The following is a 288,358-nucleotide window of genomic DNA, read 5'->3' as shown; positions in this document are numbered from 1 at the left end:
GATGTACCCTATTCTTCCTTACTAAGATTTACTGTAACCCTGTCTCTACTACATATTTCCAGAGTTTCCACTTAATTCAGTATGACTCTCAGACAGCAAACTCGGCCACACCTGCTCTTCTATAAATGAAAACATACAGTAAAAGAGCATTGTAGCACAAATTATAATGTTCAGGGAATTGTATTTTTTACATAAAGCAAGGACAATATCTCTACTTATAGCTAGATGATATAAGATCTTTCATCATTATTCATGCCTTTTTAAAATATGACTATGGCTGTCTCTTAGGGGTCAAGGGTTAGCACGCCACAAGCTGAGTATTCTGTAAGCAGTTTCAAATAAAAGTTCCTTTCTCCTGTGATACAGGTGACTAGTTAATCAGTTGAAGTCAATACATCCAGAATATTTACTAAGCTTAATGAACAGTGATTCTCAGGAAGTATATTTTAATCACTAGATTGCTCCAAATGTAATTTACTACAAAGCTGGTAAATATAATTACACAAACAACTATGAGGTGAATTAAAACATAATAACATTCACAAATGCTATTTGGATTTTGATATTACAATATATTCCAAACACACAGGGAAATTACCTAAACTAAGTAAACCACTGTATTTTTGCAGCTTCATTTTTATTTCAATCCCTCTCATCTCCCCCTAAAGCTTTCTATAATTTGGAAATGCATTTTGTGATTAGAATACTGTTAATCACAGTTCTTATATGGTAAAAACAGATCTTCCAAATGCCCCTGTAATTCTTTAGATCATATGCAGTATCATTTTATTTTCTGGGCAAGTCCAAAATAAAACCGATTTAAAGAATATTTTTCAAAATCCCAAATTAATAAAGCAATACAGAACATGACTGCATGTACACATACATACATACATACATAGATTCTTACTCATGCAAGACTTTTTAAAGCTATCTAAATACCTGAGCTGACATAAAACAGTGAAGAAGCAGGTCCTATAATTATAAGGTCTTAGGGCACTGAAGATGCAGAGCATTTGCAGCTGGAGGGGAAGTCAGTGGAGGACGGAACTTACACATTTCAGAGGAGAATGTGAACACTTCAAAGACTACTGCAGTCAGGAAAAATGAAGATTCACACCCTTTTTTGTGCATAGAATTACTTCAAATATTAGAAAAGAACAGAGAAAACTGAAAACATTTTAAGTTGGTTTGGGAGAACTTTTAAGATCCTGGGAAATGCTCAGGTTTTCTTTTTAATAGTAGGTTGCAAATAACACATAGTAAATACCATGATGAATGTGAGCAGTTGCACTGCATATTTTTTGGTCATGAAACGCTTAAGAGCACACCTCATCTAAACATCATTAGAGAGTGAAAGTTAGGTGGATGTGGGGGTGTCTAATGCAGAAGTGACCCACCAGCTTCCTCAGAGTGCCTGGTGTCCAAGGGGATGCAGCCACATCTGAACTACATAAGACCTTCTGCCTCTAAGGGGAGTCATTTTTTTGGGGCATATTATCCATGGTTAAACAGATTCCAAGGCCAAAGTGTACTGTGTTGAAGCACAGGCCAAGTAAAGACATTGCATTATTTGCATGATCAAGATAGGCCAATACAGATTTTATTACATAAAGATTAATGTATAGATCCTCCAGCTTTTCCCAGCATGCGAACAAACCTCTACAATTTACTGAATTTAGCATCTTCATGCTGCTCAAAATCTTCCCTATTTTAACAACCCAGTGTTTATAGAAGAGAATGACAGTAACCTAGACTGAGGAGTCCACTCTATTTTCTACATAGGTATATGCATATAAACATTCACAGTTCAGATAATACCTGGGTAACAGATCTAGATGACCTTACTTTTACAGCTTGAATTAGTTCAGAGACCAATTTAATTTAACTTTATGTATTCCTCCCACAAACATTCTTATTTTGAATTCAGTATTCCTCTTTTCAGTTTTGTTTAACCACTAAATAAAAATCACCAAAAAACAAATGAATAGAGTATTATTCATCCAAAAGACATTTTCCATAAAAAGAGAATTTAATTAAATTAGATCCTAATCCAGTTAATTAATGTGCAAACTCAGAGCCCTAAAAGTATTTGTTCCATAGTCTGGGCATCCATTTAAAAGCATATCATAAATCATTTCATTTTGCTTGTCTTCTAGCAGTAATAATTACAAAACCAGATCACATTTTTCTAGCTGCTATTAATACTCTCCAGGAAAAGTAAGAATGATTATCCCCATTTTACAGGTGGGAAAACCTATTTCTCATTTCATTAATGATCCCCTCTCTCTTTGCACTTCATTAAGTCATTCACAGAAGTATAAAGGGAATCTAAAATAGTGTCCTGATAGTATCTGTAGCATGTGCAGTTTTTCATCATTTTGCCCTGGACTGACTGGCTTCAGTGAAGTGTTGCCTCAGCTTTGGGAACTAAGATACTGAAGTTTATTAATGATATGCACATTTACATGTGACTAAATACTACTCGTGTAGAAACTTTCCACTAAGTAAAACCATAGGGAGAAGTCCTTACTAACTGAAGACTCATGAATGACAAGCAATGGAATGTCAGCTATTTAATTCACAAGATTTCAGAAAGCAAATGAATGAGAAAAGCAACTTATTTTATTCCCCAGAATCTTTTGCATTTTAAAAACTACCTCTCAAAAAATCCACAACTCTTAACTTAGTGTCTAAGATAATAGATCAGATAGAGAAAGTGAAATGCTTAGTTGACTGCCCTCTTACTAAAAGTTAAAGGCCTCTCCTGCATACAGCACATACACAGATATGCATCGATTCCAGGAAACATTATCTTCAAATGATGTCTGAATCACAAGGTAAATTCACCAATTGAACTTTCTGGTTATTTTAGCTCTTTTAAGCTACTGAATTGCTATCATAGTTGTTGCAACCACAGCTAGTTCCTGTGTTACTTCTTTGAGTGACAGTTGTAAAAATGTCACAGTGACCTTGAAAATAGGACTAATGTGGAAACACTGTGGAAGATAAAAGACACTGAAATACAGAGGCTGTTTTGGATGGCTACATGGCAGACACATTTGTGCCCCTCTATTGCTTTTTATGACTGATGTGCAAGTGGTGTGTGTGTTGGGGGTGTGTGGGTGTGGGCGTGATATTAGATTTTAGTTCAAGCCTCTCTTACTTTGACACTCATCAAGACGCAGACGAAGAGTCAAGTGTTGTGCAGAAAAGGGGTGACCTCAGTTTCAGGGGAGTGTGTTCAGAAATACACTCCAGCCTGCAGGGAAGGTGGGCAGCACCTCGACATTACAACTCCTGCCAAACTGCCTTTGGTCTGCCCACCATCCACTCTGCTCCCACATCTGGAATTCTCAAAATCTGTTCTTCAGACCCCTCCAGACCTCTCCAGAAATCTCCTCATTTATACTAGAGGTTTTTAAAATAAGAATAAGGAAAAAAAAAGATACTTTTAATACTCTGGGTAAGAATTATATTCTGAATCATCTTTCCCAGTTTTAGGCATGCTGTGTTCATGACAAGGAGATACACTAGGATTGAGACTGTGTTTATGATATTTTTTATAAAGCATTTTTCATGCCTAGGACACTTTATGCAAAACCTATGAAAGATCTGTTGTTAGCATAGACCATTGACATGATACAGTGGTAGGATAGCTTCTTATGAAATAAACATCTACTTGTTGGGGTTTTTTAAAATTTCATAAAGATCAAGTTTTGAGAAGTCACATTTCATTCCTATTCTAAACAGGGAGAAATTTGACAAAAATATATAAATTTTATTTTAAAATGTTTTAATGTCACAATATGGGATCCCATATTTAATTAAATGCTTTTTCGGCATTATTCCCCCATTCTAAATGTTCTGAAATAGTATAAAAATGGTTTTGACAACTCTTTGCATTCTTATAGATGTCAACTCCTATCAGAAAGGATTATCCTATAGCCAACATTATAAAAGCTCTGTAGTAAGGGCAGTAAGACTAATTGATTTCACCTTAGGTCATATAGTGACAACAAACTGCTCTCAGAAAACAGAATAAAGTCAGTGCAATACGAAGACCACACTGGCATAGGAATGAATACATCTACCTGTGTGCTTAGTTTCTTGCTGCTGTTTCTACAATTACGTGGTGCAGGTACAGTTGCAAATGTATAAATTGGTAAGCATCATTAGTAAAATGCAGCACAGTTTATCAAAATCTCAGACAAATACTGTTCAAATCCAGCTGTTAAGCATGAATTACCTTTCTAGAGCAGTTATCTGAATACATTTATAATTCATTTTAATTGTAAGATTAGCATTTGCTATTTGAGTCTATGTATTTGAACTGTAATTTCATCATCTCTTAAAAATTTGAATGGTAAGTGTTTTACAGAAAAGAAATAATGCGTTTATTGGGCAGCATTTTATTACTCTGCCACTTCACTCAAGATTTTAATGCTTCTCTAAGCAGCACAATAAAAATTTCCACACATTTCCACACAGGGCCTCATAAATGGAAGCGAGAGAGGCCGCTTGTATCTGCCATCTGTTCTGCAAGTGAAAATCCTCTTAGCATAGTGGACTGAGATACTACCTTCTCCTTTAACCCAGAAGGATCTCACTGTGCCCAATTAGTCTGTCTGGAATTACTCAGAAGAAACGTCAGTTGCTAAGGTCAGTCGTGCTTGCGATGCATCACTGTCACCTCCCCAGGCAAGAAAATTTTGGAGTCTGAAATTTATTTTTTTCTGCTTGAGGGAAGTGGGAAGATCTAGGTAAAAGAGAGAGGGAGAGAGAAATTCAGACTGGGAGTAAGAGGAGTAAGGGTTAGGTATGAGAGGACCACTGAACATAAATATGGATTGTGACAGACAAAATAAAAGGAGAAAAAATTTTAAAGGAGAAAAATTAGATTTTTAAAAGGAAAAGATAATGCAGCTAGTTACAAAAATTACATTAAAAAAACAAGTTAAGAAAGAAGGGAAGACATATTTTCTGTCATTTTCCATTACAGAGTGTTCTGTACTCTCTCTTTAATTCTATTCGTCAAACATTTAGCCAGAGTTCCAGTTGCTGAAAAGAAATTCCCTTCCAGTCTCAGTTAATTCAGATTTTTAAATTTTTACATTTAGTTAGGAAGCTGGCAAGAAGAATAGAATATCACTAATCATACTAAAAAGTTCTGCTTTGAAAAAATTTCCCTCAGATCATAAAAATTTTCTGCAAAATACACAGAAAATATTGAACAAATTATATTCATTTCTAGCTAGGAAGGAAATGCAAATAATTTTCTATTTAAATTAACCCTTAACTTTAGTATATAGTACTTATCATTAGTATTCAGTACTTAATCCCTGAATTTAGTGATTCAGTAAATTATTTTCAAAGCAACTCAGGTCTCTGAGGATTTACATTTGGACATCACCCTTTTACCATTTCATTCTTCTTCACCTCTCACCCACTCTGCAACTCAAAGGTAAACAGAATTAGGCATTTTCATGCATTCCACAGTTTTCCACAAGACAGTACAAAAATGGTTACATCCTTTTGCTACTGTTAAGAACTAAGATTAAGATATCAAAAAAAAAAAATTACGTTGTTTGTTTGGGGTTTTTTAGTTTGGAAGTTCACATCTCTTTCTAAGGCACTTCATGCTCGTATCAGCTGCAAACATTCAGTAGCACAAATGTAAGAAGCCCTTAGGAACTATTTATAAACTTACTTATTAACTCTGTGATGATTTAAAGCCACATTTTAACCAAGATAGCCTAGTTCCAGTTAGTTATTTATTCATATAAATCCTAATCATGCTTGAATTGTACTGAGCAAAATGTCTTAATTAAACTTCTGATAATTAATTCCATGGGCTAATTTTATGCCATAAAAATAGCTATTTTCTATCAGGTTTATTTTTATAGTCTTTTTTATTGTCACTGAATATGTTCCTTTTTTGTTCTATTACAATGCTATGCTCTGCATAGCAATACTAATCCATTCTGTTATATAAATATAATTTGTGGCCTCTAATTGGGATATTTATGCCATATTTATAATGGGCAGCTTCATAAATAAATGCTTCATCATCCTGATAGTATTTTCTGCTAAGCTTCTGAAATTGTGATGTGTGGAAGTACTTTTATCTTTATTTACAAAAGCAGAACCAAGCTTATGTCTCCGCCATGTCAATCCATGTCAGGAAGCTGAAAAATTTTGCAACCATTCTCCTGCAGAGCAGACTTGTAGACCAAAACAATTTGTGCTTCTATTTTCAAACAGAGATCCCACAAAAGCTGATTTTTAGAAATGGTCCTCTGCCTGTACTTGCTGCCAAGACAAACCTCAGAGCTGTTTAGAAAGATGCCAGTTAGCTCAAAATAAAAACACAACAGGGAAGACTTGAACACTGCCATGAGTTAAATGATATTTTTTTGGCCCTGGCCTGTCTAAAGTTTGCTAATGCAGGACTAGGTGAAGTGAATAGTATCTGATCTTCACCTAGACAGAAGGACAGGATTTTATCCAAGACTACCAATTCAAGAAAGGTAAAAGGAGAGGATATAGGATGAAAAGGAGTCTGTTAATGTTGTTAAGAAAAAATCTTTCTCTTAAGACGAGGGGCATGAACCCAGCAAGAAATGCTGAAGTGCAGCTGAATGTAATTGCTAAAATGGGTGCAAGCAAGCAAATTGGCTGGGAAACAAGGAGAAAGGGAGGACATTATTCCTTTATCCCTGGTTTAAAAGCCTCCCAGTATAGGAAGGCTGAGTGGTTGAAGTGAGAGCAGTTACTTCCTTCAGAAGATCCTTAAGTGCTTTGGCTGGAGTCACATCAAGTTCCTTGCTTTTGCTGAGGTTAACAGAGCAGAGCTGAGTTACTCCATTCCTCTTTTTTGCTGGAAAGATAAATTTTTCAATTATAAACATCAAAAGCTCTATTATTTGGTGAGCTGGCTAGCAGGAAGCAAGGCTAGCCTATACCACAAAGTTTTTAAAACATAATAATTACAGACTGCCTTGGCTTTATTCAGATCTTGGCTAAAAATAAATTCAAGTACCCCTTTCCTGTTTCCTTAAAAGCAAAGGCAAAATCTAGCTTACATGAATCAGTAGTCAGACTAAAATCTGGGCCTAAGACCCTAGTAACTGGGCTATTGAAGTTGTATCAATGCATATATATTCTTTAAATCATATCTATTCTAATAATTCTCTGGCTCAGAAGGAAAAGTCTATTTTAATATGTTACATGGAAAAGACAGTAATACTTAGAATAAAACTGAATCCCCTCTTATTCCTTTATCAAAAAGGTCAAACACTCTCATAGATTAAATGCCAACCTGATAACTGACAGAAACGATGGGCAGAGCCTAACAAACACAACAAAGGAAAAATTATGTCAGTAAGAGCTGGAGAAGGGGCTGATGAAGTTAACTTGGAGAGAACACTGAGAACCCTGATACCGAGCTGTTAGTGATCAGCCATGCCATGGTCACAGGACACTCTAGGTGGAAAGGTAACCTCAAAGCCATTTAGTTAATGGACTCACTTACTAATTACAGTCATTTATGGATCATAATTAAGTATGACTAACTAGAGACTCAAGAAGTTGATCCAAGTATTGACTGTTTGTATCTCATTTGAAAATGTCCCAAATTTCATTCAATGTGGTACATTGAAAAAATGGAATCCAGACCAATATCAACTGCACAGGGCCAGATTAATCACAGCTCCAATGAAAATAAAATAGATCTTTCTATTTTGTACAGTGAGTAGTAGGACAGCTACGGACTTCATCTAAAAGATATGTGTAATTAAAAGGTACAGTATAAGGACAAGCCATATTCATTCCTATTCTGCTATTTTTATTCTTAATCTAGCATACAAAAGAAATAAGGAAAGTAAAGCATATGGATAATTTCAATAAACCAATCAATGACAAAAAAAAGCCACTTTTGCTCTAGAGATATGTGGGCACTATATAGTCACACAAAGTCACAAACAATGATAATACATTCCAATTACTTTTTCTTTACATTCAAGGTATATTTCATTTGGGCTTTCAAAACTAATAAGGCAGTATATCCTCTGCTGCAAAAGTGGGACTTGGCAATATGCTATATCGCCATCTGGTTTTGTTTATAATGTATTTTAACTATTAAACATTTATTGAAGACCTTATTGGTTAAGTCATTCCTCAATAATTGCAGTTATTATTTATTAATCGTAATACATCTACATAATTAGTTAGGGGCTCCTTCTGGTATCCTTAGTCACACTGAGTAATAATTTACTCCATGATCTACCCCAATAAAACAAACCACAAATCTGGCTAACATTCATCACAAATTTGGGAAGCAAGACTCATTTTCCTGTGGCATTTTCTCCCTGTGTATTAAGTTTAATGGACACATACATGCACATGTGCATACGTGTGTTCCAGTTATCCAAAGAGTTGAGTGGTATTCTGCTTAATAATCTCAGTTTAGATGTGTATATGTTGCCAATTTTTCTGAGACAATAAATTGGCAGGAAAGGCATGTCAAGATCTATCACTGCTAGGGATCTGATCTGTGTTATTAACTCACATTCTAAAAGACAGGTCATGTTTTGTTTCTTAAGATACTTATCTAATACCTCATTCAATACCAACTTCTATCATTGGTTATTTTATAATAATCAAAGTCTAAGATTCACATCATTCTTTTTCAGAGAGAAAGGTACAATTTTGTATAATTTGGAGATCTAAACACTGGATGACTGACTATATTTAATCATTCTAAGCTGAAGAGAAAAGCCTGCCATTAAGATACACCTTAATTAGTTTCAAGGAAACTGTTATTAAGCCTCTCTATAAAGAAATCAAGTATGTCACCAGAAAACTGTATCAAGCAGTTTGACTTTATATAATCAGAAGCTGAGTAGTCTTCAAAAGTGGCTTTGTCCAGTATACATGAGCAACTGAAAGCAAAGGTAATAATGTACATGTTCAGAAGGAAAAGAGCAAACACAAGTAATCGAGGCAGAAATTATTCTGAGAAAAAAGCTATGCCACACAAATCAGAGCTCTTGAGAAACAAGACATCAGGTCTCTGCTTGCCATTTGTGAATAAAGAAGACATGTCACAGTCCTTCCTAATGAGTCTGATCCACTCAAGAGATTAAATAACTCATTTTGTTACCTCGGGTGGGGAAAACTGTAAAGGCCACAACACTTCACCATCTTTATGGCATATTGGGTTTGTGTTGTCATATATACATGAGAACCTGTGGCATTAGAAAAAAGGCAAAACTTGTTTTCTACTTTATTTCAGTTCTCAATGATGACATTGATGTATAGGGTCTTTTTTCATAATAAACTGATTCTGTTGGGTTTAGCATTGGCTCTGCAATTCCAATCTCAACAGAGCCTAAAAATTCTGCCAAGACAACTTTTAAAGGGATAAATATGTAGTTGATCTAGATTTATTTGATTTGTCCACACCATTATTATCTGTGTTGCCAGAGAATCAGGAAGAGATGCAAACACAAAATTTAGCCAGGAGGAGGTTTTTGTTACCCACTAGGAAGAGGAGTAGATGGAGTTTTGTCTCTATTTAGAAATGTGACCCTTGACCAAGGTTTCTTAGGTGGAAATGAATTTAGCAGAAGCATGCTGGAATTAGAACAAGTAGACGAGAATAATAGCTTGCCCTTTAGAACGTCTTTTTGTTTCCAGAGGTAAAATTAGTTTTTCCTTTCATTTTTTTGTATTTCACTACATCATTATTCAAAAGCATAGTGTGTGCTGTATTAACACTACAAGCTAGACTTTCCTGTTGTGATTAACACAGACAGAAAAAGCAAAAATAAACAGAATTCTCAAGGGCTGTAATCACAATAAGTATATTTTAATTCATTTCCAGCAGACAAGTAAAGCTTTATCACAAGCACAAGAGATTTTGCCTCAACAGAGAAGAATACTTCAGTACTCAAGCAGACATTTTGTGCAGAAAATCAAAAACTATTGCATAAAACTACTACAGCACAACAGAATTAAAACTACTCTTTGATTCCCAGTCAACTCTGATGCATTTCTGTGATACAAGTTTCTTTAGCAAGTTTGTTCTCCTCAGTAATACATTAAATACATTACATTTAATCATGTAAATATTGTAAAGAAGACTTTTGGCATGAAAAGTTCTGCAGGAACTTTATGAACAACTTCATACTCTTTTTCAAGCTCTACATAAGTTTTCTACTCTTTGAGCCTTTTATTTTAGTATCTACTAGTTATAACAAAGAACCAGTCAGTTAAAGGATAGCAAATACGAAATTCAACTTTGAAATTCCATTGTAGCCCCTAAAATGGTATCTTGTAATTTAAAGACTACATGCAAGTTTAGCAGCTGTTGAACAACTCTATGGGCAAGATTAATGAAGTCCCATCTTCTCAATAATCTCATATCCCTGGCCAATGGACCATAAATTTCTGTCAAGCATGCTGGTTAACATTATAGGTAATTCAGCTGGACATTACTAAATCGTACTGTGTTTAGTTGAAAAGGGCACATGAATTGAACTGTTCAATTCCTGTTCCAGGGATTTTTAGTAGGCCACAAAGGGTGAAGCAGTTTTTTTAGTGTTTAATGCTCAGTGTTTCAGCTTTGCAGCACATGCAAGAAGAGTGTCCCATTGCTAAGCTTAACAGTCTGGATTAGATATCCCTGGTCTTGCATCCTGATCATCCATAGGTTCACAACATAACTTTGGGCAAGACTCTGAAAGAGAGTGATCCTGTTTAACTTCAAATGCTGCAAAGTATCCAATCTAGATCAGATATCAAGATTCCTTCCCAACAGTGCAAAAAAATGTGTGCATCTCCAGAGAGAGATTTATTTTGTTCTAAAAGAGATTTCTGAGAGAGGTGGCAGTGGTACTAACTGACCTTGCACTCCTGATGCCTACAGTGAAACCAACTTACTGAAAATGGAGCTGAAAGTTTAAGATTTTGCTGAGTTTTGCATAGCTTGTGTCAGGTAAAATAGATTTATCTATGCTCAGTGATCAAGCCACTAGACAAGGTGGGCACTCCTAGTGGTTCTCCAGCAGCACGGAGTGCAGGAGCACTCAGAGAGCAAAGCATGGCCCACTCAGCATGGGCCCAGTGGCAGGGACTTCAGTGTGGACTGGCACCTGAGAGAGGGCTCCTCTCTGACAACTTGCACAGCCCGGGCTGCTTTCCCTACTACCAGTGCCCACCATGTCTGGTTCTTGAAGGCAGCTTGTACAGATGAGCTCCAGCTGTGTCAGCAACAGCAGTGCAGAAGGCAGTGTGAGTACTAAAGACACTTAGGAACACACGTCTTTGTGCTTTACTTCTCCACCCCATAAAAGGAGAGTAGGACTCCTCTTGTTTAATGCAGGCTCTGAATACAGAATGTAAAAAGAATTAGACATTAGGAAATGCAGTAATTACAGTAATAACAGAATGGTAATAAAGCTTGAAAAAAATCCTCCGTTGTAATTTTATTACAATGTTTTTATATAGAGACACGTCTAGAAAACAAGGTCTTTTTTCCCATTCCTAAGCACATTTGTTAAAAATTAAATAAAAGCTGTTTAAAATATAAATTACAAAAGGATAATTTACTCTGATGAGACATCTATTTCACATATATATGTGGTACTTGCTATGAATATTTGCTTTAATCATATTTTTCTACTGAAGTTTTTTAGCAGTATTTAGAGCATTAGAAATGTCATGACCATTTAATTTCTATAGAAGAAGGAAAAAGAGGAGCACTGCAGCAAGCTTTAGTTTTGTAGCTAAAATTCAAAACCATGGGATTTTTGGCATTCTATCATATGAGAAATTGTTGAAATAATGAAATTAAAGACCATTGTAATGCGTATACACCAGAGGGCAGAGTAAAGGCCAGTTAAGTTGGACATTTCCTGGCTTTGAGTGCACAATGCAGCAACAGGACAGTTCAATGGGGAACATAATATTTTTTGCATTTAATAGAGTATCTATAATTCAAGTCAGCAGTAGCTTCTTCCTAATTGCCTTGTTGCCAGTTGTCATCAGACGTTAAGCTAAAGACAGAATGATGTGTAACAGAAATGTGCTGCTGCAATAAGGAGGAACATGAACTGCCCTTTGCCATAACTTGGTAAGTCAGAGCCAATCATGAAGTACTTGACTGTGTCATACCCTATCCAGGCCTGTCTCAGCAGAGTAAGAACTGCAGGAACTTTCCAAAACAATGCTGTTTGGTTTTTTTCTTTGTTTTTGCTTTGTTTTGTTACAGGTAAAAGAGGAGAAAAATTTGGGCTATTCTTGAAGTGTCATTTCCTAGCTTGCTTTCAACTCAGAGTGGTACTTAATTGAAGTGGCAGCCGAAGCATCCCACCTGATAGAGGATTGATAATCTAATGTGATTGCAGATGTAAAGTCTAAAATTTTAAAATCTATATTTCTAAATAGGCTTGGGATAGCCTCATGTTCAAATCAATTGACTCTTTGCCAATTATTTTTTTAAATTAGGATGACCCTGTTTAGAGGAAAATATAAGTCAATTTATCTTTCTTCTGTTGAATATTTTTATTCCTGGAAAATTAATGTGAGTTATTCAGGAAAGTAAATAGGAATCTGATTCAGAAGAACCAGCAGAAAACAAAGGAATAATTCTTTAATGTATTATTAAAAATTTCATGTAAAGGGCTTGCCTATAGTATTTAAAATAAAATTTAGTAGTACAACAAATCTCTTTCAAAAACAGCTGCCTTATGACTGAGGGAATAAGAGAGGAACAGCATTTTAGAAGAAAATCTGAGCAGCGATCTGAAAATCCCTGTTGTATCTTCTCCTTTTAGATGACTAATGCAAAATCTTACATCTGAATGCACTTTATTTTAGGATGAGTAGTTCAGTGCTCATAGCTCTTCATAAATATTAGTACATGCTCTTCTGTTCTTCTTCTGGATAACATAAGTTTGAATCTGAGTAATCAAAGGTGTTTCCTAGAGCGGTAATATCTTCATTTTAATATCATTGCATTCTGTTACCTCAGTTGTTTCGAAGCTTTTACTAATTCAAGTTGAATGTTTTTGACATGACATTTCCCCTGATATATACCTGTTTGTTAGAGGTATCTGGTCAATTATTTAATTGACATAAGTTGTATTTTTACTTAATAGGAAAGAACATCTCTACTGTCTTCTGTCATGTTACATCAATTAACTTGTGTGAGAATGGGGAGTGATTTCCTCAGTTCTGCAAATGTTTTTCCATGTTTCATTCTACTTTTGAAAACCATAGTAAATTCTCTAGGAAACATTAAAAAAATAAGAGTGTTTGCAATGTTTTGTGTATGTGGGTACACATGTATGTACAGAAACTTAGTCCAAATTTGAAACACTAAGTCTGGGATGAAGCCCATTAAAATCACTGCTAGTTTATGCATTTTTTTCAATTTCTTTATAACCAGTCCTACGTAATTTAGTCTGTTACAAAAATTGTGAGGTCCATAGAAAGAGTGATCTTTTGTTTCTGTGTAGATATGTTGCTGGTATTTTTTATCTCAAGATGTAAAAGGGTTACATCACACTATCCCAAACTGTAAATTATCATCTTGCTGTTGAGACTTTGTAATAAATAATGTTGGCTCTCCACTGAGAGTGTAAGCTAAATTTGAATAAGGTCTCCATAGGGCATAATTTAGAGCACCAAGGATGTCTGACTCAATAAATGGCTGGTTGATTTAACAAAAGGGTGCATGAGATCAGAATGACAAATTAATTTGGGCTAAGTGAAAGCCATCCTTTCAATTTTTTTCATAAAATAGAATGCTTGGGCTGGAAAGGACCTTAGAGATCACCTAGTTCCAACCCCTCCACCATGGGCATGGACACTTTCCACTAGACCAGGTTGCTCAAACCTTGAACAATTCCAGGGATGGAGCATCCACAGCTTCTCTGGGCAACTTGTGCTTGTGCCTCATCACTCTCACAGTAAAGAATTTCTACCTAACATCTAACCTGAACCCACTCTCTTTTACTGCTTGTTGTATGAACATCTGCCCATGTAAAAGGTTTCTCTTTCTCTTTAGTAAGCCTCCTTTATGTTCTGAAAGGTGGCAGTGAAGTCTCCCTGGAGCCTTTTCTTCTCCAGACTGAACACCCCAGCTCTCTCAGCCTGTCTCCATAGAAAAAGAATAATCAGAGGCTCCAGCCTTCTCAGCATCTTTGTGGCCCTTTACATTAGAATGAAGGTATGGGAACCTTCTCTTTTCAGTCTCTTTACTTTAAATGTAGAGCTCTCTTACAGATTTTGCCTTTCAAAACTCTACAACTTTCACAGGTTTCAGAAAATATGTCAGGATTACATTGGAGATCAAAGTCTCCACCACCACTGAGTATACTATGTTAAAAATTGAAACTGTTAACATTTTTCGATAAGAATTTTTCTTTCCATGCAATTTCATAGTAAACAAATACACCATCAGGAGGCAGAAAGAAAACTTCTCAGTCCCAAAATCTGTCATTCTGTTTTGATAAATTTTGCCTGACAGTTTAATATAGAAATATGAGAGATGTTGCAATTTATATGTTTATATAATTTATATATTTATATATTCAGAAATGGATCTTAAAGTAGAATTTTTTTTTTATTAAAACCAAGCAACATTACCTTTTCACCCTGTGTACCCTGCTTCCCAGGAAAGGAAAACAATATTTCAAGATAGGTTCAGCATAAAATAAGGTATAGCCAGTTTCTCTCCCTGCAAATTTGAGGATAAATTTTTTTAGAGTTCTGCTCTACTTTGTATATGAGTGTGTTTTTGGACTTGGGGTTTTTATCTAAACACGACCATTGTACATATAATTTTCTTACATCCCATATGGATCACAAATTGAAAAACTGGTCTCAAATAAATCACTAGTGAAAAGTGCTGTAGTATGAAATTCAATAGAAGGAGCACCTTTTTTTCCCAAACCTGCAGGCCAGAAGTAGAAACAAGAAAGAGAGGAAAAAAACCCAAATCAACTACAAAGTGAATAGCACTCACAAGACTCACAGAGATGAGAATAAATGAAAACAAAATAGCCTAAGCTGCATTTTATCAGCACGTCTCAGCACATGGAAAGCGACACAGCTATTTATAGCAAGCAGTTCTTTTCTGTTTTCCACCAGGTTTTATGACCAATAATTATATTGCACAGTCAGAAGTGCTGAACTGTCACAAAGCAAAAGTCCAGACCTCAGAAACAAAGTACACTGCTAGTTTACATTTTGGCTAGGCCAAAGAAGTTTTTTAAGCCTTTTCAAAAACTGCAGGATAAGAATCAAGCCCTGCTGTCTAGAATTTCATACTATTCCACCTCTACCAGCTTTCTGCCATTACATTAGGTTTTCCTGGACTATTGGCATCCAGGGAGAACCTAGAAAATCTGAGAGGCAGCACCATCTCCCTTGTGTGCAGTCTGTCACTGTGCAGGTGGAGAGTCCCTCCATCTGTAGGCAGCTCTCCAGTCATTTAAAGAACACTATTAAAACAAAGATAGCTGGGCAGGGGAGAAGAAGAATCTACTTCAAGCTTCCATGTATATTTAAATTCACATTAGACCTACTGGGCACCATGCTCCTTTTTCTGTAGCACTGCTGCACGGTTCTACTTTGCAGGGAAGGAATATCAAAAGCAGAAAGACTCAAACAGCAATTTTTTCAGCAATTTCTCCCTAATATCTCATTGCCAAAAAAAAAAGAGAAAGCCAATGGAAGGGTATGTGATTCTGTTTCAATCCCATTATAATCCTCTGAAACGGCAACTCACAGGCAGCCAGTATAGCACGTGGTCCTCAGGGAGTAACAGAGGCAAAAGAAAAGGCACCCAAGTGAATGTTAAATTCTTCCTCCAGCTTTTCTGATATCCAAATGGACCATAAAGAGTCTGGAATCTCAGATGTGTTCAATTTAGAGACAGATGAAATCATTTTCTCACTGAAAAAAAAATAGTCAAATAAAATTGTAAACACCCATGCAGCAAAGAATCACTGCTGTTTATTCAGAGGCTTATAGAATAACATCAATATCTTGCTCAGACTTAAGGACCTCCTGCATTTCTCCCTCAGAAACATTAGCAAGAGAAGAAAAGGCAATGATTTTTAGAGACACGAGCCAGAATATTCTTGGCAAATACAGTAAAATTACAGTAAAAGTGGGTAAATTTATTTCAGGTTCACCATGTAATTGTATGATTGCATTGATGCTAATTGACTTTTCGTTTTCTTTAATGTATAATTAGTTTATATTTAGGTTGTGGGTAGAGAGGAAATGCAGCCTTTTCGTAACGTCCTTTATTGAATACATTCATTGAAAAAGCCCTGCCCAGATTCTGGCGGCCCTCCTAAATGTCAGTACAATTATTTTTAAAATAATCACAATATTTATTAAACTGAGAACCAGATTGCCCCCTCACTGCTCAGTATCTCACACAACACCTTCTCAAAGAAAAAGAGATGATCTTTGCACATGCCTGATAGGCAGGAGATCGGGGGAGTGTGGGAATTCAACTGACATGGATACTGAGCCAGCCTTCATCAACAATGCAGGCATCAACTTAAGGCCTTGGGAAGCAGGATTCTAAGAAGGGAGAAACCGGGTTCGGTTAGGGTGAGAAGAATGGGATTATGGGTACAGTTATGCAGATAAGATAGCTCCAATTAGGTAATGTTTCTAGCTCCCATCTGTGGCTGGTTTGCAATATTCTCCGTATAAGGTTATGTTTCGAGCTCATGTTGATGATTGGTTCCCTACGCTCAGATTTCACCCTGTATTGCTGAGCTTTCCCCATTAAAAGGTCTTTGGGGGTTGTCCTATACTGTGCATGGTTTCTTCGTCAGTTGATGCATCTTTATTTTATTGTCATTACTGATTTATTTTCCAGGCGACTCCATTGTTCCCATCCCTATTTCATTTTGCCACACTCCTCAGCTGGCCCAGTCCAGGTCACAGAGCTGAACTGTGACAGGGGAGCCAAGGAATGAAGCCTTGCTCTACAGTCTTGAAGATTAACACCACCTCCTCTGCTCTCTCAGGGTGGCAGTCCATTTGAAAGTAGTAATAGCCTGCAGGTTATTGCTATGAACAGCATCCTTCAAATACAGATTTCAAAGCTCTTTTCAAAGGATTACCATTATCTGCATTTTACAGTAAGCAAAAATATTTGGGAAGGAGATATTCTCTAGGACGAGAACATGGGAAGAAACATCACCTCCTTAGCTCTCATCCATACATTTTCTGTTAGGCTAGCAACTTGAAAGCTGCTAGAAGCCAACCAGAAAAAAAAAAATGAATGTTTTTAGTAAACAGGCAGTTTCCAGCATATTCCAATGCTGCAGATTAAAAATTACTGAGTTTAGTCAACTTGTATTAATTTATATAAGCTAATTCAACTGTTATATGCAAAAGCTAAAGTGATAATTAGTTATAAAATTTCGTTATATGTCGTTTCTCTATAAAAAAGAAAAATTCTCCCCCAAAATCTACCTATTCTCAAGAAGAAGTTTTGTTCAAATATAGTTGCTAAAATCAGAAAATCATCTTTATAACAAGTGTCTGGAGTACACCTTAGCTTTGGAAATTAGGTGTCCTCTACAGTAGCTTCAAGGAAATAAACACTTCTTTAGAGATTAACTTAGGTCTAACCTGAGGAAGGAAGAAAGATAACTATGAACACAACTTTCTCTAGGACAAAATCCTGACAACATAAAACCTTTTTTGTGCCAGTCAGGTAATGCTTTAGGTGATCTCATAAGTCTTTTCCACTTCTAGCATTGGCACTTCTGAGAATTTCCAAAGAAACTTGTACTCCAGTACTTCAAATATGGCACACAAGCCAAGAGGAAGCTGAGTGTTTAGCTGAGTGTTTTCTTAATTTCTTTTTTTTTTTTGATGGAGTGAGGAATTTATTTTGTTCCTCAATATTTTTTTCACCTATTTAAATTTTTCTATTTATAGATATCAGATTTATAGTTTATTGACAAAGCCAAAATGTAGATGCAATGCATAGTTTTGCACTTCCCTTTAGCATTGAAGTATGTGAACAGTAGTGCTATAGGTTTCACTCCCTTTCCTTTTTCTATTTTGCCTGCAAAATAAAAGGGTGTTTGTCACATTACAGTTGCCATAATGGAAAATGACAGCACAGAGGTGGGAATGTCATTGTATCACCATGGCAATAGACAAACAGTGCTTAGTACTAGTAGTTTTAAGGTTTCATTCAAGTACTGGAAGCACTTTTTAGTTCTTTCTTCTAATGCAAATATATTTTAGTGGGTTTTGGCTGGGTTCATTCTTGCTGGTTCAATCGGGTGCAAATTAAATGGGAGTTCTGTGGGCCAGGAAGGTCTCCTGCTCCACTGAGAAATAAATCACCTTATGATGACAGATTTCATTTCCACTGCCACCCCTTCCCTCAGTCATGGCACGGAATGGTATCTTTATTTTCAGTCCAAGAAGCATACATTAATGTATCTCCACTCCTGATCCATTCAGGTTTCTGAAAGCTTAAAGCAGAAGTGAACTTACTCCCTTTACTTACCACATTTGACAGAATTAGAACAAATGTTGCAACTTTTACTAAGTAATACTTGGGCTACATTTTAATTGACATACTGTCCAAATCAAGACAGATGCTTATTTAACACACTGGCATCTAAAATAATTACTTGAACTTCTGAATTGCCTATACTTACATTGATCGCACTTAAATGATTTTCTTAAGTGAAATGTAAATTATCCTACAATTACAATTGTAATTGAGGATTTATCATAAGAATTAGAATAATGTAAGAGCCTTGGAAAAAAAAATGATCCTACTGTAAGGCAGTTAAATTAATTAGGAGGCCAAACAGTGCCGTGATTTGACTTAGATTCTGTAGCTAACATTCTATTAATATTAATTTCTCTTTAAGAAATGTTCCTGTTTTATTTTCACCAAAGTCAATAAGGTTAATTGTTGCACATTTAGTACCTATAAAGTAGGTTCGAGTTTTAAAGGTTCACTGGAATAAATTAAGCAATTAAGTACCACACAGCCACTTATTCACTTCCCCCAACCTTGTGTGGAGAAGAATTAGAAAGAAAAGGTAAACCTTATGGATTAAGATAAGAGCAATTTAATAACTGAAACAAAATGTTGTTGCTATTGTTAATAATAACATGCCAATAATATTATAATTAGTAAGACTGTAATTATAAAGATAGAGAGAAAGCAACAGACTACGACAGAAACAAGTGATACACACCAGTTGCCCCCCACTCACTGACCCAGCCCCCCCTTGAACAGCAATCACTTTCTTCCAGCCAACACCCATACACTGGGTGTGATGCTCTGCGGTGTGGAATATCCCCTTGGCCAATTTGGGACTTCGTTTCCTGGCTACACTCTGTGCCAGCTTTCTGTGCAGCTCCTCACTAGCAGAGCAAGAGACACTGAAGAATCCTTGACTCAGGATAAACATTTCTTAGCAACAACCACAACATCACTGTCTATCAACATTATTCTCGTACTAAATCCAAGAAACCCAGCACTGTACCAGCTTCTAAGTAGAAAAGGCAGCCCAGCCCAGACCAGAGCAGGCTCTTAAGGTAAATTTTTACTGCATATATGAAATCCCCTGCAAAGGAACAGTGCAGCATCAGTTGTGATAGAAGCATCTAATCACAGAGTTGAAAGAAGTCTTGGATATTTAGAAAGTATCTATGACCTCAGCCAGAATCAATTATCTATCACACCTGACCAGTTTGTCTCTTTAAGAGCAGACCAAGTCCGCTCTTAAAATCTTCTAGTGATAAAGACTCATACTTGCTTCCATTCTAGTATTTCAGAGCCTTGGCAAGTTTATTCTAATACCCCATCTGAACCTCTCTTGCTTGAGATTCATCTTGTTTCTGCCACAATGGGGACAGAGTACAGAAAAATTCCTTTACAGCAGCCCTTACATATAGAAGTTTGTTACCACATCACTCCATAGTTCTCCTTTTAACAGGCTAAACATCCCCATATCATTATTGACTCTTCACCCACGTATTGCACTTTCATGCCAAGGTCTTGGTAATGGTGGGCATGGGGGCGGGTAGGAGGCTGGGGAGGCAGAGGTGGTGCTGTTGTTGGGGTTGAGCAGGATAAAGGCTTTTACCTAAAGTCATAGGAAAAATCCCCATAGATATTGTGAGTAAAAATTCACCCACATTGACCCCTGGGGGTTCATATGTTAATGTTTCTAGCAAGTTCTCTGTTTCCCCCTATTGTCATTGCTTCATGTTTGCCACATTAATTTTAATATTCCTAATCGTTGTTCCCCATTGGATTCTCACCCTCAGACTCTGCCCTCAACCTACCTTCTATATATTCTGTATCCACCCTGGCTCTCACCTTTTTAGCTCACCCCATACTGTGTTCAGCTTCTGTACATTTGTTGTTTTGACTATGAAAGTCTCTTCTGTTTTCAAGTCACTAAATTGTGCCTGTCTCTCTCTTTTTATTCACCACCCTCAGACTTTTGCCCACTGTTTCAAGGTAACACCTGGCCATACAATCCGGGCCTGGAGTGTTACACTGCTGGGTGGCTTTTGTGAGATGCCAGAAGCTGCCCCACTGTCCAATAGTGCCATCAGCCTCCAAGACAGGTCTGCTGCCTGCCAAGGCTGAGCCCATCAGCAATGAGGGCAGCTCTGCTAGGATAACAGGGGGAAGGAATGAACTGCACAGCTGCAGTGAGGAGTGAGAACATGTGAGAGGAAGGGCCCTGCAGACACCAAGGTCAGTGCAGAAGGACAGAGAGGAGGAGATGACCTAAGTGCCCAAGCTGAGATTCCCCTGCAGCCCACAATGAAGACCATGTTGAGGCAGCTGTGCCCCTGCAGCACCTGCAACCTGCAGAGGACTTGCTGTGGTGAGCAGGTGGATGTACCTGAATCATGCTGCACTGGGAAATACAGGACGCAGGAAGACTCCCCCCAACTATGGGAAGCTGGAACACGATGCTGGCAGGACCTGTGGACCCATGGAGAAAGAAGCCCCTGCTGGAGCAGGTTTGCTGGCCAGACTTGTGACCCCACAGAGGATCCATACGGATCTCTGCAGTAAAGGCCTACACCCCATAGAAAGAACCTATACTACTGCAGTGCATAAAGAACTGCAGCCCATAGGAAGATCCCATAGTGCAAAGGTTCAAGGAGGAGTGTTTCCTATGGATGGAACCCCAAAGGGGTTAGAGGGGAAGAAACTGAGGAGGAAGGAGCAGCAGAGACAATGTTTGATGAAGTGACTGCAGCTCCAGTTCCCCTGTGCGACTCACTGGGATGAGGTAGAGAAATTCAAAGCAAAGTTGATCCCTGGACGAAGGGAGGGGTGAGAGGAAGGTGTTTTAAGATCTGGTTTTACTTCCCATAATCCTACTCTGATTTTATTATTTATTAATTATTTGATTAATTTCCCCAAGCTGAGTGTATTCTGCCCATTACAATAATTGGTCTCCCTGCCCACTCATGAACCTATCACTTCTGACCTCTGTCCCTCTAAGAAGGGGAGTGATAGAGCAGTTTGGAGGTAACCTGATGTCCAGTCACGGTCAACCCACCACATCCCTCAACAACACCTTAGAAAGTCTCAATTCATTGTTCTTTCAAATATTTTGCTTCTTTCTTGAAAAACATATGCTCCACACTGGATTCAATATGATGCCCTACTAGTTGGCTAGATTAAACCTTTACTAAGATTTTTTTGTTAATGTGAGCAATCATGCTTAGGAGATCTCTCTCTTCGTCATTAGATTCTTCCTCTCCTTTTCTTTGGATTTAATGAGTAAATAAATAGCTCTTAAATTCCAGTGTGATATCTGGTCAATGTCTGAAAACACACCAATGGGGCAAAATGCTCTCAGTGCAAGCTGTGAGCTAATGAGTCTATGTATTAAAACTGAAATTTGCATAATAGGCCTAGAGATCTTGACCTGCATAAATGGACAACTAACAAAATTTATTATATTAAACCAGAAGAGTAGCATGTTTATCAAGACCAAGTAGAAAATTAAAAGTCAAGTTCCAGGTAGAAGAGAACCTGTGGATGGATGTTCTCTGAGATGATGGGTAACACTCTAGTAACTAGTTTTCCATACTCATGAGGCTAAAAACCTTGAAAGAACCAATTAAAAGTAAATATCTTAAAATTCAGTGAAGTAGTGATCAAAATAAGGTGTTAGAAATATTCTCAATATGAACAAAAGTTCAGTCACAACTGAATGAACTGCCTTTGAGGCAATGAGGATTGCAACTCTCTACAGGTCCTTGCAATTAACAAAGATTCTGATCCATTTCCTCCCTTTCCCACAGTATAGGCCTTAAATAATACACCAGTACATAAGTTGATTTTTTTCACCTCCCTGAAATAAATACCTGCTGATTTTGCTTAGATTTGAAGAAAAAGTTATAAAATAAAAATTTATTATAAGAGGGCTATTTCTCTGGTGTGAGTCAATATACTCCACCCCAAAACCCCAATCACATCAACTAGTCTGAAAAAATATTGTATAGTTAATTCCAATAAGCCACTGAATAAATCTAAATTTCAAATAAAATACTGATTGACTTCTGTGATAACAGATTTTGAGGTGTTCAGAGGAGTCTACACCACAGAACAACAGTTTTAAGCTCTTTTCAAACTCTTGAGAATGTAACACAGGCATACATTCAAAAGTGATAGCAGTTTTACCTTTGTTGAGAGTTTGGTAATCTCTCACAGGTGCTTTGTCCATCATCATTATTGTCTTTCACCCTCACACGCTGCAAAGCCTTGTGGTCACATAGTCCCTGCTACTAATACCAGAGAAGCTTTCCCACCTTCAGCCCTGAGCCCTACCAGGTGCATGTTGCAGCTCTGAGAATGTTCCCGTCTGGGAATATTTTAAAGCAATTGCTTCAATAAGCACTATCTCTCATCAGCTGCTCAAAGGTTTCCACTCTGCCCTCTGCAGCATATTTACCTCTATGGAAAGGGACCATTGGAGACAGTATTAAGTGCAGCTTTGCCTCTGTACTCCCAAGGGTGGCACATGAGACGATCAGAGCATTGGGAATTCACTTTCTAAAGCCTGCTGACAAGCTAATGGTGGCCCTACAGGGGGGAACTCGGACAAATTTTTTAGTTCTGAAGGCATGGATGTGAGTATTCAGATGTGAAATGTAATGTATGCTGGTCTGCCCTAATGACCAGTGGTCATGCTCAGCTGCAGCAGTTTGATTTCTCCTGGAGGTGGGGATTAATCGTTGAATAAATTAGAACTCTGTGTTTTGACACAATGCCAAGAATGATGGGTCCTATCTCTGGCTTCAATGCAGTGTCTTTGTCTTGCTTGGCTGCTACTTCAGGCACTGAAGCTGCTTTCACTGACTGGTAATTTGTCGAGAGCAAGATACTCTGAGATGTACAAGGACTTAGAATGACCCTTGAAGGATTCCAAGGTAGGAATAGCAAATACTTCTCCGCCTCTCTGTTGGAAGTCACACTCCCTCAGGTCTGAGAATTATGCTCCTTTTGTTTATTAAGAGAGAATGATTTGTTTGACAGAGACCTCACTTCACTGACACCTAACACTACTTATATTTTGTAGATCATAATAGTGGGGAAGTATAAGAAAAGCAGTTAAAAGGGAATTGGGAGTTGGAAGGATACCACAAGGCACTAGAAACAGTATTTATTAGCTCTCAGCAGCTGATTTTCTTCAGGGTCAGGAGAGTAAAAAGTCTCTGTAATTACTAACTACAAATGTTTACATTATCCAGGGAATTGCAAAATCCCTTTAATTGCTGATAGCAGTTTAGATACTTGAGGTAGAGGAAGTAAAAGATGGAGGGAATAAGATCAGTCATTACAGCCAGCTCTCACTCTCCCATCCTAAGGGAAAACAAGCTGCTGTGAACACAGGGGCAGTACAAGGGCAGTTTAGCTAAAGCTAAAAACTTTCAAAATGTTGAAAATAAACCAGCATTTTGTAGTATCAAGCTCATTTGAAAAATTAAAAAATAGCACCCCAGGTTCCTACAGAGATTATAATTCATTTTTGTATAAGCAAGTGCGTATATACAAGTCCACAGAATAAGTATGCAGGTTCACCAGACAAAAACTCATGTTTGCAATGAATTTACCTATCCTGAAAATCCTCTAAGCGCACACAATTCAGTCATACATCTGTCATTTGCTTTATTCTTCTTGCAAACTCTTAGGCAGACAAATCCTAGCTTTGAACTAGTAACACATCTTGAATGCCTTAGAAACACAAAAACACATAACTACTGAAAGGAAGTGTTCTGCTTCAGGAAGATATCATATGCTTAGGAAAGACTATTACATTTTACACATACAAAACAAATCAAAATACTTTTGAGCGGGAAAAAGTTAGGAATGAAATTATTTTAAAAACAAAAGGGATTCTGTAATTCTGATTTAAAAATTAGTGGAGTTTCTGAAGAATACATAAAGTAATAAAATAGTTCAAATGCTAATAATCTCTTATTTCTCTGGAACATGAAGTACAAGCAGAATTCCCATCTGGTTAAGTTAGAAAACATGGAGATGGAGAGAAACACTAATTATACATTAGCTCAGTTAAACTAATTCATGTGGGACTGCATCACATGAATAGATGCAATAAATATTAGTATTTTAAAGAATGGAAGAACTAGTAAACATGTAATCATTTTAAACCCATCTCTGTGATAGGTAGCCTGGATTTGTAAATGCTACAGTAAAAGCGAGACTGTAAAAGAGATGAGACTGGCCAACCTGCATATAGCTGATGGCTTGCTTTCAACAGCATTTAAACTGACCATAAAATCATCAGAAGAACAGTGTAAATATCAGCTGCCAAGAGCTACTCCTGGGGATTTTCTGAAAAAGTGGAGCAGTCAGTGTTCTGGGAGAAAAAAGATAGTTTAGTTATATAGAAATACAAATTAAGTCAATAGAATTGAGGTGTTTGATTATGCCAAAATCCAAATAACTTTGACATTAAATAATGATAATAATTAAGAGATCTTCAACAGGCATAAATCCTACAGTTCTAGCAAATTTGGGGATAGATCATGGCTAGGTAGATCAAGGTACAGATCTAAAGTTCAAAATTTGTTTTTAGAAGAAAATAAAGTCCTACATATACCGCTCTTTTCACAATGAATATTGTTTTTTTCTTCAGAGTTCTCATCATTCCAACAAATTACTTAAAAAACAAAATAATATTCAACAAGCTGATACATCCGCATTTAGAAGAAATTAGCAGTTTCAAGCAAACCTGATAGTGGAATGTCAGCTTTTGTGCCCACACACAAAGCTGCTGCTCCTCTCTATTCCTGAGGCCTAAAGAATGTGCTATATATACATATATATATATGTATATATATATATAAATCAAAACCTGTTAACATTATTTGCACCTAGAAAGACAAACGTTTCTGGATTTTTGATAAATGCCCTATTTTACTAAATTAAATCAAAGCATATTGTCATAAACAGGTACTTTCTGGACTGGAAAGATGCACTACATGAAAACTTTTTTTGTGTACACAGCTATGTGTTTAACTTACAGAACTTGTCCTCTGAGAGTGCTTTTAGTAATTTCTTTCAGGGTGTCCTATTGTAAAATGCAAGTGATCCCATCAGGATATATAGATTAGCACTGAGGATATTGGCCAGACTTAGCATCCAAAGTGAAGTTTGTTCTCTCCTTCAAAATTGTGTCTTTGCAACACTGCATCAGTAACAGACCTGTAGTTCTTGAGAACCACTCTTGAGAGGTTTTTGTAATCTTCCAAATTTGATTATGAATTCAGTGCTGGCGTAATTTAAGGTTTTGCTAGAATGTCTTTTAGGAAGACATTAAATCCTGATTTTGAAACTAAAGGTAATAGTTTTTTATGTAATAGGTAATAGACTTTTTTATTAGATGATCCCACAGTCAGTTATCTTCACCTTAAGAAAAAGAAATCTACATTTAAATAGGAACTGAACTTCAGACTTTGAAATAAGTTGTTCCATTACTTTGGGCTTCCTTTCGATCTGCCTTTTTATTGTTTGCTTAGGCAGAATTGAACCAACATGTTGTTACAAGCGAAATCCATCCTGAGAAATTCTTCCATCTCCCACACAATCCCTTTCTTCCTCAAGAAAATGGTGTTTGTGCAGGTATTTGCAAAAGGACTAGTGTGAACCCCACTAATATCTCATCCAAGGCAAAGGCAAGGCAGGGGGCAGGTTTTGCCCACAAAGGACATAGAGTATCTGCTGTGTCTCAACAGTGGCAAAAAGCACCATGAGTTACCTCTCTTCACCCTCCTAACTGAAGAGACAGAGGCATGTGGCACACAGAGGAGTGACACACCATTGCACCATCAGTACCTACAGGGATTTGGAGAGGAACATTCCTGCATAAAGGGCTGTCTGTGTGTCCAGGCACATTGTGGAGGTAGGGAAAGGAGTATGTGTTATATAGGCAGGTGTGAGATATGAAGGAGAAGAAGACAGATGGGCTTCCTCCACAGAGCCAGCTTCAACAGAGCCAGTGCCATGTGGCTGGTGCTACTGTCTGCGTGTCAGAGACTGAAATACTGTGGTTAATTGCTTAAACAATGTTATGAAGGTCCTTTTGCCCATGATGGCAAAACTGTATAAAGAAGCTGCAGCCACCAAAACTCACCCCTCCCTGAAGATGTTCCTGATTAGATCTTTGGATTGTGAGTTAAGACAAAGAGAACCTGAGATAAAGGAGACACCATTGTTTAATTATCTCAGGTCTAGGGAGAAATAAACAAGGCTGAGGGAGAAGAATGTATTCACAAGCCAAACCCAACAGCTGTCCTGAAAATCAGCTCTGGATGGGTTCAGGGTGGGGGAGGCCAAAGCCCACAGGCTCATCTGCTGAGGCCAGGTTTGCACAGAACCCCCTCTGCCAACCAGCGGGAAAGAGGAGAGTTTTGGGTGTGTGGAATAACCTCTGCTCAGAGGTAGTGAACACTCATCCTCCATTACACAACTGGCTCAGCTGTAAAACCCCTACCCCTAAAAGGCTACATCCATGGGACAGCCATGTGAGGGGCAGCTGAGGGGGTGTCATAAACCATCAAAGACCCCCAAAGCTCTCCCCAGACTCATTCCTGAGACCTTGCACCAAAGTACTGCATGTGATGCAAGAGATGCAGGGACTGTTGCAAGATATTGTGTCATACTTGCTCCCACTCCAGGGGAGGTACCTGGGTATTCCCACTTGGTTTGAACATATATTAATCCACAAGACTCTATTTTTTGGGGGGGACCCTCACCAGTAAGAAGGCCAGATGGAGAGAATCAATGGCCTGCCACTGGCAATATTTTCTACATAATCTGTCTCTGTTACTCTCTTTCCCTCCCCTCACTTCTCTTCGATTTTTCTCTTTCTCTCTCTGTCTCTCTCTCTCTCATTTTCTATTAAATAAAAACCATATCACTGACTTTGGCATGTGGTCTCATTTGCACCTTAATTCGGGCAGAAGCATCACTCTAGAAATATTAATAACTGGATCATAAAACCATATCAGTCAGCAGAGAGGGGCCAAAATAATTTCCATCACAGCCCTTCTGTGGAGGGAAGGGAGATTTCCTTTATCAACACTGCACAGTGTCTATTACAGGTAACAATTGTAGCACTGTGTCACACAAAATCAAGGAAAGTACTGCTGCTGACTTGCAAGTGGAATAAATTTTTACCATTGTTTTCATAGCTTGCTATGATTGAAATAACTATTCAGTGTTTTTCCTGGAAATTTCCAATGTGTTTATTTGGGGAAAAACATTTAGATAGCTTAGATGGGTAGGAATCTTCCCACTCTAATACTTTCAATGATTTACTTTCCTAGCTACATCTTCTTCCCTTTATTGCTCCGGTAAATTTCGAACAGCAGTTTTGGCCTACATACAGCAGATAATGCATGTTGACTCCACTTCTGACAAATTAATGATGCATCTTTGGTAAGACACTATTTTCTGAATATCCATGTTCTCAGAGGGATTGGATTCTTTCTGCTGACTTCAGCATCCTTTGTTCAAAACCACCAACTACCACTATTATCATCTAATAAACGTGACAGTGGGAAGTGAGGGTCTAACCAATTCTGTTAACACCCAACTGACTAAAAGAAACTCACAGAAATTGTGAGATGACAAAACATTTTAAATGTTATTAATTTGGGACCTTAGAATGTCTGCTGCCAATGAAGAAAAATGGCATGTCTAAAGAGCTGTAGAAAGAAAGTGTGGGTGGGGGGAGGGAGAGTTTTACAAATGATAACTTAGTGAACTAAATCCCAAACAGTATTTTAATTTTGTAATAGATCTTAAAGGGAGAAAAAAGTATGTAAAATCTCCTTAATGAGCATTTAAACACAGAGTCCCCAAAGCAGAACTGAATCGACAAGGGCAAGTCTCAGTGAGCCAAATCTTACTGACACCTTGCTGTCTCCTAAATTGAGGTGACAAGCTGTCTGCCCCAGGGAGAACAGCGAGCCATGAGCTGATGAAAGCAGGGAGATATCCCAGATATAACTACACCACCATGTTCTAATCTCTTCTGCTGAGTATCTCAGCTCTATAACCCTTGCATTTGCAGAGATGTCTCTAATTTGCAACCTGTTCAAATGCTGCCCTTAATGCTTCTTTTGCCTTTGATTTCCAAGAGTTTATAGTAGCTCATATGGGTATGATAGGTTATTTACTGAAGTGAAGAGGTATTTAGGTGTTTTGCAACATAGATACATGCTTTAAAGAATTTTCCAAAGCACTTACACAGGTAGTTGCCAATGCCTGCTAGAAAGCATGAAGTTTTTTATTATCTTGAGACCTATACATTTATTTAAAAATCTGGACTATATGCTTGCTGAGGTCACTTAACACCACACGCAGTGAGCTCTGTTTGAGCACTGTGGTTTTTTTGTAGCTGCAGCAATATGAGGGAACTTGACGCAATACTGGAGATGCTAATGGACCTCCTGGTGATAAATTTTTTAGGCCAGCTGGTCAGTAAAGTTGTACTGCAAATTCACCAATCTTTCAAAAATGATACAAACAGGACATGTTTTGAAAATAAAGACACTACTACAGTAGCCTTAATCCACAAAATTCCTTGCAGTCTTAGTACATCACTGGGTTCCAGAGCAATTGAAAATGGGAACCCCACCCTGGCATAAATAAGTCTGAATCATCTTCAGAGAATAAGCCTAAAACTCAGTTCATGCCCATTCCCCAGGGAGTGGTGCTGCAAAGACTGTCTCCTAGTATTAAAGAGACAGTGAAATAGTTCAGTGAATTACAACCATTAGTCCCTAGACCACTGATTCAAAACCCCATGAAGATTCAGCAGAATGAAAGAATTAATAACTTTATCAGGAAAGCTCATTTTGACCATAGTTGTTTACAAAAGCAAAGCTTCAGAGGCAGATATTGGACTATTTCAGTTGTTTTTGATCCTTTATAAAAATGATTTAGAATTTTGATTTCTATTTCAAACGCTTAAAAATGCTCATTATGAAAATAAATATAGCTCAGTAGGATCTTCACACAATATGTTGATTACAATTCTATGGTATTTATTTAAGACTGAGAGAAATGTCCCTGGCATTTTGCCAGTATCTTTCACTAATGTCTACAGTCAGTACAGAGTCTGCATAACTGCAGAGGTTAAAAAGGCTAAATTTGGGTACATTTACTTGCTGCTTTAATTATTGAGGAGAAGACAGTTGGTCACTAGCAGCTGATAACATTCCTACTGTTAAAGGCCCTTTTATCTCACACAGTAAGGAGAGACTTAGCTTTTTATATAAATAATTATCTGTATATAATGCTAGGGGGTTGGCATATGCCAAATTTTGCATTAATTTTAATTAAAAACAGTAACTATAATACAAATACAGAGTTCCTATGTAAAGATTATAAATTACAAATTATTGATAATTAAATAGTACAACATGTGGCAGTACTTGAAAGGATTTATATTTATCATTAACAAGAATCTGAAATAAAAAGAGATATATGACAACCCAGACTCATTATTGTATTAAAATTGTGTTCTTATAAGCTCCAGCTTTCTTTCATTAAATTATTCATATAAAAGCTTATAATTTGATATAAAAATATTTAATTTTTTAGTGCATGATTAGTAAATTATGAACACTACTTTTGGTAGCTTCTTGCATTATTTTTGTTCTGACTGATACTGTAAATTTCTTGTGGCAAGTAACTAAAATTTTTCAACATTATGATCTACAGTTCTCTATTCTACTGTTAATCTGTTAACGGAATAGTTTGTGTATGTGCATGGCTAAGGTGCTGTGGCAGATCATCACCTCTGTATTTTTAAATTTTTTAATCATCTCTGATGTAGAGAGATTTGTAGAGTTTTATTGGGAAAAATAATTTAAATATGATGAAATCTGGTTTTAATAGAATAGATATTTTGACAATATTTTTATTTGTAATAGTCATAAAATAACATTTGAGCTTACCTGTGTGATATCTAAGAGGTAATCCAGATTTCAGAATGTCATGCTACAAGTTAAAGTGTAATAATTGATGTGAATCTGATTTTCAGAAATGTTGGCTCCCAAATCATACCAGTTTGAGTTAATAAGAGCAGAAAAGCCATTGCTTTTCTGAAAAAAAATCTATTATGCTGATGTGCATTTTTAAATTAACATCCATAAAAACCTCATAAAAGCTCAAGAATAAAAAAGAACTTGAAATATTTCTGTTAGCTAATTTGCAGCATGGACTTTCATTGGTGCTAATAGTAGAAGAAAGTTTTTAGTATCAAAGAGCACCAGGTCTATTCTTATTTATTTTAAATAACACCCTCATTAAAAGCTGTCATATTGCAAGTGAAATGAGTGAATGTTTGTGTATGCATCTGTGAAACAATATGCAGTAATAAAGATGTATCAATTTTGTATGTGCTTGCATGCACTAAGTAAATCTCAAGATCCTTGTTTGAAAGGCAGAAGGGTTTCTAACATTTTTGCTTTTGAATCTGTTTAGACCTTTCTTCATTTCTTACTCTCTCTCAGGTGAAGGACACGAGGGTATGTATACTGCTGACAGGAAAAGCTTTGCTTAATGCCAATAAACCAAGCTAAAGATTCTAGAGGAAGGCTATCTCAACACTGAAACTACGTGCATTTGCTTTCTGTGCATTTTAGCACCAAACAGATGAAACATTGGTGCAAGCAATTGGAGTGTAAAAAGAAACAGATCAAGAGCTTTTCGTGTGGAAAGATTGCATTAGCCCAGGGAACAATAGTCTCCTGATACTGCTGAGCCACAGTGTAAAGAGGAAATGTAGTTTAAACAAGTGAAAGCAGGTGTATATTACTCAATGACCTACTACCATGGTTCTCATTTTTTAACCTTTAAAGGGAATCATCTTTTTGTTGGAGGACGAAAGAATGGTCTTGGTATAAGAGAATATGATGTACATTAACACACAGTAAAATATGGTTTATGTTACCGAAAATTCTTCATACACATGAATATGCACATATACAAAATCTGCCATTAATTCTGCTTCCTTACTTGAAAATAATGAAAAATCATAACAGAGCCAAAATGTTTCTAGCAGGGATTTTAAATGAATGTTTCATACAAGAGAAGCAACCTTTCCAATTTTATAAGTGATATTACATGACCACATAAAGGGTAACTGCAGACACCGTTTATTCAGCCTTACATTTTATCCTCAATGTGGATGTTTTGCCACTGTAATTCTTAGGGGTCATCCCACTTCTAAGCAGCCATTCCATGACTCGATTCCACATTGCTACACAGATTACTCCATCACAGACCAGCAACCTACAAGAAAAGGAACCAAAAAATGGGTTGGCCTGGCTCAATGTCATTCAGCTGGGAGAATTCCTTAAATTTTTCCCATGGCAGTTCAGATCAATTTAAATTTTTTGCATGCTGATATTATCTTATATAGAGAAATATATTCATGAGTTGTGTGAGCTCTCTTACAGGAAAAGCCCATGAGCAGATGCAGCCAAAGGAGGGGCAGCTCCCTGCAAAAAGCAGCCAGAGCCTCCAAACTCCCCACAGACTGAACAGAGATGCATACATTGAAGCCAGATGGATCTAAGCATGGTGTCAGAACAGCCCAAGCTTTGAAAAGAATCCAAGGGAAAGTTATTCCACGATTTTCTTGGAATATTAGAGATAACCTCTTATGGATACACTGAAGAAAATTGTTTGACTGTCCCTAAGCTTTCTCTTTTCATCCTGTGCAGTCTTAATAACCCTACCACTAGCTCATCTTGTGAGGAATTCAAAGCAAATAGCTGTTATAAAAATAAAAAATAGATGAAGGTCATTAACCTAAAACTTTTGATACCAACAGGCCTACCTGTATGGATGATTATTGGGCACCACAGAATATTAACTAAGTGATATTTCAACTATCATCAATATGTCACCTTAAAGCAAGAGTCTGTGTTAATGAACACTACTTATTATCTTTAGACATTAATCTGTTTCTTGATCTCCACATTATCCTATAATGACTTCTTTGAACTTCTTTCAGCACCATCTGGCACCAGAAAAAGTAAATCATATATCTCTACCTTTTCCAGTTTTCATATGCAGCAAATGCCTTATCTTGGTACTCATATCTGTGGTACCAGTCCACAGATAGGACTTGTTCATGTTCAGGTCCTGTTCAAAAACGAGAACGCCTATAAGCTGGTGAATTTATTGATGTATTTGAATATTTGCTGGTAGTAAACAAACAGTTATTTACTGAAATATAGGCAATATTTTAAAGCATCAATTTAATTATGTACTATTCTAGAATTCTAGAAGGAAACTATACCTATCTTCCTAAATCTAAATGCACTCCTAGTCCTCTAAGACTGAAGATATCATGTAAATAATATTTGCCAGTACAGTAACCTACCAATTTTGCCATCTTTTAATTACCGGTTTTACTTGTTTCACAACATGGAAATGCTTGGCTTCCCAGCAGGTTGTATTATTCAGCACAAGAGAAGATAGAACATGACCTCAGCAACATGCTTACCTAAAGGTTGATCTTGTTCCCACTGAATGGCTACAGTAACTGTATCAGTATCTCATGACTTTGGGTCGTGTGGCATCCATGAACACAGAAGGACTGTATGCAGGAAGGAAGTACCACTATCTCCCTTGGGAAATCTGAGGACACAGTTTTGTTTTGCAGCTCTGTGGAGCATATCTGAACTGGCAATCCTGGAGTAAGCAGTCCCACTCCCAAAACACCTGCCTGTCTCCAGATGTTCCTTAAATGTTCCTATATGTTCCTAAAATTTTTCTTGGATTTTGTCTGTGCCACATGTGATGGAGCCAACAAAAATGAGACATGGTTTTGCAGGGCAGTGTTTTGATGTATGAGCTGAAGCCAATTGACCCTGCAGCTGCATAACAGCAATTTCCAGTCAAGGGGAAGGGGCCAAAGACAGGCAGGGGAAAGGGACTGCTGCTTTCAGAGCTAGTCCTTTTTGATGGGAAACCTATGCTGATACAAGAGCTACCAGGGTGTGAGGTAGTGGCAGTACCCAAAGCTGGGACAGGTCTAGGTCTCCAGCGTCATGACCTAAGTGCTTGAAGAAGAAACAACAACATACATAGTTGTGAGAGGGTGAGAGAACCAGACCAAGTCATCTGTGTTTTCAGTACCTAGGCCATTTGCTGACTGGGAATGTGCCTAACGTTTAAATGCTTCCCTGAGCTGCAACCTTAGTGAATTTCTAAGAAGAAAGGCTCTGCTGGAAAAGGAAGTTGAGAGAGCAAGATGCAGAAAGAAATTATGAAGTCAGCATGATTTAAGGGGAAAAAAAAAAAAAAGCCTTTCTATCCCTAATCTTTCTCCACAGGGGAAAAGAGGGAATAAACAGTCCATATTTCCTGATTTATTGCCAGTCATGGAGTTGGCTGTAACATTTGCCATTTACAACCTTGTGCTCCGATGGCTGTTGTGCCAAACTTTTCAGAGCATAAAATAGAGAGCACTACTGACACAAGTATGGTTTCCTCTTTTTTTTCTCTCCTTTTCCCCAAACACCCAAACACCAGCATGCACACCAAAGACAATTCAACCTATATTGTTCATACTATTAGCGTACCCACTGCATTTTGCTGCTCTAATTATTTGCTTTGTTTTCCTCTGTCTCTGATTTTCCTCCTCACCAGATCAAGTATATTGTCATGTACCATTTGCAATTGCTGGAACACAAAACACTAGCATACATTTCCCAAAATTATATATTTTCAGTAAATGTACCAGCTTTTTAGCATGGGTGACAATGATGTACTTTAGCTACAATCAAGACCATCAACAGATTGTACTGCAATCTGTCACACATTCTCAGGAGGAAGAAACTGGCAACTCACTACACTGAAGAACAGTAATCAAGCATCTGGAATATTACAGTACAAGTAGATTTTGTATGATCTGACTAGTTGAAGCAATTTGTAATAATGACTTTTAAAAAATGAGCTTGCCAACAAGACTCTGCAACAAGCTTAGGCTCCTATTGTCACCAGAATGCTTAATGCATGTGACTCTCTGATCAATAGTATCTCTCATCTATTTTACTAATGACACTGTTCTAAATTATTTGTACCTGAAACAGATGCATTTTAATGGAAAAAAATATTAACTCTTAGTGTTAATCAAAAGTAATATCCTGTTTTTATGGATGCCTAATGCTTGGAAGAACTTGAAGAATGCTCAGTAAGCAAAACATTTGTGTCATTTTCTGCACCATTGGCAAGTAAAACTTAATAACTGCTTTCTCTCATGTGAGGAAAATGATATATTGAACAATCTGAAAAAAACAGAAAGGCTGTCAAAAAGTAATCCAAAGGGGAAAAATAATGTCCTCTGGTCTCTATCACTCTCAGCTTGGACTGTTACAATAGTTCCTTTTGTTCAAAGAAAACCAATAAGAAAATAATGAAATGAAGTCTGAATATGATGTTTAATTATTGAAAGCACAAGTTATTAACGTTCTGAAGTGAAACATTCAATATAGGGGCATATGCTGACAGGGATTCCAGTCAATAAAACCGGTAAAATACTTCTAATGCTGTATCTGTCAATCACCCACACCCCAAAAAAAACCCAAAAACAAAACCAAAAAAAAAAAAAACCCTCACCCAAACAAAACAAAACAAAATAGACTTAAAGAGAATACTATGATTTTCTTTCAAGACAAATGTTTTAAAAGGGAGACAAAATTGAATTCAAAAGTACCTTATAAAATTAGTTATGTACAATTATATTTTTTCAAACAAACTTAAAATTATTCCTACCTTCTAATTCTGAAAATATATATACAAAATAGAGACTTAAACCAAAATTTTGGGGAAGTCCTTATGAAGAATATAGTTTATGATTGAGGTATAGGGTTAAGAAATAAGTCACCTCAAACCAGCAATACTTATGAAATATATAATAAGATGAATTAAAGATGTATTAATTAACTAAATTGATACATAAATTGAATTCTTTATTGCTAAGCTTTAAACCAGAATAGCAAAGCACAGACTTGCAGAGCCTTAAAGCCATTGCCTGACCCAGTTCTCACAACCAATTGCACCTGTGCAGGAAGAGGACTGGAAACAGCAGTGGGTATGAGCTAAATAAAGGAATCAGAGTAGTCATCCAGTGTTCTTGCTCCTCATCTTCCTTATTATTCTTCTTTTGGAGCCCAAATCAACTTCTTCCAAGAGTCAAGCTAGTCCTAAATGTGAAGATCCATGCTGGGCCGCATTATACTCAGGAGTAGAGAGCTGCTACACCTTTCTTTCCCTCTGGTCCAACAAGTGAACTAAAGTTTCCCATCATTTCTGTTGGTCATAGTAGGCTGAAAGAAAAGCCTTACTCAGGGATGCTAATTTTCTTGTGTCCATACTTTGGGAGTGGCAAACCTGGCAACAGACACAAACACACACTCACTCACTACCAGATTACAGGCCTTTGGTGTCTCTCGGGATCAAGAAAAACACCATCTGTAAGAGAATCTTCACTTGACTGACTCATTCACAGCTCACTATTGCAGGACACCTAGGAAAGCAGATGTGCCTCTGAAAGTAGATGTGCCTGTGACCAGGAGCCTGCCTTATACCCAGCACCTACCCTCATACTGCATCTCCTGAATTCAGCAGATCCTGTCACATCCAACTCACAGCATCTGTTGATCGCTCTCAAAAAAAATCACTGTATCAGTCTCATCAAAAGTTAGAGCTACAAAAACACCTCTGAAATCCTCCCTTGCTTTTCTTAGAGTTGTCTTAGTGCTGATGAGGGGCTGCTAAAGATAGATGCAGCTTAAGAAGCACTACAGTTTTGAAGGGTGCTCACTCTCACACTTGAGTTTAGCCTAGCTCAACCCTATTGCTTAGCTAAGCTTCGATAGATCCGGTCTTACTGGCAGATGATACCAAAGAAGAAATGGAAATCCTAAAAGCCTTATGGATTATCAGGATGAAGCTGAGAAGACCAATCATAACATTCAGTGTAAGGGAAGAACAGAGCCTCAAAGATGATGTGATGTAGAGGAGTGAAGCAAAAGCTCCTTTGTGGTCACACACAGCTAGAGAAGGCTTACTCCTGAATACCTGGAGTTATCTGGAGTACAGACTCCTGTGAAAGAGGGTTAAATTCACTTTTAGTTCTTGTTTTGGACAAGGATAACACCCGGGGACAAGAAAAGGAGCAACCTTTGGACCTTTCAGTTTAAGCCTTGCTTTTGCATATGAACATTGGCAGACAGCCTGACTAAGCTGTGCAGGTACCTTCCCTCTGAACTTTCCTCCTACTTGTGAGTACCTGCTGTTCTATTTAAAAGTGTGCCAAAGGGTTCAGATTCAGAACACCCATCACTTATTCTGACTTGGAGATCTCACTGCCTGCACATCTCCAAGGTGCTTTGTGGAAGCCGAGGGGAGGCAGGGGGAAGGTGAAGCAGTAGCACATTGATTACATTTGTGGAGACATAGAACAGTTATGCTGATGGAGAAAAGAGCACACACACCACAGCATATCAAGGGATTCAAACTGTACCTAAGGGCTTCAAAGTGACTGGATACGGCTCCCAGTATGAACACCGACAATGTGGACAATTTGGCAAATTCCAGGGGAAGAGATGAGAGGGATCAGGCAGTGCTATGGGCATCAGCGCCTGATGTGAGCACTACAGAGGAGGTGAGCCCCAGGAAGGGATCAATTGCTTTAACATCAAAACACTGAGTGCTGTAGTAGCTCATTTCTTTTTCTTTACAGTCTGGAAGACTACATGGGTTATCCCTGCTCTGCTCCCTTGCCAAGGACAAAGCCCACCACATATGACCTCTGATAGATGCTTTTTCCTTGCTGTAAGGGAACATGGAAAAGTGTCTATCAGGTGGGACATCCACAGAGCCATAGCTAATCCCAACACACAGATAAAACACCCTGAGAGCTCCCTTAAAGAAGAACTTCATAGAGGGAGCCTGAACAGCTGCTTGAGGAGCAGAAACTCTTAGAATACATTAAGATACCACCTCTCTGTGCTAAAGCACGACTGATAGGGGGGTGTAAGTAATTATGTATACAGGCAAACAAGCTGCTTTTATGCTGCTGTTCTACTTTTGAAGCATGAGCAACCATAACCAGCTATTTTCATCAATTCAAAGGGGTCTAAAGAAAGATCACAAATACAGAACTGGAAGATCAAACATTAAAAAAAAAAAAAAAAAAAAAAAAAAAAAAAAAAAAAAAGAAAGAGGGGAATCCTGAGCTGAGAGGTAAAAAAAAAAGTAGTATGTAGAGTTATCTCAGTACTGAGAGCAGCACTAGAAGAGTCACACCAATCCTATTTTGAGACTGGGAGCAGAAAACAAAACGACAAAAAGGCTGCTGAGAGATGATGGAGCAATATAAGAGACTTCACATATAGGAAGGAATGAGCAGCTATGGTTCTCCCCTTTAGGAGGAGAAAAGGAGGAAAAGTAAAGATAGCTGGAGATAAAAGAGTGTGAGAAAAAGGGAAAAATTGCTGAGCCAGCTCTCTGATTACGGTCTTAATGCTGTGATTCCTATGATCTTGAACAGATTTTAGTGAGCTGAAGTGTTTATTCTGATTTTGAAAAGCAAGTACTTCCTGATGGGCTTTTCTGATGTCATTAGAAATTGGGTCACTAAAACTTACCAAGTACTTTTAAAAACCAAATCTGCATATTCATTTTTATGGGTTTTATGATACGTTATCATAGATTAAAATGAGTGTTGTCCAATTTTATTTGGAGGAAATCTCAGTGCTATTAATGAATTTCCATTTCTTAATGCACTGGAACCAACTTAAAATATTTTATCATACTTCAAAAATGACATAAAAATTTCCCAAACCATTTAATTCACATTTAAAAGAAAAAAAAACATAATTTCATTTGCATTCATAGTTACTTTCTTAATACTCTTTCATTAAATGGCCTCTAAAATATTTTCCATGCACAATTTATTTCCTCACAATCTAAAATTTAACTGCTGTATAGTGTTTGTTATTAAATATTGACAAAGAAGGAATCTACTTTTTTAGTGTAGAAGTTAGTAATGTGTGAATATGAAAGACTCAGCCCTATGAATATGTTTGTTCTTTTGAGTTTTTATGGGTGGGACAGGAGAATCTGATAGACTATTGCTTAAGAAATGGATGAAGGGGTTTTAATTTTTTGGTCATTTTATGGCATATTCTTTCATTCAAGAGCAAAGCCAAAAGCAGAATTAACATCTCTCATATAATTTTTCAAAATTATTTTAGAAATGTGAGCTAAATGTGGATATTGTAACAGATTTCCCATTATGTGTGAGTGTACAGTAAAGTTGTAATAAAAGCTCTTTATTTACACGTAGCTCAAGAGTCCTATTTACACAGGACATTTTCATCCTATTCCATTTTTAACAGTTGCAAATAAAATGCTGATTCTGCAGCTGATGTAGCAAAGGACAAGTCATGTTCAGCATCACGTCAGCTAACTGTACTTAAACTCATTGAGAATACATTGAGCCTCAGTTTGAGGGCATTATATGATTCTTACCAGAACTTGTCCTTTGTTACACTGCCTGAAAAATCCCACCAAGATCTGTTAGCTGAATTGAGCATTAAAAATGGTATCTAGGGGTGATAATATTTGCACTCTTTCAAGCTGTATTTCTTTTACTCAAATAGTACTTTCTTCGCCAGAAGTAATTGAGTTTCAAAACTGAAGCATTTTCTCATATTTTATTAAGAACTTTGGTATAGTAAGATACCATTACAACTCTCTGAGATGTGAACTTGTGTTGTTTTCACTTAAAATAAATTCCTTCACTTTGCTACATTAACTCTTTGTATTAACTGAGAACATAAAAAATAAGCTACCTCACTGTTCCTGTCGTATTTCGTTGCCAATTCCTCCCTCACTACTGCTCACATATTCCCACCCACTCACTGGATATGCAGTGAGGCACCCAGGCTTAGTCTTAGTGGTCTGCAAGTTCTGCTGGGCTTTCATTTTTGCTCTGCCTTCATCTGTCACCCTAACATATTATCCTGGGGAATCGAAGCCAAAACCTGTTCTCAGACACAGGAAGGTAAACCTGAAGGGACTGTGCCGAGAGCTGGCTCACATTCCTGCTGTCCCCAGCTGGCCATCACCCTGGAAGCTGCGGGGCTGCTGTCCTGCAGGGCAGGAACTGGCAGTGACTCGCAGGGACAGTCACTCCTGAGCAAAGCGCCCGGATAACCTCGTTAGTAACTCTGTGAGTCACAGCAGAACTGCTTCAGGATGCCAGAGCAGCAGTGGGATCCATTTAGCTGCTCTAATGCCTAAAACACTTAAATGATGGAATAATTTACCCTCGGTCTTTCTGCTTCCAAACTGTGGCTCCTTCCTAAGAATAAAAGAATACAAGTATCAGCAAGTATCAGCAACAGTGGCTCTGAAACACTTTAATAACAGATCACTGCCTAAGAAGTTTTAATGATTTTTTTCTTACATACTTATTTTATATTCAAAACACTATAGACACTAAATTCATAGCCAGTGGTTGCATTAAAGGTCTTCAGAAAACACAGACAACTTACACTAAATCCTAATGGAAAGGTCCCAAAATTCAACTGATGACAAAAATATTCTGCTTTATTTACAGATACTAGAATACAAGCAATAAATATATGTATCAAATAGTTGTAGTTTTGGCCTTGTTATAAAAAGAACCTTTAAAATTAGTAATTGTAATCTTTCAGTTACATATATTTAATCAGAAAATACCCATTTGAATCAGGAAATAACTGGCCTTGGAAAACCTGTAAAATGACATGCAAAGAGTTCAGAAAATACCAAAAAATTTCATCATAGTGCTTGCAATTTTAAAATCACTTTTCCCAAACTAAAAATAAGTTTGGGTAATAATAAAAAAAAAAAACTTTAATAATATTAAATAAAGCATTTCAATTTACTTGAGCTGACTATTTTCCTCATTTTCAGTTGTGAAGACTCTTTGAGATTTTCATATTGCATTCCTTTCTTGAATAAAACATATTTCTCACTCCAAAAATTGCACCAAAATAAAAATCCTTTCTACTCTAAATGAAAATCCATAGTTTATAGAAAAATCTTGTAGCTCTGTGTCCTTGGCCTGGTGAAGGAGTACCAAAACATCCTAGGAAGCTTCATTGTACTGCAGGGTTCAGAACAGTTCACTTTCCCTGACTCTCATTGTTCTGCCTTCACCATGTAAAGCTCTCCAGTTTCTTTATATGACCACTTTACAAAAGCAATTATAAAGAATACCATTTTTATGCTTCAAGTATTCTTCAGCAACAGAGGTTACAATAACTATTTTTTTTTAACAGAGATGCTGAGCAAAAGGCCTGACCTTGCTGCTCTACAGCTCTGGAAACAATTGATCTGCTAGTTCTTTCTGAAAGGATGCAGCTTGCTGAAGTAAATGCAATATCCCAGGCTTAGAAGTACAATTGACTAGTACATATACCACTTGTGTGAGTACCTCAGTGGACCCCAGCCTTCTGATGATTAATGTATTTTTCTTGTGAACATGCTAATGAACATGTTAAGTAAGGATAAGTATTACATGATGCAAAACAACAGGCTCACAGAGATAAAAATACATCCATCAATGTATATGTGAAACTGCAAGCTGCCTTGAATCCACTTTGTGAAGTTAATCTAAAATAATAACTACATCATTTACAGTAATTATTAATCTTAGAAAGATCACTAGAAGTAGTACTGAGGAAGAGTTTTATTGTATCAGAGAGTAAAGAGGGATCTATCACCAATCACAATATCACTGTGATATTTGTTCATATGGACTGTTTTTTTCTGGGATGATCTGGAAAGGCAATTTAATAAACATCCTGCTAGTGCACTGACAATGCCACAGTGTCTTTTGATCTCTTCCTGTGGAAAATTTTAGCTAAGACTTTTATTACAGAGTTTATGGTTTTAATGGAATGCAGAAATATTTCATGCCCCATGAGATATATAAATAGTGTGTGGCACAGATGATACTGTGAAACCTTCAAACTTGGTGTGATTGCTGAGAATTACAAATAATTAGATCTGATGATGCAGGAGACTATTTCCAGACCTTTATTCCTGTGCACTTTCTCTTTTATTCTGTACCTTCTCACACATCTTACTTTTGTGGAAGAGGTGTTTCCTCATACAGTACTCAGTTTTAGGGCTAAAGTATTCATCAATCAAGGAGATCTTCATTACTACTATCAGAGCTGCTGCTTCTTTTTTTTATTTTTCCTGCAGTCCACAGGGACGGATTTCACAGCCATGGAAATAGAAACAGTAGCAGTAGATTCAGGACATTTCAATTTGATTCTCCAAAATGCTGAACAGGCTAGCCAGTATCCAGCAATTTATATAAATAACTGCTTAACCTAAAACATATTAGTAATTGCAGACATCAAAGAAAGCTTTACTTTGCATATGAATATAAACTATGGTTAATTTAATTTAGTGAGAGCTACATTAACTAGTGACAATATGCTTGTTGCATGATATAAGCCTGTAACACTCATTTAAGTACTGATCTATAAATCTTTAGTTGATCATGGAAAACTTATCACTAATCTGGTGGATTAATAGCAAGAAAGAAAGAAAGAAAGAAAGAAAGAAAGAAAGAAAGAAAGAAAGAAAGAAAGAAAGAAAGAAAGAAAGAAAGAAAGAAAGAAAGAAAGAAAGAAAGAAAGAAAGAAAGAAAGAAAGAAAGAAAGAAAGAAAGAAAGAAAGAAAGAAAGAAAGAAAGAAAGAAAGAAAGAAAGAAAGAAAGAAAGAAAGAAAGAAAGAAAGAAAGAAAGAAAGAAAGAAAGAAAGAAAGAAAGAAAGAAAGAAAGAAAGAAAGAAAGAAAGAAAGAAAGAAAGAAAGAAAGAAAGAAAGAAAGAAAGAAAGAATATATTTACTTAAATAATTAAGTCTCAGCTTTGGAATTCAAGACCTACTGGATTTCCTATATCCTGAACTCTATTAAATTATGTCTTGTTTTTTCAGATTTCACTGTTCTGGAAATGAAAAAAAAAAATGTATTTCAAATAGCATATATATAAATGTATCATGTATATGTAAATATATGCACACACATAAATATGCTTTATGTATATATATAACATGTATAAACTTGTGAAGCATATTTACCTGCTACATATGCAGATATTTTACCTAATTCTTGGCAAAATAGAAAACTACTGGTCAAAATGCATTTTAACAATTCATTTCTGATTCTTTTTTATTTTGTAACATCTTCTCTAAATTGAGATGGGAACTGATAGTGAGCTGTCTAGTTCAGGATAAATTGGTAAGTTTTTATGTAGAATATGCAAATATAAGGAAGAATGTGCTGACATTCCAGAGAAGCCTTTGGTGATGTAGCACTTCTTCCAGGGCACACTATCCCTTCCATTCATCAAATGAAAAAAATATGTGCTACCTTTATACAAAGAAAGCTTCTGCTGCATCCTAGAGAGAACACTCTGCCACAGAAGTTTCATCTTTTTTGACCCTTTAACCCAAATTTAAGTGAACTTCATGCTTTGTAGTTTCAAAGTGTAGGAAATATGTTAGAGTGCTGATCAGAAACTAATAAAAGGTGTATATGCATGACTAGAGCAAATGTTATCAATGTCAGGCAGGATATTTGGTTTGGTGTGTTCCCAGAGATTTGTATCACCATGTTAAGTTTCTAGTATAAACAGTAGTATTAGATTCCTTAAAGATGGAAATTGCTTCTTATCTATGAAATATCTTTGCAAATAATTCACATCATCCATAAGAGAACTACTTTTGACAGAAAAATGTAGAATTTGTAACTGCAAGTTTCATGTTTGGCTCAATTGTAACATAAAATATATAAGGGAAAAATAAATGTAAGCATGTCATAAAAATTATAATGCCTTTAAAGGGGAAGGTCCTCTGCATAAATTTGTGCAATCCTTCAGAATAGAGCAATCCACCCTCTCTAAGTGAAATTATAGCAATAACTTTATCGTTCCAGAAATCTTCACTTGCAAATTACTTTTGATGAAGAAAGTATGTCTCCTAACATAGACACTCAATAGTTTGGTATTAAAGGTTCCTTAAAATACAACTGTAAAAACATCTAATATAATAATTTTTTTTAAGATTTTTTTTAACTTTTAAGCCAAATCTTTCAAAAATCAATACCTTGAAAGTTCTTCACACAAAGCTGATTTCCAAAGAATCTTAAAACAATCACATTATTTGTATATAAGTGTTCCCAAAGGCCATTCTTTCTGCAGATATAAATGCATAGCAACAAATTAAAATAACCAACTGTCCTGTTTCAGGTGGAAAATTACTTCCTGGGAATTTTATTTTAACTATTATAAAAGCTTTGAACAAACTTACTAACCTCAGAAAACACCACAGTCTAATTACATTCTCTCACATTCTCTGTTAAGCTCCATATAATTTTTTTTCTCTTTCTCCTCCTACTTGTCTTTTACAGAAATTACATATCTCTTCACACCTTTGCCTACTCAATTTTTACCACAAACACAGTTTTAAATAAAATTAGTCATTAAGTACTATATTACAGATCCAAAGAAATCATCACCTTTACCATTCATCAAGAGGCAGCTGTGTGCTGGTCTCTCATCATTATGCCCATATTGACCTAATTATATGTAGATTTTTCCACTGATAACCCCATAAGTTTACTAATGTTCACTAGATTTTGAATTCCTCCTAACAAAAATATATATCAGAAATCGTTTTATTCCACCTTCCCTGACTTTAGAAAATCATTTCAGACTAGTTTAGACACCAGAGATGCACAGCTCTGAATAATTCCAATTTTCCTAATGGTCTGAAGTCATGTGGTGAGGAGTTACAGGCACATGCTTGCAGTTGTATCACAAAACCAAAACTTAGTGTTTGGAGCTGAAAAAATTTTTTGTATCTCTCTTATGAATCTGAAATAGTCAGAAAATATTTTTCATAAATGGCAAAGAGTAAATGAATATTTTCTAACTTTTCCATCCTAGGATCGTAAAGAAGCATTAGGTAATATCCTTCATTCACTGATTTCTGCAGCTACTATTTTGTAAAATGTATCAGACTATGTCTTCAACATAAAGTCTTTGAATTTTCTCACCAGCTTCAATTCAGGATCAGGTCAATCTTTTCACAGATATTCATGGATTCTTTCAATTTTTTACCTCCACCTCGTAGTTTGTGGAACACCACCCACATAAAGACTTACTGAAGTGATAAGACCAATAATTAAATAGCCTGACACACAGTTCACATTCCCATATGAGCCTTGGGCAACATTACAATTACTGTGAACTCAGAGATGAATCTGGCAGCATTTCAAGGTGGAACACACAAGTTAGTCTACAGTGAATCTCCAGAGACTCTGAACAATTAATAATAGTGATTTTATATATAATCATAGCAGTGCAATGTCTTACTTTTTAGTCATCTAAAAACATCACAGAGGCCACTGTATCTATGCTATTGTTTCCTGGTTGTCTTCACTGGAAATCACCAAAGCTTTAGGGCCATGTGGGGAATCCTTCAGAGATCTATACCCTCACTAACCATCCTTCCTGCAGCTGAGAATCTCTTGCAGCTGCAAGGGAAACCACTGGGAGCCCAACATTACCCTACCCTACCCTGCCCCAGCCTATAACATCCACTTGTCTCTCAAGACCTGGACAATGTCTCAGTGTCAGCTTCTGTCACAGTATCTTCTAACATGAAAATCCATTAAACAGCCAATATGGAGGATAGAGTCAACCGAAGTGAAGCAAGGATGTATCTTCTATTACATCTACTGATATAGTTGAAAAAACCCCCAACATTTAAAAAACACAGATTGCTTTTCAATTAAAACCGAGATTCTGTGTTTATTATAAATCTATGCAAACATTGTTTTCTCTAACCTGATAAAGAGTTTATCTTTATAAACATGGATCTCATGTTAATTTGCTCCTAACATTTAACATCCGGGGAAATTGAGTCATTCATCTTTCAATATTTGAATTGTCCACTGTTGGGTTTTTTCAATTTGCCTGTACTTGCACATATATGATATTTATAAATATAAAGGTCACACTTCTTGTAATTCACATTTTCTGCTACAGAATTCTAAAGAAATAACCTCAATTACCTTCTGAGAATGTCTTAAACTAACATAGGGTTTTTCCAAAATCTTCTCAAAATATCAGACAATGACCAGCTAACAGGAATAATTGGGAGCAGCTGTAATTTGATGAGCAATTTTTCTAATGTACTTGTTTTTAACAGATTTCAGTTAATTAAGGCAGAGAAGGAGAACTATGAAGTTGTGATTTTGAAATGTGAGAAGTTCTGCACTATCAAATTAAAAATAAAGTAAAATTTGTATATTTTATGTAATAGTTCAAAGAATAAGGTAACTATTTTTAATTTATATAAACCTGAAAGTCTGATATTGCAATTGCCAGAGATGGATCTTCTGCTAAAGTTAAAAAAAAACCAAAACATAATTGTGTTCTGGGAAGTAAAATCTGTGGAATGAGAGTTATCCTAAAATAGTAATTAGAACTTGCCAATCAAAGTCACCTAAACCAAAATAAGGTTTATGAAAGCTAGATGATATCCTTACATTATGGAGGACACAATTTCCTGCAAGCAATGAACACAGAAGCAGACAAACAGACACTTCAAATGAGTCTTCAAGAGCTGCACTAAAGCTGCTTCACAAAAAAATACAAACCAAATCATGATCCAATACTTGAAATAATATATAAGGCAGTAAAGGCAAAGAGAAGAAAACCCCTTAGCTCAAAGATCACTTCACAGGCACGAGGCAGAGAACTGCAGCAGCAGACACAAAGAGCCTTGTTCCAAAACAGGTGCTGCTTCTCAATCACTGTCTTGGCGTTGTAGTGCCAAAAGCAGTTATGTCATTTGAAAAAAAAAAAATAAAAGCCTTATGGCTTAAAATTTATATTGATATCACTTAGGGTAATAAAAATATATTCCAGGTTAACAAAAAATGTGAACTTGATCTGAGAGAAAATAAATTGAAAACTATGGAATTTGCAGCAGTACTACAGGCGAAAGTATCTATTAGTATGTATTGAAATGAACAAGTATGTCTACTGAAGGAAAAGAAAGCTAAAACAACTGAGGAACAGTTTGAGGTGACTTTCTAGGTGGATATTTTTCTCATCTGGTTATAGAATTTAGGTAATGGAGACCAAATTTTCACCTTATTCCAAGGGAAAGGATGAGTATCAGAAGGGGTTCATCACTTTGGGAATCAAAGAACAAATAATTCCATGTTTATATTGAATATAAAATATGCAGATCTGGAATATTTTCTGAGAGAAGAGTAAGGTTAATTTTTCCAAATGAAAGAAATGCATTGCATATAAGCCACCCTTCAAATAAATACCATGTACACCTGTGTATGTTCAATTCACCTTTTGGGCGACTCTTGCACTTCTATTCCCATTACATTCCATAGTCAGTCAACACGCTGAAATTTTGAGAGATGCACATGTGTGTGTGCGTGCATGTACATTTCATCATACAGATGTTTCTAAGATACTTGCAAGAAGTTTTTGTATGCATGAAAGTGAAAGAAAAACACAGCCAAAAGATTTGAACATCTATGAAAAGGACAAAAATTATTGGGCTAAACTTACAAATATATAAATGTGGACTGCGTTAGGGTCAAAACTCACACAGCAAAAGAAACAGGGCTGAAACTATCGCCTATATTCACCATTTATAGACCAAAGTCTCCTAAAGTCCTGCCTAAAGTCTCAGTTCATTGATGAACAGTATTTCAAACAGTACACCTGAATAAGAGCATTCCTTGAATAGTTCCAGCTAATCATGCAATCCAGATTGCTCTAAATGACTATCAAACCGTCAGGATTATTCACATTTCCATCTGCACAATTTATCATCTTGGATTTCATATTTGCTTCTTCACATCATTGATGAAATGCTGAAAAAACATTGAGCCTAATACAAATAAGTGCACTACCTCCCTAGAAAACCCACAATGTGATGATGATTCACCATCGGCAAGGACCTGTCAGGCCTGTTTGAAATTATCTATTTCCTTTAAGTCTTATTAATGATGATAAATTATATTCTTATGCTTCAATGATTTTATCAGATACCACTTTTGACATTATTTCACTTGGCTTTGTTTTCAGGGTAACTGGAACACCTTTTACCCTTTTGAATTACTGGTACAAATGGGGTTGGTTTTCAACTTTATGGAACTTCCCTAGTATCCAAATGTGGAATAAGTTTAACACTAGCAGACCAGATATCTTAGCCAGCTCTATTCAATCTCTGTATTTCAGTTATTGACATCAGCATTGGTATCAGCTCTTTTTCTATGAGCAGACTACAAAGTTCTTTGTTCTTATGTAACTCTTATACATCAGCCTTTCCAAACAGGGGATAGGAATATCTGTTGAACATTTCCTGATACATTATCTTCATTTTAGCTATCTCCAATTTCATAATGGCCCATCTCATTAGTAGAATTTCCTTTGTTCCCAATGTAATTTTGAAAAAAATAAATTTCTATTAGCTTTTTTACTGGCAGACACGGCTTTTCTGCAATTCCTATTTTAGTAACAATTTTCTATGCTCTAGACTGAAGCTCATTTTTCTCTCTACTTTGCTTTTCTTGGATTTCACAGACTGTTTCTCTGTTTCTGTTATCTCTATTGCATGACTGATAAAGGGTGAGTTCTAAGAAAATAAGTCTCTTAACTGATACAGAATCATAAGTCATGATTTTATGATAATTCTCTAGATTTAATCAAAATCTTTATTTTTTAATAATTCTTTCCTTAAAGAAACCAAATCATTAAACTTTAAGTTCAGCCAAGATAATCCACTATAATAACATTCAAAATATTGTTGTTCCATGGTGAATTCATGCAACTGGATGTGATTTTAAAACCTCAATCAGTGCTTAGTTTCTCGCTCCACACATTCTCTTGCATTTGCTTTAACAAGTAATTATAGATTTTCGTCTACACACTTTATAGTCAGATGTTTTCCATTTTTATTAAATGGTCTTTAATAGGTTCCCTTCTGTGCTTGTATTTGTAGTGCTTACATGGAGTTCTCTATACTGTGCTAGAGGTACAAAAGTGGCTTATGTGAATTTAAGCAGTAATTCGAGTGGAAGGAAGAGATTGTTTGCTGAATTCAGCAGACAAACTCAAAAGTGTTTATTACTGAAAGTTTAGTTATGATACCACAGCTTTCAGACACGGATGACTAAAATTCACCATCAGAAAACAGGATGCAAAATAATCCACACAGCAACAAGATGATTTTCTTGGAGGCACTTATCAGTAACAGAGGGGTTCTATTTTTTCAGGTGCCTGAATAAGGGCTATGCTTATTTTTTTTAAATATTATATTAAAAATTGTAACGGAGCATTATTAAGACATTCACTTCAATACGCTAAAATTTTACATGAGCTTGTAAATATTTCATGTTGTTTTCCAAGGGAAAATTAAAATTTATCATGTTGATGGACTGAAAAATCCCACATCATCCCACACATTGTCCCACATCCTTCTCAAAATCATTGACTTTGGCAGGTTTTGACCTCAGCTCTAATGATTTCTGTTCCTTAATGGAGGGAGAATTTGCTTCTATGGAGTGCTACAGAAATTTTAAGGGGAAAAATATCTGTACTGAGAAAAGAGGTAAATATGGTTTTATTTGGGTAATGCCCCTTCCTTATATCTGTGGGGTGGAGGTAGTTATTCCATATTTTAGAATACATTTTCAGTATATTTGAGGAAGCTTTATAACAGCTTGCATTTATTCAATGGTTATTTTTCATTAATTTTAAATATAACTTCAGCAACAAAATTTGTGCGGAATAGTAACTCACAAGAACTATGTTAATTCTTTGCCAGAGAAAAGCAAGAAAATAGTTTGGTGTCACTTCAAAGGCTGTAAAACCAATTTACAACAAATGTAAGGAGACTCAGACACTCTATTAACAGATCTTCTACAAAAACAGAATATACTTATGTTCATTATAATTTTATTTCTTGTTTCTGTTTTTAAGGCATCTTTCTAAGAGCTCATACTGAGGTAAGATCTTGTTCATCATTTGCAGGACAGTACTGACTTTTTATTCCTTCTTCACCTGTTGGCCTATGCCGAAAATTATAATCTCATGGAAAGTCAATTATTACTTTTCTTTTAATAAAAGTATATATTGTACACAGTTTTCTTCTTACAGGTTTAATAAAAACTCAATGACCTAATAGACGGTATGGTGAAGGCCCCACACATGTTTTCACCTTGATTCCAGCTATCAATTAGATCTCAGAGAAACAGCACGACTTTGGCAAGTGTAACACATAATTAAACTGTGTGATCTTGTTCTAATGCTTCTCTGCTCCTGCAGACTTATTTTATTTCAATTAGTTATTTAGATTTATAAATAAATGGCATGTCTTCACTCACACCAGGCAATCAGGGAAACAAAATCTAAGCTTAATTATGCTGAGCTTTCCTCCATCTGCAAACTCTTTTAATCATTCCCATTCCAAACTCTATTGCTATAGAGGATGTCGGTAACAAGAAAAATTAGTTTTGCTGTCATATTTTCTGGACATTTTCTCAGCCTTTGATTGTACATCCTTGTAAGCATAATAAAGATTGCAGCTGTTGAAAAAGGCTGACTTCAGACTGCCAATTATAAACTTCTGTACTTCACATTATAATAATTATTATACAAATTCTACTTATGTCATTTGATGTCAAAGAAGGGTGAGATCCATGCTGTGGTTTGGTAAAATATGGTTAAAATATCAATTAACTGCAAGATACAAACGCATAACAAACCAGATTTCTATAGTTCCCCTGCTCATGGAACTACTTATTTAGGCACACAGACAACTGACATTTACAGATTGTGAATTGTTGTTGCTATTGATGCAGAACTTGCTTGCTTGCTGGCTGGCTTAATCTCAGAAACAACAAAACAGAGATACACTAATCCCAAGAAAACTCATCCAGGAACAATTAATCTTCTTTCATGTGATATAAAGACTAAGGCTGTAAACTCAGCAGCCCTAATTTGCTCTTGGAGAATAATCTTAGTGCCTCAGGATTGCATTTTGAAGCACCCCAGTTCCAGGAGAGCTTTAGATGGGCACAGCAGCATGTGAATGGCAGGCTGGGAGCAGGTTTAAGCCTAGCACCCAAGTTACCCAGGGATATGACTGAAAGACATCCAATGTACCTGTAAAAGCCAGTGTTGACCTTTGGAGTTTAACAAGATTTATAGAGTCCAAAGTATATTCCAAGTAACTCCAAAAACAATTTTCCTTGTCATCCAGATTCATAATATTCACAACATTGAGATTTTTACACTAGCCTGAAATTTCCTAGCCACATTTTTCCAGAATAATCCAGAGCTGACAATGGCCAAAACACCAAAAAAGCAAAGTCCATTACTATGTTTGTTGCTAAATACATATATTAAAGTTACAAGTAGTGATGCATATTTGCCAAAACTATCACTATTTATTTCTATTCTGTATTTATAATGAAGCAGAAGGAGATGTTATATCCCATATGATGTTAAGGATGCAATAAAATTTACCATCTGTTGACAAAGAAAGATGTGAAGGAGAATTTGCTAAAATTAATGGTTGCAGTTAAAGCTGAACATCTTATATCTAAGATCCCCACAGCAACTAGCTGAAGAGATCACTGGAATAGTCTAGGGTTATTATAAGGACTAGGATACTCTTCTAATGTCAGACATGAGCAAGCTAAAGGGTGAATCAGGGATTGCAGGCTGCCAATCACTCGCTGTGGCACAGAAGGGTTCCCATGCCCAGCTGTACAACAGTTCCCATTTTCAGGAATGTGTGATCAGGGGGTTGCAGTACGGACTGTCCCTCCAAATATTGTGCATGGACTTGTGATGAGAACAATCGTGAGGGACAATGACCTGAATGAGGGGGTTGGGTCATTTTAGCCCCTCATAAATCCTCACCAGACAATTTTTAAAAGGACTGGAGAGCAGTAATGCTGTTCTGGCATTCGTGTAGTATTTAATTTATCAAAACTCATGTTTCAGGGATTCAGTGAGTCCCTTAATTATGTAAGGAAAAATTCCTTCCTTTTCTCAGCAGCACAGAGTGGAGAGATGCATTCAGAAGGAGAGATTTTTTTTTTTAGGACTTAGGATATTGGTCAACAGAGAAATTTACCTAGAGAGGTCAACAGGACAGGTCAATCAGCTTTCTTTGCTTCTGTACAGCCCACTTTCTTATCAAGTATGAATGAAGTTTTCAGCTCCAAGGATTATATCTCTTTCACTAGATTTGGAAAATGTAAACTTCTGCTGCTGTTTGCAACAGATCAGCCAGGACAACTAACACGCCACTGTTTAGTCTCCCAACATTTGGAATGATTTTCACAAACTGAAGCATTTGGATTATAGGGGAGATAAGTATGTGACACAACAGCCTTTGACATACAGAAAGTCACACTAGTTGATTAAATGGAATTCTTTGGCAAGCAGATCTGCTGAAAACTCTGACTTGCATATTTTCTGCTTAAAGGAACAGAGACAGACTTGACCCAGCTGGGATGAATTGCTGAGCTCAGATGAAGAATGAGTGTTCCTAGAATGAATTTCCAGACCACTAGATCACTAACAGAAGATATTCAAGAGATAATGTAATTCAGATAAGCTTTATTCTGTATAGTAGGCATATTAAGAAGAATTAATCTGCCTGAAAATAGGTAAAAATGTTAGGTGCTGTAGAAACTGCAGTTATCTGCAGCTGACTGGCTGGTAGACCCATCATGTTACGTCGTTGTAGCCAGAAGCAATAGAGAATTTAAAATGAAAAATGTGTTTGGACACATGAACATCAATAGTTATCAAAAGTCCTTTTAACAGTCATAAACTGTTTGAGCTCTTAAATCTTCCTGGTTTTTGTCAGGAAAGAGACCAGATTTCCTGTAGGCTAGAAATAGAAAAGGTGTAAACAACCTCAACGTTAGTTTTTATTTTCCTTAGTTTGGAGTTTCATACTGAAAATCAAAAGGCTAAATATAGAATATGAAATCCATGCATTGAAAAACTGCAATGGGCTGCCAAAATTAAGTCAATTAATTGAGGAATAGACCTGGTTTAAAATATTGATATAAATCAATCAGACATCAAAGGACAAGGAATTAAACTGGACTAATACAATCAAAACAAGAAATCTAACATTTTTGGGAGCTCTTGGCATGGATTTATTTCTGCTCATAATCCCAAAATTTTTGTGAACTTTTTGGTGCCATAATAATAGGCTGGATTAGATCAAAAGAGCAATGCCTTTCTTTTCAAGGATATAATGTGTCCCTACAAGTAATTATTTGCTGCTGTTCCTGAAAGTTTAGGGTACTGAGTTAGTCAGAAGGCAACAAAAGGAAGCCTCCAGCAGTAAGTAAAGATCCCTCTGTTTTTCTCATTAGCTACTCTAACAAATTGCCCTGAGAAATATAACTGCTACGTATGACAGAGCAAAAACACAGTAGGATAAGCACTGAGAGTGACAGAACCAGGAGGTTTAGTTAACATTGGTCAGAATCAGTAAAAAACCGAGGCCGGACTTGCAGGTCCTGCCATGCTGCTGCAGAAGACGTAGAGTATAACAGTACAGGGGTCAATAAAGAAGGAAGACATAAGGAAGCTCATGTATCTGTATCTGTATCTGTACCTGTATCTGTATCTGTATCTGTATCTTGTTCCTTCCCTTTCACTTACAGGGAAGAGGACAGATAAGTCCAGCCTGACAATTCACCAAACAGACCATTAGCCACTTTTCCACAGCTTTGTCTGCCGGTTTGTGAGCAGATAGAGAAGTGGCACTTAATTTCCCCTTGTGCTTCCATTCCTCATCTCTCCTTTTCAGATTTGCTGCATGACAAAGGAGGTTTCCTACCTCTCTAGCACTCCCAAAAGAGACTTCCTTCCTTCTCTGGTATATTTGGATTCTGAAGGAGAGAATAGCCCCTCCTTTTAATTTTCTTTCTCCACTTTCTTCTCTCTGCCTTTAATGTTGTTTCCATTAAGACCCATGGGCTTTGTGGTGTTTCTGTGGGGTTTCTGTAGAGCTTCCAGCCCAAAGACCAAACAATATCTTTGTAATCTGTTCCTCGGAGTTGCATAAATAAGAGTTTTAACCTGTGAATGCAAATTGGGTGATCCTGTTGATTCAAATGGTCCATATTAGCATATCATATGTAACACAAAAATACCTAGCATACAATCATTTGTTCTAGCCACTATATACATTAGCATTCTTCTTCTTTTCTTTTTTTTTTTTTCTTTTCTGAAAAAAAGTATTTGTCAAAAGAAAAATAACATTCATATAAATTGTGATTATGGAAAATAGTTTTACAGCTGATATGGTCAACCTTTCTATTAAAATATTAATTAGGAAATGATAGCAGTAAAATTTCAGGTATGTTTTTAATATTTAATTTACACACTTCATACCCCCTAAATCATAGTTTACTTTGTAAATATTTGCTAATCTAACAAAACATGTATTACCAGCCTCAGGTCATAACTCATGCAGATAGCAGAGAGGACTTCGAGCTATTTTATGATGTGACATCTCCATTTAATTAACTCCTTTAAACTATTAATATCAGACTTCTTTTCCCTAGCTCTCATGTTTTTGCTTGTGTGACTAAAAAGCTCTGTGTGTCATTTCAGCCAGCACAGGTTGGCTTCCTCCCTCTCTCATAGCAACAAAATCCTGGCTACCTCTGAAGTGGTTATGCTAAATGGGAGGGATTTCACATCATCTCTTGTCTTTCTAGCTCATATGCACAAAATGTTACAGTTCTGCTCAAAAGGTGTTTTTCAGCAACCATTTTGCATGTGATATTAATCAGTTTGCTATCTATGACCATATTTATGTGGTAACAAAAGTATATCTATAACATAATTAGTCTGTTTCATGATGTATAGAGAGACATTTATAAATATATAAAGAGTATGAACATTTGCAAATCTACTTGCTGTTCTTGTTTAAATAAGAATGCCACACTCTTCTCTGGATACTTCACTTAGAAAAATACTTGTGGCTAGAAGTCTCTTGCACCAATACGTTAAGCATTTATGTTGAACATTGTAGCCTATTTTTTTCTGACAGAATTTATACTTTTTGCTAACACAGGGTTCAATCCTGATCCAGTCCTGTAACCCTGATTCAAATGACTTCATTGGAATAATATCACTAATTTCAGTAAATCTATTTGCATTTGTGCTTTTCAATATCCTGTCAGCTCATGGAATCAGATCATTAGCAAAGATAGACAAATGTATTCATCCTAGACAACTTGCATATCCCTGTTTTTAAATAAATGGGCTTATCCTGCAGTATAAACAGCACTTACTTTTCTCAAAACTTTAAGGGAATGAACATGGTTAAGATTAATCTCTTTATTATGACATCTGTTATTTTTCCATTATCCGTTACTAAATTTTGTTGCATGCCCTACAATTAAAGAATGCTTTGTTGCTTAATTCAGCAGTAAAAAGAAAAATTACAAGGCACAAATGAAATATCTCCAGACCGGTTCAACAAGCTTCTGAGTTCCTTTCACTTTTAATGAAGCACCATTACCTCATAGAGCATTTGCTAGCCCTTGGTAGCTCTTACTCCATGAGACTATTTATGACAGCAGAATTAAAAGTGAATATAAGCATCTGCAGAGTAACAGCTTTGACAAGAGGTTCTGTGAAGAGTATTGCTAACACAACACCTTACTCCTCAGAGCAAAGGCAGGCAATACAGTGCACTGATGACCAAGCTGCTATGTTAATAATAGAAGAATGATTGAAGTTAGGATTTTTGACCTAATGGTAAAACTAAATATACATTACCAGTTTGGTGTAGTAATACTGCCTAAATCCATTTACCTCCTCATCTACATTACTGTTGTGCTTTTTCTCTCCTTTTATCTAAGTTAAAATTCTGTTTTGATAGTCTTGCTCAAAGGGAAATATGAGAAACAGAAGGTTTGCAACAGCTGAAGAGAAAAGGAAAGATCAGGACCTTCAGTGTGACTGCAGTGTGCATTGCCTGAATTTTCCTTTCCATCTCCTTGGACAAATAAGAGTGCTTCTAGTCTAGGTTACCATAGTTTCTGGTTTCCTTAGTAACCCTTTTCAGAACATTCATGTGTTTGTGTCAGTAGGCAAGAGTGTGAGGAGTACAAACCTCTCAAATTTGCAGTGAAAAAATTTCAAATTTTCTCCTCAACCAACAAAAGAAAATAAAATTGAAACCAAGCAAAGTCTCACTGGAAATCAATGGAAATAACTATGACCGGCTATGATTTAAATCAAGGATGAGTTTGTTCTCAAGTCAGAGGGATCTCCAGGGTAAACCTGGAATTGAACAGAAGAAATGCAGTTACTGTTCTTGGGATAGGAATTTGTAATTATGAACTGTCACTTGCAAGGATGCTTCCTTTCTAGAGTTTTGTTGCATGACAGTTACAAAGAAAGCAGTTACCCAATTGAGGCAAAATGTTAGCAAACAAAAACAAGGCCAGTAAGACTTATGTGTTAGTATCTTTGTGTAAATGTAATGGAAATGCTGTAATAAGAATATAACCAGTAATATTTTGTACAGCATTTCCTCCACCCTTCATGCAATGGATATTAAATACAAAAATAATGTGGTTTTTGAGCTCATGGCTTGATATTTTTTTTCTTAGTCTGAAATATTTGATTTGATACTTAAATACTTGAGAGATTAAATTTCTCCTTAAATATAGAAATTTACTTATGTTTAAAGAAGTCTACTATTCACTAGTAGCCTTCAGTGATCTTTATTATTGTACGTCTGTCCTGAAACTTCTCGGTAGATTTGTTCTATTGCTCTTGCTCTTGAAGTGCGCTTCTGTGTTTGGAAGCTGTGGATACACTGAAGTAAGGCAGGTCTTATCTAAGCAGGATAAATAATGAAAAATTAATATAAGAAAACACGTTTTTACTGTGAGGGTGATTGAACAGTGGAACAAGTTGCCCAGAGAGATTGCAGGGTTTCCATCCTTGGAGATATTCTAAACCTGACTGGCCTCAGAATGGAGCAACCTGCTATGAGGAAGGGAGTTGCATTAGATCTCCAGAAGTCCTTTCCAATTTCTGCTTTTCACTCCAAGATTCTTTGAAGTGTGTATTGACTGGGAAATTGCCTAAATGCATATTACTGAGAGATCTAGGAAAAAAAAAATCTGTGTTTCATGTAAGGAAGAACATGCTGTTTCACAAATGTAATACTTTTCTAAATATTTATACAGTATTTGAGAACTTAAAGTATAATTGACTTTGAGGCTATGGGAAGGGTGGGAGGGAGGGAGGGAGGGAGGAAGGAAGGAAGGAAGGAAGGAAGGAAGGAAGGAAGGAAGGAAGGAAGGAAGGAAGGAAGGAAGGAAGGAAGGAAGGAAGGAAGGAAGGAAGGGAGGGAGGGAGGAAGGGAGGGAGGGAGGAAGGGAGGGAGGGAGGGAGGGAGGGAGGGAGGAAGGGAGGAAGGGAGGAAGGGAGGAAGGGAGGAAGGGAGGAAGGGAGGAAGGAAGGAAGGAAGGAAGGAAGGAAGGAAGGAAGGAAGGAAGGAAGGAAGGAAGGAAGGAAGGAAGGAAGGAAGGAAGGAAGGAAGGAAGGAAGGAAGGAAGGAAGGAAGGAAGGAAGGAAGGAAGGAAGGAAGGAAGGAAGGAAGGAAGGAAGGAAGGAAGGAAGGAAGGAAGGAAGGAAGGAAGGAAGGAAGGAAGGAAGGAAGGAAGGAAGGAAAAATCTCTAATAGTAACTATAGCATTGGTATTAAATAGATCAAATGCGCTAAAAAGAAGTTTGGTAATTATAGGATTTTGCATCATAGGGATTTGGGAAATGTAGCAAAATTTGAAGCTAGAGTTGGAAGGATTTCAAAAAAGGTACAGCTCTTGTCACATACAAATGGGAGAAAGATAGAAAAACAAGTACATAGACAAGAGTGATATGGAAAATTGAATAGTTTTAGAAAGACAAGAGCATCAATATTTATCATTTTTTTTGTTCTTATTTTCCATTCTTGTCCATAAATTATCATTCCCTTGTGCTGTTGATGGCTTGCTGTGTTTTTGAAGGCAGTTATGGCAAGGCTGCTGTTACTATTACTACTTCTAATTTTTGGCTCCTGTGCCAATGTTTTTTAACTTATAGTAACAGATTGCAAAATATATTTGTTGATATTTGTCGAACTGATTTTCTAAAACAAAAATAAAAAAGAATTACATAGGTCAGCAGCGAATGGTTTAGGGTTTTTTTTCTATGAGTTTCTTTGAAAGGAAATTTAAGTTTCTATATATTGTATGTGAAAGAAGCATTGCTAACAGCCTTGTTCTGTATACAATGCATTACACATACATCTTTAATCAGATAACCAGTTTCAGTAGGTGGCTCCTAATGAGCTATTTGCTGAGATAGTTGCTACACTTCAGAGGGGATTTATTGATTTGCTTTGATTGATGATTGATTATCAGTAGGAGCTCTGCCCTTTGGTAGATATTGGCCAATTAATTGTCCATAAACAGTCTCTGATCCTACCTTTCTTCAACATTTCATTGCCTTGGATCTTGAAAAATATTTACTTCAGCACAAAGAGGAGGAGAACTAGAACAGTAATGTTTTGTGCCTGTTTTGTGCCTCTTATTCCCATGAAGAAACAATCAGGGCCTTTTCCTTCAGATAAATACCATTAAAAACACATGCATTTTCAGAGTACCACTTAAAGTCTGACTCAAACCTCAGAAAAATCATAGAGAATCTTTCTATTTAATTTCATAAACTTCAGATCAGATCCTGAATAACCCTGGCTTTATATTAGAGTCAGACATCTCTCCTCTAAGAGGCTGAAGTCACTCCCTAGTGACTTTTAATGGTGTTTTCGAAAAGTAGAAAACTGTCAAGAGGAGACTGTATAATAACAAAGAAACAATTGAGAATACCATTGCCACACTTCACTTCTTAGCTGCTGACCACAAAATTTAAGATTCAGCTCAACTGAAAAATATAACAAAACCCGAAGCAAAAAATCTGCAGGAAGGACTGTAGCTTATATGGGTCCAGATTCCTGGTAGAATTTCCCTCCTCATATTTAAAAATCAGGACTGTAGGTGATACTTACAATTTAGGTATCTTTCTTGGTTTGCAGACTGAAAACACTCATGTATTAAGTAGAATTCTTTCACCATAAAACAGTAGTATAACACATTAGTTAAGACTAATATTTTTAGAAAGATACATATTACTCCATATTAATAAATTTTTTTCTTGGTAAAGTGGGTCTCTTTGAGATGTTGATGTTTAATATTCAATAAAAGGAAACAAACGAGTGTTACTGTCATCTCATTTCTTCTTTTACTACTGCATTCAAGTTTCATATGAAAAAAAATAATGAGCATTCTTACAATAGGCAAAAAAAATCACTGAAGCCCAGTTCACTTATTAGCAACCATCTGTCATAATAAAAATAAGTCTCTTCTAACCCAGCAGCATGCATAAATATGATAGTAAGAAGTCATGAATTGGATTACTTACTCATTACAATGCCATATATTGTTATCATATTGTTTCCATCTGATAGTGTTTAATAGCTCATATAATCCAGATCACACTTCACTTTCTTGCCACGAGTGATGTGTCCCCCATCCCAATAAAGAGAGACGTCAACTAGCACAGTGAGTGACAATCTCAAGGCTTGAGTGATAGAGGCTTAAATGATCTCTGAACATAAAGGGTGCTACCCTAGAACAGAGTTTAGGTAAAATGATACAGAAAACTGTTTATTAACACTGCCTGGTATTGATACTTGATCACAAAGATATTACATTACAAGGAAAAAGAGCTCAGGGGAAAGTGGGTTTTTATATATGATGGCTAATTTTAACAATTATTCTTGAGTGCTAGGTACAAGTACAGTGATAATCTTCAGCTATGGAATTAAAACAGCAAGGCTGTATGACACCACTTTCAGCAGAGGCTGCCTAGTAAGGTTGTTGGAGAGCCAGCTAAAAAGGTGTCTCATTCTGATTAGACCACTTTTTTTTTCTAGTAGCTTTGTACTTTTTTCAGGTTCAGAGGAAAAGAAAGAAATCCATGTTCCTTATTTTGACCCTCAGTAACCCACTGGCTTTGTGTACTTTTAGAATGAGAAGCACTGAATTTCTAAGGTACTATTTAATAGATGCATTGTCAGTAACACTATGAAAACCCCTACTCTTATACAGTTAATTAGTCTTGTTACATTAATTGAAAACCATTCAGAACTCAGAAGTGAATGGAGGGTGCTCTGGGAAAGCAGCCAAGCAGGGTTTTAGGGAGTGATGCACGATGGACATGCCTCTCCACAGCCTGCAGCAGGCAGGGGACAGAGCCTGCACCGGGCACTGGATCCAGCTACGCTCCTGTTCAAAAGTGCTGCTGAGGAGCCACATATTTATTTCAAGTAATCACATTTTGTAGTGGTTATAATAATGAAAAAGGTGGAAAGGGAAAGCCTTTTAAAGACTTTCAGCAATTAAGAAGCAAGGTAGGTATCTTCTTGCACTGACCATATTGAATCACAGGAAATAGCTGTGCCATCTTGCAGATGTTTGCAATCCTCAGAACACAGCTTTGTCTTTTGGGGTTTTGAATTTGGTTTTGTTTTTTTTTTTTTCTGTAGTTCCTACTTTGGTTTATTGAAAAACAGAATGTTAATAAAATAATGATTGATTGTAAATAAAAAAGGGAGATCAAATATTCTGTTTACACATAGAAACTGAACTCTGCAGTGCAGCAAGTAGAAAAAAAATAGGACTAGGATGAAAACATTTTTAAGAGCTGGATGACTCAATGTGAAGATGTGTGCTCAGCTCTTTCCATGCTCCCACTCTAGAAGAAAACAAAAAATACTGTAACAAAGCGCCTTATGATGGATTTCTCTTACTAAAAGGCAAAAATATAGAAAACCAGAAAATTAGGAATTATTGTATTCTGGTTTCTGGAAAACTGAACTACAGTGCATTTATCTTCAGTGAAATAAATGTTTTTGTAGTGGATTACCCTTGGCCATAGACCAAACTCCCACCCAACAGCTCTGTCACTCCTCTTTTCGACAGTCCAGGGGGTGAAAATAAGACAGAAGTATTCCTAGTCTAGCAGAAAGACAGGAACATTGCTTATGAGTTTGCAACATGGACAAAAAGGACTTGACTTGGGAAAAATTAATTTATTTTCATAACAATTAAAATACACTTGGTTAGAGAGACAAAGACAAAAATTCAAACAACCATCCCATCTTTCTTAAATGTGTTTATCTAGAGGCTCCCTATTCATGGCTAAGGGACTCAGCTGTGCTCTGCTATGAGCCTGTTGGAGACAGATGGGATGGGTTGTGTCCTCCACACAGAGGCACTTTGTCAAGCAAACCCAACAGAGCGTTTGGTTCAGAAACATGACTAAATTTAAATATGAAAGAACATTGTCTGTCATAAGGAAAGCCTCTTGTTTTACCTTTGGAGGCAATAACAAAATGTTCTCTGTCTGTTCCAAGCCTGGAGGAGGAGACTGAGGGGAGACCTCGTTACAGTCTGCAATTTCCTCATTATGGGAATAGGAGGGGCAGACACTGATCTCTTCTCTGTCGTAATGCAACCAAAGGGAATGGGACAGAGCTGAGTTGGGGGAGGTTTAAGTTAGATGTTAGGAAATTTTTCACCCAGAGGGTGGCTGCAACAGACACCCCTGGAAAGTGGTCACAGCACCAATCCTGACAAGAGTTCAAGAAGCATTTGAACAATGCACATGGTGTGATTCTTGGAGATGTCCTGTGTAGGGCTGAGTTGAACTTTGATGATCCTTGTGGGTCCCTTCCAATTCAGGATAGTCCATGATTCTTTGGTTTATAAAGATGTGTATTTTTTTTATATTCTTGTGATATAAACTGATCCAAATTAAATCCAACTATAGATTGAAAGTTAATAGTAGCACTTGATTTTCTGACAAATACATAGCTCTTAAAAAGTCAGATCATTTGCTTTCTGGAATATGTTTACAAATTGATGGAAAAGATTCAACTCTTTTGGGAAATAATATTTTGAAACAGAGAAAGGTGTTAATAGTCTTATAGAAAAGAAATGCATCTGAAGGTTCTCTTCTTTCTATCATACTGGGGTTGGACCAGTAAATGTACCTTTCTTAAAAATACTGCCTTTTTAAATCACTGCAGAGTTCATTCCCATGTCCTGAATACCATCAGGATTGTAAGATATTTTATTAATCAGGACTGTCTTTAAATGATGTAATTCATTGCAATAGTGTATTTTCTTCTGTTTTCATCTCCTTCTTCCTTCCATATGTATATCATAAATTACCCTCGTTCCAGATACCTTATTAGAGCCATCCTTATTCAGTCATGTGCATTGTCTTTGACTTTTTCCTACTTGGACATTTTTTTCTTTTTTAACTACAGATCATTTTGTGACCTGAGCTTTTTGCAATAATAGAAAAAACAGGAGCATGGCAGGCATTTTTCAAAAATTGATGTTTGAATTATTAAATACATCTCTATTCCCAGGTGCAGTGACAGTCAAGTGGAAAATGGAAACTGTCTATAATTTAATCATAGTACATACAATAATAATTAGTTGTCATTAGAATCCTGATGTTCATTGTGATGTACAAACAGAGAAGTGCTGAATTCACAAAAGTGAGGTGTTGTGCAACTTGCAGCGCAGGACTGAATAATTTTTTGTGCAAAGCTGAACTTTTTATTTATTTCTAGTGTTTATTTCTGGTGATGTTGTCACTCTAAACTTTTAATTGCACACAGTGAATATATGACACTAACAGGTGTTATAAAGAATCCATAGCTTACAAATAATTTATTTTTAATGTAAGTCGTAAGAGTGGGCATATTCCAGGAAAGGAATCAGAGACCATGCTCTTATTTCGAAGTGATTCCTATTTAAATTGTGTGTTCATGCTACTATTTTGAAATTAAATGCCACAGTCTCAGCTCTCTAGTGATAGAAATTTGTTGATTACTACAGATCTTTAAACAGTACTCAGGCACATATTGAAACAGATTGATAATGCCAACTGGATACAGAGTGGGAGTGTTAAATTCTGCTGCCAGTTTCAGATGCTTTGAAACACTTCGGGAGTAGAGTCCAGCATAAAGACTGTGCTAAGTGCTGTACACATATAGAACAGAAGGTGCCTATCTCCACCAGCCTACATCCAACGCAGATAAACAGTCATGTTGACCAGATCAATACTCAACTGACACAGGGCAAAGGTCATACACACAATGATATGAAGATATGAAAAATTCAAAGTCTAATTATCACGGCTACGCAACTGAAGGACTGGCAGGAATGATGTCCATAGTCTGTTGAAGGACAAGTGAAAGTCTGCTTGTAGCACTGTGTAGATGCAGCCTGGAAAATGCCAGAAATAATTTTCAAACATATATAGCTTGTACTGAACATGTGGTGCTACTAATGACTACATTTTGTGTACATGTTTTGCATGTTAATAAATTAATTAACCATTTTTAAAGGCACATGGTGAAAATTATAGCCTACAGGGTTTTGCTTAAGGAACTGATTAGACATCTATGAAGGAGAGGTGTAAGCTTTATTCGAGTTGCTGGACAACAGACACTCTGATGCTGGTGATGATTAAGCAGCAGAGCAGTCAGTGCTTTTCAGTGGCTGTACAGCCTTAATTAAGAAACCCAGGAGGTGAACCAGGAGCTGCTTCAGTCAGTCTTTGTGGCTGGGGAAGGTTGAGCAAATCTGGTTCCTAGGAAAGTTAGGATTCAAGGCAGACACTGGGACAGTGAGAAGTACCCTCTGGTAGAACCTATGAGCCCTTTAGCACCTTGCAGGTCAGGATATTCACCCATCCTTCACCAAACACATGGAATTTCTATAAGAAAAACCTTAATATTCTATTTTGCATGTTTTGGGGGATTGGAGCTTTTATTTTTCTCAGTTTTCACAATCAATAGAGTTCCCAAACCTACGCATTGCAAATGGCCGCTAGTTCCCAAAGAACTTAAGAGGCATTACTTCTCAGGCTGGTAGAGTTTTCCCTCTCAGTTGAAGAGCCCTATTCAAGACTATCTGAAAAACACATGAAAAAACCCTGTCAGATTCAAGGCTGCACCCCACTGCTAACATACAAATCACAACACATTTCTTGCACAAGAGCTTAATTGCTGACAATCTCAAAGCCAATTTTGCCACAAGTTGCAAATTTTCATTACAAAAGAATTTTATAATGCCTTAGCTCTCAAACAGATGCCATGAAATGAGACTTGTAGCTTTCATGTAATCTAAATAAGGATTTCAGGGTGTCAACTGCAAGCATATTCTTGAACACATGACTTGGCCACACGTTGTGGGTTTATAAACCAAAATGTAGACCAGTTATCTACAGACCTGCCTACCCTAGTGTCAATGTCATACACCTGAACATCTTTTTCTGTCTCTTATTAGATAAAACTTTGGTTTGAATTCTTAACAGCACCTTGATCCAGCCCTAAAATAAGGAATTCCTTACTGTTCAGACTAAACCCATCAAGTCCAGTGTTAGAAGGAACCAGCACATTCCACTAAAGTCTGCTACAAGATAGGATTTTGTCCCAAGTAAAGAAGATAAATTATTCCATACCTACTCCTTTTTTATTAAATGGAGTTTCCACAGTATTCACCAACTGAATGATACATTTAAGCCATGCTACCACAATTTTTTTTAAAAGTTACAATTTTTAAAATTTGCTTTCTTTCTTCTCTTGTGCTTACAAGGGCCATTTAATGCTTTTGGTAATATAGAATTTTTGAACTACCTTTAGTAACAGCATGGTTAAAACCTATAGGCAAAACTTGAGCTCTGCACCACCCCAGGCTTTCTCTGCTTGTGAAAGAATATTTACTAGTCAAAAGACAAATTTGCAAGCACTTCATTTCTGAAAAAAAACAAAAATTTCAGGTTATGGTATGAAGAAAAAGTCCCTTCTCTTTCATGTAAAAATTTGGGTTTACACCTGCCATACAGGCCTAAATGTAGCCTGGTTCTGTGCTCCACCATGATATATTGCCAGTTTCTGAGCGCAGCAAAAGTGGTCCTAGATTTAAAAGATTCTATGCAAATTCCAGATGCTAATGGCTGTCATTTTTATGTTCAAAAGTGGTGTACTGCTTCATACAGATGTTTAATTTTTATTTGTAGTTACTTAATGTATATTTAGATGTTAGATGGCACCTGTCTAAATTTTAGGTGTTATATTTAGTCTATACACCTGTAAAGGTTCTTAAGAAGAATAAAGTATGGTCAACTACTCTAGCAAATGCTACTTCACGTTAATCGGCACATTATGAAAACATGTAAGTCATGGCTTAAATTCCTAGCCTATCTATATTTGGCCTTACAGATTACATCTTCTCAAATAGAATTAGAATTATGGCTTTCATATAACCTACTTCTACAAGCAAATGGGGTGGTCTGGAAACAGGTTAAGGGAAACATGCCTTCCAATGTTTGGTATAAGACTTTTGGTCATAACCTGTGTCCAAACACTTTTAGGCCAGGCACAAAAATAACCACGTAAGCACAGACTACTCTGCATATGAAAAGGTAACTTTTTCCATGGTTACAGGAAACTGAACACAATGTGATAAATTCAGAAAAACAACCCTCCAATGAGTCCCAGAGAGTGTCAGCAACAGAAGAGAACCTTAGTGAATCCAATATGCTAAACCCCAACAGAGCACTAAAAATATTTAAGGGCACCCCATCTCACTGCTCACTGCAGGAAAGGAATCACCCCTTTCATACTCTTAGTCTGACACCAGAAGTTTTACAAACTCATGAAAGGGTTGAATGCCTAGCTCAGTAATCTGGATTACCTTGATTCACTTTAGATGTTCCCTGTGTGGAGCATTTTCCCTGAGACTCTTACTCTGCCCAGATGCTGACAAATCACATCTTTTCAGACCCAGCCTGCATAATTTTGCAGATGTATCTCAGTACCAGTTCTATGTCTTATTTCTAAAAAGTTTGGGCCAGGTGGAAAAATCTGGCTATTGTTTTGTTCATAGAAAAAGAGGATAGAAGAAAAGTTGTCACTACTACATTCCATAATAAACACCTCACTTTTTGGCTTCCGGTTGTCTGTAGTAAGACTTTACAACACCTTGAATAGTCAGTGACCTCTCAGAGAACTTTTGTTACTCTGTAAACACTGAACTAGAAAAGCTTTTATAGTAATTCCAAGTTCATGCTTATGTTAAATGTCCTCACATCCTTCTGAAGCACAATGTTTTCTCCAAAATTGTGTTCAGAGCAAGAAAGAGTATTTGGAAATTCAGTATGAATCTCTGATCCCTTATAATCTATATTTTCTATGAACTAACAATCAACAATTCAAAGTCAAAATATTGATAGATATTTGGAATACTGATTAATCCTTTTCCTCAGTGATGTAGAATCCACTAGTGCAAAATAACAGCTTTGACACCTCATAGAACACACACCCTTTTCAGCCTGCCTAAAAGGAAATAGGTAGAGCAAACAGGACAAATCCTAGAAGCTTAGAAAACTAAAAGAAAATTCAGGGAAAAAAGAATCAAATTCAAGAGCTGGTTGATTGTACTTTATCTTCAGGAGCCCAACTTGAAATCAACTAAGTATTTTTGATTTTTGGGAAGCCTCAAATTCACTTCCAAAGAAGTGAGGACAAGACATGTGGGGACTTCCTTGTCCATTCAAATTCCTTTGAAAAGTATTATCCAGAGTTTGTTTGAGCTTTCTTAGCTCTTCAGCTAAGCTGACAAGTTGTCAGTTGCTCTTCTCAATGGATATATTGTAGGATGATTTGAGATTGACTTTTCTTGAAAGCCAAATCAGGGTCCAGCAATGAAATATATAAAACTGTTAAACTAGGGCTTGTATAACTAGTGTGTAACTATTAACTTGTATAACATGTAGAACAGTTACATCATCCTAATTTGCACCCGTCTTTTTCTATTTTATGAAGTTAAAGACAGTGGCATGAAAAGACCATGGAACAGGTACAGGACAAGTAATAATAAAAGGTTTTATAACCATGATTCTGGGAAGAGTGTGTTCCTCACAAATAAGTTACGCAACTCATTCTTAGAAGTGACAATAAAGTCTTTATTCCTCTCCTTTCTCACCCTTTCCCATCCACACACACAGGCACAAATTTTTATGCTGTCTATTGGAAAAACATACTTTATTACATTTTCAGATTTGGAGCCTGTTTGTCATTCACCTAGTTGATTCACTCTTCTGTATATGTGTGAGGCTTTTGACAGCTTCATATAGATATATAAATATATGTAAACTTCGTCTTTATCCTACCCTTTTTTTAGGTTACAGAAAAAACATTTAAAATATTTTAGGTCAGGCCTGGAAAGATTTACAGCTAAGTCGTGTGTTCTAAACATACTGTCTTGTAAAAAAGCATAAATGGACACTTGCAGATTATTATTTTAGACTACTAGTATTCCAGACTCTCCCAAAACTTTTAAAGCATTTGAAATAAACCTCCCAGCTAGACAGTCATCAGTCATATAACCAAAACAAACATTTTTAGAGATAATCTTTTTAATCTATTTTGAAGCCTTGCATTTCACAAGAGAGAGCACAGGATGATCTAGTAAAGCAGAGCATAAACAGCCAAACTGTTCTGCAGAATTTGTAAGGATTTCTTGGGTCAGAGCAGGCAAGCAGATTTCTAACTGTCACATACTATCTTCCTTTGTAATCATGAACCATGGTTTCCCTCTTTCACAAAATACTTCAGATTTACAGGCTAAGTGCTTTTTTCTTTCTCCCCCTACCACCCCTGCCCCAAGGGGAAATAAAAGTCACAAAATTAAAAGGAGGTTTCTTCATCATAAAAATGACAAAACCAAAACTGACGGGATACTGTCAGACATTTCCATGGAGCTTATTACAATAGCAGGTACAACTTCAGAAAATCAAAGAAAGGATTAGATATTGAGAGATAGTGTTTCTGACATATATCAATTAAAGATACTCCAAGGTATTTAACTGAAAGATCTAGACAAAAACCTAAACTTTTGGGTCAAACCATTTCCTGTGCATTAAAGGTTAGGATGGCATTTAATGTGTATGGGGAAAAAAATTACTGCAGCTGCTTGTTGCAATTTTTTAAACTGTGTTCTTCAGTCTATGGTACCTGTCACTGGCTATTGGGAAAGTCAGGCTGTGGGTTTGATCCACTGTGTTAACTCCAGTATATATATTCTGTTGTTTATTACATTGATAAAATACTATCGTTTCACAAACTAAAAAGCCAAAAGTGCTTCTAGTGCTATAAATTAACAAAGCTGGAAAAAGCTGAAACGGTATTTTTTAGTTGCACTATTAGATTACGCGTGGTACTGGTGAATTCCTCTGAGGTGGCTCATAAATTTGAGACAAAGACTTTGCCTCCTATAAAGTCTGAAAGTTGTAGGTTCCGCCTTCTGTAAATATTAATAATGGCTGCAGAGCGAGTGCCACAAGCAAAGGGCACTCAGTCACACAGCCCAACAAAACCCTCCCTACAACAGACTATTGCTTGTTCTCAAAGCTTCATAGAAGATTGTAAATGTAAGGAATATTTCTGTACATTCCACAAAAACAGGTGGATTAAAGGCTGCAGTACTCCTACATTGCTACTTTTGCATTTTGATTTAAATGCTTTTTGCAGCATTTGGGAAAGATTTGGTGTGCTTTAGAGCACTTGCAGTGGCTGCCCCAACCCAAAGTACACACCCATCTTCTCTAACCACACCCTAAAAATACTCTTCAAACATAAACTGCTTCAAAGGATAATTATTTAATCTCTTTCAAAAATTAAAAATAAATTAAGAAATAAATACATAATAGAACTTTTCAGTCACTGCAAAAGACAGCACCCAAAATTCTGCTAACAAACTGACAGTCCAAGCAGGTGCCTGGCAGAGATCCCTTGTGCCTTGCTTCCCTTGGTAATGAGGACACAGGCTCAAGAATGAAGCACAAACCCACCAGGAACAATCCAGGATCCTTTCCACTTTTTTGCTGCTCTGTCCCTTTAAAATATCTCACAAGCACCCACTGTCTCAAAAGGCAGCTTGAAAGAGGCAGAAATTGCCGTGTGTATACACTCTCCTTTTGAATCCAGGGCAGATCAATGACTGTTTATTTATTCTGAGCAAAGCAAGTGATGTTTGTTTTTTTTAAATTCTAGCAGACAAATCTTCCATCACTGAACCTGGCAGGGCAGGCCACAGAGCTGGGAGTGGGCACAGGACTGCAGCAGGTTAGAAACTGGCTGCCTTGGTCACCAAGGGAGTACAATTACTTAATGACAGCAATTTACCCGTTTTACAGTTTGCAGTGCCAAGGAAATATCGCTTGTGACAGTGGAAACAAATCAAGCTTGAACTGGTAATTCAGCACAGAAAACCTGAGCTACTTCTTCTAACACTGAATATCATGGAACTTATTTCAGTGCTTGATTAAAGTTTTAGATGCCCAGTCCTAAATAGATTTGCTGGAAAGTTTGGGACACTAGTCCTTTTGAATAACGAGAAGTTATGGATTAAAGTGTCTTTGCTTCTAGCAGTTATTAACTTGATGCTAGATTTTTTCTAATGATTATTCCCTGTGTGCTACTCTTCTTCCAACTGTGAGAGTTATTTATTTGTGCTGTTTTCCTAAGCAACCCTGCTAATTCCCTACTGAAAGATCATGCATAAGAATGGGGCTATCGAAGCTGGCTAAAGTCTTTCAGTACAAAAGAAGAGGACATTAAGAAAGAAAAGGGTTATTGAAACCACTCAAGGCTAGATTAATATCTTCACCTTTCCACATTAAATGAGTGCTTTTTAATTTTGTATAATCATCTGTTCTAATAGGAGTTCAGGAACAGAAAAAAAAATATTACTCTTTTATATTTAAAATCACTTAAGGAGAAAAGACAGGAAGGGATTTGGTTTAACAGGTAAGAAACTCACAACAATCATCAGGAATAACGTCATTGGTGCACAGGAGGGGAAATCCCAGCTATATGTATTTTTCTCTGTTTATGTACAGATTTGATGACTTCTCCAAGTCAAAGGAAACAAGTGAAAATCAAAATGTGAAAGAATCAGTAATTAAACTAGGGGGTTGATTTTTGACTAAAAAGTTAATTAGCACAAAATCTAATAGTAAAAGGTTTTTACAGTCAGATAACTTTCAGACCAAAAAACACTAGAAAGCTATCACTGCTTTCTGACCTACTTTCCATGGTCATGGCTAATTCGATCTTCTTGCCTTTCATATCTCTCTGTCTCTGCCAACAGACAGATGAGCAGTGGAAGAACAGAAGAGGCAGGTTGGATTAAGAGGACAGATCAAGCCAAATAATTACAAGCAAGAGACTGGAAGATTTCAGAGACCTACTCCCAAAATAAGCAGACAATTATTCTTCTTAGGATGAAATCACAAATATAGTATGTCTCATAATTTTCCAAAAGGTGTTTATGTAAATGATCTATGCCAGGATAATGTCATGTCTGAAATGATTATACCACTTATATTTCAAATCTAAATACTATAAGAAGTTACACAAGGAAATTGAATAAATAGTAAATATGTTGAAAAAAAAGAAATATCAGAAATTAGAGGGGAAATAGAGTACTTCAGACATTTGCTACAAGAATTATTGCTGTTAGTTTAAGAACTATGCATTTGTTTTGAAACAGAAACAATTATAGGATGTGAAACCATCTTACAGACCCAGAAATCATACATTTTGTTTCAATTCAACTGCTTCACTTGACCTGAACAACATAAAAGAATGTTTTTCAAGCTAATTGAATTTTGCTCTTTTTCCCCTAAGAAACTTTCCATATGTCCCAATTTCTATCCCGAGTCCTCACACATTAATTTTACTCTGATTTTTCTAAGTTAGGTTTAGGTAACAGTACTGTCATTTGACATCTGTACTCTAGGTCTTCTGACAGCTTTTCATCCCATAACTACATTAAAAACAAATTTAAATATATTAATTTCTACAAATGTGTCTGCTAATTGAGAGCTGTTTGAAGAAGGCAGACAAATTGCATTTCCCTATTCAAAGCAAGACAGTGTAATTCCAGCAGTTTCCTGTTTGATAGCAGTGTATACATGCACTAAGCCAGCCTCTGCATGAGCTGCTTGGCCAAACATGGAAGTGATTTAGGAGTTAGAAGAAAAAGAGGGGGAGAGAACTGGAGTAGTTCCACATCAGCATGTTCTGTGAGATGAGAGAGAATTAAGACATTGATAGGCTGAAAGCGTGTTTCCACTAGTACTGTCCCTGTGACCTTCCCCCCCCCCTCAAATTTTTCAGTATAGCTCCCAAAATGAAGCAGTCATTATTTGCACACTCCTAATTAAACGTTAATAAACTGGTAAAAGCTGCATGAAAGAGATTGAGTGGGTAAGCTTCAGATTTTAGGAAGGTTCAAGGAGAGATACCTGACACCAGTAACGACACTTGATTCTGAAGATCTGCATATTCTGACCTTGGCCCAAACAGGTCACCAGCTGCATTGATCCATGTCTACAGTTCCTAAAGGCAACTATCATGCCTTCTCATGCTTGCTTCTATAAACACATAAATAAACACATAAATAAACACATTGCCTGTAGGATTAACTGCCTTTTTGAGATGAACAGTTTAGTCATCATTGAAAACTGTATCTGGACTGAAAGAGATATAAAAGTGGCAGGAGTGTCAAGTCTCTCAAAGAACATGCAGATGTCTTCCCAGTCCCATGTTGTGTATACACTACTGTAATTCTGTCTTAAAGAATGTGTTGATATTTTTTTTCAGCCTCAAAAAGCTAACTGGATATTGTGGTTTTCAGTTATGACCACAGAAACATACAGGGTAAGTTTCAACCAACAGTCTCAAGCATTACCCTCTAATGCTGTTTTCTAGTACAGCTGTGCGCTCCTCACCACCACAAAATAACAACACCTGTATTTTCATAATTTTTTATAATTTCACAGAATTTAATTTTTACTTTCTTGCTCTTGCCTTCGAATTTCCCTTTCAGAAAGCCATACTGTTTGAAATGAAAAACGTTTCCAAAATGCCATTCTCTCATTTGTTATAGTCCTTTTAAAATCCCCTATAAAAAAACCCAAAACCAAACAAGAAAGAAAAATCACCTCAAAAACATAAATAAATCTGTAGAAAAAACCCCAACCTATTAATTTTAATGAAAGATTTTTTTTTTCATTTGGCAAATACCATGATGATGATGACTTTTCAGCCAATTCTGGATGACAAAAAAGAAGATAGAAATACAGGGTTGTGCAACTCCATGGTTAAGGCTCTATGGTCTGCTACACCTTCAGCTAGATAAATATGCTAGGTTTCACAATTTCACAATCACAAATTTGAAAAGAATAATTCTTCAGAGAATGACAGAGCCAGACATGCAATTTTTGTATTTAATCGATAACTTAAAAATACAGCTGCTGTATTCTGCAGTGTTCTGACCACACAGAGAAAAGGAAAGGAGCAGGTGATTTCACTGCAACTTTCAGTTTCAGGGCTAGTGAAGTGTATTTCTTCCAAGAGCTGGAGCCATTCTTTGTGCATAATACTGCTACAGATTTTCTCTGTAGTAAATATTTTGTCTCTCTATATATATTGACAAATATATATATATAAACAATATAAGAATATAAAAATAAATATAAAAATGAATATAAAAATAAATAAAAATAAAAATAAATATAAAAATAAATATAGATATAAATATAAATATATTTTGAAAATATAGCTAAAATATCTGGAAATACTTTTGGTAACATTAAAACAATTACCAGGAAGTGAACACATTACTATAAATATTTTAATACTTTTAAAAATTATTTCTTTATACCAAAGAAGATTAATATACCTAAAAAGATAGTAATGTACCAATCATTAACACAGTGAGACTTCCCAAGGGCATCTAGTAAATTTGATGCAATACTTGTGGGCTTTTGCTTGTTTTTTGGTTTCTTGGGGTTTTTTTAAACCTGAACTGGGAGGTAAATGTGTGTGGGATATTGATAAAATATTAAACAGCCTAATGACTTTAATTTTATCTATATTGAGTAATCAGCTCATACTAAGAGGGAGTTAGTTACTGTGAGCACAGGTATATGTATTTGCATATATTTGTATTTGTATGTATTTGCAGAATAGCAGCGTGCAACATGGTGCTTTTAGAAAAGCAGATTCAACTAGGGAAGAATATGAAACACATATAAAAGAAAGTTCACCTTTGAAAAAGGGGTCTTTCATAGCGTTTTTTTAAACCAAAGAGGATTTTGGTTTTGCTGCTATTCAGAAACAATATATTTTTATATATACTTTTCTGCTTCCATTCTTTTTTTCAAACATTTGAAAGTACACTTGAAAGTAAGAAATGGAAAAAATTACTTCCCTCAGGATAACAGGAAGAAATTTTTCATGTAAAAGTACATAGTTCAAGCTCAGAAATATACGACATTTATTTATTTATTTAACCTTCTACCTCATATGGACTAAAATATTGTCAGAGGACCTTTTTAAGCAACAGAAATTTTTCATATGCTGTGATATTGCTCCAATGGTCTTCTAAAAATTGCTTTAGAACATTTTATACTTTAAAATGACAGATACTTTTATAAGAATGTAAAGGAATATTTAGTACAAAATTCTATAGTTCTCTACTGAAAAGAATTATGAATCTTCAAAGGTCAGCTATAAATATATTTTCTAATGCCTTTGTGACTGAAAAGAGCTTCCTAGAAATGAATATAATCTTTGTCTAGATTTTCTTTTTCAAGGAAATCACAATATGATAATTTCTACTTGTTAAATTGTTTTCTCTAACTCTCTTGTTTACAGGTACTCTGCAAGGTTCATCCTGTCAAAGCAAAGGAGAAAAAAATAAACCCGTTTGAAAGGAGCAGCAGGCATCATTGTAAAGTGGACTGAAAGTGTGTCAAGACATTGAAGAACATAATTTTTTATTCTTCAACTACTCAGACTTTAGATCCCCAGGATACCAGGGTCTCTCTCACAGAACTAAGTGTGACTTCTCAGAAAATAGGAATCAGGTGAGTATGATATGCACAGTTATTCAACAGCAACCAAATGAGGAAAGATTTCAATGTTTTCCCTTCAGTCTGACTCAAAACTACACAGAAGAGTAAGGCTTTTGCAGTTCTTTTTCCCCAGAAGCAGCAACACAGGTAATCAGTTGACCCAAAATTCTTCCTTTTGAATGTCTACCAGCAGTAAGTAGTACACAAAGGCTGTGTAATATGCCAGATATCAGCTTCAACAACCTAAGCAAAGAATAACATGAATATGGAGCCAGAAGCAAGACAATACACCTCAAAATAACACAAGATGCAAGCATTGTAAGGGCTGAGTAACTACTGGCCACTGCATGATGCCAGATACTGAAGGCATCAGAAAGACTCAGAAAGGAAACTCAGCTACAAATGGACCATCCACAACCAGAGCTAAAACTCTGGACATGTAAAAAGCAACCAAAGAAGTGCAAAATACTGCTTAAGCTTTAAATACAAACAATGAGATCTAAAAAAAAAAAAAAAAAAATTAAAAACAAAACCAAAAAACCCACTAGAGTAACTCTTCCTCTTTCTCCTAAATGCCTTTGAGGCATTCAGTGCACTCAGCTCTGTTACAGAAATCTGAAGATTATTTCATGTCAAGGAACTGGGAGGAACTGAAAAGAGTAGTAATTTTAAAAGAGTGCTAAATGCTGACTTTCCAGTGCTCAAGTTAATGCAGCAATAATTCATTCTGTCTGAACCATTGCAATTATGAATATAACACAATGCTTTATGTCATGATTCCCCAATTAGTTTATTTCAGTATAAATCCACACTACTGCTGAGAGGGTTGAGCCTGTCTTCCCTTTTCCCCATTCCTCTCCTCTCTCTAGTGCTAGCACTAGCACTCAGGGAAACACATGGTGCACTAAACATAGATCTCATGTCCATGAAAATTACAGTTAGGGGTTTAGTTTTTAACTAGATCATTGCCAGATCTAATTCACCTTGCAGTTTGATCAATGTTCAGGTCTGCTCAAAGGAAAGGGCAAGAACAAACAATTAAAACTCTGCTGATTGCTGTTGGACTCCCAGGTAGTGGGAAAACTCTAAAACTGGAGCACAGAGACTGTTGCATAGGAGCAATGGCAGTGATTCCTCAGTTACCTCTCACAGTTGCTTTTTCTGCCTGGCACTTTATATATTTTTCTGTTATTTAAGCAATTCAGCTGCAGTAATAATAGTTATTTTATTATATTAACTAATGAGAATAATTGTCTATTGTCATCTTTATTAAATCCCTCCTTTTTCTTTGTTTTTGAATAGTTATGCTTCTTACAGTACTTCTTTCCCATAAGTTGAATAGGATGAGTTTATTTCCATTGTGCCTGCTAACATAGGATGTTGGTTTAATAATTATGGATTAAATCCCTGCACAAATTAAATCAAAAGCATCTTTCTTATTGAATTGCCGCTTCAATTAACCCATTGCCTTCAAATGCAGGAACTGTGCTATAAGACCTTCAAGCCTCCATTCCTTTCTGTCTGGGAACCAGCATCCTCACTTGTGCTGTAACTTCCCCAAGTCCATACAGATTTTATCGTTTCTCTGACATGCTGTGAAGGGAGTTGTATTTTCACTCCACAAGCATATAGATCTCCCCCAGCTGCCCTTAGACTAATTTAAAGACACATGGAGAATTTGGCAGAAACTATTGCAGTGCAGTGAATGGAGCCACTGTAGTTAGTAAGGGCTTCATGAACGAGCCCATATTACAGTGTCATAACACAAATATATAACTAATTAACTACATAATGAAGGGGAAACAAAAACAGTTTCTAATGCCTGGGGAATTATAGAGCTTATAGCTGCAATAGCAGCTTTAAATAAATATTTCTTTGTTTTTGTTAACACAGGTTGCTTTATTTTAATACACATTCATATTAAAATCAATTATAATGTATATTGGATTTGTGTCTATAATTTGTATTTTCTGCCTTATGTGTCACTCACTCATTAGGTTCCTAAATAACAGAGAACACACTTAGTCAGTTGGCATTTTCCAGTGTTTTAATTGCCTGCTGTGATATAATTATTGTGACATTTTGGGATGTTTTTAACATCCTGAATTAAATATTCTGACATCCCACAGAGCACTTCAAGAAAACAGTCAAACTGTATTCAAGTCATTAGGAGTCTACAGTTGTCCTTTAATATTAAAATTATTTTTGACACAAAAAATGCAGATAAAATTAAAGTGCTTAACAGCTTATATCTTATGTCAGTTTTCATCTTTAAAATTTTAAAATGTTATTAGCATATAATGAGCAACTGTGGAGCTCAAAATATCACATTAATTTGTATTTTATTTTCCTTTTTTGAAAGCAGTTATCAAAGAATGTCACATAAGAAATCCTATAAACAAAGCTTAATTTTTGGTGAATTTTCACAGCATAATATCACACAATTATTTTAAAGAATAAAATAAATAATTTCTTCCGATTCTTCTTTCACAATAGCTGTGAAATACTGTACATCTTTAAAAATTATTTTACTTGACACAAAATAGTTCATGGCAGAACATAAAATGCTTTGACTTTCAGATTAGACTTCATTTTTACAAACATTAATTATTTAATGGGTTGAACAATGAGAATGAAATATGTAAAATAAAATGTTATGAAATAGTTTCTAACAATGGGCAAGAACCCTTAAGAATAAGATAAATTTACATAACAAACAAACTGTCTTCTTTTTTTCAGCCCTGTTTTGCACATAGTTTAGAAACTTCCTGGTATGTGCTAGGACAGCATGGGAGAGGTTTTGGCAACCACAGAGCCAAAAAGGTCAGCTCAACACAGCCCTCCAGTCCAGCCCCTCTGTCTCTACCAACACTGCTACAAAAATGTGTAATCTCATCAGGGATAGAAAGGGAAGTCGGGAGACTGAGGGAGGGGGGTACTGCACACTGGCAATCTCCAGCTTGTACCCGGTCCCTAACCTCTTATAAGCTGCCTTCTGCATAGCACTGTATTAAATTGCACTACAAGCCACATTGGAAACCCAGGCATAACCTGCCACTTAACTTACATATGTGACAAAATGCCTCTAAAGACACAAATTGCATGAGTCAATGTTTTAATATATATCCAACGTTTCATTTATACTTACCACTGATACCCCAAAAACTCAAATGAAATCCTCAATTCATATTCTCACTTTTAAGAACAAAATAATTATTTCTTTTCATCATAACTGCTAATTTAGCTAGCATATGACATTAATCATATAAATTTCAAAAGATTGCCTGTGTTTTCCTAATACAATTCTAAAAGAAATGCACCCGTGTAACACTGAAGAAACATTCCAGAAGTTTTAAATATAATTATGCATATTTTTACTAAAAATACATTGGGCTACTGAGTGACGGAGGTCCATGCAAGATACATGGAAAGACTTTATAGCTTGTGTAGAAAGACAGTAATCAGTAGGGAGCCAGAAGAGAAACCAGAAGTGAAGAAGCAACTGTAAACAGCCCCATACTATGTCGGCATCAATTTGACAGCAAGCATATAGGAAGTGAAGTTCTTTGTTTCTTAGGCAGAATACAGAAAAAAAATCCTCTAAATCAATTTAAGTATTACCGAGCACAGTGTGCGCAAAATTAATGTCCATTGTAACTTTAGTGAGAACCTGGAGAGAGAGATAATGCAGATACAACCAGGGGACAAATTTGCAGCAAGGATGTTACTTTTATGTATACAATTACCTCTCTCTTCTGAGTTATGGCTTGACTTAGGTGAGTACTTATTTACTTTATATCTTTCTGATGATTCATATTGACTTGAGCGTGCCCTAGTGTACTTACTACAATAAAATTCACTGAAACAATCACAATTATATGATCAAAATCTTCAATAACCCAGCTGGCATTTAATGCTGGCACACTGTCCACACATCAGCCTTCTATGCAGACTTTAGTCTTTTTCTGTTTAAATCATATCTTCACTTTTTATATGTCTTTAAAACAATTTCAATGAGTTAATTACAATTCCAAACAGCAGATGTAGAGTTTAAAAGCCATAGGGTTTGCACCAACAGGATATCTGAGCAAATATCCTGTTAAGTGAAACTTGCAAAGATAAGGAACCAAGAAATTAGAGATGAAAAATAGCATGGTTAAAAGTTTGCCTACAAAACCTGTTTTTGCATTTAAAGGAGATAATATGGGAGCAGATCACCACTGGTCTTATTTTATTCTGTTATTGAGTCACTTTTTAATATGTTATAAGACCATGAAAATGAATGAGACCAAGTTCAAGGTCCTGCATCTGGGTCAGGGCAATCCCAAGAACAAATACAGGCTGGCAGGATAACGGATTAAGAGCAGCCCGAGGAGGAAGACTTGGCAGTGTTGGCTGATGAGAAGCTCAACATGATCTGGCAATGTTCACTCACAGCCTAGAAAGCCAACAGCATCCTGGGCTGCATCAAAAGCAGCATGGCCAGCAGAGCAAAACTGCTGTTAAATGAAAGACTTTGAAAAGATTTTCTAAAAGTTTTACGGGATTTTTTTTTTAATTGCAGGAATACCTACAAAATATTTTTGTGTTTATATGTTGAAAGACACTAAAAGACCATCTCCTCACTTTGTTAGAAAGTAAGCACCCATTTAACAAAAAACACCTTATTCTCTAGTCATTGAATTCATTACTTGTTCTGAAATAATATGGAGTTCTGTCATGTATTTACTCTACATAGTTCTTCCAGGTATATCAAAGTCCTGAGTAAAATAATGCTCATGTTTCAACACCATCAGCAAGGTATTGCTATTAATAAATTGGATCATTATCTTTACTGAAGGGGTATTACATTACATCAGCATTTTAGTTCAAAGATTACTGTCCTCAAGCATGTTTCCCACTCATTGCCACCTAGAATGCTCCACTTCACATCATGGAACTAACTCGTTTAGAGTCCAAAATTTGCATTCTTTTTGGATAAAATTAAGGTAGAAGGTATGCACCAGAAACATGTGTAATAGTGTCCACTCCTGGCCGGACATCTAGGCCAGGGGACAGATTACTGCAAGTCCAAAGAAAACCTCAAAAAAATATAAATAACAGGAACATAAGACACAATCACCAGTACAAAACTCTTCAGGTTCAATGAGGAAAGCCTCTTGCTGATATGAATAGAGTCCTTCTGTCCAGAAAAATGCTATAGGAGTTTTGATGTTTAAATGTACAAATCATTTAAACCCAAGATTTTTAATAGAAATTATAAAAACTGTGGTGAAGAAACAGATGGCAGTAAGTATCTCTCTTCTTATGAAGTATATAATAATTTAGTGGATCATCAAGGGGTCCCTTGGCAATGGTTCACTTTCTAACTCTATGGGTTTCCCAAAATATCTAGTGATAAGCCATCCTTGAGACTTAAGCTTCCAGGTTATCTCTGACAAATCCTTCTTGACAATGCATCTTCACTTCTTAAATAAAAAACTCAATAAGGTGATCCAGACTCCACTCTTGGTTCCACCTGTAGGGATTTAAACCTCTCTCCCTCAAGAAATATCTGTAACCAGGAACCTCTGGGTGATGTGGGGGAGAATGTGCCCTCTCTCTATACTATTGACACTGTGATATCACACAGAAAGGAATTTGTCATAAATTGGATCAGAAAGGGAGAGCCCAACTTTAATTTATTGATTGAGACATTTCTGTTAAATACAGGAATGCTCAATACCAGTCTGTGGTGATTCCTAGCACTCATTTAGAAAACATTACAACTGCATTTTGTCAGGGGCCTAATCCTGTAGTAAGTATTAGGTATGCTCTGAGAATACCTCCCAGGTGAAGCCGCTTAGAGGATTTGGTAGAGAAATGGTTCCCAGATTGCTGCCAGACTAAAGAACATAGGAAAACTCCAAGCAGGACATGCACAGAAACAAGTGTCTAGACACATACACATTAAAAGGAAAAGAAGCAAAAGAAGTCAAGTGCATCTAGAATGAAACAACTACTAAGGTCTTTTGGTATCATACTTTAGGCTTCATAAGCCCATTATTTGAACTACTATCCAATTTCTCTGATTTTTGAGGTCGAGTGGTATACTCTCTCTGAAAGGAATAGCAATATATTGGAAAACAGAAGGAAGAATATACTGGAAGCTGCATAACACCTTAGGCTTTACCAAGGCAGCTTGAGCACTGGAAGCCTGTCAGTGCCAGGCAGCTGTGCTTACAGACCATTTCCAGCCCCTGAGCACGGTCCTTTTGGACAGCTCAGATAGCACCGTGCTCTCTCTGGTCAGCAGGCAGAGCACGAAATCAGTGCAGGAAAGAACTTTTGGTATGCACTTAAGTTCATAATTAGGAAAGTGGGTAAGTGGATGCTCGAATTTAATCACCTACTTAAGTGCTTTCCTGAATTAGAGCCATACACTGGTATAACTGATAACTATATCTTTACATAGACTCCATTTTATAATACTACATAGAAGCAGGGAAAGAAAGCATTCAGGTTAAAGGAAGTGAAATGAAGCTGAGTAAATTCTATTCATGCTAAATATGTTAGCTTTTTTCAATGCTGCCACCAGTTTGAACTTTATTTAGAAATCTGATTGATTTTTGTAATTTGAGATTGATATGTTTCTAAGCAATAGCCTATTTATACAAAAACATTTCATTTCCCTTCTGTTTTTTGTTTTCCTTCATATTATAACAATTTGTACCATTTCTTACCTCTATTGCTAAACAGATACGGTTGTTAGGTTTCCAACTATAATTGTTCAGTGTATATGTTTCCTGTTCCTCACCCCAGTGAGAAGCTTTCTGAGTAAATATTTACAAGGACATAATTTCAGTGCAATTTAATTAAAGTGTTGATTTTTAAAGAACTGTAAATACATACAGTTGATATTATTACAGCATATTTTAAAAATCACAATAAGCAAGAAAATATGAGCTAGAATTAGTATAATACTATTGCTCACTGTAAAAACCTGGACATTTATTTCTGAAAATGATCATTCAGCATGGAATGTTTTATGTTCACTGAATTCATACAAAAACACTTCCACACCTTTGCGTTTACTAAAGATTCTGCAAAATGTCGAAAAAAGTGAAAACATCGTTAACTGTTCTGAAAAACTCCCAGGTTTCCATAAATGTAGTTTGTTCTGCTCACATCAGAAAGGAGATATAGTTACAACAGTTACAGCATCAGCAAGGGCACCCATTAATCCATAGTTTGATCTTTGCTCTCTGAAATTGCTTTTCAGATTGTTAAGTACTTACTATGCTTCATTTTAGGGGTAGGGAACTATCCCTGTGACTGTTATAGTTCAAGTTATAACAAACTTTTCACACTTTTCTCCAGAAAAAAAGATACCATACATAGACTCAGTCTTGCATCGTTTAAACAAAGCTTTACTAAACATTCACCTTAGAAAAAGTGACAAAAATGGTTAAAGGGTGACACAATAAACAATTATTTTGTAGGTATAGAGCTGAGTAATGAAATAAGAACACAAAGATATTTATTTTTTACCTGCAGTCAAGTAAGTTAGGATGGAATTATTGGAAGAGCAAACACTTGTCTACATAAATATTCTGGCAGGACCAAGGCTTTAAGTTATACAAAAAAAAAACCCTAAATTCAGACAGAAGCTTGACATTAGCTCAGTTTCCCCTTTTCTTAAAGTGACCCAAAGATAGGACAGATTTATTTTCTCTAAAAAGCAGCACAAACTATGTCTGTAATGAGTGCTAATCCAGAAATATTGAGACATGTTCAAAAAATAGTCTGAGAATAAATCTGCCCCCTACCTGCTAACCCCCCTTAGAGGCTACAACCTTCCCTGAAGGTAATTTTTCTTACTCAGAAATTCCCCAAAATAAATACAGTATGTACAAATGCCTCAACAAAGAAAAAAATCTTTCTATTCCCTCTAAGGCTTGACTATTTGAGTATTAATGCTACTGCAACATAACCCTAACTCTTTTACAAATTTGTTTCCTGTAGAAATTCACTATGTCCTCTTCCTCAGACTCTTTCTCGCTCTCTTAAAAAGGCAAGAATTTTTCCCATCAAGTACTAAAGAAATGACTATTGTAATAATCCTGTTATTTCACACCAACACCTTCTCCCAGGTGAATATGGTTAACTGCTCCCAGGGGAATTTCCCCCTTCTGTCTGTGGACTTCAGCTGAGCATTTGCAACACCCAGAGCAGTAGAGAGAGGTAGCTGTTCTTTCCGTAGCCAGTCATAGATTTATTAACAAAGCATAACATAGAGTAAGCTATATACAAAAAGTACAATTGACTATTGTAATAGGCCTGGTTATAGCTCTAAGCTTGGCTAATCAGGTTAGATAAAAATAGCATTTGTGCTCTATTTTCTAATCTGAAATGTGTCTCTTTCAGAAGAAAGGAAATAAAAGGAAACAGATATTGATTATAGCTGTGTTGGTTTCATCTGGGGTAACTTTTTTTCCCAGTGGCTGGTATGGGGCTAGGTTTTGGGTTTGTTCTGAACATAGGGTTGATAAACCAAAAATGATTTTGTCATTGGCTGCTGGCTGAGGTGAAACCACCACAAGTCCTAATTTAGGGAGTGATGAGCTTGTGTTTTACATTTCTCAGGTCCTGTACTGGGTAATTTTTGAACATATTTTCCTTTGCTCTGATTCTTTTGAAGATGGCATATTACAGGGGGTTTTTTATTCTGTTTTATTCTTGTTTATTCTGTTTGGGTTTGCTTCATTGTTTTGTTGTTTGTTCTTTTTAATAATAAATCTGCTGATACTGCCTGAAAGCTCACAGTATGTGCTGGAGATAGCAGCATTAGTTATGTTAGAGGCAAGCAAGCAGGTCTTCAAACAATCTTTCCATAAACTCCAGGATCCCCACTCCTCCTCAGTGAAAGATGCAAGAAGACTACCAGATCACTTAAGATTTTGAGGAAATAATATTTCTAGGTCATAATTTCTTCAGCAAGCTATACCAAAATTAAAAGAAAGCTCAATGAAAGCTAAAATGAAACTTCAAGAAGCTTATGGAGCTTAGAGGTTTGTATACCTTGTAACAAGAGGATTTCCTTACAACCTCTTTCTTTAGCTGCTCTTGCCTACCACTTATACAAAGAAGCTGTATTTCTTCTCAATGAGCAGTAAGAAAAATTGTCATAATGACCCTTTCTTTGCATACTTTTGCTGTACTGCTAAGACCTCAGTCATTCATGTCTAATTTTTGTCATATTTAAGAGAAGAATTGTGAAGGAAGAAAAATGTGTGTTTCAACATTTCTTTCTTTTAATCTGAGCTTTGCTTGCATGACAAGGAATTGCTACTGGGTTTTGTATGTGTACACAGGGATATTTTTGGGTGTGTGTGTGCATGTGTATATATATGTGGCTTTGTTTCTGAGAGAGAAAAATTTGTTGCAGGTGATCTGGATTCTGCATGGAATTGAATTGTTTCTTCACCTTCAAGGTGTTTTTGTTGTTTTCAATGTTATAAACTGGCATTTTAAGGAAGCATAGTGGTTCAGAAGGATTTGTTTTACATGAATTTCTCTGCTCCATGGCATGTTATTGCTTGGCTGAATGCTTCTGTAATTAAGAGGAAACAGCTTTCTAGATGATCAAAAGGGTGACCATTTTCCCATGTCTACAATCTGTACCACTGTTTAAGTTTCTGTCTTTAGATAAACTTACTACCTCATTTTCTCTGGTCTAGACAGAGCACAGACATGCTTTCCAGAGTAAATTCTAGCTGTGGATGGTGTAGCCAATTCCCATGTTGGGTAGAACAGCTGAACATCATGTACTGTATGAAGGGTCACTGTGAAGTGTAAAAGAGAAAAGCAAAATCAAATAGCTGAATAGGTGCATGGCCCCTTTGGTGACCAGTTGTATGTCCATGCAAGTTCTTATCATGAGGACCAATCTGAGTTCAAGTTTCTGCTTCATTTGTTACTCCAGCTTGCTTTTTTTCATGCCTTCCCCTTGGCTTTTGTCCTCTACTGTGTGTATGTTTATCATCTCACCCTAGACATGGTTCTTGTGTTATCTATTACAAAAGTAAGAGCAGCATTATTTTATTAGCAAGCTCCAAGGTTTCACTTCTAGTGAAACAAATAAAATGTATCCCAAATAATACATGCTGTAAAGAATGGTGATAGAAGTTGTGTAATAATATTGAACACTTAATGATGAACTCTCTTCGTATCTAGACATCCTTGGATGACATTGATTTGTCACATGCTGTGTAAGACTGTTTATGACAACTTTGATCAGAAGTACTCAAATTTAAGAAACAATCAGGCCACAGATGGCACTTAATCTAGTCTTTGACTAAATTAATTGGTTTCATAATTGGGTACACATGGAGCTCTTTAAACATTAATCAAGTCCTCTTAGATATCTTTAACAAGAGAAAGTATGTCTGTTCTAACCAAATGCTTTGTGAAGCTGAAAATAACTGGAGAGTGCTGTCCTAGGAAAAAAAACCCCAAACCTCAGAATGCCGTGGTTGTATTTAGTTCTGCAGAGATAAAAATAGCAAAGTGAGAATGAGCATGTTTGGTTAAATTTAAGAAACACTTTGTAACTACACAGAGGTAGGAAACATGTTACTGTTATCCTTTCACTGGGAAAACGACTCAAGATCAAAATTGCTTTGAATTTTAAAAGTTTATGCAATTTCTACAAAGAGTTTTCTGCCAAATCTCTTCCAGTTTCATAGACCTGCAGATACAATAATGGAAGACTAGAGCCCACTTAAATTACTAGCAACAAATGATGTTGGCTTAGGACATTCTGAGCACTTCCTTTGACTCTCCAGTCTGGAGAGTATCTCACTAGAATCTATATTAAGGTAGCAACACCTGACTGATAAATGTTGAGGAAACACTGATCATGAGAATGCACAAAAGGCTAAGAATATGAGGAATAATCTAAATAGGAACAGCTTATTACAAGGGTATGAAAAATACTCACTATGAAATTTTGTCAGCCAAATCTGATGAAGTGATGGTACAGTCTCGGCTTGTAAAAATATTTGTGTAATATTTAAGTGGTTAATTTTTAAATTTTAACAGTAAAGCACTGCAGTTAAGATAGAGTCTCTACCTTAAAGAATAAAACATTGTCAGCTCAAACACTAGCATTACAAATTCTGTTGTTTCTTTAAGCCCAACCCTCTACAACCAGACGACAGGGGCCTCTTGGCTTTCCTTTGAAAGAAACTGTAAAAATTATTGTGCAGAAAAGGTTGAAAACATACCTTGATTCAACCCTAAGCAGAAAGGCAAGAAAAAAATGCAAAATGGAATGTAATAGATTAGAAAGAATGGATGGAGAAGGAATAGATCTGAATCACTGTGGCACTGGGTCCAAACTTCAAGGAGAGGGATCCCAGCATTGCTTTGAAGTGCTGCACAACAGCTTCAGCCAACTTGTTCTGTACTGTGGGGAGGTATTGCCAGGGAATATAGATCTGTGAAAACATCCTTAATGGCAAATGGTGGGAAATTAAACACTTAAATTTTAAACAAGAGGAGGAAAAGGGAGAAACCCTCAGAATGTTTGAGTTTTATGAGGAAGTTGCCTTGCCTAACATAGAGAAGGAAAGGATTACTTCTCTTTGCATCTCAATCCATGAACACTTGAAATGAAAAAGGCTTTTTCAAGGATGATCAAATTATGGGAAAGGACAACAAAAATATCACACTTTTTCTCATGATGTTCTGCAGTAGATCATCTTTGCTGTCTACTTTTCTCAGAAAGAATCCAATGAGGAACTGTTCATTTTGTCATATTCAGCCAACTGTGACTTCATTTTTGTATTAGTTGTGGGGATTACTTAATCTAGTTCTAAATGGGAATACTAAATATGAATCTACATTTGTTCTATTACTTTATTTGAATTAGCCCAATACAAAAACAGTCTTTAAAATTAATGTGAAAATGCTAAATGTAAGAAAATAATATTTAAAAAAAAAACTACTTGAGAAATAACATGAACAAAAAAATGTCTATATTGGATTTTAAAATCTCAGTATGAGAAAAAGGAAAATAAGAGAATATTTTGGTTATATTGAATTAACTGCCTTTATAAAATAGAAATGTTATGTTCAGTACATTTGCAGTACTACTGAGATTGATTATAACCATAGGAGAAGATACTTATTGAGAACCAGCAGACAAAAATCAAAATATTTTAAGAACACAGTTATGTGAAGAAATCTATGGTCACACCAAACTAAACCTCACAAGACTGATCTAGCTACTGAAATAGTTGCATTTCAGTAATAATCGGGTTCTTTTTTTTTCAAACTTATTTTGAGTTTGAGAAATCATATTACTCTCCCTGTTCTGCTAAAAGGATAGTGAATTTCATACACAATATTTCTTTTCTTTTTCTTCTACTTTTTTCAATTCAAGTTTAGCTTGAAAATAAAGATGTGGAATTGGTAAGGAAAGAGTGAAAGAGAAGATCAGTAGGGGATTCAGAACATAACCTAAACCACATGCAATTCAGCTAAAAGAAAGGTTCTACATAAAATTGATAAGATGAAGCCTAAAAATGTAATAAAAATAGTTTTTCTAAATACATCCATGAATAATTTTACTTCAAGAGGCAATAATTCTTCAAGTGATATTACAGGAAATAAACTGCCTTACCCAAGTGACTCCCACTCATGGTGGATGCTGGTTAAGTTGGTTATAAAATTGCAGCCTAGTCTGGAAACTGCAGCTGGAAAGAGGTGCAAAGGACTCCAAAACATGAATTTCTGCAGTAAAACCAAAAACCTGCTACATGCATACACCTTCCTCATCACTGACTCACACTCCTAGGGAGATAGTAGACATGTAGGAGGTGATACCCTATGCTCTGCTTTCTGGGCAATGGCTCTCAGGGAGCAGCCAACTTGAGAACTGGGTGTTGCTTATGCAATCCTTCATTTACATTGCAATTCTTTGGGGAGAAGAAACCACCTCCTGTGATGTTCCACACATGCTGTATCTTGTCACATGCTCTGTTGGTTCAACTTTCATACAGGGAAACTTACCCAGTCTGACATTCCATAAAAGGAAGGGTAAGATTTGGGGGAAAAAATTATTTATTACCTTAAATAATAATTAAGCTGTAGCCTGCAACAGAAGTAACAGTCCTTGTTTTACTTAGTTTTAGCAAGTTCTTAGCTACAGTAATTGTAAAAGTCACACATGAAGACATGAACAATTCTTTGTCTTTTCAACTATAATACAAGTTTGGATTACCCATGCATTCTCTGATGGCTGGCTCAGTATTTCATGTCCATCTCTAATATTAAGCTGCAATTAGTGATCTATTCTCTCTGGATTTAATAGCAGTATATTTTCAGCTGCAGAGTTGCTCTGGTGATGGCATACTTAAATTACTTGGCCACATGGGAAACTTTAGAGAGAGTGAGTGACATTACTTGCCTGTGTGGAACATAGGATAACGGTTTAAGTGGAAGGAAAAACAGCCATATTTGATAGATAGTGCTATAGAGACATTACTTAGGAGTATATATCGGATTTTACCTTCCCTCCAAATTTAATTTTAATAGTCAAATAATGACATGTTAAAACAGCAGCCTAATCTACAGTAATTTGTTATTTTCTGGCATTTCAAGCTGACTGCTTTTACTAACGCACCTTTTTCTGCCAGAGTAGTACTGAAACAAGATATATCATCCTTATAAGAACACTTTGAGAATATAAAACGTTTTTAATTAGTACCAAACAAAAGTTTCTCTTCTACTTGTTTTTTATAATATAGCACTATGGAGTGTTTCATATAGTTGCATATTAATATTTTATTTCACCTTACAAGCCAAGTGTTGTTTAAAGTCCAATTTTTTTCAACCTTACTGAAACATAGCTCTTCTTTGAGGAATTATTTTTACTATGTTCAAGTGTGCTCAGCTGATCATAGAAGTTGTGTGATTTTTTTGTTTTTCTAGTTCTAAGAGTTTGTCTAAATAAAACACAGCCTCCATCCATGCGTTCCCTTGCATAGTAGAACATGCATGTGATGAAATCATGGCCCTTTGGCCCCAGTATCACCAGATCCTTAGTCTCTAAACAGTAAACAACAAACAAAGACCTGAAAATAACCTATGAGAATTTCACTGTATATTCTAAAATGGTATATAATGGAGAACTCTATTCACGTTTTAGTTACCCACATAAAATCAAGTGCATCTATTTTATAAACATTTACTGTAGAGTGTCATTATAATGCATGCTTCCATATATCAAACAAGGCAAGTTTGATATATGGAAGTGACATCTCTATTTAACTAAACTAGCTGATACAAGTAGATAGGACATGAAGAATATTGGTGTTCTTGAAAGCCTGCCTGCTTTTCACTAAGCTAATTAGATGATGTGATACGAGCACATCCGCTCAGATAAAAACTTTGTTTCACCTAGTTAGATGCTCACAGATTTAAGAGCACTACTGCTAGAACACAAGAATCATATTCCCATTTTTTACCTTCCTATACAAATGATAACGATGTTTGTAAAAAAATGGTCATCTGCCTGAAATGCTTCATGTACTTAGAATTAGGTCAATAACAGGAACAGAAATACAGGCAGCGGAATCAGCTAATGCCAACCAGAACCAGAAAAGCAGACCCTGTAATTAGGGGTCAGCAGTATTTTTAATCGTATATTCTACCAAAATACACAGTTATTGAACACTAAACATGTATCCTGAGCTATACCCGGTATGTGTGATGTGATTTTGGGGGTTTTCCTGTGCAGGGCCAGGAGTTGGATTCAATGATCCATATGGATCCCTTCCAACTCATAATATTCAATATACCCTGAAATTTCAGGTATAAACAGACAATTTCTTTCTTCATCTATAAGATAGATTTTCGACATTAAATTAAAGTCTCTCCACCCATCACCATTTGTAAATTATTCTGAATTTTATACGAGCATAGAGATATAAAAGATGTAAACCTGGAATGCTTACAAATCACACTTTTTCTTGGTGATCTAAAATCCAGTGAGGAGACCTGAAGTTGCCTGACTTTTCTGCTCAGTTAAAAAGCTCATTCTTCCACTTGTGTATGAAATGGCAACTTTTCCAATTGTTTCTATTAGAGTTTGTTCTTTCATTTCCCTTCATTTTCATTTAGAACTGATGACAATGCAAAGAAATGTTTGGAGTTTAACTTTCAAGATTCACAGGGCCCCTAACCCAAATATCAGCAACATCTGGATTATGAACATATTTTTGTGTATCTTCACACTGATTGAGATTGTCGTGAAAATTCAAAGTCTACTAGATTAGGGATAATCTTTTTACCTGGGCTGTGCTGCTTGCCACCACAGACACAGAAGTGATAGATAATGGTCTGGCCCCTCTCTCACAGAATTCTTGCTGTACTGCTCTACAGCTTCTGGTCCAGCTGCCTCTGCTGAAGGAAAAAGAGTGATCATGTCAGTATTTATTGTGAAGTATCCCCTAGTGTCATTATTTCCACCCTTCTATTTTTTGTTGCAGTATATCTTTCAAGTATCAATTATCATCTGCAATATTAATTCATAAAGCTATCACACAATTCATCATTTAACCCTTTGTGTTTTACTAAGACACTGAGTTTCAAGGTTTACAAATTGTATTCATGTGAGAGAGGAGCTCACCACTGACTGCATCAGCAGAAGGCTCGCTACAAGGTTTTGACTGTTCAAGTTAGACTGTTTTAATTACACTTCATCATTGCCCCCAGTTTCCATAAAGCAGCACTTATGTGACAAAGAGCCAGGCAAAGCTGTCTGTGCAGGAGAGAATTTCACCTTTGGGGACTAATTATAAAAAGATTTTGGTGATGAACAATTTTGCAATGTTTCAATAAGATATTTAAATCTCCCCAATGTGTTAAAAAATTAATTTAACAATTAATTCAAAATGTCAGATGGGGTTGTGGTATCAAACTGTAAGCATCTCTAAGTGTTATAATTTCTCTTTACCCCCAAATTAATATAAGATTAAACCTGCAGGAAGAACAGCAGTAATAATTCTTGTAGGTTCAAAAAGAATTGTACTGGACTGTGTCTCCAGAGCCATTTCTAAGTAACTGGCACTCTAATCCCATAAAAATTAGCAAACCCAGGCAGCTAAAATTAACCAAATTGAAACTACCTCTCACAGCTTCAGATTCTGCCCTCAATCAGCCTTGGAGTTTTGATCCAACCCTTGTTCAGAAAACTGGAAATGTTTCTATAAAATCAAGTACAAATCTACATAAGAAGTAGTCTCTTGGCTGAAAAGTCATTTTCATAGAGGAGAAAAACCAGTACCATTAATGTAAAAATAACATCCCTGAAGGTTTGATGAAGCAGGATCCTTGGCTTACCTGGTCCAGTTTTTTTGGAAAAATAACCATCTCCAAGGGAGGGAATGGTGCAAAACTAGTCTCTACAGCATATCTGATTTCTAGGCAGTATTTTCATAAGGACTAGGAGTTCAAAACCTAGGCAACTATAAAAATTCAGTTGGAAATGCTTTCTTCCTCCTTTTCTCCTTCTCATTGAAATCTGTCCACCAAGGATTTTAGTTTTTTTTAATTTTTCCTTTCATACCTGGAAAAGTCTCTCAAACAGGAGAAACCTTGAAACTGCAACAAAAATTATGTTAATTTTACAAAATGGGGAGTGGGGGGGGAGGGGGTGGCAGTGTTAGTTCCTTCCCTACTCTTTATTTAATCACAGAAGCCTCAAAATAAAACTCTTCAGATGTGGGACATTTGTGTCCCTATGAAACTGATTCACATCACATAAGCTCAGGGATTCAGTTGAACACCACTAATTTAAAATTCTTCTGTGTTGAATTCATTAAGCTCAATTAGCTGCTTTATAGAAGTGACAAAATTTATTTTTATGAAATTTCTTTACAAAACAATTATGTGATCTGCATTCTATTCCCAAAGTTTGGTTTGGTCCAGTGGAAGCAGAACTGAACTTCAGGGACCTACAAGCAATCCCTGAATGTGTCCTTCACCCATAAAAAAAAACATCTTTATGAAGGAAATATCCACCAGGTAAGGTTTGCAGCAGAAGCCAGTTCATGACAGATTTGTTTTTAACCAGTCTTATGGCAAAAAAAAAAAAAAATACAGGACGGGTACTATTAGCTTGAAACCGATGCATTATCCAAGTAAGGTTACATTTTCATTTGTGTGGGTTTTGTCTTCTCGGAATTACCTTGAGTTTTGCCATTTCTTTGTGGAAAGACTGAAAATTTTTGTTGCTGTTTGGAAAGCCAGTGTGAAACCCAAGATACTTGCAAGAGATCTGAGGTGAAGAAGGAGATTGGTAAGCTGCTGCTTATTTATTGCTGGCTGCCATGATGAAAAGTTAGAGGAAGCAAAAGGCTGCCTTTACACCTGCACTTCCAGTCCTGCCATTCTCCTAAAAGGCTCCACTAAAAGGTGGTAAGTGCTCCACTCCAACATAGCCCTGCTTCTGACTGTCTGCACAGGTATGTAAGGATGAATGAGTGGGGAATAACTTCCCCTTCATTGTTCAGACTTGAAGGTCTTCTGCAGTTTTGACACAGTATTGCTGCTAATAATTCTGCTTATGTTCCAGAACAAGAAGAAAATTGGGTATAGATAGTGATTGGTTTCTTTCCAGTCTTGCACCTTCAAAAGGGGAGAAGCAATGGTACCTTGTCTTTGCTGTGGCCTTATTCAATCTTATTTTCTTTTCCAATCTCTAAATAAGCACAGAAAATGTAATTTCTTGTTGAAGTGACACTGCTTACAAAGCCTGGTATGAGAAGGAAAGCATGTGGGAAGAGGAGCCACTCAAAGACGTACCAAGATCTGAGAAAACTGCAGCTCTTGGTTCTTCTGTATAGGGAATTAAAGACTGCTAATTGCTCTCTTGCAAGACATGGGTAGCGACTGTCACATTAGACTGCTGCGGAGGGACGTGTCTTGCGCTGGAGGCACAACACGAGGGTGACCGTGCAGAGCAGCACAACCGCCCGTCCAAATGGCTGTAAAACGCTCCAAAGTAATCCAACCTGACGTTTGTGTGTTAACTCTCTTGCAGTTACCTTAATCTGACTTCAGTTCGTAGGTTGATAGTAAGCCTTCTCAGGCGTGCTCCCGGATACTGAACTGAACTGATTTGGCTCCTAGTTTTCACGCTAGTCTTTTCCAAAGGGGTGGTGGGAGATACGCTGTGTGACGGCAGCGCCCAGCAAACCTCCCTGTCCGTCTCTACACGACCAACACCCCCGTAAAAATTGGGCTGAAAGCAAAGCCGTTGAGAACAGACTGGTGAACCGGGAAGCAGTTCGGAGAACTTTGAAAATCTCCCTACGGAGTGAATCTGGCGAGCTGGCTCGGAAGGCACAGCGCTGTGTGACAGCCGCGTCCGTGCGAGTGTGGCAGGGACGGAGGGGGAGCGAGCCGGCGGCAGTCCTGGGGCAGGTGCGGGCGAGGGGCTGGAAAAGGCGGAGGGGCACCTGAGCCAGGAGCCCGGCTCCAAGCAGCCCCCAGGACAGACCATGGGATGAAGGCGAGACCTGCGCCGGTTTTCGAGGTGGTCCGAGCCTGGCGCTGTGAAGCGCGAAGCGCTGCGGCCGCTGGCAGGGCCAGCTGTGCGGTCCACCCGGGGAGAAACCTCGGGGGCGGTGCCGCTCCCCTCCCTCACGAACTACAGCTCCCGGCGTGCCTTGCTGCCGCCTGCCCTGGCCGGGCCAGAGCAGGTGGCGCGCTGCCCTGCGGGAGCTGTAGGCCGGGGGAAATCGATGGGCAGCGGGGCAGTGGCGGGCAGGGAAGGGTTTTCGGTTCTCGACCCGGGCCGCGGTCTGTGAAGGAGAACCGGGGCCCGGCCCGGGCAGGGCGGGCGGCGGGGCGGGGGAGCCGCGGGGAGCGGGGACGCGCGTCAGTCAACCCGCCAGGCGGCGCGCGCGCTCCCCGCGCCGGATGCTGAGGGGGGGAAGGGGGGGAGCGGGCGCGCGCTCGACGAGGCAAAGGGGGGTGGGGGGGAGGGAGAGGAGCCGGGGGAGCGCGCGCTCGTATGTAAATGAGCGGGCGTGAGGTCAGAGGCAGATGGAAAAGGGAACAGAAGGAATGGCCGCCGCGGCTCCCGCTCCTCCTGCCGCCGCCTCCCAGTGCCGGAGCCCCCGCTGCACGGCGGAGCGCAGGGGAGTCCGCCGAGAACTCGACTCCTGGCGGCACCGGCTCATGCACTGTGTGGGTAAGAGAGGGGCTGGCGGCGGCGTGTCCTGGCTGCAGCGGGGGGCACCGAGGGGCGGGGGACGGGGCAGCGAGCGGGGTCTAAGAGGGGAACGGGCAGCGGGGCGGGCGAGGTTCTCCGAGCTCAGCTCTGTCGGGTGGGCGGAGGAGGGGGAGCGGGGATGGAGGAGCGGCTCCAGCGGCTTTCTTGGAGGGCGGGAGCGGAGACGGGGTATATAGGGGAGAGCGAAGGTCCTAAGCCGCCTCCGGGCAGCAGAGGGTGGGTGTTAAGGCTTCGCCTGGGGCCGCTGGGTCCCTCCCGTCACGGCCGACCGAGACCATTTCTCGGCTCGGGTCCTTTTGTCTCGGCTTCTCGTCGTTCGCGCGGTGAGCGCCGGTGGCTGCCCCCCTCCTCTCCTCTCCTCCTCCATCGCCAGTGCCTGGGGGGCGGAGGGGGGAAGGGAGCCCGCCTCTGTGTGTGTGTGTGTGTCTGTGTGTGCGTGCGCCTTTAAGAGGGAGCCGCTCCTGCACTGACGGTTGGGATTTGAAGTTTTCCCTCCCCCTGGAAGTTGTCATGGCGACGGCAGCTCTGCCCCCCCCGCCCCCGGGGCTGCCCCGGTGGCTCTCGTGCCGGGAGGTTTCCCGGGTCACGTGACTCCCCCGCGCGTGTCCGGCTGGCGGGGGCGCGCGGGCACCGGCGGCGTTCCCGCCTGGAGGAGCCCCGGGACCGGGGCTGCTCCCGCTGCGCTCCGCCCGGGCAAACGCAGCCTCCCCTCCCGCCCCGGCTCCTGTTCCTGCGAGCGCTGGCATTCGGCACGTGTGCCGCCTCGGGGCGGCGGGCGCTTCGGCTGGGTTTTTTGTTTGTTTGTTTATTTGTTTTGTGGAGATGGGGTGTGAACACTCAGGCCAGGAACTGCTTATTTGTATTGTTTCAACAGACGTTTCCCTTCTTGGGGAAACAGAATCTTTGATCTTCAAGTAGAGTGTTAGAGTCAGTGCCGATCGTCCCCGATGGCTGAGAGGGGAAGCACATCTAGTGTGTCTGGGAGGGTGAGCAGCACTTCGTTCAGTGTTTCTGCAGGCGCTTGAGACTACAGCAAAATAAATGGTAAATACCTGACAAGCTGGTATACCTGTATTTACAGGCAGTTAGCACTGTCCGAGTTCATGGATTCTTCACGTTTTTCAGTAACCTGATAACTGCTTCATATGCACAAGCTTCTGGATCTAGCTGCTTTGCCCCGATAGCGCTTTGTAAACACCTGTTATAACACCTGCGTATGCTTGCAGTGTCTTTTTATTCCTCCAAGTTATGGTATTTTTTAGAAAATAGAGTCTTCTAAACACTACTACGCTATATAACGCTTCTAATGGAAAGAACACAGTTTAATTAACTAGAGTGCCAGTTTATTGGCATAGATGCTGTGATAAGGTGTGAAATCTGAGGATGGATATCTCTCACAAGTGGCACTTTTTGTCGTTGCCTGTTATTTAATGGTATTTCACTTAAAAGTTTAAACTAAAATCCCAGAAGTCTGCCTGACAGTGGATGGCTGAAGGAACCTTCGGGTGGTAATTGTACACTGTCAGACGTGTTTGAGAAACAGTTGCACAGCACAACCCTGAGAACACTGAGAAGTGTAAACAAATACAATAGGTTGAGTGCTGTGCTGGGCAGGTCTCCTGGGTTTAGGGTACTTCTTCAGAGTTTCCTCTTGGGTTAGCCTTTCACTGAGAATTGCTAAGTGCAAAACTGTCATGGAATTACTTACATTTTACACTATGGTGTTGCTTCGCATTCAGCTTTGTCTTATTTGGAATAAAAATTAAGGGTGTGATTTCTTTGTATATTCATGATGTGAAATTCAGTTAATAGAAAGGACCCCTGAAATTACTAGCAACTGCTAAAGGAGAAAGGACATAGGTTATGGTTTAATAGTTAGTCAAGAGCTATCTCGGTTAAGAACTGTTACCTGGCAGGCCTGTTGAGCAGCCCTTATCAGAGAGAGAGTGTAAACAAAGTGGCAAGAAAGTGAATAGTCAGGATAATGGAGGTAGAGTATACTTAACAGGTTTGGGATGGGGTTTTTTTTGGGGGGGAGTGTCCCTTTACTCCTTTGAAATCCTGTTGCATTAGATTCTGTAAAATAACCTCCTACAATAGCTAAAAATAACTTCTAAAGTAAAAATGGTTCACTCTTCTGACTTGCGAAAGTATTTCTAGGGATTTGAAGAGTCTAACAAAGTTAATGTTAACTGTAAGGTCTAAACAATAGCTGGGTTGATGGCTGAAATGGCAACATGGTGGAGGAAGGAGTGGAGAGTATGATGGGTTTGGCAGTCTTCTCAAGAATCATGTGTTTGTAGTAAAGTGAGGAAAAACAATATGGTAAGGCAGTAGTCCCCCAGTTCTTGAACTTTTTGGATGAACAACTTTATGTTGATGTCTTGTGTCACTTACTGTATTAATACTAATTTTGATATTGGCAATTCTGTAGTATAATTAATGGAACACTTTGAAATAATTTATCTGTCAAGGATTCCTCATCTACTTTCTTTATGGAAGTGGTGAACTGAGACTGAGGTAGCACCGCCGTAACTCCAGGTGCACAGTGAACACTGTGCATATTTGCAACAGTGACACTGCTGCTCAGAGGGATCAGTTGCTGAATCGTTCGTTGGTGAAAGCCTGGTTGCAGACTTAACTCTAAAGCCTATGCACATATGTAAAAGCTTGGGGTTTGCCAGCCTAACACGTTAATTTGTGACCTGCAGAATATGATTTAAAGTGTCATGTCAAAATATTCAAACACTTAAAGAATTTGAAAAGAAAAACAGTGATAAAATTTCACTGACATTGCTGAAAATTTGTTTATTTGGTATCTAAACATACTTGAAGGTATAAAAGACTCCACATGGTAAATGAATGGAATATATTAGCAGAAATTTGAAATAGGTGTTCAGTACAAAATGTCTGTTCAGCTGGAAATCTTGGTGTGTGTTATGTTGAGCACTGACATTCCTAAGATGCTTAGACTTGTGCTTATTGGGTGTTCCTAACTTTTGCATGACTCGATCAGGGTTCAAAACTAGATGCTCTTAAAAAGCACCTGGAGATCTCAATTCTTTTGATGTCCTTACAGCTGTATAGTATGTGCTAACAGGTATTGCTTATACTTACCAGCACTGCTCACTGATATGTCACAAAGACTGTACCTAGGACAAAACATAACTAACACAAAATAACCTAATTCTAAATTGTGCATTTATAGAAAAGTGCCAGAAAGCTCAGAATTTAAGTATCTGAGTTGGCCAGTAACTTGCGTTCTGTGGTTTAAATTGCAAGGTATTTTACAGAGGTGGATATCAGAAGGATTAAAAAGTGGTCTTTGATTAGAACTTTGTAATATGAATTGATTAATTCTATTCCCTTGGATTGAGAGGTTTTGGCAGTATGGAGCTGTAAGTCTAGCTTTGTGATCAGCCCAGTTTCATTTGAACTTCGTAGGTAGAGTGCTGGCAAGTACTTTGAGTTCCCATTATTTTCATGAATAGGCACAGAGGAGAGACCAAGTATGGGTGGGATACAAGAAAGCTTCAAGCACAGGATTGGGCTTTTTGCTGTGTTATCACAGTAGCCTGTGGGTGAGGTTTGGAGCAGTAATATAGGGCTTTTTAATAGAAAGTGCCAGGTAATTCCAACCATGGATGTTGGAATCTTGATAGGACTCTGCAGTGCATTATCAAAATATAGCAGTGTTTAAGTAAAACTTTCAGTGAAAGATTAAAGTACTATTGCTACTTCTTCTAAAAATATATATATTACTATTTCGAGGAAGTTTTACTGTCCCTCTGCTGCTGCTCAAGGGCACATGTTTGTCAGGAAATAGCCTTGGTATTTCTTTCTTACGAAAACTGAAATTTGATCAAAATGAAAATCCATTTTTGCATGCTTGTGAAATCTAGCATACAAATACTCCTTTACTCTTGTTAAATTTTTTCGGACTTTTTTTTCCTTCAAAACTAGGATACATTAGTGCATCTAATTTTCTTTTGCTAGATCTAGAGAGGGGTTTTTTTTTGGTTTTTTTTTGGGGGGTTTTTTTGGTTTTTTTTGTTGTTTTTTTTGTTTTGTTTTTGTTTTGGTTTTTTGGGGGTTTTTTTGGGGTTTTTTTAGTAATTGAACTCCTGCTCCAGCTTACTGTTTTTGAACAAGCGGTCTCAAAAGTACACTTTCCAAGAAGTGGAATTAGCCCCAAACAAGAGATTTATAGTTGCTTCATTTGGTGGTATCCCCACACTTGGCAACACTCCTGCACTAAATACCTTGTATCTTTATTCCCACAATATGCAGTAGTATTCTCACTTTCTGTGTGGCTGTAAGTACTTTGCAACAGGTTAGTGTCACTTTTTTTTTTTTTGTATTATCACTATGGTTTTAAGTGATTTTCTATGGTTGCCACTGTAGTAGCGGGAGAACCAGTTATTGTGTTACACATCTGTAACGTCCTTGTGTATCTAATAATGATTTTTGTGGTGGCCCAGTGCTCTGTCACTGAGTGGCTGTCAGGCCACTAACAGGCTGCATGCAATAGTGACTTCAGTTCATACTGAAGTCTGCTTTGAACTCTTTTGCTTCCTTGGCACTCCAGCATCTTTAAACAGCCAGGAAGCCTGCTATGGCCATAATGCCATCATCCAGTATTTTGGGCAGTAAGATTGGTGTAAGGTGCTCCTGTGGGTCTGTTGTCTGCTATGATGCAGAACCCTTGGTGTAATTCCAGCATGAAGCACATCAAGGAAGTAATCTGAGGGTTACTGCAGATATTGGAAGAAGAGCAGGAATTAAATGTAGATCTCAATCACAGCACAGGTTCACAGGCAGTTTTTGATACAATGAGGGAAGATGGTATCATGTAAGGGAATGGCTCGAACTGGTATTACAGAGTCAGGTGTGCAAGTAGGCATTAGCATTGCAATTATGAACCACAGTTTAAGAATGAAATAAAGTGCCATTTTTCATTGTCAAATCCCATGGAATTGTTACTAGAATGGAGTAATTGCAATTATGACTGTATGTTCACGCCTCTTGGATGCTTGAATCAGCACTCATTGGACCCCTGTATGATCTGCTTTAACTCAGTATCTGGTCAAATGTTGTGGGGTCGGGGGTTTGCAGAAAAAAGCCAAAACTGATGGCTCCTGCTGCTAGCACGAGGATCCAGATGGGCCTTTGCAACAGAAGCAGCATGGGTAATAGCAGAAAGGAGCCACTGGATTGGTTTAGCTGACAGGAATGGAACACAGTCTTAAACGTACTATCCCAATTTCCCCTGAACAAAACAGGTTAACAAAAGAGGAAAAAACGATCAGTGTGTGTATATAGGTCATTGGAAGTTGCTGCAGTGTATGTATTGCATTAACTGTCTTTAGATTGAAGTAAGACAAAGCACATAGGGTTTGTTTTGTATTGGACTACCTCTGTTTCAGATATGTAGTATTAAATCAGCTTCTTTTCTGTATCCTCTCACAATCCATTTCAACTCATCAGCTTTTCTCTCAGAAAGAAGTAATTCACCACTGCCGTCATATGCTTTTGAAGGGCTATCTTATGATTGACTCTTGAGAGAAATTTCTGTATGGTGAAAACAGTACAAGAAAAGTTAGATTAATGACACCCAGAGATTTAGTTGAAAAGGCAGAGGGAGGAAGTTCTGTGTATTTAGCTGTGGATGTAGTACTAGTTCACTGATCCCTTGAGAACCTGCAATTGTAAGGATCTGTGGAGCATAATTCTTATGAAAGTCGAAACTGTACCTGCTACATTGACTAATTCATGGATTATGTAGCATGCATGCAGTGCTTGGTTTGAATTCTTTGCACATGGAGCAGAAATGTGTTACTGGGCATGAAAGCAGATACATATTTCCAGTAGTGTTGATAAAACCTGTGATTGGTTTTTGTGCACCCTGTGTCTAGATACTGGTATGTGGAAGCAGTTCAATTTTTAAGTGTTCCAGGAACTACTGTAATCTTTGTCAGTGTTTCTAGGCATAGCTTGAACTTTCTCATTGTATGTTCTTGTATTGTACCTGTGTACTTTTTATGTGCTGATAGAGAGCTGAGAAATTTAAACTCTATCTGATAGTCTTTCTACATTATAGGCACTGAGAATTTCCTAAGTTGGAACTTGTGTAAACCAAAACCATGGAGTGCAAATAAAGTCCCTGCAACTCCCTCTCAGTTCTTCTTTTGATTTGGCATTTAGTAACTGTGTACTCTAATGCTTGAGGTTGGTAACTTTCAGGGGGATTTTTTTTCTTTATGCATAACACAATATTATTGTTTCTGAACTCGCTGTACCTACCTTCACGATTTATGTTGACTGGTATGAGCATTCATTATTGAACAGTTAAAAAAACTAGACTGTAAAACTAACCTAGCTTAACACTAATCTAGAAAACAGGAGGGGAAACGTGGCAGGAGGAAGAAGAGGAAAGAAAAGGTCAGATCTAGTTTAACTTGGATCAGTTTTCCAATCAGGTTTACAATGTCCCTGTTTTTTCCCCTGAGTCAAGTGTAAGTAGCTTTACTTGGGAGAACAAGGCTTCTGATTTTTAGCAACTGCTTATTTTAGCAGCATTTTTGGGTGTTTGAAGTGTGTAAGATGGCTGGAGAGTGTCCTAACCAACAAGACTGAGAGAGAACAGAGTACTCACACTAACAATAAGATCTTTCCACTTGTTCTCCCTTTGTAGTAGAACTTGTCTGGTGTGACAGTGAACTGCTCTTCTGTTTTAAGTTAGTTTGGGAGGCCTACTGTAAATTTTTTTTGTTATGTTGTTTTATATTCTGGGTTGGTTTTCTGTTAGTTGGGTCTCCTGAACTGCCTTGCTATGTAAGGGAAATAATAATAGGTATGTTTTATGCTGATTGGTTTATCAGATCAGTGTATGCTGTTGAGGAGCTGTAGTCCAGCTACTCTCAAACAGCTAGTGCTTGTACTGCCTACAGCTAAAATGGGAAAAATTAGTACCTCTTTCCCTTTTCCACTCTTCCCTTTTTTATTTTTCAGCTACATTACATGGATATTTTGAGTAGATGGTTACAATGGATCCCTTTTTCTTGAATATGACTCAAGTATCAGAGCTTCAAACAAAGTTGTTGTTCTAACCTTTAGAGTTCAGTGTGTTTATGTAAAGTGTAGAGGTCAGGCAGAGCTTTATAGACTTCACTAACTTAAAATTCTTTGTCCCAGTTCGAACTACTGTCTTTTATGTTATTCTTGAGCTTTGCTCTCTTCAATGAGCTTGGTGGGAACTTTGATAAGATAAGCTGGAACATTAATAGAGGTTGTAACAGAACTGAACTGGTGTGGTTCACATTTATAGTATCAAACTTCAGAAAAGTAAGGTGACATTCTAAACTTAGCTACCATGTATTAGGAAAAAAGCCACAGAACACAAAACTAAACAAAACCAAAATCAAACACAACCTTGTTTGGCAGTATAAAGTTGCTACGTGATGCATCTCTTCTTTTTCCACTGCTAATCTACCACTTTATCCTTCCATTCACTAAAGGCATGAAGAAGCCAGAAAGAAGTGAGGGGAGAGTAGGGAAGATGCATGGTAGTGGCTCATCTCTTTGAGTGTGTAAGGGCACTGGAGATGTATTGCAAAGAGCAGAGAACTCTGAATCTGCAGAAATGATTGAGCTGTGAATTGCTTTTTATGGCGTGTGGTCACTCTGCAGATCAAAAAGCCAGGTGTCAGGGGTTTTTGTTTCTACTTCTGGCACAGTTCAGGTTCCTGTGTAGTATCTTGAGAAGCTGGATTAACCTCTTCTTAGATAAACATCCTGTTCTTGGCAAAATTCTTCTAGTGTCTCAATTACTGCTCTTGTGTTTGGTTCTCAACATCCATCCAGGCTTGTATCTCCATAGCAGCATGTGTTGTATTGCAGGAGTGTGAGTTGGGTAAATGTCACTTTTTTCCTGTTTTTAAATATTTTTTTTAAGATTCTTGGTAAATGAAAGCTCACTGAATTTGTGACCTCTTTAACTACATTCTTTGCTTTCAGTTTCTCTATAATTTAGTAGGCCAATATAATCTATAACTTAGATATCCAAGTATGAGACATCCTAGTTTTAGTAGCACCTGGGGCTTGATTACTCATATTCAAAGTGCTGTTCAGTGGGAAAAATTACTGGTTTTCAGTGTATTTTGTTGTAAAATTTTGCTAGTTTATTTTTAAAATGCAAAATTTTAAGTTTTTCTCTTCCTCCTTCCACAGTTTTCAGCTTCTTCAAATCATCTTCATTAAAGTCTAGTTAGTCTTATATGTGAATAATAATTCTCACTGTCATAATTCCATTTCCATGGGATTTTATAGATTATTTAGCTTTATAAACTAGCTTTAGTGCATTCCTAGTCTGTTGATCCACTAATAAGTCAGAGGGCAGTGTAATTAATCTAGGGTTGAATATGCTTCTCCTTTTTATAACTATTGTCAAAAAGCTTTGTATATCTTATTTAAAAGTTTTATTTTCCATTCTAAAAGCACTACACCATTTATTAATGCCAGGTTAAAATGTTGCTGGTGTAAAACTGCTGGACATCTTTTGATTAACAATGAATTAGTATTGCTGCCATATATAATGTAGACTACAGAAGACTGCTTTAAAGGAGCTCTGCTTGTGATTGCAGTTGGCAGTTTGGCAATCAGAACAGAGCGTGCCACAGCAAGGCCCAGATAAATGTGAAGATCTGACTTCACTTAAGTGTAGCTATTAAGCCCCCTAATCTGAAAATGGGGGAGGATTATCAAATGGCTACTGTTTTGTGACCTTAGTTCAGATGTAGGTCATTCTGGTGTTTACCACTAATGAGGGGGAAGAAAAACAGAATCTGTTTGAATTTTACTGCTGCCTTAAAATGTTGTGTGTATGGGTTTGAGTGCTAGCTCTAACAAACTCTTTCGAAAGTTTGCTATGCTATCAGCTAAATAATGTGGGAGTTACCTGTGATTCTGGTACATGCTCCTTCAATTTTCTTATTCTTCCTGGACCATCTCTGTCCTTCTCTCCATCCTTCGACTTCCATCAGTAGTATTTGACTAAAACTTGGAAGCAATACAGTACAATGGGAAATATGGTTTATAAACTCACTTCTGCCATTTTGAAAGGTGTTCCTACCCACAGCAGGGGGCTGGAACTAGAGGAGCTTTAAGGTCCCTTCCAAGCCAAGCTGTTCTATGACCCCTATTTACTTCGGAATTTTGCCACCTGTTGTGTGTGTTCCACTCTGTTGTGGCCTTTGAGGTCAGAGATCTTCCTGTGATATTTAGAGAGTTTCAAAGCTCTCCTGATTGAAGTCCTGCCACACCTCTTTCTGTTGATGCCTAGATCTTGTTCAGTGTTAGTTGCCTGTGATCTATCAGGAAGTGAGATGCTTTGGTCAAAGTAATTTCAAACTAATTTCAAAGTAATTTCAACTGTGCAGCTCTTAGTGGGTTCTTTACTTCATTGCATGTCATGTTCCTGCACATCATTTGATTCGATGTGAGATGAAATGTCATTTGTTTATCTTTGAAGCCTACATCATACTCTGCTGATGCAATGAGTTAGAACTTCTGGTGTACTTTAATGCTTATTTTAATTGTTGGTTAAATGTATTTAGCAACGTAAAACTTACTCTTAAGGAAATTGTCTTCTTTAGACTAGACCATCTCCTTCAGCATTACTTGTTCTTGTCTTCCTCATTTTTTGTCAGTTCTGTGCCTGTTTTACATGCACAATTCACCACAAGCTCGATGAAGTTTTGTCTGGAGATGCCAGCTGGTGTTTAAATTGTTTAAACCATGACAACACATCTGTCCTAACTCTAATATTAGTCTGCTCTAGTGGTGTGCACAAACATGCACTCCTGTTCCATGTCACTAAGCCCTCACGGCTGTCTAAGGACCTAAGAAATGGGAGGTGGCTCTTGATTTTTGGCCTTTCTCATTTTTCTTAGGTGCCTTACTGCAGTTTGCTTTAATCCCTTACTGCTTTTTAAACAGCAACAACAAACCTTCCATTAAACTCATATTGGCCTTCCTTTTGAAATGCCAGGGTTTATACCTTCTCAGAAAGAATTTCTTCAACAAGACCATCAGACTGGTTAGTATATATTGGAAAGTACCTTTATTCCCCATCTGCATCCTTCTTTAAGTCTACTGACTTCTGAACAAGTGGGTTCTACCCTAGTGAAATAGGATTTAATAGGAAAGGTCCATTTGGAACTTGTATCAGTTCTTGCCTTGAAACACTGGAATTGTCCAGAGGGCTCTGAACTTAATGCTGATGTGAAAAACTGCACTTCAGCACTGACGCTGGATCAGCTTTGTGCACAGCCCTCAGAAGCAATGGTAGGTGAGCCCTGGGTCCTTAGTACCTCTCTAATGTCACTTAGTACCTCACTATGTGAATTGAACAGAACAGAGCTTTTTCTTAAAGCTAGAGCTTCTCTGCAAAACATTAGCGTTTCACTGGAGAATTCATATTAGAGATGTTTATCTCTAATAAACTGCTTAGTAAATGTTAAAAAAGCAGAGTTTTTGAGCAAGTGTTTGTCTGTAAATCAGTTATGTCTAAGTTATTGTTGTCTGTTATCTCTGGCAAGCCCAGGTTTGTCCTGCAAACCTTCAAAGAGTGAACTGAAAATTTAATGTGTCATGGATTTCTTATCTAGGTAGTCAATGCTTTCTGCAGTTACACTGCAGTAGAAAATGCTGTGAGAGAAACACACTGTAGTGTGACCTGAGGAAACGTGCATGATGAATTTAGGTTCTTGAAGTCTGTGATATTACTTGCTGCATATGTCTCTTAATTGGTGACTCTAAAAATACTTGTCCAGTGGTTCGGGAAGGGGTTTTGCTGGCCCACACCTGGCTTTATAATGCCTTTACTCCAGGTTGTCACATATAGTAGTAGTTTGACAGCTGCTACTTGATGTAGCTTGAAGTAATTTCCCACTGTTTCATATTGTCTGAGGAGATCCTGACATCTTTTTGTACTGAGGAATCAAATCATTCACCTTGTGTGCCTCGTTCAGCCACCAGCATCATAAACTACAAAGAGCCAAAACAGCCTCTTCTGCTGTTGTCTGCCAGAGTAGTTACTTGGTAGTGATTTAGATGGTGTATTTGAAGAGTTGTTAACTCTCCTTTGCTCTGTGTGGTGCTGCACTTCTCCACCTGCCCTTAACTGACCTGATTAAGTGGCATTAACTGGATACTTGACAGCTTCATGCATTCAGCATCTCAAGTGGCAATCAGGTATTTTCTCCTCTTTCATTCTTAGCCTTTCTGATAAGTAATAAATGGTTTTTTCTCTTTGTGTGTGAGGTATGAGTGATCTTGACCTATGAGGTTGATTTAAGAAATTTGGTACCAGATAAGTAACTTTATACTGTTTTCCAGAATGCTGGTACTGAGATTGATCTGTTTCCTGCAGAAGTTTCCCTCTTGCTGGAAATGCAGACTGTAATCACACCTTCCGTTTAAGAAATCCTACTCGTGTATTCTTGACCTTGTAATTCACTTGGCTGCTGTAAGTGATTGCAGTTGTCTTTCCAAATTGTTTCATTAAGAGGGAAAAGTGCTCTACTTATAGCTCAGCTCGAACTACTGAAGTTTCTTGTTTTGTCTTGCTTGAGACTTGTGGGAAGCAATGGGTTATGGCTGTCTTGGGTCAAAGAAACTCCCTAAACTGTGAGTGGAATAATTAACTCTGTTAAAGATTCTGACTTTTCTATGTATCTTATAATTTATCGTTCTTATGGAGAAAAAGAAATAAACCCCAAAACAGCTGATTTGAATCATTATTTTTTTTCAGCTTGATCTTAGTGCAGAATTTGTGCTGAGTTGTTTTAAGTAATAAAATAGGGACATTCACTTTTTTTTTTCCTTTTTACATAGTGTAAAGTGAAAAGGTATCTCTATTTCTTTAAAGCAGACTAACAAATTTAGAAGTGAGAATTATGGTCTGTGGAAATAATGAATGTTTGCTTTTGCTAAGGAAGAGACATAGTGCTGGAATACAGAAGGAACAGAGTGTTTCTAAGACAGGATAACTACTGTTTAAACCCATCTGCCTTGTGTAAGAGCTCTTGTCTGTTCCCAACATGATTCAAGTATTCAGGATCTTGCCACTAGGTACTTTAAAAAAGTATCTGGTTTTCCTTTGTGGTGTTTTCCCTGCTCCTCAGCTTAGGTTAGACATTGTTAGTAATGTGAATTTTATAGAGTATAGTTAAAAATTCAATATAAAACTGTTACAAAAATCTCCCAGTAAATTCTCATATCTAGTATATGGTTGAATTTGAGTGCCATATGAATTCTGTTCCACTGCAGATAAGTTCAAATCCCACACTTTGAAGCTTACCATTTTCTGCTTTATCTTGTGCCATTTAATGATTAGGAGGAAGTTTATCAAAAGTTTTTACAGATGCATGCTAATTGCTTAAAGAAAAAAAGAAAGACCAACCAATATAAAAAAAAAATCAAACCCCAATCACACCTGCTTAATCTTTTGAATTGTGTGAGATATTAAAAGCAAGTCCCAGAGACTTTATCTTGTTCTCCTCCTGTATGTGACACCTTTTATCTGCTGAAAATGCCCAATGTGAAGCTAAAATTTATGTTTAAAGTATTTTTTTCTGTGTTTCTTTCTGCTTTTCTAATCTCCAGGGGGAAATGAAAGGATTCAGCCTTTTTTAATCAAAAGTTAAACAGTTGAAAACTTTTTTCTGTTCATTTCAGCAAGTTCAACAGATGTTGACTTAAATGATGCAGATTCCAGGTTGGTTGTCCATGGCCTGTAAGCTGGGATACACTGCCTATGTGCTTTGAGTAGTGTCATCTTTTCTTTTATTCACTGAGCATGTTTAAAAACTGGTTTTAAATCACAGTTTAGCCGAGTTCTTTCAATCTAATGAGAGCATCTGAGGCATTTGTAATTTTAGCCTCGAGCACCAGAAAATATTTTTTTGAGAAAGTGAGCATAGTGTTAAGAATTTGTATTTGAAATGAAGTTTTTAAATAGATAAAAGCTGGTTTCTTGTTTATGTGTTGCTGGCTCTAAATTTTGTCAAATTTGCAAAGCCACGTTCTGCCTGGATTAAAAAATAAAGGATGTTAAAGGGGCTTGGGGGGCATTTAAAACTTTGTAAAAATAAGCTGTAAATTAAAGGTGAAAATATATGGCATAGTTATTATAAAATGCAGAAAAGTGAACTTAAGACAAATTTAAGGATTTAACTACTATTGAAGAGGTATGTTCCACTCATTTCATGCTAACATTGCAGTACTTCTAGGATTACTAAAATGTTTTAATGATCGTGTTTCAACATTTGTGTTAATTATATGTTTGAAAATATTTATTTTGAAGAATTCGGCACAGATTTATAGAATTGATAATTCACTCATTATGTTATAGTTAGGTAGATTGATACAAGAAGCTGTTCCTTCTGGAGCTTCACTAGGTAAGAAAAGTGTCAACTTCAGTGCAGTCTAGTTGCAGGATTTCAGTCAATTTCAAACTTTCTAAATAATAGAAACTAATAAATAGTTTCTGAATAGCAAATAGTTTCTGAATAGGAGGAAGATGAATCTGCTCGGAGAGATGAATGACTTTTCTAATTTCAATGCTATTTGTGGGGAATAGACAGGTTGTTTGAGTGATGCAGAAATTATAATTGAAAAGAAACCTGAAAATTCCCTTGAAACTGATTCTCTTCTGAAATTCCTCTTCCTTGTGAAACTTAGTGTCTGGCATCAGTTTCATGGAATGCTCTGAAGGCTTGTAACTTCATTAACTTGCCGTAGACGCATGGTGTAAGCTTCAGTTTCTCAAAAGCCAATCAGGCTAGGAGTGTTTTGATTTTCTTTTTTTTTTTGGGGGGGGGGGGTTGTTTTGTTTTGGTTTTTGGCTCAGTGGGCTGGTGTCTTCTGATAACTGTTTTTCTCTGTCAGCTTTTCTTAGCGGAAAGCCCAATGTTCTTTGATTCTGATAATCCAGGAAGTGTGCAAGACCTGTTTATTTGTTAGTTGACTCCTAGACTTTCTCCCAGATGCTGGTTGGATGTGTGATACTGCATAGTAGTGAAACAATGTTGTGACCTATTCATTGTTACAGACTCACTGTGGACTTGACTTTTCTGTTGTTTAGTGAACATCTGACTAGGCCTTCATGTAGAAGAGAATTTGTCTAACAGTTTTGAACTTGTCAAGTAAAATAGCCAAACTTTTTAGTTCTCTTGTAAATTTTAAAATTATTATTAAGAAACAGTCATGTGCTTTAGGTACATGGTTTTCTGAAAGTGACAGTTGTTGCTATGTCTTACTCCTTGGCCATTATTCTCCTCATGTTGTAAAACACTTAAATTGATACCAAATTAGGAAGTCATGAGCATTTTTCCAAGCTGGATGTAATCTTCTTTTACAGTGTCTTTCTCCCTCTGAACTTCCTTTCCTAAGGATACAAGCTATGAACTGATCAAATTATTGCCAACACTGTTCTGAGTAACAGTTGGTATCTAGCTAGCTCTGATGTAGAGTCTTAGAAAAACAGGATAGGCTTCAGTCTGAAGAACACCAATATTCACACCAATTCCATGTTTAAATGTCCCAGTGCAGCATCTGGGATTAGATTACTGTTTCAAAGAGTTTTTAGAACAGAAATGAAGTTTCAGTAACTGTCACTTGGAAGCATTTTTCTCTCTCCCTATCCACAGAGCAGCATAGTCACTTCTGAAGTGTCTTCCTTATGCCTTTTAAATTATAAATAACACAAGTCTCTCAGAATATCTGGCTGCTACATTAGAAATCTACTTTTAATTTTGGCAATGTCTGAAGGTACAGTAAAAGGAGTTGTGTTGGGCTCTTCTGTTTACAAGTCTGCAAGGACACATTGGCATAGAAGATTACTTGGGAGAATGGAGCTGCTTCCCTTTTTATTGAACCTCATTTTTCTTGCTGTGATTTATAAATACCTGAGCTCAGAGTTGATGCTAATTGCAGTCTTTATTTAACCTACAAAAACTTCCCCCTCCTACCCCTGTTGGCTGCCACCCTTTTCTTTAAAATTGTGAACAATTGAGGGGGAGGCACGACATTTCCTCTTTTTGTTCTGTGTCTGAGGTATGGCCAATGTCAGTCTCCCTCTTTGTATTCAGCTTAATGCTTGTAACTGCTTCATGTTACAGCTAGTTCTTTTGATGTAAATGGTATTTTTATGAAATTGTATTTCATCACCATCTTCATCCCCACAATAAACCACAGCACAGAGAGCTGAAACCAAGGATTTTTATCCGAAGTGAAAAGTAAGCAGTTAGAACTGACATGGTTCTGTAGTCTCATTTCAGGTTTTGGTCACCCTGTCTTGCTGGCAGCAGCACTGTCCCCAGCTGCATTAGTTCTTGGAGTCAAGATTTGCAGAGAAGGAAAAGCATCATTTTAGCTATGGTTTGGAATTTGTATTGGAGTCTAAATAGAGGATTTCCTCCCTTTCATTTTGGAATCTCTGGTATGTTGGTTCCTGTTTGCTCAAGGAACTGAATCAATATGGTAAAGAAAATGAGTGTTTTAAGTTAAATGTTTAGAACTTTCTATTATAAGATAACTTTTTAGTGCTGTAAGCAAGAAACAGATTCAAGCTAGACAAAAAATTCAACAGAAACCCCCTCCCTGCTTCATTCCTATGCAAAATCTGTCCTAAATTAAGTCTCAATTTTTCTGCAAGAAAAATGGGTTACTTTTTACCTGATAATCTGGTCAACACTTTATCAAATAATGTATTTTAAGAATAGATATTCTGTAGTAACATTACAAACAGGAAAAATAAAATGTTTGAATAAAGATATAATAATTTTTGCTTCTGTTGTCATGCTTTGTCTTGAGTATCCATCTGGCAAGTTACTTTTTTGGTTTTTCTTGCCATTTGTATAAATGGCAAAAAGGCGATTGAGTGTTTGATTACTGGTTTTTGTGTTTGTTTTTTTGCTTTTATTTTTTTATCCCAGGCCTTCAGTTGTTTCATACTATAGTCAATCCTTCCCAGATTGTTGTAGTAGTAGATTTTAAAGCAAGTGTATAAGTAGAACCAAACTAAAGCAAGCCACCATCAACAACAAAAACCCTGTGTCTTTGAGGTTTATGTCAATATATAAGAAAAACTAAAATTATGAATCCTTCTATAGTTAGGAGGGGGCAGGGGACAAAGAGGACAGCTGCTGACCTGTGGAAGGAAGGGAGAGGCAAAAGAAACAGACACAGATGTTAATGCTTAATTTAAGTTTCTCTCTTAAACACACTGCTCCCCTCCTATGAAATATTAAAATAACTCTTCTCTACAGAATATTCTCCTTTAACAAGTTGTAAGGGAATTTCTGCTTATATCCTAATGGAGAGATAAAGGTAACAAGGTATAATAAAAAAATAAATTATTTTATTTGTAATTATTTTATATTTTTTCAAAATTTTGAATTAGGGCTACGGAAATATTTTCTAAATAATTGAGAGTAGTCTGATATATCAAAGGAGCTTGGTGATGACTGAGTAATAAACACATACTCTTAAGGGGTTTGAGTTTCCAATGTAATTAATTTAATTTTCCTGTCAGTTGGAGACAAAAAAGGTGCAAAAGCTTGGAGCAGATAACCGTTTTTCTGGTAAACCCATTCCCTTTTGTAGTGGCAACTAATGGTGGACAACAGAGTGCAAGCTGCACCTGGAAAATATGGGCGTGTACTTCAGAAGGCTGTAAATTAACATAATTACTAGCTAAAAGATGACTGAACATGAGCTCCAAGTCCCTTTCCATTGGAAGGGGTAACTTGTAAGAAAGGCAGATGACTTTTTCTTTTTTAAGTAAGCCAAAACAAAATACTGCTTCCTACTCTTGCACCGTTATTAATGATAAATAATACTTATCTGTAAATATTGAAGCAGTATTGAGAGAGAATTTGAAGAAAAGTTAAAGGTTTTCTTTCAGGAAAAGTGCAAATGGTGCTTTATCTGCCTGGGTACATTTGAAAAAAATAATTAAAGACAGTTCTAATACTTGATAAAACCAGTGAAGCTGAATTCTGTCTGTGGTATGATTATTTTAATCCAAGGTAGATGTCTTTGTAAGGCAAACCACAAAACTTCCTCCAGATTTACTCCTGTACTGGGCCAAGCTAAATAATGGAGTCCTGAAAATGTACAGAATGGGGAGAAGAACTGAAGTTTTTAATTTCTATATAGTACTATTTTGAATTACATGTTGTTTTCAAAAGGAATCACTTTTCAGGTGCGTGAAACAGGACAAAGTTACAAGGATAGTGGGGGAAATGGAATTCGCTTTTCTCATGGTAATGTCAGTTGTGTCAGTGAGTATTAGCTCAGAACTTCGTGTTTGTGTGTTACACCTTGGCATGAAGCTACTGCCACTTAAAGTGTGTATGGGGTGAAGGGGGCAGGTAATGGAGGAGGTTGGCTTGTTGGTTGGGCCATAAACCAATAGGCAGGACCTGTCTTTCAGTCTTTACTTGTCCATAATTTCTTTCCAATGTGATTTTAGTTTCTGAGACTCCTCATAAAAACTACATAATAGTCCTTGTAGATCAAGAAATACCAACTCAAAATACAGGTTGAATAACTTCAGAATGGGAACAGAATTCATATGTCAAGTAGATAAGTGTTCAGAGGCAAATGCAAGAGCATAAGTTGAACTCTTGAGTTGTTACAAGTCTGTTTAACAGCTGGGTAAAGTAACAGTAGCTGTTACCACACCAAAAAATAAAAGAAGGTAGTTTAATTTTAATGCTGTGTCTGGCATACAGTGATCAATCTCATTAAATGTAATCTTATTCTTTGGATTTTCCTTATTACATTTTAAAGACCATTTATTAAATTTTGCAACCTTTTAAAGAATTGAAATCAGTTCTGAACCTACTTTCAAGTTAGTTTTGATTTAAAAAGCAACATTAATAGGATAAACTTCACACTGCTTATAATGTGCATTTTTTTCTTCAACTTTTGTTTGCTGAGAATATTAAATTCAAAAAACAAGGAGGATACATGAATCTTCCTCACTGATGCTTGTTACTTAACAGGATCTTAAATAGGAGTTAAGGGTGAGGCCTGATGTTATGTAAGAAGCTAAATAACAAGTGTTTTGGACTTCAGTAAAACAACTTGAACTACCATAATTCAGAAGTGATTCTTGGTGTAGTAAGCCACAAAGTGAAGGGTAATGGAAGTAAACTTTTAGGCACACAAGTTGTGAAGATTTCAACATACACTGCTGCTAATTTTCTTAGGTGGGTTAACAAAATAGTGTTTTACAGAGCCTCAAGGTTCTTTTTTTCCTACAATGCCTCCAGAGGCATTTAACTTAAAGTTAAAAGTCTCATTTCATTTTTAGTAAAAATAGACATGCGTGCCCTGTCCTTCACAGCAGTGTGCAGCAGGCTTACCCTGTGCCTAGCTGAGAGGAGGAATCCGAACTTAATTTACATGCACTCAGAATCTTCCAAATTCCTTAACACACAGAGCAACTTAGGACAATAGGATCTCATCTAAAGGGTGACCTTTCACATTAGATGAAAAGTAGAGCAGTAACTTTGAATCAGATGAGCAATCTTGATAAGGCTCTCCCTCCTTCATTTGAATTTTTTCTATCCCTGTAAGGAACACTCGTCTACTGTTTCTGGTATGCATCCAGAGGTACGAATTAAACAATCTTTACAACTTAGCAAAATATCAAACCAGAAGTGGATTTATTTAGAAGTATTTGCACTTTTATCTTTGAGCAGATGAACTGATAAAAAACTTAGTTTCCTAAACTGGAAAAGCTGCAGGAAATTAGAGGAAGGGGGAGCAAGTATTAGCAAAAGGTTTTTTTAGGTGGCTTACTGTGAAGTCATTGGTGTCATTATTATAGTTTGTACAAGTTTTGTGAGGCACCTCTTGAGATTAATATGGTTGTGTTCTAGCACTGAGTAAAACAACAAATAAAAAATGCTTTGTTAGTTTTTTTAACTAAAAATGGTTATATTTTTCATAAAATGTCCTAAATATAGGCTTAAAAAAAAAAAACAAAAAAACCTTGTAGCTAAAGCCCTAGAATGGGATTATTTCTTAAACAGAAACATGGAAATGGGAAGAAAAAAACCCAAAAAAATAGTAACAGAAAAAAGTCAAAGGGCAAAGGAAATATATCTGCTTTTATGAAATGGACTTTCATTTGAAAAGAACATACAAATCCAGGAGCTAATATGGCCATATACAAGTTTAAGGGAATCAAGACATTATATGATGTAGAGTGCACCAAACCTATAAAAAACTTTTAAATACAATCTGTGCATATATTGCTATTCCCTTTCCCAACTGTAGAGTAAGTACTACTCCTATCTTCAGACCCATCAAATGGTTCATTTGAAAGTGGTAGTCAAATATCAGTTAAATTTATTACATGAAATTTCTTCTTTTTTTGGCTATTTTTAATCACATAATCTGAGTCATTAAAATTTTTTGAAAACCTACTTGCAGTCTCCATTCACTTAGAGGATGTGGAGAGGGAAAGGAGGAGATGGGTGTTGAATTCGTCTCTGAGGCTAAAGTAACTGTTTCCTCTGAGAAACATTATGGAGATAAAGCCTTTGGAAACACAATAGCCAATGTATAGCTAAACCTGTCTGACCTCAATTTATATTGTATAATGTTCAATTACTATATCTTTCCAAAATTAACCTAGACCAACTTTGCATTAAAATTTCTGTAAATGTTGGCCTTGTGATTTTCTCTAGGCTTAGTGCAGCATAGACTATCCATTGCTTCTACGGTGACAGGGTCTGCATGGCTACTTCTGAGTTTGTGAATGGAGAAGCTTTTATAATCCACAGCCATGCAGCTGCTGCTGAGGAGTAGGATGAAGAAAGGCTGTATCTGGTCATGGGGAAGAGTCCCTGTATATTACCTGAGTGCCTCTAAATGTAAGGGGACACAGGGTTGGAAGCTTCCATTAAATATATCCTTTTAATTATTACTCTGTTTTATTCACAACAAAGAATTTTACAGCCTGCACTGTTCATATGTGGCACTCCAATGTGTAGATAGGCTTTAAGATGTTTCAGACTCTTAGTTTACAGTGATAAAACATTATGGAAAACTTTGATTTTAGCTTTGTGAGCAGCTGAAAGGTAGCTGCTCTTTAAGATGTTGAATAAAAAATGGTGAAGACAGTCTAAAGGCTTCCTTTGGACTTAATAATCCTGTTTTAAATCTGAGTAAATTGATAGAGACACTTAACATACTGGAATTAATTCACAAAGTATTGTTTTTTTGAATCACTCAATAGCAGTAATTGCACTTCACCTTGCAATTTCTTTGACTTTATAAAATAATTACTAGGATAACTCAATAAAAACCTTGCCATAGACCCTTGGCCCATATGAAACTTCTCTGATTTAAACAAGATAGTGTAGCATCCCACTTCTAGTTCCACTGTGCTCCCCCTATCTTGGAGAGGGATGTAAATCAGGCACTCTTAAGCCCACACAGAAGATTACTCAGCTATTCAAGTTCCTCACTTCCCTTGGGGTCCTGCATTCCATCTCATGGCTGCTGTGGCCAAGACCACTGTTAACTGTCACATCACTGATTATTTCTTACTTAATGATGAGTAGCAGTTGGATAGCAGCTCCCCTATTGAGCTTGTCCATCACCTCAGGCAGGTTTGTCCTCTGGACACTACAGAATCCCCAGAGCTGCTTGTGCATTGGCATGTTGCATTTCCAGCTTATGTCTTGGTGATGGTGTGCAGCCTTTTTTCTTTTTTCCTTTTTTTTCTTTTTCTTTTTTTTTTTTTTTTTGGTGGTGGTGAGTTTTAGAGGGTATTTTTGTTTTTTGAAGACTTCATCTACTTACCTTTGATTGACAGTCTGTACAGTCTGTAACAGATGTTCACTATGATGTTCACCTGGTTGAATCCTGACCTGTAGATTTTTAACTGTCCTGGAGCCCATTCCACACTAAGGCTCCATTTAAGATCTAAGCACTGTCCTTGACTTTCTCACTTCCCCATTCTTAAAAGCCAGTATCCATCCACTGCAGTTGTGTGAACTATCCCACCAGTAAGATTGTTACATTCTGTGGTTTATAATCCCTGGTGCTTGCTTCCTGTGCTGTATGGATTCATATACAGCTACTTAAGGTGTGTCCCTGTTTATGCCACTTGTTCAGGGGGACTGTAAGGGCCTTGTGTGCATTTACCCTCTGCCATTCTCTCCCGTTCTAGGTTTCAGTCTCCACTTTCCTAACAAACCTAGTTTGAAGACCTCATTATGAGGCAAGCCTGTTGGCAATGATGATTTGCTTTATCAAATAGATCCTGTCTTTCTCAAAGGATCCTGATTTAAGAGCTGAAGTCCTGCCTGCAGCCATGTAGTCAGATGTTGATCCAACAGGATGTTTGTTTGCCCTAGGAAACTCTGTTTCCTGGGCTCTACACTGTTATTTATTACATTGACACCTGCTGTCATTCACCATTCCCCTGTGCTCCTGCAGCTAGCTCTGGTCTGCTGAAGATTGCTTTTGGCACTATCATGGTGGCCAGGTAGATGGGTAACAGGTGATATTTTCAACAGCCAGATGAGCCATAAGAGTTTCTCTGTAACATTCTGGGTTTGGACCAGAATCAAGGGTTGAACATCTGAGACAGCCAGTCTAGCTGCTGGGCAGGAGCCCCATCGGAGTCTGCAGTTACTGTCACCTCTTGCTTCCTTTTGGTGGCCTTGGCTGTGACCCATGGCTTATATGCCAAACCTGATAGCACTTGTTCCTGGGCTTTTTGGTACCCAAATATCTACCGATGGAAAAAGAGAGCCCCCTTCCTGTTGCTGGAGGTCACAGCTTCAGCCTCTCTCCTTGTGGGAATTCCAGTTCCATCCCAGCCCCGAGTGAGGAAAGCAGCATTGTTGGTGGGGGAAAGGCAGGAGGGAGAGTTAATATAAGGGAAAAAACCAAACCTGTTCACAGATTTATTCAGAAATGCAAACTGTGGAAACCTGTAACTGGGTTAAGAGACTAGCTTTATAACAAATTTCTACTTATGAAGACTGTTGGAGGAACCTATCTTGGATTTTAAAGGGTGTCAGATAATAAAGAAAGCTGATTCTTTCTACATGAAGATATAATAAATTTATTAGAGAAAGAAGGAGTTTGACAGGTCAGGGTATTGCAAGTTACTGGTGCCAAGGGTTGCTTTTCAGTTTGGAGCTAGAAAGTGTCAGATCTCGAGTAACAGTTTTGAAAGGCAGTTTGGAATCAAAGAGGCAATCAACCACCATGAGACAGCAAATTCTGTAAAACTATTTTGAGGCAAATTTTTTCCATTGGTGAATAATAGAAAATATAAGCAAAGTGTATTTGACTAGTTTCTGTAGGCTCTTCAGGTTCTGGAGAGTTCCAAAGCCGCTTCTGCTGTTTGCTTAAGCATACTGACTCAAGAAGAAAAACAAAGATTTATTGAACTGCTTGTGTCCAGATGGTTGCATTTTAGGAAACACTGCCAGCATTTGTTCATCAGTACTAGAAACTAAGATATATCTTCATGTTTAGGTTAAACTAAAATTGTATCAATTCTGCTGAAAGGCAGTAATACTTTCTGGAGCATGGATGTAACACAGGTGCTTTCTGGGAAAATTTTAGCCTAAGGTCTGAAAAAAGATTCTCTTGATGTTCTTAGGTTGTACAAGTAAGTGTCCTTTTAAAAGAAGGCATCCAGTATCCAAAGGTGAGGAAGCAAATAATTTGGCAGGGTAAGTCTGTTGTAGCTCCTTGCAGAAATTCTGTAATACTTCAGGAAAAGAAACAGCCCTTTGGATGGGTAGGATGGAATTAAGTTTGGTGAACTAGCAGAGAAGCAGACTGATTTGTCCTTTCCTCAGAGTAAGGAAAAAAAAAAACCAACAAAAAAAACAAACAAACAAACAAAAAAAAACCAAAACAAACAAACAAAAACAAAACAAAAAAAACCAACCAAACAAACAAACAAAAAAACTCCCACAGCGTGCTAATTGCCATCTTTAATACAAGCTGTATGGAAGTCTGTTTGAAGATTGCATTCTTCCTTGACAAACTGCTGTTTACAGAACTGGGCTTTGTGCACTCGTGGTTTTGCATAGGCAGGAGCAGGTAGGTATATCTAGGTAGGGCAGGTGTAGATAAGGGCAAAAGTGAAGGCAGAAACAAGTACCACACTCCACAGTGTGGGAAGGGTGGTACGTGTCCAAAGACCAAGGAAGTTTTGGGTGCTGACTGGGGTGGTAAACAAGCTTCCTGTTGTTTGATTGATGAAGTCCTGAAAAACAGGAGTTGCTGTTTGCTGTTTTGAAATAAGCAGAGATGTCTCCTAAAACTGCTTCATTCATTTCCTTACCCAGGGACAGTAACTTGGCAGAACGTCACTAGCTGCTGACCTAAAATGGCTTACAGTCTGTAGCATTAATGGCAGTACACATGGTGTGTTTGCTATTTCCACTCTGTTGTGTTTGGAGGATTGCTATCTTAACTTCAGTCTTCATCTCTTGCCTTTTTTGTCCGTAACCCTTTGAAGCCAGAAGAACAGGGATTTTGTGCAATGCTAATATGATGTGAATTTATATTACATTGAATCTAAGAGTTGTTGGATGATACTTTAAGGTAAATTTTAGTGTGTGCCTGGGCTTTGGGCTCTTTGCTTTCTAGTTCTTGTCGGCTGTTGAAAGAATATGTGGATATATATTTGTTAGAGGACAGTGGTTTTGTCATTTAATTTGTGTTGTCTCGTGGTACTGTATTACAAAGAAAAGTGGAAAATGAAATCCATATAGTTCAAGATCTAAAGATATAAATCCATTTATAACTCATATAGCAGATTTGTAAAGATTATAATTGATTCACAGTATAGTCCATATATTAAAATTACTTTGCAATGCAAATTTTAACAAAATCTAACTTGACAAACTGAAAAGCTTCTGTGTTATGATATCTTCCCTTGTCTGCTTCAAATATGGTACATATTTATTCTTCCTTATACTAGTGTACTTACAGTCTGAACCAAAAAGTAAATAAAACTTTTGGTGAGAGAACAGGATGCTGTGTTGTCTTAAAAGACATCATACGATAAGCAAATTTCATGATTCTGAATGCTCGTTGTTGATGGCAGTTATTTCCTGAAGATTTTGGTATCTTTTATATGGTGTGATGATAAAATGGTGTTGCAAAGTTCTGGTCTAGCAAAATAACTACAGACAAGCCTTTAGTATAAAGAATGAGAACCTTCAACTGCTGCTTTGAATTATCCTCTTATTTTTAAATAAGCTTATTATTTGGAAGGAGAAAGGGGGGCACTTGGAAACTATTTCTATATTGAACAAAACTTCTGTTATATTGATGCTGTAAATTGTCACCATATTTCATCAGTTGTCATGCACTTTTTTTGTGGGTTTGAGGTTTTTAAAATTTTTTGTTCATTTATTTATGTATCAATCATTTGATTTGCTCTGTGTCTCATCACCCTTATTGAAGTATTTAATTTTTACCAAATACCTAAACAGACTAGCTGGTAAATCTGTAAAATAATTGGATTTATCTAATCCTCAATTTTAAAATGTTTTTGTACAGATATGGAGGACTAGAGAGCACTGTCATGGTATCAGAGGCAAAAGAAGCTTGATTTTTTTTCTATTTGTCGTAATATTAGCCTGCTCAGATTATATAGTTTCAGGAGATCATGAGAAGTTTCTGATCTTGAAGTTTTTGTTTGTTTGTTTGTTTTTTATTTCCATTTTTTCCTCTCTTTGTACATCACTCAGATTCTCATGCTAAGAGAGAAACTCCTTCACTTGCTTAGAGCTATGAGGTTAATCCTCCCACCTTTAGGCTTCTGTGGTGGTTATTTTAAGTCTAATGAGGTTGTTGGGGCATGGCTTAATAGGCTGATTGTGGGCAGATGGCAGTTGCCATGTCTTATTTTTATCTTCTAATGCTGTTGAGTAGTACTATAGTGGAAGGAGTAAATATTTGTTTGATAAATGTAACAATTTTTGGAATTGCTCTGAGAATTTGAGGATACTTGTCAGTTTTCTGGCATTTGCTTTCTTTTAAGAAACTCTTGATTTACTGTTTTAAATGTTTCTTTTGTCTCCAGGTTTTGAAAGTATTTTAGAAGGGCTTTATGGACCAAGGCTACGAAGAGACCTCAGTTTATTTGAAGGTAAATGAGCCAGCTTATAGTGCAATGACCTTAACTTACTGTTTTTCCTTTCAGCTAAAGGTAATTTTAGGTATATATCTTGAATTTGAAAAAGGAAATCTTCCAATGCTTTTCTTTCCAGTATTCATTTATTCATTTTCTTGTCAACACTGTGCATGAGCAAAACACTAGGTAGAATGATACCTAGGTTTTGTTCCCATACAGGGGAATTTGGATTAGCTAAGCTTTTCTGTGAAGCTCTCATGGGAAAGACTTACTCTTCTGGAACAGTACACCTCCTACTTTGGTTTGGAACATCTTTTAGAAAGGGCAGGCAAGCTGCTCAGCTTCCTATTGACATTAATTGGTAAAAGGAAGGTAGTGGATGCTAGTTTGGTCTTGTAGTGGTCAAGAAAGTTTATGCTTTTTGTATATTCTTTTTTTAACATCTTTATTATATAGACACAAAGCTCTTTTTATATACTTTATATGTGTGTATATGTATATAAAGTCATGGTATGTTTAAGTGTGTGTCTGCGTGTATACATGTATATATTTATGTATATATATACACATACCTTTTCCATTACCCTTATAAGACCTAGCATTTATCCAAATGGGTTTGGTTTTGCTGGAATAGTTGTCAGTAACACATAAGTCGTTAGTTAAGTATGGAATTATTTATCTGTCTTTGACAACATGAGGACTACACAGCAAAAAACTGCTTTGGAGTGTTGAAAGAATTGTTTTGCCAAGTTCATTTTATGATTAAAAAAATGTTCTTTCTGTTATCAAACCTTAAAAATGTTCCATCTCATTTCTTTACAATTCATTGTCTAATAGTGTAATTTGTAAAGCATATCACTTATTTAGATGCTAGTACATGAGGCAGAGTGACATGTACTGTATATCTTTGCTTAGAATACTTTTGGAGCAATTGCTTTAACTTGTTATGGTTTTGTCCCCTTCAAAATGTGCAAGTTCCTTGGCCTGTATCGTATGCATAACACAGCATTTTCATGGGGAAGGGGAGGAACTTGGAATACTACTTTGCTGATGCTTTCAGAATATTTTTTCCTGTCTAAAGCTAGGCATGCCACTAATATGCCATAAAAACATTTATGAAATATGTACAGTTGGATTAAAGCTTGTTTTCATGACTAGTATTCTCATCTGCTGTGATAAGCAAGCATATTTGAAAAGGAAACAGGGTATTGTTATAAGTGTGCAGTATCTTTTTTTTTTTTTTTTTACTGATTGTAATGCCAATACGTTGTATGTATTGGGCTTTACATTGATTAGTAGTTAAAGCTTTTTTTTGTATCAAAGGGTTTACATTTTCTTAGTTTTGTTTTTCTTTTTTTTTTTCTTTTGGAGAAGAAGGCAGAAAGTACTGAGCTAATGAGGTAGTGGCCAAAGTCTAAGCTACAGTTAAAGGGGCATGATATGCTACACTGTAAAGTGTATATTGCTCCTTTGGAGTTCATGTGTGCACATATTTGAGCTGTCTTAGGGGTAAAGTTTTAGCTTATTTGCCTCATGCTGTTGAAGATTTCTTATCTATTTAAAATCTGATATTTCCATTGCTTGCATATCTTTGCTATTTGATGTCCTTGTGACTTTGTCTTGCAAATTAAATTCCTGTTTATCTAAAATGCAACATTTCAGAGCCTTTTTTTTTTTAATTTCTGAAAATTTTTGTCAGTAATGTGCAAGAGTTCTTCCACAATTAAAGCCTATTTCCATGTCTGATGCATCTATAAAGTTGATTTGAGTTCTGGAGCCAACTGCAGAAGAGAAATAAATGGTGTAGTAGGTTGGGATGCCCACCTTACTTTACTCTATTTTTGGTTCATTTTTGTAGATATAGTATCTTTAACTTCAATAATGCCATAGGAAATTGTTTGTACTGGCACAGTAGAGGTCAGCTTTATCATTAATATAGTAGGCAGGGCTATTTCTGATTTGAAATCTGAATTTTGTTGCAAAGATTAATACAGAACTCTCAGGTAAAATTTCTAGAAATCCACTGTCCTAAGTGCCACTTTTCATTTTACAGATAATGAAACTAAGATACAAAGTAAATAATTTGCCTTAGGTAAAGGATGTGGCTGGTAGAATTAGAACTCATGTTTAGACTCCAATGTGCGTGAATTATTGCATCTTTTAGGCGGTTCATTTTCCTCATCATAACCACTAAACTAATATTGTCAACATGCAATATTATGGCTCATTAGCAGAAAGAGTGTATTTTCTCAAACATACTTCAAGAAATTATGTGGCTTTCTTATGCAGAAATATGTAAGAATTGGCTGAAATATATGCTGCTTAGATATAGTAGCATTTTTTTTACAGAAGCAATTACAGTACAATTTTTTTTTCTCTTATGTTGTCGGCTTTATCTATTGTGACATGAAAAAATCAATAATGTACATAAAATGTTACATGATTTATGTGTTTCCTCCTTAGTTTTTGTCTTGAAATATTATTTGATTTGTAGATTGAAATACTGTATTCTATTATCTTAAAGTTACTTGAGTGAATAATAAATTGTAATGACAAATTTAAATGGTAAAAGGTGCACTTCAGTTTTACTACACTATTACATTTTTTCAAAGAAAATACCTTTTAAACCTTTTTCTGTATCTTGAAATTCTTGTATATGAAGGATTTACTTAGGACTTGCTGAAGTGGCTCTTGTCACTATTATTCAGCACCATTTTGTTTTCCTGACTACTTGGATTCTGCAGCTTCTGGTTGCAGAGGGGTCAAGTTCTGTATCTTGGCATCTGACCTTGGTTCAAGCACTGAGCTGAGGCTTCTTATGTCACTGAATCTTTTGGGCTTTCCAATCCTTTACTTTTATCTATTTCCAGTTAAGTAGATTCACATATAAATTATTATTCTTTATGTTCTACATATGGATAGTTAGCTAAACTGTTAAAAAGCTTTTCCTCTAATCAGGTAGTGTGTGTGTACTTTCTTTTCGGGGAGGCAGGTTATGTGCTGGGATTCTGTTTTCTTAACCAGTCTCTTAACACTGAGAAAAGCTGTGTCTTGTTGGAGAAAAGCAGCTCTGTGCTGTTTCTCTTCCAGGAAAAAATTGTCTTTATACATGATGAAAGGTTTTAATTTTCCGTATGTTGTTTTGGAGTATTTATAGTAGTGAAAAATTATATCAGAAACACAAATCTAATAGACTTGGAGCTTTTATGAAATTAAAAGTATGAATATGATAAATGCTTCAGCTGTTTTAATGTACTTATTTGGAAGCAGTAGTGCTGTATAAAAAGAAAGGGTGTGATCTGTTCAAAATATTCACAAATAGCTGGAAAATCTTTTGGAATTTATTATAATCATAAAATACTGGTAAGTAAGAGTTGAATTTTTTAAGCTATTTTATATTTATATTTACTAGACAATTATTCCATTTTTTAAGATACAAACATGGAATCTGTTCAGTACTACAGATGTCTGAATTAATTTACTTAATTTGGCTTTACTTCTTGGGAAAAGTGGTTTGGGGAAACAAAGATGTGAGCTTCTTAAGAAATGAAAAAAAATTCTTTTTGTCGAAGTTCACCATTTTATTCTTAATGAATGGAAATAAGTTTTGCAGTTTTGTGCTAAAGGGTTTTGGTTTTAAGTAATAATCTGTACTGTGTTTAGTATTAAAATCCTGTTTGCCCAGTCTTAGCAACTATTTCTCATGGACTGGCAAGCATTTTAGGTGTCTGCAAATCTTTCATCATCTGACCCCAAGCAAGATAAAATGGGGATGGAAGATGATCCTCTTCCTAAATTCAATGCAGCTGAGGAAAGTTTGTTCACCTTAAAGTGTGGTTGGTGCCTCTGATTTTTTTATTTTTTTTTTTTTTTTTTGAGTATGGCTGCCTATCTGTAGTTAAAAACTTCATACTGATCTCAGGATGTTTCCTGTGGTGGTGACCTGACACTGTTGGCTGTCTGGCATTTGATATATCTTATATATATCAGATACAGTTTTGCTTAGCTCACTGACAGACTTAATATGTCTTGTACATGATTTATACTACTTTGAATAAAGGGTTTGGTGTTAGGTAGAGCTGATGTTTCTCAAGGTTTGCTTTTTTGGCAATACACAAGAATTGCTCTCTAGTTTGACTTTTACCAGTGGAAATTCAGGATTCCAAGGCAGAAGAACTTCTGTGAAAGTATGAAACCTGTCCTAGAGTTAAGTGTAGAATCCCAAGGTTCATAAATAGAGTTTTCATGGTTGTAAGGAAAACAATGGACTTGTTATGAAGGGGTAGTGTTGTTTTTATGCTGTGGCAATCCTAAAGGAATAGCTCTAATGGGCTGGGACAGGTAGATTAATTCAGCAAAAATGACTCATTATCTCTTGTTACTGTCCAGCCAAGAAAAATACCATGTCTGTTTTTAAACATCAGCTGTCCATCCTGTAAAAATTGCTGTTTTGCATTGCTGAAAGCATATAATACAATAACACAGAATTTATTTTCAACTGAAGAACCTTTATTTTTCAGAGTAATTTTATTCTGATCTTGCTTTTTTAATAATATCTTTGAGAAGAAGTAAAAGCTCAGCACTTGTGGGAAGAGGGTGAAGGACAGTGTGCAGTGGGAAACAGCTCTGCAGACAGCAAGGTCAGAGAAAGAAGAGGGAAGAGGTGCTCCAGTCACTGGAGCAGAGATTGGAGCCCTGGAGACCTTGGAGAAGACCATGGTGAAGCATATAGAACCTGCAGCCCATGGAGGACCATGTTGGAACAGATATCCACCCTGCAGCCCTTGGAGGGTCCACTGGAGCAGGTGGAGATGCCTTGAAGGAAGCTCGTGGAGATCCCTTGCTGGAGCAGGCGTCTGTCAGGAATTGCAGCCTGTAGAGAGGAGCCCGTGCAGGAGCAGGTTTTCTGGCAGGAGCTGTGGGTCTGTGGAGTGGTCTCTTCCTGAAGGACTGTGCCCTGTGGAAAAGACACCTACTAGAGCAGCTCATGAAGAGCTGCAGCTGGGGGAAGAACACCGGAGCAGTTTATGAAGGCCTGTAGCCCATGGAAGAGATACCAAGCTGGAACCAGGGAAAAAGGAGAAGGAAATGGCAGAGAGGAACTGTTGTGGACTGAGAGCAGCCCATTTCCCATCCTCCTTGCACTGTTTGGGGTGGGGGAGGAGGTAGAGGAGTCAGGAATGAAGGAGTGAAGCTGAAGCCTGGGAAGAAGGGGTGGTAAGGTGGTTTAGTGTTTTCCCTTTCTTATTATGCCAATCTGTTTTTATTGGCTATAAATGAAATTGATTCTCCCCAAGTTGAGTCTGACTTTGCTGTGACAGTAATTGGTAAGTCTCCTTTGAGATTGGTGATCTCCTGTCTTTACCGTGACCCACAAGTTTCTCCCCCTGATTTTTCCCCTACCATCTTACTTCCTCACTCCTGCCCTATTGAAGAGGGGCAGTGAGAACATCAGTGGATTGGGGGATTGGCAGCCAGCCAAGATCAGTCTGCTATCATGTGCTATTGAAAACAGATAATCTCAAGAACCTCCCTAAACAGAATTTACTGTAATTTAGTGGCATGGAGAAAAGGAGGAAACATACCTGGGAATCAATAATGGGAGTGAAAAAGTTGTTTAGGTTGTTAAGGACATGAACTGGAAATGAACAGGATGGAGAAGGCTTTGGTGTTGTAGTGAATCGTGTTTGGATTCACCTGCCAAAACACTGCAGCTATAATAAATGCTGCTCTATAGCTAGGATACTTTAGGAAAAGTACTGCCTGCAGTGTAAGGAAGTCTGGTGTAAAGGTAAAAGACATCATCTTGAGATTTTGGTTCCCATGTTCAGGAAAAAGGTGTTCAGATGAGACTTGTGCAGAAGAGATGGAGTTGAATCTTGCAAGGAAAACCAGGCGGACTAGATCAGCCATGAAACGAAGTGTAAAGGCGATAATGAAAGTCTGTAAATGCATCGAGGTGTTAAATACCTAGTTACTGTTCATGGGTACAAGAATAAAATTGCTACAAAAGCAAACTGGAATAAATTGCCATGTGCAATTTTTAACAAGCAATTAGAGGCTTAATTTTAACTATTAGCCCAGTTGGTTTGGGAAAAGTTTTGAAGTAACTGGTGTTCATGAAGAGAAGGGTATTGGCTGTAAACTCTTTAATTTTTTGAAATGGAGCTTAGTAGCTTGTTTAAAAAAGGTAGATTATATGTCTCCATTTAGTAGAAGACTGGACTTGATATAGGCAATATAAGTTTAAGTCCTGCATTTCCTCTAGACCAAAGTACATTTTCTGATAAAACATATAAATGTACTTTTCTAGATAAATGAAGTGCGTATAAGGCTTGGATTTACCTATAGCGATGATATCAAATCAGTTAAAATACTGTAAGTATAATGCATATAGCTCACATGGTGTGGAGTCCATATCCTAATTCTTAGCTTAGTTTACTACAAGTTTGCCCACTTAATTAAAAAGAATGAGGTTTGCAATTCAGAGTTTTCTTTGCAGTATTCAGATGTCTCTTGAATTATGTCATTATGATGGATTAGCAATTGAATTACACAAGTTTACCTTTTCTTTTAAGAAAGGCACTCTGCTATTTGTAAGTGGAGCTGCACAAGCCAGACAAGAATTTGAAAATATCTGAACAATTGAATATGACTAAATGCATTGTACCAATAAATACATATCATATTAGGGATGGAATTTATTTAAGAGAATTTTAGGAAGTGTATTTTGTTCTTAAAATCCATTTTTGCTTGTTTAAAACATCTAGCTTTCTTTTCTTCCTTTAAGACTGTGAGCCAGAAGAGCTAACTGACTGGTCTATGGATGAGAAATGTTCCTTTTGTAATTTACACAAAGAAACAGCCAGTGTAAGTATGAGCATTATATTAAACATTACTCCCCAACACTCATTTTTTGGTATGAAAATAAGAGAATTGAATTTTGCAAATAAGTAAATTCTGCATTTTGACTCAAGATAGTTTGATTTTAGTGGTTCCATTCCATTCAATAGCTCAGTAATTTAATTGTATATTTTACTACCAGAAGACTAACTTCTGAAAGATGTTATTATCTTCATATGTTTTCTAGGATCGTGCATCAGTTTTCGGTTCTTCACAGTCAACGCCTACAGAGGAACTGTCATCTCAGGGCCAGTCCAACACTGATAAGATTGAATGCCAAGCAGAAAACTATCTAAATGCACTCTTTCGAAAGAAAGGTAATAAAAGCATGTCTTTCTTATTATGAAATATGACAAAAAGTTTAGAAGAATCAAATTATTCAGGGTTAATTTTGTTTTCTAAGTATTTTTTAATTTATCTACTGAAATAGATGTTTCTGCTGTTTCTCTTGTTTATTCCTTTCACTTTCCTTGGTCTTTTGAATCACCAAATGAAGTACTACCCTTCCTACTTGCCATTTCTCTTCGTCCTCTTGCATTATGTGTCATTCTTTTGAATCCCTGTTCATAAATTTTATTGGATTTTTTCTTTTTACCATGAGCTGCTAATTTGTTTTCATGCCAACCTCAGGTGTCATTCTCTGGAATTCTAAGCATTTAAACATTTTCTGTTCCTAAATTCTCACTTCTGGTTTTCAATGGGAAAAACATTTTAGGTGAGAGAATGTGCTTTGCAGATTGCAAAATGGATTTTGGGCTCTTCTTGCATGAACGTTGCTCCTTCAAATACATCCAAGTTGGAGGTTAAAACTTCTTGTCAAAATACAGTATTTAATAGGTCATTAATTCTTTGGCTGTTCTTGTTCTTTGACACTCATCAAGATAGAGCAGTACATGAGTGAATGACAAGTCAGTTTAGTTCGTGAAAGTTACTTGGTTAATCGTTGTCAACAAGAGCAGAAATAGTAATTTTCTTCCTTAAATTCATGTGAATGAAGTTACTATGAATGCAGTAACTACTATTTTCAAATATATATATATATATATATATATATAAACTATTTTCATAGATTTTTCATGGGTTTAGCATGTGTATGTCAGCTGAGTATGGCCAGGGTGACAGCTCTCTCTTGCTTTTAACAGAGTTAAAGTCAGACACTGTCTCTTCTTCACACGGCTGGGAGAAAAAAGCAAAGTTAGTTTTCTCCCTTAGCAGGAGAGATTATTATGCCCTTGAACCTGGGGTATGTAGAATCTTTTTCTGTACAGACTTCATGTCTACTCAGTCTACATTTTGCTTTTTTGCATTTTAAAGAACTTGAAATGGAGTGCAACAGAATTTTGAGTCCATATTTGCTTTCTTTCAAACCAGCTATTTTCCATTTGAAATAAAATGTCCAATGAAGCTGGCACCTTGTTAGTTCTTAAAGTCTTATTATATTCTCATCATAGATCCAATTGTCTGGCATCTCCCTAGGCAGATAATTTAATTCCTTCAAATTTCTACTTTGTAATTTCTTCTTGGTCTTGATGTGTAGAATGTTTTTCAGTGTTTGCCTGCTTTATGCTCCAGCTGCAGATATCTCTTTTGATACTCCTTGAGAGAAACTTCTCTTAGAGGAGAAGTGAAACTTGGCATGACCTCACCTTAGTGGAGTGAATGACTTTTAAATGAAGCTTTCCACAAAGAACATTTGGCTTTTAGAATCTTCTTTAGGTTTGATCTGCCAGATCAGTAATGCTAGGTTTTGTCCATTGAAAAACAAAACTTGCGAGTTTTTTTGTGATTATCTGAAGTATTTCTGTGTTCTTGGGTAAGAATTGACTAAGAATATTGTTTCAGTTCCAGTTTTAGCAAAGTCTTTAAAGTTGTTCAAATTATGGGAAATGAAAAGGAAAAAAATAGTCAAGGGCATGTGAAACCAATTTATGAGGTATTCAAGTAAGTGGTTTGGATTTTAGGAGGAAGATGAAGAGTTTTACTAAGAAAATCCCAAGTCTTTCTTAATTTTTGTAGGTTTTTGAGTTCAAGTATCAAATTAGGAAGAAAGGAATCAAAATTTCAGTAATTGTTTAGCTAAGGAATAGTTCTTACACCTGGTCCCAAACCTGATGTTTTTTTGTTGTTAGAAAATTGTAGAATTCTTTGGCTGGCTGTCTTTAAAACGACTAACACTTGTTTGGATTGCAAACTCCTCAAGATGATCTATTCTCTTGCTATTGTAGCTAATTTAGGCCTCTATGAGCAACTTCTAAGACTAGCGGGCAAATTAGAGAGTTCATTCGTTGGTCCCATTAATCTTTTATTTTGAAGAAATTAATATATGGCTTTTTTAATTTGCAGACTAATTTGAGGGGATTTGGTTGTGGGTTTGGGGTTTCTTTTTTGTATCGGGAAACTTATTCAGAAGATCTCAAAACATGCAGCCATGATATATTACTGCCTGGAGCTGACAGCCTTCAGACATTAATGGGTAAACTCCTGAAATGCTGTAAGCAACTAAAGTCTTCCTATTAGGAACACAACTTCACTAAGTATTAGTGAAAGACCAGTTTTGTAGTCAGTTGTCTGTGGGAAAGTCCTGTGCTCAGCAGACACGTCAGCAAATCCAAAGTCGTTCATGCCATCAAATGCTGATTGTTGCCATTAAACAATGTGTCTGAAACCCAAATGCTTTCTTCCCAAGTGTGACATCTCTCTTTACCCTTTTAGTGGTGTAAGCAGAGTAGACTTAGAGTGGTGCTTTTCCACTTATAATGCTGAAGTTCAACTGTTCTGTTTTGTTAAGGGAAAAGCACAGTGTGCTTTAAAAATACATATTAAGTCTTTTTTTACTATGAGTATTATAGAATGTGACGTGTGATCATTGTTACATCGCAGAATCACAGTTGTTTAAAAGCTTGATCAGATTTTTGTTCAAGGACTATTAATTTTCTGAATTTCTAGTAATACACATTGTGTGTTCTTAGAAGCTCATTTTTCCATGCAATATTAATGTGACCTGTTTAAACAAAAACAAAGAAAAACACTTGTGAATCAGGTTCTGTCTTCAGGATGGATGATCCACCAAGAGGCGACTGAGACATGAGAAGCTCTTGTAGAAATTAAGGAATTAGGCACAAAATTATAGAGAGAATGTTTGAGATTACTTGATTCTTTTCAGATTCTCTGCTTTGTCAAGTGTCTTCAATGCCATGTTTCCAATCCCAAAGTAATTTTACTGTAAGCTTTTTTAAGCTCTTTACTATTTCTGGATATCCCTGTTATGTTCTAAAATATTTCCATTCATAAATATGGCTTTCTTACACCATACTGTATACTTGAATTTAACTTGGAGTTCTCCTGTTCTTTTTGTAGTTTTCTTCCAGTTGAGCAGCTGTCACAAGCTGGTTATGCTTCTTAGACAATGCACATTTAATTTAGCAAACCTACGATGATGAAATCGTGCGCACATTATCTCAGACTAAAAAAAAATGTTACTTTCTGAGGTGTAGTTTTGAGTTGCACACGCTACTTCATCCAAAATCTGCAATTTCTTTTGACTAATAATCTTAAGAAATCTAATTTGTCCTTTCAAAATCTGAAAGGTTTTCTGTAATCGCTGATATTGGTACAGTTTGTATGGTAAACTTACATGACAGCTTTGCTGTCCCTCTCAAACATCATCAGGAAAGAATATTTAGTGGTGTTTCACTGCTTTCTTAAGGAGATAAAGCATACTTTTTGTGTTGACCACCTAACTGCCAGTGTTATTCTCTTCACTGACTGCATATATCTTGATCATTTAAACTACATTTACAAGGATTCATAGAAAAATGACTGGGTATAGAGTAGTGAAAATTGCAACCTGAATAGAGGAAGAAAAAATATGGAACGTTTATGAGAACAGAGAACTGTTTGTTGATTGGTCAAATTAACTGAACTAATTGGATACATGGCTCAGAATAAAGAGTTGAATTCCTGTTTTACTGTGCTGATGACCTGACAGTGACCTGAACGATTTTACAAGTAGAACTAAGAGTGTCACTGGGACAGTTTGGTGGCTGTTGAGGTGGGGTTGTTAAAAGAAAATATGGCCCTTTTGTGAAAAGGGGGGAGATGGAGTGAATTTATGAAGCACACTGAGGAGCAGTCGTATTCTTAGTCTTGCTCCTCACAGAGCTGGATTGCAGGTACAAGGGGGATTTTGATTCCCTGCTGCTTTTCACTGCCTTTTGGCATTGTGTCAGAAGACAAATTAAGCCATTGGGTTGACTTTTTAATGAAAAAGTACTGATTTTTGGTAAATGGAATACTATTGTGGAACACTATTTTGGGAGCTTTTAACTCACTGTTCATTTTCCCGCCAAAAAGTCAAATCTGTCATTACAAATATTGCAGTCTAGTGATCACACATAATGTTAATGTGCAGAATAGTTAATAGAGCAGATTTGAGTAGTTACAAGCTTGTGCAGCACATAAACTGAGGAAGTATTAATCCTAAAAATGAGCTTTGAATTAAAATAAGTCGTTGCAATTATTCATAATTACATGACGTTTATTACTCTCTTTTTTTGCATTCAGACTGTTACCTTGACAATCACAAGCAGAAAATATCGGATTACATCATACAAATTCAGTCTTCTTTTATCCTAATAACATTGGGTCTCCAGTCTGGAAGAAACTAGAGTAACATTAGGGTTAACTTTTATTCTAAACCTCATAGAGATTGTTCTACTGCATTTGAGGTAATATGTATGTACATATATGATCCATGGACTAAATACAGCTGCTTATATTTTATAACAGCTGTTAAAAATGAGAACTTAAACAGATGTAAATTTAAAACTTTGTGAGTTTTAGCTATAGTCACATCTCCGAATAAAGAATCTTAGGAAAAAAACCTATTCAGGTCATACCAAGTATATCTGGTGCCATCTGCTGATAACAATTAAGAAATATTTGGTAGTGATACTAAGTTGAGAGTTCTAATACCTTTCTTGCCCAAAATATGCTTCACTGTGTTAAAAAATTTTATATGATTAATTAGAAATTTCTTATGTGTAGTGGAAAATTACCACTGTGAATCACAGGATGGGTGAAGTTCTTCCCCATTTTGGGTGGAACAGACTGGGCAATGAGATACTGGAGATCAGCACTGCAGAAAGAGACCTGGGGGTCCTGGTCAGTGGCAAGTTGAACTTGAGCCAGCTTTGCCCTGGCAGCCAGGAGTGCAAAGTGTGTCCTGGGGGCATCAGGGACAGCATCACCAGCCAGTCAAGGGAGGGAATTGTCCTGCTCTGCTCTGAGCTGGGGCGACCTCACCTCGAGTACTGGGGGCAATTTTGGGCACCACAGTATAAGAAAAATGTTAAACATTAGAGAGTGTCCAAAGGATGATGAAGGGTTTTAAGGGGAAGCCGTACAAGGAGTGACTGAAGTCACTTGTCTTTTCTCAGCTTACGGGAGACTGAGAGGAGACCTCATCACAATCATTGCCTTACTGCTCCAGTATCTGTTCTTGAATTTGAATTTTTTTTCTTTACTTCTAAATGTGTCTCCAGAATGGTAAATTCCAGTTGAGCATTTATTGAGTTCATTATTTAGAAATCAGGAAATAGATATGCTCTGTTTATATTTCTGTGCCTGGAAGTTACATGGTGGGGAGAGATCTTTCTCTTTGTAGGTATCCTCCATAATTTAGAATTTTACCTCCTAAATCTCTTCAGGAAACACCTGTCAATTTTAGGTACTTTGGTAGAGATCTGGTTGGAAGATTGTTGAAAGATAGAGCTTTAACCAGATTTAAGCAAATTTGTTTTGTCATGCCTTGGGTAAGTTCTCTTGAAGCCAAGATGTCTTAAAAATGCTGGAGCTTCACCATGCCTCATCAAGTACTACAGAGAGGCCAACCAAAAGGTCTTGACAGGAGGCGTCTGAGCAGAGTCAGCTGCCCTCGTGTGTGCTATAGACAGCAGATCTCATAGGTGCAGGTTTGTAATTCCTTGCAATGCTCTGTTGGTGAAAATGAATTCTCAAAATGGAATATGTTTTAAATAAACCTGAAACAAAAGAAGCAAAATATCTTCTACGCATTCATCCTAAACCTGAGCAACATTCCTTGATCAGTGCTGGCAGTGACTCTGTTGATAGTATATGGATAAAGCTTCATTGGCATAAAATGCTTGAGCAAGTATGCTGTGTGATCCTCCAAACTTCCTTTTAGGAAATGTACATTTTGCATGCAAACATCTACCCAGGCCAGCCCTTTCAGTTTCTTCACTTCCATGGAAAAAACCCTCAGTTTATCATCTGTTTTATCTGTTTCAGATTAACTTTATTATCACAGTAACTACAGAACCATGTCCTTTGGTATTTCCTCCAGGCAGTCAGGGCTCACCTAAAAGCTAATTCTTCTTTATGGCTTTCACACTCACTTTAAATCCTTCTCCCTTCTTGATTGAAAATTGTTCACTCGTTACCTGTCAACTCAAGGATGGGCTTAAAAGGATGGATTAAAATATTGAAAAGGGTATTTGTGTGGGGAGGGGTGTAGAGTTGAAGGAAGGAAGGAAGAGTGGGATAGTGAAGTAAGTACTACTACTGCCAGTTTAAGGGAAAGCATAGATCTCTGAGTATGGTCAATTGTACTTGCCTTGTGAAATGGTGTGTTGCAGTCATCAATGCAGTAGCACATCTTACTTGTGAGTTTCTTAGTTACATTATTTATGCAAGTTACTCTTACATTTTGTTGTTTTCTGTTGCTTCTATCGGGATTCTCTTTGGTGATTCATAGTTGCAGTTTCAGTTATGCTTTTTAAAAAGAGGTTTTACTTTTTTCTAGCTGATAGATAACATTAAAAATAAAGTCCTATGTATTATGTTTGATCTTTATAAAATTTGTTTCTAAAATGAGATCCTTCTTTTCATTGAAATGTTACATACACAAGCAAATAATAGGATATACTCAGTTTAAAATAGGAAATAAAGTTTTTTGGCCAAGTGTTTTTATTGCTAGCACTTTGAAAATATCCTGAAAATCCTGTAAGATTTTACAATAAAAGTTTACAACTTTGTATTCAATTGCTTGTATTACTACAAATTTGGGGACATTTCAAATGTGACATTTCAAGTAGCATCATATCAGTATTTACATTTTAATCCGGAACCTACAATGGGGATTATAATGTCAGAGTTGAGCACGTCTTTTTGCTTTTTTTTCCTTTTAAAGAGCAGTTCCTCAAAAGTTCAGCTGTTACATGTTAAGAAGAGGACTAATCTTTAGAACTACAGTTCAAAATTATTTTTCTTGTGGTTGTTCTTTGAAAGTAACTTCTTTCTGTATCAGTCCATATCTTACTTTACTTTCGTGGTTTGTATTCAAAATTCTTTTTTCAAAACTGAAAATGAACAGTCTGAAAATGAAAATTCAACTTATTTGCCAACAATACAGATTCTGAGTCCCCTAAGTAATGCAACCCCCCATACTCGCATGCTATGATAGAGGAGTAAGGTGAAAATTAATGATCTATGCTAAATGCTCTTCCAAGTGACTTTCAGTTAGGAATGCTCATTTAAAAAGACTTAATAGTCATCTGAATGAATATGTTCATTACACATGTACTTGTTTAACATGTTTGTGTGCTTATAGCAAGCATTTATTATAAGAAAAGTAATTAAGTTTGGTTCTTAATATATCTGTTGCCTGTGTTTTTTATTTCTAGATCTTCCTCAGAACTGTGATCCTAACATTCCCCTAGTTGCTCAGGAATTAATGAAAAAAATGATCCGTCAGTTTGCGATTGAGTACATTTCAAAAAGTAGCAAAATTCAAGAGAACAGAAATGGTTCATCATTTGAACCAAGTCTGATGTGTAAAAGTATCCAAATGAACCAAACGGAAAACTCCCTTCAGGAAGAACAGGATAGCCCTCTAGACCTCACTGTGAATCGAACTCAAGAACAGAATACTCAGCAAGGTAAATTTCTATATCTGATAGTTTGTGTTTTGCTTTATTTATTTACTTTATGGTGTCTTCTTCTGTTAAGAATAAATGTCCATGTCAAATAGAAACATTTTTCATATTGTGTGTTAGCAGATAAGTATTCTGATTTCTGAGTGCCTGTGTTAAATAAGTGGCATTGGGATTTCTCAGCTTTGGCATACTGAATCTAAGTCCTCTCACCTGTGCTGTCACAGGTAACAATGGTTCAAAATTTTGTTGAAGAAATGGCTGTCAAGAAGCCTGAGAAAAGAGAAAAAGATGCTGGGATTTCAGAGAGCAAATGCCACTCAGTCTCTATCAGCTCTTGAACACTTTGATTCTTTAAATACAGGCGGGTTAGAATCATGGGAAAAGAAAATTATCTAGGAGAAAATTTCCATACTTCAAACCTCAATCATTACAGATCAGTTCAGCTTTCTTAACTAAGAGTAAAACTAGGAAAACAAAGTCTGTCTCACTATCATTTACAAAAAGGAAATAACTTCTTTGCCTCAAGGAATATTGCTATCCAAAACTGATAACAGTATAATCGCAAGAGTGTTTTGGACTTTGAACTAGATTCGTATTAGCAACAGTTTTCAGGAAGGGTTGTGACTGTCATGTGCAACTGAAAGCAGTGACAAAAGCATCTTTTGTCTTTTACAGATACCAGGGTCTGTGTTAATCCTGTAATACTGCAGACCAAAGGGAAAAGTTGACATGTATGTCATGTCCATGTTAAAAAAGTTGAAAGAAGCCAGAACTAAGTTTTTTGGGTTTTGTTTGGGTTTTTTGTTTGTTTTAATATACATGAGCAGATTTGGTATTGTGCAGTCTTTAATTGGAGATCTTTGGGAGCAGGAAGCTCTGATGGATTCCTCATGATAAATATACCTATTCTAGGTTATGTTTCAAGTATCCTTTCTCTTTGACAGAAAAAACATTAAGAAATACTGGAATTCTTGCTTTTATTCTGTATGGTCAGTGGAAACCAGTTCATGCCAGGAATAGTAAATATTTAGTGGTTTAAATACTGAGAAAATACCTGTTGTGCTCAGATGTAATTTTGCTATGGATGAATTACAGATTTTAGAGGTTTATAATTGACCAGGTTGAAGCACATTTCTTTTGCAAGAGCAATTAAAAAATACTTTCCTGATACCAGCACTATGGCATGTAGCTTACTTTAACAGCTAGTTATAAATAACTAGTCTTAAATGTTGATGAAGGAGCAACGTCCCCAACGGCAGGTTCTGATCATTGCTGAGCCCAAATAAATCTTTGAGGAATGAAAGGAAAGGCAGAAGGTGGGCAGGGACAGGAAGAAAGTTATGCTGCCACCCTTATCTGAAAATCCATTGATCTTTTGTCTAAGAAAGATCTAAAATATAGAGAAATTGAGTTATTTAAATAATCTTTTTATGTCATTGGATTTTTTCTTACAGTAAGGCTAAAGAGCATGTTTAGAATTCTGCACCTTCAGTGAAACACCTGAATCTAAAATAATTGCTCAGCACACACAGTGTACGAGTTACATGTTAAACTATGTAAGACACTGCAGAGTCTCAGGACTTAGACTGCCATGTTTGCTGGAGTGCTTTTTAGATGTTAAAGATAACATCTTGCTGTGAAATTTAGAGATGCTGAAATGAGAAATAATAGTGGAATAAGACTGTAGTTGGAGAAAGGTGGCTTGAACATCTTACCTACCAGGGAAATTGTATTGTGCTTTCTTGTTTTCCATGAATGTGTTAATTTTTGAACTATTTTAGCTTTTCACTGTAGTGATGGCAACAGAAGCAAATAAGTTCAAGATGAAAAATGTCAGCCTGCTCTTTTTATTTGCATTGTGTTCTAAGTGCAAAGATTAATGAAAAAGGTATTTCAGTTAGCTTTTGTCAGGGACTGTGTATATTATTGCACCTATCTCTCAGTTCTGTACTCTTCCTGAAGACAGCTTGGTTATAATAAAGTGTCATATGCTTATGGTAGGGAATTATGAAGGTGTTTTAATTGAATTATTTTTTGAAATAATATAGTTCTTTAGTCTGGAGACTTGTAAAAGTTGTACCATGATTCCATTCCTGGTAATGTTTTTTGAATGTCATGCAACTCTCTTTAGTATTTGCTATTTGTAATTCCTGTTGCAATTTTCAAGTGAAGTGGCAGTAGCAGAGGAGGAAGTTCAAATTTATACATTGCTTTGATGGATCCTCAAAGTTGAAATCTTTAATTCAAATCCTGTTAAGCAGATAATCATCCAAGTATAAATTCTTTAGGTTCACTTTCTGCTTAGGCAGCTGCTTTGTATTTACAATGGTTATCTTTGAAATGAATGATCTAACCAGTTAAATAGACAATCTTGCTTCTTTACTATGAGTGATTCTTGGGCTTGAGAGGCAGGAGTAAACTATATTATCCAGGCTACTAGAAGCTGTGAGCTTCAAGATCCAAGCTTAGTGCTAGCTCAGCACGGAAAAGAGATTCTGCCACTGTAGTTCTCCATTAAAAAACGCTTCTTACTCTCCTCCAGTGTCTGGAGGCCATCTCTGAAGCCAAAAAGACCTCAGTTCTGACACTTCCAGACCTGATAGTCCTGATTTTGGGGCTTACAGGGCAAGGTTTTAGTAGCTGGGGAGGGCTGTAGGATGGCATCTGTGAGAAACTGTTGTGGCTTCCCTGCGTGAGGCTCAGCCAGCTCCACCACAGACCCGCACCAGGCTGAAGTGGAGCACAGGAGTTGGGCTCATGATGCTGCTGGGAAAGCGTGTTTAAGAAAGTGCAAAAATGCTGGTCAGGCAGAGCGGTGAGAAACAGCACTGGGAACAACGAGGTGAGGGGAAGGGGAAGGGAGGTGCTCCAGGCACCAGAGTAGGTATTTCTGTGGAGCACATGGAGAGGACCATGGTGGAGCATGTGTTCCACTGCAGCTTGTGGAGCAGATACTCGCATTGCAGCCTGTGGAAGACCCCACATTGGAGTATCTGGGTGTTTCCTGAAGGATCTGTGGTCTGTTGAGAAGGAGCTGTAAAGAAAAATTGTACTGACTTTAGCTCCCATTCTCAATCTTGCTTATGCCATCTGGGGATGGGGGAAAATAGAGCGATTGGGTGTGAAGTTGAGAGCCTAGGAAAAGGGAGGGGTGGGGAAGGACTTTAATTTTTATCTTTTTTCATTATCCAAATCTATTTTAAATTGCAATAAATTAATTTTCTCCAAGTCTGTTTTACCTGTCATGGTAATTAGCAAGTGATTTCTGTGTATTTTTCTTGATGATCTTCATCTCATTTGTTCCTGGCCCCCACTGAGGACAGAGAGTGTGGTAGAGGGGTTGAGCTGGAGTCTAGCTACTGGCTGGGGTAAACCCATTGCACCTCTGGAACTGCAGCATTTAGTACTGAGTATGAGTGTTTAAGCACTAGCATCCAGGTATGTCCAGCTGATAGCTGACTGGTAGTGGAGTCCCAGAGCATGCTTTACTTTCCTCTGCAGGTGCAAGTGTGGTAATCTGGCAGGGTGCTTTAATTCCTGTGTATCTTCCTGGTAATCAGGCAATCATTTCACTGTCAGTCAATTAGCAGCAGCTGTCTCCAAAAATACCTGTATTTTGCTCCCTTTTCTAATCCATATAACTCTTTAAGATTGGTCAGGCTTTGAAAACAAATACTCTGTATAGTGAAACAAAACCTGAATTCCATGCACTGCATCTAACAAAAGTGGGGTGTTACTGTGCGCTTTTGCAATATTGCTTTTTCTCTAAACTAAGCCAATGAAGAAGCAGCATCCTTGCAGAATGAAATGGTGAATAAGGAACAGTATTGGAATATCCTGCAGCAGCTTATTTCCTCATGTAGTCATGGGGCTGAGCTCTTTCAGGAATGTTCCTAGCAGCAGCAAAATTTGATGCAGAGGTTTCTTTCACTTGGTAGATACAGGAGGGTTGATAGTTTTCAGGCTTCTAAGCAAAGTGACTTTGAGTCAGAGGTAGAAGCAGTACAAATATATAATGCACTGGTTTAGCTGCACAAGCTTATTCTTGTTTCTGGAGCCACGCACTGATAGTGTGTAAACATAGCCAAAATACGCAAGAAAATTTTCATAATTCCCTTGTTTCGTTGAGCCATTCATTGAGACTGGAAGACATCAAAAGATAGCTGGCAGAGTATTGAAAGAATTCTAACCTTCACTGAAAAGAGACTTCTTTTTCTTAAGAACCTGTTTTTACTGTATATATTGGTGAAAATACTTGGCATTTTGAAGATACCCATGCTATGTTCTCAAGATAAATTGTATGAGATGTGAATACATTCAAGAAACAGCTTAATACTTTTGCATGAAAAAGTCACCCTAAAAAGCTCAATTTTTGAAGGGAGCAGGTGTTTTTCTTCCCTGACTGCCATGGTGGCTAACAGCCAAGCTCCTTGCTCAGATGCTTGCTTGCTTACTTCTCTCACGATGGCACAGGGAGGAAATGGGAAGAACAGAAAGGAGAGCCTATGAGTTAAGGACATGGTCATTGCTTATTACCACTTGCCGTCATGGGCTAAAAGACTTTGCTTGGGACAAATAATTCAAATTATTGTTTATTAATATAAATATTTCATTATTAATTCAGGCAGTGGAAACACAAAGAGCCATTAAAACACTGTCTTTCCTCCCTCCTTTCCCAGGCTCATCTTCACTCCGGGTACCCTTCTGACCGCCACCACCACCCCTGTAGTGCAAGGGGATTGGGTGTGGGCTGTCCATGGTCTGTACCTAATGGTTTCTCTCTGCCACTGGACTTAACTCGGGCACTTTCTTATTCTTTTTGTTCCCGTTTTTTGTGTCCATCTGGCATTTTTTTCCCCCTTTCTTCATTACAGTTTTCCAGAGTTTCTGCCCAAGTGGCTGCTGGACTCAGCTGTGCCCTGCAGTAGGTCTGGAGCCAGCCATCTATGTCTGGCACAGGGCAGCCCCATGCCTGTCCTCACAGATCCTGCCAGGTCTGTGCCATCATCATCCAATGTATGACCATATACTTTTCATCTGGCAATTTTTAAAGTTACAAAATAGTACTTGAAGTCAAAAGGGGCTACTCAAAGTACTACTGCTACTCAAAGTAGTTGTTCAGAATTAATGAAAGGCTTTGGAGTTCCACCAAGCCTTTTTGACAGTTTTCTGGAAACTCTTTCTGTGTTCAGAAGCACAGAAAATAGCCAGCAAAATGCAAGGCACCATCGGGAAAAGTACTGAAGACAAGACTGTTCTGTTGCTACAAAACCCCGTACCCTGTGGATGGAAAAGATAAAGGGAGAGTTGTTATTTACTAAATCTCAGTATATTAAAACTAGGTAGGGTAGGGCTCTCTGAAAATTCTTCAGGGAAGCAACAGGTAATGGGCAGGTTTTGCTCAACAGTTCTTAAACATCAGAACTGCCATGACACGAGGTCACAGGTCACTGTGTTCACAAGGGGCCGTAGACTTCACAGCTAACAAAGCCAGAAACTAAAGCTAGAGTAGGCTGGGATAAATCTCTGAGATCTCTAAGCATTGGCTTAGGTTAGCAGCTGCTAGGAGAGCAGGAGACCAAAGAACTGCAGGTAGTAGCCAGGCTGATGTGCTCTTCCACACTAGAAGTGGAGTGCTCCCCCTGCCTGGAGGCTGAGGACTGAGTAGAGTAGGTTAACTGATCTAATAAGACAGTTCATAATAGCTAAAGAGACATTTCCTGAAACCCAGAAAAAAAACTCAGTTTAGAAATCTATGTAGAAATACCAGTTGTAGGAACTCAAGGCTGACCTAGTTTCTGTTCCTTTCCCTTCCCCTCCCTGCTTCCCTAACATCACTAGTCTGGAGGAGTTTCAAGTGATTGTGGTCCTGATTATTTTCAAAATGAACTTCGATCACACTTAGTTTCATTTTAGTATTGGTGCTTAGATCTTGTGCTGAGAATCAAAGGCCAGAGGTAGAATCATTTCTTTGAAGATAAGAATAATTTAATTTGCATAGAAATAGCTGCATTAGAAGACCATGAGTAGCAAACCTGAAAAACATCTAATATATTTTTCTGTATTATCCAGTGTTACTTACTTTTTTTTATGAGGACTCACTTCTTAGTAGTCATGGCTTTATGTAAAGAGTGGAAGTAATTTCATATCTTTTATTAAAACCACCTTACAGAGTGGTTTTACTGTTCTTGGTATAATTGAGTTCCTGTCCAGAATTCTTGCTTTAATACCCATTTTGATTGATTTGTAAGAAATAATGGAAAGTTCTGGCTCAGTTTAGAGACGACTATTCCTACCTTGCAAGTAACAAGCTTCCAACATTCATAGTCCACCTGTAGGATGCCTCCTTGCAAACTTTTTGTATCTAATGTACCAAAGTGAACATCTTCATTGTGTATATATACATACATTTGTTTCATTAGGTAGGATTTCACTGTGTCTTAGAGCTTTACAGCAAATGTTCTCATTTTCCTACCAGTTTGAGCTGGGCTTTTGTGAGGGTTATTTCTTGTTGGTTTTAGTGGTTTTTGGGGGCTTTTTATTTTTTAATTGGATGGTTTGCTTTTTTTTTAATTCAAATGAAATTACTAAAAAAATCTGTAGTCCACTGACTCTGTCTGGTGTTTTGCATGTATATCAAATTTCTTGTACGATTCTTTTTACTGTATCCCTTCCCTTAAAGCATTGTCTTCGGGGAGGTGTCGTGTACTTAATGAATTTGTTGTGTTGGAAGAACGAAATGTCTCAAATTACTTCAGTTCTGCATGTCCTTTAGAGGCTGAAAATGCATCTAGTTTTTTTTGTTTCAGGAGGCTGAATTTTCACTTCTGTGTTCTTGTAGTCATTTTCCGACTGATTGCTAGCCTGGTGTTGCCAAAGCCAACTCTGAAAGATTCAGAATGAAAATTATTTTCATTATGAAATCTTACAAGAGCCTTTGGATTTTGTTTATTTGTTGGGTCTTTTTCTTTTACTAAAAATTTAGCTAGCTTTACCTTTTTTTTTGAAAATTGGTGGAGAGACAATTAGCTTTTTATTGCAAAGTTGTCGACTTTAACGTAGTTTTTTTTTCCAGTGATGTCTTCTAAACTTTTTTGTGATGTCTGTGAGTATCAACTGAAGATGGAGAATCTGTTGCAAAAGGGAACACACAAGCACTTAAGAAAGGGAGATAGATTTTGTGTGACTGACAGAGCACAACAGATGAAATCTGTCTGCTGCACAGGACTCAGGGACTTGGGTTGAGTTTGGGTATTCCTGGGTAGGCCAAAAAGTCCATGTAGAATTTTTCTGTAGTGTTCTTAATTGGCTTTTTCTTCTGTAATATCAGTGCATCAGGAAGGTGATTAGCATTAGTCCTTCCTCTAACTTTACTTCAGAAAAGTTTTGAAAGGAATGTATTTGGGTGAAGAAGAGCACCCTTGCCAAGTAGCATATTTCTGTATGTTCTTTCCCTAATGCTGAGTTATGATGTGACTTTTTCTCTCTTTGACCTCCTTCAAATAGCACAAAATAGATGTGGAAGAACAGTCAAAAAGCAATCCAAAAACAAAAATCTGGATTTGGTTATTACACAGAACTCTATTTCTTTGCATTATGGGTATAAAGGGGAGCTACCCAAAATATTTTCTTGACTTCTTATTGGATTGTTGGCTTTTGGATACTTCAACCAATGCTTCATTGTCTGCCTCTGAGGCTGTGGGAAAATATGTGCAATTGGTGGATGTTTTAGAAATAATAGGCAGTAACATGAAAATGACACTGTAAATGCAATAAGGGGTAGTATAAGGGTGATTATAGAATTGAATGTTGAGCTACATGTTGAAACTCAAAATTGAATTCGCAGAGCTCAGGCACACAAAACAGCCCAAGTTTGAAACAGAGAACCAAGGAAGAAAGGTATGAAATTAAATATATTTAGGGGATTTAATTATAATTTAAATGTCATTGATTTTTTTTTAAGAATTTAAAATTAGTATTTCAACTGTTAATGTTTTTAAATACTATTTTTTTAAAGGTATGTTTTTCTATTTCAATACTTCATAGAATTTAACAGCCAAGTATAAATCTTGAACTTAGCATTTACGAGTGACTTGACAGAGTGGACTCGGACCCCACTTTAGTTCTTTCATTTTCCTAATTTCTAATATTATTGCATATATGGAGAGGCAGCCAGAGGAGTATGTATAGTTAAAGTGTTAGAAATCTGTATTAGGCTCAAGCTCTTTTCCCACCTATAGGGAAGTTACTGATTACTGGGAAGTGGCCCAATTCCAGTACCTGCTCATTCAGTAACCTGGGCTGGTATCATTGCTGACCCTGCTCTGAGCAGGACGTTGGTCTGGAGGCCTCCTGAGATCCTTATTAGCTTGAATTATCCTGTAAGCCTAGGATTTAGTTATGTAAAATTTAACTTCAGCATCAGAATTGTGTGTTTGTTTGCAGAATGTAAATATGAATAATAATTGTAATATCAAGTGCATTGTTTTGGTTGCCTTGAAAGTCAAAAGCAATATAGACACGTGATTTTTAGGAAAGCAGTCATGTTTGGTTAATAAAGGTTCTTTTAAATTTTATTATATCTGAATGAGTTTACTTTTTATTTTTTCTCAATTTTAAAAAAGTTTGTTACAAATCAAGTATACAAAATCATTTGCTGATGGCTGATACTGTAATGGAATAAGGAAGTTTTACAAGATTAAGTAGCTGCTTGAAAATGGTACCATAGGTGAAAATACATTTGCTGACAAAATCTCTGACATCTTCCTTAAAACCACTGTTATCATCACTACTCATTCTTTGCAGGGGATGGAGTGCTAGATCTCTCTACAAAGAAAAGCGCAAGGTTGGAAGAACCAAAATATGATCCATTGTGTTCTGAAAACTCAGTGTCTGGGTAAGCGATGTTTAGGACTCTCTTTGGCTTATCAAAAAGACAATCCAGGTTTCTCTTCTCTGGCCAGGCTTTATGTTCATAACATACCTTTATATACTGGCACACACATGTGGTTCCTATTTTGCTTTCAAAAGAATTTTTGTCACTCATAAGTGTGTGTCTATGTATATATCATATGTTTCATTTGTCTTTTTCCTTTTTTTTTTCTGTTTAAAGAAAAGTTATCAGAACAATCACCAAACTTTAGTTCATGTTACTAAAAATTACATGAAAATTGATTACATAACACATTAAAAGTAAGAGACTAGTAGAAGAAAATGCAAATAATTCTTTTAGTATTTATTTAGGGAACTTCAATTTTGGACGAAAATGACCATGTTAATAATTAGATGCAAAATCTTCTTCAACTAACATGAACAAGTTAAACAACTGTTACCTATAATATTCCTTAATATAGAGAGAGAGCAAGCGTGTGAGAGAGAGCTCTTAATCATCATACTTATACTTGCATCATGGTTCTGACTATGGTGTGTGGTGGCAAATGGTTAAATTTCTTTATTCAGCAAGGAAAACATTATTGCATCTGCTGAAAGCTACCACAAAATTAGTGAATTGTTTTGTTGGATTTTATGATCTTGGCATCCTCCCATCCACTAGCCATAGCAGGACCCTTTTTGTCACCTGTACGTCTTACGAATAACTTATTACAAATAGGACTACAGTAGCAGCATTTCTTGAATGATGTAAAAGTGCATTTTATTAATTTGCTAATATGAAAAAGTTTGAAAATGAATGGCTTTGTAATTAGTGAGCTGTAAATAGTGAGTAGACTTTTTTAAAAAAAATTGTGTCTTATTTTGCAAAAAATGGACTTGATTGTTACCTACAGCACTTTATCTTCTTGTTGTAGAAAGCCTAGTTTTGTGTAAGTCTGGGATGTTTGTGTGTAGTTATGTACTTATTGCTGCAAATTTTCTATGAGGGGGTTGACTCTTTTATTACTTGTTTAGCGGTAACGTCACGTTTCTACTAACAAAAACTCCTTCAGGATTTGGGTATTTAACGGAACGTTAATTGTATAATTAAAATTATAACAGTGTTGCTCTGCAAGCATGTGAACAAGGGAATATAGCAAGCACATGAGACTATTACCAAATACTGAGCTAGGATATAAAGTTCTTGGAAGGGCTGCTGTAGAAGCCACGGTATGATTTTTTTGACACACTGTCCTACCAGAACTGTAACATTTTGCTAGGATAATCATTTAACTACCACATCTCAAAGGCTAAAAAGTATCAGAAGCAGTGATGTTACCGAAGCAAGGAGTATAATAAAGGAGTGGACCCTTCCCTTCCATAGCTGTGTGAGAGTCTCTCATACATCAGTTTACCATCGTTTCATTCCATCCATCCAGGAGACTACACAGAAACAGAGAGGACTATGTGGAAAGAAGTGCTGAGTTTGCAGATGGTTTGCTCTCAAAAGCTTTGAAAGACATTCAGTCTGGAGCACTGGACATAAATAAAGCAGGCATACTTTATGGCATACCTCAAAAAACTTTACTTCTCCACTTAGAAGCCTTACCAGCAGGAAAGCCTGCACCTTTTAAAAATAAAACTCGAGATTTCAATGATAGTTATTCATTTAAAGACAGTAAAGAAACTTGTGCAGTCCTACAAAAAGTAGCCTTGTGGGCAAGAGCTCAAGCAGAGCGCACAGAAAGTAAACTCAGTCTACTTGAAACCTCAGAATTAAAATTCCCAACAGCTTCCAGTTACCTCCACCAGTTAACTCTGCAGAGAATGGTCACTCAGTTTAAAGAAAAAAGTGAAAATCTACAATATGAAACTTCAAGTCCTACTGTACAATTAAAAATTCCTCAGCTAAGAATAAGTTCTGTGTCCAAACCACAGTCTGATACTGCTGGTCTTCTGGATGTTATGTACCACGTTTCTAAAACCTCCTCAGTCTTAGAAGGATCAGCTCTTCAAAAATTGAAAAATATCCTCCCTAAACAGAACAAAATTGAATGTTCTGGACCTGTAACTCACTCAAGTGTTGACTCCTACTTTCTGCATGGGGACCTCTCTCCTTTGTGTCTTAATGCTAAGAATGGGACAGTAGATGGAACCTCAGAAAATACAGAAGATAGTTTGGATCGTAAAGATAATAAGCAACCAAGGAAAAAACGTGGCCGCTATCGGCAGTATGACCATGAAATAATGGAAGAAGCAATTGCAATGGTAATGAGTGGGAAAATGAGTGTTTCCAAAGCACAAGGAATTTATGGGGTACCTCACAGCACTTTAGAATATAAAGTAAAAGAAAGATCTGGAACATTGAAGACTCCACCGAAGAAGAAACTCCGATTACCAGATACTGGCTTATTTAATATGACAGATTCAGGGACTGGCAGCTGCAAAAATAGTAGCAAGCCTGTGTAGAATAATTGTTAGCAAATTGTTTTGTGTGTGTGTATGTATGTCTGTATACACACACTATGTGAGAAATACATATGCTCACTCTGACAGAAGACATGAAATTATACAGTTCAAAAACCACATACATGCCTTTTGAAAAATAGTTTTATTCAGGGTTTTCACTGTGGACAGAATTATAGAGTTGCTCACTTAATTCTGATAGTGTGTATTTAATATAATCCTTGTATAAATAGGTGAAAAGATTCAGGTTTTATTTAGTAGTCACTAGCATAAAGATGTTTTGGGGAAACAAGTATTTGTTATGTGAAGCATAATTTTTAATTGGTAAAGAACCACTTTACCCATTCAATTATCCATCTTATTATGGAAATACACAACCAAGGGTTAGCAGACTTTTATAGTTCACAGAATACTTGCAATAAATTGTAAGTAACTCAGATTATACACAGCAAGGGATTTAAAAAAAAAAGATAGTTCCTCACAAGGAAGTGGATTTGTGAAGTATTAGTAGGATATAGTACATTCTGTGAAAGAAAAAAAGTTCGTTATTTAAATATCCAATACAAGTAAGGAAAACATTTCATTACAAAAATGTGTGTTTAGCAGGCATAAACTGCATTTTTTATCATTTTAAGAAAATTTTGTTGTTGGTTTAGAGAGAAATTGGTGTTTACAAAGTGTACACTTACGAAATCTGAGAAATTACTGTAGTTATAGAATTATTAAATATTAAATAAGATGGAATACTAAGAGCATAAAATAATTTAACATAATTTTTCTTTTTAGTTTGACAATTAAGGTAACTTGTAAGGTTTAAAAAGAAAGTTGGAATGCAACTTAGAGCATGTTCATAATGTGCACAGAATGAGCTTGAGAATGGTTTGGGTTTGTTTGTTTTTTTTGTTTAAACGTGCTGGTTAGTTGATGTTATGACTACTTAAAATTTATTTAAGGATTGTGTCACACTCCTATTGAAAAACCTCACTGTAACTGTAATGTATTTGCTGCTGTGACATTTCAAAACATTTTCAGTTTATCAAAATGAATACCAAGTTACATTATCATCTTGCTAATAACCAAATTTGCAGTTCAGGGTCTTGATAGAAATACAAATATGAAACAGTGAAGCTGTTTTGAACTTTCAATAATAGAAATTCTTTATAAATTTGGTAGCTAGAAGTTAGGCAGTTCATTTTAAATACATAACTTTTAATAGAATTTAAGGGAGACCAATTACCTTCATATTGCAGTTTTTACATGAATTTCAAAGTATTCACATTGGACTTTTTAGCACACTTAATTTTTTTATGTAATATCAAAAGTATATGTCTACATATGAATGGGGGCTTGCTTCATACATTCACTACTGAACATCAATGCCCTTTTCCTCTCAACATGTATTTTTTTCTGTATGTATCTAATTTGGCATTAGATTCTCCAACTTTTATACACATGATGGACATGCACACATTTTTTTCTCCACTTAAATTTACATGTGTATGGGTTAATTATTGAAATTAAATGGACGTTAGATACATATGGGCCACATCATGTAATTTCATTTATAGATAAACTTGCCATTAAATTCAGTGGAGAGCATACTGCAATACTGGTGGCAAAATCTAGCCCATATCTATTAACACTACTAAAAAATGACAACTGCCACTTTAAAACAGAATAATCCTTTGAAACTGCACAACCAGTATCTCAGTTCTTTGGTCTCTCAGATCTGTACTGAATCTTCTTCAGTCATTAAGGTTTACTTGCATATTACAGAATGAATCTCTCAGGCACATGATGATTCTTGGGGTGTCCTGTGCAGGGTCAGGAGTTGGACTCAGTGATCCTGGTGGGTCCCTTCCAACTCAGCTTAATCTGTGATTCTATGATTTTAAGCAGAACTGTACCTGATAAGGAGTTCGCAGAACAGCAGATGTCAGGGTCATCTTTCATTTTAAAAAAAATCTAAGCCATATTTTGTGAGGGCCAGAAGGATTAATTTGTGAATATATCCCCACCGAAAAATGCAGCTGAAAAAAACCTTAGAAGTTTCAACATCTGTCTTTATACAGTTTTACTTGCAAAAATCTGGGGCTTCAATACATTGCCTAATATTTGTACCATACTGATGTTTTCTACTCCTCAGATGTTGTTAGAAATTTGAGTCAGAACTTTATATTGAAGGCAAGTGACAGTACTCTTTTTATATCATTTAAAAGATGACCTGACCAAAAATTTAACAGGATTCATAAAATCAGGGATCATTTTACTATTGACTTAACAGTACTCAGTAGTTTTGTATGTAATATTATAATTAATTTTCAACATTTTAGTAATTGTATTTATTTTTTGGTCAGAAATAGTAATTAAAATATTTTTTGATAGTTTATAGATGATACTCAACCTGTAAGTGTTTAAAGAACAGAATTATTTGTTTCTAATTATTAGGCTAACGTTTAATTACACAACTAAGGAAAGGCAGGGAAATGTGTAAATTCTCCTCCCCCAACCCCTATGTATTTCATTAATGTCATTTAAATTATACATTTTGAACTATTTTATAAATTCAGTTACCAGTCACTACTTAGTAATTGACAATTTCTGAAAATTCCTGTTTCAGCAGAATTTTAAATGAAGGCGAAAGCAAGCCCTACATGCTTTCTACTTATTTGAATGTTTCTCAAGTATTTTATATTAAAAAACAGTGCCTCTGTTTTTAGAACTACTGCTCAGTAAAGTTGTTTAAACCATTTCTGGTAGCTAATGACAATTTTATATTAAATTGTATATTAACTTTAGTGAGACTGATTTTTTTAGTTGTTTACAGTACAAATACTTGTATTTGTTTTTTAATTGCAGTATTTCCATTGTCGCAGTAATTTAGTAAAACTCTGTGGCTGCCTTGATTTTTGACAGATTTTTGTTAACAACTGATTTTTAGGCAATTAGTTATATTTATGCATAAATCAATTGCACTATAATTCATGAATTATTTATTACAATATTTTCTAATGAATTCATGTATTTGTCTTGTGTTGTAAATGTACTGTAATTCTGTTTCTTCTTTGTGTTGTTATATTCCTAAATCTGATTGTATGAATTTAATTGTTTAGTTAACGTGTTTCTACGTTGTAATTTGTAGTAAAGCACTTCAATGCTTTTGCACATAAATTTACAACACTGATGTGTGATTGATTTGCTCATTCAGTAAAAAAAAAGAAAGAAACAAAAACCTGTACACTGACTTATTTGACTTATTCCTGAGGCACAAGTTGATTAGCAGTGGCATAAGACCAAGAGTATAGAAATTAAGCTTATCATGACTAATTTGCTATGAGAATTTTATCAGAAATAGTTGCTTTAAGGAAGGATGGTTTCTTTTCTTAGAATTGATTAATTACTAATGAGAAGAAAATCAGAAAATTAATTTTCTAACACTCCCTTCAGTTAGCAGCTAAAAATTATAAATAAGAGAGAACTTTTTTGAGGTACTTATTTGATTAATAAAGTCAGAAAACAAACATTTCTGTAAGACCGATTTATATTTCTATAGTAGTTCCATGCTGTTTGTATGAGTACTTGAAACTATGTTCTGTTCCAGTTTTGTTCCTGTTCCCAGTCTGTAAAGATCTTGCTGGAGTGATCTGTCTTCTCTCTGGCTGAGATGACAGGGGAAGGAGGACCTCTTTTGGGAGTCCTCTGATAGAGCTCTTCCCTGATAGTTTTTGTGGAAGAGGCAAAGTTTTACCTCTTTATATGCAAATTAATACACCGAAAGTCTAGTAATTAACCTTACCACATTGGTGCCTTTGTGCCATTTTTGGACTCTAGTCAATCCCCGCTCCATGTTATTAACTGCCCCTATCTGCCAGAAGGGAAACGTCATTCCATGCTTAACCTTTGTCTTGAGCAAAACAAAAGGAACCAGGGTAGCAGTGCATATTGATCTTCTCACCTCTCAACCCCCAGTTACCTGCCCGCTCTCTCCAGCCATCTTTCTGTGTGTGGTTTGGGGGAAGTGTGCAGTTTGTCAAAGTTATGTCTTCCTTCTATGAAATTATTGCTTAAGTCTTTTATACTGAGGGTAGTCTAAACTACAGTGTGACAACACAAATTTAAAGAGATATAGGAAGGTATTACATGAAATTGAAGTATAATTCCATAGTTGTATTGAAAAGCTACTAAAAATTAGTGTGTTTAAATATATTACATCTCTGCAGGGAGACACTTCAAGGAGAATGTGCTGTTTTAATGCTTTGTTTGTGTAGTAAGCTCTACTCCCAAATGGTGACTGAGTAAGGGCTCAGTGTGTTTTTACAAACTTGGAAGATCGTTTGGACTGTGGTACTGTTGCAATAGAATAGATGAAAGTTGTCTATTGTCTGTCAGCTTTAGAAACTAACTCACGTTAAGGGGAAGCAGGTTATAGATGTCACACAAGGGTGGATAATCAGGAAAGAAATTGTTTTAGAAGTATGTCCAGTATGTCTGTGGTAATCAGAATATTGTTTTATACAACAGATTTATCTCCACACAGCAAATTCAAAACAGTTTTGAGGCCTGTGGATGATTTGGTCACTCACTTTGAGAAGGTTATAAGGCTCCAGAAGTTTCTTCCGCCAATGAACAGACTTTAAATAGCAATTATGAATACAGGTCCTCTACATTTAAAGCTCTCCAGTGAAACTATAGACACACCTTGCAAGTCTAGACAGATAGAGAGGCACCTGTTTAGAAATTTAAAAAGACTGCTATAGCTATCTTTTTAGCAAATTACAAAAAAGCAAATTTTCTCTGGTTTACAAACAGAATATGGGAAATGAAAGCCTAGTGGCATGTTGATTTTTTTTATTATTTTTATTTTTTAAATCTGGCCTTTCAAAACATTAATTAAAATCGTGGTGGAGGGGGCAATTAGTTTTTATCCTTAATTTTATTATTAGAATAAGCTTTCTTTTTACAAGTGTAATGATTTTGATACCTTGTGACTCCTGAATTTGTTGGAGTAACAGTCAGGCTTTTCTCAGTGTAGTAGCATTTCAAAAAGAGTCCAGTCCTGACACTGACATTCCCTTGAAAAATGTGGGTTTCACTCTAGATTGCAGGTGCAAAGAAGTTGGGGGTTTTTTTTGTTTGTTTTTAAGACATAATCATTTCAGATTAAATATAATTGCAACTTCAACTAATACCATCACAATTATATTACACCTTTATGAGTTAGTATCATCTAGACACCTGATTTTGAATGTATACCATTTCATACTGAATATTACAGGAGAAGGAAAAAAACATGAAGAATTATGCACAGTTGTCTGGTTTTAAGCTCTAAACTTTAAAATCTGTCTAGGACAATAAAAATACTTGCATGCAATAACTTCCAGTAAGAAACTTGAAGCTAAAAGTTATTATTGATGCTTATAATTTGGGGTATGACTTTATGAATTAATAGGTCACTATATTTAAATGCATCACATTAAATTTTAGATATGTTTGTTCCTTGATCCGTACAGTTGTAAAACAAAATAAAAATTTTTTGAAGTATAGGCTGAAATGCAAAATAAAATCACAGGGGATAATAGTAGGGAAAAAAGTTAGTGTCATGTTCAGAGTTTGGTGATATGTTTAAACTATACATACTTTTCTAAAACAGAATTCTTCCAACATTTTCTGCTCATACAATTGGTTTCAATAAAACATTTGAACTAGTTGTTAACTATCTGTTGATAGTTGCTATCCAGCATAAGGATTTGTATTTAATTGAAGAAATACCTGTATTAATTTCTACCATGGAAAATTTTCAGCTTTTCAGTATAAATGATTGATTAGGTAAGTAGTGACATTAGTTTTAATAATTTATAAGATATTGATTAAATAGTTAAAATAGTATTTTATAAGGTTATTTTTTAGTTAATATATTTGAGAACTGCTCAGCAATCTTTAGATATAGGCCTACCCTGTTTAAAGGATGTTTAAAGGATATTAACTTTATCTCAGAAATTACTTATTCCAGTGGTGATTATCTCTCTTTTTATTTAAGGAAACTGTGAATGCACACACATGTGTGTTTAATATGTTGCAATAAAGACCTTGTGGTGCACCACTGCAATTTTTTTAAAAACTGAAAGGGAAAATTTTACCTGCAAAGAGCACTAGGCTATTTTTTCCATTTTCTGTTAGCTTGTTAAGTGTTCTTTAAAAATAAATATAGAAATAAAAATGTCTTTAGAAATACCTTTAAGTGTATCCTGAAGAGCACTCAATACACTTGAGCATTTAAATATCTAAGAGTGGAATTCAGGAGAGATGGATCCATTCTTTCTTCTGCCACAACCTTGAACCTCAGTCATTTACCTTCTCTGTGCCCCAGTTAGTGAAATGGGAGTAACACCAAGCTTGCTGGGTTCTTGGTGAGGTTTTTTTCCATTAATAGTTAAGATAGTTTGAAATACCAGAAAGTTAACATTGTTGTAACTACAGTTAGGTTCAAGAAGCTATATTTCAAATTATTATTTTTGCCTCTAATTTCTTCATGATTATTTTTCTTAATGGTAGTTTAGTGCTATCACTAATAAGATGCCACATCATTGCTAGTGACACTTGCAAGCATGATTGAATACTGCAAATAGAACAGAACTGTTTTGTAAACATCAGGTTTTTAGGCTTGAGTTTAACCATTGTAACAAACATTAGATGTGGTGTTTTACTGTAATTTATATTTTGTTTTGATTTGTTTTCATTTTCAGTTCAAGCTCAACAGCTGATGCAAATTCAGAGGAAACAGCTAATTTGGAAAAAGGAAAATCAACATTAAACAAAGTTTTGGAGTCTTTTTGTTCATATCACTGGCAACAGACTTTGGCTATGTTAAAATTCCTAATACAGGATGAGAATATTCCTATAGTTTGCAGTTGCAAGCAAACACATTTGGTCCACTCTGAAACTCCCAGTTCCCTTACTGAAGAGGATGTTCACGTTCCATTTTGCAGTTGCAATGGACAAATGCTGACAAAAAGGTGCTGTTTACAAAATCAAAGGCCAAACACTTGTTTACCACCTCTGTCTGTTTGTATTAAAGATTTCCATTCTTTGTCATGCCAAGCTGTAGCCATTGGATGTATTAAGACAATGGTGAACAAAGCATGCAATTCTCCTAAGTATTGTACTGACCAGTTGCAAAATTATAACAGGCATTCTGTGAAAGCAGCAGCATGTACATATTCAGCTAAGGACTGTGACCTCTTAAGCAGCATTAAAAATTCAAACAGATCCCGCAGCCCATCGCCACCTCCACTCTCACCTGTACACAGTAAAGAATTTGAATTGTCAGAAGGAATGGTTATGGATTTTCCAACTTTAGACAACAACAAGCTTGAAATATCCATCAATCAGCCTCCATCCCTCTTGCCAGCTGAAGGAAGCAAGGGAGAATTTGAGGGTAAAACATGCAAAGGAAAAGAGATTGATTTTTCAGATGGAGTACTGGTATCAGCAGACCAAGAAAGCAATGATGGTTATATGAACTCTGAGAAAGGTGAACATTCTGCCATTTTTCAAGATCTAATGGACCGCATTAATGAGAAGTTGAAATCAATAGACACTACAGATCTAGCAACAAATATTGTAAAACTTTCTAGCAGTGACAGAGCACCAGAAAATGATGTCAAATTAGGAGACTTCATAACTTCCCTTTTGCATAATGCTAAGGCAAGTGATTACAGCTTTATGGAATTACTTCGCCAACATGATAAACAAGTGGAAAATAAAATTATCCAGACAAGATTTCGCAAGCGTCAGGAAACTTTATTTGCAACGTATAATTCTCCTGATTCACCAGTCATTCGTCGACAGTCTTTGCAAATCAAGAGGGAGCTTGCAAGCCTGGATGAAACTCTTGTAAGAAAAAAGTCAGTTTCTGAAAGAAATACAAAGAAATCTACAAAAAAAATTGATAAAATGCATCCAACTAAACGACATGGTTTTACTGTGATAGAAGATGAGACTTTGCAACATCTTGAAAGTAATCCGTGTGTGAATTGCCAAACCCAACCAATGTGCTTTCCAGTACACCAAACAGAGTCTTTCAAACTACCTCTTACTAATTTTCAGACCAGCTCCAGCTTTTTAGTTCTTTCAGAAAACAGTGCTATTGCAGCTAGCCAGGCAAAACTCCCAAATACAGGAGACTGTGCAACCTTTCAAGAGACTGGTCAGATTCCTCTGAAGGATGAGAGTAATGAAATCTTGGGTAGAAGTAAACGTACCATTGTGCCTCCTGGGTGGTACTCTGTGTATGTAACAAATAATATCACGTTTAGAAAGTCATCCAGTACAAAAACGTCTTTGAGAAGTTTGGAAAAAATGAGAATAAATAAAAATGTTCATACTGAAAGATGCAGTGACATAAGCAAAATTGTGAGAGACACAAATCTGCAAGTTGTTGTGGAGCGTTTAGAAGATACAATAAACTTAGCCAGAAAGACTAGCAATTCGTTGTTGGATAGTTACAAAATAAGCCAAAAGTTAAAAGATAATGCTTATGAACAGGTTATGAACCCCACTACTAGAAGGGGCTTACCTTTCACTCTGAGTGAAACAGGATGCACAGGACAAAGCTTCCTTCCACATTCACATGTGCCAAGCAGTGGTAAAATCAAAGCAATTTGTGTTGCATCAAACACACAAGAAACTGTTATAGATCAAGAAATTAATGACGGGCTGTTGAAATCTCTGACCTTTAATTCAAGCAGTTCAGCTTCCAGTAATAGGGACCTGCATGTAACATCTGAAGCTGGGGAGATCTCGTCTCCCTTAAACTATTCTAGTCCTATTAAGCTTATGTTTGTCTCAGAAGTTAATAGTCATGAAGGTGTCAAATATACTTTGACATCTGCAGCTGCATCTTCTAAGGGAAGCACAGATCTTTGCTTGTTTCAAGGGCACACAAACACTTTGTTAGATAAACGGGCCACAGGTGACCTTTCTCATGCAGTCTGTGTCGAGGGTTGTGATTGCAGTGAAAATGATGCTAAGGAGGGGTCAAGCTGCATTTATGCAGAAGCAGTTACAAGCTCTTGTCCAGTTGGTCAAATTAATATAAATGACTCAAAAAAAAAAGATGAAATGGTGGAGAAATCAAGCAGTAGCAGTGAATCAGTGTTCAAAAGAAAACCCGGTAGACCAAAGAAAATAGGTCCTCAAGTAGTTAAGCAGGTTAAGAGACCTATTGGACGGCCTCCTAAACCAAAAGTAGACATGAATGGAAGCACAAAACCTAGACCTGAACTTAGCTGTGGTGGTAAAAGCATCAAGTCTGATGCAGCAGCAATGGAAGAAGTTAACAGCAACAAAAATATTACTGTGACCGTTGTTTTTGGAAGGTCAAGAAGAACTAAGAGACATGTTTCTGAAGGTAATCTAAATCTCATCAGTATTCTGCCCACACAACATATTGATTCCGATTTTGCCAATGATCCCAGCAAAGCAAGGCACACTGCAGAAACTGGAAATGCTTTGACTGAAATGGTAAAAGCCTTCCAGAATCCTTCTACTGAAAGGGAGGTCTCTGGTTATGACTATGTCAGGCCTATCAAGAGTAATCTGGCATCACCACATCCTTGCAGAAACGTTATACGGCAGATCAAGAAACCATTAACCACCGTTCGAAAACCTGGCAGGCCAGCAAAAGTAAAAATTTCTGGCATATCAGTGACTGTCAGTAGACTTTCACCTCAGGAAAGAAAAGTGAGCATCAGCAATGGTTTGCCTCCTTTACAACAGCAGAATGTGTTAGAGAAAAACATACCACAGGAAAGAAAAAATCAACTGTGCAATAATATGGGTCCAGTAAAGAACATGCAGAAAGATTCTAGAGAGGATGGATCACTCAGTGTTACTACAACAGTGTCAAGAAAACGTGAAGTTCCATCTAGACACTCTGCTAGAGACAGAAAACCTTCACTGCATTTTTTGCATTCATTAGCATCTTCTAGTGCATTTACTTGTAGAAGTGCCTTACTACATAAATCTTACAAACTCCATTTGAAAAAAGCTAAAGAGCGAAAGGAAAAACTTACGCATTCAAATCAGAGCACAGCATCCAAAGATACCTCAGAGCTAAGAAATTCAGGAAATGCTAAAAAGGATCTTAAGGATGATGAATTTGGGCCCATTAATGAAGTATCATCAGATCCCATTTTTTCATCAAATCCCTCTCTCAGGTGGTGGCCTACTTCCACTTCAAGTGACACCTTGTTGGAAGAACTAAACAATAGATTTGAACAGATGACTAATACCTGGTTGAGAGTGGGGGGAAGTGACTTTGACAAATGTGTATGTGAAAAAAGGGATCCCATTAAACAAGACTGTAATACTGAAATGTCAGACCCTTTAGACTCCTGCCTTGTAGAACTTGAAACATCACCTATAAAAATGCTTTTCCAGAAAAAGTGTAATATGAATGAACTCTGCACCTGGTTTATGCAAACTACAGAAACACAGTCTCTCTCTCTTGTGAGAAAGGCAAATGCTCGCAATCCCTTAGAAGTAGTTACTACTAAAGAGATAAAGATGGAAACTAAACAATCTGATCCTAGTACTTGCCCTTTCAGAAAGCACTTTAAAAAGTTTGCACTATCCTCCCCTTCAAAACCAGCAGGGAAATTGCAAATATTACATAACATGGTGAGGTCTCCAGTCTTAAGCGTGAAAAGTAATTTCACTTTAGCCAGATTAAAAAGAAATGAATTTAAGAAGTTGCAGCATGATAGGTGGGGACAAACAAAAAAGCTCTATAATCAGGCTTCTGGAGGCTGGAAATCAGAAAAGAAAAACCTGCAGTTATTTTGCCAAAGCCAGTTGTTTAAAAGTACAAGTGGGGAAACCAATGATGAAACACCCAAGCTCCAGGAGAAAAGTACAGTAGAAATCCAGCCCACTCAGACTTTGGTAGAGTCTCAGAATAGCCTCTTGACAACTGAAAATGAAGAGAAAGATGCGTTTGTTCAACAGATGATCGGATCTTCTGACTTTAACCCACATCCTGGTTTAGCAAATATACTTAAGTCACATTCAGAGGCAAATGGAACAATTCGTTGCCGGCAAAATATTAGAAAAGAACAAAGCCAAGATAAACTGTTTCAAAATACTTGGAAAGCCAAAACCTTTAAAGACTGTAGGATATTTCTGAGAAAAATCAACCATATTGAGCAGCACAATTCATTTAAGTTAAATAATGTCATTTATTCTCCTGAAGCTGTTGACAGTAAAAGCACTCAGGCCTATGTGGAAGAAAAAAGACATCCTCTTTTAAGGTCCCATTCTACTAAACAAAATACATTAAAGAAACAAGAAAATGAAATGGAAACATCTAAAGGATCGAATTCTTCTAAAGTGACTGAAAAGCTGGATGGCCAGTTTCACAGCAGAAAATTAAGTAGTGGTGTAAGCCAGGACGATGATCTTGCTGGTAGTTCTGAAGGTCTTACTAGAGTAAACAAAAGAAAAAGTCCACAATGGGAGACCACTGATACAAATTTAAGAAAAAGGCATAAGAGACAATCATGCAGTAGTGGACAAATGGCACCTTATTACCCAAAGTACCAAGTAGGTAAGTTCCTGTTCCCCACTTCATCTTAAAATTGAAATCCTAAAGAATTGGAGAAGTCAAACAACTAAGCACCTTTTTTTTTTTTTAATTGCATGTTACTCATTTTAATTTCAGAAAATTCATGAAATTAAACATCGCATAACATCAGAGTAATTCAGAAAGTGCAGTTTTAAAGTTTGTATAATGTTTTGCACCATTCTTTCAGCTCTGATAAGCTAACCAATATAGTTCAGACAGACAAGAAGTCAAGTTCTGACATTCTGTAGTCGGTCACAACTGACTATTGACTTCAAAAGGAACATAATTTTATTCCATTGTGTAGTTTCTCATAGTGTGAGGAGGGGTAAGCTATAAAATGAATCATAAATTCAGTGCATTAACATATAGCTGGTTTTAAAAAATTCTCACTGAACAATTTCTGAACGTTACAAATCTGTAGTAGTTTTGCAGTAAAAGGTAGTATTTTGTACTTCTGAAAATTTTTCCGTCAGAGATCCATTTTAGTATCCTTTCCATGCCAAATGAAATCTCTTGACTCTAAGGGGCTTGCACATTGAATCCTTACACAACCATTTAAAATGCAAAATTATTTTTGACAAGTACAATATACAGTTACTATGCTAAGTACTTTGGCTTGGAATCTTTTTAGGCTAGTGTGAAATTTAATTTTTTAAAGATAAGTATTTATAAATACATTGTAATACAACTGTGATCTCAGGCATTATATTACTTAGAAAGAGGGCACATTTGTGTGCACATTATTTATGTTGGATGAAGAGATTTCCTTAACAGAAGTCTCAACTCATTTCAACAAAATTATTAGGGTGTGAAATCGTCACCAAGTCAAACACAACTCCTGCAATGTGATTTAAATGACTGCCTTTGTAGAAACAATACTGTATTAGTTGATCTGATATATTGCCCAAAGAAACCTTATTGAAAATATCAGAGAAAAATCTTAGGTCCTCCTTTGTGTTCTATCTTGTAGAAAAGGATCTCTGATAATAAGTGGAAAGGTTAATTTAAGTTGTAATATAAACAACATAATGCCTCTTGTATGCTTTCTTTCTTTTGTACTTCATGTGATATATAGAATTCTTTATATTAAGCTCATGCAGTATAACCCTGCTTTTTCCAAAGTACAGCATTTTTTTAATCTATAGACTACTCTTTTGTATTTTAATTCATCGATCTGAGGCCAATCTTAAATAACTTGTTTTTAGGAAGTTCCAACTTTGGCACAAAATTGCTGTTGAAAAAAAACTAGGAAAGGGTAGCACATATCCATTTCTATATTGCAAATGAAGAAAGAGCTCTCTCATACTTGTAACTCATTGAGAAAATGTTACATTCCAATTCTATTTATCTGCAGATGGTTTTTTTCTATGGTAATGCAAGACCCATTACTGTGATACGGTCTCATGTTAGTTTTAATTGGGATTTAACTTTATCTACCTGATAACTTTCAGCCTTTAGTTTTGGATCTTCAGGAAATCTGATAACTATTTTGATATTTTACATTCCTTCATTTACAGTTTTTGTTATTTTCCCTTTTACTCATGGTTTCTCATGTCAGTCATTGTCTTTAGAAAGACTATGATAGGAAGTTCATTGATAAAGGAAATGTTAAAAGACAAAGAATGATGATTCTGGAATTGTCTCCACACTTGTAACCCCAGATCCTTCTTAGGGGTACTATTGCACTATCAGAGAATTTTCTGATTTTGGAAGGATGTCTTGTTTTGCTGTGTTAATTCAACATTGTGTACTCTGCACCAGCCAAGGAAATCATACAAGCAGTTTTAGTTTAATTTAGCTGTACCCTAAAAAGAAGCAACATGATTTCTAGCGGTGCATGCATGTGACTTCAAACATAATTCCTGCGTCTGGAAGTTTAATACACATGAAAACATCATGTTTCGTTCATATGTTCTTTGGATTGTATTTTCATTTATGTGGTATCATAAATTATATCATTGTTCTGTTGTCATGCTTGAAATGTTGCTATAGATACATTTATGCTCAGTATTTGAAGTTTTTCTTCAACTTTTGTGGATCTTGGGGTCTTACCAGATGTTCTTCAAAGAGAGAGATGTTGTGATGCTGTTTTATTGTGAAACATTGTGGCAGGTGGGCAGAATGTTGTTACAAAAATTTTACGTGCACTTGATTTTCATTGCATGTGCAAGCAGGAATAAACAATTTAATTCTTACAGCTCAAGGTAGTGTCCAGCAACCAGAACTAGCCACGGACTCATTGCAGCAACAGAAAAGAGTTAACTGCTTTTTCTCATTGCCTATTGTATTCAAGATAAGGTGGCTGGTAGATACATGGGTCCATTTGATGTTTGGTGCTACTTCTGAACTGTTGCTTCCACAATGCATTTGATGTGTTGAGGGGCAGCTCCCTTTTACTCTAAATCCGTCTTCTGGCAATTTTAATTTCTTTAGCAACGCTGAAATGCTATTATTCTCCATTGTGTAAAGAAGATTACATAAGCATGTTTTTAGGAAAGCATTTGTTTTCTTTTCCTGAGAGTAGTTTACCTGTAACACTGAAGATCACATTCACATGCTTCGGACTTGGGCAAAAGGTTTCAAGAAAGCCAAGCTAAAATACAAAAAACTATTAATCCAACAATAAAAGTGGGACATGTAAAGTACTCCATTTTATGATCTTGCAATGTACTGAAGATTTTAAAAATCTGCTTCAGAGGGTGTATGTGGACTTCATACAGATGGAAAAGAGACTGTGAACCTTCTACTGTAGCAGGCAGAGCTGACATCACAGACCTGTGCACTTGCCCTTCATATTAGTTTGCGTACAAAAGCTTTTAAAAATCAATTTCTATCACTTAAAGTTAGGATATTTTAATCTAACATGAACTTTTGCATTTTAGCCCTTACATTTTGGATTTTCTAAAGGTAGTCTGGAGTTTTAGATCTATTGGATTTGTTGGCAAGGAACATGACTTTTCAATTTTAATTTTTTATTATGTTTGAATGTGGTTTTTAAATTCTACTTCAATGAAATCAAGTTAGTGCAGTACTTGAAAAGAGAATTTGCTAATTTTTGTAGTCATTTCAAAGTTGCCTGCAAGAGTGAAGAATCGTAACTATGAAAATTTTGGTGTTATGAGTCTAATTGGTCTCTTCATTGTGCACATAAAATAATATCTGTATTTATATTACAGACAAACATTTTCTAAAACTTAACTTCCATTACTATAAGTTTGCTAAAAATTTCAAGAGAAAATTTTGTGAATGCTTTTTTATACATCTGTGTTAGTATGGTTTTAATATTCCAGTATTGCTGCTTATTTGTCTTATGGTAGTTCAATCCAGTAATGATAATTCTACAAATGGAAACCCCCTTCCCTACTGCTGTGAATAACGTAGTGACAAACAAGATTGGTTTTAGCAGGTTATTCAGCTTTCATGAAGGACCACATTCTACACCCCTAATGAGCAACAAATTTAAAATATTAGGTTAGGAAAAGTGCAGAGGAGACATACTGTAACAGTCATTAAATCTGTTACCTTAAGAAGGCTCTTTTCACAAAGGCTTTTCATCAGATGGTTACTTGGCTCTAAAATAAGTTTCAGCTGTGATGCAGAGCAAGCAGATAAAAATTTTCATGTAGTTGCCAGACAACAAGTTACCTTTTCACAGGCAAACATAAACCTAAGTAAGAGCATTAATAGAAATATAAGAATATGAAATGAATGACTGTTCTCAGTAAGTGGGCCGTTTTTAATGCAGAAGTGGAAAAGTAAAAAGGTACAGTTGATACAGAGTTGAATATACATGTGTAATAAATCCTTACTCATTTAATGAACTTAATGGTCTCTGCCTCATTCCACCTGATGCAACAACAGCAGCTCCCATGCCACAGTCTAATGCTCCATTTTGTTTTACACTCTGGAATTCTACTTACCAAATGATGTACTCTTCTTTTTCTCACATCATGTGATCTAACGTGGGGTGTGTAGGTTTTGGGTACTGTTCAGTTTTAAACTCCAGTTATTTGCATATTGCCTTAGGGTATGCTGTTACTCATCTTCTTTTGAAGGTTATGAGCTAAGGACTTTTGCTTCTTTGAATAATGGACTTTTTAAAATAACTTGGCTCTGAGGTCTTCAAATTTCTTTACCTGCTAGGATATGTAGTTTTCTGTGGTTTAGTGCCGTGATCATTAAGCCTTTGTGTAGGATTTATATACCTAGTTTTATACCTAAGCTGGGGTGTTTTTTACATAATTTTATTCAGTATTGTTTTTCTGTCTGTTTTTAATTTTGCCTCTTCAAAAACTGAGAAACTCGTAGTTACGTTTTCCTATTTCTCCTCACTCTTGAGGAAATGACTAGATTTTTCAGCTTTTTTTAGGGAACTGGTAATACTAAATAAATATAGACAATCTTCTGTCTTTCTTTGTAAGCCTTTTTCTAGAAGAGAAAATAGCAGTTTTCCAAGGCCTGCACAGTGCTTTTGAGAATCTGACAAGTACATATCATTTTTTAAATCCTCTCTTCTGTTGAGAGTTTATGGCCTTGAAGCAGAGCTTCTGTTGCTGTTAGAAAAGGAGGGAGTCAATCAACAGAGCCTGTGAAGGTGTAACCTGTAAATTAAGTATTTATGTAGTCTGACCATGACCAGAGCAGATTCATTTTGCTGAGACAATTCCACATTTTGGTGTTGAAAATAGTTCAAGAGAGATGCTTTAATTTAAAGAGGCCTATGTACTGTGCCTTAGTTTGCATTTCTCTATTATTTATATGCTAAAGCTAGTGCTGCTTTTTTACTTTCACCACACCTTTGTGAAGTGTCTTATACTGGAATCTTCAGTTAACTACATTCAAAAAGTGCAGATTCTGGTTCCAGTCTCGAAGGAGGAAATTTAAAATTGTGTGAGATGACTGGTTGTTGTTACATGTATCCTTGGGTAGATTTTCCTTTCCTAATTCATCTTTCACTCATCAAAGGATAGCTTTAGTCTGACCCTTGATGGTTTGAAATATTTTTCAGATTTTTAACCCAAATATAATGCCACGTTTATTCACTGCTCATCCTTTTGCTTGTGGTGTCCTTTAATTTTGCTATAATTGCACAGTTGTGTCTTAAAGATATTGTTTAAACAACCTTTGAGACTAATATAAATGTTTTTCTTATTTGGTAACTGGATATTAATATAATACAAATAGTATTTTTGCCATATTTTAAGGACAGTATTTCCTTATCAAAGCCTTTTTCTCTCCAATGTTTCCTGTGGTCAACATGGAAAAGAAAGGCCTTCTAAAATGTCCTTGAATCTTGGGTGTCACAGAATGCTGTGTGTTTCTGAAAGCTGTTGACAACCTTCAGGTTCTAATTATTTTTTAGACAGATTTTTTACAGTGATAAACAACTAAATAGTTGGATGTATCCGAAAGGAAATTGCTGTATATGAGAAGCCTAATATTTTAAGAGTAGTGTTTTGCAGTATTGCTGTGCACACCCCACTACAGCATCACAGCTTGGCAGGTTTGCCCTTGGTGGCAGTCAGGGCAGTGTTGTGCTTCCTGTGTTCAGTGTCATGTCAAATGTGATGGCGGTTTTGGGTGTGTGATCTGGATAAAGAAAATTTATGGAGTCCTCATTACCCATGTTTACTTCATAGTTATTTAAAGGTTTTATTAGATATTTTTAAAGAAATCAGAGGAGAATGTTTGGAAATCAGGCTTTTACCAAATACAATTATATAGAAATGTGTGATTTATTTATATAGAGATATGTGCTACTTGTGAACCTTTCTAAGATGATTTTAAGAGAAAGTCACTTATTTTGAAAAACTGCAACTAGAACCTTGACTGAGATACCAATTTGGAAATTATTTGGAATTTTTTACTTTGTTGCTCACAAACGTTTTTTTAATACTGCTTTATAAAAAGCTAGAAAAGTAAATCTTTGACTGCTAGTCAAATAAAAGATTGAAATTATTGCAACTGAGTAATAATTAATGCGCATTCCGCAGTTCTAACCAGGTTAAGACTCAGTGTTTTGATTGCTTGCAGTGTAACTTAATAAAATAGTGCTGTTCCTGAGACACATCTCTCCCCATCGTCTCCTTTCAGTGCATGAGGTATCATCTTGAAAGCCATCTGTGAAAAACAGTTTCCATATCTCCTCCATTATTTCTTTTTTCCCATTGTTGGATTGCCAGCTTTCAGCAGACTGACTTGTTTTCTCATCTAAATGCTCACATTATATTTCATTCTCAGTGTGTGATTTTTCATGAACTTTTTTCGTTAATTACTCACTTAATAAATCAGATGATCTATGTGTTCCCTGCAGTTTCGCACCTTTTTGTAGAAAAGGGTGCGCACTTTTTCAAGGAGGACGATGAGCCCAATTGGGATGTCAAGTCATTGCACATCAGCTCTGCTCCTGTAATGAAAATTGCACCTTTGCCATTGGCTGTCCTGCTGCTTTTTGTATCTCATGACACTTACTTGTAGTGTTGCAGCAGTACAGCATTGACTCGTGCTTCATCTGTGCTCCACAGTAGCTGCCTGTGCCTTTGTCCCAGAAGTGCTTGTCTTGCCCTGGTGCAGCACCAGGGTCCTGCAGAGCTGTTGTTCATTTCACAACATTGCTGTTACTCGTTTTGTTTACTCAGACCCATGTCTGAGCCACGGTTCAGACCAGCCAGGCTGTTAGACTCTGGTTATTCCACATTTCTTTGCATCCTGCCTTCATACCTTGCTCTCCGTTAGTACCAAAGTGTCACTGATTCTCAGATCATGCATCAGCATGCCTTTTATCCCAAGCTGTGTGTTTGTGTGTGCCAAAGCAAGTTCTGCAGAAGATGAGTGCTGCCCAATTTTATTCCTGTTTTGATTTTTTACTGTATGTTTTTCATTGTGTACTTTGGCTGGTCCATTCTATCCATACACCTGCCAAGAGGCTTTTAATACTATGAGCAAAATGTCAGGCAGCTTTTGTCACAGATTTCTTCAAAGCAAGGTATGGGAAGTCTTTTGTAAAAAGCCATACCAGATTTTTAATCCTTTTTTTTTTTTTTTTTTTGTATTGATGACCACGTAATTTAATTTTCTTCCTGCAGTGTAAAGATATGTCTTTTCCAAGGTCAGGATACTTAAACATATTTCATCCTCCTATCTCCATGCTTTTGGGCCAACAGCTCTTTATGCTTTATAACCCTAGACAAGTTACAGTTTCAGCTGCCATATTCTTGGCAAATTACACATTCTGTTCTTGTGGGACAGGTCAAGCATTTTTTGTTTATTTTCATTTTTTGATGCTGATTCCTCTCATGTTCCAGACATCAGTAAAGGCTGTTTAGATTATTGTTTGATTTATTTGGAGTACAAATAATGGTATCTCTTGCTGTGTCAAGAGGATGTAAACCTTTAGTGAGAAACGTCATGATTTATGGAGGCAATGTGCCCTATTCTATATTCTTTTCTTTGGTTTCATCAATCTGACTAGATTTTGCTATTTGATTTGTCTTTTCAACAGCAGAAACTCACCTGTCTTATGTCTGCTTTCAGCTTTATTGGTTCCTAACCACATATTAAATTTAGGCAGGAGTTTCACACTTTCTTTCAGTGGCTGTGCCACTCACCTGCTCTCCATCCTCCACTTACTTCCACATGCTCCTTTCTGTCTCCCCTCCTGGGCATCCATAAGGGGAATCTGCTTCTATCTTTTATCATGGTTTGTCTGTAAGTGGGGCAGGTATCTTAACTTGACGGCAGCTCTTTCTTCAGTTAAGATCAACTTTAGACCTATTTTTCTTACTTCATGCATGCCAGTAGAAATGGCCTTAAAATTAACTTAGGACTTAAAATACTTTTATAAGTGTAAGTCTGAATTTCTGCTCTGTTTGGTATATCAGTTGTCAAGCCATCAGTGAGTAATATGACTATAATCAAGTTTTTCCAAGGAGGTCTTACGGAGGTATTCTTATTCTTTGTTTTCATTTTGTAGCTTAGGGTAGAATATTTCTAAATTACGATTCTGCTATGAATTAGAATAATGAGGCTCTCATATTTCATATTAAAATACATGCATACATGAAAATTAAGATGATCAAGGAAGTCAGTCTTTTCACGTGGATCTTGTCATAGTCTTGTCACATGGTTCTTATTACCTAAGGTGTGGATTTCACAAATACTCAGATTATACGTGGTATTTTACTGACACAGGTCTGCCCTCAAAGCTGTCTTATTTCAAACTATTGAAGTCTTGGGCCAAACAATAGATTATTTCCCTGGATATGAAATGGAAACCTAGCTGAAAAAGTCTTGTCTAGAACCTGTAAGAATTACTTATAATATTTTTCTTTAAAAATAAATTCTTATTCTCACTTGAATTGTGCTCTCTTGCCTATGTGTAAAGTCATTTTGAATGCAGGGTAAATTGTACGGGGGGAAAAAGCTACTTAAAGTTAGGCTTCAGTGTTTTTACTGGGGCACTTAGCCTAATTTTCCAAATATTCAATAAAAATTATTTCTTTTTAACATCTAAGAAATTTTTTGCAATGTAATAAATATTTAAGACCTATAGTTAAGGTATCAATTCTTAAAATTTGGTAGTTCTTACCTGTCTTTCTAGTTTAAAGTTCTTGAGATGTGTGTTTGAATAAATTCTCTTGTGTATCATATTTGTTGCTGACATTTCCTATTTATCAGTTTACTACTTACAGCTGGTTTTAAATTACATTTAAGTAGTAGAAATCTCAGAAAAGGAAATTACTCATTTGCAAATTGCTGTTTGACCTTCCTTAATTCAGAAGTCTGGTGGGTTTTAAACCACTCAGGGACTGTCTCATTGTATTTCTGAGATGATCTCTCTCCATAACATAATTGCATTTATAATGTCAAAAGACTATTATGGATTAAAGATTTGAGCTCAAATGACAGGACTTCCATAGCTGCATTCATCACAGCACTGAGATGGAGGCATTGTGCTTCCTCAGAACAGCCTGAACCAGCAGCACACATTGTTCTGAACCTCCAACCTTCCCTTACTGTGCCTCATTCAAAACCATTTTTAATTAATATTAGGTATTTTCTTCTGTTACAGTATGTTTGTAAGTCAAATACAACATTGCTCATCTGTACAACAGGTGTTTAGGGTTTTTATTTATTTGCATACTGCTAACTTCTAGTAATATCTAGAAATTAGTTTTCTTTCAGGGAACTTATGATCAGAGGAAGGCTTGTTTCATGGTGGTGCCTAGAAGCTAAGAATTCATTATGTTCATCATCAAATTAATGATGCTGACTTTCAACTGTTAGAATCTTCTCTGCTTTTTGTTCCCAAGATCTTTTATTAAGACAGTATTTTACGAACAATTTGAGATCATAAGATTATTTTTTTCTTTAACAGGTTATGTACTATCATCACTAGTAAATTACACCCTAAAATTTTATGACTTCCTCATGCCCACTTCAGTGACAGCTTACAGTAATATTCTACTTCCTTGTTCTTGAAGAACCCTGTGCCTTCTGTGGACTGCTAAGGAGTCTGTAATATCACAAAACATAGTGATTCTTGTAAAAAAGATCGCTGTTCTACATAACCTTTTCAGTCAGGCTGCTTTAAATAATTATAACTTAAAAAGGGGGAAGGAATGTTGTTGCTATTTAAACTTGTCAACATATATTCAAGTCTGCCCTGTATTTTGGGGAGCCATTAGAATGGAGCTCTGTACTTCCATGGCTGTGCAAGCCTGATTAATTTATTTTTAAAGGAGAGTTTTAGTTCCCAAATTCTTAAATGAAATTGCAATTTAAACCTTTTATGTTGCCTATGATCTGCTTGTAATTTTCTGAGGCTGACTGGTTTTGGTGAGAAAGTTCTGTTGTTTCTCTAACTGCACTCTGAAACTGTTGCCATCCATTCCACTTGCCAAATGTTTACCTGGAAATGTAGCCATGTGCTGTTCAGTGTTACTGTCGTGCTGTGGACTTTGAAGATGAAGTACTGATAACCAGTAGTGCTATATAATTTTGTCTCTGTGCAAGTTAAACTTAAAGCTTGAACAGTGTGTGTTTATCTCAATATATTCAGAAAAAAGCTACCAGTAAGTAATGCTCTTTGACAAGCCAAGAGCGCTCACAAATTCCTACTTGCCTCTTCTAGCTATCTTTCTCATATATTTTGTATGTATTTCATTCATATTTGTTTTCTCAAACCAAAAAAACAACTTTGAGTTAGTCTGAAGAGCAAAATTAACTTTCCACCATAATTTCAGTCTGGGATTATGGCTGGTTCTGACTTTTCACCCTGTTTTTTGTCTCCATTCAGTTCACCTCCTGTCTTGGTATTCTGTGCTGTTTTGTTTGTCCTAGCACTCCAGCTGTGTTAAATTTGACTGTTATAGCTAACTTTTAAGACTCCCTGAATATTGCTTATCTTCCCATCTTGCTTTGATTGATTTCCAGGGCATTTCTTTCTCTCTCTGATTCCCAAATGAGATTCCATCCACAACAGCTGAAATATGTTGTTTCATATTACAGTGAGAATCCAGTTGGTAAATGGAAATGAGACATTACAATTTTTTTTTGTAGGGGTTTTGGCATTGTGGAAAAATTGACTTTAAATTTTAGAGAAGATCCATCAGACTGTGCATGCTTGGTTTACTCCTTTTCAATATATATTACATTACCAAATCAGTCTCTGTTGGAAATCATACTGAGGCTGCTAGTCATTATAGATTGCTGTTGTAGATTTTAACCTAGTGTATTCCACTAGTTCCTTTTTTGAGAAATTGTTTGAGTAGAGCTTGTACAGAGAACATTTTTTCAAATTCTGCTGAAGTTTTACTGTTTTTACTTAGTGTTTTTGAAACCTTTCTGTAAAAGCCTCAAGTCAGTGCTGTGTGTCACAGATGCTCTTGTGCTTTCCAAGCTACCAGTCTGCCATCACTGCTGGCAGTGTTTAACAAGTGCAGTTTGCAGAATTTCTGTCAGACAGAAGGGTAAGAGCCAGTTTGACCTTGCTTCCAAATAGTGAGGAAGGAGATGTTTTTACCCTAGGTGTTGCAAAAGACTTAGAGAAACATAGCCCTACAGTGATACTTCCATAGCTGTTTTACAGCACATGAGCACGCAGTGTTGATGGCAATCTCTGATGGGAAATGCTGGGGCAGATAAGAGACATTTTTACCCATTCCTACTTTCTCTTTTCCTACTTCTTTTCAACATGTTGTGACATGTTAACTCAGCAAATATATGGACTTGAGCTAGCCAGATTTTTTATAAACTTTATCATTTTCATGCAATGACAAGAGGTGTCAAATATCCTGTTTTTCCGGAAGAATGTGGCTCCAAACTGCAGAGAAATTAAGCAGTTCAAAGAATATTATCTTCATTTTGTACTTGGCAGCATAAATTTTTCTGGTGTTGCTCTCTCATCCTGCTATTAAAAGTCAGTATTTTGAATACTATAATGATGATTCGGGTAAAACTAAAGAAAGAAATGTGAATTTAAAAAAAAAAAAAAAAAAAAAAGAAAAGTTGTATTCAGGCAGTTTTAACAGGAAGTGTGGAAAAGAACAAGGTTTTCTTTATCACTTAGGAGCACGGGGAGGCCACTCATTGCTTACTTTAGTAGAAGGTTGAATTCAAACCTTTCTATTTATTCCTTTTTATTTCATGATAGGAGGAAATTTTTGTGGGGAGAGATAATCCCTTTAGGCCCCAGCAGGTCTGGAAACTTAACTACACAAGACAGGGTTCTCTGCTTAGCCAAGGAGACCAGAGAGGAGCTGAGAGTCCATCGATGTTACTCTGACCTGGCTGCTCAGATGAGTTAGAGTAACACAGGAGAGGTTTGTTACAAAACCACAGGCAATCCATCCTTGCTGCAGCGCTGTTGGAAGGTGGTAAATTCAGAGGTGATTCAGTCATGGGGAAGGGGGACCTGGGAGTTACAACACACACAAAACCTTGAAGTCCTCACTGACTGTTCCAGACCCATTGGTTTGGCGAGCAGCAGCTTCCAAAGAAAGCCCAGAGCACGTGAGGGCATTCCCAGCTCGCAGTGACCCAGCCGTGTCCTGTCCCCATCACAGCGGGTGTGCCCCTGTCCTCGGTGCCACGCCTGCCACCCCTCTGTGCTTCACATGGCCCTGGGGAAGAGTCAAACCTCTCTGAGACTCAGCAGGCCCCTTGCACAGAACCATGGCAGAGCACCTGCTGAGTGGCTGCTGAATTTGGCTCCCCAAGGCATTTTTTCAGATTGCTCTTGTTTCGGATCAAAAAGTATAGTCACGTTTCCATATCCCTTTATTTTTGTTTACTTTCTAAGAAGAGACAAGAATTATATGGATCAGTTATTATACATGGGAAATATAAAATCGTTTCAATTAAGCAGTAAATATGTTACCAGCACTTTAAGAATATTTAGAGAAAAGGACTAGGAGAGGGTAGTATAATTTTTAAGGTGAAGAAAAAATTATGAGTATTCAAGACATCTCACTAATTTGTCATACAAATTGTGAAAAAAATGAAGATGGTTTTCATCTTTTTCACTGGGATTTTAGCACTGTTGTCCTGTCTTCAAATTCCCCAGTGAAAACAGAGCTATTGGATAGCTGGAGTTTATGTTCCATGTCACAGAAGCACCTGTAGCTGACTGCCACAAATCACATGCACGGAAGCTGATTAACTGAGCCAGTCCCAAGTGAATAAAAACAAAACAAATGATAATTTTTGGCATGGTAAACACGGTAAACACATGGTAAACAGAATTGGAAATTCTAACCTTTTTAGAGACCATTATGTCAGGTCAGTATGTGCCTGTTGTTTAGGGCATTAAAGGGAGCTCCATCTTCTTACTGGTGTGAGTGTGGGTAGTGCAGAGCTCCAGGGGGCTCTAAAGTGGGGATACTCTCCCAGGCTTTCCTGAAATAGGCCCCATGGCTTCTGGGAGCATCAGGCTGTAATTGGAATTCCTGACAGGAGGAGGGTTGCTGTGTGCAACATCTTCTTTTGCTAGGAATTCTTAATGTACTGTGAAGCTTGTGCAAGTAGAGTGGAATAAAATTTAGAGTAGAATCTATTGATGGATTTGACTGGAAAAATCCAACTGCTTCTGTTTATCCCTTTAATTATATTCTCTGATTTTAAAATATTTAAATACACAAAAACTTGTTACATCAACAGCTGGAAAATAAATCACTACAGGTAAAGGAATGAAAAGCAAGATGAAAGTCTAGGTTCTTATTGGTTAACAAATATATTAAAGTAGATCTCTAACCATATTATTTTCCACTTAATTTTTATGAAGGTAAAATTTTCTAAAATTCTTAAACTTTTTGTGTTGATGTTACCCATACCAAAGAACTGGGGGGAAAAAATTAATTAATTAATTATTTTTTCTATTCTTGTTTTTATGCATTCATTTAAAAAGCAAAGTCTTGAGTTTCCTAGAGTTTTTCTCTGAGAGGTAAATAGATCACCCCATGCCAATTATCAACACATACTCCACTTCTAATTTTGCAAATTCAGTCCAGCCTGTTGCACCTTTTACAGAAACCTTTACAAACATAAAAGGTGAAGAGTAGGACAGTCCCTGACAGAGCTTAGTCCTTGGAAAGAGCTGTTCAGTACTACAATGGCACTCAGCATTTTCATTTGTAATCCAAGCAAATGAGGAATGATGGCCACAATTGCACCAAATCCTGGGATTCACTGTCACCACCAGCAGTGTCATTTGGATAATGGCCCTTACCAGTTCCTAGTTGATCTACAGAAGGAATGTGCCAGGTCATACAAAGAGCCCAAACCTTTTGCTTTTTCTGTCTGGCACTTGCCCAGCATTCAACATGGTTTATCTGTCTACTGCTTTAAAGACAGTAGAAATGCTGGGGTTTAAAGCACCTTGCACGTATATACTACTTCATAATTTGCAATTTCTTGAGTCCCAAGGCATTTACGTTCCTTTCAGATAGCAACCACCACCACGAAAAAAACAAACAAACAAAAAAACCCCCAAAACATTCCTGCCCTATACTGCATTTAGCTGTTGGGTAGTTACTAGAAATTATGTTTTGCTATCTGGCCATGCCTGAAAAGCACAAAATCAGTAGGGGTGAGGAAAGCTGCTAACTGCAGAAGTCACCCTTAACACCTTCTCCCATATGCACTTAATCCCATGGTCATAAGAAAAGCCTTTGACTTTTTGAGGGCAAAGATCTAAGTCTGAAGAGGTTGTCAACTCAAGAAAGTAACCTTGCTAACTGAAGTCGTGTCCATCATCTACACCTGCACTCCTTTTCCTGCAGGAAGGAAAAGATCAGAGCCACCAGAAGAAAAGGGTACAAGGCAAAATAAGGCAAAAGATGGAGGCTGAGTAATGACCCAGGGAAATGCAGGGCATGGGAGCAGTGCACCAGTTTGGAGGGCTGGGAACTAGTGTTAGTAAATGAGAAATTTCTGTTTCACTGCCATGTCAGGAAGGCACACAGCCTTGAGGGGCGATTATTTTAAAATGTAAATGAGTTAAATCTGTTTCTGATATCTGTGACAGTGAATTGTCATTTTAGCTGTTGCCTAAGCTCTTTCCCTTTTGCTATGACATAAGAAATTTTAATTCAAGTCAGTCACTGCTATTTGAATAGCACAGGGCAATGTTTCAGGGTATAGTCCTGCACTCACTGACTGTCCTGAGCTACTCTGCACACCCATGTGAGTCCTACACTACAGCACATTCAGTCCTTCAGAGTCATCTTTGCTGCTTAAATATGTCTTTGATAGGAAACTGTGTTCAGATAGGTTTTATCATGATCATTACCTCCTACCCTTAATTACAGGATTTAGAACATTCTTTTTAGTACCTTTGAAATATTTTCAACTTTGTATCATTCTGGAAGTTCTCAAAAACTCTGAAAGGGATGGTGAGAAACAATGTAACACACTCAGGGGAACAAATCACTGCAGGAGGTAGACTAAAATAAAAGGAATGAAGAGGTTTGAAATGAAGATTGAAAGTCTTCTGAGTGTGTTTTGTATCTTAAAGCACTTCTGAGTGCTTTATGTATTAAGGAAGATATTTGTGATGATGAGGATGGTGAAACACTGAAGCAGGTTGTCCAGATAGATGCTGGATGTCCTATCCCTGGAAACATTCAGGATTGGACTGGATGGGGCTCTGAGCACCTGATCTAGTTGAAGATGTCCCTGCTCATTACAGGGGGTTGGAGTAGACACTTTAAAGGTGTTTTCCAACCCAAACTGTTTGAGGATTCAATTCACACATCTGTCCTAGTCTGCTTAGTGACCCCCACAAAGTACTGGGTTTCTTTCCCTTCTTGCATTACTTTTTCCCCTAGATTTAAAACAAATTATTGGCTAGTCCTTCCATGGCTGCACTAAATTAATATTGCTCCAGCAATAAAAACAAGCCCCAAACTCTTGCCCAGTTCCTGCTCTGTGCCTTTGCAGTAGTCAGCTGGAGATGATTGAAGCAAGGCCAGATGTTACTGCACCTCCTGCAAAGGAGCAGCACAAGCAGGAGCCTGACCTGGGATGGGCCCTGCAATGTCCAGGGCCTCAGCCATGCCCTCAGAGATACAGCACTGTCAGGTTCTAATCTCTGCCTCTGGAACATAGTGCACGAAAACAACAAAAACCCCAACTGAATACAGGATCTGCCACCACCTCATCTTGCCTCTTATCAGCTTGTTTGCAGGGCAAGAGGAAAGTGTACTAAATTTTTTCTCATTTTTTTCCCTCTCCTACCCCCACTTCTTTTCTCACAGCACGCTACAAGTGAAAGTCTCGGAGCCGCAGAATTCAATAGACATGAACACAGAAAATGAACATTTGAAGTCCATAAAGATGTGCCTTAATCAGCCCACTGAGTGGAATCTGAGTTTTTCAACAGCATCTCTCGCCAGCTGTAAAGTTTTTAACCAAAATCTCAAAACTGATGAGAACAAATAGATTGCAGCTGTTCTTGCACTATTATTTTGTACATTGTTCCTGATTTTTTTTTCTGCTAAATAATAAGCATTTATTACATTGATCTTGAAATGATCTTGTGTGATTTGGCTTTATATACTACTAGCATTATTCAGTTTGATGTACTTTTTCTTTTCTAAATATGAAGTTTCACATCTGACCATCATGAAATTCTTGCAGTACAAATTTATATCAGAATCGGATGTTCCCCTTTAATAGTATTGTGGTTTTTCTATGTTCTTTAAATTTAACTATGGTTTCCCGATTTTATTTTTGTGCACGAAAGTTAATATATTATGTAATTTGTGGCATAGGTCACCATGTAAAGATTTATGGTAATAATTCAAACAAATCTGTAAAAGGTGGAGACCGACTACCTCGAAGCAAAGCAGTACAAAAGTAAATTATCTGAGGAGATCTCCTTCACCAACGGATTGAAATGTATGGAAGCACCAGTTTGTTTCTGCAGTATGCTTTCATCTTCACTTATCTTGAGAACTTCTGTGTGACAGTGTTTAATGACCCTAATGTCTAAAAGAAAGACCAAGCCTGCTGGAGAATCTCATGAAAGATTGTCATTCAACAAATCTGTATCTGCACTTTTTGAGGTTTCTGCTAAATGGTCTTTCTTCCCCATTTGTTTTTATGAATTTATGCCTGCCACCAATTAAAAATGGATGTAAATGCTCTTCCTATTTCATTTTTTTCCGTGTACTTTGGAAATTCAATGTAAAATCAAAATTTTATCTCTACTCAAAGAAGTAGTAAATGGTTGTAGCTGACTACATTGTAGACATTCCATGCTTAAATGATCTTAGCAAGGTTCATGTACTTCATTCATCAAAACTTTATTATTAATAGAGCTATAAAAAAAGTGTTAGAATAAAACCATATGATATACTTCTCTTTTCTGGAGTCATACATTCAGTAGCTAGAGTAGAGGTTTCTTAATTCATGATGAGTTGTCTGTCCTTTACTTGACAAGAACTAATTTTCCAGAAGGAAATTTCCTTGGAAGACACTGTATTTTATAAAACAAAGGTTTTAAGGATTCACCTTACAAAAATGAAGATGATTTTCCTCTTTACAGAGGTTTGTTGGTTTGCAGGTGCAATCCAGTAACTGAAATAGAGATTGTTATGAATTCTGGTGTCACAAGATCTCAAGATGGTATTGAGTCTCTGAAACATTGGACATGATTAAAAATGCAGAATGTGATTAAAAGAATAAACATTCATCCTGTTTTGAGCTGTTTAGAAGGTCTTTATCTATCTCAACTGTTACATGCACTTCAGTTCTGTGGGGCAAGAAAGCCAAAAGAATTAAACTTCCCAGGGGAGAGGCACTGAAGTTGACTTCAGTGGATTCCCACCAGCAAGGAGTCAGGAGGACATGAGTCTTACAAGCACTGGAGCCAACACAGCTGGAATTTTGTGTGCCCGTGAGAGGAGATGCCACACGGATTTTCTGATTTCAAAGACCTAGTAAATACCAGAACCTCACTGGTTTGGACATGTCTTCCTCAGTCCAAGCAGAAGTATGGTTTTTGTTAACATTATTATTATTACTACTATTATTATTATTATTATTAATCCTTAGAGTTTTAGTTGCCTGCTGACTCGAGAGTTTTCAGGCATAACCCGAGCTCACCAGCCCCTGCTGTCCTGCAGCCCGGAGAGCAGCCAGCCCAAGGCCTGTTGTCAAGAGAAGCTGTTTGAGTGTGTAGGCTGAAGAGACTGAATACACAAGCAAGCAAGAATCAAAACATTGGTTTTAAGAAACAAAAACTAGTGTGGGAATAAACATGGTATCTCTAAGTTTGATGAGTGACCACTGCCATTTTACCATTATTTAATAGGCAATCAAGTCTAGGTCTGGTGTGGTTCATGTTTGACACCCTGTTGTGTTTAGCCAGAAGACAGAGGAAGGACACACAGTAATTAGTCCAGAGCAACAAAGAGACTGTTTTAAATAAAATATTTTAGAAATTGAAATTTTATTCACTAATTAAGCAGCTGGGAAGTTGGGTACATAGAATTAAAGTAAAAAACAGCATTATTTTAGCCAGAAGGAGTAATGCATACCAAGTAAACTTTTTCACTGCAAGGATGATAATTCCAGGCTTGGCTCCTTGTCACCTTTGGATGCATTCTTGCTACTACATGACTTTCCCAGGAGGTCAGCTGCATACATTGAAACCTTGATTATCAGTAATAGTGAACTTTGAGAGACAGCACACATCTGATTTTTCCATCCTGCAATTATGCAGCCACCCCTCCTGGAAAGGTAAAGTAATTTTACAAGAACACATCAAATTTTGTATTACACAGAAAACCCTTCCCTTTACAGGCAATGTGCCCAGAGGGGCTGGAAATTCAGTGCCAGTTGCTGCTCAGGTTTCTGGCCTGAAAGGATCACAGGGTAAGTTCGGCATAAAAGGACATCAGGAAAGTTCATAGTTGCATACCCTGCTCAAAGGCAGCCAGCTGTGAGTAGTTCACACCTAGGCCTGTCTTAAAAACTGGAACAGAACCTGCACAGGCAATCTGTTCCAGCAGCTTTTAACCTATTCCACTGCCTTTTTCACCCACTGGTTTTTTATCCTCACACCATATGCAACAAAGAGCCCAATTTTCTCTTTTTGCTGTACTCCTTGCAGGTAACTGGGGATCCTCCCAATATTCACAGGCTCAACAAGCCCAGATCCCTCAGCCTCTCCCCACAGGGCAGGGACTCCAGTCTCACACCAGCCCCAGGGGTCTCTGGTTGGACAGTCAGTTTTCTATTAACACACACCAGTGAAACCACATTCACAGCAGAGACATCCACAGAGTGCGAGGTTACTTGAAGGAAATCTCATCTTTTCAGTCCAGCATTCCCAAGAAATGCCAGACAGAACCTGTCTATGTGGTAAGGCACAATAGAACAGCAAGAAGGCAAAACTAGTCTTACTCAGGAAGGCATGCCCAGGGGCTTTTATAGATTTCTTTTGCTCCTGCTTTGCCTCAAAATTCATTTTAAGAAGAGTGGATGAGCACCAGTTGTTCAAGGTGTAGTAGTGCTTAAAGAAGAGACCACTCAAGAGAGGGAGGATGAGAGAACAAAAAAATAAAAAAACCACCACTTAAGTCCCAGGGAAGCTCTGACTTACAACTGAGAAAAACAACTGTATACTTGGCCCATTTCAACTATGTTCAGACAGCATTCAAGGAACAGAGAGCATCTCTGATCTGAAGTGGCTGCATGTACACAAACTCATACTGCAACACGATTTAGGGATTTAAAGAGTTACCAAAATAGGGAGGTCAGGACCTCAAAATTGTATTTAAAATTACAAAATTAATTCGTCACAGTTACAGAAGCTTCTGAATAGAACAAATACCAGCAGAAAAGTGTCGTGGCATTTTGCAGTTTGACAAGTTTCCAACAAAAACTGCAAAGGATGAAAAGCAACACAATCCCTCTGTTTCCTATATGCAAGCCTGGAAACAGCATAAGAGTTTGGGGATTACACTTTAGGAACACTACATTTCACTTGTGTCCCTAAGTCATTTCTGAGAATCACCAAAGATCATTTAAAGCATATTTACCTATTGCAAGTTCCTTAGCAAGTTGCATTTGGCATCAATAGTTGAGATGTGCATGTCAAGGATTGAGTGAGTTTGTTCTGACTGCTCCAAAATGACCCCGCTGTGACATGGACACAATCGCCTCGGTGTTTCCAACACGAGTGAACTGCTCAGCCACCAGTGACTGCTGTGTGAGCACAGCTTCCTCTACTGTCCTGTCCTATTTCTTACTTTTTAGCACAAATACTTTTATGCTTTTCTAAAAGCACATCACTGATTCTAGGTCAGCATCAGCAGACTTTCAGTATGGTTTGTAAAATCAGTTACTCAGTTTTACCACTTTGATATTGTTTAATAAAGTGGACACGCACCTGCAGGAAGCAGAATTCCCAATTAAGATCAACTCTATTTTACATTAACATGAACAGTAAACACATGCATCTGCTGACCAGGTTTTACTGTTATAAAACCTTATAAAAATGAAGAAAGCGAGGGCCATAAAAGTAGGTACATTCAAAATTGCTGCCATCGCAAGCAACCATTCACTGTTAAAACAGCTTTAACTATGGAATACTTAGCATCAACAGCATTTTTTATTTGCAGGTAAGATGCTTTCTTCTCTATAAAGTAAAAGAAAAAACATCCAAGTTTTGTTCAGGTAATATTTTAATCCATTTTTATTACTAGATGACATATTATTATGAATGAGGGACTTCATATCAGGAAATACATAAAATACAAGCATCTATTTTAAAAAAAACTAATGTAGAAATGTAGAATTATGAATGATTCATATGAAAGAAGTAAATATGACTAGCAAGAAAAAATCTTATTTTCAGGTCTGGTGTTGACAAAGGCACTTTCTCCTTTTGTCTTCACTCATCTGCTTCCTCATTCAACAGTCTTGAAAGATTCATTCGGGTTTTCTCCAAGGCCAAAGTTTTTGCTCGTCTTTGAGGCCTTGAACTTGACACTGGGACTGGTTCTGGATTTTGATCACTGAAACACAGATTATTTATGAATTAGGTGAAAAAAAGACTAAGAAAACTGAAGAGCTGTTATAGGAACAAACTTGAAACAGAGTCTTAAATAGTAAAAATAATTGTTAATAATTAAACACTGTTATTTTTTTAGAATATACCAGTGTTTTCCAAGTGATACGGCAGTATCAGTAAAGATAACCAAGTGCAGTTGCAAAATAAGCAAAATTAGATGGAATCAAATTCCCCCAAAATTAGATGGAATCAAAGCAAACACACCAAATAGGCAAATGGGAGAGACTGACCCTTGTCACAATAAAGTCCACAGTAAATGGATTACTTGCTTAAGAAAGAGTTGAGCACAGCTGAAAAGCACAAAGACAATGTTGTTTTTATGCTTACATCCTGCAAAATCATAAGGGAAGAAATCCATTGCCTATATTCATTTCTCAGTCATTTCTAGTGCTAGTCAACTATATGTTGGACAATAAGCAACAAAACTGTGAAAGGGAAAAAATAATTTACATTTTTAAAATTTATACCTCCACAGAACAGATTAAAAAAGGCAGAAAAAACTAATTGGAAGAAGAGCAATAATGTAAACCAAAAATCTGACTTTTTTCAGCTAGGATATCTGTTGACTCAACACACAAAAGGTATGCTAAAAAAATATTACAGGCTTCTTGGCAAAACTTGCCACTGTTTGAAAAGCACTAGTTCAAAAACATTTTTTCCTTAAATATTTTTCAGTGTTTTAGGAACAGAGGATATCAAAACGTACAGGTTTGGTAAAGAAAAACATTTGAATTAAATTTCCTTGTTATGGTTTTGATGGTGGAGAGACAAGGATTTACCTTTCAAGACCACGTTTTACACTTGCACCAGTTTTTCTTCTGCTCACAGACCTCACTTCTGTCGCTTTCCGCACTCCTAAGTATAAGCAAAAATTTTTTTTTGAATCTTGATACCATTTATTTTCTTAAACTAGTTTTGTATCTATCTTTCTTCAGTGTGTGATATTGCATTGAAACACAGAAATATGCAGTCAGCATTGATAGAATGTGGTCACAAAAAACCAAGAACAAAAACACCACAATTTTCTACTTCTCCCAGAAAGACCTGTGTGTACTGTCAATGGCTGTGGCCGGGTTATCTGCAAGCCTGTAGACAGTCCTTTTTTCTTTTTTGAAATCTGTTAATGGGAGACGCTAACAGCACAAAAATTTACACAGAACAAACTACTTTCATCTTTTAACAAATGCAATTATAAAAGCTACAACAGATTATGAATGGCTTTCCCACTGATACATTCACAAAAAATTAGTATGAAATTATTTTATTAAAAACTACTAATACTGTAGCCACTGTACCTTTGCCAGTTTTGGTTCTTGCAGATCTTAATTTTGCAGTCTCTTTAACTTCATTAACTGGAGTATGAGGAGCATCTTTATTATTTTCTGTTAAACAGAATAACACACGCAGAAGTCATAAATTAAAACTTGATTATCTTAAATACCAAGATTTTAAATGTTGGCTGTTACATTAAAAAAAACCACACAATTGAGCCCCACTTTTTCTTTAAACCAGAAACTAGGTAATAAGGCTAACAGAAAGTTTAAAATGTCACTCCACCCCAGCAAAGGTCAATCATACATAAACTATGCCTGATAACTGTTTAGCCCCTTCCACTGTATTGGAAGCTGAGGAAGCGGGACACAAGATCAGCTTGTCTGAACAGGGACTTCCTTGTGGAGCTCAAAAGGAAAAAGGAACTGCAGGATCTCTGACAGCAAGGTCAGGCTTTGCAGGAAGATGACAGAGCTGTGGTTCATACATGTGTGGAGAAGGCACCAAAGACCAAAGTTTAATTACAGTTGAACCTGGTCAGTGTTTTGTGAGATAGTAAAGAAGGACTTTTGAAAGTACAGTAAAAGGAGAAAGTCCAAACAAAACACTGGACAAAGTGAAGATGGTCAGTCACCCGACTAACAGGGCTAGAGAAAAAGCAGAGCCATTCATGCTTTATGTGCTTGATTCTTTAATATTACTGATGGACCTTAGGCTGCCCAGTCCCCTGAATTGGAGGACCATGAGCATGGGAACAATGATTTTTCCGTTTGAGGACACTGAAATTGTAAGGGACCAGCTCCAACAGCTGAATGTCTGTAAGCTGAGCATGAGCCAGCAGAGGGATCCTGGCTTGTACCAGACTCCGTGGCCAGCAGGTCCAGGGCAGTGACCATTCCCCCTGTACTCAGCATTGATGAGGCCACACCTCAAATCCCATGGTCAGTTTTGGGCCCCTCACTGCAGGAAAGACATTGAGTGCTGGAGTGAGTCTGGAGAAGGGCAGTGGAGCTGGGGAAGGGTCTGGAGCACAGGTGACATGGGGAGTAGCTGAGGGAGCTGGGGTTGTCTCCCAAGTCCTATTACTTTTTATTTTCATAACTTCTAAACAATTCATTGAGCTGTACACCTGCTACTGTACTACACCACTCCTGAATTACCTTCTTCACAGTGAACAGTATTTTCAGACAATGTGATGTCTCTTTCCTGTGTCCTTCCAGAGAGACCTGTTTCCTCAGTTCTTCCAGAGTGGTTTTTGCCCCCATTAGGATCCTTGGTCAATTTCATTCGCATCTTCTCAATAGCTCTTTGACACAGTTTATCTTCCACTTTCTGGAGAACAGACATTTAATGTTAAATGCTGCTTAGATTTACAACTATTTCTTTTATCTACAAAATGTGCCTACTAATAGAATTAGTTGAAATTACTGCACAGAGGATACAATGTGTGACACAAAAGTGACCAGTCAAGCTGAAAGGAGAAACACTTTCTCCATCAATACTAGGCACTAAAGTACCAATTTTTTTTCAGATTTTTTTAAAGAAAACCTGGAAAAAATTAAAGCAACTGCACACGGAGTACAGCTACCTCAGGATGATATGCCCATAGTGGATTCAGCATTCTTACCAATATAGCATTGTGTTCATGTGCCACACTTCCAAATTTTAATTTTTTTCCACATTAATAAAAGCACCGAAGTAAAACTCTTGTAATCTCTTCCCACTTCATCTTAAATCAAGCATCTTTTTCATGTTGCCTAATGATCTTCCCATTACACCGTAAGTTTAGGTGTAAAATTTCAGCTGTTAATAATTAATTAAAGCTGAAAAACTGCAAGACTTAATATTGAATTTTATTTTAACTTAAAAAAATAACTACACTACAGTTATCAAAAGAATTTACTGTACTGCAATGTATCAAGTCGGGCACACTGTTTCAAGCTGCTTATACTGTCTGTAGTTTATGCAGTGATACCAGCTCAGATTATTGTAAATTATTCAAAAATTAATTTTCAAAACTGGTTAGAAGAGAAATTCCAGTCATATTGTCACAGTAAACAAAAGGCCCTTCATTTTTTAAGTGTATCAGAATATTAGACTACTAATGATTAAAAAAGTAAGAACCATGCTATTTATGTACTACCTCTTGAATCTCACTGAGCAACACCAGAAGATTCTCAGTAGAAGAACTACTGAGTTCTAGTAAATTTAAAGCTTTTGCATAAATACGGACATCTGGTGCAGTTGGGTCCGCCAGGATTTCATTGCAAATTTTCACAGCTAAACTATCATGCACCGTTGACTCCTGCAAAGGAAGAAATTAGGTGTCACTAATTTTGCTGGGAACGATTTACAAGAGACAGCAGTGAGAACAATCTGATTTAAACAGCAGGTTAATTTTACACAGCAAACATTTTCCTAAAATGCACTATTTTTAGTACATTCACCAACTGATTTCTAGAAATATCGTCTACAACAGAAACAATTAGCCATGTGCAAGTTCCTACTAGCATTTTTTAATTGTAAGCAGGAGGAGAAATTGGGGCTGGGGGGAGGAAAAGCTGGGAGATGAAAAAGGGGGGGAAGTGTCAAGAAGAAGACTTTACTACCTGAACAGGCACTCATTTAATCCAACTCCTGACACTGGGAATCCCAGAGAGGCCGAGACATGTAGCAGTAAGCAAAGGGGGAGTAGCTCTTAATCTAACACAAGTACTATTTTCCCACAGTTTAACACATTGTACCTGATAGTCCTGAGAATTCTTGGACTGACATTTCAGTCCACTTGGTCTGGTCAGATCCACTAACAGTTCAGAAACATTACTGATATCTACTTCAGCCAAAGGTGATGTTGCAGGAGCATTTAACAGTGTTTGCAGAGTTGGAAGATAAGCTTCTTCAAAGCACTCCTGGTTAGACCTGTTTCAGTGAAGTCAAATATTAGTAGCATAATTAGACGAAATTAAGTTTTCTCTTCCATTATGAAAGTTCACTGACTTGGTACATCAATCAAAGCAAAGTGGGAGCAGCCAAACTTGCAAAAGCCAGCAAGATGAAGATAACAAAGCTGTTTCATAGTACCATTTGAAATTTTAGCACATGGTATTTCAAGCAAGTTTTAAGTAACACTTCCTTCCTCTGACGAATTTGAACATCCTTACTACTGAAAACTCATGATATATACAGATATGTTTTATCTTGAAGGACAAGAGAAAACATTTCCATAAATGCATTTCTGTAACTCATTTTCATAGATTTATCTTCTTGTCTGCTCAATCCTCCTTTCTGCTAGCATTTTTCTTTGGAGATACTTCTCATTGTATAAGAAAGCAAGGAAACCTGGCAAAAAAAGTATGCAGTGGTTAACAGGATTTTTGGAAGAAATACTTGTGATTTTTTCTCAGAAGAGTTCGTAACTCCTGCCAAGCAAGCCTAAAACTCATGTTTCACTTGGTTCTGCAGCAAGTTGTCTAAAAGTGTGGTTCCACAAGACTTGTCAAAATAATTTAACAAGTAAGATGTGAAAAAGTACAAGGTACAGTTGAAGTGAAGCCTTTACTCTTGCTGATATTTATGATAACTTCCTATTTGAACACAAATAACTACAGGAGAAAACTAAGAAAGCAAGTAATTTTTTAAAAAGTAGATTATTTGTTGCTGGATTACAGAGCCAAACCAGCTGACAAAAAATCCTTTTGAGCACTACAACTGGCTACAAAAGACTCAAAGCAAGAACTCTCCCTTTCATCAGCTTTAAGGCTTTATATTGGCTCAACCATTACAGAAGTATCATTCAGATTATTCCCTGTAAATGAAAAATAAAACCACCTCTAGTAACACACAGGCATGAGGCAGAAACTTCTCCTCTTATGCTGTCTGAGTTGAATACACTACAGAAGACATTCCATGAATAAGAATTGGTCACTGGTTACAGGACCTTGTCCCTGATCTAGCATCTCATACCACCCTTCTGACATGACAGATAAAAAGTCAGGATCAACATCTTTTCCTCAGAGTAAGAATATTTCATTTCAAAAACTAAATCTCTAGATTATATCTGTGACCAGATGGAAAGATTAACACAGCAGCACCCAGAAAACAAATGGAATTGTAAAATTCAGTGAGAGATCAGTATCAAATTCAGGTATGAGCCTCTGCCAAATCTCATTTATTACCAAAATTCTCCTTTACTGAATGGCAACTTTGCAGACAAGTTCTGAATTACACATGGTATTTAATAATTCACTTCTAATAATACAGTATCCATCACTGAAGAAAGTAAATTACTCAATTTAAAATGGACCATTTATGATCCAGGATGCAGATAATGTTTTGAGACAGAAAATAAATGAGATTTCCTAACTAAACAGAGATTCTCAATCAATGAGCCAGACTAAGACACAGGATTCTTTTCTCCACAGATTTTTCTGATTTTTGCTTAACATATACACCATGTTATTTTTTCAAGAAAGAAGATAATCTATAAGGTGCCACAAAAAATTGCCTCATTTGCAAAGGACTTGGAAATACATGGGATTACTCATGGAGTAAGTATCCACTTAGACCACTATCAAGGGATAGGTGAGCAATCACCAGAACTCATGAAAAAAGAGAATTAAATTCCCAGCATCAGAAGATGACATTCACAAGTAGAAGGTTATCAATGCTAAAAGTTTAAATTCATTACTCATTATCCGAGATACTGGAAACATATGAAATCCATTTTTCTGTTACTTTTCTAAGAATTTAAGTAGGGAAAACCCCATTCTATAAGAAACTGGGTATTTTTATTTGGCTTTTTTTTTCTGACAACAGCAAAAATACATTGCTTAGGGATTTTTTTACTCTTTTAAGACAACTCTCCTTTGTCCTACTCCTCTTAATGTGGCAAGGTCATATAAGCCACAAAAATTTAATTCAATTTGGTTTGAAAAATAGATAAGGTAACATCATAATACACCTAAATTAAAATTTAGCTATCAATAAAGCAGATAAATACTTAGTTTGTTCTAACTCAATAAAACCACTAGCAACTACTGAAAAGTAAGCTTTCAGAAAGTAAAAGATGAGAATTGCTATTTAGACCTATAAGCTCTCTACCTCTTTTGTCCACCATCAAAATAAACAGGAGATTTGAATATGCTGTGAATTTAAATTGGAGTATTCCTTGGTTCAAAAACAAACCAAAACAAACCCCAAACCACAACCTAGCAGCCTGCTGCTTTGGTAACTGCTGGGCACTGATTATTTTCTTTTGAAGCGTTCCTGCTAGCTATTTTTTAGTGACACTTCAAAGCCTACCTGTAGTGCTCAACAGCATAAATAAGTAAAGCACATATTTTTAAATTAATTTTATTCAGTATCTTTGAGAACAGTTTCGATTGTAGGCTTAGGAAAGGGGGGGTGGAAAAACATGGAAAGCCACAGGGGTAACAGTGAATTAATGGAAAGTCTTCAGAGTGGTCACAGGTTAAGATCACGCACTTTCAAAAGCAATAGGCATAGGAGGCTGAATTAGATGTCTAAATCTAATTTGCATTTGTACCATTTCTACTTGTGCAAGACCAAAAAAAGGTTCCTAAAGCTGCTAGATCGATGTAAATTGTCATATAACAAATTATAAAGAGCATTACCTATTTGCATAAGCAAATAAAGGGAAGAAAACTCCCAGACAGTGTCGGAGCCGAGTGTCCTCTTCAGTCACAGGATTATACCACAACAAAACAAGACGAGAAAGGAGCTTGGCACTGATCAACCTCCCAGAGAACATCAGTTTGGCAATGCCTTCTGCAGCTTCTGTCCTTAGCTCTGAATACTGAAGAAAGAACTCTCATACACACGATACACCAACCATAATGCTTTTCACTAATGCTTTACTGAAATAGCCTATATCCCATCTTACCAATCACTCTCTACATTCACATATTTCCACCTGCACAGAATGCAAAGCAGCTCAAGAGTAATGTCAGCCTTGCAGTCATTTTCTAGGACAGGTATTTTAATATTAAACCATTAATTTCAATTCACATCACATAATATTCCCAGGCAACCTAACGGGATGATAAGCCATCTGCAAAAATAATTGTAAAACAAAACTAAGGCAAATTTTATAATATTCCTTACCTCACTGTCTAAGAAACCAGAAAGAAGCTTCAGAAGGCTGTGAACTGTGGCAGTCTCCTCTTCCTCCTCTATTGTTTCACTTTCCTCCTCACCATTTTCAGTTCCAATGTGTGCACTTTCACTTTGAGAGTCACTGCATTTTCTGGTTTTAAAAGGCTCAATTCCAAACAGCATTAGTTGATCAAAGATTGCCTTTAAAGCACTGAGCTTTATCTTTATGTTATCTATTTGCAAAACCTAGGTTTAATAAAGAAAATAAATATATCATCTTCCCGTAGACCACCAATCTTGAAATTAAGCACAGTAAGATTTTTTTCTTTAATAAAATTGATTATTTTGGGAAACTTTTCTATAATACTTGAACCAATTTTCAAACTTTAGGAAGGTGTGATACAAATTTAAATTTGAATTTATAATTCCATCTGGGAAATAATTTATCAAGTCATCTATGCAATTTGCACTACATAAAATCAAATTAATTTCACTCATGGAGTGAGCATCCATGTGTGAGATGTAATTTCATTGTTCAACCCATAAACAGACACTGGACAAACAAAGTCTGTTTGCCTATGGTAGCTCCAGAGTGTTAGGCATTACAGAAATATAGCTAAATAAAAGCATGGCTTAATTAAAATCAACAGTATGTAAAAAGACAACAGGGACCAAGAAACTAATAAAAGTCGAAGTTACATAGGTTAGTATATATTATAGTTCAAATTGCATGCAAGTAAAACCATGCATCATGGGTTAGCCCAGAGATTCTACACCTGTTTAGCCCAACACCCTGCTTCTGATAGCAGCCTACACAGAGAATGTGAGTTTAGTACCTGCAGAAAGATTACCTAACTCAAAAATTTAAGGTACTAAAGGTAACTGAAATCCTCTCCAAACAAACTTTTTTTTTTAATGTGACATACTCAAAGGCAAATTAGAAATAATAGTAAATGTTACTTTTTCAGGAACCCAAAGTTCTCCTACTATGACTGACAATTCGACTATCTTGTCTGAGCCAAGCACATCAGCTCAACTCCTGCAGTCATTTCTCCAATGTCTGCCTGAACACACTCTTAGAAAAGCACCCACACTTCCCTCAAAGCCAGGGTGAAAAACCAGGGTTAACAAGTGTCATATTTTATATAATTAGCTTAGTATCAGAACACTCACCACAAGGATGGGAATTATGGATATTACAGCATCCAACATGCTCCATATCCACAGATGTTTGGCCATGCTATTGTTTATTAGTTTGAATATTACTTTATCCTCTAGCTAACAACTCTTCCTTAATCCTTAATATTAACATATTAATTATTCAGAATTTTAATCAGAAACTCAGTATCACAGGTAAGTATGCAACAGAAATGTGAAAACCATCAGACACATTTTTAGTTTGGTTTCCTAAGGAAAGCTTAGATAATCCTACAGCTTCTCTTTTCTGTATTGAGTAACAAATATTCACAAATATATTAAAAACAAACAGGATTTTACTTTTATAAACTGTTATACAGAAATAGTAACAAAGATTTCACCCAGATTTGGAGAGAAAATGAGACCTTAAAGATAAGGAATTCTGTGCCCTTAAAAGGGAAAACATGCTACTACCAAGATAAACTGAATCTTACTAGACATCAGAAAAATCTACAGGAAACCAGAAATCAGGAATCACTGGTTCTCAAAGACCATTACTATGCATGATAGCCTGTTATAGATACAAAACTAGATTTATTTATTGTCACAAAGACCATAATTTCATTTCTCATCAGATATTTTACCTGTAACAGCAATGGAAGATGTTTTTGGGCGAATTCTTTGTTCTGAAGGGTACAGCAACCCAAACACAGAACTGCCATATTTCTCACAGCTGGGTGGACATTAGTTACACCTGGAAGTATCTGAAAACAGTAATATTAAACTTTATAGACAAAATACATAAATTTAAAATAAAACTTGGACTACTAAAATATGCTTACCCTGAAATTAAAAATAATTTTTGATTCAGGATTGGAAAATGGCAACTACCAAATATTCTGTTTATCTAGATATAAACAGAAGCAGATTGAATATGTTGTTTGAAATCAGCAACAAAATAATGGCAAAAGTCATAGGAGTGTTTTGCTTTGTGTTTGCATTAAATAAATATTTGTTTTCAAACAAAATGCAGTTGGATCACTCTGGGAAATGAAAAAACCAATATACAACAACAAGCCTACACATTTCTTCATAAAAGACATTAACGTTCTTGCAGAGAAACACTACCCAGTTCCAAGTTATGAGATACAGATGCCACTCTGATATACTTGAAATAGTTTTGAGAAGACAATTGTAAAAGCCCACACAAAAGAAAAGATAGACTAGATAAGAGTATGAACAATGCAATGGCATAATTTAATATGTTTGCATTTACTAAGGAGTTTAAGTTATTTTGTATTCTTACATACCAGAGACTGAATGATTTCATTAATGGTTGGACTGATTCCTTTCGAAAGTGACATGATCTTCAGAACCTCATAACACATGATCAGACACTTCAACAGTGTTTCAGGATCATTCTTCAAGTTGGTCAGGGAAAAGAGAAAAATATTATCAATACAAATGGTGGCTCTGATAAGAATGGGGCCATTCATCATAATTTGCCCCTACCCAAATAAACATTTCCTTTCCACTACACATTTGTTGAACAAGAATATTAATCACCTGTCTATAAGCTATGATCAAAATAAATTCCATTTTGTTTTCAGTTCATTAAGAGTAAAAAGAGTAAGAACAAGACACTTTTAGAAGTCTTTTGTTATTCAGACAAAAGAACAGTTTAACTGCAATTTGTTTTTCCTAGAGCATACCATCAGCTTATATACAATTTATCTTTTGCTAGAGCATTCTATTGGCTTCTACAACTGCAGAAGAATACTAATACCATACACGTTTGCTTTCAATTTTAAAAATCTATTTAAGACAAGGCCAAGCTACATCTTCTTTTAAAACTAAGAATAAGTTTTAAAACATAACCAGCACTTAGGAATACAGGAAGGGAAGAGACCTTCTCCACACGCATTTCTTTAATTTCAACTTGCTCTGCTGCTTTTATCAGATCATTTTTTGTGTGTTCCAACTCAGTTATCTTCTCTTTTAATACTGATGCTGTATTAAAATCCTGAAGAGTAATGCATTCTTCCAAAGCTTGTTTTGCTTCAAAAAGTTTCACTTTTATTTCAGCAAGCTGAAATACAAAATAAAAAGAAAATTAACATAATAAACTCTGTAGTACTAGCCAGTGATACACTATTGACACTAGCCAATATTAACCTACTATATAAAACTCTAGATGATTAAGCTTAAAAAAATACTTTTCTTATCAAATAAAATCTGCTCACCTTAAGCTCCTGCCTTCTTATTTCAGCGGCATCAACAGGCTGGTCAACTGCAACAATTGGCTCACGAACTTCTGATATAATTTCTGCAATCTATTGTTACAAACAGTATATTAGTGTCATTAATTGCAGTTCAGATATATACTAAGCATTTAACTTTTCCAAATCATAAAAGAATCTATCCTTCTGAAAAGGTACTGCACATCTGTGCAGTTTCTCTTAGCAGCTCGTTCCCTGTAAAAACCCTCAATGTGACAACACATAATGTGACCATGAGCACATCTCAATCCCATTTTCTCCCATCCAGTTGGGTAAGCAAGGAAGAAGAAGTTGTTAAGTACCTATCTGAGCTAACGGGAGGGAAGAGAAATATGAAACCTGGAAATCTACATCATCCTCATTTTGAATGTTTTCATCAAAACACTTTGCATCTACCACAATGAAGTATTCTGGAACAGGCTACTGAAGTGTAGCACTTTGCTAGTTTGAGGACTGCATTTATAACACCAGTTGCATCTTTAAACATACAGGTCTCTAGAAACCACAAAATGCAGCTGTGCTTAAAACCAAAATAACAATAAACAAAAATACCTCAAAAACTACCCCCCAAAAAACCCAAGGGGGTTGATATTAAATACTGATATTTCTTTTAAAATGCTTCATAAAAGCTGTTGGATTTTTAGGGAAGACAGAGACTAGAAAACAAGCTTTTACAATGACTTACAATTTGGATCCTTTTGTCCTCATCCTTAACAATACTGAGCAATCTTTCAACAAGCAGAGGTATAAGTGCTGCTGAAGTTGAAGGTAAAATGAGAATCTTTTGTAAAATAACTAACAGATACTTTCTGGATTAGAGAAAAAAAAAACAAAAACAAATGTTTTCTTATTCAAGAAAATGGAAGACATAAGAGTTACCATCCTATTAACTTGGAGATAGTATGATGAAGTCTTCATAATACAGATAAATACAGATAATACAGATAAACTTCATAAATCAGATAAACTCTTCTCCATAACTACTGCCAAATGTATCTTTTTATCTCCGTAACTGCCACATGTATCTTTTTACTTAGCAATGTTTGTCTTTTACTGATGTTACTTGTTTTTTCTTGATTAGAAAATGCTGAATTTTTAAATCAGATGTCCCTACTGTCCAAAGAAAAGTCATACCAGCAGAAACAGTCAATACTGGGGAATGCTTTCATGGAAATTATCTGACTGAAAATTTTAAAAAAAGAAAAACACAACTTAAACTATCCTGCCAGTCTGGCACACATTTACACATTCCACTGAGAGTTTGAAATTACTGCTGTGTTTATACTATCATAACTGCAAGTTTTCACAAAATGCCTGAGATGGTATGAAATTCCAAATTCATTCACTCTTCTTACTTCACACACCAAAAGGCTGTTCAAATTATAAGAATGACTCAGTTAACACAGTCCAATTTAGCCTGGCATCTAAGATATTTGTAGCCTTTTTGGCCTTAGCAGATTATAGCTTAAAAACACAAGAAAAAAACGGGCTACTTCCTCCAAGTCATCTGTCGTGAAGCAATCCATTTTTCTCCCTTTATTTTTTACACACTGTGCTCAAATAAGCACTTCTGTAATTTCATAATCTCAACAATACTTTGTGAAAACAACTGAATTTGTTTCCCCTAATAATGTTGACTCTGCACTAGAACTTACTTTTCCATAAAAGTAGGCAGACAATATTTGGCACAATTTTGGGACCAATTCCATTAAGGAGACTGCTTTCTATTCCAGCTAGCACGAGAACTGTATTTTGTCTGTTTGATCAGGTTCTTTTCCAAGCAGAGGTTTTATGCCTGTCCTCAGGCATGAATATCTTAAGCTTAGTAACACAAATTTGATATTTAAATTTACCTTCCTCCCTCTTCCATGGTATCCATGCAGCCTATGATTAGAATCAGTTGCTGGCCTATAAATTCTTTTGTCATCAGGTTTTCAAAACAATTAAAGTCTTCTTTTTGTTCTTCACTAAGAATTGGCATATTTTGAAGATAACTAAATCCAAATAGAACAGATATAATTACATTCAGATTCACTGTTGGACAGTAATAAATAAGTAAATAAATAAATACACTCCAAACAAATCCAGATATCCACTCCTGCCCCACCTCTAATAAAAAAACCCACCACTATCTTGCCCTGTATAGAAGTGGTTACGTTAAGTATAAACCTTAAAAATTAATTGTGTTCTTTTCATAGATTCTTTTTCAGGAAGTTAATTATACCAAATAATGTACAGTTTCAAAATAATGCACTTCATTTAAAAAAATTCCTTTTCTGAACGTAATACAATAAGAAACATAAAATGTCAAACAATGCTACGTGTGATTTCAGTTGCATAAAAACGCATAAAGGTAACACCTTCGGAACAAATGGATAGATGTACCATTTTTCTTACTATTTTCTGCATATTTAGATATAATGTACTTTTTACAAGTTCAGAATTGTTATATTGTCTACAAGACAAAATACAAGAAAATCATGAAAGTGTACAGTGACTTCTTAATCTGATTAAATAGGTCATCACAGAACAATATTATGTTATCAGATACATACAGCCATATAGTATTAAAAGTGCAATCAGTTTGTTTAATTTCTTTATTTTTCTAGACTCAGTTGGTTTTTTATCAAATTTTATCTATCAGTTATGGATGATCAGAAAATCTGGAATGAAGCATCACGTTCAAAATTCATTATCATAAAATTTAATTCAAATATTTACATGAGCTGTGAAAAAGATGCTTTTTTTCTACCCCAGTTTTGTAGATACTTTCCAGTAACAGCTTGTTATTTTTAGCAAATTTTTAAAATTTCTTCAAATTTAGGACAAAATAACCTTGCATCCAACTACTATTTAAGAACATCTGAAATGAAATTAAGCGTTTCTGATCATTTAATAATGCTGCCTGCACCAGATAACAGTGAATATCGAAATGCAGATCACAATCCTGCTTTCTTCTGAAGTTCCAGTGAGTTGCATGTTCTTTCTCCTCCTAACCAACACCTTCACAGTGCACTGCACAATTGTACACTGTACATCAGAGGATTGAGAACAGGCAAATCTTACCTGAAACAACAGCTCAACAATGAGGGGTTTAACAGTTGATACCGTAAACAATTACTAGCAAACCTGATTAATTTTAGTCTCAACCTGCGGAGTAATGTAACGGGAGGCATTTTGAGCAAGATTGGATGGAAACAGAACAAATGTTCTCTTAAGAACAGATGTTTTGGAAAATAAATGTTTCATGGACTGTTAAATGAATAATGAATAAATAAATTTATACTCAGCAGATTGGATATACATTTCAAAACTAAGGAAGCACAGATGCTTCATTTATTAAATGTTTATGAAACATGTTAACACATTCCACACTGAAAAGTAACAATGAATTCTGTAATTACTACCAGTATACTACACCCAGTACAGAGAGAAAAGGATATGCATATTTTAAACTGGAAACATCCATCAGTACAATGCGTTTTTCAGCAGATCTGATTTATCATCTGTTTTACAGGTACAACACCTCAGTTAAGATTCCCTAGCATTATCCATGCTCAGAAGCAAATTCTGTTCAAAATTTGTGTTAAGACTAAAGAATCCCAAGAAGACAAAAAAAAAACCACCCTAAAAAATCCCCAACCAAAACACACAAACAAACACCCCACCAAATAAAATAAATTACCATTCTTCACCTTAACCAAACATTCATTTCTACCTTCCTGTGCCTTGCAGTTAAATAACTGTTCTGTAACTGGCTCATATTGCAGCTGTGTCAGTCACCGCCTTCAAACATAAGTTCTTAGGAAGCATGCCTGCCTGAGCAGGCAAAGAGAAGGGAAGTTTCAATTCAAAAATGCTTCTCTTAGGGACAACAGCAAAAGTTTACTTTTTTCTCACAAATGACAAAAATGGAAGAAGTGTCGGTTTCTGCAAGCTCGAAAAAATCCCTCAAAAATCTTTTTTAAAAAGCAAAGAAAAGTTAAAATCACCATTCAAGCACAATTTTGGGTTTGGAGGATACCTGAACAGTTGAATAAAGGAAGTATTTTCCAATTTAAAAAAAATTCTAATTTAGTGATAAGAGATTTATTTTTAAATGCAATGTACCTCAATAAATAATCTGCATATATAGCTGGTTCTGGCAGCACCTGTTCTAGTACAACTTCACCTTCTTCACCTTTTGATTTTAGATATTCACAAAGACATCTCCAATATAACACATTCTCAGCTGTTAAATCCTCCAGTGGAATCAGCTTTCTAAACAAAAATAAACAAAGCAATATGAAGAGATGAATAAAAGAGTCTAAAACAAAAAATACACAGAAATATTAGAAAATAAGAAATAATATTACTTCCTAAAATGCAAATAAAACCCTGTCAAAGGTATTCCCCACAGAAATAGTTACAGATTGAGAAAAATAACCTTTTCTATCTTGAGGACACAGAGCTCCACAAGCCATTCACTACATTGTCCTTCTCAGTATTTTAACTCAAGGCTGTTCAGATCAGTTTGCAGAAACATTCTGCCCAACCCTTCAAACCTTCTAGAGCAACCACTTTATGAAACATTGTTATCACTGCACAAGTCTGAAAAACAGAACACCATGAATCCACAGGAATGCAAAACTGCATTAAAATATTTTTCAGCTTCTATGAATTGTTTCTTCCATTCTTAATACAAGATCTTGACACAATAATGGAGTAGCAATCATAGTATGCCAAATGCAAAATCTAATACAACTTCTCAGCAACTCTGTAAGCTCATCATCAATCTACCATCATAGGTAGATCACCCCTCATGAGGCCCCCACTCCTTTTTAGATTCATAATATTTTTCATGCCAAACATGGCAATTAATCTTTGTTTTCAGAAGCAGAACATTAAGTTGTGCATTAATTCTACCTCAAAACAGAAAAGACAGTATCACTGCAGTGGTACTTTTTAGTCCCTCGAATCCCATTTTACTTGGAAACTATCAACAATTTTGGTTTTGCTTTAGATTGCCTATATACAAAACAAACAAGAACACCCGAGGCAACATGTAGATGAAAACTGATCATTTGACAGCTTCTCATTAATCTGACAGGTCTTTATTTAAATGTAAATTTAACAAAAAAAAAACAAAACAGAGACTTCCAAAATCTAGCCATTTATCATTCTGATACTCCATCATTCAAGCTGTACTCAGAAACTTCATATAAAAACAAACCTGGTGTTTTCCATAAATTAAATTAATGTAAGCTCCATTACAAACTGAGTAATTTGACTTACTTTTCAAAATGTCATTAGTCTAACAGATCTGCTACTTAAAAAATTCACTGGTAGCTCAGTTTTTCAGAATGGAAGCTTCATTTTGCTCAGACCAATCAGAATGGAATTATTTTGAACAGTGGTAGGAGTCTAATCATAGATGATAAAATTAAATGACAAATTGTCACTGATTAAAAAGCAATAGCAAAATCTTACTCTGTATTATGGGAGGAAATGCACAGTGTCATATGAAGAGCCTTGGATTCTGGTTAGTAGCATGACAAATGCTTTGAAATCAGTAGATGCTACATGCATTGCACTCCAAAGCCATAGATGTGGGCCTGTCTGGTTTTAAAAAGCATCAATAATAGTGAAATAACTTTCTTACTGGAAATGTGCCAGTATCTTAACAGGTTAAAATGAATTTTGTTTTATGTTCTTGTACAAAATACTCATCTTTTGGAAATGAAGAATGCTCTACATACCTGCTATCAAGGTTTTTACAGTTCTGAACAATGTCATGAAGTGGAGATAATGAAAACATAGCATTTAATACTGAGATGGCCACTTCTGGGCAGTTTTCTACATCCAGTCTATGAAGCAATTCTAAAACATCCCCTTCAGTGAATTGCAACCAGGCTTGAAGTAGCTTCTTCTTCATTACCTCCTTAACAGCATCTAATAGTACAAGAATTCAAACAGTTAAAAAAAAAGTTTAAAAAATATCTAATTTTAAACATACTTTTACAAAACATTTTTCTATAGAAGTCTTTTTTCCAAAAAAAAAAGTTATTATACAGTTAAACTTAACATTACCTTAAATAAAGAAAAACCCAGTTGAACAAGAACTACTTAGGGCACCTTTTTTTTAGAGGCAATACAATTTTTCCCCTCACCAGGAATTAAAAAAACCTTTCAAAAAAGCTTTGACATCTAAAGAGAGCAACTCAACCCAGAAAATCTACAAACCACAAACTCCTGTAGAACAACGAAATACTCAAAATCAGAACCACTGAATAGGTAAGAGGAGGAGGGAGCACAGTGGGTCATTTGGTCCAACCTCCCTGCTCAAGCAGGGCCATCCCAGAGCACATGGCACAGGACTGCATCCAGACACTTCTTGAATATCTCCAGTGAGGGAGACTCCACAACCTCCCTGGGCAACCTGTTCCAGTGCAAGGTCATCTGCACAGTAAAGAAATTCTTCCTCGTATGCAGGCAGAACATTCTGTACATCAGTCTCTGCCCACTGCCTCTTTTCCCATTGCTTGGCAGCACTGAGCAGAGCCTGGCTCCATCCTCCTGGCACCCTTCAGATACTGACAGACATCAATGAGCTCCCCTCCCGGTTTTCTCTTCTCAAGGCTGAACAGGCCCAACTCCTTCAGCCTGTCCTCCTAATAGAGATGCTCCAGTCCCAAATATTCTGGGTACCCATTGTTACATACTTGCTCTGTTTCAGGAATCAGCCACTTTTGGAGGTAGGATACTACATGTGAACTGACATACAGAATTCTCATGCTGTTTCAATTACATGAATGGATCATGAAGTTTACACATGCTACTTTCACTCCCTATTGACCATTGCCACAAGAAACAGTTCCTCAATGAAAAAAGTATTTATGAGAACATCCAGAATGCATATATCAATAATGCATTCACCCAGACTTAAGCAGAAAAGTTGAAATGCTAAGTCTGGTGGACATAAAAACATAATAACTAAGGAGCAAAGCAATTATGCTCCTAGGCTCTCTCAGAGAGCAATATCCAGTATAAGGGAAACAAAGTCCACATACACTGACAACATTCATCTTTCCTCTTATGTAACTCATGATAATAAATGCAGCACTTGAACACAGCTAGGAGTTCAAAAAGAACTGTAAAAAGGCCTTGAAAAAGCTAAATTATTGTCCTAAGAATAAGAAACCTCTCCAAGAAGGTGAAAAGTGCAAACTAATAGAATACCGTAGAATGAAAGCTGAACTCACCCTGAAAAGTAGAGCTAAGCAGAATGTGGATTATGTATTCTAGACTTTATCCATTATAAGCCCTTGTTCTGAAGCCAATAAGGAAAAATATCCAAAATTTCAATGTAGGTACCTTGAATAATCACTTCTTAGCTCAGGAGTTGCCCAGAAAAGCAGATTCAATAAATATATATTCAGGTTTACAAGATTTGCAATATTTGCAGTATGGAATAGCCAATTTGGAATAGAAACCTATCTTACCTGGCAAAGAACATATAATATCAGACAAACTACATATCCTAGCACATGTTTCCCCCTGTGAATCTAGGTGGCAAGAAAAAGAAAAGTCCTTAACAGCTGGGATGTAAAATCATCCTAAGGAAGAGATAGACACTAACAAAGTATCTGTCCTGGATCATAAAAGATGGCACTTCTTTATGTTGAACACATCAATGTCACTGAAAAACAGGCCACACAGAAAGGCTGTACTTTCTCTTTGCGGGAATACAACAAATACTTGCTGCTGATAAGTGAAGCATCACATAAAAATTAGGGAAAATAGTTTCCTTCCCAGTTTGGAAAGATTACTAAGAGAAATGCATTCACCCTAAGAAGTATCTCTCAAGACCAAGAATTTATGGGGCAGTGATGGCAGCCAGCAGACAAGCAGCAATTAATTAGATAAAACTGCAGACTAGGGTAAAATAAGAAACAGTAATTCAGAACATAGGTTTTTCAGCGCTGGACTTCAGAACCAGAACATGGCAAACTTCTGTAGGCTACTACAGATCAACCCAGGATAGGTGGGGGAAAGTGACTAAAACTTCTTACACAGAAAGAGCTGGTCTTTTTAAGTGTAGCTTTATAAAGCACAAAAAAATGACTCAGCTGATTGTCTCTTCCTTTCCTAGAAGAGAATATGATCCCCAGCTAACCAAAAAGAATAGTAGATCATTGGAAACATATGCATGTATGACACACCTTAAAGGGCTCTAGTTCTTCCCAGCGAATGCACTACTTTAGTCTTGTTCTCTAAGTGAAGATCCACATAGATCATAATTCTCACAATTCCCAAGGAGCACATCACTCAGCAAGGGAAATTCTGAGAGTAAAATTCAACTTAGTGCAGACTTTCCAAACAAGGAAAAAGAAAATTCAAGCTAGTTAAACAAAAAAAATAGCCAGCTGTGAAGATTTCTCTCTGCAAGGACAGAGGAAGTATTTTCAAACTGATACTAATGTTCACATTTAAATTCTTTGATACATGTATTAGTTACAAAAATATCTGTAATGAAACCTTTCCGAATGCTCCAAATTAATTACATTTTTCTACTTCTTTGTTTAATTACATTATTTTTTTTTAATGTTAATTGCATTTGGTCCTAATTTAAAGCTCATTGGCTGTCAGGTTTTTTGAAAGCGCAATTCTTTTACGGTTTGCTCACTATAAGGCCTGGAGAAACAAAGCAGCAAGTAGAGTTCGTGTGTCTGAACACTTCCTGGTACCTCATTACTCCCTCTAAGCTCCTTATTATTGCCGTCACAGCTTCTGCATACATCACCCCAGCACATTAGAAAGTATTCTCTCAAACATTAGTATTAAGAGGTTAAGAAACCTATGATCTCTTACCAGATCTGTCATTAAGTCCTTGTTGCAACAATTTAACTCTCTGTGCTATGGTCAGAGCTCTCATGTGAACTTTTTCTGCCAAAACCTTAAAAATAATTAAGACATTAAAATACATATGATAACAAACAAACCCATTACCTACCTATGGTTTTACACTTTGAGTTTTTAACTCTCCACAGAAATCCTAAATCAATAGAAATCTGCAATAGCTATACCAGAAACACTGTACCAACACATTAACAATCAGATCCTTGTGCATGAAAGAAATGTAAATTAAAATAAACAATAAAGTTAACTTATATAGTTAATTAAGGTATTTAATAACTCAAAGCTCATCAGCTCTGCTTGAATATAACACCTGGACATGAAAAGTATCTTCTCTTTTTAAAGTGCCCAGGGTAATGAGTACCTGCAATAAATTACAGAAGTTAGTACTTTCCTTAAAAATCCTACTAACACAAGAGATTCAGCTGAAAAAAAAAAAACCAATATAAGTAAGATAGAAAAAGAAGACAGTTCTGTGTGAAACAATTGAATATTTTGTTTCAAGATCTCACCTAAGACGTCTGCATAAGAAACAGACATGTTAGCATACTTTCTTACCTCTGCATGTAAACATGAGTAATGGTTGACACTTCTCAAAATTGCAATACTAAAACTATGCAATTTTTTACTACTGCTGTGGTCCTAACATCCACTGTATAATAACAGAGAAGCAAATTTGCTTCAGTAACATCACAAAACTCATAGATAAAAACCAATTGACTGCATACATAATTTATGCTGCTACTACCTGATCTTCAACAGACAAATTCTACCACACAAGTAATTTCCATCAAGCAAGTTCTACAGTCAAGTTCATCAGTTTTAACTAGAAAACTTGTATTAAATCAAAATTTTGGTAAATGAAAATAAATTATTAAACTGTTCTTAGTGTTAAGTGAAATACAATAAAAGATTTAAAGCCTTTTTTCCTAAGTCAGCCTTTGAAATCAATGGTAAGTGATGCAATTTACCTCATATGCCAGCTTTCTGACAGCCTCCCTCACATCCATAGTGCGGCCTACAATTTTTGGCAAAGTCCTTTCTGATGGAGCAATACATGACAGCACGGCACGTCTCACATCTGAGTTTGAATCATTTTCAAGCAACGTGCTGTAAACTGAAAATAAAATAGTCATAATAATGCTTTCACATCAGTTTGAAACATAGAAAAACAGAAAATACTTAAAAAAAATCAGCAGCTGTTACCAAAAGCCTTCTCCTGCCCCTGCAGAGCTGATAATTTAGGAAACAGTTCAGGATCACAACCCCAAGATTTTATGGTAACCACGTGCTGAGCTATGATGTCAAAAGAAATAATGTTCACAATTATAAGTAAGATCTTCAGTTAATAACTCCAAAAATTGCTACTCTAGATCCCATCCATAAATAACCACTTTGTCATTTACTAGAAGGGGAAAAAAAATAAAAAAGCATTCCCAAATACTGGCTCTTCAAGACCTGTATTCACTAGTTCAACCTCTTCATAATCTTTGAAGTAGATGCTCAAATTTTCCTTTAAATGGAGAATTGCCATCTCCATTAAGCCTACCAAAACTCTTACAGTAAATCCGTCACATCTCTCATGCTTTTTAATTATATTCTTGAATTTATTCAAAATTGAAAGCAACTATAAATTTAGTTTAATCAGAATATACATGAATTCATCTTGCTCTGTGAGACAATGATTTACTATGAAATGTATAGTGTGCCTCAATAAGTAACCTATAAACAACACTCAGAACATAAAATTTCAAAGAAGCTACCTTAGCAACAGAAAACCCCAACTAAGTAATTCGTCTCAAAAGATAATATGTAAAGATTAATCAGGGCACAATTTACATACCAGCTGTGCTGGTACAAACCTACACTTTGTCTACCTCCAGGCAAAGGAAGTAGAAGCTTAGTCAAGAATCATACAATACACAAAGAAACCCACAAACATCATCAAGATACCTGCGTTGCAGAGATGCTGATCTCGTCTGAAAAAGTGATCATAATTTGAGACAACAGTAGTTTTTCTCTATCATCTCTACTCTTCTAAGAGTTTTGTACTAATTCAATTAATGGTACCAAAGGGTCCTTCGAGGGCAAGAACTGAACAAACATGTATTATACCTTCACTCTAGTTTACAACACATTTTCACAAGCCTATTTCTACATTCAGTTCACAGAGCAGCCTGAGCCCAGTATGATTGTCGAGCAGATCTCTCCTAACAGTTCTGTCTTTTCCCCTTGAACACACGTAACACTTGCATCTTCCATCTCCTCTAGCAAAGAATTTCAGTTTACAAATTATTACAAGAACATTCTCTAATATTCTCTAATTACAAGAATATTCTCTAATCTTCTCCATTTATTCAGTACTAAAAAAAACTCCAAAAAATCAATCTTTAAAATGCTTTAAGGTAATGCAAATTAAGAAATATTCTTAGACAAAAGAGGAAGACCAATACTACTTACTATTAACAACTGGGCAGTTTTCGTCCTTAGGATCTTGAAGTCTTGACAGGGCCAAGACAGCTTGAATTCTCACACTTGGAAATTTATCTTTAAGTCTAATCAGCATAGCTTCATTAATTTTATCAAATAAGTCATCATCAATCTCAGCATTCTCTGGCATATTTCCCAAAATCTTATTAACAAGCTGACAGGTCCGAAACCTAACTGCATGGCTGTTCGCATCGTGACTCTTAGGGAAAGAAAGAAAAGGTATTCTTTTCATCACACTTTTCTCATTTCCAACATAAGGCTATTAACATGCACATCTGAGTGGCTTATATTCTAAAGAACAAATGAAATATGCACTTCTATGTTTCAAAAGCTTTTCCAATTTAATTTTAAGATTAAAAAGTCACAGAACTGAAAAGCAATTACAGCCCATTGCCTGGATCAGTGACTCTAGAAAACCAGCAGTGCCTTCACAAAGGAAGCAGCATGCTGACCACTGCATGCAGCCTGCAGTGCATCAGCCAACTTACTGCCCTGACTCTATAAAACATTAGAAGAATAAAAAGATATTAGCAATTATGATTAGTTATCTTAGGCCTGATCCATAATCTTTCCATGGCAAATCAATAGTTTAGGAAAATGCAATTCTATTTGTGTGTTCATGCTATAGGAACTGTTTATCTTTCTATGCAACACTTGCAGTAAGCCGAAAGGAATAATACATATACCAACCCCAATTGTATAGAAGATCTTTTAATACCTTTTTTAATCAAAGAAACAATGTAAATTAATTTCCACCACACTTCCACAATTTCTTGCTTATAAATATACCTGTAGCAAAGTCTACAGTGACGTATCTTCCCTTTTTCTCAAAGGCCCAAATTTTGAAATCCAGTTGTTGGATTATTGTGTGGGATGTGGTGGATCTTTTTGTGTTGAGGGAATAGGGGTGGTGTTACTTATCATGCACTAGCTTTGTTTTGCTTTCACTTTTTAAGTTCTAATTTTTAAGTATTGTCAAGTACCATCAAGTTTTCCCCACTGCAAAAAGTTTCCATTTTCTATGTTAGACATTTAAGAATAAATGTTAACTGTACCTCAAGCAGAAATTTAAACACATAATTCAGGAGTAAATTATCTTCTTCCCCCTCCTCACTACCATCTTCTTTCTCCATCTGATAGAATGAAGTAACAAATCTAGCTGCAAAATTGATCACTTGTTCCACTGCTGGTTCCCTTTTGTAGATTATCATAGCATACTTGAGGAAGTGGATGAATTTTTCATTAAAGCTTTCTTTATCATCCAACTGGGGGAAAAAAAAATCAAACCACAACAAAAGATAACTATCCGGTTCATCTTTCAAAGGTGTATCACAGAAAAAGAAAGCAAGTGGGCTCACAATTGACAGCTTCCAATTGAATTTAAATTTTTAAAGGGCTACAGCCAGCAGTCGGGGGACACCCGCTGTCGTGCCCTGCTCAGTGATTATTTTGCTGTAACTCCACAGCAGACACATCACAACTGTGGCTAACAGATTTCAGGACGTCCATCACATCTTGTGTCACACTCACATCTCAGGTATCCAAACACCTTCCCGCGGTATCACTAACACCAGCGGGCAGCTGTCACCGCGGCGTTCGCAAGACACAACTGTGCAGAATAGTTCAGCGGCCTGTTTTTGCGGCATTTGGTTGTGTTTTCTGGGGAGGGTTGGGGATTCTTCCTGTTTGTTTGTTTGTTTTTAAGTGACGGGCTCTCCTTAGGCACACTGGTGTTCGTTTTAGCGGAACACTGCGGAGGCGGCCCCTGCCCCCCGGAGGACCAGCGGAGCAGCCGCTGGGGCCCTCAGCTCCCCCCGCGCCGGGCCGCCGAAGGGCAGCCGTACCTGGGCATAAGTGCTCTTCAGAGCCACCACGAGCTTCGCGTGGTTCTGGTGAGGCTTCTGGGCCAGCTGAAAGGCTTCCTGGACCTGCAAGAGCTTCTTTTTGGCTCCCATGGCCGAGGAGCTGCTGCGAGACACAGCCGCGCGCGCGCCAACAACGGCCGGAGCGTCCGCGCGCGCAGCTTCAAACAGAGCGCGGGAGCCGCTCCCGATCTCGCGAGAAACCCGGGCGGGCGCGCGCTCGCGCCCGCGCGCTGGAGGCGGGGCGGGGGCCCGGCCGGGGCGGGAGATGGCGGGCGGCCAATGGCGGCCGTTGGCCGGGAACGCGCGCGGAGCGACGCCATTTTTACACAAGCGCAGAATGAGTTGGGTTGGAGGAGGGTCCTGGGATCCTCGAATCTGAGCTGTGAGCGAACACCGCCATGTAACTAGACCGTGGCACTGAGTGCCGTGTCCAGTCATTTCTTGAACACTTGCAGGGATGGTGACTTTATCATCTCCCTGGACAGTTCACTCACCCTTTCTGTGAAGAGTCACCCTGTCTAATCACCCTTTTTGTGAAGAAATTCTTCCTAATGTCCAACGTTAAGGTGACGCATTTTAAGATTGTGTTCCCTGGTCCTATATCGGGTTGCCTGTGAGCAGGTGCTGATTCCCCATCTGGCTATAGCCTCTTTCAGTAGTTCAGTGATAAGGTCCCCCTGAACCTCCCCCAGGCTTTACACCCCCAATTCCCTCAGCTGCTCCTCATGGAGTTTGTGCTCCAAGCCCTTCAGGGCGGGCTGGAGGGAGAGGGCCGTGCTGGGGCCGTGCAATTGCGGCTGTTGCAGGGCGGGAGCGGCTGTCCCACAGTCCATTCCCGGTGTGGGCTCTGCCGCGGCTGAGGGGCGGCGGCGCGGCCGATGGCTGCCAGAATTACCTTGGCCGGAATAGTTAAATGCGCCTGACAAACGCGCCCGGAGCCGCTCTCCCAAAGTCCTCCCTGGACATGAGCGCCAGGGAGGGTAAGTACAGACAGGTTTCGTAAACCAAAGCATGTGCGACACCATCCTGAGTTAGCTCAACCTCTCTCTAAAAATAATAAAAGCTCATTGAAAGTTCCGCTCTTCGGTATCCGCTGCGAAGGGGCTGACAAAGCAGGCAGTGCGGATGCAATAACTCATTTGTGCTCCTTCCAGGCTGAATCTTTTATTAGTGGAAATTTCCCCGTTTGTTATGAACCTAATGCTTTCCCAGAAATCCTTTAACTTGAGAGTAGTAATAAAGCCCATTATCTCATTATCTCAGAATTTCATTAAAACCAGGAAAGATAACAAAGCTCAAGCCCCAGAGCTGCGTTACTGTTACTGAACGTACGGTGAGCATTTAATGACACAGTTAACAAGAAACAAAGCCGGAGGAGATTACTGGAGGGGAAACGTTGTGGGCGTACATCAATTACAGAGTTACAGACAGCATTCAAAGTGAGCACAAGCCGTGGACAGCAGGAATTTAAGGTGTTTGACGTACATATGTGTTTGGGCTTTAAGAAAAAAAAAAAGTGCCTGATGGACCTCAAGGGATGACAGCTATTTAATAAGGACAGGTCACAAACCATCAAATGACGATAGGTCAAATAAGCAGGACCTGTCTTGAAGAAGGGTCATTTTTGTCCAAGGAAAAAAAAATCTTAAAAAAAACAACACTAGGGGTCAGTCTTGTTCTAGATCTGAATTTTCCTAGTGTTTTATTTAAGAAGCAAATTTTAATCAACCAAATAATTGGAATTATTTTCTCCTTACAATGGTGTCAAGGATTATGGGATATGTATGAGCTCTACATGAAAAATGGAGGGCAGCAGGTGGAGACAAAGTATTTTCTTTTATAGATAAAAATAAATTCTAAAATAATTTAAATATGTGGCAGAGGGCTTTTTTCCCCCTGACATATTGTACTACCATGCATTTGTGTATGTTTAAAAAAGATACCTCCATATTAAAGGTGAGTTTTATATTTTTTATTAACTTCTAAAACATACAGCAGGCCTAATCACCTTCTGCTCCTGGTGAGTTGGAAATGGATTCTACGTGCAAAAATACAATAGTAATATAGCATCTTACATGTTAACATTTTTCATTTTATATTAGAGAAATAGTCACTCCACAAAACCAGTTTAATCAACCGCAAATCCTCAATGAGTTTAACTTTTTTTAAGGTTAAATTTTGTGGCGAAATACAATGGCTAGCAATCTTTCTATTTAATGTTTTACTGGATAATTGCTTTCATATTTCAGATTTTTTTTTCCTGCAACAGAACGCGTCTCTCTGAACAAGAAGATGCAAACAGGAAGATGAGCAGATAAGTCTTTGTGATTCTTGTGACATTAAAAACACGGGACATTTAAGTGAAATCATAATGCAAACTGAATGATTTTTGATTCAAATGTTTAGTATCCCAGTTGTGCCTACCTGCATCTCAGGTCTACAGAAGAAGACCTTCCCTGGAGATTATTTTATAGTCCCTTACCATGGATTTCATCTAGGATGTGAGATTTATTTCTTACAGGCTGCTTTAAATATTTCTGCTAGGGTTTACAGGTAGAAATAGAAAATTCTCAGTACAATTGATATTTCATCTGTAGGTAAATAACATGCCAAAGTAGGATCACAAATGCTGGCCATGCTTCTGTGATACCAGATACCTTCTGCAAATGATAGAATTGTTGCCATCATAGTTTTTACAGCTTACTTTTCAGGCCCTTGACTACATTAATCAGCTTTAATGAGCCCTGACCTGCCTCACGTGAGGCCTGAAGCCACAGCCTTTGCCTGTGGGCCCAGGAATCCATTCCAGCTCCACTCTGCACCTTCAGTTCCTTGCCGAGTTAACTCTCGGGGCTCAGTGAGGACGAGATGTTTCCTGAGGGATGGATATAATGACTGACTAGGAGGGCAAGGATGTAACGAAGGCCCAGAGGTTATAGTCAGTGGGATTTCACAGTTCTATCTGGAAAAGAATGATGAAACTCTGAACCTCGGGATGGTGCTTTAGGCCCGGAGGATAAAGCAGTCTATTAATTCCAGCTTTTTTCCTTGTCCTTTGAAGTAGTGACCTCATCTGCTGTGATCTACTTCTCATGACTTGCTGTTCTAGATCCTTTCTCTTTCCTTTGTCAGTCCTCTTACATGAGTAAATACAGTGCCACAGGGTAAGCCAAACTTGCTTCATACCAGTTACTTTTAGTAATATTAAATGTAGGTCATTTGATAAAAAATCAAAACAGCGAAAAATGGAAGTTGATACTATTCTGTTAGGTGTTTAAGGGCTTTTATATATGATGTGTCTAGTTGATTCCAGTTTCCATATTAGAACATAAAAATGTAAACATAGTAGTGTTTCATCCATAATCAAACCACCATTATGCAATAGAAGCAGAGCTTATGTTCACCACCTTCCTCTAAAACTCGTACATACGTAAGTCAGCTATAAAATTGTATATACATTTTTGAATAGTTAGTGTTTTCAGTCAATGAGGAAATCAGTAGCCCTTCTGCTGTTTTTGAAATCCTGTTTGATGAGGTGGGAAGTAATAAAAAATATAAAGTAGTTATCTATAATATTTTTATAGGTTATTATGTATGATGTTGATAATTACCCAAGATGTATCAGTGGCAACACTTTATATTTGTCATTTCTCTTGCACTCGATCCCAAAATAAGTTTTGTTGGAAATGGAATAGTGAATTAGGTGAGCAGCATATGTCATATGAGTCTTCTGACTGTTATTTTAATTCTTATTTTCCTTTTTCGGTTTTTTTTTTTCCCTTGTCAAAGAAAGAGAAAATAACTCCTGGATTCTCTGTTTTGGGGTCAAAAAGCTATTCTAGGACCAAACTGATTGTAAGTGGAGATCAAAAATGAGGGTAGTGATTTAGGAATTGAATTAGAATCTCACTTAAGGCTGTATTTTCCTTTATTTACACACTAACTTTGGAAGTTTTAAGTCAGTTTTGGTAATATAGCTTTTTCATTTGAAACATAGAATCACAGGAAGGTTTGGGTTGGCAGGGACCTTGAAGATCATCTAAATCCTGCTGCCACCCCAGTGCTGCCGTGGGCAGGGATGCCACCCACTAGCTCAGGTTGCCCAGGGCCCCATGTCATCAGTTCTGACATAACATGACAGTTAATAACTAACTGTTCTTCTACCATTTTTAAGGCAAACTTTGTTGGACTGCAAAACAGCAGTAGAATGTGATTCAGGGAATCAGTTTAACTTTGATGTTGTATATAAAAAAAAAAAAAAAAAACTCACTGAGCACTACTGTTCAGACAGAGTGAAAGAACTGTACTGTGTTAACTGTGTTTTAGGAAAGCTGTTTGCAGTGTTAAGCAAAGGTGCAAATTTATGTATTAAACAGGAATATATTTTTTATATAATAAACAAGTTTATGTCTTTGCAACAGGAATTTTTTTAACGTCTTGGAATTCGAGGGTATGGCTCTTTTAAAAGTAACTAGTAGCTAGTCAGGAAATTGCAGAAGTTATATGGTCTGTGTATTCAACAAGCAGGAGATATCAAAAATGGAACACTTATAGTCTTTTGCTCATGCTTGATTTTTTTTAAATGGAAATTAAGTAATGTATATCTGAACAGCAAAGCTACAAATCTGTGTGCAGTTAATCAAAGACTTATAAAAACCATAGTGACATGATCACCTTCTCTCACAATTTACCAAAAATTAATGCAGCAGTAATAATTCAAGCAGAGGTGTATGCATTTCCTCTTTAGATTTTTATTTTAAACTGTTTTTTGCCATCTGCTGTCCGAAGTTCAGACACATTCTGTAATCTACTTGTGTTCCGTGTGATTCTTACAAAACCCATATTTGTATAGTACACATTCAGATTATGCTTTGTGGCATCCTTGTTTTGTCATCTTATTTATAGGTGATTCCTAGATCAGTTACAAGAAAAAGAAAAGCTAAATGCTCATTGAAACATTCTGGCATTATCTGCTGAAATTATTATTGAAACTAAGTTGGGTTTTTTTGAGTAATGAAACTAATGAACTTGAGTCACCTGTGAATTTGTGCTCTGTTATTGCATTTTCTGGTGCATGACATCTGACTGAAACTTCCAGGGTTTGAATTACTGCCTGAAAAGTCTTGTCTGAACTGAGAATACTTCACCAGTGAAAAATTATGTTCTGCTAAAACATCATCTTGTATATAAGTCTCAAGTTCTTCCTCTCTAATGCCCCAAAATTCATAAAGAACCTGCTTGAAAATATCCTAGTATTTTCCAATATATCTGTGGTAACACAGGTAACTTCTTGTAAGTGCTTGTAAAAGCTTTTGCAATTTTCTTAATTTGCCTTCTATTTTCACTTAGTTTGTTCTATTTTTTTTTTTCTGAGGAAACAATGTGTTAGGACTTTGCTCCTGCCCTTGCTCTTCTCTTGATTGTCCTAATAAGCTTGTCAATTTAATCCAAATCTTACATATAATTAAATTCCTAGGATTTTTGTCAATTTGACGACCAGATAGAGAAGAATATTATAAAATATTAACTGAGTTAAACGTATGTGCGAGTACGTATCCTAGCAGATATCAACAATTAGCAGTGGCATGTCCCTATGTTCTAATCACAGAAGAAGTTCCAGCAGCATCTTGATCACTAGTGCCAGTGACTAAAGAAATTGTACTTTGTCATTCCTTTGTGCAAGGATCTGTTTCTCACCTTTTCTAGTTATTGTTCTTTCTCAGCTAAACATCATTTCCCTGCTTAGCATCTGTCAGCAACTGTGATCATTTTCATTTATACATTCTTAATTTCCTCTCATTCCTGGAGTGAAGATTCTTTCTGCCTCTGGAGATTCAGAATCTCTCCTTTACTCCCAGCAATCAAGAGTTTGGTTTCCCTGTCTCAAGGTCTCATCTTCTTACATCTTTACAGTGGTCCTTCTCCCCACTCTTCTGCCCTGATCTTTTCCATTTAGAAGTGTTATTCTTAACAGTTCTTTGTCTCTCTTTGCCCTCACCAAGGTTTTTCTGTTTTCCTTCTGCCCTACCATTAACTGACACCAGATATCCTCCTCAATTCTGATAGTCCTCAGGAAGCTCGTTTTTTTAAGCCCACCACTGGCAAAGTGGAAGATTCTCACCCAATAAGGATGGCAAGTACTGCCAGGAGATCAGACAGGAAAGCTGCCTGCCTTTCCAGGTGGGGGCAGAAGGGAAGCAGCAGCCTCACGGCCTCTCTGGCTGGCTGCAAGTCATCAGGGCCTGAGGAGAAGCCCTTGGCCCTTTCATCAGATCTCTTGTGCTGGCTGCAGTGATACTGCAAAGGGGTGTTGGGCAACTCTTGGCTTCCCTTATCTGTTCTTTCTTTTCTTCCTCTCTCACTTCATCCTACTTGGCCTTCTCCTACTTCTTCTCTTCTAGACTTGTTTAAACGTGTTCACCAACAGTTTTCTTCTTGCATAATACTTCACTCTTAAAAAATCCCATTATCTTAATAGCTTGCCTTTTGTGTATGTGCGTATTTTTCTGTTTTTTCTGTCCCTTTATTTATTTTACGTATCCAAGCCTGATCGCTTTGAAACAGTGTGCATATTTAAAAAAAAAAAAAAAAAAAAAAAAAAAAAACAACAACAACAACAAAACCCCAAAAAACAACAACAAAAAAAACCCCTGTAATACTGTCAGTTTTCTTCAGGCACCTTTCCGGTGCCTGTAGTGTAACTGAAGGGAGTGGAGTCTCCTTGAATAAGGCAGCAGACTGGACACAGCTCCTGGGCCCCTTGGCTCCCATTCTGCTTTCAACACAGCAGCAAAAACTGAGCCAAGGTTTTCTTCATCACTTATGGACCCATCCTGGTTTAGAGAGGATTGCCAAAATAACAGAGCTTATGAAAGGTGCCAACACACTCTTCTCAGATGACCTCTGCTGTCCTTTGACACTTAAGAAGAGAGCATGATTTAATATTCAGGCTACCTCTGCTACAGATCCCGGACAATGCCTGTGCTATTGCCTCTAGGCTAGCTCAGCGTCTTGAGTGGGAAATTTGTAGCACCCAGCCGCTGGCGTGTTCTCCTGGCGGAAGCTCAACCATTTGAAGAGAAGGGGAGGGAAAAAAATATCCCAATCAGGACGTTTGCACATGCTGTTCTCTGCTTGCTCGCCTGGGTGTTTTCCTGAAGGACTGGGACATCTGCAGAGAAGGGGGAGCGGCGGCGGCTGGAGAGTGCCCTGTGCGGGGCTGAAGTTCCTCCGGCAGCGGGGGCTGTGAGTGCCCAGCCCAGCCGGGGGGCGAGCAGCACGGCCGGGATCGCGCTACCCGGAGCGTACGCAGACAGACGTGATTAAAATTCAAGCCTAATGGCCTCTGGCATAAACAACATTCAGCAGCCCGGGACTTACAATGGTTCTAAAGCCTCTCGCAGCAGCTCGGCAGAGGAATGCAATCGGGAAATGCACATGAAAATGTGCAAGAAAATTGCCCAGCTCACTAAGGTGAGTCCGCTGTTGCAGTCTTTGCGGGGAGGCGAGGCTGCCCTGGCCGGGGGTGTGGGAATTGTCTCCTCTGATGCCCCTGTCTGGGCGGAGGGAAGGGAAACGTGTCCTCTCTTTTTAGGCTGTTGCCGAGAACATCGGTGTGCACAAACTTCCCTCCACACAGATACCCTGCGGGGGCTGCAGCCCATCCTTAGGGGTTGCGTTTGTGGCAGGCGATGGACGCCTCGCACTGAACTGCTGTAATTACCATGCGACCGTAACGAGAAGAGCTCCAGCTCCGCCAAGACACAGGGTTTGTCTGGGAGCTGTTAAGAGGAATTGACAGTATCCGCTTTTCTTCTAGAATTACAAAGACTGCAAGTAATTTGCGTTTTATAGGTTCTCAAGTAATATTGTTGCAAAGCTGCAGCCAACGCGTGGTACTACAGTACAATAGTACACTCTGCCTCGCAGCTAATTGTTCCTGAAGTGTATAAGAAGAGCTACTTTGAATGACGTTTGTAAAAGGAATTGGAAAAGAGACTGGACTAAATTACATGGTATATTGTACTTAAAACTTTTAGTCAATATTGAACTATTCGATATTTCCCACACCATGGTAAGAAATAAGAGAAAATATGTAGGAAATGGCAGTTATCTATTAACCTATTCTTATGCTACATCCTTGTCAGTGGGGAAAACCTATTTGCCACCCTTGTTTAATAAGATAGCTTTTACATGTTCTGTAACCTTGCTGCAACTGATAGAAACTTATTAGCAATGAATAAACATTGACTGAAAATACAAGTCAAAGAGTAAGAAGTCATTTAGATTTTCAAGTTAGAATGGCTTACTAGTTGCAGTGCCATCATTCTCATCTTATGGTAATGTACATCATGTGCATCAATACATAAACAAGAGCTACCTCTAATTACATATACTTCTTATATTGTACTTCCTGTACTATATCAATACTTACTTTTCAGGTTCTTTGATTGTATGTTTGTTTAATAGTATTTGTGCACAATAAGATCCTTACTTCTTTCCCATATATTGCATAGTTTTATTGCAGTCGTTTTTTCAGATGTCTTTTGCTAAACTTCTACTGTTAAAGTATGTGTGGCTTGATTTCTTTAGTTTGGCTAGAATTTCACCTCTAGATGCTTTTCACTTACCTGAAATAAAGATGATTTATACCTGAAGCTCAAAAACATACTTCTGAAAAGCAAATAATTCTGTTTTGGGATGTGACTTTTAAGAAGCAATTTCCTCTGCAATAAGACTACACTTATAGAGAATTCATGGCACAACTGGAATTTAAATCACATGCTTTCCCTTCTGAATTCTGTGTGGACTAATGCAGTACAAACAGCAAGCACATAAGAAGCAAAATCTGACACCAGATCAGCTGAAAAATGGCTGTATGGGAAATTTGTTATAATAATTTTTGGCCTAGGACTTTTGAGAGCTCCCTTTTAAAGCACTATTTTCTTAGTTATATTACAGTCAGAATGATTATAATAAAATCCCTCCTAAATTTAAATGGCCTATATTATTTTCTTTTTTGTTTCTAACCCAGTATGCAATACTGCTGTGTGTTGTTGCACAGCTGCAGCTTCCTGTCTCAGTGACTATAGATTTTCATTGATAAGGAGATAATGATCTCATTATTCATCCACTCAGTGTTGTCCCAGGTGAGATGAATACAAAATATGTAAACTAGGTATAAGATACAGATCTTGACTTCTGTTCTCTTTGTTGCATAGTCACTAGGGGCCTCCTCCTACCCTCAAAGGCAAAGAAGTGTGTAAAGGTATCAACAGGAGCCAAAGTGGGGGAGGCGATTATATCCTTGCATGTAGTGCTAATTATGTCTTAAGGTATTGGTATGGGGAATACAGAGATCCAGGGAATCCCAACAGGTAATTTGGACAGCGACTCTGAGAGCTGCTCCCATTGTACTGCTTGTGGACACACACATTCAGAGAGCTAGGGAATTACAGCTTGGAAATTCTTTTCAGGCCTGGATTTCTCCTGACTCTCAGGTCCATTCCCAGGCTGACAAGCTGACTACAGCTTCAGTTAAGGGAGGCAGTCTCCCAGAGTGATAACATGGTGAAAAACAGAAGGGAATGCATAATAAAGATTAACACCTGGTGTCTTTCCCGTGGGACATCCGGACATGCTGTCCCAGGGATGTTTTTCCCAATTATCCAATGAACTACTGTCCTAACTGCACATAACACCCTTTAAATACGGGATGTCCATACAACAAAGTTGGCCTTTTTTTTTCCCAAAAAGAGGTCCGTGTGTGTTGCTGTCTTTTCTCTCTCTTTGCAGCGCAACCACAACTGCTCTGCTATTTCTGTTTCTGAAGACGTACACTATAGTAAGTTTTTATACCTTCAGTCATGCATTTTTTTCTATTCTGCACATTTTTGGCTGCAGCCACAAAAAGTACAAATCTTTAGCAATGTTTTGTTTGCTTTGGGCCACAGACTGCTGGTTTTTTGTAGTTCACTTCTCATGAAATGGGTGTATTTGTATAGTATTCAACTGTAGCAGAATGCATGACTGTGTAGTAGTTATTAAGTAATACCAATAATGTCGTTCAAACTTCTCCCTCAGACACTGGACCCATGGCATGTTGATTCATGCTTCCCAGTTCTGTGTATTTCTGTATCTGTTTAGCAATAGCATGGAGTTTAGATGCATGGTGACTTTTTTATAAGACACTTGTGGTGTCACTCCCTGCTGCCTCAAGCTATGGATTTGTAACATCTACTGGCTATTATGGGATTTTCATGTGCTTATGTTTTCTCAGCATAGTCCTTTTTATTTGAAATAGGATGAGAAATTCAAATGAACTCTTGAAGAAGTGTGGAGGAAAATGGATCAGTTTTCATTAACAGAGGCAGTTTGGACAGGGCTGACAGGAACTAGACATACTGCAGATATCCATGCTATCCAAGCTCAAACCTCTGCCAGTGGAGCTCAAACCAAACCTGCTGTTCCGGACTGCAGTTCTGAAACCAAGTCTAATATGAATACCTAGGAAGGTGAGAGTACCTGGTGGTCAGAGAGCTACCTCAGTTATGTTTCCATCTTAGAAACAAATTCCTGGATACCAAGGGAGGGGCATTTTTTTAATGAAAGAAAACAGTTATTCTCAAATACTTTTTTTTCACGCGGGGTTCATCTGACTCTGTGTTGTGAATCTGGGAGCCTTGTAAGAAGCACATTTTAAATTGCAGTATTACTGGTCAAGAAGATTGTTACTAAAAAAAAGTCAAGTAGTCTGGCAAGAATTTTGTGTATGTATGTTGGATACTGTGAGTTGTAACAGTGGAAGAGAGTGCTGATGCAAGGAAAAGTTAATTGCTGGTAAAATGCACTTACAAACCCTTTTTTCCCTTTAGGGGAAAGAAATGTCAAAGGGAAGCAAGTGTGTTCCTCTTCTAGAAGCAGCAGCATAGGCAGATGTTCCTTAATGACTCTGCATGGAGCAGTTCAAAATGTTACATGTTCTGACTGCCTATCACCAGCAGTCACTAGGAGATTTAGCCCCTCAGCTCAGTCAGCAAGGTAGAAAATATGATCATTATTTAATAAGCTTCAGTGGAAAATCAGCCAGAAATGCAAAACTCTTTTTCCTTTGTTATTTAAGGGAGGGATGGCTGACTTCTGCACAAAAAAATATGCTCATATTTAGTTCTTTTAGCTTCAGTCCTGTGGGTGGAAATTTAATGAAGAATTAGCAAGTGACCTGGCACGTGTGTGAAGGCATAGACTGTTTACATCGCTTCAGTGTCTTGTAGCAGGGCTATATATTAGATCTTTTAACCTTTCCTGCTTTATTTGCCATAAAGCTATCAGCCATTTCTTGGTTTTAGACATGAAATATGATCAAATTTTAATGGTTTATTCTGGAAGCACCTAACAGCTGTGTATCTCTAACAGAGCACTTCTGTGGTCTACTCGTCTTCCTTTTGAAAAATGTTGCCTTTTTCACGTAGTTTAAGTTTATTGACCTCATTTGCTGTGGTGTGTTAACAGTACTCAGTAAGCAATGCTTACAGTGGTTCAGCTGTTGTGCAGTTAGTTATTATGCTACCAGAGCTCTCCTGCGTGCTTGAGGCTTTTTGATCTCAGCTCTCTAGAGACATATTCAATATTCTACAAAAATGAAGCAAAGTAGAATAGAATAAAAACTAGGATCATGCTTTTGGAGCAACAGTATTTTTCCTTTGGGGAAGGAATATAAAAAAATTATTTCTGTGTAGGCAAATAGAGAGTCTATTTATAAAACTGCTTAAATTATGAGCTAACAAGACCAACAAAATCAGCCATCCATATCCCCCAGTACTTTCTGGTGTATTTGTTTTCATGATTTTGTACTCAATTTGCTATCAGGATTTCAAAGCTAGCATTATTTTTGCCTATGAGCTGACAAGAATGTGCAGGCTAAGATTTCTTAACTTACAGAAAGTTCTTCCTTAAAAGGGAACTCCTGGATTATTAAATGCATGTGCAATGTCATAACACCCTATTGATCAAGTAGTCAAAAAGCAGTATTTAAGCCATTTATTAGGAAAAACGTAGTATCTTATTTGGATAGCTAGAAATTATCATTTAAATTAATTCAAGGTATAAGAATGACATTTGTGTATGGAATTACTTCCTTACCATACAAATTTGGCACTAATTATATAAAATTTGCAGAAAATCTGATGGCCTTAGTAACTGCCTACTCAAGGCTACTTTATAATGGAGAGTATATAATAAATTCAAGTCTCTTTATTAAGGAATCCTAGTTAATATTATATATCATGTTTTGCATGTCATTAATATGCAAATTACAGGCAATAGGCAATAAAATATCGAATGATCCATTAATTGCAGAAAGAAAAATTGCAAGCTTAGGGCTTTTTCATGTTCTTTTTTTTCTTAATGGTAATATTTAAAAGTACCTTTTCGTGACACTATAATAGTACCTCTCTCCTAGTATTTCCTTTAACCAGTATGTACATGCCAATGTTTTACATTTGTGAAAATTATAACCAGATTAGAAGTCAGTGCCGTTCTCATGTAAATATTTTGAGCTATGTATTTTAGGCTTTTGAACATTCCAGCATTGAATATTGTATATAAAATGCTTTTTTCTCCCATAAAGTATTGTGTTCCCCCCCAACAGTCACATCCTCATTAGTTAAAAGATTTTCTATGTTTTATTAAAACAGCTCTAACACTGAGGTAGAACTCCCTCTGTTGCTACCTCTGCAGTGACATCTGTCTTCCAAAGCTTAGATACAGCAGAACACACACAACTCTAATACTGAGGAAACATTGCCTTTATTTCGTAAAGAAACTACAAACTGACTGTCTGCTTTCAAATAGGGATTTCTTCTTTTTTTTTCTTAGGTTAATGACCTGGGTGAAATTCTTCTGAAAGAAGATTACATGTTTTTAATGTATTTTTCATTCAGAACTTTGTCTGACTTGGTTTTTAGGCACTTAAAATAAATAGAGTTTTAACTTAGAACAGGTTACTACCAGAGAACTCAAGCCTGCAGTTGATTATTTTACTTTTTTTCATTCAGCAAGAGAGAGCTACTAGAATTTGATAACAAGGCTGGTAGGAACTATAGCTAGTACTTTTACATGTTTTACAATGTTGAAATATTTTTACAAAGATACTGATATGCCTTAGTGTTTCATAAAAATAATGATTTTTCCATAGACTACGGGACATTGCAATGCAACTTGGTGCATTGCCACTACACTCTTTGCAGACTGCTTCCACTTTTTCTGATAATAAATGGTGGTTAAACTTTCTTGGTTTTGTGATCATTGATGCAATCCTAGAAGGTGTCCAGCATATGCTTAGTGAAAATATCTTCCTGAAGAGGGAATATGAGTAATGGCTGTATTCAATCTAGCTCCATTTTACTGTTTACTGTAAAAATGTCCTGGGTACATAAGTAATAGTATAGTATTATGATGTATATTATTATGTTGTCCTTTAGCTTCATAACACTATGTTGACTTGGGGTCCAGTGACGCTACTTTGAAAATTATGAGAGAAATTGAAATAAAATATCTATTAAAAGACACTGTGCTGAGGTCTGTCTGGGACAATAGCCTGACTCTGATGGTGCCCAGAGTTACAGGAATATGACATGCATCTGATGTTCTTGTCTAAAGTTTCATTGCTTTCATTGATCTATGAGATTTTCCAGAGATTGGCAGAGTATCTTAATATATTTCCTTGCCCTAACTGGATTTTTATTCAATATGTTTTACAACCACTTCTTGGATCTCTGTGATCTTTTAGCTGAATTTGCTTACAGTAGCAAGAACTTAAATTTTGGTGCCTGTAGTAGCAGAAATTGATATTATGAATTCATACCTGAGGGTTCTGATGGTTTCTTTTCTTAATTAGCAAAGTATCTAGAATGTATGAAAAATATTTTAAATTTTAAAAAATCGTCTCTAAGAATGCAAACTACAAGAGACTAAGAATTTGATCCACTCTGTATAATGCTTTAGTTTGGATTTGGAAGAAACAGGACTCATTTTAACTATGCTTATCACAGATCTACATAAAGGGCAAAACTTGCAATAAATGCTGTGTTTTAAATAAATTATAATATTTGTCTCTGCAAAACCATGTATTTGTTTGGGAAAAATCTCTTCCACCTCAAGCTGTAATTAAATCAACAATTCTACAACTTATATTTGCAAGACTTCCAAATTCTACTCTATTTTAAGTAAATACTTGGAAAGATGGGAATCAAGTGAGAGCTTACTTGAAAAGTCTCTTTGGGTACTGTATTTATTATAAAATTGGACAATGTTGCTTTATGGTAATCTGCAAATCAGAAGGTATTTTGGAAGCATAAAATTTCAGGTAAATATCTAGAATCATATTAAAAAATACAATCAAGCAAAACTTTTGAAAGCACTAAACATATGTCTGCAATTTAGATTCTTTAAAGTTCTTTAAAAGTCTGGGATGTAATGAAATATTTCACAAAATAGACTGTTATTTTGGCAAATGGATTCTATCACCACTGCATTTAAATTTGGTTGATGAAATGCATTAGCTCATATTTTTGAAGTATAATTGAGATCAAACTTCTATGAGTTTTAGATAGATTTATATCCTAGAGGAGCTTGATATGTAACAAAAACCAGAGCTAAATAATCAGTGAATTTCATGCAAAGAGGGTCTTTTTTCTTTTCCTTTATTGACACAGAATTGGTGACTTGACTTGTCTACTAAAAATTCACCTGGTCTGCCGTGACAACAATGGACAGAGGACATAAATTTGTCAGACAGATCCTCTGCTTCTTGCACATTGTACACCTGACAGAGCTTCCTACTATAAAGTTGAACTTGTCCAAGACTGTAATAGCCTAAGAATTACGGGGATAATTGAGATCTTAAGGAGTTAAGCATTTCACCGAGACAGAGATTGCAAAATGTCAAGAGAAAGAACTCTGGAATCAAACAAATTGGCCTTTGTTTGCCTACATATATGACGTTGATTTTTCAGTGTCTAAGCCTGATCTTTTCAAATGTTTTCATCTAGTTCTGTGTTTTTTAATAAATGTTTTACCTACTTTGGCTTTTACTGAAAAATAATGTGATCCTCTGACAACATTTGAATACAGCTTAATCTGATAAATACACTCAAGAGGAATTTGAATCACCTCAGGGATAACAAAGTAGTAGAAATGTATTTCATGTAAATGTCATGCTGACTGATTTTATTTATTCTAGGTCTTAATTGCACATAGAATCTTCCAAAAATAGGTGTGTTTTCTACTTAAGTTTTGAGAAATTATTTCAAATTTAGGTAGAAAAGGGTTTTGACATATAAGATACAACATGAACCAGGAACTGTAAAAAATATTTACAACGTCATAATGTAGGGAGGCAGATACTACAAAGATGTGGGCTAGATCTTGCATCATTTCACATAGTAAGTAATGACCTGGAAGTAAAAAGAAACAACGTATTAAAATATAGATAGATCATACTTATATATAGATAAGTATAAATAAATTATATACTTATACATATACACTTATATACCTATATATAGATTATATATATTATATATAGATTGTATACTTATATATATAAGTATATATAGATTATACTATATATATAGATTATACTTATTCAAAGGGAGTCATAAATATCTGAACAGAATGGAAGGAAATAAGGAATATAGATGGAAGACAAAATAAACTATTCAGTTATATAAACACCCAATATCTGTTTTGGTTTGTAAATTGTTGGTAAAACAGCATGAGGTGGGTATATAGAAATGGAGTCAGTATGAAGTGAGACATCAGTGCAAGATGGAGAGAAACCCTGAAGAACAGACAGTTTATCAGTTTCAGTCTCTAAGGATGGAAACTTTTTTCTCTTTGCATGGGACTCTTTCAGCTCTATAGAAGAAGGGAGAAGCCAGAAGTGGGGTATGCGGAAATGATATAAAGCAATTATATTAATTAATTCATAAATGAAGCAATTAATTTCATTTGTGTCACCTGATTTAGACACCTGTATTAGGAAGGGAAATATTGTCCTTTGGAGTCACTGTCTTTCTGCTTTGACTAACCTGCATTAGATTTGTGGTGATGCAATGGATGATGTTGGGTGAAATGAATCCCATCTCATATGCAGGAAACATCTTCCTGGGAATGAAATACATAAGGTTTCTCTAGACATTTCCTTGCAGTAATTGCTAGTGGCTTCCTCAGACCTCCTTATGTGGTAGCTGTGTTTCAGAACAATCCGTTTCTCTCAGAATTTCCATATCAGATCTGGAGAAGTCTTCAATGTTTCCTTAACTGTTTAGGAAGATCTATTTCTTGCCATGCTGGGGCAATAGCCAGTCAAAGCCAGTCATAGCAGATGGATTTGTGACCAGTGTAAAGAGAAGGGATTAAAGTTGAGTCGATTTTATTGAACAATTCCAGAAGAAATTTCAGTAATAAATTCCCTGGTATTCTCCCAGCAGAGGAGTCTCTTTCTAGAATTAACTTCTGTGATTCTGCAATGTATTTTTGCTTCGCTGAAATTGTTGGGATGTAGTATTGGTGACCAATATGTTCTTCATATATAGATAGCACAAAAAGCGGTTAGGCGTAGACAAACAAATTCATTAATTCTGGAGACATTTTGGGGGTTTATACAATACAGATTAGACTTGTGACACTTATTGCAGTCAACATACTTCCTGGACTCCCAATTAACTTTTGTGGTTCTACAGCATATTTTTTCTTTGCTGAAGTTGTTGGTGCTGTTTTTAGCACCTGCTGTGTTTTTTGGGAAAATATTTGTGGAAATATTCTTGCAATATAGTTTTACCTTCTTAATTCTTAAATTGCCTGGCAATTATTCTTGTAGCATGTTAGAAACTGTAAAATATAAATGAGGGACAGCTGGATGTCTCTTTAATAAAATTTAGGCCAGAGCTCATTTTATGTTAGATCACACTTGAGAGATTGGGTGCAATTCATAAATCCCTAAACTACCATTTTCTGGGTTCAGCATTACACTACACCAAGCAGAAAAATAAAAAGGTAAAAAAATGGGACCAAATAATTGTACCTGTGTTATTTTCTTGTATTAAATTTAAACTAAAGGGGGTGGGAGGAGCAAAGGGAATGGCAGAAAGAGTCAAAAAACATGCCAAAATATATTAGAAAGCTGTAAACATTTTATGCTTGTGCTTTCTTGTTACATTTTAGTATTTAACTGTATTTTTTGGACTGACTGTAAAAGATGGTACATGGAGGAAAAGGAGTGATATACTCAAATCTGAAGAACGTAAGATCAACTTGCCCTCTTCTACTGTGAATCTCTAGATAAGGCAAGATTGAGACACATGCAGGAGGGTGAGACATTGCACCATGAGCTTCTGCCCAAGAGACATCAGATCTTCTCAACACAGGTGGATTTCCTACAGAGCCATTGGCTACCTCTGTGCTATACCACCTCACTCTTGCAGGGTCTGAAGGGCTTTATTATTGTGAATGAAAGGATATAGATTCACCCTGAAATAAAAGAGAATCTTCTGGAGTAAAATCCTTTTTTAATATGGTAATTAGGATTCATTCTGGTGTAGGATACAAGCCATGCACCTCTTCTGAAACACTTTGGGATGTTTGGAGTGACAATTTTTTTAAACCGCTCATACTACACAACATTATGTATGTGTTTAGGTTATGAAGAGTTGCTGCAAATATTTGGATGCACGAAATTAGTCCTGTGCTTTCAGGGAACCACAGAGAATGCAAGGAGAGAGCTGGGACTTCGTTCTTTAGGTCATACCTTAGAGCAGTTTCATTTATCATTTACCACCTATGTACGAAATCAGCGTAGGTGTAAACTTGGATCAGCATTGTAGGTAATCATAGCCTAGGCCTGTACCTTAATTAAAATACATTATTCTTCAGTGTTAGAACATGAGAGACTGATTAGAGTATTAGTTAATAAATTCTGGGAGGTGGATTTATTTTCTAGAAATCCTGTAGAATTGGTGGCAAAGGAGGCTAAGGGATAGAGAAGAGCCATTTTTAAAAATAACTGAAGTTATTTTTGATAATTTCTCTGTTCTTTGCTTTTAAAGAGACCATTTAAGGCTGGTGTGTTTATCAGTACCTCACTCTGCTCTGCTCAGCAAGTAGACGAGTTCAAAGAAACAAATTCACCTGCTAGTGAAGACAAGATGATTTTTGCTACTAGTGAAAAGGAGATGATGCATAGAGTCACCTGGCATCAGTGAGCCTCTAGCAAACTTCTTCCTTAGTAATAGAAGTTTGTCTCCTTCCCTTCTTTGTGTAGAGTGCTGCCAGAAGTACCCTGTTTGGCACCTTCATCCAGGCCTTTTCTCATTATTTTGCTCCTGTTTTGGTTTTGTTTGTTTTTCTTTTCTTTTATCCCTTTTTTATCCGGAAGGTTTTGTGTCTACTAGCTTGGGCCTGAAAGAAGAACATTTATGATCTTTTGCTTTTCTTTGATTCATCTTAGCATCCTCACTCCTCACCTTCCATACCAAATTGTCTTCTTATTCATCTAGGAAAGCAACCTGCTAGAACCATTTTTTCATTACAGTAGTCAATTTCCTCTAAGAATAGTATTTAACACTAGTGTAGGAAGAGAGTAATTTTTGGTTTGAATGCTTTAACTCTGTCTTCACTGTTAAGGTGCAGATGAGCGTTTTCTTTTTATTTTGGGGGGTTTTGTTTGTTTTTGTTGTTGTGCTTGTTTGTTATTTTATATCAACATAAGGAAAATGAGAAAGGAAATGCTATTTAGATTTACAGCATTTGGAGAATAAAAAAGGACAAAAAAGATGTATTCACATTCACTGCACTGTTAATATTCAAGTGTATGTGTGTAATAATGCTTTTACCAACTTGCCATGCTAAACTCAGATGCTATAATTCAGTACAGTGTTTCCCAATTCATTTGGTTTTGGAGAACTTTAAGGAGGCAGAAGCCTCCTTAAAGGTATTATGGTAGCAACTCCAAGAGCAATGATATGCTCTTTTCATATGAAAACTATTCTGTCTGTACTGTCAAATGATCAGTTTTAGACCTGCTTTTTAAAAGCTGTTTATCAACACAACTGTTAAGAGATTTATACCACATTAGTGTACACTCACAATGTACAGGTCTGAAATAATTTTTCAGTATTTTTCCTTTCAGCACATAAAGCACCAGATTCACTTCATATAATTCCAGTCTTCAAAGTAAGGTATCTGGAATAGGAGTGAAAGGCACATGGGAAGGGCTTAATTTTCATAAAGTAGAGAGCAGCAGCCATCTCAAAATTAAATCTTTTAAGAAGGTTAAGATATGGAGGAGTCAGTTTCTGCACTCAAGCTTGAAGATTAAATTTAAGGGCATGCAAATCAAAATGCTTCATTGTGGTTCTAGCCAGTATTGAACAGAAGTGTAGGATTAATAGATGGGGCAGGGAAGCCAGGTTCTTCCATCATTTTAGATAACTCACCTAAGGTGCTGGTGGTAGTCTAATGCTTACTGGAATTTGGGAAACCTGTATGATTAAGTCAGATTTTAGAGGAATCCTGAACACAACATAGCATGAGACAGGCCATGGTGATTTACTAAATTTAAATGATAAATTGATAAATGATAAATTTATCATTGAGTGAGAGTACGAGTCACAAAGGCTGGGTATTCATTTCTGTTTTAGTGGTGGAATGAAATACAGAAATGTGATCATCAGCATCTGACCTAGTTAACTGAAGAGTTACCCAACCTAATTAGTGTGGAAAATGTGGGCAAGAATAATCTTGGAGTTTTTGTGTCTGTCTTCTAAATAGATAAGAAATTTTCATAGAATAAATTTAGTTAGTGAGATGGAGAAATCGGCTCACTATACTATAACTCTTTCCATTTCAAATGAAAATGGTTAAAAATAAGAGGAATTAATGGCTTGTAATCTAAGGCCCCAAAAAATACCTATCTAAAGGTGGGCAATAACTTCTTGTTTGATATTCTTCTGAAATATGATGCTGTAATTCTATTTTGTCAAATGTTTATCAAGAAATATATTCAGATCGTGTTTTGCATTTGTGACTTTTTAAGGATTCTGTACCTAATTCTTTACTGCCAGGGAGGAAGCTGACTATACACAAGATATGTTTATATATTTGCTTTCATTTATGGTTGACTAAAATTCAGTATGTTATTCATATACAGATAGCACAAAAAGTGGTTGGACATAGATAAGCAAATTCAATTTTTCTGAAAACATCTTCTGGATTTATATAACACATTGCAGTCTTGTGACACTTATTCTGGTCAAGACACTTGACCTCAGACACAGACACAGACTCTCAATTGAGACTTGCCCTGATAAAGGCTTGAAGATGATAGGGCTACAACTCTAGCATAATTAAAGAATTAATTGTGTAATTGTTTCCGTATTTATTTATTAATCTACTTACTTAAGGCTATGATTTTTCTCAAACATTGTCTAAGAATCTTTTGATTGACTTCTATGGGCACAGGCCGGACTGAAAATATCTGTCAAAACTTGTGTAGAAATTCCAAACCTAGTTTTTTAGAGCAGTAATTTATCCCTAAAAGACCCAAACCAACCAAGCAAGTAAAAAACCTTAATATATAATGTGTTGTTCTCCTTGCATTAGAAACTGGATTAGCCCCCATATGTCCTAGTGCAGGTCTAAAAGACACAAAAAAGACACAAGCATGTGTCTTTTCAAGGTAGTTATTCTGTTGTGCAATTATATATAGCTGTAAATTTTACTTGGGCATTTATTCTTCATTTCAGGATCCTGTGGGCTTCTAATAGCGTTTTCTTTTTGAAGCAAAACTGTAGTCCTTGTACAACAACTTCTGTGAGAGATATTTGGTGTATATTATGTTAACATGAAGCCTGCTTAGGGTAATATATTCTTACAGTCATGAGAATTAATATTCTGCATTTTGTGAAAGAAAATAAAGCATTAAAGAGTTTACATCAGTTTTTTGGAAAAATTACTGTCATCACAGATTTGTTTGAATCTGCTAAAAGGTCTTTTGAGAATTATCACTGCTACTGAAATTATGGTGAAAAAACTGTGAAACACATTGCCTGAACACTTCTCAGAATGAAGTAAAAAAATGCTTGCAGTCGGGTAATACCTACCCTGAAATGCTGACCAGACAGACTTGTCAGGAATGTGACTCCAGGAGTGCATCTTCCCTGGTGTTTTGACTGGAACCAGGAGTGCAGAATTTAATCTGCTTTTCATACTTTCATTTACATCAAGAAGTGCTTTTGGTTCACAGGAACTGGATGTCAGGACCTCAGGTTTCATGTTCAGATTTGCCACTACTGGTCCCCAGCACTTTGCCATACTAGAGGCAATGTGACCTTTAGTAGTCCTGGCACACTGAAAGTCAGATGAACTGGACTTCAAATAAAGAGTCAGCTAGACAAGGGACCCAACTTCCTTCTTTGTATTAGAGATCAAACTAGTGACATGAAGTTACAACTTACTTAGAATAAAAGAGAAATTTCTGACAAAAAGTGAAAAAAAAATTGTTTGTCACAGTATTGTCTCCCTTTCTTATAAGGTTTTTCAGTTTTTCAGTCCCTTCTGTTCCTAGTGAGAAAAAAACCTAAATAACACAAAGGGCCACCACCATCAAAAAATATAAATATACAGCAGGAATTCTATTTTGGTGTTTAACTTTTTGATAAAGTAACTGGATTAATGGCTATTGTTCACAAGATGCTTTACTTTTCTATTTTTCTGGTTCAATAGGTGATATATGCCCTGAACACTAAGAATGATGAACATGAGGACAATATACAGGCTCTAAGAGAGGCTCATGAAGAAGAAATTCAGAATATTCTTGCTGAGACAAGAGAAACAATTCTCCAGTGTAAAAGCAAAGTTGAAGAAGAACAGTTACTGAGAAAGCATATTCAGGCCCTTGAAATTGCAGTAGCACAACACAAGAGATTGAAAGAAGAAGCCTTGGCAGAGTTAATATTGTGTAAAAAGCAAGCAGAAGAGAAGGAGTCAAGAACAGAAGTGAAACAAGCACAGACAGGCCTTTCTACAGACTCAGTAGATACCAATGCAGGCTTTGAAAACAAACTTCTACATTTAAATCAGGAGTTTGATGGGTTGCTAAATGAATACAAAGCATTTAGAGGAGAAAATTTAGATAAAAAAGTAAATTTAGATGAAAAATGTACTGCAGAAAGATACACTGTAATAAATGAGATGGAAAACCTGAAGAGCAAGAACCAGAAAACAACTGAAGAATATAGTCAGAAAACAAGAAAACTGCAAGCCCCTTGTGAGACAGAAAAAGAGACTTTGAAAAAAGCCATGCAGCAATCTGTAATAGAAACAAACTGTCAGCAAAGAGAAACAGGGCAAAAGAAGAGCTCAGAGACTGAGGAAGGTTTTTTGCTACTGCAGGTAAAGAAACTGGAAGCAGACCTAGAGGAGAAAAGCCAGAAGATAAATGAGAGGAAGAAGCATTCCCAGAAGCTGAAGGAGAGAATACAGGTAGAGTATGAGACTATAATCCCTATCTCTGCCTGAGAAAGTGCAAATTATCAATTCTTTAAAATTTGGGAGAGGAGAGTCTTTTACATACCATGTTGATTCAAATGCTTTTTAAGTAGTAAAGCAGTTTTAGAGGCTTGGAATGGAAATAGGAGTGATATAATGCTGACAGCTTTAAATAGAGTTAAGATGATTACTAACTCGTTAGGAGAACACTTTGAACACTAGAATTTGTACTCATTGAGGGAGGAGCAAAGTAAAATTTATCTGTTGGCTGAACAGAATTTTGCCTTTCCTGCCTGGAAATACAATGAGAATAGCAAACAGGCACTACTGCCACCAGTGAGTATTTACAGAGTACATTCTCCTTTTTCCTTGTGGTTTCCAACAGTTCAGTGCATGGATATGAAGAGGGTTAGATAAGAGACCTGAGCTGGCAGTTTAGGAATCGAGTTCTTTGTATGACTCTTGCAGCAGTGGCTTGTACCAAGTGCCATTTAATGAAGTGTTCTTTACACTTGTGGAGTTTTATGTGCTGAGCAATGAGACTTTCACCATTGGTTCTCACCTTGCACTTTGCCTGTCCACCCTCACTGCTGTGTATCTCATACATTTGCAGCAGAGCTCTGCAGACCCTTCCTGGTTGCATCATGTGTCAGATGCAGTTTCAGAGGTTGGCATGTCATGGGAAATCTGCCAAACAGCTGCTTTTGCTACACAAGGTCAGAGTGCAGGGGAGATGCTGATGCACAGTGCTGAAATTGAAGCACCCAGCCATGGTCTGTGCTCAACAGTTCTACTTCCTTTTGATACTTTTGGTCCTTTACATCACATAAACTCAGCTGCCAGACATATCCACAGCCCAATGACAGCTATTTTGCATCTTAGATGAGAAAACACCTTGAAGGTCTAGACTTGGAGTGTTACAGAATAGCAAAAACGGTTCCCTAATGAGAAAGAAGGTTTTCTTCCTTTAGAGGAAGAGAGCCCCAGAAGTCTGCAGGGAGCAGGGTCAGCCCAGTCACCTGTGATCTTCCAAGGCAGCTCTTAACTCTTTTCACCATCTGCCTTCACATCTTGCTTGCCACTATCGTTTTGCTGATGATGCAGAGTTCTGAGCTACTTCTTTGAGGATGTTCTTAGAGGGAGTTCAGCCTTTAAATAGATTCACTACCTCTTTGTTTTACAAGATCAGAGGATGAATTGAATACACCTTTCCCAACATTATTCAGATTTCATTGTCTCAGCATGTAGATCTGTAGCAGAACAACCTCTATCTTTTACAGAAAAGTGGAGAGAATACAATGAATGGCAGAGATCCAGATGAACCTTTTTTTTTTAAATTGAGTCAATCTGTAATAACTGTTGCAATACTAAAAAGTATCCTGTAGAAGTTGGAAGCATTAGAGGGGAAGAGAGAAAGGAAGAATTTTTTTTGTAGGTACTTTACATAGCATTCAGGGAAAATGAAGAATAAACACATGAAAAATTATGCACATGGTTCACTCTTCTGATTTATTGTATAGAAAGTGCATTAATTTAGGAATAAATAATGTAAAATATGATAGGAAGTCAAAGTAAGAGGGTGGTGTCATTAGCAATGCATTTTCTGAATTCAGTATCAACTGGATAAAACTGAAATATTTTCTGAAGGACATTTGCTCAACTCGTACATTTCAAATCCTCTAAGTCTGTGGAATGAGGCTGATTTACATACTACTGGAGCATATTGCCTTGAATCTTTGAAGAGATACCCTCAGACTAGGATAAATTTGGAAGGAGGGAAAGAGTTAGACATGATGTTCTGTTTCTTTACAGTTTGAATAAAAAGAGTAAAAGTTTCTCCTTTCTAAATTGACTATTTCTTATGCCAACATTAAATACATTTTTTTCAGACTTCTATGGACAATGGCAGACAGGGAAATAGAAACATCTTTTTAATCAGAAACATCTTTGAACATTAGTAAATACTAGCAGGGAAAGCTATTATAAGGCTTGAAACGTGAAAGGGCTGTTGTTTCAACAAGATGAATTTTCCTGTGTTCTCCTTAGTGTATGCCAAGAGGTTTGAGGCCCTTAGATGAAAGACATTACATTCATACACATTTATTATTATTGCTGTAGAAGGGAGAATACAAAGGTTGACAAATCATTAAGTCTGATCTGTTCAGTCTAGTTTTGGAAGAATTCTGGCATATATGTCAGAGGTAAAAGTAACATGCTTACCTTGAAATTTTGAGCTACAGAGAGTTAGTTTTAACCCTGAGGTTTTACTTGATATTAATGGAAAAAATGGCAATTTTATCTGAGTGAGTATTGCAGTTTTATGCTAAACATTTGAAACTGCAACTAGAACCTCCAGAAACAGAACATTAAATATGTTCAAATTTTTTCCTATAGTCATGGAAAGACAATTCTCAGCAAAGTCTGTAGGACCCAATTTTTTCTGAGTTTAGGCATCTGTATAATGGATTATGTTACAAACTGTTTTATTTCAGCAACTGAAAACACTCTAATTAATATTAATTAACTTTTGGCATAAGTTGCCATGAAATTATTAGAAGTATAACCTATTTCAAATTTAGGATAATCTCAGGCATCTTTTAGATGGTAACTATTGATGGGTAATCACTTTACAATGATACCAGCTACATGTGGGGGAAGGGCTCCATATCACAATTATTCTGGCAGCAGGGTATGGAAGAGCAAAAAATGCATTTAAACCAGCTCTGTAGGTGATTTATATCATGGAACACCAGGAGAGAAAATGACCATTTATTTCTTATTACAAGAAAATTACCTATATAATAAATGTGAAAGTAATGTCATGCATATTTTAGGATTTGGAAGTGTAGCTTAAGTGAGCACAGCAAGAAATTCTGAGATCAAAATGTATAGTGAAAAAAGAGGAAGAAGATCTAAGTGTAGTCAAAGAGAGAAATTCACATCAAGAAAAGGAAAGCCTGCATAAAGCAGGTAAGGTGCTCATTAGTGTCATTCTAAAGTATTTCCCATGTTAGTAGTCACGGATATTGGAAATTCTGCAAGTTATTTATGCTACTTGAAATGTAAATTTTGGTACCACAGACGATATGAGAACTATATTGAATTCCCAAAGCAAAACTGTTAATAAAGCAGATGAACTGAAACATCAAATAACACAGCTGCAGCAAATGACTTGTACCAAAGAGAGTCAGAAAAAGAGCAACTCTGAAGTTATGTAAGAACTTTAACAGGTGATTTGCTCTCAAATATTCGAAGACATGGCATACCAAAACTACTGAAATCAATGCAGGCCATTTTTTAAGATTGATGGCTTTATTGTACAGGAGTCAATCCTGTAAGATTCCCAGATCCCTGAGCTCATTCAGTGCAACTTGTGTTCATAAACTGAGGTACGTGAGTTTCTGCAAAGACAGCAAAGGAGCTGCAGACATCCTTGGGCTAGAGCAGTGTTCAACTGCTTCTGTAACCAAATCCTTAAAGAGAACAATGTCTAGTGCAGACTTTCTCTGCTGAGGTCAAGTTGGAATACTGATTTATTTATTTTTAAATATAGAAAATAGTTATTTGAAAAGCTATCCTGAGTGTATCCTGAGAGTACCCTCTGTACAGTATCTCCCCTTAAGCAAGTGTTCAGCCCTGAATCTTTTCTATACTTTTTAGTTCTCTTGAACTATTGTTAAGCTACCATTCAGGAAAATTAGACTTGGCATCAGTCAGCAAATCATCTACTGTACTTTTTCACAGGCCTAAGTTTGTTCTTGAGGGAGCCTGCATGGTTGGAAGTGAGTTACACACCCAAGCTCAAACCAGAACAGCAAAAAACCCTAAATCATTCCTAGACTGCAGAAGAAGCTTACCATCCTGACTCAGTACAGTTCTACATTTTTAACTAAAATAAATCCAATATTTTTCAATGGACTATTACCACCTAAATAACATTTTCACTACAAATAGACTACTGTGACCCCAGACTTCTACCCTGGGTTGGTTTTTTTTGTTTGTTTGTTTGTTTTGAGGTTTTTTTACAATATATCTAGTAGTTTTCTAGACTATGGAAACTGTAGCTGTTTACAAGGAGGGTACTTTCTTTGTAAAATCAAGCATCAGTTCTATAAGGAAAAGATTTGTCTGAAGGAATAGCTGTCAAAAAGAATGATAGATCATGTAATGAAGGATGCAAAGGAAATTAGGCCAGTCTAAAACTTCATGGAATCTGAGAAAAAAAAAAAAAAAAGCAGAAGGTAGGAATGTTCTTCTATTTTTAGATGCTTTAATTCATCTGGTTTTAATCTTATTGGTTACAGCAACATCATTTGAATTATGCTCACTGTAGGCACTTTGAATTAACATAAAATGCCAGAATTTTCTTTCTACAGAAAAAAATCAGAAAAAGAAAAAAAAATCAGACTGATGTATTTCTACAAAAAGTTCCAAAGACAGGAAGGTGAATTTATCATTGACGTGATAAATGGCCTTCTTGGTAATACTTATCCTTGAATTCTTTGTATGTGGGAGTTGGAGTGTTTTATATAAGATCCTTCCTGAAGAAGAATGTATTGTGGATGCTATTCCAACTTCTGAGTTAAATTTTCATGGATCGCTGCTCTGAAATACTCAGATGAATTTGTTTAATCAGAATTTTGGATTGTTTAGGCAGAGGATCTAATTCTGCAAAGTTTTGGTAAATTAATTCAGACTGCACGTGTTACCAATGAAATTCCAACTGTTTACAAATACATGCATACATACATATATATATGTCTTTATTTAGCTTTAGTCAGAAAGAAGGCTCATCTTCTTGTAGATCCAAACAACTTGCCTGAGCAAACCCCTTTTTTCAGTGTGTTTTAAGTGGTTAAGCTGTTATTTTTGTTGTTGATATGCATTAATAGCAATTGGCTTAAGAGATTCTTCAAAGAATTTCACTTTCATCAACGCTGCTGTCTGTGACTGAATCTTTTGGCTTTAGGTAATTTGCAGTCTCTAATATTTCTGTGCAGTGGGAACCTAAACATGAGCTGAATTCTATTCGAAGGGAGGATAACCTTGAAACACATGTTTAGTTTTAAGCATGTGCTTTAATGATTAGTGGAGCTCACAAGTCAGTGCAAGTTTAAGTGATTTGCCAAATTTGAACATAAGCTAAGGGGGAAGATAGTTTATGACTCCTAATGGACTTCGGTGTTCATCAGAGGTCTTCTAGACAGAAAAAGATTAATTTCAGCAGTTTGTAGAATGGGACAATCAGACTACTGGTCAAGTGGTTTTTAGACCCTTCTTGGTGCTAAAAATTAACTTCTACCTATTCTCTGCAATTAACACTATTATAACTTTCTGAGTTCAACATTTACTTGAGAATAATCAAACACTTGCTGACAAGTTGTGAAGTCATAAAAAGCAAACAGCTGCTGTCCCTAAATGTTGAACTTCATAGTACCTGCCCAATCTTGGAGACAAGAAATTGTGTTTAGTGCTTGCCAAAAGAATTCATTTCCATGAAACTGCTGGAGTTTATAAGTTTATACAATCTTATTTCTCAAAATTGAACCCAGGTGAGTAAATTATTTTATCTGCTTGTGGAATAGGTCACTTTTGATCAGTATCTGAAGATGAAGTGCTTCAAGGTATATAGTTATATTAGTGAAGCCTTATGGAAATGACTTTGCCTTTTATATAGCATATTCTACTTATTATTAGCTTGTACATGTATTCTTAAAATTATGCCAGGCTGAAGCTCTTTGTGTGAGTCAGATTGAATTTAAGTATCAAACACTTCATACTTTAGAAAAAAAGGCCTTCATACTTTAGAAAAAAAGGCATACTAGTAGACATTTTTTTTAATAGGCAATAAATATTCTTGTTTATAATATTTTCTTATTCATATTAATTTAATCAGAAAATATTGAGTTAATAAAACAAATAAATTACTTTTTTTTTCATTACTGATGCTGTTCATATCCTTTTATTCAACTAAGGCCTGTAATAGCTCTTAAGGAAATATTATATCTATTTTTCCAGATAAAAAAAATTAAGATACAAAGAAGAAAGTTAGTTGACAGAGTTGAAGTGGGAATGTTGCACCTGATCTTCATGTTTTAATCAAAAAGATAGTTATGGCTGCTCCTTTTTATACAGGCAAAATTAAGACTAATTCCTCCCTTTCAATATTCATGTATCTGTTTAATTCCTTCCTTTAGTTGCTACCTAAGTTTTACACAGGGGTGTATGAGAAGGAGCTGTACAGGATGGGGAAGGTGTTAAATAGTTATTTTTTTCTGTTTCCTTCATTTGTAGTGTCTGAAGACACTGTAGAATGTTTTTTGAGTTAGCAAATTTGCACAAATAGGAAAAGTAAGCACACTAATAAACTTGTAATGGATATCACTTCAGAAGTTTCTAGAAGTTGCACATTCAGTCTTTCTACAATTTGTAATTGCTAACACTTGCTATAAACAATTGCTACAAGCTCTTGGCCACTGTCTTGCAACTGAAGCTCATTGATTTTTAACTATTTCCAGCAACATGGTGATTATATAATCCTCATTTTTTTATTATTATTTTATTTTTACTTCCTTTATGGATGCTGTCAGATATTGCTTCCTTTGGTTCTCTTTTCCACTAATTGCCCATTAGTCATCTTGTTATTTATATGGTCAATGTATATTTATGGATTTTCAGATCTTGTGGGTGACTCTTGCATACTAAATTATATTTGAACATTAACACCACTCAAGGAAAAACAGTCTGACTCTTCATGCTGTACAGTTTTACACCTTAGAGAAGCTTTCAGTAGAAGATTAGGTTAAACTGTATTGTCTCATACTAGTATTAGAAAGAACTTAAGCAAACTGTTTATACATTTTAAATTAAATAACACGAATGGCATTAAATGATAGTAGCATGTATTATTGTGTACACTGTTGTATTATCTAGGTTAATGTAGAAGAAATGTGTTCTTTTTCTTGCTGCATATTTTGTCCCTGCTATTGTATGCTCTTGTCTTTTTTTTTTTTTCCTTTAATTTTAGGAGCTCCAGACACAGCTAGATGAATTTAAAAGAAAATCTGAGTGTGAACTAAAGCAACTAGAGAAAGAGAAAGAAGTTCTAACAGGGAAACTTCAAAACTCTTCACTTGAGGTAAACTGGCCATAAATGTAATGCAGTAATAAGAAGTCCCTTCATTTTTCATTCCATCTGAGAGATTCTGGATTGGATTTTAATACTATTTGTTGTGTCTATCACTTTATAAAATATGCAAGGACTCCAGATAGAATAACAGAAATAACTGCTTCTAAATATCTATGAAGATTTTGACAAGCTTATTTATTTCATATATTGCTCTTTGGAGATGTGCTAAGGTGAGTTGGCTATGTCAAGGTTGCAGAGCAACTCTGATTGTTTGTTTACAGGACAAAGTGAGTTTAGAATCTTCCTTACAACTCCTGTTAACTTTCTGGGTTTTTTTGATGCACAGAGATGTATCTTCACTGATTCTAACCAATTTCACTTCCCTCAAGTTCAGTGGGAGTTTGTAACAACTCTGCAAAAACTGAAGACCTAGATCTTCTTCAGCTATTTGTAGACTCTCAGTGGCCATAATAAGGTCTCGTTGAAAGGGAAAAGACAGGCTCATCATGCAAAACCTTGTCCTCTCTTTACTGCTTCCACTTTTCCCACATGCCATTACTACCCCTTGGTGTGCATGTTCCAGCAATCAGGGCATGTGTTGTGCTTATTTACAATAAGCAATGCCTGTTTTTTCTCCCATCTGTGCTGTACTAGCTATACTAGTTATGAGCACAGCATGAGTTTTTCCTTTTCTTTTCTCCTCTAAAACACATTTATCCATTCTGTTTTCAAACAGTGAATTTCTGACATTCTTTCTATTTCCCAGACTTACAAATACAGAATTTAAGTGTAGTTTAATGTTCTGAAATTTCTGGCTATTTTTAAGTTTCATTACACATTTCTGCATGCTGCTGTTTCCTACAGAGTCTCTTCTGAGAGAATTTCAGGTCAATCCAACCTACATTGGCCTATTCAGAGTGAAAGGTTTACAACATGAAGGTTTATTCCTCAGGCTTTGCAGATGCAAAAACTAAGGTCGTGGGTTATAAAGTTAGTTTTCTTGAAATCACATATTCAGGACAGTAAAATATAAAAGAAACTTATGTTTTCTAACTGCTCATCCACTTGCATCACAAGATCATGGTAAGTTAGCAAAGACTGGTGGGAAATTATTGCCACTATAAACATAAACATAAATAATATTAAATAGTACATAGCATGCCATATGGTATGTTCACAGCACCATGGTAAATATGAGCAGATACACTAAGAAACATTTTATTGTATCTTAGAATCTCACTGCTCTCACAAAGGAAGAAATGCTCCATTTGAAGAGAAATTTTGCATTTTTCTTGATTATTCCAAAAGTTATTTTCTGAACTAATTACTTGGCAGTATTGCCAGGGTAGTGAATTCATTTCAACTTGCAATAGTTTCCTGCTATAGGTACATGAATATTCACAGCCAAGAAAGCACCATTTACTATATAATGTTCTGTTTCACTGAGGGAATGCTTCCCATCTGGGAACCTTTGCATTGGCTCAGCCCAGAGCTTCCGCCTCAAAGGTTAGGCAATGTGCTGTTACTAATCCAGTTCTAACCTGGATACAATTTCAGATCTAAAAATAGCTTTCTTTACTGCATAAGACCCGTTTTTAGTCGGGCTGACATAGCTGGAGCACTATGCAGAGTAGACGGAAGCATGATAATTTCATCTCTCTGGGGTTGCACGTCAAGGTGGCAGTATTTCTGTATTAATAAGATTTGTATGGATAAAGAAATCAGACTTGTCTCTGTTTGGTCATTTGGAAGGAAGAATGTGAGATCCTGTGTAGGTTGAATGCTAATTCTCCAGTTCCTGGTTTTTGAGCTACAGGATCTCTTCAGTATGTGTCAAAGGATCTTGATGGGACAATATAAGAAAAATATGAAGCTATTAGAAGGTATCCAAAGGATGGCTACAGAGATGGTGAAGGGTCTTGAGGGGAAGCTGTATGAAAAGCAGCTGATGTCACTTGGTCTGTTCAGCCTTGAGAAGAGGAGAGACCTGAGGGGAACCTCATTGCAGTTATAACTTCCTTGTAAGGGGAAGAGGAGGGGCAGGCACTGATTTCTGTCCGGTGACAGTGACCAGATCCAAGGGAATGGCCTGAAGTTGAGTCAGGGAGGTTTCAGTTGGATATTAGAGACAGGTTTTTCTCCTAGAGGGTGGCTAGGCACTGTAATAGGCTATCCAGTTAAGTGGTCACAGCATCAAACCTGGCAGAGTTCAAGGAGTGTTTGGACACTGCTCTCAGGCACATGGTGTAACTCCTGGGGATGGTGCTGTGCAGGGCCAGGAGGTGGACTTCTATGACCCTTGTGGGTCCCTTCCAACTCAGAATACTCTATGATTCTGTTCTATTCTGGAATTAGAAGGCACATAAAATGGAAGTGCAAACATCAGATACATCTTTGAACAATGCAATGACCAGAGTTTTTATGGATCTTAAAGATTCCACCAAATAGCAGCCAAAGAACAGTCAGGAATTCCTCTGGTCAGGAATTGCCACAGGTTTAGGAATATTATTTACTGTGAACTTAATTGAAGTAACTCTGAAATAAGTCTTAAAAACCAGTAAGATACAATTTCTTTATTTTGTTTTTACTTCTTGTGCTATATTACTGTTTATGTTTGGTTAGGTAATGTTTGCATCTCTGAGATCACTTTATGCAATTCTGGTGGATAAAAGTGAATTTGTAATGGAATTAAAGTACAGGTTTTTTGAGAACTTTTTCAGTGGGAGGACATTATAAAGCACAAAATCCCACAGTGTTGCTGCTTTATTAATAATGAAAATATCCAAATAGATTCTGGACTGATGTGAGTTGGCATAGTTTCATTGGCTTAAATGCTGCTTTACCAACTTAAGCAAATTGAGGGTCTGGCTATCTGTTTAGAAGTCAGGAAGTGCAAAAAAATACCTGAGCACTGCAAAACGTTCCAGAGAAGGATTTTCACTGATGGATTTGAAAGCCTTTCTAATTGCTAGACAGGAGGAGGAAACCTGATAGGATGGAAATGTTTCTTAACTTCTAATATGTTAGAAGTACCAGGATTCATGAGAAAGAATGTGTTTGTATGCTGATACAATTCTGTAGGCCTTTTCCCCTTAATCACTGAAAAATAATGGTTTTAAAACTACTTTTCCGTCTGATTTCTTACTACATTTTGTTCCTGGCTTATCCTATTTCTAGTTAATATGATCTTTGGTTTCATGTGACAAGTGCTTTGGGCCAATAATTGTAAACAGTTGGGGAAATTCATAAGATTGTGATCACAGATAAAGTTTATATAGGCCTCTTTTCATCTTTCCTGCCTAGAGGACTAACTTGCTGAAGAAGTACTCCAAGTAACATTTTTCCTGTTTCAAATGTTTCTATTATAAAATATACAACCTATTCTTCCAGCATATTTTTTTCAGTCTCTTTATATTCAGGAAGCCCATAAAAATGCATACTTGAGTGTAGTGATGCTAATGCATATTGTGTCAGCTGGTAGGAAGGACTGCACAACGTTAAATCTTTCACATCAAAGGCTAGTTTTATAAGGAACGGATAAAAACTTCAGTGTTTCCTTTCTTTATACAGGAAAACATTGGCTTGAGTTCAGTAGGTGTGAAGAAAAAGTACCTTTTTTGCCTGTAACCAGAAACTAAAGTGCCCCTTTGATTAAATCTTTTGATTTACCACACATTTCTTTAAAAAGTAATAAAAAATTCACCATCTCTTGAAACAAAAGTATGGTTGGCAAGTGGCACTGGCATCTGCATATTCTTGGAGTGTATCCAGGCCACAGACAGATCCCATTAGACAGATATATTAAAGACAATTAATGTTTTTCATTGTGAATAGTATTTGGCAAATATTCTTCACTAGCTTGATCAGACAAATATTTTTGTGTGTGTTTCATTGGATAACACAAGGGAAGAAGCCAAGAAACAATTGGATGAATAATGAACTCAAACTCGGTCTGAGGCAGATGAAGCTAGGTGCTCTTTAAAATTAAATATATCAGTTTTGTTGGATAGCTTCAGCAGAGCCTTAGGCTTGCCTTCTGGTTTGTGCCATATTATTGTGCAAATTGAGCTATGGATTGCACGTATGACATAGAGACGATTTGAAATTTCTAAAAAGTACTTCATGAGCAACAGACAGTATATGCAAAAAGGCTGTCATTCTTCACTGGAAAAAGGGCTCCTTGCACAAAACAAGCATCTTGCTATTTTTTCATAGAGCAACACAAGCTCATAAAATGTACTCAACGTTACATAATTCCTCTCCATTGTGAATGAAGCCATTAATCCTATTCTGCTGACTTACTTTTCTGGAAGGTGGCTCAGCTGAAGCAAATATTAGAACAACAAGCAAAGAATTTCAAGGAGTCACTGAAGAAATATAATCTACAGTCCAACAAAGAAAAAGAGAAGCTTTTGCAGGATCTTCAAAACGCCATTAAAGAAAATCAAAATGTTAAACTGCAGTTGGAGGCATCACACCAAAAAGTCTTAAAAATGTTGGAGGAAAGCAAGAATCAGGAACTCAAGGTCAGTTTACTACATACTAATATAAAAAAAATACATACATTTATGGGGTAAACCATCTAAGTGAGAGCCAATTATCAAAACTCAGTTACCTCCAATTAGTTTAATGATGGGTTTCTATTGTTGTACGTAATGAATTATTCTATAATTTTGAAATCTCCTCTTCATCATGCTGAGAGAGGTGGTTTGGTTGGTGATTTGTGAATTTTTGGTTTTTTATAATTTTAACATTTTAACTTAGATCACTGGGTGAATATAATATACCCTACAGTTAGGCTGCAATTAATACAAGCTCCTTTATCTGTGCACCTGCTTCAGAAATACAAGGGAATTCCTGAGTGTATTAATAACAGGACTCATTTTTATTATTTTTCATCCATTATTAATTTATACATAAATATTTAGAAATATAGTAGATGTATACAGTGATGTATATTGCCTTATATACCTTCAAGAAATCAATTCAGTAAGTGGATAACCAAACCTTTAAAAGGTTCAAATGAATTTATTTCAATGGCAAAAAGTTAATGCAATATACTGAAGTTCTAAAGACTGTTGCTGTCTGAGAAAAAAATCAGCTTGAGAAATGTACATATGATTGTGACATGGAGTTCAGATATCCCTGTTGGTTCCCACAGCTTAGAGAATTTTATGAAACATAGGTAATAAAACCATCCTAAGTAGAATTTATTTTCTTGTTTATATATTCCAAATAACAATCCAGTTTTGACAAAACCAAGCTGAAGGTAGTGAGTTGGTAAGAATGAAACTGAGGAGTTTGCTTTCAGAGCCACTACAGAGCAGCTGCTCCATCATTTACAGTGTGCCAGCGGTACTTTTATTGACAGTGGAAGCATGACCCAAGAATGATACAAGGAAAGATAGATGCCTTTATCTGATACACGGTGATAAGTAATGACAAACAGGTCAAATCTGGGGGCCTTTGTATGTTGAATAATAAAACTTTCTTTCTAATGTCAAATAGTACAAAGATACCGGTGTTATTATTTCATCATGCACAACAAATCTAAGAGGCGATACACTGATAATTTATATTGTACCTATTAAGTGCTAATTTTTAACTTCATTTTTATGCTTGCATTGGTAAAATGTCATGTAAAGTGGTGATAAAATTAAAGTTCTACAATGAAAGGCCAGATTCATCCTAGCATTACAAGTGAAACAACAAGCTGATAAATAGGCTCCAATGACTTTGTTTTTGGGGGGACTTTTGCTTACAGGAGGCAGAAGAACGATTGAAAAAGGAATTTAATGAGACTTTCAAGATCCAACATCAGTCTCATAGGCTGGAAATACAAACCTTGGAAGAGAAAGCAAAGAAAGAATTACATGATGAACTTGAGCAGATACAGAAGCAGCAAGCCCTGCTGCTAGGTATAGTCCCATGTCATGCACAGTTCCTACTGCTTGCTTGATTATATATATGCTGAGAACCACTGACTTTCATCCCATTCATTTTCTTTCCCATCTTCTGGGAACTCAGGTCTTTGTTAATCTCTTTTTTCATACCCTGCGATTTCAACAATATAATCTTAATATTCTTTGTTAACCAGGCTCTCAATTTTCAGCAGCAAAATGTTTCTGAGAAAGTAGTATGGTTTACAACATTCAAGTATGCATTATCAGGCATATTAGATTGGAAAATTATAATTAGTTTATATGACTTTACTCTTTTTCTTTTCTATGTTGAGATGAGTTTTTGTATGTGCTTCAAGTCTGTTCTGTTGAGTTCAGCAGTGGAGATCAGTTGCTCCTTATGTACTATTTAGTCAGTTTCAAAAGTGCCCTAAACTGCTTAGAACTAAACAGAACATTGCACTAGCAGGATGTGTAGTATCTCCAGGTTTAATCTCAGGTTATTAAAGCTCATCTATAAAATTATTTCAATTAAATAAAGAATAATTTGAAAGTATTTTACATATAAACTGAATTTAATTCTTCGGTTTTTTTCCACCAGTAATTAAAATTTGCTAGAAAGATTTCTTGCTCTCTAAAATTTATACATTCAATAGATATATTCTTTCTTCAAGAAAAATTCTAGGGAGACAACAAAGATAAAAACTTTTTTCTTCTTGTACTTGAAAAACTTGTACCTAATATACACAAAAATTGAAGTATATGACAGATGAGCTTGCATAAGCATTGTACTTCTCTAACACAACCAGAGTTTTCCTCAGTCTGCCTTATGGCCCTCTACAGAACACCAGTAGAATTAACAGGGAAGCTGAGGGGTGCTCCAGTAAATTTCAAGATTAGAAGAAACAACTGTGAGGATGTAGTCTGCAATACAACTGCCACAGGATTACCTCTCTGACTGATGTTGACTCATTGCTTTTGTACCTCCATATCATCTTACTATTGTTCAGCTGACTTACTTCTCCAGTAATAGGAGACCATTATGTTTAATGGGGAAGGAGTTGAGCAAAGTAAAATGTAATGTATTAATGTTTTCATCTACATTCCCTGTATCTGCCCTCACCATCCATCTGGCCTCTGTCTGCCTAAACGATTGTTTGTCTGATTGTTACTAGGATCTCTAAGGATGGAACTCTCTGAGCAGCAAACATTATGCACAAACCTAAAGAAACAAATAGAAGAACTACAAATGGAGCTGAGGAGTGTGAGGACACTGAAGAAGCAACAGGCAAGGGGCCAGTTTGTACTTCATTGCCATGTTGTGTTTAGCAAAAGCAATAGTATCAAATTTCTCTGGTGATAATAAAAGTATACAGTAACTTCCAGAAATGGAATAACTTTTCTGCCTTTATGTCTCATTTTGAATGTTTATAATTTTTTTCCCTATGGGCAGGCTTTTTCTTTCCAATTAAAGATCAGAATCTACAAAAGAAGCAAATGAATGAATGTTACAATAAAATAAATTCTTTGGGGACTATAGAATATATTCAGGAAATTTTGATCACTGATTTTATCTTGCATATATATAGCATGGCACATATAATTGAAAAATCAGATCACAAAAATGCAATGCACACAATTCCAGGAAGATGCTAACATTACAAATAAGAGGCTGTGAATAACTAAATTTGGCCTTTTTCTTAGGAAGGAAGTAGCCAAACCCAGATCAGATCTCTTCATGATGAACTGGAAAAATGTCAGAGTGAAATTTCTGAACTCAAGAAAGAGAATTTACTTTTGAAGGACACAATGGAGCTGCTCAGTGCTGAGTTGGAGTCACAGAAGCAAGAAGCTACACAGCTTCAGGATAGAGATAAACAGCACACAAGGTTTGCCTTGAATTCACACTTGACAGTGTTATCTAGAGATTCAATAATAATGCCAGTGAGTGGTGTTCTAAGTGCAATGCATGTCAGAATCTTTCTTTCTAAAGTACTAATTTTAGAAGCTAGGAATTTTGCAAAAGCAGTAGTTCATTTCACATTTTCCTCCAGCCATAATAGATGCATTTGAACTAACTGTTCATTATATGTCACAGAAAAATATGTCTAGTGTATCCCCACAGGAGTGACCTGAGAAAATGTGCATAATGTCAGTCTTTCATAGGCACTGGAAGACATAAATCCCAAACTCACCAAAGAGCTATTAAAAAAAAAAGGAAGTCGCTGAGAATAAATATCAGGTTTTTATATATACTCTCTGTAGCTGAAACCAATGGACTGTTAATTCCAAAGGGCGCACTTAAGAATGCCATATATACCTTGTTAAGAATTTGCTTTGGCTGTAGCAGCCAGCTTTTCTTACTTTCCCCTTACAGGGGAAGTAAGGGCAGTGCCAGTGGATACTGACAGTGCTTCTGGGCTGATGAGGAGCCTGGCACTGTGAGAGGCTGTCAGGGCTGTCAGGAAGGGCAAGGTCACTTGAGTCTTGGCCATCTTGTAGAAGGTAAATCATGTCTTAGTATAGCCACAGACTCAGTGCACGTGGTGAAAATGGGTCATCCCACTTCTGTCCAGAAAAAGTGAAAAATCCTAGGATCAATTAGGTTGGAAAAGACCTCTGAGATCATTGAGTCCAACCTGTGACCAAACACCACCATGTCAACTAGACCATGGCACTGGGTGCCACATCCAGTCTTTCCTTAAACACGTCTGGGCAGCCCATTCCAATGTCTAATCACCCTTCCTTTGAAATTCTTCTTAATATCTAACCTAAACCTCCCCTGGCACGACTTACAAAGGAGACAAGACTGGGTTCACTGCCCGCTGCATTTGTATGGCTGTTGGATCCTTTGGAATTTCTGGATGAACATACATTCTCTTTGCAGAGAGACTGAGGGATCTGGTGTGTGGGTACTTTTCAATTCATTTTTGCAGTGGTGCAGAATGTATGCCCCCCAACTACACAAGCTGTATATATAAAAGGATTTTGGAAGACTGTGCCCTTAAAGGAATCTTTAAAATTATGGCCCATATAGTCCAGAGAAAAGCACTCAATGGATAGATGTCTCTCTACAGACTGTCAGAGTGGCCAGAGTAATTCCATTCCTGTCTACCAGTGAGTAGATATTTAAAGAATAACTTTTTTTTTTTGCCATTGTGCTCTTCGGAGAGCTACTTCAAAGTGAATTTCATTTCAAGCTTTTGAAGCAAGATCAACAGAGAAAATTGCAAACCAGAGAGTTTCATTAATGCCCTCAAGCTACCTTGAAGGAATTTAGAGCCTCTGTTCATGAAGAGAAGAATTATTCACATGTCAGCGATGAGGTCTAAAAGGCCTCAAATGCTAAGGCTGCTGGGCTGGAGGATTTTCTTTACAGGCAATAAATGGTGTAGCTCTACCACAGTAAGCATTTGGGAAAAGCATTAATGGAAATTATGTAAGGAGAAATCCTTCAAATAACCGGAGGTAGGACCAAAGCACTGGAGTGGACCTAGGCACCTGAAAAAGGCTGCTCTGAAATTAACCCATGTACGACTTGAAAAACTAACTTGCAGCTCTTGTTTTGCTTTTGCTGGACTAATAATTCATGTAGAGGAATAGTTAAATTAGTGCATATAAGTAACTGCTATTTTTACTTTTAACAACCATGCCCCTGTCTTACGCCAGTTTCTTTTTTGATTTGAAAGCTGATAATGGTTTGTTATTTGCACATGATAAATTTTTATAACAAATTACTTAAAATGACTAGTCCTACTGTTGCCAAGTAAATGAAACCCGTAATCTGCTTAAAGTAATAATTCTCTTTCCCTTCTCTTGAATTGTGTGAATTCTACCTCCAGGAGAGAAAGGTTTTACAAGGATTAGCATAAGAGCAGACAAAGGTGTTTTTATGGGAAGAGAGAACAAGTCCCCAAATGGCTGTTCTGAAGGAGAATATTCTACTCCTGAAGATACATTTCATCCATCTCCCTTTTTAACCCTTATTCTTCTGCTGCTCATTTTATGCTAAGTGCCAAATCAGTCACTTCCATGGCTATGCTCTAATTTCAAGGGGAGAAACCTTTCATGGAACTTTTGGTCTTTCCTGAAGCCTTTCAGAAACAAGTAAAACAGGCTTGGGAATACATTTAAAAGGAGATAGAGGAAAATGAAAGATAAATGAAAGAATGTCTTTTGTGGAAATTACAATTGTTAATATGCTGAGCTGAGCATGTCTATTCTAATTAGTAAACCATAGAACATGAGCTCTCTATTGAGTTAATGAAAGCATTTCTCCAAGCAATAGCGAACAAAAATCAAACTATGATTCTTCAATAGATGCCTATTGCTTTAGGGATTGGTATTAGAATGCAGTGTTATGGTTATACTTGAGAAAATATTAGGCATTTTTTAGTTTTCAGTTTATGGTGTTAATCATATAGCAGTGTCTTCCAAAATATATTGTCTGAAAAAGATTAATGTTATAGTTAAAGGCATTGTTACAACATTTCTTTCAACCTTTTTTTTTCTTTTTTGAGTTTTAGGATGATGATAGGCAGTATTAAATGTTTCTGGTGCCACGATGTATTGAAATATATCATGAGAATCTTATGTTAAAATCCCAGATATTTCAACATAATTTTGCTTAATACAAATACGTTCCCATGGTACTTTGTTGTCACGTTTTATCATTAAGATTGATGTATGAACTAACCTTAGACAGAATATCAATAGTTTCATTATATGGGATAGACCTTCCATTTCCTGAAGGGTGAAGGTCAAGTACTTTTCAGGATAATTTTTCTCTTCCTCAGTGTTTAAATATTTTTTCTCAGATTGCAACCAAAATTTCAAAGTTAAATCAGTAGGCAGAAGCCAGATCTTTGCCCAGTGAGCTAGCTACCTTTGCAGCCAATAAAACACCTCAAAACTGCATGCTTTGATCAAAGATAATAAACTAGTATTGAGACCTGAGAATTCAGACATATTTTAATACCAATAAAAGGCTACTGGTAGAAGACCTCAATATCAAGCATAAAAAAGAACTGGACATACTGAAACAAGATCACCGGAAGGAAATTGAAAACATAGTATCTGATTTCAGCAGCACTCAGGCACATCTCCAAGCAAAGATTTTCTCCTTAGAAACTGTGTAAGTAATTTAACAATAAACTCTGGCTCATGCTGGCAATGAGTTGTGTTTGTATTTATTATTCTTAGTATGTAGAGTTGTTTTATTCAGCGTAAGTAAAATATTGTACAGATCAAAGTAGAAGTGTATAGGTATTGTCTTTGCAAACCAAAAAGACCTGGATGCATTGTAATAAGTTCTGGATATTGTTTAATCTAAAACACTATACATGAAGTTTTACAATGCTATATTAAAAATTGCATGTAGGATCTAGAAATTTTATGAAATGTTGAATCGTCTGTGTCACAGATGATACTAGAGGCCTTGATCCATGATCTTGTACTTAATTTTGTTCAGCAGAGCAGCATCGTTGAGTAAAAGCTTAACCTCATTCTTACTCCCTTAAAAATTTCCAAGGAAAATGATGCTCATGTAAATAAATGCAGTTTGCAGCCCCCTGTGGATTTAAATTCTGTGATGCTTCAGATTGAACAGAAGAAACCCTTCAGAAATAATCCCATATATATATATATATATATATATATATATATATATATATATATATATATATATATATATATATCCCTTCTCCTTTTCTCTTATCCCAGCTGTGCAGCAAAAGTCCAGAAGAGAGACTTGGCATGAAAGCAGGCCTCTAACCTTTAAACCTTTCAGATGTAAAGATTTGTTTTTAATTTTAACTCAGAGATAACTCTAAGATGATATGAGTGGGGGGTGGGCCTCTCAAAAATGTTTGCCCACACATTAAAAAAACAAACAAACAAACAAAAAACCCCCACAAAATGGTGTTTTGTACTCTGTAATACATTTCTCAGTATGTGTCCTGGTTATGGCAGGTGAATCATAGCATTCAATTTCTCAAGCAGCAAAATTCAGGAACCTGGCTGATGAAATAATGACTTGTGTTCTTATGAGTCAATCAAATGTATGTTTCCACACCATATCTAAAAATGTGTAATTAGCGTTTGAATCTTTTCCCCTGATTAAAGATTTTTAAAAGCTGAACTCAGACTACAGACTACCTAGCAGGATTACTAAAGCAGCATGTATATCCAAGCCTGTCTTCATGAAAGTTACAGGAATTGAATAATTCTGAGGATTCCAAAGTTATTGGGTCAGAAAAGAGAACAAATAGATGAATATAGATAGTATAGATACTGGGAGACTGATTTCTTTCTTTAGGAAATTAGACTAGCAGTATGATGTGCAAGGTTGTTACTATTTTACACAAGGGACTGGATTTTACACTGGACAAATGTTGTGGATTAACCTTGGCAATTTATTTTGGAACTCCAGAAGATTCTATAATTCTACGTAAACCACATACAAGTGCCCATTTTTTAAAAATCCTGTTTTATTGGAAAGGCCTGGCTATGTCTCTGCATTTTAGGCTTGGAACATAGGACAGAATACATCTGAGGTGTCTCTTGAACCTAATCTGACAAAGATTTTCCTGGTCTGCATTTTCTTTGGTACAGACTTAAAGAATTAGAAGAAAAGTCAAGAAAGTGGGAGTCCAGGCCTGAAGATACACACCTTATAAACTGTCTGCAAGACAAATTAAGTGAGAAAGAAGAGATTATCAAGCAGCTGGTGGTAAGACTGCTTTTTATATGGACATACATATTTTGGCATTTATTGCAAGTCTCTATTCAGTGTTTCACACATTGCTTCAGACTGATTGTTTCTTTCTATTCTGGAATACTTTGACAACTGTATCTTTCCATACCAGCTTCCAACAAATACATGTTTCCATACACATGACTTTGTTTCCATACACATAACTTTGTTTCCCTTCAGGAAGGAAGAAAATGTCAGCATTCGCTTTCAGCCAACACTGAATCTTACAGGAATCGATCATTTTCTTTCAACCCTAATACAGCATGCCTGACTCCCTTCATGAAGGTAAGATGAGCAATGCAATTAAAATCACAAATTGTGATAGTTTTTATTACTATTTGAATAATATAGGCAATCAGGACAAAAAAAGTGCTATCAATTTTTAATAATAATGTTATTCAGTAGAAATCTTTCCGGTGCCAACCTACAGTCAGTGGTTGAGCATAGGAGAAGTTAATCAGAAGTATATAAGCAACATAGATAACAGGTATTTAAGCTGATATAAAACACTAGAACTCTGTTTAAGCTGATATAAAACACTAGAACTCTGGCATCAGTTTTCCACTGGAATAAGCATTGCCATTGTTTGCAGATTTGGGAGTTGCTAATTGGGATATTGCATGCATCAAGGAAAATTATGAATCTGTTTGAGTTGCTTGGTATCTGCCCTTTGTTATGCCAGCCCCTCTGCATGATATTGTCTACAAATAGCCATAGAAAGAAGGGAGGTCACATTGGTGGAAAGCAACTCGATGTGTCTAAAATCTCAGGGTCAAATACATGAGTTGTTGTCATTGCATGACAAAATCCATGGATACTCACAGCATACTCTGAGCATTTAATTTAAATACCTATAGAAAAAGATAGAAATCTTCCTATTTGGGTGTTCCTTGCAAGATATTTGGGAATGAGGTATTGTTGAAGTTTCATAGAATAAATAGTAAAAAATATGTATGTAATGAAGTTTTCTGTTACAATAAAAAGCAGCAGAAGAAAACGGTTGAGGTGCCCAGTCGTGTTGTCAGTGTTCCAAATTTAGCTTCCTATGCAAAGAGCTTTTTGAGCTGTGACTTGAGATCAAAAAGAAGTGCTCCTCAAATAACAAAATCTACGAGCTTAGACCGGAGTTCTGGCTGCCTCAGGGTGGGCTCTCCATCGACACAGTCCTCAGACAACAGTGCTGCCACAAGGTATTTGTCCATTTTGTATGACAATAAATTAATTCATATTTAGAATCTTGTGGGCAATTCAAACACATTTGGCATGTAGAAATACACAACGATGTAAGGTTCCTACTGTACAGTGAACTCTGTGTGTTTGGTTTTCTGCAGACAGATCCAGAACTTTACTGCAAAAGTGGGCTATAATCCCTGCCCAGCAGACCTTATGCTTGCAACCCATCCTGGTAGGGGGGAAAAGAAAATTAAACCAAAGCAAGCAACCAAAAAACACACACACAGACACACACATACACAAAAAAAAAGGGAAAAAGAGCTGCAACTATTTAACTAAGAATGTAGTTAATTGTGAACATGGCATCTTTCAGTCATTCTGTGAAGGATGTATGTCTTCTGTGAATTCCTTCTTATTTTTATTGCCTCACCTTGTACTTGGTAGATGTAGATGGCATGTTTTTATTTTAGGAGATATTTGAATGAATCCAGGCTGATCATTTGGCAAAGGTCAGAAACTTGAAAACTGATTAGCAGATACTTAACTTGTTTTTTTCTCTCTGAAGAGCTTCAATTCTTCAAATTTATGAGTTATGTAAACAATGTTCAGTGTTTTATAACATAAACTCTCTCTTCAATAAATAGTTAAAAATTTATGTAGCTAATATACAGTTTAAAAACACCCAAACCTTACCACTGTATTTCAGGACAAAATCCAGCCTTCTTACCTATCTCCTGGAGGAGATTAGTTATCCTGTAAATTATGTGCAAGAGAGTTCTTTCCTTGGGGGCAGATGGTGCTGACTGCCGAGAAAAACAACGCAGGCTTAGATCCTGTTTGGCAATTCCCACTTCTTAAAGATACAAACATGCTGTGTCATGCCAGATGACTGCCAAGGCAAATGAGATTTCTGTTTTTAAAGGAAACAAATGTATAGGGAGACTGAGGATTGCTTGGCTGCTACTTGCTTAATTCCTTTGAATCAGTCAATCATGAGTTAAGTCCTATTTGCAACCATATGTTAAAAGTATCCTGATTTATGGAAAATCAGAGACTATGTAATAGGATTGATTATGAATGCCAGGTAGCGTTCAGATAAATCTTTCCATTTCAAATAGAACTTTTACACAACACTTTTAATGCATAAATTGTAGTTTGTATTTTTAAGTGAATTGCAGCTACCATTCTCTGATTTTCAAGACTTCATATCCTTTAAGCAACCTTTTGTTTAAATTTTTGGGGGTGTCAAATTAAGAACTATGTTCAAATGTTTCTCCATAGCTGTTAAGCCCTGCTTCATGCTTTTTTTCATGTTACAACCAGTGCTGCTAGTCCAGTTACTGGCTGGCACAGATCCCACTAAAACTGTAGCTGGCATCTTTTGACCTCATCCATTCATGTGAGCACGGAACCATTCATGGGATGATGAGTTTTTCTGGGAAAAGTATTACATGGTAATAAGATTGTAAGTAGGTTGGTGATGCTAATGCTTATTTGTTTGCACAGGACACATGGCAATGAACCACCACAAACCAAAGATGACCAAAAACAAGACCCTCAGCATCAAGAATGGTTTACTAAGTATTTTTCATTTTAAAGCAAACTATTTCCATCCTTCTCAGAATTATTATATAAATCATTCCTGTTTTCTTTGTAGGAATAATAATCCAATAGATTATTTAAGGGAAGAAAAAAACCCGTGTAATTTCTAAGTAAAGTTAGGAAATAGCTGCACTTTCTTACATCTACTAACTATGGAGTTACAGGCATGAATTTCAGGAAAATGCATTTTTTTTAACAACTTCTGTAAAAAATGAAGGAAAAGTCTGGAAACAGTTATATGAAAAGACTTTTTAATGAAGAGGCTGTATCACTCCACAATTTCATTAAATATGGAATTTGGACTCTGATATATTCTGTCAATTTGGCAGCAGGTGAAAAAAAAATCTTCCTTCTGTACAGTTATACGCTGGATTCATCAGCTGTTTAAAGTAAGTTCTGCATATAACAATATAATTTTAAAAGTTTTTAATGCTTTTTGTTAAATAGATTTTAAGATGGACAGCATGTGGTACACTTTCAAAAAGAGCATGTTCATAGCAAGCTGGTTTAGAAATAATTCCTGGTTTGCTTCATAAACTGCTTTGTATAGTCAGCACTGCTATGTAATACTCCCATTGAATTTCAATATATGTATCAGCCTGATAAATTAGGATGATGTGCAAGTGTGAACATTAAAGCTTGTAAATTATCCAATTTCTATGTTTTTCAAGAGTTCTATGTTATGCTGAAGTAAGACTTGTACACTGAGTTCCAGAGCGATGGCAACTGCATCCTTCTACCTTTTAACTCCATACTAGTTTTATGCCCACAGAAAAGCAAAATGGGGGAATGACTACATTTATCAGATCATGCCAATTCATTGCTAGCAGGAAAGAACCCATGAAGAAGTTGACTCTTGGGCAATTAACCCAGTAAGTGTGAAAGGTGGGGAACTGTGCAACCAGCAGCTTGCTGCCTAAGACAGGATAGTTCCTCTTCAATTGCTTTGAATCCCCATTAAGTTTCAACCATCAGGGCCCAGCTACCTAAAAAAATTTTACATGCGCAAAGAGGTGTATCTCCAGCCTAACCTCTTCTTACACCCAACAGCCAGCAACAGCTACACCACCAGATGCAAACAGTCCACACAAAACTGGCACTGCATCTCACTGGTGGTGCAAAGGTGGAAGGAAGGGCAGAACACTTCTACAGGCCAATACTTTCCATTCCAGTTATCTAGTATTCTTTCCAAGAGGAACTGCTTTGTTGGAAAAGTGACTTTGGCAGTAGATATGGCAAAAAGGCACTTTTCATACTTGTAATCAAGAAACAGATTCAATAGTGTACAGTAATACTGATGAGTACCTTGGCATCTGTGAGGACTGAAATGTACAGCGCTGTTTTCATTACTTTTCATCCACACTGCCTCAAAGAAAATGGAAATTTCAACACACAATTAGCAATTCTTATTTCCAGGGGTACAACAATTAATTATCCAACTCTGCCCCCAAAAAAGTATATGTAGAAAAGCGGTTATATGGATGAATTAAATTTGTTGCTTAGTAATACACAGACAGGACTCTTTTTGGAGGTCAGACAGCCTCCAAAATCTTTTTTGGCTATATTTATCTTACTAAATGGAGCAGTGCAATAGAAGGTAATTCTGTATAATAGACAGTAGTGGTGATCCTACCTCCACAATGAGTGTCTATATTTTGGGGGCAGGTATTTTGGAACACCTCTTCAGTAGCCTGAGACTCAGAACATCAGTAACATGAGGCATGAGGCTTACATTACATATGCCACCCTTTTGTGTGCGTTCTTCCATTCCAATTCATCTGTAAGAACCAGATTTGTATCTCTCAAGACACCTTCCATGAGGTGAGGAAGTCTGCTAGAGAGTGACAATTCACTTTAAAAAAAAGTGATCTGACCTACATACAGACAATTCTAAGGGTGTTTCTGCAGTGGTACTCATTGATAATTACTGGATCACAAAACATTTAAATATCCCAGAAAAATCAAACACTATCTTTGCAAATATTTTGATCATACCAAAAAGACAGAGGGGAAAGCAAGGGCCACCCTCTCTGGAAGGAACAGAATGCATTCTGGGAGACACACCTGAAAGCACCCTGAACAGCAACTCTGAATATTTTCCATAACCACATAAAATCAATCCATATTTCTGTAATAAAAGAAAAGAAAAAAAGAAGAAAATTAATTTGGCTTAACTGTTTTAATTATATTTGCAGTACAAATTACATTATACAAAAAGCATACAAAGAACACCATTGCTTTGAAAATATTGAGCTGTGTAAACTGAAGATTATGTTTGCTTCATTGGAGCAGGAATATTCGCAGATGCTTGTTCTAGGTAAGCTAATGGACCTTGAGGCATTTCTGCAGGCTTTTTGTGCTGTACACTGATGTCTTCCAGGACCTGTTGCCAGTGTCTCAGTTTACTCAAATGCTTCTGAATTAATGCTTCTTTTCTCTGCAATTCATTTCTTAATTCTGAAACATCCTAAGGATGAAAAAATTGTGTATTAGTAAATAGACAGTATTCAAAAAAATAACCACCTCACATAAAGAGTATGTAACATTTTTAGACCTTGAGCTTTCAAGCTGATCTTACAGTAGAAAAATGGAATACTGGAAAAGTGTCTAATGATACAGAGGGGACGCACTGTGAATGCACTAGTGCTGCTCACCTATGTCAGATATTTCAGAGATCATCATCCCCAGTGAAATCTGACTAACTATTTTGTCTCTTCCAATGGTTATCAACTGTTCTCCAATATTCCACACAGCAGCAGGTATCCAGCTTCTCCAGGTTTATGGTGAGAGTTGTGGTAACAGTCAAGTTCTACCAACTTAAGGTACAGCATCATGTTGAGAAACCCAAAATTATGAACACAGTGATTAAGGTGCATAGCTTATCTGATCTAGCACAGGACAGGTAAATTAACATACCTCTTTAATTACTTGTTCTGGTTTCTGGACTGATAGTTGCAGTCTTTTTTGTAGAAAAAAGCATTCAGTTTGTCTTGCAACATCTAGGAACTTTTGGATGCACTGATCAACACCTAAACATATAATAACAATATTGAAAGAACAGCTTCCAAAAAAAATATTTCAGGCTAGTAAAGGTACTGGTCTATTAAAAACACTTTTCACAGTACTTTCTAGAATGAAAAATCTTCAGAATATCTAAAATAATGGATTTATAAACCAGTAAGTCCCGGTATAAGACAGTGCTTTATAAACTTACAAGTTATTTTAGAAGTGCAGGACAACACTTCCTTCCAGGTATACTTCTGACAAGTAGTAATAAAATAATTCATGGAACTTGGTTGCATGCCTAAACAACAAGCTCAGTGTAGGGTTCTAAAATATGTACTTATTGAGGAGAATATTCTGCCCTCGTATGCTGCATACTACTGTTTTAGTAATAAAAGCTGTTCCACGCCAACACAGGAATATGACCAAATAACCAAAAAGGAGTTTTGAAAAGCATTTATGCCGATTTTGAAACGCCATTTGAGTGCAGTTCAGAAAATTTCCAGGGACAACTGCACTTCTAAGGAGTAGTCAAGGCCACTTTTCAAACTCTTATTCATAACTATATTTATTCCACCTCGCCCTAAAGCACCGCTACTGAGCTGCCTGGCCTGGCTTTTTCCCATTTCCTGTTACTGCTTCATAATCTTCCCAATGCTGCATGCACAGCTTCCCAATGTATCCCATCACCTCCCCGGTGCTTTACACGCATGTCACCGCACGCCAGTACAAGCCCACAGAACCCCAGGAGCCAACCGGCACACTCCGCCCTTCCCACCAGACCCTGGGCATTCCCGGGCAGGCTTCTTTCCTGCCGCTGCCCCCAGCAGCGTCCCCCGGGAAGGGGCCTGCCCCGGGCTCACCGGTGCGGATCTCCTCCTGGTCCGTGCCGTTCACGTAGTCCTGGCTCACCAGGGAGGCGAAGCAGGCCTGCGGGAGAGGGAAGCACCGCGCTGAGCGGCTGCGGGGAGCCGGCGCAGGCAGGCCAGCGCCCGCCCGCGGCTGCCCCCCTCACCTCGAAGGACGCTTCCAGCTCGTCCACCAGCGTGTTGTTGGGGTTGCGCGGCCCCGCGGGCGGCGGGATGAGGCCGGGCGGGCCGGGCGGCCCCGGCGGCGGCGGCCCCGGGCCCTGGGAGCCGAACATCCCGCCCAGCGCGCCCGCCATGGCGGGAGCGACGGCGAAGGCGCAGGCGGCGGAGCGGGGCGGGCCCGGCGCGACCCCGCCCGCTGAGGGCCGGAGCGTCAGGCAACCGCAGTGTGTGGGCCAGGTGATGGCCATGGCTCCTCGGCCTGGCACGGGGCACCACTGAGAACCGCCTGGCACCACTCTGTTGCCACCTAAGAGATATTTTAATGTATTGATGAGACCCCTTTTATGCTTCTCCAGACTAACCAGACCCAGCTCCTGCAGTCTCCACTCATAAGAGATGTTCCAGATGCACCATCCTCCTCTCACAGCCCTCTGCTGGACCCTCTCCAGTAACTCCACGTCCTTCTTGCACTGATGAGCCCAGAACAGGACACGACAGTCCAGAAATGGCCTCACTAGGGCAGAGGAGGTGGGAAGGAGATCACCTTCCTCAAGCTGCTGGCCACACTATTCCCTCTCCAGCACAGGACATTGCCCGGCTAGAACAAGGCAAGCAGACATAGCAAAGCATCCTTTGCAGAGGGACCTTCCTCCTCCAGCCTTGGCCCTGCCTCTGTCTCACAGGTGTGAGCTCACAGATGTTTCAGCATTGCTTGTTCCACAACAGCATTTAACAAAAAACCCCAAAACCCTAAACCTAGGGTTCCCCAAACTATCAAGAAAATATCACCCCAGATTTTAAGTGTCAGGTCTGTTTGATGTTTGAATTGATCCTGGGAAGAATGTCCCTACTTGGAGTGTGGCCACATCACATCAGGAAAAGGGGAACTATCAGGATGACAAAAACCTTGTGAGATGAGGGCAGGTGCCCCTAAAAAACACACAAACATTAACTTTCACTCACAAGCTTTCTGTAAAAAAGTTACAATATACACTCTTCTTGACATCTTTATAACTTAATACATAATTCTGTGCTGAAGCCATGCTAATGCCAATCACACAGCATCATATCTGCCTCACTACATACCAAAAGCAGTTTAGTTTTTCTACGGAAAAAATACCAGGATGGTGTTTTTATGAACAACTTTGCAGAGTTACTGTTGACATCACTTACAGTTCACCCAAAACTGAGATACATCTATCATCAATTGTTTATTCCCTCTCAATCAAAACTCACATCCAACTAAGGTATTTATTGTTTACAATAATTATGCTTACTTTGCATATAAAATAGGTGTCTCAATTTTCATTATGATGTTTTAGTATTAAATATTTCAATAGTTCAAACGGAATAATTTTTATTTTAAGCCACATAATATGGTATGGGATAGCAAATCTCAAAGTTGAGATATTCTTACCCAAGTAATAATTTATAAAATGCATTTTTACTTAATTGCCATAGTGAAAATATGCTTGTGGCATTCATTTATGAATGATACCTTTTAAGATTTTTTTTCCTTAAGGCAGAGTGGGTGATTTTAGAACAAGTATTTTTATTTGGCATTGTGACTGTCTTGACTTAATCGAGCTGCAAACTCAACGAGCGTTCTCGTGGGTCGCCCTGCCATGCCCTTCCGAAGATAGGGCACCTCATCTTTATTGGACATCACCCCAGCTATATCCAAATGAGCCCAGTGAGAGGCAGTCACAAATTCCTTCAGGAATGCAGCAGCTGTGCATGCTCCTCCAGCTCTGTGGGAAACAAAGACGCATTGTTTGCAAAGCAATTCCAACAGCACACATATTAAACAAATAGACTGAAAGAAAGGGGCACATGGAAGGTATTGGCTCATCTTACCTGCTGTACTTTCCAATGTTACTCACATCTGCAAGAGGACAGTCTGTGACTTGTTTTGTGTAATGCTCAAAAAGAGGCATCCTCCAAACTCTGTCCCCTGTCAAAATGCTGGCCTGAAAAAGAAACAATGATATTTTGGGCAATTTTTATTAACTGCACTTGTAAGCCCAGTTTTCATGCATGCTTCTTTTTGTTTAAGTTTTATCAGCCTAAAAATCTTCAGCCCAAGATACTAAGTTTTTGGAAATGCATTGTTTGCAAAACAGAACATCCTATTTTTAGGTACTTTAGCGTTAGCCAAAAGGCAACATCAAAAAGCTACATTTTTTATCTGTTTTTCCTTTTCCCTGACAACAGAAATCCTTCCCCTCAGAGGTTTCCTTGATCCATCGCACTTCAGCCACTCACAAGGCCTCTCTGAATTTCTGTCTCTGTGTTGTTAAGCAAGATCAATTATCTTTTTAACATAAACTAATTACTGCCAGTAGTCCAGAATTTATGCATATGCAGCGAGTTATCAGAACATGCAGATCCTTGAGATGTTTGGTGTATGATATTGTATCTCACTGAAGAGCTAGTAATTAATAGTCAACATAATTTTCAAGTAAATATAGCACTGACATCATTCCTCTTAAATTTCAAAATGCAGTAACATCTTTGAGATTTGCATAGACTTTGAATAATGTACTAACTTTTCAATAAGATATCACTGAATTCATACTATTATGATTTAACAATAATGCAGGTAGCCTACCTCATAGAGGTGAGTCCAAAGCCAAGATGAATTTGTGAACACTCCAGTTGCAGCAGATCCCAGTGCAACATCCATGGCACCTAAAGAAACACACCTTCAAGTTTATATGACAAAGACAGACCTGAGCTATTCCCTGCATCCTGATTCCTCACAGAACTTTCCATTTTTAATTCCCATTATTAGTAACATGAATTTATCAGACTGCAAAACCTGAAGACTTTAGTACACTGAGATTTTTGAAAGTCTGAACATTTTAACAACATTTATATATTCTAAAAAACACAAGAAATCATAAAAATTATATTTTATCTCCCATGAAACTAAATTTTCTTATTTCAGATTGATGTTTCTTAGAAACAGTTCTAAGATAATGTATTAAACAATAACAGTATCCTGTAAAAAACCTAGATATTATTTTCATGTAGAAAATACAAGTGAATGGACTTTTTCCAGTTTATAGACCTCTATAATTTTTGAGCTGATACTTTCTCTTTTGTGAATTTCACTTATATAGACTTTTGCACATCATATGTAAATTTACTTTATTAAATATTTAATTTATTAAAATAATCCTTATAAAAATATTAAACCATAGGATTAGATATTTATTTATTTGATGCCCCAGAATGGCTTCTCTAACACCAACACTCAATCCTTAGTGAGATTAAAAAACAAAATGTAGTTTAGCAAAATACGTCAAAGAAATTTGTATGGGAGCCTTCCTTCTTCCTGCTTGGTGCCCAAGGATCCCAGACAGGAATACTTTTATACAAGTCAACAATCTTAAAATCAGTTTCCCTTATGTCAATTGAAATTTTCCATAGCATTTGAACTGGTAAAACTGATAGAACATAATTTAAAGCATTAGCAGAGAATCTGTATAAGCACAATTATTTTGCTTAGCATATTCATTAAGCAACATAGTGGAGTCCTGTCTGAATTACTCTTCCGTGTCTGCTTTTGTTTCAGCTACAGTCACCTCACCCATGACAGCTTGTTAGTGAGTTCATGAGCTGCATAGACAATTTCTGGTTTTAAATTTAAATTTACAACTTCATTATTATACAACTGTAGAGATGAAACAACTAAAACACATTTCATAGTGCCTTAAAGTATGCAAACTGCACAAAAGAGAAGGTTTCCCTGCTTTTGGTTCCAGCTGGACTAAGCCAACCCAGTTTCATCTCCTGCTGAGCATGTACCCTGCATGGCCCCTCGCCACTCCAGAGACACACAAGCTGTGCTCGCTGCTGTCCTGAAACAGGTAAAATCATTTCAGTTGCCTCTGAATTAAGGTTGGGTTTATATACACAGCACAACTAATCCACAGCCCAAATAATGAGTAACACAAAACTGACTTCAAAATGAGCAGGGAAGGGACACAGCTTACCTGTTAACGTTGCAGCATTCACAATAGCCCTTGCATTAAAATTGTGGGCATAACAGAGAGCATCAGCTAACAGCAGTCTTCCTTCTGCATCTGTGTTGTCTACCTTCAAAGGCAGAATCAGTAAAAAAACAGATAAAGTACTGTAAATGCCTCTTTCACTGAGGTATTTCTCACATATCTTAATCAGCAGTTGGATAGAGGCCCTAGAAACTTCAGGTAATGAAAATTTACTCAAACTACACTGAAAAAAAAGAAAGAAAAAATACAGTATTGATATACAGTTATGTGTATAAAGAGCTATTTGTAGCTGAGGTAAGTCATATTTCAGCACTACAACTTCCTCTGCATGCTGGGTCTCTGTACTGCTGGCTCCTCAGAAGTGTTTAAAGGTGTCTCAGGGCAGCACATAGGCTGCATCTCGTGCTTGGAGCTACCAGCACTTTCTTGCAGATTTCTTCTTGGTGGGGGAATACATGCCCAGTCTTTTTCCCTCAAATCAAAGGGTGACTGAACTCAGTTTTCAGAGATTAATGTTAAAGAAATGGAAGGTTCAGCAAGTCAAAAGTGGCAGAATCACAGAAATTCAGACAAAAAGAAAGCCATCTACTTCTGCATTTAATCAGTGATCTACAGCGCAATTACTTTTTTTTTCCCTACAATTTAATCTATTAGATGTGTATGGAACCATTTGTAATAAATGTGGGTACTGATTTGGCAAGCTCCTTTGAACCAACAGCCCCTGTGACTCAGAGTTCTGACTGTACTGAGCATTTTGGCAGTGTAAAGACCTTGGTTACATCAGCAGGAAACTGATGTCTTACTCTGATGTCTTACTGCAGATAGCAAGGAATTGTCCTGAAGGGTCTGCTGGAAGCAATTAATGTTATTTATTCAGACTTAGAGCCTGTATTTATGAGCATTGTAACAACCTCCTGTGCCAAACAAGCTTTTCCAGCAATTCAATAAATGACCTTACTTTGCAGCTTTTCCTAGCAATTTATAACACGTCCCATCTCTTCAATCTGTATTTGAAAAAATTCCTATGATAGCAATTTCTAGCTAGTAACATGTTTCTTACAATTGTAAAAACACTACATTTGCACTGCTTATTTTTACGGGATTTTTTCAAATGTACTCTGCACTCAACTTGGTTGATTAAACCAGTTCAATAAAAGTACTCAAACTCCAAGTTTCACATGCATACCTGTATTGTTTTTCCATTCTTGGCTCTAACAACATCCCCAGGCTTGTTTGCCTTACCACTTGGCATATTTTCACAGAGGGGTGCCAAACCTCAGAGACAAAAAGAAAAGTGAATTACTAGTTTTCTTCTCAGAAAAGCTGTAGAAAAAAACCTACTTAGATGAACTCCAAACACCTCCTTAAGAAAACAGTACAAGTGTAATTTTGAAATTAAGTTCAAAATCCAAATTTTCTCAGTTAATGAAAGACACATGGTCTAGTTTTCAATCAGGGAAACTCCTCTGCACGATGCAACACCAGGCTCTCTCACCTACACTACTTTACCTCTAGGGTTTTCTTCTGCATTTTTCCCAGAGAAGTGATATCAAAGGAGCAATAAATATTATGTCTCCCATATATAATTATTCACATATAAAGGAAGATCTTTCTTTCTGACATTAAAAACTTCTCAAATAGCCACTCCAAGCCATTCAAGCTCTGCTCATTGTAGAATGTCTAGAGTGGTCCAAAGACTTGACATGTAACTCCAGCCATACCAAGAACAATTAGAAATAAGCAAAAAACAGGCTCAGCATCAAAACTGCAACTATGACTGGGATCATGGAATGAATAGCCCTCCACCACTCCTAGGGATAACCTGCACCTGGCACAAGGTCCAAAAGTGGAGCACCACTTTTCAGTGGCGTGATGTACAGACAGGCTCCACTGTCTGTCCCTCTTCATCGCACACTTTGGCGAGGAACGCCGTGAGGATGTGCGTGGGCATCACTGCCCTCTGCTGGCTGAAGCGTAGAAGTGACTAAAGTAAGAGTTAACTCCAAGTGGAGCTTCTCAAACTGAAACTTATCCTAGACCACTTTCCATGTCACTGCCAGCTGGTCTTGCCACAGTGTCGGAATCAACTCATTTAATTTTACCTCTGCAGAAAAAAATCAACTTTTTTTCAGAAAAAACCAAATCATTGCGCATGCATAACGGTATCAGCAGACTGGTTTAGTTTGTTTTAGTTTTCTGCTGAGACATTCACCTGAGGAAATTAGAGCTGATGCCTCTTCCTGTTCAGTTGTGGCACACACTCATGGAGGTAGCTCGGCACTCCTGACTCCTTTTCATTCTAGTTGCTTATACAGAGATGCACATTCCTTCTTATAATGAAGGATTGGGACTTGACCAAGACTCATTGAAAATATCTTTATTGACAAACATTTTTCACTTAAGATCTAAAAATCATACTTTAAAAGTCTTGATTTGGTGTTCCAATATTTTATTCAAGCAAAGAATAGTAATTTTTTGATATGCAAGTAAAAATGGAAGAGAGGTTGAGCAAGGGAATGAGAGAAGTAGGCATGCAAGGGTCCATGATGTTTTGTACATAGCTTTTACCATTGCTAATACTAGAAAAATACTCTCTCACAAAACCTTTTGGAACTAAGATGTTTGGATTCTCCACACAAAAACACTTACCAATTATGTTCAAAGGTAGCTTTAGAGCTGCTGCTGTCACAATGGCTGAACAGACAGTTGCTGCTCCTCCCATATCTGCTCTCATTGCATCCATGCCCGATGACGGCTTCAGTGAAATGCCACCACTGGAACAAACAGCTCAAGTTTGATGTCACATACACTGATGATGTTCTGTCCATCAGGTGTGTTAAAACCAAATATCAGTAAATGCTAGACATGGTGCTCCAAATACTTCTGCAATCCTAGTAAGTGTACTGAAAGCAAGGTATCTGGGCTTTCATTTCAGATATAGTATTACTTCCTCATAATTAGGAAACCATAAAAATCCAGGTAAAATGCAGTGGAGTAACTCACCGGTCTTCATAATAGCAGTGCACAAAGCTAACAAAATAGTACACTTGGAAAAAATCAACATATGGATGGGGAACTGACTGAAATTCTTCAAAAGTATGTGACGTGGAAAGTAGTTACAAGGAACTGCTGCAAAGAATGAACTGTTTTTTACTTCCTTAAGCATCATCTAGATGTCTAATGACATACTGCAATTCGAAACATGCTAATTCTTCATCCACAGGTTTGTTCATGACAAGCAAATAAATAACACCTTCTTTATTTTCTTTCCCTCTGAATTTTCTTCTTCCCCTTACAAGACGATGGCATATTAATTCCCACTTTGGACAGCTGATGTCTCATTGCCAGAAAAGACAGCACAAGCTACTATATAATGCAAGTTCAGTGGAATGGCTTTGGAAGACACGCTGAGCAAAGAAAAAGCATCTCCCTGTTGCATGCAAATAACAGGAAAGCATTTTCTCCCTCTAGTAATTCAAATATTACCATACAAGCATACATACCTGTCAAACGTAACTCCTTTTCCTACAAATACCAACGGGGAGTCATCTGTATTAGCACTCCCTAAATAGTGAATCTCCAGGAAGATGGGAGGTTCAGCTGAACCCTTAGCTACACTCAGGAATGCTCCCATCTCTTGTGTTGTTATCCAAGACTCCTGTCTGCAATAAAACATGTATAAGTTTTGGGGTTTTTTTTCAACTGGACACTTTGACTAAGGTGATTTTTTTTAAGAGATCGTGATTCTTGAAGGTTTGTACACAAACCATTTAATTTTACTTAGTTATTCTGGAAACAGTAGTTTAAATCCAACCACTACTACTTTTTTGGTGAAGCACAAAAATACTTCCTCAAAGTTGCTCTTTTCCGTCTTGTTTAAAAAAACCCAACAAAACAACAGCTTGTCTACAGTTTCTACATCAGAAACACTGATCTTTCACTTGCCTGTGAGGCTGCAAATGCTAAAGGTATATGAAGTAACAATATTGCAGCAGGTTACATTTAGCTTTCTGCTAGCAAGATTCCCCCAGTCTTCTGCTTGTCAACAAAATAGCCTCCAACACTTTGGACAACCATTTCCACTACAGAGCAGAAAGTAGAAATTCAGGGGCAAGAAGCAACAGCCGTGCAAATTCACTTGCAAGGGCTTTTATGGCTTCATCTCACATTTTAAAAAGCTATTTAAAAAATCCCAACAGTAACAGCAATAAACAGATGTTTTATTACCACATCCATACAAAGCAAAACAGAGGTATGTAAAAAAATCCACTTGGGAAGAAAACAAAAGGTACTTAATATTGGCCCTCTATTCACTGATGCTTCTTTTCACAGCACGTGTTAATTAATCAGTAATTGACTGCATGACTAATTGACAGCTAATGATTTTACTGCATCACAGTATCTTCCTCTGTAAACCAGCAGCTCACTTAAGCCTTGAGTACAGCCTGCAGTCTGGGCACCCCTCTTACCATTTCCCTAAACACTTCACCCGCTTTTGTCATTTGAAGTAGCAAAGGGAAAATGAGATTTGAATAACTTCATATTTGAGTAACCTGGAAAGTATCTTATCTTACCACCATGGTCCTCTACCCCACAGAGGAATCATTTCCGTGGAATTTACCTTATGTGGACCTTTACATTGCTGAAACTTCTGAGCTTCTGTTCAATATGTTCAGCAAATTTGATTGGAGTTATATAATTAGCTGGAGCCTCCATAAGGTACCGAGCAAGGTTCTGCCCCTCAGCGTAGATAACACCTTTTTGCCAGGCTTCACTTTCAGCACTGAACAACACACAATGATCAGGATTACAGACATTTGCAAAAGTAAGATGCTGTCAGCATTCACATATTCTCTTTCTTAAAATGCAGTATCATTAATTAGGAGCAATTAAAAATATCAGTGTTACCTTACTACAAGGACACTAGTACCTAATCTCTGGTTCTAGTCAGTGCCAAATACTTCAGAAAAAGCTAGGAGAATTCAAGAGTAGACAGATGTAAAATTACCTATCCAATTCATTAGGTCTTATCCTAATCCTTACTAATCAAAGATTGGCTTAAATCCTTAAACACAAGGTTTAATACACCTTCAGAAGTTTGTAATCACATTACTTTTAACAGCCTTGAAAGTTTCTATTTACCATATAAAGTCTCCAATTCTGTTTTTCCCTTTACTGAAATATGATTATGCAGTAAGAGTGGAATTTGGATCTCATTTCCTAGTGCACTCAAGGCACTGCACTAACAAATGACAGAGCAAACATTGACAGAGCTGCCTGTGTAGGAAACGGGGAAGTCTCTCTGGCTCTGGTTACTTTACCAGACAACCAGTACAAAACCTTTCATTTTACTGAGACAACTTACTTACTTTATAAATTATCACGAAGCAATGTATTGAACTGGATTTTGCCTTTAAAAAGAGCAGAACAATAGACGACTATAGAAATATTGCCTGGATATGGATGGATGTAATTAAGAAGCTAAATGTCAGCTGAAACTGAAACTGGCAAGAAGTGGGAAAGGCACCTAGAGGACTTCAACAGGTACATCATCTGCAAAAGTTAAGGTAGGAATAACACTGTTCACTTGCTAAATGGTGCAGGCAAACTACTGAACACTGAAGTTCTCAATGCTGGCTTTGCATCAGCCTTAATAATTATGAAGATCTGCTTCCAGATCCCCCAGTTCTTTGTGTTCAGCAACAGAGTTTGAGGAAGAAGGGCACTTCTCATGACAGGAAGAGAGACTTAGCTTAAGGATGATGGACATACACAAGTCCTTGAAAGCGAGTATCTGAGGGTTCTGAGGGATCTGGCTAGCATCACTGCAAGCCTGGGCTCTTTCAGTTTAAAAGGTGTAACTGAATGTGGTCCCTGATGAGTGAACATGACAAATACATACCTTTAAAAAAATGCCAAGGTGGATATAGGGAACTACAAGCCAGTTATCTAGACTAATTCCTTAGAAGTTTGCAGAGAAAGTAATTTTGAAACCCGTTTCTAGGTATATGAAGGACAATATGGTCACTGGGAACCATCATTTTAGATTTGGGGCAAATTCCTGACCAACTTAACTGAATTCTGTGATGAGAGAGTTTGTCACAGAGGACCACAGTGGATGTAATTGATCTTAAAGGTCTTTTCCAGTCTAAATGATTCTGTGCTCTTTCTTGACTTTAGCTAGGTTTTCACACAGAAATTCTTACAGACAAATTGAGAAAACATGAACTGAAACAGGAGTGTGTCTGAACACAGACACATCTCAGAGCTGCACAGTAAGACAGTAACAGACTATCTCAATATTCAACAAGGAAAAATGAAATAGGACACAAAGAAAAAAATTCACTATGAGAGTAGTTAAGCACTAAAACAGATGGTCTAGCGAGCTTGTGGAATTTTCAACTCAGGAAATATTAAAATGTGGACTATACAAAGGCCTGACAAATCTGACCAAGCTTTAATGTTGTATGTAATGTCCAGGTTATCCCTAATCCAAGCTGGAGCTGGACTGAATAACCTCCAGAAGTCGTTTCCAACCTAAATTACTAGATTAAAAATTACTTCCATAACCGGTCATAGGACCATCTGTTTTCAGGAAATGTTTATTTAATACAAATTTAATCCACTTCTAAACTATCTTCCATCTACAAAATAGGAAGTGTTTATTTTACATATAACTTATCAAGATATCCTTAATCAAGGGCCTTCCACTTTATTTCACAAATTTCTTTGTAAGCAAGAACTTGCTCCTGTGTAAAGTACATACAGGAAATACCTCTGCCCTGCATGACAGAATATCCTATACAGAACATCCCAAGTCCACTCTGATAATTGTTCTGAAACCAAAAGTTCGGTTCTACTTTCTGCTTTCAGTAAGTGATGTCTATTTAGAGACCAGAGGAACCCAGGCTTCTCTTCTTGCATTATACTCTGTGAATGAAAATGTAACAAATGAACTATGTAAAATATATCCATAGTGCATTGGTCTGGTGTCAGTCAGCATTTCCTGATTCTCCGAAAAGGATTTATCCATTTATGGAGTTTGAAATACCTCTTCTCCACAATTCTGGCACACAATACCAACAGAAGTCCTCCTATATCACAACTTTTATAAATAAGCAAACAAACAGATGAATAAATAGGCAAGCTTTCCTTTGCCATCACCTTCCATGAAGCTGAGGAGTAACTACAGGCTTCTTTTTTTGCTTCAGCTCATTATATTCATGCAATCCAAGGACAGCACCTTCTGCAGCTGCTTGTGCATCTCCACAGGGGTCTACTTCCACACAAGGGATCTCCAGATCCTGGATCTGCCTGCAGCCAACTGAAAAATACAGCACAGAAACAGATGTCCAAGGTGATCAATGGGACACTGCAAGGAAAAACATAATTTTAACTCAAGACATCTGCATTTATAAGTAAGGCAGTCAAAGAGATCATTCAGTGGAAGAATTAAAAATGCTAATGACCATATACTGGCAAATTGTTGTGAAAAATATCAGTTGATGAATTATAATCATTAAAATGTTTTGCAAGAATAAAAAAGGAAATATTATAGTTGCTCTGACTCTTTAAAGCTTATTCTATAGCAAAGCAAGGCTCTATTATTCTGGAGTGCTATGAATTATGACTATCTACAGGTATCAGGAATTTGTCATAATTTAATTTTTACCACGAATATGACTGTTCTTTTCTTCCAGATGAGTTTATATACCAGTTTATAAGCTATGCATTCCATAAATTCTATTTCCCAAGTATGTTCCCAAGTAATTTAACAATGTTTTATGTCAGTTACAAAGTGAACATTAGTATTAGCAATGTTAATGGCAGCCACAGGCTAGCACTTCGGACATACAGCTGTCATCCAATCACAGACTATAAAAGTCTTCAGTGAGAACTCTTAATTCTTATTTTACACACTTAATTTGCAGCAGTCATCCCTGATTAAGATAAGTCCTCTTCTGTCTTCAACAAATAACATACTGAATCATACTACTGACGTTGTGAAAGATGTGTTTGTATTTATAACAGAAATGTCTCAATTAAGAAATAGGTGGTAGAAGTAAATATAAGTGCTTACTTAAATACAGAGTGACCATAAAGTGAGTTGGTGATGCTCCACAGCTCCAAAATACTAGACAAGTGCCTTTTCAAAATCACACTGTTTAGGAAAGTTATTTGATATAAATAACTGCAGTTACCTGTCTTCAGATTTGATTTACATTCTTGATAACTCCTTGCTCACTAAGGAAAAATTTACATAAGTATCAGTGATAAGTAAGTACATTTACCAAACCATGCAGTAAGTTGTGCTTTTCAAAACAAAGGCATACCTACTTCAAAAATGGAACATGCTGCAGAACTGCAATTGCTTTAGAGACAAAATGCTTGAAAAATTTTAAAAATAGTTCACCTGCAACAGCTGTACGAATATTTTCTTTGCCTTCATTCCAGTTTTCTTGTTCATTTATTCCAGCATTCTTCTTACCCAAGCCAACTACCGCCACACTTGGAAAGTCCTAGATGAAGCCAACACACAAATGGATTCACTTCCCTCATTGTTACAGCCACAGCAGTTGTTAAAAAGACTTTACTTTCCAAATCAAACCAAGCATAGCATTAAAATACATGCAGTACTTTTTCTATATCAGGCACTTTTCATTAAGAGTGCCTGCATGGTGCTGCTGTCCTGTGCTTTCAATCATTTGCCACAGGAATGCAGTCAGTTATTCTGTTGTCCAGTTAATAAACATAAGCATTGCACATAGCAGACAGGGCTTTATGCTTAACACATGGTAAATCTGATACTCCCAAGGCCAAGCCTAAGAGTCCTTGGAAAGCAGATCCAGCTTTCAAGCTGTAAGAAAGGACAGAACTTATCTGGAGAATTGTAGACTTTTTTGGCACAGTACAATGTTCAAGAAAATAAAATCACTTCAAAAGCACAATGTGTTAGCTCATGTAAGGAGCTCCGCTGGCAGGATTTGCCAGGTAGCAAACCAAAGCTGCACAGAGGTCACCTCTCCAGAACTCAGGAAAACAATGTAGCACAGCAGACTACATGCTTGTCTTATAAGCTGCAAGCAAGTGGACAGAAAAGACAAGTAATAAGGATTAAAGGAGCCTTTTAAGAGTGAAGTCAAATTTGTATAAAACTCAAAGCTATATATGTGAACATATATAATGTTCCTATAGCTCTTAAGAAAAAAAATTAAATTAATCTTAGGCTTTCCCTTCCATCTCTGTCAGCCTCTAACAATCAGCTTTCAAACTGCTACACTGTAGTAAAGTGTTTTAGTCCACAAAAGGCTGCAGCTTGTATTAGCTTTCCAGAAAATCAGTGATACCAGTTAACATTCTCTTGTCTTCTTTTGCAGAGATTTGCTACTCACTTCCGAGCCCATCCTGTATGCAGAACTGGGATAACTGGACCTTCAGTGCACTCAACTTCCATGGAATTTCTGAGAGCCTTTTTACCAAGTCCGGTGTCACCTGCATAGGGTGTCCACACAGAATTTATACGTGGTAGGCAACTCTCACTACAAATGGATTTATTTCAGATTATTTAAATAGCCTTAATGTAAGATTCAGTTACTTAGACAGGAACACCTAGTGTCACATCACACGCCTGCCTAGGCCTTAGCTAGGACTCCAAAAAGGCGCAAATCATTCTGTATTGGTCAGCTTCACACATGTGCATTAGGTCTATCCCAGCTTCTCAAATGGCTCCAAAAGCCTGACTTTGGGCACATGAATCCTCATCTCATACCCTTGTGATCTATCACGTCTGTGCAGACAAAAGTCCTGCTTGGAGAACAGCCCCATATCTTGTTTTGAGGTTTCAAGCACCTGATTTAAACCTCTGACAAAAGCCTATGAAGGGACTACCTTGTGTTAGAACTGTCAGGTCTGGAAGGTCTTTGCACCTATCAGTAACTCCTCACACACTCACCCCTCCTGGACACAGGAGGCACAGAAGTCAGATCCAAAACTGCCATGCTTTAGCTGATTCAGGAAGAAGTAATTCAGAGTACAGCACCTTTGTAGCAGACTTGCTCACATCCTCCCCATTTGCAGCACAGTGGAGGGAGTACAGGACTGTGCACAAGGCTATGCAAGCATGGGCAGTGCAGAACAGGAGTTGAAACAGTCCAGACAAGGGAGGAAGAGCAGGCCATTTATAAAAGTACAGCAGTGAACTCAGCGTGAAATTAGACACAAGGACAAACTTCACACATCAATCAACTAGCATACAGAACCACAAAGTTCATACCTGATGCAAACCATGAAATATGCGTGTTTTGCCTTTCTTCAAAGGTGGCCCACATCTAGGACACAAAAAGATTCTTTCATTACAGAAGGCCTTACTTGTTATAAGCCTTACAGTACTACATTTACTCCACGACCACATAGTGTGCCACACATGCACTGGGATGTTTGGTTCTGTGCTGATTCAGAGCAGAGGACGGGTCCCTTGAAATTTTTGCATGTTTGCTTGGTGATTGGTTTTATCATGGGAGTTCCCCTCCAAACTGTCAAAGCAAATAACAGCCTGACAGTGATATGGACACAGACAGTAATAATGAAAAAACTCAACATAATTCCTACTAGTATTTGTAGGTACTTTAGTCCATTTCAGAAGCTTATCACACACTTACAGGGACAGAAGTGCTCTCAGCTTTCCAGACACAAGCCTATCAAAAGCATCTCCTGCACTAGTCAACTGGGCAGCACCATCATCCTTTTCACTAGAGTAGACTCCCAGAACAAGACCCTAGAAGAGGACACGCGTTAATATAAACAACACGAAATTTAGAGACCCATCAGAGAGGCAGCGAGCACTGTTCAAACTACTGCTACATCTGTATGTATTTATCTCAGGTTTTGAATTTATCTAACGTGATGCACAGAGTAACACTTCAGGAAACCAAGATCAACTACTACAGCTACTTTAAACTGTGAAAAAGATATCAGATACAACATAACTGAACTTACAACAATTCTGCCGATCACATAAAACCAAAAACTCTTTCAATCAGTAACTTTAAGTACAAAAGAGCTTCTCCCCGCCAGTGCAGACCTCCAGTCTGGTACACCTAAGAGCAGCAGAGAGCGACCCCGCTCCTGACTGAGCTCCGGGCGGCACACGGGGGGCTCAGCCGAGAGCCGCGGGGCCGAGCGGAGAAGGCACCGGCTCCCCCACGCCCCTCCCCTTCCCCTCACCTTCCCGGCCGCGCCGCGGCTGTAGCCCCGCGGCGAGGGGCCCTGCGCCGAGCAGCTGCAGGCCCGGGGCACGTCCCGGGCGAGGCGGCGCGCAGCCACGCTCCGCACGCAGGGCAGCAGCATGGCACCGGGCACAGCACGGAAGGAAGGAAGGAAGGAAGGAAGGAAGGCAGCAGGGAATGAAGGCAGCAGGGGCGGGCCCGGCGCGCACAGCCTCATCAGCCGGCGCCGCCACGCCGGGATGGAGGGCGGGGCGGCGGAGCGCTCCCCGAGCGGGGATCCCGGGAATCGGAGCCGCGATTTCTACATGGTGTACCAGCGCCGGAGCGCTCCCCGAGCGGGGATCCCGGGGACCCGGAGCCGCGATTTCCGCCTGGTGTACCGGGATTCCTGCGGCGGGGCCGCTCGGCTTCACTGCGCATCTTGGCCCTCTCGTGGCATTTGTACGACCATAGGTGGTCGTACTTCTCTCACAGACTTCGGCAGCCCTAGTCTGCATACTTAATTTGCATATTGAAGATTAAAATGTAAATTGTTTAGGAAAAATAAAACTTTATTTGCTACGAGGAAGCACAAACAATTTCAGGCTGAAAATACAAAAAGAAATAAAAATTAGGTAAATTAAAAAAACCCAACAATCCAGTGAAAATTATTGTGGTTATACTCTGCCAGGAAAATTCACAACAGAATACAGGGTCATCGTTGTAGTATCAGGAGCAGATTTCTGCTCAGCAAAAGCACTGCACGGAAAATAACCGTTTGCAGTTTTGCTGACAGTTTACTGTATTGTCAGTCTGAAGAGAATTGAACATGCACTGGACTTTAATTTCATGTGATTCAGACATTTTTTGTTTCTTTCCCTACCTCTGAAGTGTAAAGCATAGATTTTAAGTAATTCATTTAAATACGTGAAAATAAGACACCTTATGACAATATGTATAACAATGTTTGCTTTTCCATACATTTTAAAGTGGAGTTACACTGTTAGACCAGCAGAACATGATGTAGGAGGAGCTGGGCCTGTTCTCTAGGAGTCCATTGCACTTCTCACCTCACAGCTTTTTCAATGAAGTGGTACAGGGACAAATAACATGTTTTATTAAGGACAGCAGCACTCAGAAAATTGACTGAGGGAAACTGCATCCAATTTGATTTATCTTGTAAAAATGCATTTTTAAACATAAAACCATAATATTATTTAAATAATCAAAGTGGTAGTTAATTTTTAGCTTTATTTATTTTGGCAAGTCTCTTGGATACAATGAAGAGTTTTTTAGTTCTTTGAACTCCATAGCTCCATAGCTTCTCTACATTCATGTTGCTTCTATATATTATTCTGCACATACAAATTAAGTGTGTATTTTTGGGATATGTGAAGTTGTCTTTAATTTTATGGGATTGGACCCATAATGTCTTTTAAATTCTGGGCAGATATTACTCATAAATGTTCTCATCTGGGATTTCAAATCTACGTTCTTTCCAAGGTAAGAAGTGCCCCCAGAGAAGTATTCCTTTCCACACGTTGAGCATGCATATGGTCAGATACACTATGTGAAGCATAATAAAAATATGTAAATAAAGTAGACTACATATATCAAGTTTCACATTTTTGAAATTAGTTTATGAAGTACACGGGAAAGCTGAAAAGGTTTAAGCGATAAACACGCATTGCTAACCCCAGGGTGGGCTTTGTAATTGCACATTTCTAATATGTATGACTGCATTTAACCTTTTTTTCGCCCGACAAAATTTCAGAGGGAAAATATTCCATGCATTGACCTATCAGTGTATCTTAGCACTGCTTGAACTCAGACAACCTGTGCAGCTGAAAGTTTAATGTAGCCTTAGATCTGTTTCATTAAGTTTAGTTCATGCATAGCAATACTTCTGTTGACTCTGAAAATACTATTTTCTCACAGGTCACAACACAGTCACTGGGTGATAATGTTACTTGGTCATTCACCTTGTGCAGCTACAGTATCCCAAAATGATGCTTTATAGGTCTGCTGTAAGAGAAATCTTCTCTTGGATCTTTACTGCAGAGTATGCTCCATTGTTGAATTCATTCAAACCAAGAAATTACAATGCTAATCAGCCCAGTTTTCCCCCTTTAACTTCATATTTACAGTGCATTCTACAGATTCTTTCAGAGCTACTGTGACCTACCTAGGAATCCACTCCAACAAATTTTTAATCTTGTCCTCACCTAAATAGTCCCATGATTCTTATTCAATAATATTTTTGGAGCAGGTAGAAAGTTGGGGGCCATCAAGCAGTTCACTATCAGTATGAAAATGTGTTGCAATACATGCATATTAATACTACTAAAAAGCATTTTCAAAACAACCACTCAATATGGAGGATTTAAGAATCTGCTTTCTTCTCACCTCCTGAAGAGAATTATATTTAGTAAAAGCCAAGTTACATGTCACAATATAATTCTTTCTGTACAGTAATTACATCTAAATTATACATGTTCATAGAACAATTACAAACTACAAGTATTACATTTTCAACTTGTGTAATTATGTGGCACTTCAAGTTTTTCTGTCTCAAAGCCACTCAGAATTTTCTGGGAGGGGAAGGTGGTGGTACCATAGAGGCCCCTGTGGACAGTTTTCAGGGCAGTACTGTGTTGTTACCATCTAAGACACCTTCATAGCCTGGGTTTGTTTGCTGCCTATCCATGTACTGGCTATTGCACCATCTTTCTGGAGTTGTGGCCCAGGGTACAGTATGAGTGAAAGCACCAGTAAATTAAGATGAACAGTTAACTAAGAGAGTGGTATAAAATAGGAACTCTTTCTGCTTTTTTGAGTCTCCTTTATGCTCCTTTAGTCTAGTTCTCTACACTCATCATAATTTTCCATCTATCTCTTAAATTTTTTAAAATAAATTTTTAAATAATTTTAGTACTCCTGGAAAAAAAAAGTGGCTCATGGTGTCTTGAAGAAGACAGGTTAGTAGGGCTGAGTGCAGAGGAACCCTCACTTTTTCTTCACTCATAATCCTGATAATCTTGTAGAGCCAAACCCAGAGATGGTAGAGGCCACTGTATCCATTCCTAATGGTATATTCCATATTCTTTTCTCAAAAATATTCACTCCTCGGGACCCATGAACTGGTTGGATCCATGTCAAAATTATGGTATTTCCAAAGAAAGTAACTTTTCCATCCATGTAGCCAGTTCTATTAATTTCAATACTGTTTCATCATACATTACTTTTACTGATTTCAGATAGACTTAACAATTAACTCAGTTATGAAGAAAATTAATCTGTCAGATTAATATTTTCCAGGTTATCTGAAAGCACTATTACCCTTAATCTGCTTACTTCCAGAAGCTGTAGTGAAACATTCATCTAGCAGCTAATAATTTTTTCTTCATAGACTAATAGCATCCCATATACTTTATATTTCTCACTTCTTTGTCTTGTGGGATTGGATAATTTCTGTTTTAAAAACATTTCACACACACACACTTAGCCTTTACTGCCCCTTAACTTTAGCCTCACAGATGATGTTTTCTTTTTCAATGTTGCATTATATAATCAAACATATATGTCCCTCTCAATATGCTCTAGATAATTCTGTGAAAGTAAATGCCAAATATACATTCTTTCTGTTTTGAAATAACCTTATAGTTTCAAAGATTTGTGATAAACATGTTGTCTTTCTAAATAAAGAAGACATTTGGTTTGACGAAATATTTTACCTTAGTTTTCTAAAATACCCCAAAATGCAAATGTTCTAAAAACTGAGAAATAACAAATATTCACTGCAGATATCAGTCTGTTTTGAGAATAATGATATTTATAGCTTTTGAAAAATTATTTTTTCACAAACATATTAGTTGCTGGTATAGTAGATTGACATCTTTACTCAGGTTTATAAATAAATCATCTATCCAAAACAAAGGCTGAAGAGCCAAGAAGCTGTTCCTGTCGCAACAGTTGACTTGACCAAAATAGTTCTGTGTAGATTTGTTAGTACATGATATCTTCTGCTGTAACATTCACTTCTTCTGTTTTAGTCTTAACTTTAGGGAAATGAATCCCACTAATGGCTATTAGCAATAAATTCACTGCGTGTGCTGTGGCACTTGCCACACAAATCCAAAAACAGTCTTCAAAGCGTTCTTCTAAGATAACGAACCGAAAGACATTTTCCCGAAAATTGGCAATTCTTTCTGTGAGGTGATGAAGTTTCACAGCAGCCATGAAGCTGGTGACTGCAAGTACTACAAATCCACCTGCAACAAAATGAAATAAGCATTCACCATTATCAAGTCAAAACTAGACAGATATTTTGATCAAAAGACTTATTGAATACATCAGTGAACACTATACAGAGTAGGGATAGAAAAAGGCATGGCCTAAACACCTGTGGAGGGAGCAGAGACCCTCTCTGGAGAAAAGGCAGACTCTTGAGAGAGGGCCCCATGGAACAGAATTCCTTAGATAAGTTGTTTACTTAGAATGACTAATACTAAGAAATATTTACCCCTCTGCAGCCCCCTGCTTTATCTCTCTGTAATTCTACTGGTCCATTTTTCAATTCCTCAGATAATTGGTTCTCTTTTCACCCAAAATGTCTTGTAGATTTTTTAATAATAGAATCCTCTATATTATTAGTCGATTTCCAAGACACCCTAACCCTACAAAAATCCCTTAAGACCCTACCCATTGGATTTGCTGCCCTGAGACCCCTTCATAGATGAAATAAAGAGTCTGTGGAACATCCTCTGTGGTGCTTCCCAATCTCTTTCTCTGCTAGCCAAAAGAAGGTACTTTGCAAGCTAAGAAAATCACAAAAGAGCTGATAGCCTAGATTCTTGGCACTGCTTGCATCCTAGTACCTTGTGGCTGAAACCTGCCTGAGACTACAGGAAAGGCTGACCCTCACAAGACAACTTATCTGGGCTCGTCGTGGCAGATCGGAGACTAACACAGGCACCAACAGCTGCAAACACCTTCAGATTGCTTAGGCTTTATTGTATGGGCTAACATACTTTTATCCATGACATAAAGCCTAAAGGCTGGCATTCATAGCTCCAGTTAAACGTTGACTAGACAAAATAAACCAAGATGCCACCTGGAAGTTCTATTTTGATAGGTGTGAATTCACCACCAGCTTCATTGTATTCACAAGTATTTAAATTAAAGAGGTATTTGGTAAGGCAAAAGAAGAAACTTGTATCATTTCCTATGAATGTGACTAGAGAAAAACACTGGAAAATTACTTTACCTGCAAGGAAGTTCCAAAGACATGCTCCTGCTGGACCGTTAATAGCCCGGTAAGGAACTTTTATTGCGTTAAGAATGCAGAATCCAAAACTGACCAGAGAAAAGAAAATGGCCACACAGAGGAACATTATGATCATCACATGCAGGCCTGTATTCAACTTTTTCACCATGTATGGGAAAACTGTCAAGAAAAAATAAATTGTCTATTCAGTGTATAGGTTTTCTTGATGATGGTAAACATCATACTGTGCTGGTGCTTCAAATTCAACTTATATTTAAGGAAGACAATTTTTTATGGAGATGTGGAATTCAGCTAGTTGCACACATCTCTGTTCCTGATGCTTTATTTGTCAGTGCATCAGAGAAACCAGAGATACTCTGCTACAGGAATAATCCTTTACACAGGATCTCTGAATAAGGATTCAGGCTTAAATCCTGTTTATTTATCTAGCAGTGTTAATGTCTTTGCTGCTGCATTGTCTGCTGCATACTCTCCTGTCTCTTTTTCACCTCTGTTCTCGGTATGAAACTTGTGGTTTTGAGCTTCTCATTCCTGTCTCATACTTTTAATGTCATCCATTTGAAGCCTGATAGCTTCTGTTTCCTTATTCCCTTGCTGCCTAAAATAGTGTCACCTTTTTTGTGTTTATTTTCTCATGTAATTATCTTTTTTTCCCCTAATACTCTCTTTACTGCTGGCTCCAGTGAGATCTGCCTTGATTTCATACATCCTAATCCCACAGGTTTGCCCTTTAAGATTCCCTTCTTGGTTTCTCATTTTATGCCCCCTTTATGCTTTTCTGGGCATCTGGCAGTGCTTTAGCTACAGATGTAGGAAGCTTGTAAAGTATTGCAGTCAGGTGGGCTTTAGGTGAAGCACTCCCATGTTTTGCTAGGCACAAGCTCTCCCTCAGCAGCCTGTTGCTCACGTGTCTCTGGAGAACAGTAATTTTGTTGGTTCTGTCTTCACAGACACAGTTCCTTTGTTGGAGGGCCAGATTGGCCAGAAGCAGGAAATGTACACCTGAGTGTTTAGTTTATTCTGCAGCCTTCTAGTAACAGAATCAGAAGAAATCTGAGTAGGGAACTGTAGGTAACGTTGACTGACAGGAAAGAGAGAGGCTGATTGAGAGGAGCCCTAAAACACAAGGTGTTCAAGAGGAGACCTTCAGCTGTCATAGCACTGCACACTCATACATGTTTTGAAGAACTCACTGCCTAATTACTAAAAAGTTACTACAAAGAAGGTGTACTATGTTATAAACAAATAAATTCCTACCTGTGCTGCATAACTGACAAAAAAACCCAAAGTCCAAACAAGCCACCTAAAAATTGGTAGATGTCACCATGAACTTCAGGCATATAATTTGATCATGTCATGACAGAATTACAGTAGATTCTGTAGAAAAAAAATCATACTGTACAAATCCCATAGAATAATGATGTGATTCAACAGATCTACCCTTTCAGTAGCTCATTTTGGGGTTTCAGTTGGTGCACAGAAGAGCTGGAGAAGACTCTGACAACAAGAAATGAGGGGAGTAAATGAGAATCAGAAGTATATATGAGAAATGAGAATCAAAAAACTAGGTTGCTTTCTGACTGGAAAATTACTGGCAGTGTAACAACAAAGCACATGGAATTAAGCTTCCTTACAAATCATCAGAGATTTTAGAGTAGCTGTAAGGATTATTTGGTCTCTTTTTCTGAGTCTCACAGCCAAGTCCCAATGACCTGCCCAGTGAGTCTGGCTTAGTACACAGAAATAAAAATCCATGAGAAGGATATTGCCATGGAGACTCCTGACACAATCCAGCAGTGTTTGCTATGCACAGGCAAAATGCATGGCTTCCCTAGCTTCTCAAGGCTTGACTAAATTGTCAAATCAGAAGCATCTTATGCCAACTTAGGACCATCATAACAACCCTATGGGTCTAACATGCATGCTGCATTATAGATTGGACACTTCCAGAAGCTGCAGCTGGAGGCCAGATCATACATCCTGAGGGGTACAAAAGAGCAGTGGACATCTATTATGGCAACTGAGTCATGCTGTCACTGTCCCAGCTAAAAGAGAGTGTGCCAGCCATAAGTCTAGTCAGGTGAGTGTTAAAAGAGTGAAAGGGGACATACCAATAAAAATAAATTATTGCCATTTGAAATTCTAAATTGTCAGAGGTACTGCAATGCTGCACTATATAATGTGTTAGCTTTGTCTTGATCTATGGTACCAGTGAAGTCCATTTATATTATCACATTCCCCATGCAAAGTCTCACAGTTCTTGCTCCCCAGTAAGTTCAGAAAGCTTGGAGATTAAGGGGGACATTCAAACCAAAACAAAGTCAAGTCAAACCCAGAACTCCCAGTCTGCTCACCATTGTGCAAGAGTAACAGCTTTGTGTATTGTTGATTGAAACCAGTATTGTGAAAATACCAAACTCAATAGAGTTATTAAAATATTTAAAAGGGAAAATCTCTGGAACACTTGTTGACCAAAACGCATATTTGTGCCTACTGCACTTAAAGTTTTACAGTTCTAACAGAGAATTAGCTTCAGTAAGAGCTCTTTTTGTCTAAGGAGTGTCAGCTCACATCCTCCAATTGCAAATCTATGTACTCCAAGAGTGGCTGTGGAACATTATCCCTTCCTCTCAGATTGCACAGTAAAAAAAAAGTTCATTAAACAGTCCAGAAAGTTGTACAGAGTTTTAAAGAAGATTGGCTATTTTTTTTTCTCATTCTCTCTGCCAGGATGGGGTGAAAGAACTGGGACTGGATGAGCATGACTGCTATGTCCATGTCATGAAGTGCAGTTGCAGTTAGAGCTTGAGCAAAAATTTGGTTACTATAAAAATGACCAGTCCAAATTCATCCAGTTTAACAAGTGGTCATGCTGATCCAAGTTGAGGTTGCTCTGGTTCTTTTCTCCATTCCCTCTGAAGTCCCACAGTCACATCTGCCTTCAAGTTTTTATAGATGTGTTTGTGCAGTTATGTAGTCAGACATGATTCTATGGGAAAACAAGTATTTATTTTTGTAGGTTAAATTTTTGGCCAGTTTAACTTCTGAACTACCTCATCTCAACTACCAAAGCCATTACAAAGGATGGGACAGGACAGCATTGCTGTGGGACAGGGAGAGGGTGAGACTGCAACAGCTTCAACTTATATTGGTTTAAGTTTCAGTAAATCTGTACACTGAACAAAAAATCTTCAGTGCAAATTACCATTTTCACTACAGAACAGGATGAGTGAAATTTGTAAATCATCCAGTGTACAGCTCAGTGCTTCCAAGACTTCAAGATAATATTTTATGTTAAAAGGAATACATTTAGAAGAGTTTCTACACTTGTTAAGAGTTCTGCAGTTTTTTGTCTCTCAACTTAATAGAAAAGAAGGTGAGAATTTCTTCAACATAAAATAAAGTTACTGATATGTGCTATGGTAGACATTTGCATTAGGACAGTCAGAGAAATACAGAAATGTGTTCCAGCTAAATAAATCTCTGCTTCTTAAAGGGAAAAAACACCAGAAGTGTTCAACAGAGAAGGCAAGGACAGGGGCAGAGAGATGGCAGAGCAAAACTTGGCCTAGGAAAAGGTCAGTCAAGGGGAAAATATGATTTACGGGGTCGTCTCCAAATGACTTTCACCCCCTTCACAAGGCTAAAAGGAAACTCTCCATCTAGCCCTAGGGATTTTTTTTCCCCAACTTGATTCCAGGATTACAGACTATAACTGTAGCAAAAAGCATTCCTGAAATGAAAAAGTTTTATGTTCACACTCAAAACGTCGAACCATAAAGACCGCATATTTATTTAACAGTAATAATTTGCATTCTACAAGTTCTGTAAATAAAAAAATAAAGTGCTACATTTGAACTAGACTTTAGACTAAATATTCAACCAAAATTGTACTTACTTGTGAATTTGGAACGCCGCCCACCCAAGCCACACTGGCGTATTTTGCCGCCCCGAAAGAGTCCGTAGTAAATTTCTCCAATGAACTTAACCAGCTCTGGATCTGTGGCATTGACCAAATCAGCTCCTGTTTTGCAAAGGATCTTTCCAGTCATCCACTTTGGGGTTCCCATTGCAACAACAATCAAGATAAAAGATGCAAAACTTATTAGAGAAGCCAAGGCAAATAATGTCTTTTTAAAGCAGCCAGGCATCCTAGTGCTTTCAAGGGATCATCTCCAAGCTCTCTCTGCAGTAGTCAAGACGTATTTCCCATTTTTCATCATGCTCCAAAATCCACAGCCGAATACCAGGCATTTCAAAATACTTCTCTTTGTATTTTGAAGGTCCAACAATTAATCTATATGGTTAAAAATCAAGGCAAATATACGTTTTGCTGCAACAGCATCCTGAAATGGTTGCAAGTAACGGCTTCATTACATTGTAGTGCGTTGATGCTTCCTTCTGCAGCAAGTAATCCTATCTCTATGGCCTGTCTAATATATCCTCAGGGGTTTAATTGTCCTGCTCAAATAACATCATGTTTTTTACTGCAACCTCCTGTGAAGAAAATTTGTAGAAATACCTAGTTTCTTAGATTATTTTTAAAAGTGAGTAAATGTCTGTGCGCAAGGGAGTAAGCATTAAAACAGCATAATTTGGCTGAAGGATTCTGCTGTCGCCTCAGCCGTGCTGAGCTTCCCGGCGCTTGCTCCCACCCAACCTTTAAATGTCACGGCAGGCAGAGCTATCTGAGGGACAGAAATGATGGGTCTGGAATCTTCTGAATTACAGTGGGGCTCAGGAAGGCCCTGGCAGCCGGGGCGACCTGGCCAGCCGTGCCTAGCCCGGGGCTCTCATGAGGTGTAATTCAAGCGACAGGTGCGATCCATGAGCGCTAAAGAAAACCGGCCGTCATTGCCCGCACTTCTATGGTTACTGCTACCCGAGCCCTGAGGGAACCTTCACAGCCACTGATTAATTAATTAATTAACTAACAGCAACAGGAGCCCTGGGCACTGTAACACTGTAACACGGCCACTGCCATGGCTCGGCATTGGAAGCTCTCCTCGCCCCGGTCCACACGGCCCGGGCAGGCAGCCCGGCCCAGCCGAGCCCTGCCCTGCCCAGCCCGGCCCCTCGCACCACCCACGGCCGGCCGCTGCCGCCCCTCGCCCGCCCCTGGGGCGGCCCATCCGCGCCGGGAGAGCAGCGCCGGAGCAGCGGGCATGGCGGCGGGCAGGGTGCTGGTGTACGGGGGCAGAGGGGCGCTGGGCTCCCAGTGCGTGCGGTACTTCAAGGCCAAGAACTGGGTAAGCGCCGGGCCGGGAGGTGGCGAGGCGGGGAGCCCCGCGGGGGAGCGGCCGTGCCCCGCCGGGCCGGGCGCTGCGGGCCGCGGGCCGCTAACGCGCCGTTCCTCTCGCCGCGGCAGTGGGTGGCCAGCATCGACCTGGCGGAGAACGCGGACGCCAGCGCCAACGTGGTGGTGAGAGCGACTGACTCCTTCCCCGAGCAGGCCGAGCAGGTGGGTCGGCGGCGGGCGCGGAGCCGCCGGTGCCGGGTGAGGCGGTGGAGCGATGCACTAGCCAGCCTCCCCCGCGTGCGCGCATCCCTTTGGCCGAGGGATGCACGGAGCTGCCCCGCAGGTTACTGCATCCCTTTGGCCGAGCGGTGCACGGAGCTTCCCCGGGTTATTGCGTCTCTTTCGCTGCCGCCCGCCGTGAGCAGGGGCTGCAGGGATGGGTCTGGCTCCGTGCAGGAAGCAGGAGCGCGGTCGGTGGCGGTCGTGCGGCCGCACCGCGAACCTCAAGGTCCTCCAGCTTCTGCTCGTCACTTCTTTTTAATTTGTTGTAATTCCTTTGAACTGAATATGCAAAGAAGCTTGATCCAGGATATTGGAGGCTCAGCACATAAGGCACTTTTCCTTTGTTTTTGTCTTGACTTTTAAAAGTCACAGACTGAACCAGGTGAGTTGTAATGAAGATGGGTAAGGACATCTTAAAATGCAACACTTTCAAAAACCCTAACTTAAATGTGTTGCGTGTAAGTAGGTGGCATGCTCAGAGCATATCAACCTAAGCTCCTAGGGGAATGCACTGGTTTCCACAAAGGTGAATGTGGGAGAATCTAAGCCAGCCTAAAAAAATATTTTGCTTTATTCTCAATAGATAGGATTAATTTTTTACATTTTAAGTTTCGAACCAATTTCTGTTACTGATATACTGAATATCTAGCCAATACGTTTTTTTTATATCCACACGACACAAGCTTTGGAAGAGTAACGTAGAATGTTTACAGTATAATTTTCAATATGGTTTTGCAAAAAGTATTGGCTCTTCACTTGTTGAGAGGTGGATTGTTTGCAACTTACTTTGACAGAGAAAATTCGTAGCCAACAAATTCACTACCAGCTGTGAGGTCTTATATTTGAAAGAGAACAAATTATAGATATATAAAAGTATACAAGCTCAAACTTAGTGGCCAGAATCAAACTGATGGTTGTGGTCTAAACAGAAGCAATAAAGTGGCTAGTCTTTAGTTGTTTTTCTTGCACTGTCATCAAAAGTGATACCAGTAGTCTTGGTCAGACCTGGAGTTTCATTTCCCATCTTAAACAACACCATACTTGGAAGAGAACCTTTCAAAAGCAAGTCAATAATAATTTTTGTTAACAATAGAGGTAAGGGTTGGGTGTTTCAGCCCTGTTTATCACTTATTTCCAGTGACATCACACTCTGTGGCTTTCATTAGTCTGACTTTCATCTATAATTATTTTTCAACACAGTTGTTTGAGTTCATGAATCATAAATATCAATTTTCTATAGCTGTTTAAATTGCTGTGTCCTGTGTTGCTCTAATACGTAAGTAGGAAAAAGTGGCTTTGAGGCATTTATAGTGTTTCTCTCTTTACCTTATCAGTCCAGTGTTTTCAGTATGTTCTTGTTCTATGTTTTGAAGGTGACAGCAGAAGTTGGAAAACTTCTTGGTGAAGAAAAGGTGGATGCAATCTTATGTGTAGCAGGAGGATGGGCCGGAGGCAGCGCCAAAGCCAAGTGTAAGCCTTTGGTACAGACATGCTTGTGAAAACGTGAATGATATCTGAGAGAAGTCCTTAAAAATCTTTCTTCCCCAGTCCAGAAGAGGACAAAAGCATGGAAGTACAAAATAGCTTAGTCACAGTGCTTCTTGGTGCTTCTCTGAATTTTTTGCTTTCTGTTAAATTGGTGCAGCATTTAGTTTCTTCAGTAATGTTCGCTGATGCAGCAATTTTTATCAAAAAGTTTTGATGTGCTTTCTGAAGGAGCTCAGCATTGTTATTTATGAGCTGACTTTTGGTGAGATTTCCTGTGTCAGGCAAGTTAACGAAAGACACATTGATGTTGTTTCCTAAGTCACTGCTTTATGCATAAAACTTCGATACTGGAAAGCACTGCCTAATCATGCTACAGAAAAAGTCCTTCAGATTAAAAAAAGGCTTTTAAGCATGTAATATTCATAATGAAATTCATACTTTGCCCACTACTGTAGAGATGCAAGAAGAAAAATAGCCTTGTTTTCTGTCTGTAGTAAATTTGGTAAAATGTGTCCGTTTCATCCTCCTTCTGGTTTGGATGTTACAGGCTCAAAGAGAAAGGAGATACAAAAGACAAATGAATATTTTACGATGTGGAGGTAGAAAATGCTAGAAAGCATATTTTCATAATGCTGTTGTACTCTGTGTAACAGTGAGGAAATCAGAGTTAAAAGTCTTCCTTTGGCTAATTTCACTAATTCTCTTCCTAATCAGCTTTATACAAAAACTGTGATCTGATGTGGAAGCAGAGTGTTTGGACATCGACTATTTCCAGCCACCTTGCCACAAAACATCTGAAAGAAGGAGGCCTCTTGACTCTGACAGGAGCTCAAGCTGCTTTATCTGGGACCCCAGGTAAAAAGCTTTGCATGACAGCTGCAGGGATGCCAGCAGTTAGAGGTGGTTGTTTATCTGAGCATTCTTGTTTTTGAAGTAATAGCTTCACACCCCAGCTTCTTAACATCTAGCACAAATGGGACCCTGCTGCTGAAACATGTAAGAAAAGTAGCAAGGTAGCAATGTTGAATCTCTGGAAGCTGTAGTGAAAGCACATAGAATGAATATTTAAATAGTATTTGACATATTTAAATAATATTTGACATGCACTGGTGAAATTTACTTGGCTAGTATATGATAAAGAAAAAAGTTCGGAAGATAGTGAAGAGTAGAAGCACATAGCTATGTAAGTACCATGCTTAGACAAAGTTAAATTTCCTATTTGTGTTCTGAAAGACAGAGTCCTTAATTGACCAATTTTTCTGTTGGTGATGACTCAGCTGATTCTGATAACCATGCTTGTCCTGTTCATGTTCTGATTCCAGTCTACCTTTGCTTCAGACATAGATAAGCTTGTTGACTGTTGGCTTTGTCCTCAGCTAGCTATTTAATATGAACTTTATTGGAATTTTAATCTCACTCCTCAACCGTGTTGGTCTGCATGGAGGAAGAAATCTGGGAGCAATTTAAAATTAATAAAAAAAGGCACTGACACACAAGCCCAGAGGCTGCAAGAGGAAAATTTGAGACAAATACTCCTTCCCAAGCTTTTATTAGTGTAATTTCAACAATATTTTTAAGACACAAAGATTTTAAAACATATACGATTTATGAATATTCTTGAAAGCTTTGCCTAAAACTGTTCGGGTAAAAATATTCTATATATTTCCTAGTTAAGGATTAATCTTTTGTGTTTATAGTGACATCTATTATAGTCAGACATAAAAGGTTTATTTTTGAGAATAAGCAGATGAATAATTTACAGTGAACTACTGACTGACTATACACAAATGAAAAAAGTGAATTCTGGCAAACTTTCACGTTTTTTATTTGGGTGGTCTTGGGAGGTAGGGACCACAACACAGGAATCAAAGTGATGAGCCTTCCTGTTTTGAACTATCTGGTTTCAGCTAGTCTGGATTTTTTTAAAAGTCACAGCAGTGCTTTGGGTAAACACATGCAACTTATTAACATCAGGAAGAATTGGGAAAGGGTTGTTACTCAACTTCTGCAAATATGCCTTATTAGCCTTGTCACGACTGGCTGTTCTGGAAGAAATGGTCTTTTTCTTGTTTGTTGTTAACGAGATTTTTCTTTTTCTATGAGAAAATCTTGCCTCACAATGCAAACTGAAGAACACTGAAAATCACATGAACAGTGACAGAAGCAGTGTGAATGTGATGTCTGAGAAATGTATGAGGCATGAAAAGATTTCTAAGAAGATTTAGAATGTTTGGTTTAGGCAAGACAAGAGAGGAATGTGATACACATGAATATTTTTATCATAACAATAAAATAAGTTAGCTAATGCTGTCCATGATTGCTCCTAATAAAAATGAATGTTATATAATACATCTAATTACATTATAGAAGTATTTCTATTATATTCAAAATACTTCTTTAGGAACATTGGAAAGGGGCTGAATACTGTACAGATGGGTAGGCAGAAAGACATTCAGTTGAAGTAGATGAATTCGTTCATGTTCTCTTAGGTACTTTATCTGTGTCTGTACTTCTTGACAGATACATGCCTTGAGACATCTGAGACCTCTAGCACCCAGATTGTCCAGATCTTATTCCTGAGCACTGTGCCTTATGCTCTGGTTCTTGTGGCTCTTACACTGCTACATGCTGTCTGCCTATAAAGCATCCGTTTTTAGGAAAGAGCTTGCTTTTTCTGCACATTATTTATTAATTTTCTACCATGAGAGTTGGGGTTTTTTGTAGCTTTCTCCACAGGGCCTGTCAGACCTGGGATGCTGACCAAGTGAATTCCAGATTTGAGAGGGAAATGAACTGTATCTGTTTGGGTCCAAGCTCATAAATACCATAGTTACATGATGAAAATTAATAGAAGAGTGCCTTATTAAAGTCTATGAGCATCTTACTGTGTTAAATTTGTAAACTTGGCTCTGTAGGTCACATCCTTCAGGGTGCTTTTGGATACATTGACTAAACATGCTTGGCTTGGTAAGATTCTTATTTCTGTAGTGCTAAGTTAACTGAGTTCTGTGATAGTTTCTGGATGTCTATTAAAGCCTTTTTATTAATAATATAATTTTTTCTTTTAATATGGTATGTTTAATATGTTTTAAAAGTCTAATTATTTTCTGGCTGTGATAAATGGTCTTAATATTCATCAGTCTTTAGTTTCTGTCATGTAACTGCTGATATTGAGGGCTGTTCCGATTGTGCTCTAATTTGCCTGTTTTTAATTTTTAGGGATGATTGCCTATGGCATGGCCAAAGGAGCAGTGCATCAGCTCTGTCACAGTTTGGCTGGTGCCAGCAGTGGGCTGCCATCTGGTTCTGCTGCAGTTGCCATTTTACCGTAAGTGGTTGCTTAGTTGTCTCTGCCTGTGTTGTTTAATTTAATTACTGCTGTAACCTAGAGCCACACAGATATGTTTGCAGTGTCCTATTCACAGCACACAAACAGCCCCTCAGTCCTACTCTCAGAGAAAGGATGCATCTTGACTGGATGAGCAAAGATTTACGTAAGTCACCCTAAAAATGATTGCGTTATTTTCTTTTGCGAAACAGTAGTGGATGTTAGGATTAAAATTTGATTTACTTTTAACCAGTTTAACTGAAGCCCTGCATTAATGTGTGATTTCTTTATTTCAGTATAGACAGAATTGTAAAAACGAGATGAGCTGTTCAGTGAAGTTTTAGACTTAGCTCTGTGATAATAGTAATGCAAACGATTACTTGACAGGTTTTCACTTGATTAAAGATGCTTCTTCCTAAGGTGCTGCATTGGTAAAATTAGGTTACTTTGAGGACCTGTAAATCAAAAAAGTTTAGCTTGTATTTACCTTCTTTCTTTTTTGTCAGGAAAGCTAGTAAAAGGTGGATGATCTAGTAGGTCTTCACTATGTTTAGTTTTATCAAGTCTGTTGCAAAAATTAAAAGTATTTTTCTTGCTAGGTCTACATCTCATTCAGGACCCAAAATGTGAGACTAAAGAGCTCTGTACAGATATTTGGTACACTACCTGAATTCTCTACTTTTGATTTCCACACACACACATTCTTAACACGCTGCTTCAGGTCAGACAGGAATGGCATTAAATGTGTTTGGATAATTGACACCACTTTCTATAGAGCTTTATAAGCAAGCAGATGCCAAGATCACTGGATTCTTGTGCAGGCAAAACTCTGTTCTTATGTGAATTTTTGAGAGCGTAAATACACCTTGGATTGTCAACAGCATTTCAGTGAGGGAGTTCTGGAAAGTTAACCCTTTCATGTGTGTAGTGTAAATATGTACTGTCAAAGTCAAAACTTCCTGTATTTATGCATTCAGTCTCTCAAAAGTGTGGATGTAGTGTATGTGTGCTGTGCAGTGCGTGTGAACAAGCTTATTGCTGCCATTCCCCATCTGCATGAGAGAGGTGGGAAAGGAGCTGCAAACTCCAATGGGCAGTTCCTCAGCTAGCCAGGAAGCTGGGGGGGTTCTTAGTTTGGAGCCTTGGACATACATTGAAACTAATGACTATATTCTGTTAACACAGGGAGGATGCAAGGGAAATACATGCCACGTGGTGTGAAAGTCAAGCACATATTACAGCAGTGAATTGAAGCAGGTGGTGCTCATCAGAAAGATGATATATAAATAAAAGGCTTGCTTATCTTTTTTAATCACAGGGTTACCTTAGATACACCAGCAAACAGGAAATCAATGCCTGATGCAGATTTCAGCTCCTGGACACCCTTAGAATTCATTGCAGAGTGAGTATCTATGGGATAACTAAACAGTTCCTCACTGTCCCTCTTGCTGCTGCATCTCAGTGCCTGGTCTTTTTAAATAGCTGTCTTGGATTTGGGTGGATTTCTTTCCTCTATCATCTTATTGTGTATCTTTCTAAATCACATTGGGTTTAATTGCACAGGCTTCCTAACTGGAGAAAATAACTCCATCAACTTCAGCTTCTCTAAATGAGTTATTACAGCAAGGAAGATAGCCTTAAGCAGCTGGAAGCTGGAGAATTTTGTAAAGCCTGTAGACAAATTAAATTGCAGACAGCAGGTGCAGGAGCCACCTGGCTTAAAGATAAACTGCAAATAAGCATGTCAACTTGGGTGGGATTATTTTTCTTCTAAACACATTTTACTGCCCAGTTTATGGCATGTTAGTTCGGTTCTCTCAACTGGCAACATTTCTGGTCTTGTTTAGAAAAATTTAGTAAAGAGTTTTTTTTTTTACTATCCACAAAAACTTTCCTGAATGATACTGCAAAATGCTGAAACTTCAGCTGTAGCTTATGTAAAGGCAGGCTGAGATTGCCTGCCTTACTGTTCTCATTCCTCAGGGTTAGAGAAGGTGCAGCATGAGTATTGCCTTCTGCCATGTGATGGGGAGTAGCAGAGTTTCTGCTGGGGGTGAACTCTTATACATTTTAAGTCTTAAGTGAGAGTGGAATTGAATTTACCTATTGCTAATTTTTCAGAGAGTAGTTTAGTTCTGACATCAGATTTCCATTTTTGTAAATTTATTTAAGGTGGATGCCAGAGATGGAAATGGTTTTAGTTGCAGCTGTTTAGTTTAAGCTTCTGCAGTTGTCTGATGAGGCTCTTTAAAACAGGCCCCATCAATTGAATTTAGCTGGTCTGAAAATGTTCAGAAAAAGATCCTTAATTTACTGTGCTCCAGGGGCATCTTAGCTAGATGTTGCAGTGTTGCAAATTCATTTTTTAGGTCTAACTTTTAAGTAATTTATCCTTACAGAAGAATTCAGTTGATTGGTTTTTGTTTCTAATTCCCTGAAGTTTAGTTCCCAGTGCTCTGAAAACTGAAAATCTCACTTGTACAACATCAACATCTGTTGCCAACATCTGCATCTTGGGAAGGACGCAAGAAGTCCTTTCATGTATGGCACTTGAATTTTGTGCCCTGGAAGATCTTGTTGGATAGTGGGATGTTCCAACATGGCATTTACTATGTGTTCACTATCGGAAGGGCTGAAGGACCTGTAAAATATACTTCAATTTCTCTATTCAATTTTGAGGAAGGAGTTTATGTTGCATTTTGATAAGGAGTCTCCTGGTCTGCTACCTAGAATGTGTCCATCTTAGTCTGCACTATTTTAGATGTCTTAAGACACGTTTTTTGTCCCACTGAGACCACTTTCACAGTTAAATAACAAAATGTTATAATGGCTTGTTGTCAGAGTAATGGGTTTAGCAACTCTATCCTAGCCATAAAACTGTTTTCTTTTATATATATAAAATATATATATGTATATTATAGATATTTTTTCTTTTATATATATATTTAAAGGCAACTAAATAGCTCCTCCTTCACCTTTTCTGAACTTTTTTAACTGTGAAAAAACCTAGCCACTCTGACATTTTAAGCTCCTGGCCTTTTCCTCTGAGATATTTTGGAAATCTTGTGTGCTCTAAAGCCCCTTGGATTTCTCTGGGCCCTCTGTGTTATTCTGAGAGTCTGAATCTCTGATCACATCACATAGAAATAACTAGAGAGAGCACTAGGGAAAGAAGGAAAAGTAATAGGCTTGTATTTTATTCTTCCTGTCAATATACCTGATAATAGTTATAATCTTTTTGTTCTCTCACCCTGTTTTATTCATTTATTTTAAAACAGAACCTTTTATAACTGGATAACAGGAAAGGATCGACCAAACTCTGGCAGTCTAATCCAGGTGATAACTACAGGTGGGAAGACTGAACTAGTTTCAGCAGCACATCTTTGATGTCAGTCACTTAAAATTATGAAACTTCAGCAAAGGAGAAGCTGTGGAAAATCCATCCACCAGTATAATTTGAATGGTCTTCTGTATCCAGTGTTTGTAGTTATTGTATTAATAGAACCAGATTTCAAGTAGTATTTCTGTGCTGTCAGTTGTGAGTTATCAGCAATTGTTTACCAAATAATACCAACTTGTCTCTAAATGAAAGTTGCAGGCTTGAAAGTCTGTGGATATCCTAATTCTGAGCATTATATGACAACTTAACTGTTTTCTGTGAAATGGGAAATGTGCTTAACTATGTCATGTGATTGCATACATAATGATTGGATTTTTTTCTCTGTCAGTAAGTGTTTCTGGCAACTTACTATGAATCTTCCAGTATTCTGTCTTTTTCTGTCTGAGAATATAACCCCACCCCTGTATATTATGTTGGCTGTAGCCATAGGGAACACCACAATCATGTATCGTGTCCTAGTCTTGTAACACTCTTCTTGTGAATGTTCAACTTGAGTTAATGGAACTGCATAGAGGTTACTCACTTGAGAAGGAATTCCTAATTTGCCTTACAGTTCATAAGATGCTCTCAGGCCTACAGTTGTAGGATAAAACAGTCATTCTGTCAAATGAGCAGTATGTCTTTCTCTTAGTCATGATGGCTCTTGATTTTTTCAAAATGCAAAGTGCCATAAAGTAGTAGAAAAAAGCATACATGCACTTGAAAATGGAACTTTTTGTGCTAAATAAATATATATTGTTTTATGTACTGGTCTGTCTCTGTTAATGTAATCCCAATATCTTGATAACATTTAAAAGGGTTTAATTGAACATACTTTTCAGTTGTGATAAAGGACTTTAATTTTTTTATGTATTTAATTCTGATAGTGGCGCATAAAATATATTTCTGTGTGGGCCAAAGATCTAGCCATGTGTAGAGGCAAGTCTTCAGCTGGGGCAAATATTTTCTTAAATCCAGCCATGTTACATGGAAATACAGTTCAGATAAAGAGTGCAAGCATTACCTGTTCTGAGCATATGCTTACAGGAATCAGTTCTGTTGGATTTTTGGGAGCATTTTGAAAGCCATTAAATATACAAAGTTGTGCATATGTTCTCCCTCTGCACTTTTCTGTTTTTATTAACTTCAGGGTTGTGTTGGGCAAGGATTTTCTGCCATGAGTCAGGAAACCTTTCCCCTCTTCCCACTGGAAAAGCTCACATGTGCCCATGTTAATTTTAACATATAATGATTACCTCTTTTGCTATGACTGTGTCTTTACTTGTTTTTTTTTTGCTGGATGCAAAGGTAGAAGGGAATTTTTCTGCCCTGTCGAACAAGTCCAGGACTGTCAATTCATAAATATGCTTTTGATTTTAAGTGAAAAGCTTGCAATGATGCTGCTGCACCAGCAGTTTCTACAGGCTCAGAGTACAGACAGAAACTGCAAGGGACTGGTAGGGAATGAAACCATATAGGGTGCTGCTCAATTCTTCTAGATAAGGAGGTAGCTTATCATACGACAAACTAACGTGATTTGAAGGCTTCCCTTTGCCAAGCTAGCTAAAGCAATGAATAGTGTTAAAGCATAATTGTGAACACAAGACTTCAGGATTAACTTTGATCAGTTTGCAGGTATGAGCAGAAAGATACAAAAATGACATTATTGAAGCTGGAGAGTGAGAATAGAGGTGAGTGTATGACAATGAGCTAAGTGTCTGTCAAGCTTATTGCGAAAGGTGAGAGATTTAACTTGAGGAGTTTGATTTAAAGAGGCTTTTTGTGACCAGTTTCATCCTGTATCTCTCCCGATGTTATTTCAGTTAATTGGCCAGGAGAAAAAGCCACCCTGATACTGCAAACATCTGGGTAGCTGGACTCCTTCAGCAGGTCCAGAGATCTGGTGGTGCTGCAGTGAGGAGCAGAGATGTCTTTGGGTGTGGTCCATATGGATGAACTCCCTGCAGTGCTCACACACTACTAGTGGAGACCGTAATCCTGTTGTGAAGTTTTTCACAGAATTACAGCATGGTTTGGGCTGCAAGGGACTTCTGAAGATCATTTAGTTCAATTCCATTCTGTCAGGCAGGGATATCTTACTGCTTATTACAGAAATAAGTTCATGATGAATTTCCACTTCAGTGTTGATGAGAACTTCTGAATTGCTCATATTTTGCATTTATATGCCATTATTACCAACATTGTAATACTGCAGAAGTTAGAAGCTTATCCTCCTTTAATGTAAGGAATGTATTATTTATTTATTTATTATATATATTAAGCAGCTGAATTTATCATGTTTTTTTTACTTGGGACTGTATAGATACTTCACACTAAAAAATTCATATGCCCAGAACCTGTTTAATAGAGTGTTTTTCTATGCAACCTTCCTTCAAAGATGCATGCTGCTGTTTACTAAGAAAGAAGTAAAGTGGGGTCTGATGAAAAAACACAAATCATGCCAGAGCAGTCCTGCTTACACTGCAGCTCACTTGTACTCAGCATTCTGGGTTTTACAGGTGTAAATATTGTTTGAAAATAAATATTTCTAGACCTGAGCCAGTGTACCTTGGAGAAGATGATGCAGTTGCATGGTCCATGCACACAGTTTCAGTCTCCCCAAACAGGGATGGCTCTTGCTTGTCACATCTGATACCAAGGTGCAGAGACAAAACAGGTCATGGGCTCCTTTGTCAGAAGGCCAGGGCAGCTGGGACAGGCCTGCTCTATATGAATGGGGCTTGTTCCTGCAGATTTAGAGAAAGTAGATTTTAATACAGCACAAGCAAAAGAGGCTTGTATAGTAGAATATCAGTAGTATTGTTATAAATCAAAAAACCTCTGAACACTGGGCAAGAGCCTGTTTTTGACATTGCAGGTTTTATGTGGGTGGGAACCTGAGCTGCTGTCTGGACTGTGGCTGCTCTTCTGCAGAGCCTGACCCGTGTCCAGTCCCCTTGCTTTGCAGAACATTTTGTTCACTGCAGGACTGAGTCCAAAATGTTTTCAAAGTTCACTGGGAAGTGAAATTCACATATTTTACCAACAGGTTTAATTTGTTTAGTTATATTTTCATGAGAAAAATAGTTTGCTACCAATTACCTAATAAAAATTGCCACAAAATAAAGATTTATAATCATGCCCTGCTTCCAAGAAAAACAGAAAAGTTTTCAAATACAATAATAGCTGAGTCATTCAGCATGTCCAGTTCTATAGTAATGCAAAATTGCACTTTTAAATCTTCTGTTGAAATATGCTAAACAAGTGTGATTCTTTTTTTAATAGTGGAATGAAAATTACTACTACAACAAGAAGTACCATTTATTATCTTTCTTCTTCCTTGTATTGGCTCACTGGAAGAAAACAGATGGGGACTGTAATAGCACGTGGAGATGCTTCAGACTAACCCTTTCAGCGTTGAACAAGGTGAGAAGTAGGCAGACATCTGAAAGGCATTGCAGAAGTCAATAGCAAATGCCACTTGAGATTTAGGTCTCTGTTATTCTTGCACTTCCTGAAACACCATGTTCTGAAGGATTTTCTCGGCACGGTCTGTGGGGGCTCCCGGGTACAATCACAGACTCCCACGGCTGAGCAAGGCTCATCTTCAGGAATGCCAGTAGAGGGCAGAGACTTCCACTGCATTGGGGAGATTTCTCTGCTGCTAAGCAATATTTTTTTATCAGCCAGGATTTTAACCATGCCACAGCCTCTGCTGAGAGGCTTATCCCCGTTTTTTGCTTTAGTGCCCACAGTCTGACCTTTCTGGCCTGTCCTACACCAAGCACATGCAGCCTACTCTGTATACCAATTCCAGAAACCATTCCATCAGCTTCAAGCAGAGCAAACCAAAAAACAACAATCAACCCCAACAAACACCACCACCACCAATACACAGACACATGCACAAAAAAGCCCAACAACAGAAAAAGAAACCAAGGCTGTGAAGGGAGTCCCACAGCAGGGTGTACCATTGATGTTGGCACGATATCAGCAAGTGGAATGACAATCAATATTCTGCAGCACAGCTTTAAGGGCTTGGACACAGTATGAATAGAAACAGGTTATTTAAGTGCTGTACTGCACATAAGGGTATAAGAATTTCCTAACCCAAGCAAAAAAGCCAGTACTGTTCAGACTGGACTGGTATTAACAAAGAGGTGGAATTTGGTGACATAAAAATTAATTACTATGGGGTTT

The 288,358-nt window shown here is 37.1% G+C and overlaps 7 protein-coding genes across 15 annotated transcripts; 3 read left to right on the top strand and 4 right to left on the bottom strand.

The window, feature by feature from the left end:
- Positions 1 to 92,842: 92,842 nt before the first annotated feature.
- Positions 92,843 to 173,364, top strand: LCORL (ligand dependent nuclear receptor corepressor like). Of its 4 annotated transcripts, none has more exons than XM_014889005.2 (8): positions 92,843 to 93,095; positions 118,291 to 118,356; positions 125,132 to 125,211; positions 125,432 to 125,561; positions 132,948 to 133,202; positions 142,005 to 142,095; positions 151,280 to 156,141; positions 171,915 to 173,364. In XM_014889005.2, exons 1-8 carry the CDS (start codon positions 92,948 to 92,950, stop codon positions 171,926 to 171,928), a joined length of 5,646 nt encoding a protein of 1,881 aa, XP_014744491.2. In that variant the 5' UTR covers positions 92,843 to 92,947; the 3' UTR covers positions 171,929 to 173,364. The 4 variants fall into 4 exon arrangements, with proteins under 4 accessions (XP_014744491.2, XP_088019327.1, XP_014744492.1 ...); XM_088163201.1 differs by having other exon boundaries at positions 151,280 to 156,137; positions 171,915 to 172,119; XM_014889006.2 differs by lacking the exons at positions 151,280 to 156,141; positions 171,915 to 173,364 and adding an exon at positions 143,510 to 144,681.
- A 2,963-nt stretch (positions 173,365 to 176,327) lies between these two features.
- Positions 176,328 to 200,957, bottom strand: NCAPG (non-SMC condensin I complex subunit G). The gene is made up of 21 exons (XM_088163203.1): positions 200,772 to 200,957; positions 199,983 to 200,192; positions 198,898 to 199,126; positions 197,409 to 197,554; positions 196,393 to 196,477; positions 193,281 to 193,473; positions 191,653 to 191,802; positions 189,396 to 189,536; positions 188,228 to 188,351; positions 187,507 to 187,596; positions 187,173 to 187,352; positions 186,574 to 186,684; positions 185,908 to 186,027; positions 184,136 to 184,372; positions 183,646 to 183,827; positions 180,757 to 180,931; positions 180,156 to 180,317; positions 179,173 to 179,344; positions 178,036 to 178,122; positions 177,520 to 177,595; positions 176,328 to 176,684 (listed from the first exon to the last, which is right to left on the bottom strand). The coding sequence occupies exons 1-21, from the start codon at positions 200,880 to 200,882 to the stop codon at positions 176,561 to 176,563; spliced, it is 3,105 nt and encodes a 1,034-aa protein (XP_088019329.1). The 5' UTR covers positions 200,883 to 200,957; the 3' UTR covers positions 176,328 to 176,560.
- A 6,540-nt stretch (positions 200,958 to 207,497) lies between these two features.
- Positions 207,498 to 246,552, top strand: FAM184B (family with sequence similarity 184 member B). Of its 6 annotated transcripts, none has more exons than XM_088163195.1 (12): positions 207,968 to 208,265; positions 222,576 to 223,334; positions 230,368 to 230,478; positions 234,783 to 234,995; positions 236,234 to 236,387; positions 237,545 to 237,657; positions 238,074 to 238,258; positions 241,357 to 241,503; positions 242,982 to 243,099; positions 243,304 to 243,408; positions 244,111 to 244,313; positions 245,803 to 246,034. In XM_088163195.1, the coding sequence occupies exons 1-12, from the start codon at positions 208,131 to 208,133 to the stop codon at positions 245,891 to 245,893; spliced, it is 2,334 nt and encodes a 777-aa protein (XP_088019321.1). In that variant the 5' UTR covers positions 207,968 to 208,130; the 3' UTR covers positions 245,894 to 246,034. The 6 variants fall into 6 exon arrangements, with proteins under 6 accessions (XP_088019324.1, XP_088019321.1, XP_014744490.1 ...); XM_014889004.2 differs by having other exon boundaries at positions 244,108 to 244,313; XM_088163198.1 differs by lacking the exon at positions 241,357 to 241,503 and having other exon boundaries at positions 207,498 to 208,265; positions 245,803 to 246,552.
- Positions 246,553 to 248,062: 1,510 nt separating this feature from the next.
- On the bottom strand, positions 248,063 to 250,081 carry MED28 (mediator complex subunit 28). Its single transcript, XM_014889001.2, has 4 exons — positions 249,917 to 250,081; positions 249,765 to 249,831; positions 248,815 to 248,927; positions 248,063 to 248,365 (listed from the first exon to the last, which is right to left on the bottom strand). The coding sequence occupies exons 1-4, from the start codon at positions 250,064 to 250,066 to the stop codon at positions 248,168 to 248,170; spliced, it is 528 nt and encodes a 175-aa protein (XP_014744487.1). The 5' UTR covers positions 250,067 to 250,081; the 3' UTR covers positions 248,063 to 248,167.
- A 1,038-nt stretch (positions 250,082 to 251,119) lies between these two features.
- Positions 251,120 to 265,423, bottom strand: LAP3 (leucine aminopeptidase 3). Its single transcript, XM_014889012.2, has 13 exons — positions 265,175 to 265,423; positions 264,610 to 264,725; positions 264,225 to 264,279; positions 262,365 to 262,470; positions 261,116 to 261,275; positions 258,573 to 258,734; positions 257,455 to 257,613; positions 256,601 to 256,725; positions 255,138 to 255,226; positions 253,934 to 254,036; positions 252,544 to 252,623; positions 251,790 to 251,902; positions 251,120 to 251,683 (listed from the first exon to the last, which is right to left on the bottom strand). Exons 1-13 carry the CDS (start codon positions 265,391 to 265,393, stop codon positions 251,485 to 251,487), a joined length of 1,686 nt encoding a protein of 561 aa, XP_014744498.2. The 5' UTR covers positions 265,394 to 265,423; the 3' UTR covers positions 251,120 to 251,484.
- A 969-nt stretch (positions 265,424 to 266,392) lies between these two features.
- On the bottom strand, positions 266,393 to 275,474 carry CLRN2 (clarin 2). Its single transcript, XM_014889013.2, has 3 exons — positions 274,341 to 275,474; positions 270,422 to 270,601; positions 266,393 to 269,426 (listed from the first exon to the last, which is right to left on the bottom strand). The coding sequence occupies exons 1-3, from the start codon at positions 274,591 to 274,593 to the stop codon at positions 269,161 to 269,163; spliced, it is 699 nt and encodes a 232-aa protein (XP_014744499.2). The 5' UTR covers positions 274,594 to 275,474; the 3' UTR covers positions 266,393 to 269,160.
- A 61-nt stretch (positions 275,475 to 275,535) lies between these two features.
- On the top strand, positions 275,536 to 284,926 carry QDPR (quinoid dihydropteridine reductase). The gene is made up of 7 exons (XM_014889009.2): positions 275,536 to 275,691; positions 275,811 to 275,903; positions 277,337 to 277,433; positions 278,166 to 278,306; positions 280,671 to 280,779; positions 282,098 to 282,181; positions 284,058 to 284,926. The coding sequence occupies exons 1-7, from the start codon at positions 275,608 to 275,610 to the stop codon at positions 284,164 to 284,166; spliced, it is 717 nt and encodes a 238-aa protein (XP_014744495.1). The 5' UTR covers positions 275,536 to 275,607; the 3' UTR covers positions 284,167 to 284,926.
- Positions 284,927 to 288,358: the final 3,432 nt, after the last annotated feature.

This window comes from Sturnus vulgaris, chromosome 4 (assembly GCF_052056855.1).
Source record: "Sturnus vulgaris isolate bStuVul1 chromosome 4, bStuVul1.hap1, whole genome shotgun sequence".
NCBI classification, from domain to species: Eukaryota; Metazoa; Chordata; class Aves; order Passeriformes; family Sturnidae; genus Sturnus; species Sturnus vulgaris.
This window is presented reverse-complemented; position numbering and strand designations above follow the sequence as displayed.

Bases quoted from the DNA above. Each gene is read 5' to 3' on its own strand.
- LCORL (XM_088163201.1), top strand. From the start codon at position 92,948: ATGGAAAAGGGAACAGAAGGAATGGCCGCCGCGGCTCCCGCTCCTCCT. The intron at 125,212-125,431 runs GTAAGTATGAGC...TATGTTTTCTAG, and splicing joins TACACAAAGAAACAGCCAGT to GATCGTGCATCAGTTTTCGG. The intron at 133,203-142,004 runs GTAAATTTCTAT...CATTCTTTGCAG, and splicing joins AGAACAGAATACTCAGCAAG to GGGATGGAGTGCTAGATCTC.
- NCAPG (XM_088163203.1), bottom strand. From the start codon at position 200,882: ATGGGAGCCAAAAAGAAGCTCTTGCAGGTCCAGGAAGCCTTTCAGCTG. The intron at 186,028-186,573 runs GTATGTAAGAAT...TACTGTTTTCAG, and splicing joins ATGAAATCATTCAGTCTCTG to ATACTTCCAGGTGTAACTAA. The intron at 184,373-185,907 runs GTAAAATATCTG...TATTAAACCTAG, and splicing joins ATCTTCCATTGCTGTTACAG to GTTTTGCAAATAGATAACAT.
- FAM184B (XM_014889004.2), top strand. From the start codon at position 208,131: ATGGCCTCTGGCATAAACAACATTCAGCAGCCCGGGACTTACAATGGT. The intron at 241,504-242,981 runs GTAAGTAATTTA...TCTTTGGTACAG, and splicing joins ATTTTCTCCTTAGAAACTGT to ACTTAAAGAATTAGAAGAAA. The intron at 243,100-243,303 runs GTAAGACTGCTT...GTTTCCCTTCAG, and splicing joins AGATTATCAAGCAGCTGGTG to GAAGGAAGAAAATGTCAGCA.
- MED28 (XM_014889001.2), bottom strand. From the start codon at position 250,066: ATGGCGGGCGCGCTGGGCGGGATGTTCGGCTCCCAGGGCCCGGGGCCG. The intron at 249,832-249,916 runs GTGAGGGGGGCA...CCTCTCCCGCAG, and splicing joins AGCTGGAAGCGTCCTTCGAG to GCCTGCTTCGCCTCCCTGGT. The intron at 248,366-248,814 runs GTATGTTAATTT...TTTCATCCTTAG, and splicing joins CAGAACAAGTAATTAAAGAG to GATGTTTCAGAATTAAGAAA.
- LAP3 (XM_014889012.2), bottom strand. From the start codon at position 265,393: ATGAGGCTGTGCGCGCCGGGCCCGCCCCTGCTGCCTTCATTCCCTGCT. The intron at 254,037-255,137 runs GTATGCATGTGA...CTGCCTTTGAAG, and splicing joins AGAATGGAAAAACAATACAG to GTAGACAACACAGATGCAGA. The intron at 251,903-252,543 runs GTAGGCTACCTG...TTTCTTTTTCAG, and splicing joins TTTGGACTCACCTCTATGAG to GCCAGCATTTTGACAGGGGA.
- CLRN2 (XM_014889013.2), bottom strand. From the start codon at position 274,593: ATGCCTGGCTGCTTTAAAAAGACATTATTTGCCTTGGCTTCTCTAATA. The intron at 270,602-274,340 runs GTAAGTACAATT...TTTTCTTGACAG, and splicing joins GCGGCGTTCCAAATTCACAA to TTTTCCCATACATGGTGAAA. The intron at 269,427-270,421 runs GTAAAGTAATTT...ATTTTGTTGCAG, and splicing joins TCTTTGGAACTTCCTTGCAG to GTGGATTTGTAGTACTTGCA.
- QDPR (XM_014889009.2), top strand. From the start codon at position 275,608: ATGGCGGCGGGCAGGGTGCTGGTGTACGGGGGCAGAGGGGCGCTGGGC. The intron at 275,904-277,336 runs GTGGGTCGGCGG...TATGTTTTGAAG, and splicing joins TCCCCGAGCAGGCCGAGCAG to GTGACAGCAGAAGTTGGAAA. The intron at 280,780-282,097 runs GTAAGTGGTTGC...TTTTAATCACAG, and splicing joins GCTGCAGTTGCCATTTTACC to GGTTACCTTAGATACACCAG.